At 42.8% G+C, this 243793-nt stretch overlaps 1 protein-coding gene and 1 pseudogene across 6 annotated transcripts; both read left to right on the top strand.

The window, feature by feature from the left end:
* Positions 1-81630: 81630 nt before the first annotated feature.
* Positions 81631-234275, top strand: DAAM1 (dishevelled associated activator of morphogenesis 1). Of its 5 annotated transcripts, XM_081120014.1 has the most exons (26): positions 81683-81765; positions 101137-101185; positions 143434-143652; positions 159799-159888; positions 181985-182056; positions 187212-187306; positions 189454-189787; positions 190398-190508; positions 190630-190733; positions 191013-191079; positions 191310-191427; positions 191846-191984; positions 192276-192334; positions 195420-195607; positions 196110-196409; positions 196714-196821; positions 203940-204046; positions 211529-211613; positions 216044-216150; positions 218150-218238; positions 219108-219276; positions 222568-222675; positions 224044-224104; positions 227104-227235; positions 230394-230564; positions 231589-234275. In XM_081120014.1, the coding sequence occupies exons 3-26, from the start codon at positions 143470-143472 to the stop codon at positions 231796-231798; spliced, it is 3207 nt and encodes a 1068-aa protein (XP_080976140.1). In that variant the 5' UTR covers positions 81683-81765; positions 101137-101185; positions 143434-143469; the 3' UTR covers positions 231799-234275. The 5 variants fall into 5 exon arrangements, with proteins under 5 accessions (XP_080976139.1, XP_080976140.1, XP_080976142.1 ...); XM_081120013.1 differs by lacking the exon at positions 101137-101185 and having other exon boundaries at positions 81631-81765; XM_081120016.1 differs by lacking the exons at positions 81683-81765; positions 101137-101185 and adding an exon at positions 81891-81910.
* LOC308552156 (large ribosomal subunit protein uL6 pseudogene) lies at positions 103096-103796 on the top strand (annotated as a pseudogene). The gene is made up of 2 exons: positions 103096-103115; positions 103231-103796. The product of its transcript is annotated as a large ribosomal subunit protein uL6 pseudogene (transcript).
* Positions 234276-243793: the final 9518 nt, after the last annotated feature.

A 243793-nucleotide genomic window follows, 5' to 3' on the forward strand; every position in this document is an offset into this window, starting at 1 on the left:
TAGAGGGGAAGCTACGTGTATTGATGAAGCATCATCTTAAAGACAAAAAACATCATCATGTAGACAAAGTTCTAGCTATGATAAAAATTTTAATGATTGGCATCCTAAGTAAAAATAAAACTAGACTAAAATACCTTACTTACCTATTGTGCTTAGTGTTGATGTCACAAATGAAAGAGCATTTGTAAATTCCCAAGAAATATAATTAGTTCCATTTATTACAGGGATTATTCCATATTTTACAGAATAAGCCAGCTTCTACAAGTTAAAACAAAATAAAAAGAAGCAAGCATTACTTTGATGAAATGTACAATCTGTGCCTTAAAAAATATAGGAAACAAGTCTACCTTTGTGGAATTTAGATTCTAGCAGGGGGAAAGAAACATAAGTATTATATAATACGTTAGGAAGTGATAAGAAATAAAGCAGAGTAATGGTAAGGTGGAACAGGAGTGTTGGGGAGGGAGATGGTCTAAGGAAGCTTCCCTGAGAAGGTAAGATTTGAGCAAGGACATGAAGGCAGTGAGAAAGTTAGCCAAACAAGTATTTGAGGAGAGAGCATTCCAAGGAGAAGAAACAACTAGATCAAAGTTAAGAGCCTTAACGTGTGAGCCTGGAATACTTTAGAAACATCAAACACTATGACTAGAGTCAAGTTGAGGGCAGGGGAAGGGAAGTGGAAGTTAAGGAGAAAACAGAAGAGGAGCAGAAGGTCACAGACGCTCAAAGAACTTCAGCTTCTAATCTGAATGAAATGGGGAGAGTCTTTGAAAGGTTTTGAGCAGAGAAGGTGACATATATTTAAAAGACTACAAAGGGATCGCTTTGGCTGTGATATGAGGAAGAGAATATATAGAGCAAAGTTGAAGCCGGGAGGTCTGTTGGGAGAATATTGTGGAACTCCAGAAGCTCCAGAAGGGATCAGATGGTGACTCCATGAGGCCAGGTAGAGCAGTGACGGTGATGAGAAGCAGTGAGATCCTGAGGTTTGGAAAGCCCAGCCAGCAAGGTTTCCTGGGAGGTTAAAACTGAGTCTAAGAGAAAGTGCCTAGTCAAGACTTTTCACCTGAGCAACTTAAAGAACGGAGTTGCCATCAATTGAGGTGAGGAAGGTTGTGGTGGTTGGGGAAGAAGTTTCCTTTTGAAGGAAAAGAGCAGGTGTTCGTTTTTGGAAATGATGAGTCTGAGTATTGTGTTAGACACCCCAGTGCAGATTTCAAGTAGGCAAGTGGATATACAATCTGGAATTGGTGAGAAAGGCTGCGGCTGGAGATAAAAATCTGGGAGTTATTGGCATGTACATAGTACGTAAGGCCTTGCATGAGATAGAAGAACCACAAAGGAGATGCGTAAAAATAGAGAAGGGGAAAGGTCCGAGGACTGAGCCCGGGAAGCCTTTAACATTGAGAAGAATGGAACCAGCAAAGGCAATGGTAAAGGAACAACTGGTCAAACAGGAGGAAAATCAGAAGCAGAGTGTGGTGCCTTAGAAACCATGCAAAGAGAGTAGATCAAGAAAGAAGCAGTGGTCAACTGTGGCACACGCCGCTGGAGGTTATATAAGACAAGGACATACTGTGAACAGATTTTGATTATGGCCACGTTGTTGAGTGAGTCTGCAGAAGGGATGTATGTAGGTGGCCGAGTGAAAGGTAGGCACCATCATCATTTGTAAATAGTGTGCAGAGGATGGCATAAGACCACATGAGGGCTACCTGTGTTCAAAGCAGTGAGTGGGCTCTTTTTTTTTTGGCCTGCTCACCTAAAATTCCATTAAAATAACACTAAAAGTACATAAAACAAAGTAATAAAACAGACTGAAAAGCAAGAATCATACGTAAATCTGAAGTATGAAGAATTTCTAAAAGAAATGAAATTGATTCTTAAGGAAACAGACAAAAAGCTCAAAGCTCAAAAGAAAAATAGGGGGCAGTCTGCCATAGGGATGAATGCTGCTTTTCACATAAAAATCCCAAAGGAACTTCAAGCTCAGCCTCGTTCATTAGACATGGGCCAGGTAGATGCACATAAAAATCATTAAAGAAAGAGAGGAAGGTAGGCAGGAAGGAAGGAAGCAAAGGAGGGAGGGAGAGAAGGAAGGATTTTTGCTCCCAGTGCTCTCTGTAAGGCTCACATAACTCTGATAGCAAAACCAGAAAAATAAAATAGCGTAAAATGATTGTACAACTCTGGATAAACTAAAAACCATTGATTTGTAAACTTTAAATAAGTGAATTGTATATTATGTGAATAATATCTCAATAAAAATGTTGTTTTTTAAAGTGAATTATGATTTATGAACCACCGTCGCAACCAAAATACAGAGTTATTCTATTAATAAAACACAACGATCTCCCTCATCTCAACCCCTTTATAGTCATATCCACCCACACAACCCCCGCCCCAACCTCTGTAACCATTAATATGTTCTTCATCTCTACAATATAGGTTTGTTGCTTTTTTAAAGAATTCCAGACATTTACTGCAATTCTCTACCCTTTCCTAGGTTTTCTTAAACTAGTAACCATATTTATTTTAAAGTCTTTAGATAACTCCATATCAAATAATTGATGAGTCTCTCTTTCTAATACCTATGGTTCCACCTAGTTTCCAGTCAACTGTTTGTATTTTTAATCATACTTTCTAATTTTTACCTGGATGCTGACCACTGTGGATGAACATTTATAGATTCTAGATAATGCTCTCTTCCTTCAGTGAAGGTTTTGTGTTATTGGGCAGGCAGATGGAAAACCAGCAAATCACCTCGATCCTCTTGAGAGTTAATTTCATCCTCTGTTAGGGCTTCTGCATTTTCAGTTTGTCTTCTAGGATACTGCGTTTCTGGGGTCTCAACAGAAAGCCTCGGGTGCTCACCAAATCCCTCTGACTTGGTGGGCCTTGGGGCCCGATCACTGCCTCCCCAGCAGCAGAGGGCTGCTAGCGGCCTGCGGAGACCTTGAGAATCACAGGCGCTCCTTTCCTTTGCTTTTCTGAGGTTACTCTGCACAACTTGGGAGTCAGACAATAGCTTGAGAGCATTTCATAGCAGGTTTGGAACTGGGGGGCTTTCTCACCCTGAGGGTTCCTCCTCTGGGGGCTCTTCCCCTCCAGTTCCAACCACTGTCGGAGGGCCCATTGCCTGGCATCGTGCCGAGTTAACTGGAAGGGCTCCCAGGGGAAAGCGCAGGCACCTGCGGGACTCGGCTCCTGTGCCCCCTTCACACGGGTGGCCCCCTCCGGGTCCTGTCTGCTCCCCTCATACGCCTGTGTTTGCGGACAGTTCTTCTGCGATATTTGTTTTGCTTTATAGTCGTTATCAGTCTAGTACTAGGTATTCTCTCCTGACCCTCAGGCTGGCTTCTAGAGTTTCTATGCCCTTGCAATGCCTGCCCTGGAATTTTTCCTGTTTCCTGGATCTGTCTTACCCCTTTGCATTCTTACTGTTCTCTTTATGTCTCCTCTCTTCAGAGGACAAGCAAACTCATGCTATTATTTATATAAATTTAGGTAAAAAACATAGGAAGTCATTCTATAAAATCTTTTATCTACAGCTCTCTTTTACACAATTGGCAAATTTTTAACTCTCAAAACAAAACCCCTTTAGCTCTTACCTGCAGAAAGATATCAAGTTCTTCCTCAGTTATGTTGACATAGTGATTTAGTAAAGAACTTTTGGCAATTATAAAGGAATTTCTCAGCTCTATGTGAATGTCCGTCTCCAATGCTTCAAATATCTTCGCCCCCATCAAGTAGTAGCCCACAAAACCAATCAACAGTATGCACCTAGAGACTTGAGAAGCAACCAGCTCTATTAGAAAACTGAAGACCAATGAAGTGAGAGAGACACAGGAGACCAGAGTGCTTTAATATAAAAGGTATCCTTCCCCCCTAAAAAACAACGAATCACTATCCCCCATTAAAAAAATAGCAATCTTACATTTAAACAAATATACAAATAGTAAGCAATCCCAAAATATTCATGCAAAATGAAATTTAAACTTCAATTGTATCCTGACATGAAACTGAAAATTCGGGGGGGAGGGGGAGGATTGTTTCTGGTGAATGTTAGTTAAAAGTAGAGGGGACTTTGTCAAATATCACTGTTTAATCAGACATATACTGGAATGTAGAGGCAGGTAAGTCCAATACAACTTTTTCTTGGGAAATGATTACTGTAGATTCAAAAATATTTATTATTATTATTGTTATTATTATTGCCCAATCCAGATGAATTTGGATGGATTATCTACCCTGAGGTCTCTTTTCTAATTCTCATGTCTCATTCCTCTCCATGCTGCTCAGCATAAAGAAATAAAAACTGCCTACTGAGTGGAAAGATAACCATTACCTTGATGAGTAAAGATAACCATTACTCTAATATTAAAACAAGGCAGCCAAATGACTGTCTTGATTCTCAGAGATTTTCTTTGAAGATATACTTGATTTTTACATTGCTGTTCCTTCAGATCAAGCCTGCCTCCCACCAATCTCTTTCATCAGAAACTGAGTCATATCTCAGCTGAACAAACCCTCAGCACTATGGGATAACTTTGTTATTGTGCGATTTCCAAAGTAAAAATATCCTAATACTTTGGAAGTGTCATAGTCATAACAACTAGAAACACTTTCTCAAATAGGTACATGTTAAAGTCAATATAGCAATTTGAGTAAATAAAATTCCAAATACACCAATATAAAGATAGATGACAGATAAAGATATATTCTTCAAAACACAATAAATTTAATCTGTATTTAGATCGTTAAACTTCTGTTAAAACAATAAAAGTGGTATTTAATTTTCTTCCAGATTTGTGATGGGATGACATTGTCTGTTAGCCTGTGTTTAAAATAAAGAATACACAGGTTTGAACAACACAGGTTTGAACTCTGCGGGTCCACTTCTATGCTGCTTTTTCTCAATAAATCCCTATACTGTTTCCTATTTGCGGCTGGGAGTCTGCGGTTGAGGAAGGCAGGCTGCATGCATTGATCTCTGCCATTTTATGTAGGGCACGTGAGCATCCACAGATTTGGGTATTTGGGGGGGGGGGGGCTGGAGCCAATCCCCTATAGATACTGAGTGACAACTTAAGTGTTTAGGAAGTCAAGAGTTATAGTGGGTTTCTTTACTGCAGCAGGGGGAGAGGGGAGAGGTGATGGTAGTGAGGGTCAGCATCCCCACCCTGCGTTTTTCCAGGGTCGACTGTAATGTTAGATTTCAAAAAGAAAAGGCCTGGAGTTAAGTAAGGCCTATCACATTCATTTTTATTTTTATTGTACTCTACGAATAAGGAAGAAAATAAAACATTCTAAGCGTCACCATAAAAGTATGAAAAAGTAAAATAGGTCCAGTGATTTGTCAAGAAACACTTATTATACTATGAGGAGAAAACAACCCCCGAGGAAATCCGCCCAGGGTTAGTCCAGAGCCCATCCTCAGACAGAGCAGCTGGAGGCCGCCCTACCTTTAAGCGAGGGTTTCTCTTTACCCTCTTTGGCCATGGTTACTTAGGCAGCGCTCCTTCGGCGTGTGAGCGGTGACCTGCGACCCTTCTAAGTGACCTCACATCACCACCACCCTTGTCTCTGGAACCTTGGGAGACGCTGTTCTCTAGGCAGTGCCCTCGCCTCTTAAACGGGTTCGTTTCCTGTGGCTGCTGTAACAGCAGTTTACGCCTGCCATCCCCAGGTCGTTAGTTCAGGACGGGCTCACGGAGCTAAAGCCAAGTGTCGGCAGGGCCGCGTTCCTCTGGAGGCACCGGGGAGAATCTGCTTCCTTATTTTTCCAGTTTGCAGAGACAGCCTGCATCCCTTGGCTCGTGCCTCTCCCTCCACGTGCAAAGTCAGCAGCGTAGCGTCTTCAAGTCTCCCCCGATGCTGACTCTCCTTACAGGACCCTTGTGAATGCATTGTGCCCACCCTGATAATCCAGAGTGATCTCCCTGTCTCAAGGTCAGCGGATCGCAACCTTAATTCTTCCCTTGCCAAAGAGAATAACATATGTGTAAAACAAAATAACACAATAAAGAGTCTTGGCTCCAATTAAGGACTCAATAAGTGTAACTTTTTATTGCCATATAAATGACTAGCATAGGGACCAACGTAGAGTAGATGGCCACTAAATTCAAAGTATAACTATTAATAAGTGGTGACTATTATTAATCAGAGTAATTAATATGTTTGATATGGGTTCTGTGCTTTATTCATCTTGGTATTTCTCACAATAATTTTACAGTGATATATAGTGGTTATGTATTATTTCAGATATAACACATATAGGCATGCAATATATGTCTACTATGTGGATTAGTCAGCATTGTTGGCAAAAAGTGATATAAATCCAAATCAAATTTTCTTAAAAATAGGAAATTTATCAGCTCACATACCTGAAAAATATAAGCATGGGTGACCCTGGAGCAGACGTAATCAGTACTTGCCCAAATATTTCCTCTCTGTAATAAAAGTCTGAGAGCTTTTATCTGACTTTGGGAGCAGACTATCAAGCAGGGCGAGGGAGTATCAAAGAGTTAATGTCCCTGCTGATGTGGTTCCGTTGGTTGGAGCATCTAAGCACCACCTTTATCTCTCAGTAACAGTCTGTTTCTCAACAACATCAATATCTACATTTACCTATTCTCATTTGCTCAACTCTAAAATATGCACAAATAATTTTAAAATTACTATAATACCTCTACTAACAAAAATTCTACTAAGTAATTTAATTTTTTATAGTTCTTTTTGTGTTTGAAATACAGTCTGCTAAGGGTAGACATCAAAGCACTATACTTAAACTGCACTTGGATTAATTATTTTTGTTCTGCGTGGTTATGTTAGCATTTTGATATACATCAAGGTTCATTTGCTTCTGTTTGTATTCAGTTTCAAAGGTTTTTTTAATACTTCCTGTTTTATCAGTTACTTTTGACCAACAGAAGTACCAATAAAGACATGTTCCCCAAAAAGGAGATTATAAAGAAAAGGCTGATGTCCTTACTGTTCAAGGTGCACATCTACACCAAGAAAAATAGGCAAAAGACAGAACAGAAATTCACCAAAAAAATTGTAAGTGGCCAGCAAATATATGAATGAAAAGGACCTACCTCACTGCACTGTTCTGAGAACTAAAGATGTATGTTTATTATAGTGATTGGTCACAGTAAGTCCTACATAAATAGTAGTGATAATGACCATCATCATTGTTATCAGGAGTAATCTAAAAATAAAACAATGATGTGCCATTTTTTCACATTTCAGATTAGACATATTTTTAAATTTTAATATAATTATAATAGTGTTGGGGACAACACTAAAGAAATAACCATTCTCATATAGATTTTGTAGAAATATAAATTATCTTATTGGAGGGCAACTTAGCAATATATATCAAAACTTTAACATTTTGCAAACTCTTACCCAGCAATCACATTTTAAGGCAATTTTTATAGGGTATACTCAAATAAATGTAACAAGATGTATGTGCAAGGATTCTTGCAGGCCAAGACACAAAAAAGGACTAGAAATAAGTTAAATGTTTATCTGATTTTTAAAAAATGGCTAAATAATTTATGATGCATCCAGCCTGTTTTAATTTTCTTTAGGCCCCCTGAACAGTTCAATTGTTTTAAGCTCTTTTCCCACCATATTTTTAAACAGGGAAATAATTCTAATTATTGGATGTAAAAACAAAATTAAATCTATAGCCATTGCCAGTGACATCCCTCCCCAAGACCTTCTCACCCTTGTCCTAATTAAAGACTCTCATGGGCCCAGATATGTTTCTCTTCAGAATGGATGTATTTTGCTCCTCCTGGGTCATAGGTCCTCTACATAAGTCCACAGGCTTTCCCACTTTAAATGATCCAGAAGGAAAAGTCTGGGCAGGTTTCATCCAGGTAAGACAGAGGCAATGCTGACCGCAGCAGCCCCAGCGTGTTCAGAGCTCACAGATTTACAGCGTCTCTCCAGATTCTGTCCGCCAGAGTAGAGAGCTTTGTATCCCAGATCAAGGCCGTTCCGTCCAGAGGAACAGGGGTGGGGGTTGGGGGTTGGGGGGCAGTCTGTCTCCTTGGTATATATTTCATTGTAAGACTCAGGGACAGAGGAACAGGGCAAACTAACACTGGCTCAACTGTCTTATCCACCATAAGGAGGCAAGTCTGGTAAACCAGAATATTCTTCTGCCTGGGGCCTGCTGACCTTCACAAAATTATCTTTTAATTCATGGAAATTTATTATCTTAAGTCTGATTATGAGTATGGCCAGAGTGGCTGTACTTGACACGAAGAGGAAAAACATCTGTAGAGGAAAGTTTTCACTTACCGACAGAATGCTGTTCACCATCTAAGCCCAACAGCCAAGTTAGAATATCACAATCCAAATGTTAAAAACTCACTGGCCACAGCATGGGATCCCACACAGCCATGGAAAGAGGTGACCTAGATCTGTATTTGTTGATGTACAAATATACACCTGGTAGGTTTTTAAGTTAAACAAGTTGCAAACAGTTGTGTATGGTAGAGAATCTCAAAGGATACATAACAAAATATTAACAATATTTATCTGGAATATTCCTCAAGCTAATTATTTTTATTACTATTTATATAATCTCGATATTTCTCCTCTGGTTGTCTTATTTTTATAATTATTGAGGGTATTTTCTGATCTTAATCATTCTTGACTTGTATTATACCATTTCATCTCATTTTACAGAACTTTATCTCAACATCTTGCTTGTATGTGTTCTTAGCTAATTTACCCTTTAAAAAAAAAAAAATGACAGCTGTTAGGTCCCATTTTACCAGCTTGGAGGTACAAAATAAGTTTACATCTTCTTTTAAGGTTTCAGCTCAATGGTTTGTGCCTACATCTCCCCTTCTCAAAGAATGCTCTCCTTAGCAGAGGCCTCTCCAGGATATTATCAAATGTCGCTGAGATGCACTGTTTTGATTTAAAGCATCAGAGCAGAGCTAGAAACTGCGAGGACAGTCAGGACAGATACCTCTCTTCACCCCACCAGACCCAGGCATCAGTCCTTTTTGACAACCAGTTGGCACTGCCTCTTTTTATCGTTGTAACCACTATGTCACTGGGTCACATTGGGAGCTGTGCAGCCCACCCAACGTTTCCCTTACTTTGAATGAGGAAGGGGACTCAGATCTGGGTCTTTCTCTCCTGACGCTCTGGGAATTCTCAGGCAGATTACCCATCTCTTCCCTAGTGACTCCAGGTTCCTTTTCCAGTAGATTTCCTTACAGAATAAAAGTATGTCAGCTTCTGCCTGCATAAGTACCTTGCTACATAATTAGCTTTTTTTTTCTAGTTCTAAAAATAATGCATTCTCTTAATAGAGGATGTATGCAATAAAAGAGGGTCCAGAGGGAAAAAAATTTAAATTATTATTAATTCCAACACACAGAGATAAATGGTATTAATGTTTAGGTTAATGTTATTGTTGTCTTTTAATGCTAATCTCTATACATTTTTAAACATATAGGGATTATATTCGATTTACTTAACATTCTCACTAAATTAACTTTATCACAATAGTTAATGTACACTCACTTAACATTTATATCAGGATTTTCTAAAATCACTTGTCTTCAACAGCATGACATTGAAGGGCTATATAACATCCCCATGTATGAATGTATCGTAATTTACTTAACTGAATTCCTGCATATGTCAGTAGTTTCCTATTTTTCCTCTTTATAAGTAACTGAAACATTCTTGTACATAAATCTTTTTTTTTCATCTCTAAATATCTCTTAGGATGTGTTCCCATAAAGGAATTTACTGACAAGTCAATTTTTGTAGGAACAGATCAAAGGGGAATGTAGCTTTTTATCTCCCAATAAACAAAGATGTTACTTGGGTTTTGACTTTTAAAAAAATTGTGGCCTCACTTTTTGCCCTGGGATAATCCATTAGTAGATAGGAATCCCTTTTTAAAGTATCTTTTTCAATCTCAAACTTAGTCCTTTTAATTCTGAGAACAAAGCATACACATTTCTATTTCTTTTCATTAAGACAAAACCCTTCCCAAAAGCAACAGCCCTGGACTGTAATCTGTAGGTCAAATACATTGGGTTCTGTATAAACCTACGGTGGACTTAGCTACAAAGAGCGTGTGGGGTTCTAGGTTAAGTTTTGGCTGGTATTCAGTGAGGCTCGTCCAGCAGCAGTTACCTCTGCAGAGATGACATGCCAGCAAGACCATTAGCGCCAGTTTCCAGTTTAGATGTGATCTGGGAGTTTACAAAGATTTCGGGTGGGCCTTCACTGCAGGGTGGTGAGAGCCTCCCCCCGTGACCTGCTCTCCCAAGCACCGCCGCTGTCTTCATCATCAGGTCCGTCTATCTTTGTGGCCCTTGGTTTTGCTCCCTGTTAACTTTGGCTCATCTCTACGGGCCTTAAGAGGTGTTAACTCCCATTTTGAGAATGATGGTCTACTTAGCTACATAGTTTTTGTGTGTGTGTTTTCAGCACAGTGTTCTCTACAAATTATTTTCAAGTACATTTTTAAGCAATGAAAAAATTTTGCCCCCACAAGAAACTTTATAAGAAACTCCAATATATGAAAAAGATCAGAGCTGCTCTGGTTGAAACCAGGCAGGGTTTTCTCCCCTAAAACTTTACTCATTCCTAGTCCCAAGCCATGTGCCCCCCATTCCCAAATCATTTCAGAGAGCCTGTACATTTAAAACCAGAGGCAACAAACAAACAAACAAATCACAGGCTTCTACCAAATGGAAATTTGGTTCACTGAGAAAAGAACAGAGAGTAACCATCAAAGTACCCAAGTGCATACCTGAAGCACTCTCAGGCAATTTAACTTAAAAAAATGATGTTAAAACTTCCCTTTATGCCATTTATCTACATGAAGCTTTGCATAGTTTACTTTGCATATGCTCGCATCCATTGAGCACATCTATGGGCTAATTAGCAGGTCATCGTGTTCTGAATGTTAGATAACAGTTCTGCCCTGTCCCATTGGCATGAGTGAGTCCACAGTAGCTTTATTTGGGACACAGAGAAATACTAAAATAAACATCTTTGTTTTACGCTCATGGGAGTCTAGAATTTAGACAGAGGCGGCTATCCCGAAAGGCAACACAGTATTTACTCAGTACCTAGTCACCTATGGGGTCACCCGTCTTATATCCATGCTTCTGCAAAGAAACGGTAATGCAGTGGGTTCCTTTAGCTCCTGATCTTAACTTATCCTGACCTTGCAGAAACCTAGGCATCAGGCTGTGGTACATTACGGTCTTGTTTTCATCAACATTGATAATAAAGCATGTTGCCTGTAATTACTAACATGGTATAAACAGTTTTAATTCAATTATACTTCAGAACTGAAGACCAAACCACAAGATATGGAAGCACAGTCTAATATACAAAGTCAGTAGGTTGTCTCACACAAACTATAATGCTCTGGGATCTTTCCTTGGGTAACAGGGTAGAAAGTGGCACTCTTTAGTTTGCGAGGTCTTTTTGGCTCTCTCAGAGGATTTTAAAGCCATGATCATCCTTAATGTGTATATAAATTGAAGAACATGGAGACTGAGTCCGTGTGATTCAAACCTACGCCCTTTGCAGACAGCAAGCATGTAGTTGTTACACTGGATTGGATTGTTTACCCAGCTGGGTTTTTTATTAGCGAATCCTTAGCTGCTGTGAACATGGCCTGGCAGCATATAGAAATAAGTGGTTTATCATATGGTTTGGAGACAGTCAGTTCTGCTCCTGACCAGACTTTCTTGGAATTCGCCTTACTTGTGAGATGTTAGCAATCCCAAGATGGCCGAGATCCAGTGTTTCCTAGTAACAAAAATTGTAGCAATGCAAAATGTTCTCTTTACTTTTCTTCTTCCCAAGCAAATGGAATGTGTTTGTTTTGTATTTTAGGTGTCCAAATACTATTCAGAAAATTTAACTTATCTCTGTGCTCTGGGACTCATTTTTAGTTAATATCATCTGTTCTTCTTCTAATTTTTATTGTCTAATTCAATTGTTGGAAATTAGTTATCAATTATTAGCATAGTAAACTTAAATGAGAGCTTTTGGCTGAAAGAGGTGCAGCATCTGTGGGAAACCTATGAAGATTATTAAATCATTTTACCACCCAGCAGAGAGAAAAGAGTGACAAGATCTCCCAAGAAAACCCAGCATTGTTAGGCCAGGACAGGAAAGGCACCTTCCAAACCAGCTGGGGTTTCTGGGCTCTGCTGCACCCACTGCCTCCGCCCTACCACTCATCCTACTTAAGCGGCAACCGGAACCCCTTCCCTCTATGTTTGTCCCCATCAAGGGACAACATTTTCAAGTATATCTGTAACTTGAGAAACAAAACTCAAATGATCATTTCACAGAGAAAAACTAAAAACACCTGACAGGATAACCAAAAAAAAATTTTTTTTAAAATGAGGGTTGCTCAGTGGTTAGAGTCTCAGCCCAAAGGACTGAAGGGTCCTGGGTTTGATTCCGGCTAAGGGCATGTGCCTCATTTGTAGGCTCAATCCCCAGCCCTGGTCGGGGCACATGTGGGAGGCAACATTTCTCTCTCTCTCTCTCTCTCTCTCCCTCTCTCTCTCTCTCTCTCTCTCTCTCTCTCTCTCCTCTCTCTCCTCTCTCTCCCTCCCCCCTTCCACTCTCTCTGAAAAACAATGGAAAACATAGCCTCAGGTGAATATTAAAAAATAAACGAGGGGGCCCATGACTTCTCTAATGTGGCTTAATCACTGTACAGCAAACAGAAGCTCAAGGACCCCAAAATGTAGGCATGAAGCATCACTTATTAGATAAAATAAAGCAGGAACGAAACTGACATAGACAGTTGTCCTTGTCATTCTCCTGGGTTCTTTCATCTGGTGTGTCATGGGGACTGAAGGATGCAGTTTTCCGGGGCAGCTTCCAAATGAAAATCTCATTTTTTGTACGTACCTTCAAACAACTGACTTTTTTTTTTTTGGAATGGGAAGTCTTAGATTTATTTCCTTAGTAGGAAACTTTCTATAATATAAAATGCAGGTGCAGAGGAAAGAGTCCTTTTATACATTAGCTCCTTTTTCCTTTTTTAAAACAAAATACTACATGCCAACCTGCAAGTGAAGTTTTGAAAGCCCCAATTTCCCTCTTTGAACCTCTATTGCCAAGGGTGGCATTGGCAGGAATAGATCTTATTTCACATACATACCCAGCCAGATTTCCTCCCAACTGCTGGTAACATCTGGTATCCCTCCAGGGTCTATTTGAGATCTATAATTATTTCTTTACCACATTAATGATTACAAATATCTCCTTTCCACTACCCTGCTTTGTCTAGACTTTTCTTTCTTTGCTGTTGACACACCATTGTAAGAAGAATAAATAAGACAATTCCTAATCCCATGGTTGAGATCTCTGCCTCACAGAATGATAATCCTCAACAGGAGGAATGATTCTGAAGTAATGGTCTGGCTGAGGGATTCTAACACCAAATATAAGATCATTGCTTTTCCTAGGAACCATCAATCTCTGGTTCTATCTTCACTATTCCATGTGGACCCAAGGCCCCTTTCTCCAGGGTCATACTTGGCTTTCAGTATTGTGGGGGAATCACTTTTGACAATGCCAGTGATTTGGAAAAAGACCACCCACTCTTAAGTTGCTTTCCTTCCATGTTTTATCTTTCTGTTGGCAGGGAAGCCAAGTTTTCAAACCAACATCCCACTTAGGCCTGGGAAGATATTTAGCTATAAATGCATCTGCCAAATCCTGACTCCTGAGTATAAAAAATTTCCTTTAACCACTGGACACATTCAAGCTAGAGCAGGAAAGACACTCCTTCCTCGTACATGAAGCACCTCGGGAATCATCAATAGTCTTTTTACTAAGCTGTAGGAGGATTCTAAATCAATTCCAAGGTCAGAGGAAATACACTAAAAGTTGATATTTACGTGCAGATGTCTTTAGCCATAATAGTAATGAAATACAAATTTTAGGGTAGAAAAATCTGAGATCTCGCTGTGCCTGAGATTGGGGTTTATGGGCCCTGTCTGACACCTGTGGATCTTTCTTCCTTCATGACCTAGGGAGCCTGGGCACTCCGGTATATTCTGGGGACTTGTTGATGTACCATTTCTCCATGCAGAATGGCCTGAGAGCTGTGCCCCTCCAGTGTTCTGTGACTCTCCCCTGCTCATAACCTTTAATTAGATTGGGACAAGAGCCTGGCACACTTTAAAGATCAAGAGCTACAACCCTGTCTCCTCCCTGCTAGAATGTAAGCGCCTTAAGGGCAGGATCCTCCTTTGCACACAGTCCCCTCCCCAGTGCCTAGAACAGAGCCTGGCACACACAACAGGAGTTCAATATCTGTGGACTGAACAAATGAGAGAAGCCTTTAGGACAATGGGTCATCGAGTGCTTCTCTGTGTGGGGCCATCTGTAAGTGTGGGAAGAGTTTTGAGGATGAGCAGAATAAGGGGCCAGAGTGAATGGAACAGACTTAGCAGAGAAGAAAACCCTTGAACTTGACCTTGAAGGTAGAGTAAGATTCCAGTAAGTGGAAGGCTTTCCACAGAATGAGAGTGGGGTCAGGATAAGAGCCAGGCCCGGAGTAAAAGGGGACCTGCAGGAAGATCCCTCTCTCTTCACCTTCTTCATAACCTGCTGTGACATGTAGGGTGTGTAACTCTTGGTGCACCACCTGTGGCCTGCGTCCCTGGGTACACCATGCAGCCATCCCCCTTTGTGGCCACTTTCCTGGACCACTTCTTGGAAGCCAGATACCAATCCCCTTTGCAACTCCATCTCACAGATGGGCGGAGAGGAATGCGCAGGCCCCCAGCCCTTCAGCCCTTCCCCAGTCATCTCTCCTGTATGTCGCCCCCTTGCTCTCTTCAGAACCTTCTGTCTCTCTCCCCTCTCTCCAGACCCCTGCATCATCTGATCAGTGGGCTTGAAGTTTTGCGAAAGAAAGAAAAGGCGTCTAGTGCCTGTGCTTTCCTCACCCAGGGCGGACTCCCAGGAGGCCTGGGTAACCTTAGCATATCCGGGAAAAGGGACAATTCAGGGGGGAAACATAAATAAATACTTCAATGAATTAAACTTCTGCAATTTCTGCCAGTGGCTCTAGGACGTCTTTCTGCTCTCCTAAAGTGCTTTAGGTATAAATAAATAAATGTAAGAGCTGTCAAAATAAAAAGAGTTGGAAATCAACCCCAAACGCTGGGTTCAAGCCTCATCTGTGTCCTCTGGGGAACTTAGAATCTAACAGAAAACACTGCAGCCCAGCAGGGACCTTTCTTGTCAATGACCTTGTTAATTAAACACTACAACAGGGGCTGGGCTGGGAGTGGGACTCCATGTGACTAAGATAATGAATTGAGGAAAATGCAAACTGAACTGAACAAAGAGATTTGATTTCCTGCATGAGTCGTCCAAAGACAGTGATGATTTGCCTCTTTGAGAGATGAGATTAAATAACTCAGAAAATTAAGTCACACATGGAAATTCAACACCACCTTTCCCTCTGCGGCCTGCTGCTGAGTCTCCTGAGACTTCCCAGTGTCCTAGAAAGGAATACATTGTGCATGTGTTGCAACAGTGCCAAGTTGAATAAAAGAAATATTACCAACAGATGGCAATTAATGGACTTCAGAACCAAAGTATAAATAATTCTTTAGTAAAATCGATGCCTGCTCCCCTCCTGGTTCTCCCTTCCGACCACAGCCTGGGGAAGCTGCCACAATTTTTTTTAGGAAAAACCACATTAGCTGAAGTGCTTGAAGAGTAGAATATCGTGGTTACCTTGGCATTAGCTAGAGAATGCAATAAATATAATAACGTTATATAAAAGGCTGAGAATGCTTTATAAGGTCCTTAGACTCAATGAGCCTGCCTCAGTAAGCAGAGCATAATTAATAAAATGGAATTCCTTTTTAATTATAGGGAGTGTTTTAGCCTGCCTTCAACTCCCCCGTGTAAGCACCTGATGATGGACTTTTATAAATCTCAATAGGGAAGTTTGAAGGGAAAATAGAACTTTCCTGACAGCCTTCCATCATCTGCGTGAAAGTGCCTGCCTACCTCTAGGAGCAAGTCTGGGCCCTGCAGCATCCTTGATGCTCAGAGGTAGCTGCTGTGGTTCTAGGATTTATGGCCCATGTGACTGGCTGCTTTCTGGGATCCCCCTACTAATGTCTCAGAACCAAGAGTAGCAAAGATGTCAGCTTAACAGAATACTGCAGAGAGGTGGTCACTGAACGCTCACATTGCATTTTTCTCCCTGGCCTGTAGCCTAGTTCTTATCATGCTTGTCATAGTTGTCAACAGCACCAAATTGGGTCACCTTAAATAGACTGACACCTCAACTGACCTGGGAAGAGCTAAGATGGCAGGGGGTCTGTTTGTTTTATTTTAAAATGACGTTAGCCCTGTTTACTGTCTGTGGTTATGTTGCTTAGAAGCCTCATAATTCTGACTTGATTCCAAGGTACAAACGGAACATTTGGAAAACTATGGGAAGATGCTCTTGGAACCCTGTCATCATTCAGGGAACTTTTTTCCATGTTACCCTCTGTGTCTCCCCACCTATATGTACAACTTAATAGATATGACTTAAAACTATTGCTTTGGGTTGTTACTCCATATCTTATAATGGAGGAAACATTCTCTTGTTTTCCCCAAGTTCTGGCCTCATGTGATAAAAGACACTTCCACTAAATTGGTGATGTTGGAAAGAAAGCTTTCACCCGTCTTTCCTCCATTCATTCTCCCTGGACAGGAAGAGTGACCAGAACCAGTGAGCAGAGCTCTCCCCTCTCGGCCAGGGTCAATGTGTCAGCACCCACTGCCCACATGTGGCCTCTCTCTTGCTCTCTCTGGAGGGAGCTGGCCTCCCTGCAGCGGCCTCTGCTCACCTCGCGTCCGGTCGGTAAGCCTGCTGGGGAGCAGCCCGCCCCTGCCGGGAAAGGCCAATGCCTGGCCAGGACTGGCTTGGTAAATGCAATGCAAGGCACATGGACTGAGGAAGGTCCCTTGGGCCCTGGTCCAAGCTACATTCTCCAGTCCAGCTTTTCCGGTAATCAGCTGTTACTTTGATTTCTTACTCTTACGTCTATTTCTCAGCCTTCCCAGCACTTGAGAGAAGAGCTGATTCAGTCAAACCCCAACAGATTGACAGAATGAAATCACAGAACAGGAGCATCCTTATACCTGGAAGGAATCTTAGAGATCATGCTGAATAATTCCCTCATGCTCCATGAGCAGATTAAAACCTGGAGGCATTAAGCTACTTGCTTGAAGTTACTGGGATAGCTGGTGACCACGATGAGCGGAGAAATTGGCTCCCTAGACTTTGGATTCAGTGGTCTCTCCATTACTGCTATGGTCTTCAGGGCCAGCCTTGGTCATAGGCACTTGAAATCTCCATATCTGTCTCCTACCATCTTCTTGGGGGACTTCAACATCCAAAGATGCTCCTTTAGAAATCAGGTCTCTCATCTCCAAGGAGCCTTTGCTGCCACTTCACGGGAGGCAGTCACTGTAAGAGTCACACACGTTACGCGACTTACTGTGCTGATCACTTCGTGAGGGGTTGTACACATGCTGAATCACTACATTGGACATCTGAAACTAAAATAACATCATATGTTAACTATAAAAATTTTTTTTAAAAAAAGAACCATGCACAGAATATTGTCAACAGCAGAATATTGTCTCTACCACCCAAATCCCTAATTTAAATACTTTTCTTTTCTTCCAACCCTCCTGCCCCTTCTTCCTGCTTGCTATTTATTTTATTTTATTTTTTAAAATATATCTTTATTGACTTCAGAGAGAGGAAAGGAGAGGGAGAGAGAGATAGAAACATCAATGATGAGAGAGTCATTGATCGGCTGCAGCCCGCAACCCGGGCATATGCCCTGACCGGGAATCGAACCCCGATCGCCTGGATCCTAGGTCGATGCTCAACCGCTGAGCCACGCCCGGCCGGGCCCTGCTTGCTATTTAAATCACTGCCATGAAGACTATTTCCCAACCACACCGAGACCTCCTTCAACTGCCTATTTTCTTGTCATCTCCCCACCCCCTCCTTGTTTTCACTTTCTCAATATCAAGCTTAGGTTTCGGGGACCTTCCTTTCGAACGCTCTTCTTATTTCTTCCCATAATCCTACTGCCCATCTCCTTTCACCAGACCCTCGCAAAACCGCCTTGGATAAGTCTAAGGATTCCACCTCCGCGTTCCTGAGCCCGGTGGATGGGTGCTGCTGCGGGAAGTCCCCAGCCGGGGCAAGCGGGCCTCTGCAGCTCGAGGTCTCCAGCGCCTCCTGTGCGACAGTGCTGCCGGGCAAGCCTGCGTTTCTCTGCCCGTCTCACTCTCCTGTCTGAAAGGCCGATTTCCAAACCTGTCCGTGCTCCTCAAACCTCTGAATCCCTTTCTCCCTCCACACTCAACGGCAGATGCTCCCTTGTTTAGATAAAGTACAAGTCTCCAGGTGAGAAGGCCTCACCTCTGCATGATCAGCCTCGTTCCCCTCTCCCCCCGGTGGAGCGCAGGAGGCATGCCTTCTCCCCAAAGTCAGCCCCTTCACCCAGGGTAGGGACCCATGTCTCCCACCCGAGAACCCTCGGCCGGCGCCTGTCTCCTGGTGCTCACAGTCCACGTGGGATTCTTGAACACGTCACTCACCTGTCAGACAAACTTATCTTTGCTGCGACTGAGGACCCTCACTGTCGTGATGGGCTCTGAGAACAGAACAGCAAGGAGTAAGGGCCCAGCGACACGGCCTGCTCTAGATTCTAAAGTGTGTCATCCCGCGCCTATAAAGTCTTCCCTCTGTATAGATTATTTCAGTAGGCACTGAAAGGTGCTAGTCTAGCATCTTCAAAACAAACAGAGATATAAACCAGCTCCCTCCGCTCCACCTTAGGCCTCTATCGCCCTGACTTCTCAAAAGGACGTTCGCACTCTCCACTGGTATCTCTTCCCTGCCCATCCCCGGTGACCTTCCATCTGCGCATCTCCCCACCTGCCCTGCAGCTCCCCTCGCTAAGCTCACCAGTAAATGCTCACTTTCTCTTCTCATCTTCCTGGCCTTCAGCTGCATACATCCCAGCAGAACATCCCTTCTCCCTGAAACACAGCGATGACACTGTCCTCTCCTCGCTTCCTCCGTGATCCCCGAGCCATCTCTCAGTGTGTTTCCCTGCTGGACCGGGCACCGTGGCTGCCTCCTCCGTGCCCAGGCATCTTTATTTTTTTTATAGCTAAACCACCCCGTCCAGGTAGTCGAGCCTCACACTTCGGCTCACGGCCAATGGACAATGAAGAACTTGACTTCGCTCTCAGCGTTTGTGAGGGTTGTATTGTGGGCCAAGTTAATCATCAGAATCCCATTCTGAGCTTACCAAAGTTTGGTTTAGAGATGGGTGTATGACCCAATTCTAGTCAATGAAAGGAGAGCTTTTAACAGGGTACACAAAGGGAAAAGCCTCTTGTTTCTCTGAGAAAATAACAGACCCACCCTCCTTTCTCGCTGTGGAAAAGGAAGCATTGTAGCCCTGGAAATTGTAGACAGCAGTCCTGCAGCTGCATAAAGGAGTCAGCCTTAGAAGGAAGCTAACACCGCATAAGACAGTGCCCAGAGATGGAAAGACATTGAGAACTTGAAGGCCTGATTGAACCGCTGAATCTAATCGACCCTGGAGCCCACATTGCCAGGGGGCTTTCGCATTTCGTAACCTTTTCACTGTTGGAGCCAGTCTGGGTTGGTCTAATTATCTGCAACCAAACTCATTGTTTCTGACTCACTGACTGATCCAGAAAGTGGCCTGCAATTATAGATCTCTCTGATTTTGAGAGCCAGAGGGAGAAGTCTTATCCAAGTGCTCAGTTCGATTTCCATGAGAGGGTGTGTGGGTAACCGTTCTGGCTCCATCGGCTGCCCCGGGAGGCTCTCTGCAAATTCCCTCCGCCGTGGAACACTGAGCTGACTCACATCCACACAGCCTTTGCAGCGAGCGCTAGTCCAATTTTGTCAGCTTCAGCCTCCAACGCGCCACCGTGTGGCCTATCACACATACACTCCTGCGATTTAGACCGTGTCCACTGGCACCAAAGTGCCAAACTATCATGAGTACAGATGGCCCAAATAATTGGGAGAAAAATCGGGCCTAGGACATCCAATGAATGAGCCAGGCTAGCCTTTTCTGCAAGACACCCAAGCACTGCATGTGCTACTTCAGGGCCCCGAAGAATGAAACAGAGGCTGTGGGTGGCGTGGCAGAGAGCACAGAGAACCTGGGTCCTAGCTGCTGTCTGTGAGGCTCTGCACCAGCAAGTCCTGGTGCCTGGCCTGCCCCAGAGAAGCAGGGAGAGAAAGAGTGTTCCAGGCTGAGGGAAGTGGTGCGGAAGGGTCACATATCTGAGTAAGAACACTGGTGGGGCTGGGCTATTAACTTAGAGAGGCTGGAATTGTGAGTGGGGACAAGATCATGCAGGAGCTTGTAGTCAACCTAAGTACCAGATCAGAACTCAGTCTCTAGATTTTGGAAAACTATTTAAAGGGTGATTTTCTGTTACTTTTTTAAAAATTGCCTTTTGCTACATCTGTTCTTTTCATGTGCAGCCAACTTGTCAAAACTACCAGTTTTGATGAAAGGCAAAATGGATCACTTGGAACCAGGATACTAATGATTGCTCATCTTGACTTTTTTAAAATCCTGACATAAAATGAATTTGACTGGAAAGGCAAATAGCTATTATGGAAGCGATTTGCTGTTGTTACAGGGTTATCTGTACTTTGTTTAATGGCAAAAATGTGGAAACGTATGTAAAGAATGTGAGACAAGAGTACAGCCCCGCCGGGCGTGGCTCAGCGGTTGAGCGTCAACCTAGGATCCAGGCGATCGGGGTTCGATTCCTGGTCAGGGCACATGCCCGGGTTGTGGGCTCAACCAGTGACTCTCTCATCATTGATGTTTCTGTCTCTCTCTCTCCCTCTCCCTTCCTCTCTCTGAAATCAATAAAGACATATTTAAAAAAGAAAAAAAGAGTACAGAATGGATGATTTGTATGGGCTTTTACCTGTGTTTATGTTCTAGCAGCAGGAAAAGTTTCTCTGTATCTCCTCCCCTTTACCTGTAACTATTTTATTTTCTACTGTTAATTACATTGTGTATTTATAGTTCTATGCTTAATGTTGGGCATATACTGGCAATAAAATGGTACATAATATTACTTGAAAAAAATTTTTAAAAAAGAACTCAGTCTCTGGAACCGAGCAAACCTGGGTGCAAATCCCAGTTCTAATTTTAGTTGGGTAATCCTGGGAAAGCTACTTAATCTCTTCTCTAAACCTCTTGTTTTCTCTTTGGTAAATGAATGGCAACCTAGTTGCTTCTCTGTGGTGTTCTTGGGAAGAGAAATGAAATATTGCAAAGAATTTAGATGTTTGATAAATGAACCAAATAAGTAAAATAAAAAGCTATTGTTATTGTTTGGGGACAGAATTAATGCAAGCTGATAACGTTAACTAGCATGATTTTGGACCTTCTAAGAGTTTAAGCAGAAAACATCATGATCAAATTTTCATGTTACGTAATTTCTTCAGGTTGCAAAGTAGATAATGCATTCGAGAAGGGCAAGTGCAGAGGCAGGGAGACCAGGTGGGAGAGGCTATTGCATGTTTCAGGCAAAGCTGTTGGAGGTTTGCGCTAAGGTAGAGGCAGTAAAGATGGAGGGAAATAGATGAATTAGAGTTACTTAGGAGGTAGAATTGGTAGGATGTGATAAATGGTTGACTATGAGGGGGTGAGGTAGAGGGGAGAAATACAAATGACTCAAAATTTCAGCTTGGTGCATTTATTGAGCCAGGTAGCCCTGTATGAGAAACAAGCTGTGGGTGCCTGGGGCAGTGCTAGCAGTAGATAACTTAAAGTTTTGGACTTGATGAGTTTAAGTTACCTGTGAGCTATCCAGGGGGAGACACTCAGCAGTTGAATATATATGTCTAGCCTTTAGAGAAGAGGTCTGGTCTAGATATATAATTTTGATTGTCAAAATATAAATGGTTACTGGAGCCATGGGGGTGGGTGAAAACTGGGAAGAGAAAAATGACCAGACCCTAGAGGAAATTTAAATTCACAGGATCTCTGCCCAGAGTTGACGGTTTAGTGGGAGGGACAGAGATGAAACAAACACATAATTACAGTGGTGCTGGGTTCTCTATGGGACAGCAGGTTACTGTGGGAGTGGGGCCAAAATTAAGTTTTGATGTTAGAAATGGCCATCGTGAAGAAATGCAGTTCGGCTTAGACCCGAGAGAAGAATAAAAAATCGCCAGGCAATAGGCAAAAGAAACGGCCAATAGGAACATGCAGACGAAAGAGCCCAGGGTCACTGACAGAGTCTTGTCTCTTTTCACTCCCGTAATCTGTTCCCTCTGGATTTTTCCTTCCAAAGTGAGGTCAACATCTGGGGAGACTTGTAATGTAATATAAGCTTTTAAACCCATGCATTACCGATGTAAAGGCGTCCCTTCCGGCAGGTGAAAGGCGGAGGCAGAGAGGGAAAGTCAGGATGGTAGGCGTAGCCAATGTCCCACTTATATAGAGGAGGCTTGAAATGCTGACTTCATTGATGGCACGAGAAATAACAGTATAAATACATCATTTAAATTTATAAAAAGATAAACTTCAGGTTTAAGATAAACTACGGCATAAGCTTTGGCTTTCTGTCCCTTTCAAGCCCCAGTGAAGTGAAATTGTAGAAGCACTAAGATAAAGAAACTCGGCACAAGACATTAGAGGACAGAAGAGGGAGGGAAAGCACCTGCCCCTTGACACCATGGTTAAAAATACCCAATTTTTATTTGTTCTTAAGGGAATACCTTATAGACTCTATTAACAGAAGTTTCTCTGCTTTTTTTTTTTAATTTACTGAATTTGTGGTTATTAACCCTAGTGTATTTAATTTTTATTTAAGTTTATTGGGGTGGCGTTGGTAACGAGACTGTATGGGTTTCAAGCAGACGCGTCTATGATGCATCTTCTGTCTGTGGCACTGTGTGCCCACCGCCCAAGGGTGAACCTTCTTCCATAGTCATATATTTGGGCCCCTTTACTCTTTACTATGCCTTCCCCCTTTTCTCTGGTAACCACCACACTGTTGTCTGTGTCTGTGGGTTTTGTTCATCTTTCTTTTTTGTTCATTTGTAGCCTTCAGTCTTATATCCCACATATGGGTAAAATTTTATGGTTCTTAACTTTTTCAGTCTGACTTATTTCGCTTAGCACGATATTCTCAAGATCCACCCATATGGTTGCAAATGGCAGCCTTTCATCTTCTCCTCTGGCGGAGAAGCATTCCATGGTATAAATGCACCGCATCTTCTTTATCCAGTCATCCCTCGAAGGACACCTTGGCTGCTTCCATGTCTTAGCCACACCGTGAATAAAGCTGCTCTGCTTTCTGTCAAGTAAAAGGAAATAAAGGCGCAGAGTGTCCTTTTCAATTATTTGTTCTTTCAAAGCAATAACTGCCTAGACCCAAAGCCAGACAGGAAAAACCTCCAAATACTGCTTGTGTTGGTTGTATCATCATAACAGACTGTTACATATCTCTAAAGAGAAAGAAACCAGATTTTCTATAAAGACTGCAGAAGTGTTTGACTATTTTGTTAGTGTCATTTGAAATTTGGATATTTGAAATTATATGCTGTAATCTACAGTATTATACAAAGAAATGTTAAGAAATAGCATAGTGAAAGTCAGTGCACAGTGGAGCCTGATCACTTAAAAGCTGGTGGTGTTTTGCAGGAAGCTTGAGAAATTCTTCAAGGTTGGCAATTGGGTTTGTTCCTCACCTACCTGGCAGCAAAATTCAGGGAGTTCAAGATGAACCACACACTTGGCAATGGCTATGAGATAAACTTAGAAGTGCCATCCATGGAAAATCTGAGAAAAGCAAGGCCTTCCAGCAGGAAAGCTCAGCTCTCTAAACCTCTGTGTTATCCCTGGTATGGTCTCAGTTTCAAGTCCCTGCCATTTTCAATTTAAACTGAGCATAGTACAATTGCTTTCAGAATTGTCAGCAAACAGAGTCAAAGGAGTATTAGATTTATAACCCAACGGGGGAAATGGGCAAAGTCTATTTTATACAGTTAATATTACCAGCTATTTCATGCATCAAAATATCCAGATGGTAACCCAGCAGGACAGGTCTAAGCTTCATGTGCGTGGAAGTTATCCAACTCAAGTCTTGGGAGAAAAATCTGATTTAGGCTCTGACAACCTGGGATTCAGCTCCAGCTCTGGAAATTTTCTACCTTTCAATCTCAGAAATAAAAATAATGCCTATTACATGGGATTAACTTGGGGTCATTTGAGACAATGTGAGCATTTTGTAAACCATGGTACCTACAAAGTACCCTACTCCATCCCCACTTCCTGTCTCTGGATCATAGCCTTTCCGCCACCTCAGCTTTTGGTTCTATAAAAAATTCCCGACATGCACAAAAGAGAACACCATGTGCAGATGGAGGCAGAGACCAGAGTGATGAGCCTATGAGCCAAGGAATGCCAAGGATTGCTGGCCACCACCAGAAGTCAGGAGAGAGGCGTGGAACAGATGTTCCCCTCAGAGCTTCTAGAAGAACCCAACCCTGCTGACACCTTGATTTCAGACATCTGGCCTCCAAAACTGTGAGAGAATAGATTCCTATTGTTTTAAGCCAGTAAATTTGTGGTCATTTGTTACAGCAGCCATAAGAATCTAATATAGCCTTTCATCTGAAAGCTGACTATTCAAATTCCTTAATACTCAGCAACCCCATTTCTAGGAAGACACCCAAAGAAACTTTTGCACATAAACACCGTATTCATAAAATGATGCACTTTGTTCACAAAATAGTGCAACTTGTTCCACCATTGATTAGATAATGTGACATAGTCGCAAAATAAAATATTTATATAGCAATGAAAATGAATGATTTATAGCTACATGCAACAGCATGGAGAAATCTTGGGAATCTCCATGTTGAGGGAAAAAGTAAGTCCCAGCCCAGCCAGTGTGGCTCAGTGGTAGAGCATAGACTCATGAACCAGGAGGTCCTGGTTCGATTCCTGGTCAGGGCACATGCCCAGGTTGCAGGGTCAGTTCCCAGTAGGGGGCGTGCAGGAGGCAGCCGATCAATGATTCTCTCATCGTTGATGTTTCTATCTCTCTCTCTATCCCTCTCTCTTCCTCTCTCTGAAATCAGTAAAGACATATTTTTTTTTAAAAGTAAGTTCCAGCCCTGCTGGGCATGGCTCAGTGGTTGAGCGTCGACCTAGGATCCAGGCGATCGGGGTTCGATTCCCTGTCAGGGCACATGCCCAGGTTGCGGGCTCGATTCCCAGTCAGGGGCGTTCAGGAGGCGGCCGATCAATGACTCTCTCATCATTGATGTTTCTATCTCTCTCCCTCTCCTTTCCTCTATCTGAAATCAATAAAGGTATATTAAAAAAAAAAAAAAAGTAAGCTCCAGAAGACTATATACAGTGCAATTTTATTTTTATAGAACACAAATACTTGCCAAGATTAAACAAAATATTAAGCATACACATACTTCCAGTGAAGCAGTTCCTTAGAAAACTAAATATGCACTTACCATATGGATTAAGCAATTTCACTTTTAGACAGTTATCCCAGAGAAATTAAAACTTGGGTTTACACCAAACCTCTACATGAATGCTCAACTTTATTTGTAATGCCTCCAACATATGAACAAGTTAAATTGTGCTATATCTATACCATGGAATACTATTTGGCAATAAAATAAATAAACTGATAAATATAGGAACTTGGATGAATCTCATTATGCTGTATTAAAAAAAAGCAAATCCCAAAAGTATGCATACTACATGACTCCATTAATACAGCATTCTTGAAATGACAAAATAATATAGATGGAAAGCAAATTAGTGGTGACCAGTGGTTAGAAAGGAGTAAGAAAGGGAGGAAGACAACTGTGAAAGAATGGCACGAGGGATCCCTGTGATGGAACTATTCCCTATCTTGACTGTGGTGGTGGCCACGTAATCTATACATGTGATAAAATTGCAGAGAACTAAACATATACACACATGAATAAGTGCATGTAGAACTAGTGAAATCTGAATAAAGTTGATGGACTGTATTAATGTTAAAAAAATAATAATGAATTCTGCTCAGCCAGTGTGGCTCAGGGGTTGAGCACCGACCTAGGATCCAAGAGATCGAGGTTCGATTCCTGGTCAGGGCACATGCCCGGGTTGCGGGCTGCAGCCGATCAATGACTCTCTCATCATTGATGTTTCTACCTCTCTCTCCCTCTCTTTTCCTCTCTCTGAAGTCAATAAAGATATATTTTTTAAAAAAACAAAAAACAAAACAAAACAGGTAGCCCTCACCCGGTCATTTAGGCCAGTGAAGGCTTTCCCAAGAGAGCCTTGCTTAAGCAAAAACTTAATGAGAAAGTAAGCGGAAGCTAGGTAAGTAGCTGGGATCTTAATGTTGGGAGAAAGAAGCGTTTCAGATGAAGAGAAGGCACGTGTTCCCTCAAGTGTTGCCTTGAGCTGGGAAGCAACAGGACTTCAAGGAACTAAAAGATGCTCAACAAGACTGGAGCAGAGAGAGTGAAAGGGAGAGCTGCAAGGTGCGGGTGAGAGGCAGTCAGGGCCTAGGTGGCCCAGAGTCTTGTAGGCAACTGCATGACTATGAAAGGAGCCAGACCAGAGAGGAGACGGAACCAAAAATGATTAAAGAATTCAATGAGGGCACCAAGGAGTGCCTGGAGAAATTTTATCTCCCACCCCATAATATCCACTAACCCTGCAAAGTCACCCAATAGTAGTAGTAATAGTAAAATTACTAATATGGGCAAGAGATCAATTGCTGTGTGGAGGGGTGGGAAGTTAGGTGTCTTTTTTTAAATTGAACAAATTTTTAAATTTTATTTTTAAATTATACAATATTATATGACTTTCAGGTATATAACATCTGTTTAGGCAGTTATATACCTTACAAAGTGGTCACCATGATAAGTCTAGGACCCATCTGCCCCATGCATAGTTTTTATGATATTATTGACTATATTCCCTATGCTGTACATTACATCCCTATGACTAATTTTATAACTGGCAATTTATGCTTCTTAATCCCTTTTTTACCCTCCCTCTCTCCTCACCTCCCATCTGGCAACGATCACTTTGTCTTCTGTTTCTATGAGTTTGTTTCTGTTTTGTTTTGTTTGTTCAATTATTTTGTGGTTAGATTCCACATAGAAGCAAAATCATGCAGCATTTGTCTTTCTCTGTCTTTGGCAGGATTCTGCTTTTTTATTGCTGAGGAGTATTACTTTATATATATCACATTTTCTTCATCCATCCATCTATGAATGGACACCTCAGCTGCTTCTGTATCTTGCCCACTGTAAATAAAGCTGCAATGAGTATGGGCGTCCTACCTGCTGGATCAGGTTGATGCCTGGGGCAGGGGCTCAGCCCTTCGCTAAGACGCTCCGGTCTCCAGCTCCTCAGCTCAGTAAGAACCTTCCACTGGCAGATCCATTCAAATCTTCCTCATCGCAACCTTCTCCCTTAACCCTGCGCACGGTCTGTCAACTGCTAACTCTTCCCAGCTGAACTTACTGAAAGGCTGAGGGCAGTGGGACAATGGTATCGGAGCTGTCCCCGGGGACGGGACAAGGACTGGGGCTGCCGAGGTCACGTCTATCACTGTCATCGCCTCTGACTCCCACGACAGGCTGGGGGTTCTATGAAATGAAGGAAGATTCTTTATCTTTCAGCCTGGCTTGTGAATAGAGAGAAAAAGCAGGGAAAGACGAACAGCACCTCTTGTCATAAAAATGCAGAGGAGTAACCGTGAAGGCGTGAACTTGGCCGCTTTTGAATCCCCCCTCCCCACCCCCTCCCCACCGACCCCTGCTCCCTCTCGGCCCCATTTCTCCCGCCTTCGGTGGCGTCGAAGGCCTTGCTCTTCCCGACCCCCCTGTGCGTGCAGCCTGTCTCTTCTCCTTGGGATGCCTTACCCGCCAGGCCCCCTTAGCCTTCAACTCCCAGGAGAGCAAGCAGACCTTTAAACGCTAAATGGACAGATCCTCTCTTTTGTTTAGAACAATGAAGGAAGTTGAAGAAAAAACAATCATAAGGTTTCTGAGATATTTGAAGTTGTTAGGAAAACATAAAAGAACATTGAAGACATGAAGTCCAAGTGTCTTAGCATTTTGTCCAAAGGATACTTCTAAAAACAAGAGGAAGATTATATGAAAGTACTAAGCGCTCTCACGAAGCATCTACTAGATGAAATCAGGATGACTAAAATGGCAAGAAAAGCGAGCAACTACTATGTCCACGTGTTACAAGTTCTGAGTTAACACTTTTCGTGGGGATCAGAGGTACCCATGATGGGAGCCCGTAGGTCAGAAAGATGCCGCAGCTTCTTCACTGTTAAGGGTCTCCAGTGGCCAATCTGTTAAAATCAAATCAAACCCGAAGTATGTAAATGAAGTGGCCCTCCGCCTAGTTAGGACACAATCAGGAAGTGACCTGTCCTGGTGCATAATTATTGCACAATTGGACACCGTCTGCCTTCCAAAGAGGCAAACAGCTTACCCTGGCCTTTGAGTTAGTTCCGCCATGAGGTAGGGAATGATGGAAAGAGGCTATTCTTTTCTTAAAAGAAGGACATGCTGTTAGCAGGAAAAATCAGACCATTTTAGTCATCTTCAAAGAATGAACCAAAGGGTCGACCAGCGACTTAGATGTTACTTTTTCTGTGAACCTTTTTATTACTGTCTACTACATTACTTTCATTGCTTTTATGATTCTCTTCTGCATCTCATAAATATTGCATTATTGCCCATTTTTCACTCTGCTCCAGTTTATTTGTTTGCACGTCTGTCTCTGTTACTGGGTTGTAAGCCATTTAAGGACAGAGGCGTTTGGTCCCATCTTTGCTCCCCATGTCTGCTCAGGCTTGACCCTGTAGCTGCCTACTCATACTAAACCTCACTAAAAAAGGACTCCCTGTGTCCTCCCAAGGAATGGTACTGGCACATGAATCCTCTAAGCTACAGGACAGAATATGCATGTATTTTATTGACTGGAACTCTGATACCTAAGTAGAAGCAATGTGCAACACAAAGCCAAGTTTCCTGACAGGACTTTAAATCAAATGCTCTTTGTTTATGAGAACCTATCCCAATCTCTTGCTGCCTTTGTCTGCTAACTCATGGTGATTGTTTAATGCTCTCCAGCTGTTTTCACTTTTAAGATTTTAAGTTTTTCTTTCACTGACCAAAAGACATTGAACAGCTTATAAAGAAATCGTTTTTTTGAATGGAATTACTTCCCAATTTTGCACCCCTGCCACCATCCATCCCAAGCACAAGCTAGCCTCCCCCACACAATACATCAGTTACCTATCTATGAATGGCATCACCTTAGATGCAGTGTAACCCAGAATTCCTCACTTATGCACCAGCTCAGCACATCCATCCATCCCAAGGCTTGTTGGCCATGTTGTTTCTACTCTGCTTTCCTTCATACATGCTTCACATCATTGGGCAATCCATGAACTTGAATTTTCTATGAAAATACCACTGAAAAAGCACAGCCCATCAATCTTTACATAGGAAAGCTAGCAAAGGAAATGGTGGCCTGAGGATGACTTTATTCAAGCCCCAATGGGCCAATAGGAAAGCATTCCTTTTGGATGACAGAATGTCTAACGACCTGATAAAACCATGTTCTCTTTGCATATTCTTTGCCTGTGTTGTTTAACCAGGGTCAGTGCCTGAAGACAGTAGCAGAGGGCTAGAAGTCATGCGTCCAGCATTCTAGACGCAGCTTGGATCTAGCTCTATGACCTTGGTCAAGTCATCTACTTCCTTTAGCTGTCATTGCTGATTTCACCAGACAAGCCCTTGGGCTAAGCAAAATAAAAATACTGAACCTGTGATGAAAGTGCTTTCATCAAGAACTGTGAAGGGCCTAAGATTTATCCTACTTGAAATTGTACGAGTTAGCCTGCCACAATTTCATGGATGCTGACAAAAAGGTGGAATTCCTGGTCAGAGACCAAGGACTTTTATCCTGACGTAGCAAGCGGCATGAGCAGCAGTATATTTGCAACAGTTCTTCTTGTGCCCAGGTTGCATGTGTATGACAGTGGGCCCAAAGGGAAGCTTACCCATAGTTCATTGCATTTCAGGGCAGGACCCCTGATTTTAGGGAACTCATCTTTTTTATAATGGGCAATGAGCATGCCCGCCTTTGCCCCAGAGGGAGACACTATTTACCAATGCTGTTTGCTATACAAATATCCTTGAAAAGATAGCACAGAACAAGAAGCAATCCATGCTTTACTCACAAGACATGCAGAAATGTGAGACCCACACAGATTTGTCTCCCCAAATTTGGCAACCTTTATACAAAAGAAGTATGTCCTACTTATCTATCACTTTACTGACAAAACTATTTCTAGAAGATGTACTTAATTATGATTTTTCTTTAGATTCAGATATAATGCAAATGATATGATCATTTTTCTATAAGCATCTCACTTTATAAGAGTCTCATTTTCTCAAGCATGGAGTTTTGGTATGATATCTATTTAATGGGATTTTATATTGAGTTATTTTATCTGCCATTATCAGGTTCTAATATGGACCAGATACTGTGCTAGGTCTGTGTTTGACATATTTTTTTAAGTATTCTTTAATTTTTAAATCTGTTTTTATTGATTTCAGAGTGAGGAAAGGAGAGGGAGAGAGAATCAGAAACATCAATGAGGAGAGTCATTGATCGGCTGCCTCTTGCCTGCCCCCTACTGGGGACTGAGCCTGAAACCTGGGCATGTGCCCTGATGGAGAATTGAATCATGACCTCCTGGTTCATGGGTCAATGCTCAACCATTGAGAGAGCTACACTGGCCGGGCTGTTTGACATATTTTGTCTTTAAAAAGTACTGCAAGGTTTTTACAGATGTTGGAAACTGAAGCTAGATAAATTATCAAGGTCTCAGTGCTTCTGCTTTCATGCCTTCCCACTAACCAGTGCGATTGGCTAGTAGCCAACAAATGCCATGTGGAAGTGGCCTGGTGCCTGAGTCATAGTCATTGATCCTTAAAGTTCACTAAGTGCTGCCTAAACGTCAGTCATTCCCATGGTCTAAGCCAGCGAGTGCGTCAGTATTTAGTGTGTCTAAGAAATATCTGGGGAAGATGTGAAGACGCAGATCCTTGGACCTCAGCCCAAGAGACTCGGACTCAACTGATCTTTCTTGTGGCCCAATAATCTCTATTTTATTTTTATTTTTATTTTATATTTATTGATTTGAGAGTGAGAGTGAGAGAGAGAGAGAGAGATTTGTTGTTCCACTTATTTATGCATTCACTGGTTGATTCTTATATGTGCCCTGACAGGATCAAACCTGCAGCCTTGGCATACAGGGACAATGCTCTAGCCAACTGAGCTGTCTGGCCAGGGCTCCAATAATCTTTATGTTAAACAAACTCTTCAAATTATTTTAATACAAGTGCTCCTTGAACATTAGCTGAAAAACACTGGGACCCCAAGCTCTAAAGAGAATGACATAAGACAATGTTGCCACTCTGGGACAGATTACAGTTTTACAAGTGTGAGAGTGCTGGTTAATTTAAAATGCTATTAAAAAGCTAATCAGGAGGGAAAGTGCTTAAATAAATAAGTGAATAAATTTACACATTATTATCAACCAGATGTGGGATTTGGCTATGCAAAATATAGGAAAAGATAATATCCAAAATTTGTAAATATGGAAGGGATTAGATTGGTTAGTTTATGACCTAAATTAGGGATTCTAGATCCTGGTCTATTCATAAGGAAGATTGATTTCTTATTTCCCAAAGGTTTTATGAGAAATAGTGATGACTGCCAAGCAGAGAAATGCTGTGAGACTTGCAGCCTCTCTGAGCCTCAGCAAAATGGAAATAATAAAGTTGGCTTCTTGGGGTTTTTATTTATTGACCTTTTTTTTTTAAGAGAGAGGAAAAGAGATTTGTGGCTCCGCTTACTTACCCACTCACTGGCTGATTCTCATATGTGCCCTGACAGGAGCTCGAACCCACAACCTTGGCATATCACGGTGACGCTCTAACCACGCTACCCAGCCAGTTCTATGTTTTTAAATAAAGATTAAAATTATTTTCCAAGGGCCTATGTCTAGCACATTGCAGGCACTCATTAAGCAGCAGAGCTATCGTGTGCTTTTCTTGTGTTTCCCGCCAGCACCGGAGGAGCGTGAGGAGGCTGCCAGCTGGCCTGCGCCAGGCTTGGCACAGGCCGGGGAGGGTCTCGCGCTGCCCGCAAAGCCTGGTTCGGATCTGATGCGGGTGGGAGGCTGAGGGTCCTGCAGGGAGCAGCGCATATTCCAAAGAAGAGTTTCCGCCAGAAGGGGGCACTCTGCTTATTGGAGATACAGTGTCATCGGGTACTAAGGTTTTGTGTATTGTTCAGGTTTGTCTCTAACAGAGCTGAATACAATTCACTGCTATTTTATGTAATGATTTCATGTGTTTTGTAAGTATAATAGGAGATCTGATTCTAGAGAAATGAGACAAGTATTTTATTTTAAAAGAAGGGCATAGATATGAAATAAGACGAAGTAAAGGTTGTGGTATATTTCAGGTTGATGTTTAAATGCTGTTTGTCGTTCCCTGTGTGAAAGCAGCCATGTGTAATCCATTCGCTTTTTCATTTTTGTTGTTCAAACGCTGTCCTTGGCAGAGGGAGCCAAACAATGCCTTCCATGCCCTCTACTGGATATTTGAAGTTAAACATCAATAACACGGCAAAGTAACCAAAATAATAATACTCAGGATCTTCAAAACCTGTTTTTAAAATAGCTTTTTAAAATTAAAATCTAGCTACATCGATTCATTGGGATCAGAATTCTTTTTTTCTGTGCCTAAAATGCAAATTTCAGAGTCAGCTCTTCCTATTTTGTAGAAGTTACTGGTTGAGGGGGGAGGGAGGGAGTAGATGTGGCATGTATCACTGCCCCCTTTGGGGCGTCTCTGAAGAGTGGCTGCGCTGCCGTGATACTTAAGAAGCCTCTACTTTATTCCTGTCCTGGTTCAACAGTAATATGTGCTGGCAGGTGACACTTGTATCGGAGGGTGGAGTGGTAGAACCAGCCCATTAATGAAGAATTCTCTATAGTAGCTGTTCCGTCTCACACACAGATTTTATCAGGAAAACAAGAGTACTTTGCTTGATCACCTAGTTGCCTATGGCCATCCCTACAGAATACCTTGGGTGTCTGGCATGATGTCCCCCAACCCCAAATCATCTCATCTACCTTTTCTCAGGGCTGATTTTTACTCAGCAGGACCACGCCAGTTATTAAATATTGAATACTTCGAGAGCGATTGGTACACCAGCCACGGACTGCCTTTGGCTACCACGTGCCACTCAACAAACCTTGAGCTCTGGGCCCTACCCAGGGACTCCTTGGACTTCCCCACAATCAAGTAATTGAAAGGCCTGGTCTACTCACACTAAGAAATTGCCTGGCCCAGTCTACCCAGTGCCCTTAGATCCACTTCAGGACCTGTGCAGGCCCACATGAGTGTAGTCCTGTCTGAGTTAACCATGACCTTCACGCATCACTCTCATAGCTACGATTCAGCAGGGCTAACGTAGAAACCAGGGCTTCCAGCTCTCAGCCTATGATCTTCTCTCTATGTGGCAATAATAGATAAGATTTATGGAGCACTTATGCACCAGACAAATAGGCATTATTTTGTTCACTCTTTACATCAGTCTTACTTTATAGATAAGTAACCCAGAAACATCTAGTAACTTCCACCAGATCCCACAGCCAGTCCATAGGAGAGCAAGAATTTGAAGTAGATCTGAGCAATACCCAAGTGGGATGTTTAGTAAGATGTTCCCAGTGCTGCAAACCCAAGGGTAGTGCAGAGACTATGCAGCAGGTTGTGAAGGCGCCTCCACAGAGCAGTTTCCAGAAGTGGTTCCCACAGAGGCAGGATCATCAGGCCGGGTACAGAGCCACCCAGCGGGGACTTCACACCAGTGGCAGACAGTCTCCCACCTTTGTTATCATATAGTCTCAGTCACTCTGAGTCATCCCTTCCTTGCCTTCAAGGAGGGCAAGGGAATGAAACTTTGGCTTACCTGTGCTGAGACTCCCATAGAAACCAAGCGGGAGGAGGCCCAGACTCCTCCCCCAGTGTGGATTTTATCGTTGAGTGTTCAAGGAACTTTAAAAGAAAGTGCAATCATGACTCCCATATGAGTATAAAACAAACATGTGTCAGAGCTTTCATTTAACTCATTAATTAAATGAGGAAACTGGTAAAACGAGGGCCTCAAATAACTCAACAGGAAATTCCATTAAATAGATAAGAGCACCGCCGCCTGTTGATTGAGAGAGTAAGGCTCCATTAACAACCGGTTCAAAGGAGAAGCCAAGAAGCCAGGCAGTTATAAGTCAGGAATAGAAAGGAGTTTGCAAGTGGAAACATAACTGATACTTTTTTGGAGAAGAGGGGAGAGAAAGTCAACTAACCCTTCACCAGACAGAGTTTGTACGTCTATTGACGTGTTTGCATTGCTCGCAATTTTTTACAAGTTAGCTTTGAGCTTGCTAGAATTATAAAGCAGCCTAGCCAAAGTCAAAGATGCATGTTACTATATGCAGATAATCCCCAGTGGCTACAGCATTCCCTTGAAAAGATATTAATCTTGTTGCTTATGCCAAGGTCTTCAGTGTTTCCTTACCTAGGTCAAGCGGAAGAGCAATGAATAGGACTGATCCATGAGCACTTTCCTTGCCCTCTGAGCAGTTGCCATTGGGTTTGGATTGGGGAATTGGTAAAAAAAAAAAAAAGATTAGGAAAATTATCTACTTACTCTTCAGTGCCAATCCCAGCAGAGTATTTCAGGATAAATTATAGAAACAAAGATATTTTCACTTTCACTCATTCATGCAACCAGTTCTTATTGACACCTACTGTATGCCTAGCTCTAGGAAAACCATGAATTTACATGATTTTCAGGGAACTACCCCAGTAACTGTAGCTAAAAAACATTTAACCCCAAACAAGCTGAGCTACAAAGTTTCAAAACACAGTATGAAAAATTCCATTCAGCTGTTTGTTTACCTCTTAGGCTATCTGTCTGACCAGCTTGCTCATCCATATTTTTCATGATCGATGCAACCCATCTGCGAATTTTTCACCATAATCTTCTTTCACTCACTCCCATCATCCCCAACACTAATGCCAGAACGTTCTTGGTCATGTTAAAGGTCTATTAGAATACCCCAGCAAAATAGTACGTCTTAAAGCTGACGTCACAGTCGGCCTGGGGTAAGATTTTCTATCTTACATTAAAATCACATCCCTCTCCAACACAGGTATGTCAAAAGAGCCTTGTTTTCAGGCCTTTGGTCTTCAGCCATGTTGCCTAAAATATTATTTGGACTTGATTTAAACTTTGCAAACTTCAAAGCAAATTAGATCTGTACCTACTAAAACAAAAACTGTGAACGGGCGGGAAAGCCACGAGTGAGCTGAAAGAATGACATGTATCTACCAGTAGGTGGCAGTGTTGCTTCTCCAAACATCTCACAGATCAGAAAGGACCTTAAATCTAAGGGTGGAAACTACAGGAGGCTATTTCTTAACTCATTCTACACTTAATTCATAAGTATTCTTTACAGAAAAGAATGTGACTTAGCTCTATCCCAAATTTCACCATAATGATAACACTCAAAATGTACACAGAGGCAAAATGTAATATGAAGAATATTTTTTTTAATTCAGTATGAGTCCATAGACATGGATTGAACCCTCACTGTGTGGAAGGTTCCTCCTGGAAGTTCTACGTGGAAGATAGAAAAGTAAAAGACCTCAACCCTTAAGAAATTTGGAAGATACATGGAAGGAAGAACTATATTCATAAAATCATCAAAACTTATCTTTTTTTTAAAAATTAAATATTTCTGGCCCCAATCTAACTAAGGTGCTCCTAGGTCTTTCCTGCTCAGAGACGCTCAGCCTGTTGCTTCCTGTCCAGCCCTAGGATTTTCCTTCATCCTATCATGGCCATGCTTTCTTTACCCCTTTTCTCTTGTTTGACTTAAAATATCTCAGCCCTTTACATTTGTGGTACTGGAGGCAAAGAAAATAAGTCTTGAAGTAGCCGCTTCCCAGTGGAAATAAAGGGGGCGTTTCGCAGCCTTCCTTCCCAGACAGCCAAATGGCCCCCGACTCTAAGATGATGCCCAACTTCTCAAGGTCAGTGTGGTATTTCCCACAGAGACCTCAGCAGCCTACTCACACTGAACAGAAGTTCAGCAGCCAAGGATTTTGAAAGCAAAAAAAAAAAAAGGCTTATCTTGCTCATATTCTCAACTTTCACGATTTAACAAACTACATTTCAAGATATTTACTAACATGTTATGACAAAGAATAGCAATTGACCAGAAGCCCCTCTGTTTGCCAAACAATAACAACAACAATAATAGCAATGAATAGCCTGTTTTCTGGTCTTTTTCTCTATCAGGCTCAAGCGCTTCCTTGGTCTCTGTGAAATGGAAGTCACTGTGTGGACACTGAGTCTGTTACCAGGCTGGGACCCAGAAAGCTCATCAATTAGCCCCAGTGTCGCCACACAGCTTTGCATAACTGTAGGATGTACCTAGCTGGGTAGAAGGAGTGATTATTTGTGTGTTAATTTATTTTATTTACAAGCAAAAGAAATACTACAGTCAACCTTCCTCCGGCCACTGATCCAGACCTGCTGCTCCCTTCTCTTCACCACCTCCCAGGTCTGAGCCGTTTTGCTGGTTAAAGCTCGTGGCTGAGAGCGAGGCTGCCAGTGCAACCGAGGGAGATGCCAGGTCAGCAACCCAGCCACTGCAGCCACGTGCGCCCGCTCCAAAAACGCCTATTTTTCATCTTCAGTGGGCTTCAGAGTTAAATAGCCAAGACAGGCAACGCGAAGAAAAATATGACCACAGCCCAGCAGCAACTCCGCTAGGGCTAAAATGAAGTCTTCGTCCTAACCATGCATTTTTAATGTGAACGTTTATGAAAGCTGCCTCTTAATGTTTAGACAGTATGTGTCTTCATTGGTTATTTATGATGCTTTGAGCTGGAAACACGAGCTAAATAAGAAAGCCAGAGAATGGGGTTTACTTAACAGCCAATGACCTTGTCCTAACGTAAATAAAAAGAGGAAAGCCCATCAGCTCCTCAAGCTGCATCGTGATAAATAAACTGGAAAAAGACACCGGGATTCAGCACATCTTTTGTCCCTTCCATCCTGAAATTCCCTGATGACATGATGTCTGATTGGTTTGTTTTCTCTACAAGAGATTCTCTGCCACGCTGTTTAGTATTTGTGCCATTTTATTATTTGGAATGTAACTATAGAAAAAAAAATTTTCAATAAAATTGAAGAGCTAATAATTAAGTGCCTTCACCCAAGTGAAAGTAGCTTGGGGGAAAGGAAGGAGGTGCTGGAGATTCACACAAAACTAGGTCTGAGAGTAGGACAAAGAAGGGCTAGAGACCCCAGGAGTGAAGGTGGCCCTCCAGTCTGTTCGATTTTTTCATGCCAGATCCCTCCTGGAATGCAGTTTTTATTTTGGACCTCGGGTGCAAGATTCCCTAGGAGAGTCTTAAAGGTACGCAGTGGGGCTCCCCTGGGATCGAGCATCTTCAAACAGATTTGCTCCTGAAAAAACGGATTACTGAGCCCATGTGCTTCGGCTTCAGGCTGGACCATTGTTTACTTGCTTGTACATCCATCAAATTAAGATACGTGTCCTAAACAGCCATCTAGACAATTCTACTATATTCAGAGCAGCAGACTGTGCTTGCCTCTGTGTCCTCACTTTGCACTCCGAAGTGTCCCCAGAAATACTGTAAACAGATTTAGAATGCCCTGGGCCCAAGGCCCGGAGTAAAGGGGAGATCTGGGATGCACCGAGGGGACTTGTGAGGCAGCTTGTTTCTGTGTCAGGCAGAGACCCTGTGAGCCACTCACAACCATTCCTGTATCTAAAGGAGCCTTTCCAAGTTCTGCTTTTACAAAGCCAAGAGGCTTTGCCCCCCATGGCAAAGCAGATACAGCAAACATGATACAGAAACTACCTTAAGTGCTCTCAGCAGCCAGTTACCCTCCAGGAGTGATGGCTTTCCTCCCGGGACTGTGTCACAACTCCAAACCTTCGCAGCTGATTTGCCGATAAAGGTGAACTTCACCCAGCTCTGACCTGACAGGCTGTGGGCCATGCTGACTGATCTCTACCTTAAGCTCATTCTTAAAATAATACCTTCTCACCTGGGCACCCTGTGAGGGGATGCACAGAGCAGGAATAAGAGGGGGTGACGCAGTTGATGACCTGCAGGAGCTATGGTGCCTTCCCAAACAGCTCCAAATCCGAGGATTAGCTCAGCTGGCCAACGGGCAGGTAACTGCCAAGATGGAAGCATTTGGATCACTTCAGGTCTCCGTGATGTGTAGACAGAGGGTAAGGACTCTTCGGTCACAGTCCAATCCATTTGGGAAGCATTCTGCAGTTGTGCACAGACTCAGTGCCAACCACCTGTGGGCCAACTTGTGACACCAGTAGTGTTTTGTAAAATAAACTCACAGTTATTTCTTTTTCTTCTATTACAGTTGACATTCGATATTATATTAGTTTCAGGTGTGCAGCATTACCGTTAGACATTTCTATAACTTGTGAAGAGTTCCCCCGATAAGTCTAGTACCCACCCTGGCATCATACAGAGTGATTACACTATTATTAACTATATTCCCTACGCTGTACTGTACATCCCTAAAAGTCACAGTTAGTTCTTATTCTGAGCTGCATTACATGAGTGTGTTCACATCATGAAAAATTATCAAGGGATCCACTTAAAATTGTGTATATTTTCATATACTTCGATAAAAAGTTTACTTTAAAAAAAGGCAGAGGATTGGTCTAGATATGGGGTCAGCAAATGATGGTTAGTGGGCCAAATCCTGCCACCTACTGGATTTTATGACCTGTGAGCTATGAATGGTTTGTATATTTTAAATGGTAAAAAAAGAGAGAGAGAGAGAGAAAAGAAGGAAAGAGGAAGGAAGGAAGGAAGGAAGGAAGGAAGGAAGGAAGGAAGGAAGGAAGGAAGGAAGGAAGGAAGGAAGGAAGGAAGGAAGGAAACAGGAGGAAAGTCGTATTTTGTGCATGTGAAAATTATATGCACTTCAAATTTCGGTGTCCATGAAGGTTTTGCTGACACACCATCTGCACTCCTTTACACAGTACCTATGGCTGTTTTGTGCTGCGACAATGTTGAGTAGCTGAGAAAGAGACAAAATGACCTGCGAAGCCTAAAATACTTATATTTACAGTTGACCCTTGAACAACACGGGTTTGAACTGCACGGATCCACGTATATGTGAGGCTTTTTTTCCAATAAATACTGTGAATGTATTTTCCTTACGATTTTCTTTTAAAATTTTCTCTTTATTTTTCAATTACAACTGACATATATTGGTTTCAGGTGTATGACACAGCGATTAGACATCTATATACCTTGCAAAATGATCACCCCAATAAATCTAGTACCCATCTGGCACCATACCCAGCTATTACAATGATTTTCTTAGAAATGTTTTTCCTCTAGCTTACTTTATTTTAAGAATACCATTTATAATACATATAACATGCAAACTATGTGTTCATTGACTTTATACTATCAGTAAGGCTTCTAATCAACAGTAGGCTACTAGTAGTTAAGGTTTGGGGAAGTCAAAAGTTATACATCGAATTTCAACTTCTCAGGGTGGGGAGGGGGCCTGCCAGCACCCCTAATATGTGATTTGTTTGAAGGTCAACTGTATATTATATTATATTATTATATTATATTATATTATATTATATTATATTATATTATATTATATTATATTATATTATATTATATTATATTATATTATATTATATTATATTATATTATATTATATTATATTATATTATATTATATATAAATATCATATTTATATCGTTTTTTACAGAAACTGTTTGCTGACCCTTGTTCTGGATTTAAGAAGACAAAGGCCATAGGACAACCAACTACAACACATGATCCTTGGTAGGACCTAGATCAGAATAAGAGGACATTTTGGAAACCACTTTGGAAATGTAAGTACATTCTGTGTAATCAGATAGCATTTTTAGAGCCATGTTAAATTTCCTGGCGTGATAATAGCGTTGCGGTTACGTGGGAGAAGTCCTTGCTCTTAGGAGGTGTGTCCTGCTGCAACTTACTTGCAAATGGCTGGGGCGAGATGTACACAAAAAGCACACAAACCTATCACGGACGCGACAGAATGTTAACAATTCATGAATTTAGGCGGAGGCGCTAACAGTGTTTATCCTACTATTCTTTGAACATTTCTGTAGATTTGAAAGCTTGCAAAATAAAAAAGTTGGGGAAAATAAAAAATACAAGCCTGAAACAATAATAGTTTAAAAAGAAGTCACAAGCAGGAATATACATGATCGATCGGTAGCACATGCTGAGGGTTAATCAGTTAATACAGTGGTTTGAGGTTTGCACATAAACCTCTTTAGCAGTTATACTTTGGGGGTTGTCATCTGCCAGCCCACAGCTCTCATCCTTGTGGCTTTTCTGAATTCTCCTTTCTGTTTTTCCTGAGCCAATTCCAGACTGCGAGGGGTTTACCAAAGATTTACTTGTTATTTGATCTCCACATTCGAAGCAAAAATGATAGTCGGTGTTTATCCTGTCCTTGGAGAAACTAAGAAATGACCTCCCACGTAAACGTACTTTTTAGTTTTTCCTAGTGGGACCCAGCAATCTATCGTTAACTGTCGCTGTGCCTTTTAAGAATTATTGAACTCCTTGAAGATTTATTATTTCTTTAATCAGAGCAAGCTCTTAACACACCAGTAATGATCAGTAATGTACCAGTAATTATACACCATTTTCAACCTCTATTTTCGGCGTGTGTGTTTTATGGAGGTTTCTTTTCTAAATTATGCCTCTGTCTGTGGGCAGCAATTTTGAGGTTTAGGAACCAGCTGAGGTATCGATTATCTTGAAAGGTTGCATATGGATTTGCAAGGGCTCGATAATCCTGTGCAGAAGCGCTCGCAGGCCGGGGCCTCGACACGTTTGTGGCTCTGGAATGTAGTAAATGTCGTTGTCACTCTTCAGGGCCAGTCCCTCGGCTCCCGTGTCAGGTTGACTTATTGTAATATAAAATCCACTTTATCACAATTCGTTTTCGTCTCAGACTGTCAAGGGGAGACTGTGCAGGTTGTGGCTTCTCAAGGAAACGAAAACAGCATTTGTTTTATTAATAGAGTCAATGGCCTTTTCAGAGCAGAAATGTAGATCAGAAACAAATTATTCTTTCCCTACTGGCTGAGATTGAAAACAACTCCCAACTGTCACAGAAAGGAACTAGGCTTAATGTAAAAATGCATGAACCAGTTTCTAAAAATAAAATTGGAAGCACTTTTCGTTGCTGCAACCTTCATTCCAGGAAAGTGAGTTATATGAGTGTCTTATATTGTTTTATGGGACTTGGAGATTAAAATGATTTTTGGTAGACATCGTGTCGGCTTCCTATTTGAATCAGTCCAGAATGACGCCGAATAGAATTTTAGGGGGAAAAAGTGAATGACCGTTACTGGCAGTGAAACAACCAGCCATTGCCAATACCTTTTTAAGCGCATGTACACACGTTACACTCCCTTCTAATTTTTTTATTGGTCATGTTCTACACCAGTGGCCCCTCTCAAAGCTGATTTCTGATGACTCAAACATGATCCACTCCACAGTCTGAAGGAAGGGGATAGCAGTTAGCTCTTTGCGACCCCATATCTTTGACTCCCATTCCAGACCAGCAACAGGTAGCATTATCCTCCACCTCCAAGAAGATGAAGCTCCATTGAAAATGAACATTTGGTGAGCCCTGCAAAAGGCTCAACTTTTGCAAAGCAAAGCACAAAAGTTAAAAAAAATCAAACATATGTCATGAGAATAACACATTTTTCTCTCTCCTTCTTGGGAATTTCTTTATATTCTACAGTCATTCTATCATTTATGCTGAACCTCAAGATTGAGGCTTCTTGCCCTGGGCTGGTGATTCAATATCTCCTCGGGTAAGGATTTTTTTAAAAATTTAAGAAAAAGACTTGCCAAAGAGAAGAGAGGACACCAATTACCCCAGAAAGAACAAAAGGAGTAAATAGCAGTCCTGGAAGCCTGTATTGATTTCCAAAATAGGTTCTTCCACCTACAGCAGAGGCAGGGTCAGAGGGGAAAGGCTTCCTGAGCTCCAAGAGGGAAAGAACATGAAGTGCTCAGGACATAGTGCTTCTGTGATCAAGTCCCGTGTCTGATTGTGAAAGTAATTTTTCTGAAACACATAGAAAAGATAAGAACAATTGGAGGGAGCTGAAGAGACGTGGGGGAGTGAAAAGACAGAAAGGGAGTTAATGACCCGGGTCTTTGTAAATGGGCTCCTGGGCCCAAACCCTGGGAGGGAAGGGGTGATGGGACCCCGCCCCCAGAAAGATGTGGGAAGACAAGTTGGGGAGAGGGGGGGACTTGTGCCCTGGGTCCTGTCTGGCATGCTAGGAGGAAATGACCTTCCGGGGAACCCCGTGCCAACAGGGAGTAGCATGGGAAGGACAGGGCCAGTGCGGGAGAGGAAGGATGTGAGGCTGGCCCACGTGACCCAGGTGCCACCTGGAGTCTCCTTCTGGACCTGCAGTACCTGAAGGAGGCCAGGGGGTGATCAGGGACTTGAGTGGGCACAGAGAGAACTAAAGTGCCGACTGTGGAAGAGGGAGAGGGGCCCCCGAGGGAGAGGCTGCGGGGTGCAGAGCCGGAGAGGAGTGGAAAGTGTTTCTCAGTGCGGACTAGGCACCAATCCCCCAGGGCTTCTGCCCGGTCCTGGGGGATGAACAGGAGAAGGGAGAAGAGGTGGGACAGGAGATGACCATTACCTCCAAAGAGATGGGACTTCAGCTAAATGTTCCTAAACAGGGACAATTTGGCCCCTCCAGGGACATTTGAAAATGTCTGTGACATTTTTTGGTTGCTACGTGGGCGGAGGGGAGGTGGCTACTGGCATCTAGTTGGCAGGGGCCAGGGATGCTGCTAAGTAAGCATCCTGCAATGCACAGGATAGTCCCCAGCAAAGAACTGCCCACCCAAACTGTGAATAGCATTGAGGGTGAGAAACCGGAGTGAAACTGACTTACCACCATTAACAGAAATGAAAACATGAGAAATGTTCCCCCAAAATGTTATGTTTTTGCACAATTGAGTTTCTAAGCACACACAGGTGCAGACACACACATACAAACAATACAAGGATGGATATTGGAAGAAAATGCTGAATGGAACATAAAATGTTAGGGCATAGGCCTGAGAAACTTTAACATTTAAAGGTTAGGTAGGAAAAACCAGTAAAGGAGACTTGGGGGAGGGACAGTGAGGTAGAAAAACAAAAACAAAAACAAAATAAGGGAGTGTGTACTGTCACAAAGGAAAAGAGTAGCTCGAGAAGGACAGAGCAGTCAGCTGTGTAAAACACTCTAAGAGGTGGCAGTGACTAGTAAAAAGTGTGTCCGCTGACGCCAGCCTCCTGCCTGTGAGGTGGGAAGCGATGAGATGCAGGGCACGTGTGCAAGGATTGGCTTTCGGCAGAGAGGAGGGTGCTCCCCCATCGCAGCAGCAGAGGCAAAATTGTCTGCTAAACTCCCCACATCAGAGGCAGAATTGTCCGCTGAAACTGAGATGGAAAGAAGAGAAGCCAAAGAATGTGGAAGCTTTCAAACGGTAATTATGAAGAGCAGGCCGGTCAGTCAGTCACAGAAACTCGGTGAGAGGCATGGGCAGGGCTGAGGCCCGGGTGAGGCTGGTGGTCATGACATCGTGGTGGCAATGATCAGTGTGTGCTGTGATGTTTCCCCAGCACTTCTCGACTGCCTGCTGCAATCACAGAGAAGATGCATAGCTCGATTAGGCAGCCTGGGGTTTGTAGGAAGGGGTGGTTCTCAGCCAGGGTTCGTGTCAGAAGCACGCTGGAACTTTTGGGAAGCACTCACATACAGGCATAGATTATATCCCAGGGTTCTGGCTCCAAAAACCTGATGGTTGGTCCGTGCATCCCTTCTGTTTGGAGGAAATTCCTCAGTGACATGCACCCCCCCCCCCCCAGTTAGCAACCACTCATGCATTTGGGTGCCACCAAAGACAGACCGGCAAAGGAGTTCACAAGGAAGGGATTAGAAGGATGGGCAGTAAAATCTAAACCATATTAGGGAAATAAATAAAGTCCCAGTATCTCACAAGTAGGAATTTACAGAGATCAGTAGATAGGAAGTCCCAATAAAGTCAAATAACATGTTCTGTGCTGATAGCAGGTTTTGAATTAAGCAAATTTAGGGTACATTTTCACCATAAATTTTTATAGAGGAGAAAACAATAACCTGTCATCACCCATAAAGCTGAGTTTTCTTGTAAACTGTGGCCCAGAAATGCTTGTCATTTCTCTGATACTAATTATAATCCCACAGGGATTATAAGCATTTTCTCATCATTGACAGATGTCTTCCCACAGCGGATGAAGGACAGAGAGACAAACACGCTCTGAGCACTGCCAGAGGAAACCGTGATGAGAAGGGCTGTCCCCACGCCGACAGCTGAGCTCCCATCCTTTCCCCATGAGCCCCCGCTTCTTGTCATTCAAACGTTAGGACAGTAACACTGAATCTGAGGCGGAAATTGTGGCTTTCTTATACAATTCAGACTTTGCCATTTTTCTGTACATTTACTCTTAGAACTCTCCTTAGGGTAAATGAAGCAATTGCTAAAAAGAGAACATTGTTTTAGGATGAAGCCAGAAGGAAGACTTCGAATAATGAGGGCTTTAGGAAATAAATTTAGGAGAATTTTTAACTCTGGTGAATAAATTATTGAACAGATCATTCCTTTAAGACCAGTGAGTATTTAAATTCCTCTCTGAAGTTGTCTTCTACTCATTTTAAAGATGCCGGCTGATAGTCTCATCCCCCAGCAACCCTTCTGCACGACTCCATCAACCAGGGCGAGTGCAAGGAGACCCTCCTCGCAGCTTTCTCTCAAGGACAAGTTGTTCTGCTCTCATTTGGTAGCTCCCCAAGTTTTTGCTTTCAGTTTTTCCAGGATTGGGTCCAAGCTCTTGGAGTGGCAGAGGAGGTTCTTCAGGGCCCAGCCGCCAGCTCCTTCTCCAGCCCTATCTCCCATCCCTTTCCTCCCTCTCTCTCCGAAGCCTGCGCTTTAGTCACACCGAGCGACGGCGTTTCTTGGTGATAATACGCTCTCACGACTGTGTCTTGACAGTCTAGGAACACATTCCCCCAAGTCTTCAGGATGGGAGACAGATGCAGATTCTGTTCTCAGCTACTCCATCATCTAGGTGGCCTCAGTCGCTCCCTCTACAAAATCAGGGGCTTGGAGACTTAGCAGTTGTCAAGTGTGGTCCCTGGGTCAAACCTGACCCCGTATATATATTTACTGTGATAGGCATAGTGTTGTGTGTGTGTGTGTAGGTGTTCCACTCTCCCATCCAGCCTAGTCCCCACCACTCTCTCTCACCTATACCCAGCAACATACACATTTACGTCAGTACCTGGCCCCTGAAAGCACATGAATTGGCACCAAAAGTCCAGATGATCTCTAAGGTTTCTTCTAGGTCTAACAACATGTGAAATGAATTAACTCCAAAACTCAGGCTCAAGCAGAAGGTAAATGTGCAGGAAAAGCACACAAGACCTCAGCCTCAGGTACCAGAGACCCTATCAAATAGTCCTGGACTGACACCAAGACCTTTACAAAACAGTCAGATTCCCTTGACTGGTCCCATATGGCGAACGCATTCGCTCTCTTACCATGTGGCTTAGCAGGTATTATCGCCATCGCTCCCAGCGTGGTCTGTTTTCCACACAAAACCAAACTGATTTCTCCACAGAACACCTGTTCCTTTTGAAGCTGTAACCCAATGATCAATAACCTTTATTTCCTTCCTGAATAATAATTTATATGAGAGAAAATGAAGGTCCTAATCTTTCTCATTCTAGCACTGGCCAGCACCTGCAAGGTTCAGCTGCAGCGGAGGAAATCTGGGGCCCATTTCTCCCCAGCCCTTGGCTCTGACAGGATCATGAACCACTGGAATTCCAGGCCGCTCCGGGGAAGCTTGTTGTTCAGATTCTGTGATATATGCTCACCTACTCCCAACATCCATTTCCTTTGACGTAAAGAGTATGGCCTTTTCTTTGACCAAAGCCCAACTCATCTTAAACTAGTTTGAACTTTTTTTTTTTTTACACTAAACTCATGCTGTTCAGATGTGGTAAAAACAAATAAATCACCCAATTTGCCCCAAAGGGAAAAGTCTATGACAACTGCTGAAGGGCAGATGGTCTAAGACCCCCTTCTTCTCAGCCATTTTATGAATCTAATTTAAGTTCATTGAAAGATAATGCCAGAACTGTGGATGCCTCACAATAGCGTATGAATAAAAATTACTGGGGACAATGTAATTGGTGTGCATGAAGAACTCTCTCCTCAAAAATGAAAACAAGGAATCATTGAGGAAGTACATGTGGAGACACCAACTTCTGGGCATCAAAGAAAAGGCCAGAGCAATGCAGGGCTGGAATATGCAGAGTGGCACCCAGAGATTTGAGAATTATGTTCGGGTGATGATCTATAGCCCTAGAGAGTCCAGACCTGGGGTACTCGCGATGATTTATGACTGCAGAACTATGTACAAAAAAATATGTTTAGACGTGGAGGAAAGAAAGATAGCTAGTGTCTCAATAAGCGCTTGTAACCCTCTGAGAAATCGCTAAGCGCTTTTAAAGGTTATAACCAAATATGTGAACATTTCTAACCTTGATGAACCTTTTGGAAGTGAGTACACATTGTGACTGAAAAGACGGGGGTGGGGGGGGGGGGTCATGCAACCAGAATCATAGCAGCCTTCCTCTGATTTCATTCATTCGGAAATTACCTTTTACTTCTGGAACACCTGGCTAGGCGGTGTGTCAGCCAAAACCCCTACCAGTTGGCGAGCTGGTGTAAACACAGAACAGCATTCTAATAACTGCTTATCTGCACGGCTGACCGAAAGGGTTGTCTCTCCACTGCATTAAAAAGAGAGAAACATCAATGTGAAAGACAGAAGAAAAAAGCAACAAAGGGCAAAGAAGGAAGGAAGGAAAGAAAAGAGGGAGCGAGAAGGAGAATACAGGAATAGAGAGAGACATTTTCTGAAAAGATATTAGAAAGAATGGCCTTGGGATCTGCATCTCTGAAGGGTGGGGCAGAGGGGACAAGGTAAGGCATGCCCTCGGTGTCTCTGTGCCCCCCGGGGACAGGCGGGGCAGGGGGTCTGCAGGGCAGGGAGCCGGGCTGCACACTCCCGTCCTCCCAGGGATTCCAGCCACGTGCCAACTGCAGGATGGAGCCCATGCGTCCTCTGCACTTAGGTTCATCGGTGCAGGAAACCAGAGCCAAGACCCAGGCTGGTTAATCCACTCATTTACTTTCCATAAGTGTTTGCAACTATTTAACAGTCACCCCGCATATTTTGAAATAGTAAGTGTGTTGCTTTCTGGCCCTTGGTGCTTTCATTCCAGGTCAGGGACGTTCCAGCAGAAGCCTGTGGCGTCCGTGCTTTAGTTCTAGTCAGCAGGTCCCAGACGGCAGGGGAGGGGGGCATCTGCCTTGGTGCTCAGCAGGCCCAGGACGCCAGGACAGCGCCTTGAAGCACAGGCAGGGGAGGGTTCTCTCCCCGGTCCTATTGCCCTCCTCCCCGCAGAGATGCTAATCTCTGAACCTACTGACAGTAGTAACCGTGGTAACATTCGAGTTGCCGTCATACATCCCAAAGATGGAAGACTCACATTCAGTCCACACCCGCATGAGTGAGTGGGGGTCTCCCCACCCAGCCGGAGACCAGAGAGGCTGTGTCCTAGAAAATTGCTCACGTCCACTTCATTGCATAGATGGATCCGGACAAAAATGCCTCGTACCAGAGAGTATTTGGGATATAAAAATAAATATTAGTTGAACAACAACAAAAAAGAATGGCCTTGGGAAGGTAGGTATCAAAATCCTACAGATAGGCTAGGATGAGATAAACATGCAGCTCAAAGGGAGGAGGTGGTTTGCCCAAGATTATACAGATCAGGGACAGAGCAGGACTTGAACTCGGAATCTAGCACCCTTTCCCACAATCCCTGGCTGCCCACTGGACAAGGCTACTCAGTGGGTGTGGCTTCCAAAGATGGCCCCACAGTGCCCGCTCTGCAAGGCAAGGTATACGAGGTTTCCCCTTCCTGTTCCCTGCCCCCAAAAGAATGGCAGCATTGGTAAATTGATCAACGATATGTATTTGCAACCAAAGAGAATAAAAAAAGACGCTCATTTTTAAATAACAAGTCTGGGAAAAAGTCTACATAATTGGTAAACACTTGGCAAAATTAATTTTTCTTCTCTGTATAAATAGACAACATTAAGCATTTGTGGTGTGAATCCAAAGCAGATCAAATCTATGTGGCCAATGAACCTTGTCAGGATGCCTTTTTCTGCTGCACCTGACCTTTCCTGCATAATCAGCTCTTTGGGAAACTGAGGTACAAACTGGTATGTATGGCATATCAAGCCACACCTTGGCCTCCCACTTCATTTTTCCCTAACATGAAATGGGAGCTATCCTTTTGAACAGCTCTGAAAGTTCCCAGCCTTTTAGTTGCAATAAGTTATATATGATAGTGAAAGAGGAGCTTTTGATAATATCTTGGCTGATTTTATGGATGTTGCTTCACAAAAAAATACATAGAGAATTTAAGTCAATTTGGTTATGGGAGAAACTGTTTTGAAGTAACATGCAAAATATGTATTTAAGATATTTATGCTAAACACTTTAAGAAATATTTGCCTTAAAATGTGGGTGTATTTTTCCTTTATATGTATACAAGGCAATAGAGTATATTAACCCTTTAAGTTTTAATCATTCATTTTGTTCAAAATTTAGCTAAAGAAAGAATTCAGAATCTGATTTATTAGCTAAATACAAGTTTTTAAGCATTAAATACATGTCTTCTTAAAAATCAGAAAATAAATACAGCAGTAATTAAATAAAAGACTATATTACCCAAAAACTCTACTCATGAATAATCCTTGGGAAAAATGTTATACACGGTCATTAGGGTCACAAAGTAGAAGAGAAATGATGGTAAATTCAACATTTTATAGTTTGATCTTACTCATGTTAAGACAAGTGAATTCCCTAAGTCTGAGAATCTAATAATAACTGTATACCTGCCATTTACAAAGCACTTACCATAAACCAGACACTATACTAAGTACCTTGCATGCGTTACCTCATTTCATCCTCACAATAACTTCTGAAGTGGGTGCTATTTATATTCCGTGTTTAGAAATGCCTAAAGTTTAGAGGCATCGCCCAAGGTCACTGAGATTAATAAACAAAAATCTCTGAGTCAGACTATGCCGGGCTCCTGAATCTGGACTCGAACATGATGCAACATTAACTCGCTATTAAAGCAATCCATTGTTCATTCATTTAAACACTTGCATTGATCGGAGAACCAATGGAAGTTTTAAAGCATAATCAGGCCTGCTGTTTAGGATGTTCACTCTGGCAGTGGAGTGGGGATGGCCTATGTGGAGGAAGGACACAGTTGAGGATGCCAGTGCAGTGGCCTGACCAAGACGTGAAGACCTGCACTTAGGTAGTAGTAGCAGTGACAAGGGAGAACAGGAACCAAGCTCCATACCTAGTTCTGTAGTAGAGGTGGGAGCAGCGGGTAGTGACAGGGGAGGGAGAGTGAGTTATTGGGGATGACTCTGTCTCCCAGCGTAGAGCCTGAGCGATGACACTGATGGCAGATAAAACGGCCAAGAACAAGTTGACGAACACAGTGTGGATAACGAATTCGGTTTGGGCGTCTAAGGTTATTCAGTGAGGAGTGCAGAGCTCAGGATAGGCCTAGGTAGGAGTCATGACCACAGGACAGAGGCTAAAGTCAGGGGAACGTGGGGAATCACTCAGGAAGGGTTTATAGGGTTAGAAGAGAAAAAGACCAATAGCTGCAACCTTGTGAAACACCAGCATTTAAGGACTGGGCAGAAAGGGCGGGACAAGCAGTTGACGCCCAGAAGCAGAGTGCTGAGTGGCAGAAGAACTGCACTGAGCTGTATTCGGAAAGCAAAAAAGGGGTGTCACGAAGGAAATGCTACAGGGAAGCCAAGCGAAAAAGGTCCAAATATAGATCTTTGGATTCAGCCATTAAAAAGCTATCAGCACAGGGTATATCGAGCAATGGAAGTCAGTATCATTTCGGAGTCATCAGAGCCTGGGTGGGATTAGGAATAAACGCCTTTCCTGATGGAAGAAGGCTGTGGGACTCTTACTATGGTTTCAGAAGGGTACAGGCCTGGCATTTGGTGTTCCAACAAATTCTCAACCATGTGTTTAAGTGGATTTAAACCACTAACATTGCATGACTTAATTTTTTACTTAAATTCAAAGTCGCCTGGCCGAGCGTGACTCAGCGGTTGAGCATCGACCTAGGATCCAGGAGATCGCGGTTCGATTCCCGGTCAGGGCACATACCTGGGCTGCGGGCTCAGTCCCCGGTTGGGGGTGTGCAGGAGGCAGCCGATCAATGACTCTCTCATCATTGATGTTTCAGCTCTCTCTCCCTCTCCCTTCCTCTCTCTGAAATCAATAAAGACATATTTAAAAAACAAAACAAAAACAAAGTCAAACCGAGAGACCTTCAAGATAATGAATGCTTGACATCCCACACTTGTTTGCTTCTTTTAAATTGATTTTAGAGAGACAGGAAGGGAGAGAGAGAGAGAGAAAAAAAACACACACACATTGATGTGAGAGGGAAACATTGATCAGTTGCACCCTGGCTGGGGATCAAGCCCACGACCTGGGCGTGTGCCCTGACCTGGCATCAAACAGGCAATCTTTCGGGACAAGGGCTGATGGTCAATCAGCTGCGCCACACCAGCCAGGGCCCGTAATTGTTTCTATGTAAGGAGCAGGAACATGTTATACAAAGGAGAGAAGCCCAGGGACTTTGATTAATTCATGCTCACGTTTATGTCAAGGCCTTTATTATCCAGGACTAGTCCTGAAGAGAGAAACCATGTAATTTTGTTGACCTAAAGGGCTAAAATGAAGTTGTCACAGAATCAACGATCCACTGGGCCTGCCAGTTTTAAAAACGATGGGATTCGTGATCAATTTTTAATTTGGGCATTCTCATTCCAAATTTTGTACATTAAAGAAAACTTAGTTTTATTTTTGTATTGTACTATTTTAGTGCAGATTATTCAGATTCGCATAAAACACACCCACACTGTTTATATTAAAGAATGTTACTTTATATATAAAATACCTAAATAGGCTTTTCAAATGTTAATATCTGACAAATTTGATTGAGATTACATTTTTACTTTGCCATATTACTTTCTAAACAAGTTCTATACAAATGTAAGATGTATTAATATTATCTTTCATCAAATATCAAAGGATTCTAACATCTTGCCACTTGAAACCCTTCTTAAAAAGCTGATGGAACTTGTGAGGTGTTCGTGTTGGTTTGAACTAATCTCCACTTTGAGTGGGCCACCTATTCCCAACCCTGTGTTTTATGTGAAAGGCATAAATTATTTTGTTTTACAGTTCACACACTGGGTCTCTGAGAAAGTGACAAAAACAACTTGAGTTACGGGCAAGTCAGAGATTAAATCAGACAAAGAATGGACAGATTTCTGTGCTGCCAGGCCTGTTCTCCCCTTCCTTACACCACAAATAGGCTGCCTTTATACCCATAACCAACCTGCTCTACCAATCTGATGGAATTAATTGTATTGTTTGGATTTCAAAACAAGTCTTTGTTTTAGCATTTTCATTTGTAGTTAACTGGTACGATAACATGGACTCCTCCTCGGCTCTAGTGTTCTCCCAAAAATATATCATAGAAATGCAGTGTTAGCTACACACAAATTTTCCTACTGTATATACTCCATTAATACATACAATGCTCTTGTGGAAGTTCCCACCCCTTTTCCATGTCCTCCTTAGGTCTAGAATAGTGCTCCTTGAAGATACTTATTAAATAGCTGTTGGCTAACAATGTAATTGTCAGGATTCATCTTACATCCCTTCAAGCTCAATATATATTCTTCCTCCAAATTTTGCCTTCACGGTCCAACGTCCAGTTATGTTTCTTCTCCCTTCTTACCTCTTCCTATTTTAATGTCCCTTTTTAATGCAGCTGTTACCATTCCCTAAAGAGACACCATTTCATGGCATCCTGGATGGCCATGGCCATTCAATAAGCACTTAAGAGGATGACTGCTGTGTGGCATCTTTAGAGATCAATAAAATCATCCCTATATGGACCATCAATTTTGGAAAAATAGTGCCCTTTTCTTTTGCTGCAAAAGAAGGAAGCAGCTGGTGAAGAGTCGATAATGAGAGCTGCACTTTCGATAAGCAGCAGGAAGGACCAGGCCAGAGGCACTGATGACGAATGACTAGTCAGCCTTTCCCAGAATGGAGTCTAGCCTGGCTCCCAGTTTCTGCATCTCTGCTCTACCAACAGCTCGGGCCACCAACAACGAACCCTGACCTTTGGCAGGAAGGATTTTAATAGAACCAGATAGTTCTATTTGAGACAGAGTACATCTGGCTCTGACCTTGGGTACAAGAACTCATCATGGAACTTCCCACATATTCAATCAGTCATTTGTTATTCAACATTTTTGAGTACCTATTATGTGCCAGGTACAGTAGTGAACAAAACAGGCATGATGCCCACCAAAGGCAATATATGGAATAATTGGGGGAAGCTTTAGATGCCCCAAAACCTCCATTACTCACCCCCCATCCCACACAAATTCCTACCCTTCTTCTAACCAGGCTGCCACTCAAATCCTCTCTTATGGAAATTCCGGAGCCACCACTTGTCTGATCCTTGCCCTCATGGAATTTACATTTAGTGGGTCAAGAACCAACAAGTAAGCAGTCAGTGACAACCCAGGACTACAAATGCTTTGATGGGGGCACTAACTAGGGCTATGGACACTCAAGAAGGACAGTGAACCCAAGTGTCATGGAAATGACATCCAAGATGAGATCCAAAGCATAAGATGACTTAGGTAGCAAAGAGGCAGGAGAAAGAGTCCTAAGCAGAGGATTCAGTATCTGCCAAGGCCAGAAGGAAAGTCTAAGAACTGTTAGTTTTGGAGCATAGAAAGTGAGTGGGTGAAGGGTAAGGGAAACAGGGCAAATCACAAGATATGGCCTGGGGAAGTGAGAAGGGCCAGATGAAAGAGCACACTAAGCCATGGGGCTTGGACTCTATCCAAAAAGAACTGGGAAGCCAACACGTCGAAAGCAAGCGAATAAACGGATCAGTGTGTGTTTAGAAAGACAAGAGGGTGGACGCTGGAGGGGAGAGGAGCAAAGCTGGAGAAGTGGGCTGCATCCAGTCTACAGGCGGTCATGTGGCTGGAGCCGGGGTGGTGTTGGGGATGGAAAGAAGTGTGAGAGTTGTATTCGTTTTCTAGGGCCGCCGGCACAAAGGACCATGAATTGGGTGGCTTAAAACAACAGAACATTTATTATCTCACAGTTCTGGAGGCTAGAAGTTTAACACCAAGGCGTTGGCAGGGCCACGTGTCCTCTGATGCCTCTAGCAGACGGTCCTTCCTCACGCGTCCAGCTGCCGGCATTTGACAGCAACCCCAGGCTGTGGATTCACTGCTCCAGGCGCACGGCCGTCTCCTCCCCGTGCATCCTCACATCACCTTCGCTCTGTGCATGGCTGTCTCTGGGTCCAAATTTCCCCTTTTTATAACAACAACAGTTATATTGGATTAAAGCCCACACTAACCTCATTTGAACTTGATTGCCTGCGTAAAGACCCTATTTTTTTAAAAAAAGGTCACATTCTGAGGTTCTGGGGATTAAGACTTCAACATGTCCTTTTTTGAGGAACACAATTCAACCCATAACAGGTTACTTCAAGTCCCAGTTTCTACCTGATGCCCTGGGTTAGATGGGTGCCTGTTCCCTGGGCCTAAGCCCTTGATCTCCAGGATACAGCACTGCCTTTTTCTTAATGGCTCTCCTTCCAAAGGCTAGAGACTTGTCTCAGCCCAGGACATGGGATCTTCGGGACTTTCCTACTTCCATTGCTTGCCAGTTCAACTCTGAGAATGCTCTCTGTATCTGAATTCCTCAGCCAGCGCTCTGTCCATCTTCCACGGCGTCTCATTCCCAGGATGCAACATCCCTGGGCCAACTGCCATCCTTACCCCCTATTACCTATTTTGCAACCCACTAGGTCAGTGTTCTCAAATTGTGGTCCACAGACCACCCGCAGCAGAAGCACTAGAGTCTTGTTAAAATATCATTTATTTTGCCCCCCCAACCCCACTGAATCAGAACCTCCAGCTATGGGTCCAAAATTCCATGTTTCTAACAAGTTTTCCCAGAGGTTTTCGTGAACACTCAAGTTTAAGGATCACTACTCAGACTGATGCATCCTGCTTCCCTGGGTGTCCTGCCAGCCGCTGCGGCAGGGTCTGCCTCTCAGTGGTGCTCAGCGTCTGGCCGTGCTTCCTCTGATGCCTCTAGCAGACAGTCCTCCCTCACTGTTCTAGCTGCCGGCGTTTGACAGCAACCCCTGGCGGTAGATTCTCATCCTAGGCCCTCCTGCCTTTCTAGTCAGCTCCATGTTATCATGGTTAAAGCAGTTTAGATTTCACAACCAGGCAGAGAACAACAGTACCAAAATAAACTATTCTTATGAAGAAAAGACCCAAGTGTGGGGATTTCACTTAGCCTAGTAAAGAGCTGTAATTACATACAACTGATGAAAATGAGAATAAAACTATTTATTGTGCCCTGGTCAGTGTGGCTCAGTTGGTTAGGGTGTCATGCCCTACATGGAACGGTTGTGGGTTCGCAACCTTGGTCAGGGAGCATTCAGGAGGCAACTAATTGATGTTTCTCTTTCACATCTCTCTCTCTCTCTTTTTCCCCTTTCTCTCTCTCTCTCAAACCAATTTTAAAAATACTTAATTAAAAAAAACACAATATTTATTGAAGAGCTCTAATAAATATCCCCCCAAAATTAAAAACCTGATAAATTATCTATAACAGAACCATCTAAAGATTAATTATATGTTATATATTTATATATGTAAAAATGTATATAGGTACATATTATATATATAAAGTTGATGGTAGATATAGGCTATCCAGAACCATGATTGTTTCCCACAGCTCAAATACTCATCCCCACTCTAAAGGGGAAAAGTCATAGTCTGAAAGTTCTCAATTGTCTGATATTTAGTTTAAAAGAGCAAATCTACCTTCTCCTTGGTGCCTTAAGGATTTAGATTATGGGAGTTTGGCTCCAGTATTTGTGAGCTATACAATAGATGTATGTAGGTAAAAATACTAACTTTTAAAGCTCAGGTCACAAATGAATTTTCAAAATTTTCTATAAGGGATTGAAGTTTCAACTTGATTGAATCACCAGAAGAGAGCAGGCATGGAGCCCAGTGTAGAATCAGCACTCCTGCAGGTACTGAATAAATATTTGATGATGTTGATTATATTCTTGCCCAAGGCTGAGAGATTGCACCAACATAGAGAGAGCTGATCATCCCTCAAATGGTTTGTTCTTATTAGTACATGAAGCTCATATCAGACTTTTACTTGTTCGTAACATTACAAGTTTTAATGATAGAGTTTTCTAAGCACAGATGCTTACCAGTTATGTGTAAGTAAATCCTTCAGTAAATCGAATTGGGTTGAGAAACTCCAAAACAATGCCTGGTTTGACAGAATGGTCTCTTCCTCTCATTAAAGTAAAGGAAGAACTAAAGTGATTATTTAAATAGATGAAGTCTAAATCTGACTTGACCTCAATAATATTTGCTGGATATGCCAGCCAAGTGGTGTTGCTACTCACTTCATTCGCCCATTTTATAAAGATGAACCCATCACAGTCACACTAAGTTTAAAGGAAAGATGCTTCTGTTCAATCTTTTTAATTCAGCAAACTTGTATTTCTAAGAGCAACAACCAACCTGTTATGTAATCAACATTTACTGGGTCTTGTTCATCTATTTTTAATCCTGCTTCCATAACTCAAAAAAATTAAACTCTTTCTCTCTTTTTTTTTCCTGTGTTCTTGCTGGTATGTTGTTTGGTGGATGCTAGGGGGAAGGTGTATTACAGTAAGGGAGAAAGCCGGGGATGGGTGAACCTCTGACACCACTAGAGATCTATCAGATTTTACTCGAGTAGGAGGAAGCTTGTCCTTGCTGCCTTCTTGTGTCCTTTTTGGTCTCAGGCCTGCCACCCTCACCACACTCTCTGTACTGAGCTTCCCCAGGTTGTCCTCTGCTGAGCAAAGCCTCCTACTAAAATTTGCTTCGGTTCCCGCCATTACCCTCACCAAGTACCCTGTAAAAGAAAAGACACAAGATGCTGCCATTCTCAGTGTCCCCACTCCCCTTCAGAGTATCTCCCTTAGCTTGGGACTAAGAACATTTAGCTGATTAAAGTAGCTCACGTTAATGTCACATTACAGGAGAATAGGTTAGATACAATGTGGAAAGAAAAAGAGTGAAGTAGGGTTCTCAGTGGCCTCGCCACGGCGCCTTCTCATTCCCCGGGAAGGCAAAGACGCTTGTGTTCGGGACTCCCCCACACCCCGCCCTCTGTGTCTCTTCATTGGACGGGTCCAGATTTGTGTACTTTATAATAAAGCTTTAATGATAAATATAGTGTTTTCCTGACTTCCGTGAGTTGTGCTAGTGAACTATTGAACCTGGAGGGGTTGTAGGAACCCTCAGATTTGTAGCCAGTCAGTCAGACGTGCGGGTGGCCTAGGGACCCTGAAGTGTGGCTGGCGTCTGAAGTGAGGGCAGTCCTCTGGGGGGCTGAGCCCCTAACTTGGGTGGTTAGGGACAGAAATGAATGGCAGTACACCAGCTGGTGGCAGAATATGTTTAAGATGCTTAGACAGTACTTGGAAATGTGAGAGCTCGATAAAGCCTAAGTGCTATTATCGCATTTAATTATTATACTAGAGTTATCATTACTTGGTTGAGTTACTGGAATCCTAGTGATGGTCAAATAATATTGACTATTATTCTACAGTCCTTTTTATCAGAGGTTAGTAAGTGTTTTCCTCAACATGTGGCATCGCCAAACCTCTTCCTACAAATGTTAAGTTGAAATGATCGCCTTGTGTCCCTACCAAGTTAGTGAGAAACACTCAGTTTGCTCCGGTGAGAACAAAGACCACCTTCAACAGCACCCAGTTCCAAGGCTCCCGCGTGAGTGCCACTTAGAAAGTCCGCAGGCCTCTGAGCCCCTCAGGATTTGTAGTCATCTGAAGGAGGCAGCATTTTATTCAAGCTAGAAGCCACCTCGTGTATGTATTTGAGGGCTGCCACCATGTGGGAGGGGTTCCTGACTCACAACGTCACCTTGCCCGGCTGGCCAAGGCTTGTGATTTATGACAAAGAGGAATTATTACCAACATCTGGGCAAGACATGGGGAAGATATTTTAAAAACAAGTGTGGTATAAAACAAACAAACATGTGATTTCCTGTTTGGCAGGACTGTGCTCAAATTTAGTCTTTGCCGTTAGATTTGAAGTAAACTTTTTAATCTCTCGGAACCTTAGCTTCCCTCTTATATAAAAAGGAGTAACAATGAGTCACGCATGAGGTCGTTGGGAGGAAGCGCTGAGATTAGATGGTGCGTGCAGAGCGTTTACCACCCGGCTGGTGGAAGCGAGCGAGTGGTGTTGGTCCCCCCCTCCCCGTCCTGGGCGTGGTGGGAGGGGGAGCCCCTGCTCCCTGTTTAAAAGCCCAGTGCAGAAAGCTTTCTAGGATCGGATTACCAGTTATTCTTTTCCTGAAAGGCAAGTCTTAAGTTACAGTTCTACTGTAAACATCTCCAAAACACTATAGGCAGAAAGATCAAGGAGATTTGCAGTTCTTAGAAGGAGTCATGGTATCCCATGAAAGTTCATATTTCAAGGCTGATCTGTTGGTTTGATGGGATCCTGTCATCAGGAGTTTTCTTTCTCCATGTGGCTTCTTAGAAGATAATCTGACCATCACAGTTTATTTCCCACAATTTATCCCTTTGCAGGGGTAGTATTTTCTATCACTTTGGCATTTTAGAAAACATTTCTATTCAGAATTCACCCTATGGGAAGGAACTGCATGCTTCCGTTAATGAAGGTTTTTTATTTTATTTAGCAGAACTTTCAACTCTTCATCTCTCCTGTCTCCCCGATGCTAAAATCCTGCCTGCCTTTACTGCCAAGGTAGAAGCAACTGCAAAGTTCAAGGTCTCAACCGATAGCTATTTGTGTGGTGCCATAGGGAGGCGGGAGGTAAATCCTTCAGAAGGAATGTGCCTTTATGGTGCACATGATCTATAAGTTGCTGGGCTTAAAAACATCATTAGGCTAATACTAATCAGTTAATAAGTAAGTCTTTGTAATTATGGGTGTGTGAAAACATTGATTATAAAAATGTGTACCCTCATATTTTTCAGTGTTTCTACTTCATAAAACAATAATTTGTAAAAATGTAGAAGCAAAGCAAATGCCCAACCAATAAAGAATTCGTTAACAATTGTGGAATTCTATATAATAGAATACTATTTGGCCATTAAAAATGAAGTTGTAAGAGTATGTTTATTAATATATTTGCATATTAGCAATCTACATGTGCAAAAAAATAAAATTATAAAATCATGTGTGGTACAATACCATTTTGGTAAAAAAATAAAATTACATATTTATGTATTATTTGTATACTATGAATAGGCCAAGGGAAATGTCTAGAAGCGTATGCACTAAAATGCAAGGGAGAGGATTACAGTTGATTTTTATTTTCTTCTTTTTCTTGAATCTAGTTTCATTTTTCTGTAATGAACACCCATCACTGGCATACATTTTTAAGTTACTATTAAAATAATTATTTTCTGATCATCCCACTAAGCTCTCTGGGATGTAAGAACAGCTTAAGAAGGCTTCACGGTAGAGTTTATGTGCTAGAAGGGGCAGTGAACCAAGAGTCCAGGCCCTAGCTGAACACTAGGATGCTCTCTTGCATCCATAATAAACTCGCTTCTGTGCGAGATAACCTCGGGCAAGCCCTATGCCTTTTCTGTACATCACTTTTTCCACATGGGAAAGCACGATGACATTCCACACCCCGGCATGATATCACCGAGACGGGGTGCACACCCCTTACATGCTCCGGGTCACAGGAAAAACCCGCCCACTGTCAGCACTTGGATTTCCATCACTGATGCGAGCTACGGGTTTGTTGGAGTATTTATTTAGTATTTCTATTTATTTTGCTATTATTAGATTATGTCCTGGAAACTCTTCCATGCATCATGGAGAGAGGCTTCTCTGTGGGTAACCTTGCTGGTAATCATTTCCATCAGGAGCGGGGGAGCTGTGCTGCTTTTTGCTTCTCTGTTAAGTTCGAGGAGATCCTTTATATAGCTTTGTATTTGGTTTTGCAGCGAAGACTTCACCAAAGCAAAATTTACCTCTGACTATAGAGCTGGATAATTCAGTGAAAGGGAAATTAAGAGTTTGTAATGGCTGTTTGGACAGTATTACAGCCCACTGAAGAGAAAAATAGAGGATAAACCAGAGAAATACCATAAAGTTGTGTAGGTTGATCTTCAACTTTTTAAAAATACAAATATGTAATACGTGCATTATACCACTGTATGCATTCATACTGTATTAGTTATTTTTCTTGTGTTATTTATTTATTTACTTATTTATTTATATTTAAACCTCACCCAAGGATATTTTTTCCTTTGCTTTTTCAGAGAGAGTAGAGGGGAGACAGAGAGAAACATCGATGTGAGAGAGACACAGCAGTTGGTTGCCTCCTGCACACACCCTGCAACCGAGGTATGTGCCCATCACCAGAACTGAACTCAAGGCCCTTCAGTCCACCGGCCAGTGCTCTAACCATTGAACCAAGCTGGCTGGGGCGGCCTTCAGCTTATATAGTCTTTATTATTCTCTGTGAGACTCTATGGTTCAGACGGAATAATGTGGGGAAATGCTCATCTAATCATTTAAAGAGATGGGAGGTTAGGGGGATTACTATCCATTGTTTCTTCAAATTAAACTTAACAGGATAAATCCGACATTGGGCATTTAAATCAGAATAAATAACAAAACCAGTAAGCCTCACCTGGGCTGCTGAGACTGCCTTCCTGATTAGCACTGTGTTAAACACGCATCTATGTGCAGGTGAAAACCGGAATGTGAGCATCTTACTCTGAGGTTACAGATGACCAGCGTCAGGTGGTTAATCAGGATTCATTTTTGATTCCAATTCAACCGTTAATTAAAATTGGCATCCTCGACTTAACATTCAGTGCAGGAAAGGCTCAAAAAGAAAATGTGATATATAACCCTCCTGAAAAGCCACTGCCTTGGTTCCATTAGCACCTTTTTATATCTGTTGCTCACGGTAGCTGTAGTATCTAGCGTTTAAGACGGCAAACACACAGAATCAAAGTCCCAGGCTGAAGCTACAGCCCTCGGATGGCTTTGTTCCAAGTCTAAGATTTCTCAGTCCACTTTTGCATCATGTTTCACCTCCAAAGCCTTGAGTGACTAACTTACTGCTTGGGGGTGGGCAGGCTAAGGGGGAAAGGGGGTAGGGAGTGCTGGAGACAGGCTGCATTAGGGCCACCTGCCCTTTCAGAGAAAAAAACATGTAGATGTCCAGCGCAGCCAGGGAGACTGAGCTCTCTGTGTGTTCAGTTGGGAGAGAAAGAGGCTGGTCTGCGACAGCTGTTGCATTGTTGTGAGCGGTGCTCTGCCAGCCCCCTCCCAGGAGCGGAGATGGGGTCAGGCCCTGCGTTGCCGGGCCACAAACTCACCGTAACCTTGCTTGGGCAGGGGGTGGGGTGGGATCATGGCTTCCAATCCAGGCTGAAAAAGAACAGATGATTTTTCAAGTGTTGAAGTCAAAGCAGAGAAAGAGGAAGGGAGCAGAGAGGGGGGAGAGGGAAGCTAAGAGAGAATGAATACTCTGAGTATTTGTGAAAAACAAACGGGGCTGGTGGTTTTTATCTGAATTTAAATACATTTTGCTTTATCTCCTCTAGTGTTTTAGCAGATGTGGGTAACATGTTTAAACATGTTGTAGTAAAAAGTGAAAGTGGTAAATAGGAACTACTCCATGTGAGCTTTTATATTTTCAACATAAAGGGATGCTGAGAATTGTATCTGAGACTGGCCAGTATGCTAAATGCACACTTTTCTGGCATTCCAGCAATTAAGACACACTTTCCAAACAAAAATTGCAGATTCCAATATCCCTTTTGGAAGACTACATATGAAATGACACTGCAGGGCACATTAACCTTGGTTGGGATATTTTTACACATATAAACCCTTAACTGAAAGACAAACTAATAATTTCCAAGCATTTCTTTAAAGGAAGCATTTCTTTAATATTTTGGTTGGCAACTGTCACCAGGGGAAGTATTACATTAATAATACTTGCTTTTTACACAGTTGCTTCTTCTTTTTTTAATGTAGTCAGAGTGCTTTATGGTAGATCAGATCCACAAACTGAAAAGAGACTGAATACACTTAGCTTTTATGACTTAGTCCGTGGGAAGAATACTCTTAAGAAGCACAAAAATAAAGCCCTGTCTCATGTCTGAGGGAAAGGTTTGATGATTAATGGCTTGAGAAACAGATATATATATATATATATATATATATATATATATATATAACTATATATTATGTTATATATAATTTATACATATAATATCCATTAATCAGATGTGAGATAAATACACAATATTGCTTTGCTAATGAGTATTGTAATTTATGTGATCTGGCCTTCGACCTACTCAAATCAGGTTGGACCGAAATCCAATAATCTGGGGATAAAAAATATAAAAAATTATGACCCATAACATACATTCTCCATTTCCTCAAACCCTTTAGTCACATCTCTGACACTGCTAAGTGGAGAAATACCTTGTGGAAGAGTTCTAGAATGTTCTTATATGTCTGAAGTGCTGCATATGACATTTAGGCTGGAAAAGCTAACTTATTAGTGCAGTTCCATAGTCAGTGCCTGTGTAAGGGGTGGGCAAGGCCAGGGAACTAGGAATCCCATTCTTTTTATCTTATTGGTCCTTTTTTTTTTTTTTTTTGCTAAGCTCAAAAGAAAGGCAGCAGCAGTTAAAGAGGTACAGCTGTTGGAAGTGCTTTTTTATTTCGGTCCATTGGCAGAGAAGTATAATGTGATTTCTTAATGCAAAGGGACAGATGCCATGTAATGCAGCCATTAGCAAAAGAAAGGTACATCTTATTGATTGCAACAGCTAAGAACTGTGCTGATAAATACAGAGTTGACATTTATAAGGCATTATGCCTTGAGAAGTTCAGGCATTCAAGGGAGACATATAAGGAAGTTGGGTGGGATGGGGAGGGGCTCTCCCCTCCAGTGTACCAAAAGTCCCACCAAAGCCAATATCCTACCTGTCTTGATCCCCCAGAGACACCCCAGAGCATAGGCTTAAGGGCACCAGAGAAACCTAATTTCTAATACAGTTGTGTGACCTTGGGCAAATTACTTAAATTCTCAGAGCCTCAGCTTACTGTCTATAAATCAATGGATTGTTTTGAAAAGTAACAAAGTATATAAAGTGTTTACTTAGCACAGTGCCAGGTACATATTAGACCTTCCCTCATGCTCATCAATCTCACTCTCCTGACACTTACTTCTCTGCTTTAAACCTATGCAGCAATAGGAAAGCTGTTCTTTTGCTTAGTACCTTCATTTGCTCAACATTTTATCAGCTGTTCATCTTCCAATTTTTTCCAATTGCAAAAGAACCATAAAAAAAAAAGCAGAATGGCATAGAGTTATCATGAGGATCAAAAGAAGTGATGCATATAAACTGCACGTTGGAGGGGGGCATTCATACATTCATTCTTTCCACAAATACTTGTTGTGTGTGTCTGTGTCAGAACTGGGAGCCAGACTTGTCCCCAATGTGTATAGGGTTGTATAGGGCTACAGGAAAGTACTGGGGCAGAATGGAGCACCAAAACCACTTCCAAAAAAGAGGTAATGCTTGAATTGAATCTTGAAAGGAAAGAGGGAGGCAGTCAGATTGGGAGTAGGGGAGAGTGGGGAGGGTATGTTAGAAAGGGGAGGAGAGGGGAAGAAAGAAGTGCCAGGTAAATACAACACCTACTATTCCTCAGTCTAGAGAGGAACATTGCTGTCTCCTGTCCTATGAGGGCTGTTGGTCACCAAATCCTTTGGCAGAAAGTGGTGAGACTGTGCTCTTAGTGTTTCATGTGTTAAAGAACAATTTTTATTTTTATTTTCTTTACAAAAGGATAAAATAATGGCTCTCATACAAATGTAAAATAAACATATTTGAAAAGTTTTATTTAACTCACTCATGAGGGAACCAGCAAGATATTATAATTCATTCAGAAAAGACTCCAAGTGGCACACATTTACGATGAGAAAAGGAATGACGAAATGAATTTGAAGGATAAAACTTGGAAAGTAAATCTGAGTTGCCTTAGTTTTTTAATAGCTGAATAGGAAAAAGCAGTGATGCAGTATATTAAAAATCTTAGTAATATATGCTCAGTTTTGATGGCCTTACCTTTTTTTTTTTTTTTTTTACTGATTAATGCCTTTGCCTGCAACATAAAGGGTTATTTTTTTCTTTGAGTGCAATCTGCCTAGATAGCAAAATTTCAGTGCCTTACCAGAAAATTTTTCTGTGCTCCATATTGACTTTATTATGTCCTTTATTATTCAAGCCCCCAACCAAAAGGTTCCTCACTTCTGATAGACCTATGTTGTCCTTTTCTGCTGTTTTCTATGTTTATTTTTAACTGTTTTACTTTGATTAGTAACCAAATGCTTTCTCACAAACACCCATGATCTCATCTTAATCAAATATCCAGATCTCCTCTAACAACTTTTTTTACTTTTGCCTTCCCAGAAAATGGGCTGGCCCTTATCAAAATTGTTAATTAGGTGAGTTCTTCAGCTCCTTCTTCTTATATTCTAATTTCTATTTCTTCACAGCCCCTTTCAAGGACCCAACACCAGGACATGCACTTCCAGTTGCCCAAGGTATTACCTTAGCCAGGCAAGACCAATGCTGAAGATTCTCCCTTCCCCTAACTTTTCCAACAAAACCCACCTGTCCTGTGCCTTCTTCCTTAGAATTTAGGTTACCGTCTAATCTGATGAACTATTCCATGATAAGGAATTAATAATGTCCTTTTTCAGAGATCATTTGCATTTTAGCAGAAGAAGACATTAAGATATATTTAAATATTGGAGTATGTATTGAGAACTGTTTTGTGTTGGGCATTATGCTCTATCTATATCACCAGACATGGCCAATTCCTAGGCCCAGGAAGCTTAAATTCTATTAAATTCAGTCAGTGTGGTAAGAGGTATAGTAAAGTTATATGTAAAAAGTGCCAGAAGCCCTCACCTTTATGTTCAATTGCTTTTTGGAAAGGGTGCCAAGACAATTCAATAGGGGAAAGATTAGTCTTCAACAAATGGTACTGGGACAACTGCATATTTACATGTAAAAGAATGAAGTTAGATCTCCACCTCTCACCAGACACAGAAATTAACTAAAAATGGATCAAAGATCTAACTGTAAGAGCAAACTATAAACAGCAGAAGAAAATATAGGAATAAATCTTCATTACCTGGGTTAACCAATGGTTTCTTAGATACAATAACAAAAGCACAGCAAAGAAAAAATTGAAAAGTTAGACTTCAAAATTATTAAAAATGTTTGGGCTTCAAAAGGCAGCATTAAGAAAGTGAAAAGACAACACACAGAATGGGAGCAAATATTTGCAAATCATATCTCTGATGAGAGACTTGGATCAAGAATATATAAAGACTGGTACAACCACTATGAAAAACAGTATGGAGGTTCCTCCAAAAATTAAAAATGGAGCTGCCTTTTGACCCAGTGATCCCACTTCTAGGAATATATCCTCAGAATCCTAAACACTAATCAGAAAGAATATATGCACCCCTATGTTCATAGCAGCGCTGTTTACAATAGCTAAGATCTGGAAACCCAAGCGCCCATCGGTAGATGAGTGGATCAAAAAGCTGTGGGACATTCACACCATGGAATACTATGCAGCTGTAAAGAAGAAGGATTTCGTACCCTTTGGGACAGTATGGATGGACCTGGAGAATATTATGCTAAGTGAAATAAGCCAGGCAAAGAAAGACAAATATCACTTGATCTCGCTTATACGTGGAATCTAAAGAACTTAATAAACTGATGGACAGAAATGATTCAATGACATGGAAGCATAGATGAGACTGATGAATGTTAGAGGGATGGAGGAGGGCGGGTGGGTGGAGGGGGAGAGAGTAACCAAAGAATTTATATGCATATATGCACAACCCAAGGACACGGACAATGGAGGGGAGAGGGACTGGGGAGGGGGGTGTATGGGGTGGGATGGGTCATTGGGGAGAAAAGGGGACATCTGTAATATTTTAAACAAAAATAAAATTAAAAAAAAAAAGAATATATAAAGAATAGACATTTCTCCAAAAAAGACATACAAATGTCTAAGAAGCACATGAAAAGATGCTCACCTGGGTTAATCATTAGGGAAATGCAAATGAAAATCACGGCGAGGTACATCATCACACAAACTGGGATGGCACGTTAAAAGGACATAAGAACAACTGTTGGAAAGGATGTAGAGGAATCGGAACCTTCGTCACTGCCAGTGGGAATACACTGCCGCTCTGGAAATCATTTTGGTAGTTCCTGAAAATGGGAAACATAAAGCTGCTCTACAAAATGTATGTCTCCACAAAAGCTTGGACGTGAATGTTCATACCAGTATTCTTCATAATATCCAAAAAGTGGAAACAACCCAAATGCCCATCAGCTGATGAATGGAAAACAAAATGCGGCATAGTCATGTAATGGAATATTACTTGGCCGTAAAAAGGAATGGAGTACCGGTGTGTGCTACAGCATGAATAAACCTGAGAAACATTACATTAAGTGAAAGAAGCCAGGCAGAAAAGACCACCCATTGTGTGATTCCATGGATGGGAAATGTCCAGAATTGGCAAAACCACAGGGAAACAAAGTAGATTTGTGGTTGCCAGGAGCTGAGAGGGGTGGGGAGTGACTGCTAATGGGTACAGGGATTCTTTTAAGGGTAACGAAATGTTCTAAAACCAGATTGCAGTGATGGCTATATAACTGGAAATATTATAAAAGCCACTGAATTGTACACTTTAAATTGGTGAACTTTATGGAATGTGAAATATATCTCTCTATATTTTTTTAAAAGGCCCCAGAACCATGGAGTAATGAGAAGAGGAAAGCTTTATGAAGAAAAAGGCATTTGATCTACGGATTAAAGGGTGAGAAGCAGTTTGCCACGTAGAGGAAGGCGAAAGGACTTTTCAGCGGGACGAAAAAGCCAGACGACAAGGCATTTGGGAAATGTGCGGCCGGTGCACTCCTTCAAAGAGGTCAGCAGGGAATGACACTGGGAAATAAAACGAAGGCCTGCATCGGCCGGTCTCGGCTGCAGACAGGAGTGATCACAAGAGAGTAAAGAGCGTGTGATGAGGAGATGGTTCCCGGGGGCCCGGGCAGAGTTAAGGGAACCCAACTGGGGTGGTGGTGCTCTCCTGGGCCCGAGCACCCCAGGAAGCTGTATGAGCCCTAAGCTTATGGGTCTGATGGAGGGGAAACGAGGGGAACTCAGAGAGAACTGCAGCTGTGGGAAAGAACCCAATCAATTTGGACCCGGGGTGGAGGGATGCGGCCACCGCCGAGCCTTGGAGGAAAGAAGGCTGGGGGGGAATCCGGGACTTCCCTGCCTTCCCACCCTCCACTCCTCGGCCAGCCGGCCCAGAAGGCACAGAACCAGCTGACACAGTCCACGCGGGTCGGCTTCCTGGGCGGAGGGCTGGCCCAGGGGTGGAGAGGGAGCCTGGAGAGGAAGCAGCTCACGGCCAGACCATAAAAGACGCGTGCGCCTTGCCAAGCAGTCTGGACTCTGTCCTGCAGACAGGAGGAAACCATAAAAGGGGCTTAAATAGGGGAGTGACAGCAATGTGATGGTTTGGAGGGAGAGAGCCTGAAGCTGGTTCTCAAAGGGTGGTCCCCAGATCAGAGGCATGTGCACCACCCGAAAACTTGTCAGAAATGCAAATTCCCGGGTTCCCTCACAGATCTACTGACTCAGAAGTTATGGGCGTGGGCCTGGCAATCTGTATTTTAACAAGCGGCTTCAGGTGCTCTGATGGGTGCCGAAGTTGGAGCACCACCTAGAACATTCTCCCTGAATCACATACTCAGCAAGATTACTGCAAAGTTGCCAACCACACCTGTTTTTAGTAAGAGTGTGGCTTGGCCTGAGCGGGGCCACCACTTACAGGTGAGCAGTGCACGTTTCTACAGGGCGCCATTCAGCTAGACTCCCATGGCCCTGCTAACTGAGGACCTGGAGAGGGTGGAGAAAATGCTATGGGCCCACACATCTCCCTGAACAATTAGGATTTTCAGATGCAAGGCTTAGTCTTTAGGGAAGGAAATGTAATGATCCTATATGTCAGGATGATGTTCATCTTCAGTCTTAGAATAAACTGTCATCTGTGGAAAGAGCACACTTTTGCCCCTTGGAAAGAGACTGTGTGAAGGATTGCTTATCCCATGCAAGAACCAGAGAGATTCTCATTTGAAAGTAATCATATCTGAAAACAGTCTAAATGCTGTAGTCAAAGATAGGAGATCGGCTAAATAAATGATGGAACATCCTCAAATGTAATACTATATAGCATTGTAACTGATGATTCATAAGAAAATTTAAATGTTCATTTAAACTTTTAAAATCACAATGGTATATTCTATATAATTCTGTTTTTTAATTATATGAACATTATATATGCATAGAAAAAATCTGGAGGGATATATTTCTAAATATTAATAATTCTTATCTCTAGGTGGCAAAATTATATGGGTTTTACTTACTTCTTTTAATTTACTTTTATTTTAACAATTTTTCATAATGAACATGCATTTTGAGATAAGAAATACAAGTTATTATTTCAAAGAGAAAGGAGAAAATATAATAGAAATATGTCAATATTTAAATACTTGACATTTTAAAAATAGCAATAGCTAAATTACCATAAACAAAGTTAAGAGGGAGTCAAACTGGCAAGATATTTGTAAATTATATGACAATGGGCTAATAAGAAAAAAATACCCTGATATAAAAGTTGGCTAAAGTTATAAACTGCAATGTATAAACGAAGAAATCTGAGTCCATTTAACACTATATATTTAACCTTACCAGTAACCAAATAAATTAAAAATGAAAACAAGGTACACTTTTTTGCTTTTCTGACTGACAAAGCTTAAAATGAACAATCCAAAATAAAATAAAATGAATAATCCAGAGTTTTGAGAGTGTACGAAATAGATATGTTATCATGGTTTTGAAAAGAATATAAATATATTCAGAATAATATTATTTATGTAAAAAAACAAAAGACATTACTAAATGTTTTTCATACATATATTATGTATGTACGTATGTATAAAAATGGATTACAGTATGAACCCCACTCATCATAGTTATCTCCTCTGCAGAGTAAAGAGGGGAACAGATTGGAAGATGGTAACCAAAGGGAATTTTCATTTGAAACAGTCTCATCTTTTTTATTTTTTAAAGAATATTTGTAGTCCAGCTGGTGTGGCTCAGTGGTTGAGCATCGACCTAGGATCTAGGAGATCATCAGTTCACTTCCCGTCAGGGCACATGCCCGGGTGGCGGCCTCGACCCCTAGTAGAGGGCATGCAGGAGGCAGCCAATCAATGACTCTCTCATCACTGGTGTTTTTCTCTCTCTCTCATCCTCTCCCTTCCTCACTCTGAAATCAATAAAGATACACACACACACACACACACACACACACACACACACACATATATATATTTACTTTTTAAAAAATAATATTCTTATACTTTAAAAATATTTATATATATGGAAAGGCTGGGAAATAATGTGTTGAAACATTTGTAGTAGTTAATTCTGAGTAATGGGAAATGAGTGTTAGTTTCTGCTTTTGACGTTTTTATTTATTAAAAATTCAAGATCTTTCCCCAAAGAGATGTATATAAAGAATTTTTATTATAGCTTTGTTACAAAGAAGGAGGGGGAGGACGGGGCAGGGGCAGGGAGGTCGAGGAGAGGAGAAAGAAAGAAAAGAAAAGAATCTGAAAGGCTACATAGTGTATGATTCCAATTACAGGACTCTGGAAAAATCAGAACTCTGGAGACAGTGAAAAGATCAGTGGTTGGCGGGGTCGGAGGGGGGGCAGGGATGACTAGGAGGAGCACAGAGGATTTTTAGGGCTGTGGAACTACTCTGCTGTGGTGCTATAATAGTGGATACAAGTCATTGTACATTTGTTCGAACAATAGAATGTGCAAAGCAAGTGTGACCCCTGTGTAAACTATGGGCTTCGGGTGATGATGTGTCGATGTAGGTTCATCAGCTGTAACAAATGTATCACTCTGGAGACGGATGTTGAGAATGGGGGAGACTATGCATGTGTGGGTGCAGGGGTATAAGGGAAACCTCTGAACCTTCCTCTCAAGTTTTCTGTGAACCTAAAACTGCTTTAAAATATAGTCTATTTAAAAAAAAAAAAGTTCCAACAAAGAGGCTTGATGAAATTATGGTACATCATGGAAGAAACTGTTATTGAAAACATGGATAATGACATTTAAAACTTACAAGTTTAAAGATCAAAATTTAAAACAAAATTTTTTTAAGGCTGGTGCAAATAGAATATATGTTAGGAATCCATTTTGTTAAAAAGAAGCTGATGTTTCTGAATGACAGATCTGCAGATAACTTTCTTTTCGTTTATATTTTCTCACTTATCTAAAGAGAGCCTTAATGATTAAATAATGAAATTGATAAAAAGAAAAAAAAAGTCTAGCAAGGGTAAGGAAGAACATAAGATGGCAAACTTAGTATCACCCTATTTGATTTTTTAAAATTTTAATTGATTTTTGAGAGAGAAACATGGATTTGTTGTTCCCCTCATTTATGCATTCATTGGTTGCTTCTTGTCTGTGCCCTGGCTGGTAATAGAAGCCCAAACCTTGGCGCATCAGGACGACACTCTAACCAACCGTGCCACCCAGCCAGCCTATTCTATTTTTATTTAGCTTATATACATCTCTTTTATCTGCCCAGCAGATCCTTATCCCAAAAGACACTCAGGATTTCATGCTGCCAAGGGAAACTCTATGATGGGCAAAAAGGATTTAAGATATAATTTCCTATGAAAATGCAGCTCTGGCTGGTGTGGCTCAGTGGGTTGAGCACCATCCCATGCATGGGGAAGTGGCTGGTTTGACTCCAGGTCAGGGCATATGCCTGGGTTGTGGGCTCGATCCCCAGTAGGGGGCGTCCCGGAGGCAGCAGAGCCATGTTTCTCTCTCTCTCCCTTTCCTTTCCTCTCTCTCTCAAATCAATAAAAACAGTTGAAAAAATTCAAGCGATTTATCATGTTACCTCCTAATGTGGGACAGCTAAGGACACAGCACAGTGAGGTCCATGTGCAGGAACCTGGGTTCCAGTACCCACCAGTATTTCTAAACTGTAGAGAGGCAAGCCTCCTGACTCAGAATTACCTGGAGTGCTTGTTAAAAATGAAGCTCCACGCAAGGCCTGACCCTCAGTAAGTCCCTCGAAGGTTCTTCCCTAATGCTAACATTCAAAAGCCTTGGCCAGAGACTGACCACCAAATCGCTGTGATATTCCAGAGACATGGCCTCTTCATCAAAGTGCCAGCCCGAACAGATTGCAGAGAGGGAGACACAGTGCACCCTTGAGCTTGCTTTGAGAAGTCCCAGCACCAGAGAAGCTATTGCTGTCAGTTACGCTCCCCCTAGACAGAGCCTTGGCATTTCAGAGAGTTCCAGAGACAGAAGGAAATGCGTGCAGGGTGGATGATCTCCAGGTAGTCTCAGAGAAGCAGAGTGAGTCAGGGAATTCCTGTCCACCCAAACGACAGGCCAGGCCTATCACCTAGGTGAGGACTGGCAAGGAGATAAACTCCTAGGATGCCAAGAATGCTCCGGATACGTCACAGAGGAAGTCTGCTGTTGACAAAAGACTCTCCTGTTCCTCGGGACCTCAGGATGATAGCAAGCATTGCTAAACCTCTCCCTGGAAAACTTTAAAAATGATTTGCCCTGTCCGTTCCCTGCCTCCAACCAATTTCGGACTGCAGGAGGTGGAGAGGGAACAAGAAAGCCGAGTGCCCCCTCCTCCATAAATGTGATCTTCGGTACACATGGCACACCCTCTGAAGTGGACCTGCACTGTCCCCTGTGTGGCCGCTGAGCCCTTGAAGTGTGGCTGGTCTGCACCGAGATGTGCTGTGAGTGTAAAATACACTCAATTTTGAAGGCCGTGTGAAAACAAGAATGTAAACTATCTAGGTAATAATTTTTTAGTACGTGGCTACAAAATATTTTGGATAGTTGGTTAAAACTGATTTCACCTGTTTCCTTGTACTTTTTTCTAGACCATCTTAAGGTGCATTTGTAGCTCGTGATGTATTTCTATTAGACAGCAGCTCTGCAAAACAAAACGGCGGGCAGATGCTGCCCCGCAAAAAGCGCGACGCGGGGGGAGACTGGTCCGCTGCCCTTGAGCCTGGCCTAAACAGCGGCAGTTTCCGCTGCAGAAATGCCTCTCTCTGACCTTCACGCAAGTCGCCGAGGCTTCTCCCCCTTTCTCTGGCGAAGTCCCCTGTGGTGAAATGAGAGATGCACTCTTGCTTTTATTTTATTTTTGTAATCTCTCAGTGCCCCAAGGTCAAGGACTTCGTGTTCTGAGTTTGCCTGGCTCCTCCCCCACTATGAAAGCAAGATACAGACACAGCCCGCAATGACCACGGGCCGTGCAGGCCCCCTCCCTTGTCCACACCTCACGCCGTTCATTAACGTTTGTGGCTGGTCGATAGCGGCCGGGGGTACAGATGAACAGCTCTAGCTAATTGCTGAACATTTACTGCTAATGAGTAAAGGCTGATGGAGAGTTGATAATGAAGGCTTCTGGTTAAATCTGAACAATGGGTCAAAGGCAATTCAAGCGCCAGAAGACACCTGTTTTGTGCAAAGCATACGAGAGTAATGAGGGGAAAAAGAAGCGAAGAGATTAGAATTGTAAGTAGAACATACACGTAGTCATCAAAGCAGGAGGACCTTGTTCTGAGAAGGGAATAGCTGGAAAGAGGAATTTTAGATGTGAGTTTAGATGTTAGAGCTAAGACATGTCTTCTAAACTGGGCAAAGCTAGAACTGGTGCACTTTTTGTGTGTTTAATTACACATGGAGCTCTTCTTAAAGAGTAAGAAATAGTGGTGCATGCATACATACATCTGCAACCTACCCCAGCACACACACACACACACACACACACTTCACTGGCTCGCACACTGCACCTCACACCATCCCCCTTGTAAGGCTGGAGGCTCCACAGCTCCCACAACCACCCCTCATGGGAAATGTGGAGCTTTTCAAGTATGAATCTGAAAAAAATATAGAGGATTGCAATGTTTAATTTTCAAAACATGTGTTATTCTGGGGCTGCTTGTACCAGTGGGCAATGACCAAAACAAGGATTAACTTAAATCCAACTTTGGCCAGATCAGGAAGATCTGTGGGTCAGAAAATCACAGACACATCTTAAAAGATTAAGCTGCTTGCTTGCAGTGTCTTTCTGTGGGACCTGCCCTACCCCTTCCTATTTCAATACTCTTCCCCCAACTCTTACTTTGTCTTGTTTTTTTCATATTATTTGTTTTCTAAATGTTACAATATACTGCCCGTTAGAGATAACTTGTGTTTGCAAGATTCCTTCCTAAAAATTCCAATGATTCTAAAAAAGTAGGGACTATCAGTTATTCACACATTTATGTAAACTTGTTGAATGACACCCGAAACCAGCGGTGTTGGAAAAATGGGTGGAGAGGCTACAGCTGAGAGGAGGAGAGAGCAAGCAATTTTTGGAACTTGGAGGACTTGAGGAATTTAGACAGACCTGTGATGGTACCGTGGTGGGGAATGCAGAGTGCCAGGAGGGAATGGGAGCCTGCTGAGAGGGATACCAGACACTGAGAGAGTAGGCATAGGGCGAGCTGAGGGGCTAGATGAGGGCACCCCTCACCAGTTTAGATCTTTCACCCTAGCCGTTTTGGCTCAGTGGTTAGAGCATCAGCCCCCAGACTGTGTCTATCTCACATCAATGTTTCTCTCTCTCTCTCTGTCTAAAAAGCAGTGGAAAAAAATATCCTCTGGTGAAGATTAAAAAAAATCACAAAAACTAGATCTTTCTAGGGCACGGTCAATTGGCTCAGGAGAGGGGAAGGTAATGCTCTTTCCTTTCTTCTTTCTTATTCCTGCAAAGACTGCCACCTTCGCCCACATAATTAATGCTATGACTGTTCTACTCTGGGATGTATTTGCATTTTTGGTCTAGCCTGGGAACCTGATCACCATTTATAACATTAATCTTTTTTCTTTTCCTTAAGAAAAAACACGTATTCTCTAATGCAAGCAGGTGAAATGGGAAAAAATAATTCTTAAGATGTAAACTACCCACAAATATAGTTTAGATAACAGCTTTATGCTTCCAATAAAGTCGTTGTTATTATTCTGATTAACCTATGATCCCAGAATAAAGAATCACCCTTTTTATGAAAAAAAAAAAAAAAAATTGATTTCATAAACAACTCTCCACATTGTCTTTGTGAGATTATTTTTATCATTATTTTGCAGACTCGTGCACATGTTTTTAAGAACAGCACGGTGCAGCCTCAGTGCTGGTGCAGCTCTTCCCGAGCTCTCTCTGCATCCCAGCTGATATGTGCAGAAGCCCCAGGCTGTCTCCCTTCCCTTCCTGGTCCCAAACCACTTACCCCCTGCTCACCCTATCACCAAGTTCTTCTTTCCTGTTTGAGGGAAAATATTCAGCCGCATAAGGAACGGGGCTCTTCTCTGTTCAGGATCTGATGCCACACCCCTGCCCACACTGAGTAAAATGACACGTGTAGTACATTTCTAGAACCCAACAGTAGAGTGAAGTCACGAGAGAGAAATATGGATCATTGCAGAGCAGTTAGAGGAGGACTGTTCTCTTCTATTACAAATGCGGGGGTGGAAACGCCAGTAAATGTTTAACAACTGGATGTCGGGGCGCGGGGGAGCTCTAATTTGTAGCATTTGCAGGTTTCCGTGATGTAACTGCTCCCACCATTATCGATTTTGACTGCCAGTGTGATGTCACTGACGGTGGAGCTGGGAAGAGACGTACAGTGGCACACCAGGAATCTCAAGATCACAGATAATAGTAAAATGTAGAAACAATGAACAAGGGATGAGTTGTTATTCTTTAAATCCTCACCCAAGGGTATTTTTTTCACTGATTTTTAGAGAGAGTGGAAGGGATTGGTGGAGGGAGGGAGGGAGGGAGAGAGAGAGAGAGAGAGAGAGAGAGAGAGAGAGAGAGAAACATCGACGTGAGAGAAGCACATTGATTGGTTGCTACCCGAATGCACCCCGACCAGGACCAGGATCAAACCTGCAAGGGTACGTGCCCTTGACTAGGAGTCAAACCCACGACCCTTGCATCCTCAGGCCAAAGCTCTAACCGCTGAACCAAATCAGCCAGGGCAAGGGATGAGTTTTGAGTCATCACTTTTGTTTTTAATATAACATTTAACTAAGTTTATATAATTTAATTTGTAATAGTAACTGTGTTTAATACCTGGCTCACAAAATTTCCCAAATCTAGCCATGGTTTTTGTGAGACAGTGTCATGGGGCTCCAATGTACCAGTGACATCAATCTGCCTCAAGCAGGGGACTCTCACCTGCATGTTTTAAGTAGGGATGTGCAGAGTGAAAAGGCTTCCTGAAATGATGGCTGTTGGGATCTGCCAAACTTATTTAAAATCATATATTTATCTTAGAGACATCTGGGTTTTCTTTGGAGGTTCCCATCCTAGCTGTTGACCTTACTCAAACCTACTCGACTTGCAAATTCTAGTGGGCTTGTAGCCAGAGGTGGTAGAGCTTCCAGCATAGTTAACATACATGCAAAGTCAAGAGGGGATGACCCTGTTTCAGAATTACTGTCACACATGAGTGAAAAGAAACGGGCTTCTATTTTACTTGTTTTAACTATGTTTAGATTTAAATGAGTATAATTTCCTAAAACAATAACATAAATCCCAGAGAAGAAAACCTGTCACTTGCAGGGAAGCAAAGCCAGAATAAAGCATTCCAATATCTCCTTTTTCCATTTTAACTGGGTGGCTAGCCTTCTGACAACCCAAAATATTATTTTAGGAGCTTGAGACATAGGGAGAGGGCAGAGACAACCCGAGAGAAAAGGTTACAATCACAGCTTGGTGAAGAGAAAATACTCTCACAAAGATAATAGGCCGTGACATATTGTATCGAAGTGTGGCTTTCCATGAGAATTTCCCCATCACGAGGTTCTCATGTAACGCAGGCCTAAAGTCGTCCCTAATCTCCAAATCCAGCTTCTAAGTGCTAACACAACCTGCTGTGAGACAAGGCTCTCACATAAATCCCACGCGCTGTAATATTTCAGCTACAAAGGAGAGTGTATCTGCCAGGGTAATTCCCAAAGAGGAGAGTTACAGAAAGTCAACAGAATTCTCTCCACAGAACACCCAGCCCATTTTTTACTTGTAGACAAAGTTTTTGTCACAATTGGATTCCCTGTTTTAGGGTAAAAGAGTGCATATAGAAATTTGACATTTAAAGAGAAAAAGGAAATTAAAATTGTGTGACACACTCAGTAGGGAGTATTTTGAAAGTTCATGTGGGATGGTTTGTCTAACGTGTATGGCCGGGGAATGTTCTACCAACGGAAGGTCGGGAGTCTTCACGGAGAATTCCTAACCAAGGCGACAGGACTGTGTACCTGGAAGCAAGACTTCAGTCTTCAAAACCAGAAATAGCATCAGGCCTTCCACACGATGCAGGAAGCGCTCTGCATTTCCTGTGTCTGTTACTCTTGGGAAGTTTTAGGGTGCTATCCTCAATTTTTAGAGCCTATCTTTGTTTCCTAATCAGTTGTTCTACTGCTTTAGAATGTATGTGACTAAATTGATTAGTTAGCTCAGAATGTTACAAAGTCCTCTCCCTCCAGAAGAACCAAATTTTACTGTTAAGATGCTGACAGATTTACCAGCTTTACCAGACACCTCTTGGGGGTGTCTGCCAACTCCACAGCTTTTTCCTCTCTGGGAAGGCTCCCGCACTGAGATAGGTCCTGAGGGATCATATCTGAGCCACACAACCTTGCCATCTTTGTTATGGAGGAGTGATCTGAAACTTTCATGCATCAGAATCGGCTGGAGGACTTGTTAAAACACAGACTGGGAGACCCAGCCCTAAAATTTCTTTTCCAGTAGGTCTATGGGTGGGGCTCAAGCATTTGCATTTCTCACGAGTTCTCAGGTGAAATTGACGTTACTGGCCTGGGCCCACAGCGTAAAAACCACTGCTGTAGCTAATTAAGGCGGAGACCTTTACTCTAAGACTCGGCAATCGGCTTCTCTCGGGAATTTGAAATTTGGAACAGAGACATAGAGACCGGGGCTATTAGAACAATGCTCTGGAGGGAAGGTCCAAAACCACCACTGTTTAGGTTTGCAGAGCTGGTCTTGTTCTTAGGTGGAGACTTGGTTGTTCAATTCTTTGAATAAATACTATTACATTTTTTATTTTGCATAAACTGGCCATTGATAGTTTCTGTAGTCTGCTCCTAAAAGAACTTGAAATTAGACATGAGTATATCAATTAAGTGCCCTACCACGAAAAAACAAACATTCTAAGTATTTATTTATTTTTAAATATGTCTTTATTGATTTCAGAGAGAGGAATGGAGAGGGTGAGGGAGAGACAGAAGCATCAGTGATCGGCTGCCTCCTGCACGCCCCCGACTGGGGACCGAGCCGGCAACCCGGGCATGTGCCCTGACCGGGAATCGAACCTGGATCTCCTGGATCCTAGGTCGATGCTCAACCGCTAAGCCATGCTGGCCAACTACTGAGCCATGCTGGCCGGGCCATTCTAAGTATTTAAAACAGGTATAATATAGTACAGGGAATTGGTCTTCTGGGTGACAGAGGGTCTAAGACAAACAGGCAGTGAGAGATTAGCAACAGCAGGAAGCTACCCCCACCCGTAGGCTGGAGGGACAAATGGAGAAGGTGGCATTCACAGAAGCTGGGGTGATCTGGAAGGAGCTAGAACCACAACAGATTAGTCCAGCGGAGGAAATGCTGCTGATGCTGCCGGAAACATCACCCAGGACAACTCTGCGGAGGTGGAGAAATACCCTGCAGCCTCCCAGCAGTCCTGTCCGTGCTGAGAGGCTTGGGGAAGACGGCTTGTGACACTGAGGACAACGTGGGGCACTGCGGAAGGACAAAGTATGGGACTGAAAACTAGCTAAGAATGAGCCCTGTTCAATTCGGATTTCTCATTTTTTTCTTCAAAGTACATTTTGCCTACTTACAAATTAGTGAGATAATATATACATACTGTATAATTTCTCATAGTTTCTTGTTTAGAATGAGGGTGGATATTTTTGAGATAATCTTTAGGGGGAAAGTGCAAATGATGACAAGAACCGGCATTTGTATAGTTCTTTTCGATTTGAAAAATGTTTTCATATGTCTCATCTAATTTAATCCTCAAAAATCTTGTGAAGTGGGTTTTATTATGAGCCCCCTTCTTTAGATAAGGAAACCAAGGCTCAGAGGGAATAAGTCACACAGGACAAGCAAAGAAACATTGTTCCAAAGTGGCAAAATGGCCCGGTCCCAAACGTGGGCTCAGCACACAACCTCAATTGTTGCAAAATGCCAAGTATCGTGTGAAAACACATGCAAGGCTACAAACTTAAAATTCTTTCTCTGTTGCTATCTCATTTTCTTCCTGATCGTAAACCCGACATCTAGTAAAATCTTGTAACCAGAGCTAGGAGATTACTTTGAAAGACCAGCAAAATACCCCATGGCGTCTTCCCCCCTCCTCTGCTTCTAGGAGGTCAATTATATCTGTTTTCAGTGGTCCCACAACTTCCTAAATTAGGCAATGATTATGAGACAAGGCCTTTCAAAAGATCATTCTAGAATAGCTGCAGTCGTTTAAAAAAAGAAGAAAAAATTAAAGAAACCCATTGACTGAGAATATAAATTAAGAGACAGAGTGGCTATTTTTTGTTAATCCTCACCTGAGGATATTTTTTCCATTGATTTTTAGAGACAGTGGAAGGCAGGGAGTGAACGGGGGGGGGGGGGCGAGAGAGAGAGAGAGAACATCGATGTGAGAGACACACATCAATTGGTTGCCTCCCTCATGCACCCCAGCTGGGGCCGGGGATTGGACCTGCAACCCAGGTACATATATGCCCTTGACCATGAATCCAATCTGCAACCATTTGGTGCGAGGGTGGACGCTCTAACCACTGAACCACATGGGACAGGGGCAGAGTTGGCATTTTTTATGCCTATGAGACTACTTAGTCACCTAGAAAGAATTAAACACACGTGTGTGTGTGTGTGTGTGTCTGTATGACGAGAGAGAGAGAGAGAGAGAGAGAGAGAGAGAGGTCGCTTGTATCTCCATAGGAGTTAAGCTTCTGGTCCCAGGTCCACAGACTGCATTTCCGATGCTAAAGAGCCATCTTTGTTTCCCCTGGTTACCAGTGAAAGTGTGCGGGGATCAGTTCAAATGCATTACACTTATAACAAAATGCTTCCCAAAATAATGCCTTGCTTTCAATTTTTATCTATATATCAACTTCACAGAAAGTACAGCTCACACATGCACAGCCCCACATCCCTGTGCTTATACTCCATTGTGCACGATGTTCTTTACATATGGAAATAAGCTGTGTGACATGGCACACCCCTATAATATCAATTGCTATAAAAAATACATTTTTTTTCCCAGGCAGACTCCATTCTCTCTTTCACTGCTGAAAACCCAAGAGAAATTGCTGTAAGGTGATTTGTCCTATAAAGTTATTGCTCAGTGTGTTCAATACACTTTTATCTATAAGGGTAAACCTGCCTTATGGAGGATCTCCACATCCAATTTGACTAAATAAATTTCAGGCTCACTGATTATATTTCCATCTGAAAGCTTTGCACAGTTATAAAACTGGGAGAGCTTTTAGGATCATCCCAGGTAGAGTTTCTGTCTGAATATTTTTCCGCAATGATCTGCGATACATTAAGCCTACCCATTAGTTAGAATATCACTGATTGTACTCTTGATCTGATGGCCAATGGAACATTTGTATTGTCTGGGTTCCACTTAAGACAATATTTGGAATGGATGGAATAGCTCAGAACAGGAGAGCAACATTAAAAGTTATCTTCCTTCAGTGGAACAAAATGTGTCTGGTACATAAGCAATAGGCTTGTTAAAAGAAAACCAGAATTCAGCACTAAAACACCTCTATCAGCAGAACAAAGAGTTTTCCTGAGATTCTCAACTAGTTCCGTGACTATTTTTCTGTTGAATCCAAGTTATCATTGCACAATAAAATGAGAAAATAAGTGATAGGACTTCCTCCAACAATTAGGTGGCTAGTTGTTTAAAATCTTAATTGTGAACTTTTCACAAGACCTACAGTATTCTAGAGATTTTGCTAGTGGAAATGGGGTCTGAGCTGACCCATATATGTGACTTTGACCTCAAATGTGGTTGCGAAGTACTCTACTTTTACAACTGGAATAACTAGATGCATTGGGTTTTTGTTTTTTCATTGAAAAAGACACCTTGAGCCCTGGCAGGTTTGACTCAGTGCTTAGAGTCGCCCATGGACTTAAGGGTCTGGCGTTTGATTTTGGCCAAGGGCAGGTACCTGGGTTGCAGGCCCAGTCAGCGCATGTGCGGGAGGCAACCAGTAGATGTGTCTCTCTCACATCCACGTTTCTCTCCCTCCCTCTCTCTCTCTCCCATCCTCTCTGAAAAGCAATGGAAAAAATATCTTCCGGTGAGGATTAATAATAATAATAATAATTTAAAAAAAGCTCCCTTATAAAAAAAGTAAATAAAAAGGCACCTTGAGATTGGCTCTCAATGTTAATTTTTTCATATTTGTTATTCATTGAACAGTGAAAAACGCCACGGAAATATTTTACATATTAAAAATAAAATCTTCCTGAAGGTTCAGAACGCTGACACACACCTTTTGCTCCCCTTTAACATTTAGGTATATTAAAATCAGGGCAGTTCTTGAACAGCTGCACGCTGTTCGGTTTAGGTCATTTAAAAATATTTGAGGCTAAAAGCATGGAAAATGAAGGTACAGTGTTATGGATTTAAAAGTACGTGTGTACGCATAGATGTCATTTATTAAAACTTTAGAGAAAGATGTCTTCCTGGGAGGTGAAAGCCCTGGGAGCGGGAAGGCTGCTGCAGCGAAGAACAAAAGCGCGGCCGCGCGATAGCAGTATCTCTGCAGCCGCAGGCGCGGCGCGGGCGGCGGGCTGGGCGGCCGTCCGTCGGTTACGCGGCGTTTTCATTAGTGACAGCCTCCGTCACTGTCAGCTCGGCCGGCTGAGCTCTTCCCGGCGAACTCCGTTAAACGGGAGAAGGGACGACAGAGAGGTAAACTGTACCGAGTGGTGCCCTCGGGATTTATTTCTCTCCCTCAGAGTGGGCTTCGCCTCGTCCCGGGGGCGCGGGGGATTCCCGGACTGCGTGTGACCCAGAAACCCATGCGTCCCATTAATTAGTTGCTACGCGTAGCGAGGGCAGTGAGAGGCTGAATCTTCTGTTTGCAGCTGGGGCCAGCAGAGCGCGGCGGGTCAGAGCTGCCCGGCCGGTGCACGCCAGCCCCGGAGCATTCGGGGCCCTCAGAGCCCCCACCCGGCGAATGGAGGTCAAGTCAAAGAGCACGACCGCAGGATGCCGCTCCCCCCCCCCCCCTTTCGCCCGCGCTGTCCGCAATTTAGCTTCTGAACGACCACCGCTACCACTGCAAAGCTGGAGGGCGGGGAGGGGGCGGGTCCCTGTGGGGGCGGGACTAGGGGCGGAGCCAAACAGGCGGAGGAACGCGTCGGGAAGTGTAGTTCGACTAACCCCAGTAGCCCAGCTACCCGGGTTCTTCTTGGGAAATTGGGACTACAACTCCCAGGAGTCTGCGGGGCGGACAGGGCAGTCCATGCGCAGTGAGCGCCGCATTGTATCCTATCAGCGGAGGAGAGGGTGATGTCACCTGCGAGTTAGTAACCTACGAGAGGCTGTGAAGGAAACTGTTTAACCGGATCCCATTGTACCCGGAGCGCAGAGCCGCCTCACCAGCATGCAGGGGCTGCTCAGGTAAGGGGGCCGTGCCGCCTCGCTCGCCGCATTCATTCATTAAGTGGCACCGCGCGGTGGCGTGGGGGTGGGCGCCCTTCTCGGGTCCCGCGCTGGTTTCGCCGCGCGCCCTCAGGCTCCCTCTCCGAGGCTCCGCGACCAGTAGGTAAATATTAAACCCGTCCTTCAGGTTGGGTCTGGGTGGGAACAGGACCTAGATAGCTCCCGGCTGCCAAGCTGGATTTGGGAAAATGGCTGCAAGCGCGGCGCAGAGCGAGGCGAGCCCAGAGGAAGGCGCCCCAGAGGATGAGGGTCCCTCCTTCCTTTCTTTGAGAGGCGCTCGGATGCCCAGGGAGCCGGCAGGGTACCAGGTACGCCCGCCCCACTGCAGTCACCGGGAGCCGGGGCGCGGGGGTCGTGGCCTCGCCTGCGGGCTGCGCGCACCGCTGCTGTCGGGAGCTGGTGGCCCGGAGGCTCCGAGGGGGAGAACCCTGAGGCTTGGTGGCCTCGGAGGTGGCGACAGGGAAGGAGGGGCTCCGAGCGGAACCCCCGCCACCCCTGGCATCTTCGCTGACACGAAAGGGATGGGTAACTGTAATTCGGCAAAGTTGTAAGCTGAAGGTTTCGAGAGAGAGGGAGAGGAGGGGAAACCCGCGCCGCGGAGCGAGCGAGGGGTGTCGGCGGCCGCGGCGCGGAGGCTGCGCCGCCTACGGACGGACGCCGGCGCCGCAGAGCGCTCCCGCCCCGCCGCCGTGGAGCGAGCATCTCGGTCCCCCTGCACCGATGGCTCCCTCCACAAAGAGCACCTGAGCTGGGTGAGGCGGCTCCCCGGAGCCCGGGGCGGGAGGTGGCAAAGCCGTGGAGGATGTCGAGTAGTCGAATGACAGGGCTCGCTGCGCGGCCGGAGGGCTCGGCCACCGGCTTTTCCCAGCCTGTGCGGAAAATCCAAGCAGCACTTGTGATCCGCTCGCCTTCCGCCTGGAGACGCGAGCGAGGCCCGAGAACTCCACAGAAGCCCTCTGGATGCCCTTCGCGGTCCCTAGCACCCTAGTTCATTCGCTCGCTCACGCACGGATCAAACCCCGCTAGTGGCCCTGCACTCCGGTTGCTCGCAGCCTGGGGTTGGGGCGCCCCGGACCCAGGAAGAGATGCCAACCTCCCGTTTCCCCCAGCCCCGCCCCCCTCTGCCCCCTGCCCGTCTCCCCCCGCAGGTGAGCCTCGAGAGCGAATGGCACCCACCCGTGACGGGTTCTGCTCTCATCGAACTGGTAGTTTCTTGAGGCCCGAGAGGGACCCAGTGCATTGAAGCGGAGTTTGTCTGCAAGATGAATCCCGTTGCCATGGCGACTCCTGCCGTCGGAATCTTAACCGCTCCGGCCGCCGCCTCGGTTCGAGGTGGCTCTGCGGGCAGCGGGGAGGGAGTGGCCAGGGAGTGTGGTCAGGCGCTCGCCCTGGGCCCCGCTGCCCTCTGCTCACCGGTGCCACAGCCCTGGCGCTCTCTCCATTTTCGCGTCAACAGCTCGGACACAGTTCTTAGCCCCTCTCCCTCTCAGGGTGCCACTACCTCCTCTCTCCACTTCCCTCCCCGGAAATAATTGGAGCTTTCTTCTTAAGGCAGACTCTGAAAATTACAGGGGAAAGATCTCTTTGCCCTTCCAGGCTAGGTGCTTCATTTTCCTAGCACCGTGGATTATTACAGTGTTGCAGGTAGCTTTCCCAAGGAGGGAGCCCTCTGTTCTGCTGGAAGAGAGCTCCCTGGCCGCCAGTAAAGGTCCTCAGTTTGACCTAGGTGCAACTCCCTCGAAGCTTTTAAGGACAAATAATAACTGGAATTGAATTCTGGAAGTCACTGCCATCCCTTGCGGTTCTGTTAAAATCTAAAAGCCTGCCTAGAGGATGCAGGCACTTGAGAGTGAAGCTGGCTGGGATGAGTTCTAGGAAGCCTGCCCTAGGTCCTACTCTGGCTCTGTCATTACTGGCTACCCCACTCTGGGGTTAACCCTTTACCTCTGGGGACCTCGGTCATAAGTGATGTGGACAGAAAGGTACAGAGGGTTTCCTAAAGTTGATTCTGGGTATAAAATCTTGTGACTCTAAGAAGGACTTGGTCATTGTCTTTTATTTTCCTTAAAGAAATCTGACGATGAGAATTTAAACCCAGCTTCTAATCCTGTGGCATTGGGTTAATATCTCTGAGCCTCATTTGTATGGCAAAATAACCTGGCTATTCATGGCAAGCCTTCAAAGTGGACAAGGCAGCCATGTTACTATTTATATTATTTCTAATACTGCTACTGTTATCCCAGTATCTGGACTTCTATTTGTTCTTTTATGTTAGAATTAATTGTTTAGGTTTTGCCATTTTTGAATGCAATTATTTGCAACTTAATTGAAATAAGTGTAATTGACTACACAAATATTTTGTTTCCCTTCTGCTTTCATTTCATACCAAGGTGTATTATCCCAGATATTGCTGTTAAGGGGGGGAAAGTGTGTATCAGTGAGTGTCTATGCATGTGCATTTGTATGCAGGTAAATGTTTGGGAATGCTATGTGCCAGGTAGTTGACATCATCAACTCATTTTAAGTAGGTAGATCCTTCCCCATCAGGAAACAGGATCAGAGGTTATCACTTACTCTTTATTTTTACCCTAGGTTATCACTGACTGAAACAAACATTACCTTTAATTATCTGTTTACTTTCTCCCTATAGTTCTGACATCAATTCCGATATATGGGGGTTTCCCCCACTCTTCAAAGGTCTTCGAGAGCAGGGTCTTTGTCTTGTCTCTCCAGCATTTAAATCAGTGCTTGTCCATGTAGGTACTTAATAAATATTTGTGGAATCAGTATTAAGTAGTAGAGCCATGATTGGAGATCCAAGATCTGTATCCTTTCCACTGATAGTTCTGTCATCAATTATAATATTCCTCATAGCTTTCTGTCAAGCAATTTCATCTCAGCATAAACCAAAACTCCTGTGTAGCATGTGACTTGAAGCATAAAGGCCACTTATATGTTTGAAATAGACATATATTGTAATTATTTGCTTTTGGAATACATTCACCCACATAGACTTTCCTCCCCTATAATTCTTTCTTTTATAAAGATTTATTGATTTTTAGAGAGAGAGAAACACTGATTTTTTTGCTCCATTATTTATGCATCCATTGGTTGATTCTTGTATGTGCCCTGACTGGGAATAGAACACGAAACTTTGGCATATTGTGACAATGCTCTAACCAACTGAGCTACCTGGCCAGGGTCCCCTATAATTCTTAACACAATTCTTATTACCCCAGACCAGACATTTCTAGATTTCTCTCCATTGTATTATCCTTGGCCCAGATAACTTTCTCAGGAGGTGTATGGCTGGAGTACAGGGAGAGAGACCAAGACAAAGATAACTAGAGGTTTTTGCCAGGCCACCAGTGGCTCCTGGGGCACCATTTGGGAAGAAAAGCTAGACAATAGTGCTCTCATCTGGGATGGAGTTGTTCTATAAACAGATCAGTTGTTCTGGGCTGGCTGACCTGATGGAGGAACAGGGTGGGAGCCATTTGTCCAATATTTGTAACATTCTGTTACCATCTGGTAAGTCGGGTTCTTTGGATTTTCAGAAGTATAAATTAGTGAGGAGGTGTGATAGTGAAGAGGGTGTGGTGGGTCATGCCCTTGGGTGGTGCCCACAGGAGCTCAGTGAATAGATGCCAAGGAATTTGAATCCTGGCTTTCTTGCTTTGTGGACACGCTCTGGGAGTTAAGAATGTGTGTGTTGTGTCTGTGTGGTTTTATTTGAGCTACTTTGTTTAGAAAGCTGCTTTTTTTTGTTGGTAGTATGGTCATTAGAAGAAATAAGGTATTTACCAACAAAATATAGTTAAGATTGAGAGTGTTACATTTTGTAAATATTTGGAGGATCGTATAAAGAGTGGCTTTGGCTTGAGAATCTTGAGTTCTGTGAAATCCCTTAAAAAGTCACAGCTGGTGGATCAGGGGAAGCAAGCTCTTCCAACAAAGCTTGGTACCACTGAGAACCTTAGGTGTTTGGTTCAGGAAATAATCACAGAGCTTGTAACTTCTGTGGGGCCCTCCCTGGCTTCATGTCATGTTCCTGGTATTTCCAAGTGTTCAAGTCTGTCCTTCAGATTGCAGGAAACAGAGCAGTTTTGTCAAGTTACGTTAGCCACCTTGTTTAATCTCTAGAGGGGGCACCAGAGTGAAAATTTTCTATTTTGTTTGTGACTTTTCTTTGAATAAGGAGTGTGCACTACTGTCACTTATTTTGGCATTACAATTTCTAACTTGGTAATGAAGGAAAACTTCTAAATGAATATATATTTTAAACACTCGTAGCGTCAGTTCTTAGTAGTTTTCCCAAGAACTCAGTTTAGAGGCAACTGATAGCACAGGTAACATTTAAGAAATAGGTAAGGAGGGCAATGTCTGTATGTTGGTAGGGCAGGGTGGGGCAGGCCGGGGCTGTGGATGCTTCTCTTTTTATTTTTATTTATGTATTTATTTTATTAAATTTATTGGGGTGACATGGTCAGTAGGGCCATATAGGTTTCAAGTGTACGTTTCTATGATACATGATTTGTACATTGCATTGTGTGCCCACCACCCAAAGTCAAGTCATCTTCCGTCACCATATATTTGGCCTGTTACCCTTCTCTTGCTACCATCACTTAGCAAGTGTACTGTCTTTTTATATAGATTGTGCTTAGAGTGGCTGAGAGCTGTGGGTAGAGAATGGAATTGAAGATGGATCTTTGTCCCCCCACCTCACCCCACCCAGCTTCCTTCAAGCCACCACTTAGTACCCCCACTGAAAGAGGGACAGATAAAGATGAGATGCAAGTTGATTTTGGTGACCTACATTCCACTCTAGCAGACTATTTCTTCAGGGAGAAAAGTGTTTTCCTTTTTATTTTCTGGCATCCTTTCCACTGTTCCATGAACAGAGAACTAAGCATTTCAGAGTGAGTTTGCATAATACACGTGTCTAAAAATGGGTTAAATGGGAAATCCTAGGAGCACAGCAACAAGCCTACTAAGCCTCCTTCTCTCATTTAACTGAGATTACCAAATACACCCTCAGCAGCTTTGGTGGGCTTATTTTCCTTGCTGATGATTAAGCACTCCTGTTTTTTCCTATGTCTGTGAACTTCTGTGGTAATGGCCCCCCCCAACTGGAATGTGCACTCTTCTGAGTATCTAAATTCTCCTTGTGCTTTCAGATCCAGCTGGAGTGTCACAGCTTCCAGGAAGCCTTCCCTGCCTGTCTTTCAGCTTTCACCACCCACTTCTGCTTCCTCTTTAGAGCCCTTAGCCTGACTATACAACATAATACTTACAGCTAATGTGATAGTAGTAGTCAGGGTATGTGAGGTGTTTACCTTGTGCCAAGCCCTTCCTACTATTTTACGTGAGCTTAACCATTGCCTCTTCACAACAACTGTACCAAGGAGGTACTATTGTGACCATTTTATAGGTGAGGAAACAGGCATGAAGCAGTTAAGGAACTTGCCTAGCTCAGGTCACACAGCTGTTATAAGTAGCAGGCCAGGTTGAGGAACCAGGCAGTCTAGTTCTTCACACCCTACACTCTTGTCTTGCCTTTAGTTTTCCTATATATTGTATTCTTTTCTCTCCATCAAGTTGGAGGAACCACAACTTCCTTTGCATCTCTTAATTCTGATATAGTGCTAGTTCAGTAAATGCTGAGTTGATTGAGGGTAAAAATGCTTTTACACTTAATAGTGTCATATAGTCTGATTTTCTGGAGCAGAAAATGTTGCATGAAATTAAAAATGGTGCACTTGCTTATTTGAGTGATAAAACTGTTGAACTCCCTTCTGTTTGCTATGTGAATGATAGGCAAACTATTTGAAAAAGGAAATGCTCTTATATTCCAAATCTATTTGGAGCCTGTCCAGCCTCAGACCCTCTTTATGACCTGAGATAACTTTTCAGTAGGCTGAATCCCTTATCTGAAGAAAGCCCTTCTTATCCAGAACAGACCCACAGAGCCTGCCTGGAGAGTTAAGACTTCCACAACTTCTTAGCTTCCCTCTTCCCTGTTGTCTTTTAACATAAATTGTAAAAGCTTCTTTGAAAAGAAAATAATGAAAACTCAAGCAGTAGTCAAACATGTAATCTAATATTGGGTAGTCTTAGATAGTAAACAGCTCTTTTTCCCCCACCTCAGAAGAAAGACTTTTATTTATTTTTACAGTGGAGCAAATTTGGTGCCAAATATACAATTGTAATTCTTTTAAACCATAGTCACCATTGTGAATTACATGTGGAAAACTGGGGAAGCAAGTTCAATTTCCAATGCAGTCAGTGAGATTTCCTGACTTACAATAGATCTTTTCCTTTTGGCTTAAAACTGGATATTGTGCCACTTTGACAATTATTAATGAAGACAATTCACTAAAACATGAGCTGTGTCATTTGGGGAAATAATAGGAAAATTATGCCCTAGTAGCATATTGCAAGGGAATGAAAATAAAAACAAAAGACTTGTTAGTCATTAGGCTACTCAAACGTAATATTCATTCACCAGACATTGATTTCAGAAGCTTTTTGTTTTTTCATTCATCTTGTTACACTTCCTAAGTGTGTCATTCACCTTTAGTGACAACCTGAGCTCATTCTGTTCTATATATTGCATCAGGATTGGAGCTGAAGGTTACTTGTGCCTCTGCCAGGCACGTAATTAGGGTTACCCATTAAGTGTGTCTCTGTCGTTTTTCACTTCTTAAAAAAAAAGTTTGTGAGACTGGCAAATGTTGCCCATCTGATGGACTTTCTGAATTTAGACTTCCAAAAGTAGATAGCCCAGATCTGAGCATTGGGCATTGTCTGGGCAATACAGATGTCCATCTTTTGTTTTTGAGATGGGTTCTTATTTTCTGGCTTGTTGGCTAAGCTCAGTTTGTTAGTGACGTACAAACCAGGTCAAGGGCATGGGGTTAGTTTGACTTGTTTTGGAGCCACAAACTGCACCTGTAATCCTAGTCACCTTTTTTTTCAAACTCCTCATGCTTTTGGCTACAAAAGAGAGTGGACAGTACACTGTGCATATATCAGTGCTTCGCCATCACCACTAGGGGCAAAAGATGGTGCCATATTATAAAATGAACTGATGGAAGGGGGTGTCTTAGTTTTTTCAGACCCCATGAGTTAGAGGCAAAGCTTTGCTGGCAGTTTGCCAAGGAACTATATGCTTCTGACAGGTATCTGCCTGTGAAAAGTGGGTCAGGACTGGGGAACGCTTCCTAAAACTTTGTCAAAGCCCTGCAAGCCGGGGTCTTTTCCCTTTCTTGGGGGTGTGACTGAAGTCATTAGTGTGAGTTTTGGTGCCACTTCTGGGCTTCACTGTTCTTCATAAGCTTCTACAGATAATGCACCCTAGAAGCAGAGTGAGGGATGGTAGTCACCATCATTCACCGAGTGGGTCACGTTGTTCATATGTGTCTAGGCATAAATTTGTATTTGTTTCATAGAGATTTGGTAAAACCAAGCAGTGACATATCTAAACACGAGTTGAGTTAGAACCTGCAGTTCTGTGACAGGGCTAGATCTGGGGCCCTCCTAAATCCTGACAATTTATCACAAAACTTATTGTAAAAAGTTAAAGAAAATGGAATGGGCAAATTTAACCATCTGAAGGACCTTTTTGCGCTCTCTACTTTATTCTTGATAGTTGGTGAAATGGTGGATACAGAAAATGTCCTGTTGTTCTATCCAAGGTAAATCCTTAGGATTTTGTTTAAATGCATTTACAGTTACCCCACAGTAGTAGTTATTTGATTTAGGATAATGGTGACAAAAGAAACAACAATAACATTTGTTTGTTTGCCATTCTGTTTGTGTGTGGTGATGGAGATCGCATTAGAGGTAGTGCCCACCCAACCCCAGCTCTCAATGATAATTCAAACTAAGAGTCAGGATGTGGAATGAATTGTGCTGAAGTTGAAGCTCATGGCTGAGATTGCACAAGGTTTTCAGATGGTTAAATGAATGGCCTGTTATTATATTTTTGTGTTTTTAAAATCAAGAATAGAGATTGGATTGGACTGGAAAACCTCTGTGACCCATGTGGAACTTGACAATCTGTGAGTAGGTGATACTTCCAACTATAGAAGTCCTTGCCTATGACATTTTCTGTTAGAGATTAATTTAAAATTTAAAAAATATATGTTATTTTTAGTTTGACCCAGTATTCTGAGGCTATGACTGAGGCCTCCTTTCTTCCATACTCCACTGTTTCCTACTACACTCCTTGGACTGTAATTTGAGTCCGGAGGACCAGTAAACGGCTTCCTTGCCAGTCTGCTCTCTCAGCCTCCCTGTGGGCAGAGGGAGACTGCTGTCCCCAGGCTGCCGGTTTCCATATAAGGGGAGCCACAGTCTCTTACCTTACAAAGAAACACATCTTTCCCCTGAACCTCCTAATTTAGGATGGGGAGCCATGTGGCAGCCGAGAGGGGAAGGTTTGCATTTTAATTCTCCAGCGCTCAGATTGTTTTTTTGATGGAACAAGTTCGGGGAAGAAAGGTGGACGGGAGGACAGAGGGAGTTACTGGGTTTCACTTATCTTATCATTTGTTTCCCTCTGGATTGCCTTTGTTTATACTGTTTCTTCAGGCCAGGAATTCCTCCAGCAGAAAGCATGCATACACGTGGGGATATTCAGATGGCGCTTCCTTCTTGTGTTCCTGCTGACTCGGCTTTCCTCTCTGCAGCCTGATCTGAAGGGAGGGCTGGAGATATTTAACCTGCTTTGAATTTTTCCATTATGTGGAGAAGAGATCTTAAAACAGTGACTTGGGGCAAACGTGTTAATGACTTCTCTGATGAGAAAGAGGATGATGCTGAGTGGGTTTAGTTTAAGTTTAACATATAACTTATTTATGTTGGTAGATAGTTTAGTCACGAATGTTTGACACCTTGAATGAAATTCCTTTGCCTTAGGTTGCTGCTTTGCAATTGCACAGGGGAAAAGAAACACCAATAGGTGATTAAAAATTTTTTTTGTTAATCCTTACCCAAGGATATTTTCCCCCGTTGCTTTTAGAGAGAAGGGAGGGGGAGAGAGAGAGAGAGAGAGAGAGAGAGAGAGAGAGGGAGGGAGGGAGGGTGGGAGGGAGGGAGGGAGAGAGAGAGAGAGAGAGAGAGGGAGAGAGAGGGAGGGAGGGTGGGAGGGAGGGAGAGAGAGAGAGAGAAACATCAATGTGAGAGAGACACATTGATTGGTTGCCTCCTGCACATGCCCTGACCGTGCCCTTGACCGGGGCCTGGGGATTGAGCCTGCAACCGAGATATGTGCCCTTGACTGGGAAGTGAACCCGAGACCCTTCAGTGTGTGGGCCGACTCTCTAACCACTGAGCCACACCAGCCAGGGCAACACCAGGTGATTTTAGATTCAGATTTGGGTAATCTTTTTTATTTATTTAAGATTTTTAATTGAGTTTTAGAGAGAGAGGAAGGTAGAGGGAGAGAGAGAAAAACATCTACGTGAGAGTTGAACATCAGTCAGCTGCCTCCTGCAGGCCCCCTACTGGGGACTGAGCCCACAACCCTGCACGTGCCCTGACCCAGAATCAAACCTGCAACCCTTTGGTGCTTGGGATGATGCCCAACCAACTGAGCCACACCGGCCAGGACAGATTTGGGTAATCTTGGCAATTCTTTTAGACATCCTTGGGCCTCATTCCTCATCTGTGAAACAAGATGAAAATTCTAAAATTTTATGAGAAAGTTATCATTTTAAAATGACCTCACTTATGTGGCATTGTGTAACATTGGGTTTCCTAGAATGGAGATCATTGGCCATTGCCCTTAGCACCTGAGACCCTGTCCTTGGGTTGAGCTAAACCCTCAATACTGGGTTTGTAGTCTGTTCTCCTTAACTGAACAGCTTCTAGTCACCTTCTCCTCTGTCAGCTCTCAGAAAGGTTCATGTGATAAGGCTACGCAGTGTCTTTGAGTGGTCATCTAGTTCTGTTTAAAGTGATAATTCTCTTTAACCAGAGTTTGACCACCAGTGGTACCCAGGATGGATGTAGCCAGCTGTCATGTTTTGTTTGGCCAGCACAGTGTTATTCTTCAAAATGGAATGATTTTAGTGAGCATTTATATTCTGGTTTGTCGTACACCTCACCCCACCGTAGTGGCTCAGACACAGCCACTTTGTTTATGTGATATTTCTTTAGCAACTTGGCCCTTGAAGGCATTTGAGTTTGTGATCCGCATTTTAAACTACAGCCCAGCCGGGCGTGGCTCAGTGGTTGAGTGTCGACCTAGGATCCAGGAGGTGGAGGATTGATTCACAGTCAGGGCACATGCCCAGGTTGCGGGCTCGATCCTCAGTCGGGGGCCCACAGGAGCAGCCGGTCAATGCCGACTCTCATCATTGATGTTTCTATGTATCTCTCTCTCTTCCTCTCTTTGAAATCAATAAAGATATATTTTTAAAAAATAAATAAACTACATTAAATTGTGATGAGAGTATCTTCAAAATTTATCCAGCAGTGGGCTAGGAAATGGCCCAACCCAGGATCTCTCAACCTCAGCACTATTAGCATTTTAGACTGGATAATTCTTTGTTGTGTGGGGCTATGATGTACACTATAAGATGTTTAGCAGCATCCTTGGTCTCTACCCACTAGATGCCATTAGCAGTTTCTCCCCCAGTTGTAACAACCAAAAATGTCTCTAGACATTGCCCAATGTCCCCCAGGGGGCCAAATCAGCCTCAGTTGAGAGCCAGTTAACAGATTTGGAATGGCCTGAGAACTTTAAACATTGGACCCGGCTTGGATATTTAGAGATAAATTGGAATTCATCTGGGAAACCCGAGCTACCCTGCTGTTTTTATTTATTTGGGCAGTTGGTTAGAGCAAAGTAAAGGTCAGTGGATTAGGCCCTTTGGGGTCACTTCTCCATTCTTCCATGACCACTGCCTGGGAGGCCAGCCACATTTTAAGGACATGTCCTTGGTCACAACAGGGGACTCTGTGAGACACTGATGCTGGGTCAGGGCAAGCCCACCAGAGCTAGTGGGTAAACAACTTTGAAGCCCATGGCCTATGTTGGTAGATCAGTAATGGTATCTGTTGGGTGAGGAAGATGAAGCTTTGGGGAAAGAAAAGGTCATCTCTGTCATTACTGCCAAAGGCCAAAATGCTTTAAAAAAAAGAAAAGAAAAAAGAGCCTCTAATCAGCCTGTGGGAAGAGCTCTGAAAAGGATTAGCAGTGACATTCCATTTTTTTCTCACCCTTAAACAAGAATGTCTTTAAAACTTGACTCTAAAACTTGAGCTTTGGCAACACTCAAACTTGCCTTGCCTCTCAGAAAAACATTGATAAGATTTTCAGTGTACAAAGGGAGAATGTTGTCAAGTTTCAGTTAACCAATGGAAAGAGTATGCTTGGGGAAGCACAGTTTCAGTTAAAAGGTAAAAACCAGAGTCCCTTCTCAGAGGCAGAGGTATGTCTTTTGAAAGGATCCCTACCTCTTCCCAAGGGCTGTGCTGTGTGTTGGTTCTGCACCTTGAATGTACATCAGAATTTTTTTTATTTTTTATCTTCACCCCAGGATATTTTTTCCATGCTTTTTAGAGAGAGCAGAAGGGGGAGAGAGAAACATCAATGTGAGAGAGACACATCGTTGCCTCCTGCACGTGCCCCAACCGGGATTTGGGATTTGGGATTTGGGATCTGGGATGAAGCCTACATCCAAGGTACGTGCCCTTGGCCAGAGCCCAACCCGGGGCCCTTCAGTCCACTGGCCAGCGCTCTAACCACTGAGCCAAGCCGGCCAGGGCAGCATCAGAATTCTTCATGGCAGAAATTAGGAAGAGATGCCTAGGGGTTTTGATTCAGTAGATTTGGGGTTTGGGCCCCACCTCCTGGATACTTCAAGCTCCCCAGGTAATTGTGATATTTAGCCAGGACTGAAGACTAGAGGGAAGAGCAAACGATCGATTTTGCATTTGGCAAGTGTGGTTATAGTTGCAGATGTGTGCTGGGCCAGATGGCTGGCTGGTTAAATTTTTTATTTTTAAAACTTTTGCATCCATTTTGGCTTGAATGTTTTGTTTTTTTGTTTTTCACTTTTCTAGAAGTTAGAATTTGTGAAAAGGATCGCTCTTTTGCACGTGGTATAGCATGCGCTATCTGATACATGGAACCTAATGCTTCTAATAATCTTGAACCTGTATTATTTTTTGGCAGACTTGTCAGGATGCTTCTCTGAGAGGATTCAGTTTGCATATTAACCTATTGTTCAAAAGATAAGGAAACAGAAACCACCCTATCACAAATGGCCAACACCTAGAGTGCCCTTGAGATAAAGGAGGTGGGAGAGTAGTAGTAAATGCTCTTAGTATTAGCTTCTGGTCTAGAAAAATCTACATCCTAAGAAGGATCTAAACATTTCACAGCTAAGTTTAACTTAGGGAGTTTCCCATCAGACTTTTCTCTCTGGCTTCATAAACGTGGGGTAGATTTTTTTTCCTGCAAGTTTCCTTCTTTAGCCTATGCCATGTGCCACCGTGGAGGAGTACAGAGTCCCAGAGTTATAACTACCAAAGGTGGGAAATGAATGAAATGGCTCCTTTCACTCAGATATTGCTTAGAATTTCAGATCCAGATTTCTGTCAAGGATAGCAGAGGCAAGAGAATAACTGAGTTTCAGGGCACAATATTATACTGGGCATTTTATGGACCTTCTCATAAAACATTTTAAAACATCATTCATTCATTTTAGAATGTAAAAATATGTTTAAATGTTGTGTGTAAACATTTCAGAATGCTGTTTTAAATCCCAGATTTTTTCCTTTGGAATATAGAACTCTTGTTTTACTTAAATAAAACTCAGGTCGTTCTCTGCTGTCAGCTTCTAAAACAAACCAGTTACGTTGTGCAGTAGGTGAAGAGTCTCCCCAATGAAAGATTCGTTGCTTTCACTGGCAAGTAGTTTCACGTTTTGCTTATTTGGATCATGTTGGTGTTTTCAAAGATATGTTCACAGCATTAGTTATAGGATGCAATACTCTACAATCCCAAATGACAGTTTTTCCAATGCAGTAGAACCTCAGTTCTCAAACTTAATTCATGTTGGAAGGAGGCTGTTCGAGAAGCAATTTGTTCGAAAATGGAATCATTTTTTTCCCCATTAGAAATAATGAAAATTTAATTAATTTGTTCCAGACCCCCAGTGATTCCGTTTTAACCTTTCTTATATACAATTTTTGTCTAATGTACTTTTAATCTATAAACAAACAGTTCTTTTCTTAAATTTATTGAACCACCCCCTGCTAGCCTTAAAGGAATCACTTTCAGCACTTGCTCCAGGGGTGTCTTCAGGTCAGCGTGCAGCATCTTTGCTTGTTCGTATATCACTGCCTCCAAAATGCTGTCACTGGCTAACTGCTTTTTGTTTATCCAAATCAAATACAGTTTTTCTACCTCCTCAATTGTCTGTGATCATTGCTTCTTTCACACCCTTAGCAACATTAGCACTCTTGATGGCCTCTTTATGTTTTAAAACTGTGCTCATCATTGATCTCGCCAGCAACAAAAGCATTCCCTCCTTTGTTGCCTGACAGCTTTTTGTCTGCTGAGGTAGCAGCAGGAAAGGGTTGGCAGGTGGAATAACAAAGTTTGGTTCCACAACCGAGACTTTTTTTCTGTGGACAGCTTGGTGGAGAACCGGATTGTTCGAGATGGGAAACGAGATTGGACTGTATTTGTTATGCCTACAGATCAAGTCTTCTGCCCTCAGTTCCTTTCTTCCCTACATGCTGATTTTGAGTCTCAGATGGCCAGCGTTGTGCTGGAGAAAATGTGTTAGCATGACATGGTATTAAGGAAAGAATGACAGTTAAAAACAATGACAGAATACAGGATTTCTTTATAGGGTAATGAAAATGTCCTCAAATTAGTGGTAATGGTTACACAGGTTGTAGATATATGTTTGTCCCCCCTTATCCACAGGGGATATGTTTCAAGTCCCCCAGAGGATGCCTGAAACCATAGGGAGACCAAACCCTAGACATACTACGTTTTTTCCTATACATGCATACTTATGATAAAGTTTATTTTATAAATTGGGCACAGTAAGAGATTAACAACAATAACTAGTAATAAAATAGAATAATTATAAAAATATACTGTAATAAAAGGTATGTGAATGTGGTCTCTCTCTCAAAATATCTTACTGTACTGTATTCACCTTGTGATGATATGAGATGATAAAATGCCTGGTGATAAGATGAAGTGAAGTGAATGACGAGGCATTGTGATGTAGCCTGTGATGCTACCGTTGACCTTCTGACGATCTTTCAGAAGGAGGAGCGTCTTCTTTGTGTGATCCTGGATCATCTGAGCCATGTTGATGGTTGAATGTCAGGAGCAGATGATGTCAGTGGTTGGGGAAATTTATTATTTTCTGACCATGGTTGACTGCCAGTAACTGAAACCACAGAAAGTGAAACACAAATTCTAGGGGGGTGGGGGGGGAGCACACACACACTACTATACTAACTGTACATTTTAAATGGATGAAGTTTATAGTGTGTGAATTATGCCTCAATAAAGCTGTTATTTCAAAAAAGGAATCAGACTAAGTTAAACTTTAGAAGCATAATTTTAGACCTTAGGGATAATATCTATGACTTACTTTTCCATTTCTTTTCCTCATGTATATCTCAAATTTTTCTCAAAATAAATAGATGTACAAAGATGGACAAAAAATAGTTGTGATAATTCTTTAATATCTATGGGCCACTTGAGACATAGGAAACTGTCTAAAGAAATTTTTATTGTGGTGGAATCTGGCTTATATTTTTCTTATACCTCCTACTTGTGAGCTAGGGTAGGCATTCAAGGAGAGAAAGCTCTGCACTATTTTGTACCTGCTGTGATGGTAGGCTAGGGTTTGGGTGGTACATTTGGCTTAGTCATACTTTGCTTTAAACTTGTTCCATTTGATTATTTTGCAGGATTTTTCTGCTGTATAAACCTTTACACTGTAAAAAGCACTCAACTATGTAATCTTGCCTGTAAAGCTAACTGTGTGTGTTGGAAAAGAAATATTTCACTTATAAGGGATTATGTAGCTCAAGGTTTCTCAAATTTGGATTCATGATCCTTTGAGAAACACTGCATAAAAAGTTAAATGGCTTGATGTTTAGGTACTCACTTGGTGCCAGTGGGATCATAAACTCATGTGCAGAGATGGTAGACTTTGAGGTACTATGGTTCTATTCAGGTATAAGATGCTTATCCAGGTATATTAGTTTTATTATTGCGTAACGAATTGCCACAAATTTAGCGGCTTAAAATTCCACCAGGTCAGAAGTCTGGGCATGTTTTGGCTAGGTTCTCTGCTCAGGGTCTCACCAAGCTAAAACCTACTTGTCAGCCAAGGCTGCAGTTCTCATCTGGGGTGCGGGGGATTCTTCCAAGCTCACTGGATGTTGGCAGAATTTATTTCCTTTTGGCTATAGGAGTGAGGATTGCTACCTGTTAGCCAGAGACAGCTTTTAGCTCCTAGAGGCCACCCACATTCCATGCGGCCCACTTTGGCAGTTCACACATGCATGTTTGCTTTCTCCCAGACTGGCTGGAGCACACACTTCTCTGACTTTCTCTTCTTCAGTCAGCCGGGGAAACTGCTCTGTTTAAGGCCCCACCTAAGTAGGACTGGCCGACCCAGGCCATCTCCCTTTGACCACATAATATAACGTAATCATGAGAGTGATATCATATTCACAGGTTCTATTCAAAGTTCGGCCTATCATACCAGATAACAGAAATTATTCTAATAGACTGATGTTTATTAAGATGAAAATCCAAAATCGAATGACACCTCACAAACGTGACCCCCTCCAGTCTTCCTAAAATGGCTCCCCCTTAGACTTACTGCTTTCCATCCCAACTTTTCTTGTTTTGAGTAGAGTGAACATGAAGATTTTTAAAAAAGTTTTATTATTTAAAATTTCCTACACACACATATGTGTAGAATTACTAATATAGCTAATATGAGAATCCTCCATATACTCACAGCTTCACCAATTGTCAATTCATGACTAATCTTTCATTTCTACCACCAACTACTTTTCATCAACTCTGGGATTATTTTATAGCATATTTCAGACATCTTATAATTTCCTCTGTAAATATTTTAGTATTTATGTCCAAAAAAATTAGGACTCTCTTTAAAAGCAAGGTTAAAATACCACTGTCATACCTATAATAATTTTTATATTATTTCTTTAAAATTACTGAACATCTCATCAGTTTTCAAATTTACCCTTCACTTTTTTAAAAGTTTGTTCAGCTCAGGATTTCAATAAGGTTCACGTGTTACAGTTTTTGATATATTTCTTAAGCCTCTCTAAATCCATGCAGTATTTTTCCTTGCAAATTACTTATGAAGATAACCCTATTTGTCTTATAGAATTTCTCACAGTCTGGACTTTGTGGTACAAATCTCTGTTTCCTGTAAATTAGTTAAGATGAAAATAATTAATGCCATGATCACTAGAGATAGAAAAGCTTATTTGGTAAATAGAATGTATAGATATAATTTACTAAATTCTTTTGTGTATAGATAATTAGAAAAACATTTGGGAGCAGAGCAAAGTATGTTGGGTTTTTCAGATAACTGTTATTGAGAGCAGTCTAAGTGTTACATACTTACAGTGCATGAATTAGTGCAGTTTAAATTCTTATAGAAAATATACAACATACAGATTCATTACATGACACTTGGATTGGTTTAGTTCTTTGGCCTAAGTGTTTTTGTTAAATCAAGTTTTAGCTTCCATAAAAGGGGAAAAATTCTTGAGGAAGGTGTTTCAGTTTTGAGTCTTGGAAAATAGCCATATTTAAAAATTTTGAACATTATGAAATAATTACTTTTTTATAATAGGGCTTTGCTAGTTATTTCATATCTCTAGACTTTCCAAAGGCATGCCCTTTGTCCTCAAAGAACATGATGAATATTTTAAATCTTCCTGTTGGAATATTCTATTTAAAAAAATGCAGTGCTTAATTTAAGAGAAAGTTTTGTATGTCTGCCATTGAAAGAAATTCGAGGAGGTTATCTACTTTAAATTTTGTTTTGGAGGAAAAATAGCATTGGGTTGAAATAAGTAAAATCTTATATAGAGCATAATAGCTTAGAATATGGGGTACAGACCCTTTTCTTTAAAGGGCCAGATAGTAAATATTTTAGGCTGCGTGGGCCATACTGTCCCTGTCAACTATGAATTCTTCCATTGTGGTAAGAAAAGCAGCCACAGACAATATGGAAACATGGGTGTGGCAAGTTGGGAAGAACTGACATCTTGACAATATTGCCTTCTTATCCATGAACATGAAATCTCTCTCCATTTATTTAGTTCTTTGATTTTGTTCATCAGAGTTATGTAGTTTTCCTTATATAAATATTGACCTAGTTTAAAAAAAAACCTCAAAGATAATACCTGGAGGACCTGCTCGACCACAAATAGCACTACCTTGAAAAGATACTCAGTAATCTCTTTTGCCCATATCTAAATCTTGGGTTTTTCCTTAAAAGTACTCCATTCTCTGACAAATGTCCTGCCTAGCGTGGGGAACGTATAAGGCTATTCTGAAACTATTAACTCAGAAACTTATTTTATTTGGTTGTAAAAATTAATATAACGCTGGCTGGTGTGGCTCAGTTGGTTGGGCGTCTTCTCATGCACCAACGGGTTGCCGGTTCAATTCCCAGTCAGGGCACATGCCTGGCTTTCAGCTTGATCCCTGGCAGAGGACATGAGGGACGCAGCTGGTTGATGTTTTGCTTTCACATCGATGTTTCTCTCCCTTAACCTCTCTCTCTCAAAATCAATTTTTTAAAAATCTAAAAAAATAAATTAATATAGGTTACTATATGAAAAAAGTAGGAAAGTATAAGGAAATAGAGAAAAATCTCACAAAGGAGGCAAATGTTAATATGGGAAAATGTCTTTATGAAGTTTAAAAGTATTTTAAATTTTATATATATATATGTATATATATATATATATATATATATATATTTTGTTGTTGTTATTTTTCAACCCTCACCCAAGGATATTCTTGTGGGGGAGGGAGGGAGGTTGAGGGGAGAAAGGGAAAGGAAAAGATCGATGTTATAGAGAAACATCAGTTCGTTGTCTTCCATACATACCCTTATGGGGGGAGGGATCTGCAACCTAGATATTTGCCCGTACCCGGAATCGAACCCACAATCTTTTGGTGTAGTGGACAATTTATTGTTTGATTTTAGAGACAGAGGAAGGGATGGAGGGAGGGAGAGATTTGTTGTTCCACTTATTTATGCATTCATTGGTTGATTCTTAATATGTGCCCTGACCAGGGATCGAACCTACAACCTTGGCTTATTGGAACTATGCTCTAACCAACTGAGCTACCAGCCAGGGCCAAAAAATATTTTAAATTATATCTTATCTGCACTCTTTTGCATCTTTCTCCCAGCCAAATGTTGCTATAGCATTTTTCAACTTATTAAAACTTTTTTTTATTGTGATAAAAAACACATATCATAAAGTTTGCCACCTTAACCATTTTCAAGTATACAGTTCAATAGTATTAAGTATATTTACATTGCTGTAAAACACATCTCCAGAACCTTTTCATCTTGCAGAACTGAAACTCTATACCAATTCTCCCTTTCTCTCTCCCCCATTCCCTGGTAACCACCATTCTGTTGTTTTTATGAATTTGACTACTTGAGAGACCTTATATAAGTGGAGTCATACAGTATTTGTGCTTTGGTGACTGGCTTATTTCACTTAGCATAAGGTCCTCAATGTTCATCAATTTTTGTAGCATGTAAAAGGAAGGCCTTTTTAAGGCTACATAGTATTTTGCTGCATGTATATACAACATTGTGTTTATCCATTCACTCACTGATGGACATTTGGTTGCTTCCACCTCTTGGCTCTTGGCTGTGACCGTGGATGTGCAAGTACCTCTTTGAGATTGTGCTTTCCATTTTTTTGGATATATACTCAGAGGTGGGGATATATCTAGAGCTGGATCATATGGTAGTTCTATTTTTAATATTTTGAGAAACTGCTATACTATTTTCCATAGCAGCTGTACCATTTTACATTCCCACTAATAAAGTACACATCCTCACCAACATTTGTTATTTTCTGGGTGTTTTTAAGAAATTTTTTTATATTAGCCATCCTAATGGGTATAAGGTTATTAAAACTCTTAATTTACTTCTTAGATGGTGGCATTTCTTTCCACTTTATGTTCTGCATAGGGTAATCATTTTCTTAATGTTTTTTCATTAAAAACTTAACTTTTTTTTTTTCATGTTTCAGATCATTTTCTTAGGATACATTCTTAGAAATGAAATAAATAGCTCAAAAGGTATGTAATTTTAAAGCTTTTTGTAAGTACTGCCAAATTGTCCTCAAGAAAGGTTTTGCCAGTTGACACTGAATTAGGGTATTAAAGTATCTTTCATTTCACCCTCGTCTATGCTGAGTATTATCTTAAAATTAATCTGTGATTGAACAGCTGACAAGTGCTATCACATTGTATTTTAATTTACATTTTAAAAATTTGTTAAATAGATTCTTTTTCTCTGTGCTATTTGTATTTTTCCTTTCTTTCGCAAATGGCCTGTTTGCCCATTTATCTGTTTAAATCTAAATATTTTGAAAAGATTGTAAAAGAAATTAATTAGTAATGAAAATATGAAGCTACCAGAACTTTTCATAAATGCAGTAAACAATCATGGGATCCATTAGAAGGAAACTTATGAGACCTCCAGGCACATTTAAAACGATCAAAAATATTTTTCTGTGATTAAGGGCCTCTGGCTGCAGATTTGCAAAATTAATTATCTCAACAAGCCCTTTCCTCATTATCCGGAGGGAAACCATAGGTTAGCTCCTGTCATTTTATGGCCAGGTTGTATTTCCTGGAGTTTGCCTCAGTGGTTTTCCCACTGTGTGTGGTTTTTCTGCTGATAATGAGATTGCTACAGGGAAGGCGTTTCTGAAGGCAAAGAGAATGGGGAGATGATATGTAGTTTTTCCGTTGGACTGAATATGTTTGGAAGAATAGGAGGTAGAACAATGAAATAATCCAAATATTATGAGGAGGGAGGCAGAAGTTTATGTTAGAATGGTTTATGTGATAAAAAAAATGTTATACCCAGTACTTTTTGTTTATAAATGGTGTTGTAAAACAGATACTCAAATGCTTAGCTAAAATATTTACAGCATTGCCTGTACAGCAGCTAATATTAGAGAAATGCTGTACCCCTCACAGTCCGATTGTCTTCATGTTCATCAGCGTAAGTCAGTATTGTGGGGGAGATGGGTTTTCACCTTCCTTAAGTGCTTTAGGTTTGTTCTCATTTAAACAGAAAATAAAAAAGATTCATGTTTTGAAACTAGTTTAGATGGTTATGGTAATCCAATAATAGAATGTAATGCAATGTTTCCCAGCACATTTTAGGAAGACCACTTATTCAGTGTTATCATGGTTCTGTTCGTATATGTATTTTTTTCTGGGACTCTGTTTTGAGACCCTGTGGCTGCCTGTCTTTGTTCAAAGAGTAACAAACAAAACACACAACACATCCTGTGGAGCTCTCTTTTTTTTTTGTTTTGTTAATCCTCACATGAGGGTATTTTTTCCATTGCTTTTCAGAGACAGTGAAAGGGAGGAAGGAAGGAAGGGGGGGAGAGAGAGAGAGAGACATTGATGTGAGAGACATCGATGTGAGAGACACATGGACTGCTTGCTTCCCCCATGTGCCCAGACTGGGGGTGGAGAGTGAACCCACAACCCAGGTACGTGCCCTTGACTGGCATTCGAACCTGCACCCCTTCAGTGTGCATGCCAGTGCTCTAACCATAGAGCCACACTGATCAGGGCTTATGGAGCTTTCTTTTTTTTTTTTAAATATATATTGATTTCGGAGAGAGGAAGAGACAGAGATAGAAACATCAGTGATGAGAGAGTCATTGATCTGCTGCAGCCTGCAACCCGGGCATGTGCCCTGACCGGGAATCGAACCCAGATCTCCTGGACCCTAGGTCGACGCTCAACCACTGAGCCATGCCCAGCTGGGCGATATGGAGCTTTCTTTAGGGCAAGTGTTGGCAGGTAGTTCCTGTGCATTCGTTGGGAGATAAGGTTTGACCCAGTGATGTAGAGGTTGTTAAGAGAGTATTCTCTGGAGTAAGGACCAAGATCCTGAGGAGAAGGTCACTTTTGCACTCTCCTTCCTGAAACAACAATTCATGTCTTCCTAGCCCGGAAGAATGGATATTTCAGCCAATTGGTTAGTTCCTAAGTACCATTCAAATCACAAGTGTTTTGACTCATTATAAAATTGACTGATGGAGCAGAATTTCCAGGAGTACCAAATGCCCTCTCTTTGCCACCTCTACTGGGAGGTTGAAGACCATTCTCAGCAATCAGATTGTCTACATTCCAGAAAATGTCGAAAGGAAGCACAGTTATTATGAAGGGCCCCAGAGGCACCTTTGGGGGGTACTTCAACCACATCAGTGTAGAGCTCCATCTCCTTGGAAAGAAAAAGAGGCTCCAGCTGACAAATGGTGGGGAAATAGGAAGGAACTGGCCATGGTTCGCACTATCTGCAGTCATGTACAGAACATGACCAAGGGTGTTACACTGGGCTTCCCTTGTAAGATGAGGTCTGTGTATGCTCACTTCCCCATCAACGCCATTATTCATGAGAATGGTTCTTGTTGAAATCAGAACTTTCTTGGGCAAAGAATACATCTGCAGGGTTCAGATGAGGTCAGGCGTTGCTTGTTCAGTATCTGAAGCCCAGAAAGATGAGTTAATTCTTGAAGGAAATGACATTGAACTTGCATCAAATTCAGCTGCTTTGATTCGTCAAGCGACAACAGTTAAAAACAAGGAGATCAGAAAATTTTTGTATGTCTCTGTGTTTCTAAAAAAGGAACGTTTAGTTCAGCAGGCTGATGAATAAGATCTAATTTCAGCAAGATGGCAGATGATTCCTCGGACTTATTTGTGATATTTTAAAGACACAATAAAATTTGTGTATTGATTTGGGAGGGGTGTAGTATACCAATACCTTTTTAAGAAAGGAATCAGACACTTCACTCCACATTCTGTGGACAAACGACACCTCCAGTGTCTAGTGGATCATGAGATGTTTGAGATGTTTTATCTTAATTAAAAAAAATTTTTTTTTACTTGCAATGGCAAAATCTTCTGAAACAATAAGATTATAAAGTCTTTTCTTTTGTGGCTGGTAAGGTTCTGGACTAAAAGTATTCAAACATACTTTTCTTATTAATGGCAAGGAATTCCATATTATTTTATGAATTTACCAAAGAAAGTTGAGTTAAGAAATATAAAACACTGCTCTATCATTTTCTGATTCTGCCATCCTTTGTTAATTCTTATTATAAATATATAGATAGACTATATAACCACTGAGTTCGCATTCTGTAATTTTCTTTATTTAGGTTTTATTTTTTAAAGGGGCTAGTTTCCTAAGTGGGTCCAACTTTGACATTTTATAGGATATCATTAATTTTCTACCAAGATTGGCAACTATTATTTGGACTGTGTTTACTGAGTGTCTCAAATGTATAACTTATCTTGTTTTCTATTGAAGAAACATTTTTAATACCTAAGCTTAAAAGTGACAAAGTGTAGGTTTATTTATGCATTCATTGGTTGATTCATGTATGTTCCCTGACCAGGGATCAAACTCATAACCTTGGCATATCAATTCTAGCCGGCCATGGTGGCATGAACTTTTTTGGAGTGAGAATCTTTTTATAGAATCAAGTCAGAAGCCCTTATATTATGAATTGTCCCAAGGAGAACTAATGCAAGTAATTAAGTCAAAGTTTCAAACTACATGTTATGACTCATGTTGTAGAAAACTCCCCAGTGGGGGAAACACAAATTCTTTAGCCTGCTCTCTACTTGTGTGACTTTGGCTAATAATCTTTTGGTCTTCAATTTCCTCACCTTTAAAATGGAGAGGTTTGGGTTAGCTTACCAGTTGTGTGACAGTTTTGTTGTGTGTCCAGTGGCTTTTAAAGGAGTACAGCATTCACTGTCTGAGTTGACTCTGTTCTGAATCAGAAGTCAGGATGCCTCCTTTTTAGACCTGGACAATCGAAACCTGGAATGAGTTATTTGCCTACTAATAAGTTTAGTGTGACTACAGAATCAAAATTAGAACTCAGTTCTCTGCTAACCATTGCATCTTAGATGATTATCTGACACAGCCCTGGATATCGGATCCATGTGTCCCTTTCCTCACTTCCTATTCCCTCCAAAGCCATGGCAGACAGTGTTTATCTGATGATTATCTAATGTGACATATCTTTCCTGCTTGGACATGGCCTCAGAATCCTCCAACCAACAATTTACTAGCTGTAGTTAACAGACAAGGGCATCTAACTAGTTTGACACTGTTGGTAGTAGAATCTTTAAAATAAAAAAGGCCACTGTAAATTCTGTTAAGGAGATTTACTTATATTGTTTAATTCAAGTGGAATATTGTTTCTCTTTAGGAGTGGTTCCCAATGTGATGATTCCTTTTTAATTTAAAAAGAAACTATAGATTCCCACATGACCATGAATTCAGTTACACTTCAATGGATTTCAGTTTCATCAATCACACAGCACACACATTCATTTGGGCAAATGAGCCTACATATCTGTGTGAGATGGTTTACATGCTTATAAATGAAAGGCCCCTTGTAATGCCGTCCCACCCCTCCCTCCCCCCAAGAGCCAGGCGTTAGACACCATTACTCTATACCACTTGGTCCTTTTTTCCCTTGGTTTCAGTTTAAATTTTTAAATAGGATCAGGTTTTTTTCTTTGTTTGTTAAGAAATACATTCTTTTAAAAAAAAGATTGATGAGAGAGAGAGAGAGGGAAAACATCGATTTGTTGTTGATTCTTGTATGTGCCCTGACTGGGGATCGAACCCACAACCTTGGCATATTGGGACGGCGCTCTACGCAGCTGAACTCCCCAGCCAGGGCAGCATGAAGGTTTTGTTTTAAGAGATCTTGGTGGTTTTCCTACATGTGCTTAGAGTCCCAGTCCCAGGAAGTGCCTCATGGGAGAACCCCCTCCCCATCGGCCTACCCCCTCCCAGCTTTAATCAGCTTGTCTGCTTCAAACTCTTCTCTATATTGGGGCTCTTCAGGAGAATTCATTTGGATAAAGGATTACACAGCTTAAAAAATATTGAAAACCACTGCTAACCCCACCTGCCCATTTTACGCAGTGTTTCGGGGTTATACTATTAGGATAACCAGGATGCAGCGCTCACTGTCCCACTTGCAGGCCACCCCCAGTCTCCCTACCTGAGCTGCTATTCATAGACGCCCTGGGGGCTGTAAGCTGACGCCACCGCCGGCTGAGAGCAGCACAGACTTATAAGGGAAGAAAAGTTCTTTCCGTTGTAATACCAGGGGAGGCAAATCTGTCTCCACCCTTGAGTAAAAGGCTGTGTGGTGTACATATTTGTAAAGGGTGTCTTGTTTGGGTGTGGGCTTCTTTTACTATTTGGGGTGGGTGGAGGGATGGTAAAACCTTTTTTTAAAACTTAATTTTCTCTTAAAACCGTAAGAGCTATGCCATGGGCAGAAGACAGTTTCCTTTTTCTTTTCTCCCAGCTCTGTGTCCTTCCCTGTTGTGTTCGTGGCATGCGTTACCTTGACCTTATTTTAACCACTGTCCACCAGTCTTTGGTCTCTCTCCTGGATTTTGCCATCTATCAAAGGACAGCTTCAGGGCTCATTTCTCTGCAGTGCTTACCTATCGCCATTATTCCATTAACATGCCATCAAGATATCAGCCAAATTGATATTAACATGCCTGGTCTGGGCTTCTGTTTTTTTTTTGCCTAAGGTTTTAGCATGAAGCCAAATGTCCCTCCAGAGCTTGCTGTGATTTCTAGGACTTCCTTACATCAGTTTACCTTGGATGTTTGAGGCCAGGTGATCCAGAATCACTACAGCCAGTGTCTGGTGACAGTTTGCAGTGGGTCCATCTCAGCTCCATACCTGGGTGTGGGGTGTTTCTCATTCAGATCCTTGGTTGGCAGGACCTAGGCAGTGCTGACTGTTCCCGCAGACCCCTGCCAGCCTGCCTGCTTCCTCACCCTCCTCAGGAAGGTCATCTCCTCCTGGGTAGAAACGCTTTTCTGCCAACTGTGGCAAAGCCAAACACTTAACTTCAGTCAATAGTTTCAACCCCCTCCTTGTTTCTTATGAAACTGAAATGACTTTCTCTGGCCCACCTCATTTTTTACTAAAGCAGAAGAGCCAGAAATTAAGAATGTAAAAAGAAGAGCCCTGACTGGGCACCTCATTTGGTTAGTGTTGACCTGATATGCCAGTGTTGCAGGTTCTGTCCCTGATCAGGGCACATACAAGAATCAACCAATGAATGCATAAATAAGTGGGAAAACAAATCTCTCTCTCTTCCCTCTCTCTCTTTCCCTCTCTTTCTCTCCCTATCTCTAAAATCAATTTTAAAAAAGAATATAAAAGGAAGAAAGAACAAAACACAGGAAAGCCTTACATCGGAAATCTGATCATCAGACAATTGAGCAGTAATTTTTGCTTCTAAGTATAAAGCTGAGATGTAAAGGGGATTTCGGGAATTAGTGAAAGCCTTCACTCTAGCAGGGATTTCTTCCTGTCATTTCCCATATGGAAATTAAAAAGCTATTTACTGTCTTTAGCCGGAGATATTTTCCTCTCATCTGTCAGCCTGTCAACAGTCTATTTTCTTTCAGAAAGAACTAGGGTAGCTAATAGCATATTCTGTCCACCTAAGGAAAGACTACGGGAACTTTAGTTGTCACAGCATGTCACCAACACCCTCTAGAGACTCAACAAGTTCCCTTCCAGGGAAAAAGGCTGGTGAGCAACGTAATGACTTTGAAGGACCCTTAAAGTATATATGAACTTAATGTTCTTTGGTGGACATATTTCACTAATGGTAATTTAGTTTCTTCCCAAGGCAAATTAGGAACTGGGAGGTGTTAAAAGTATCCACTGATATCTCTGTCACTGGAATTATCAATTAGCTTGTGATAATCACAACCAAAGTGACTGCTGTTTCAGGTAAAAAAAGTAGGAGGGTAACCTCAAGGATTATGACCCAGAAGCTCTTTTAAAAAGGCATCTCTATCTGAGTAAGATCTGTAGTCTTGTTAACTGTAATGTGTCAATAACAGTTTTTTTGATAATGTACCATAGTTATATAAGATATCACCGATGGGGGATGCAGGAGACATTTCTGTACTTTTCCCCCCAATTTCTTATGAGCCTATGGTTATAGAAAGATAAAAAGTTTAAAACAAAACAAAAAAACCCCCACAACCCTGAGAAGAATTACCCTTCCAGGTGAGACGTTTCTGGTCTGAATTCCTTCCCTCCCACTTTCTTTCATTTCCTACCTCCCTTCCTCCCTCAGCTTTGCTTTATTGAGGTATATTTCACATACATAAGTCACCTATTTAGAGTACAGTTAGTTTTTTCACTGTTCATTGATTTATTCACAAAGTTGTACAGCCATCACCACAATCCAATTCTGGAACATTTTCATCTCTCCAAGAAGGAGCTCTATAGGCATTAGCAGGCATCTGATAATCCTCCCCCTCCCCACTCCCACCCCCATCTGCATCCCCGGCAACCATTAATATGCTTTAAAAAAATGTTTTTAATTGATTTCAGAGAGAGAGGAAGGGGTAAGGAGGAGAAAAACATTGATGTGAGAGAGAAACATCAATCGGTTGCCTCCCGCACGCACACTGACCAGGGACTGAACCCGCAACCTGGACATGTGCCCCGACCAGTAATTGAACCGGCGACCTTTCAGTACACGGGATGACACTCAATGAACTGAGCCACACCTGCCTGGGCACCATTGATAGGCTTTTTGTCTGTATAGATTGGCCTGTTCTGGACATTTAATATAAATGAAGTCATACAATATGTGGCCTTTTGTGACTGGCTTCTTTCATTTCGTATACTGTTTTCAAAAGTTCATCCCTGTCATAGCATGTATCAGTATGTAATCCTTCTTTCGGCCCAATAATATTCCATTTTATGGATATACCACATTTTACTTATTCCTGGACATTCAGGTTGTTTTCATTTTTTGGCTAGTATGAATATGCCGCTGTCAACATTTGTGTATAATTTCGTGTGAACATATGTTTTCAATTCTCTTGGGGTAAATACCTTAAGTATAGCATTTCTAGGGCATATGGAGACTATGTTTAACATTTTGAGGAACTGCCAAACTGTTTTCCAAAGTGGCTGCACTGTTTTATATTCCCACCAGCAATGAATGAGTGTTTCAGTTTCTCCACATCTCAGGTGTTTCCTAAGCACTGTGTTTTTGTTGTGTTTACAGAATGTTTCCTCTTGTCTTGGTAGGTGTGGGAGCATGGAGTTGAATGATAATTTGGAGGAAATGAAACAAATGAAAATCAAATAAATTATTTTCAGATTGGCTCAGTGTAGCTCTGGAAACCTTTCAGCCCTGAGCCTACAAACCTTCCTGTTTGACTGGATATGACATTACCAGGAATTTTACTTTCCTGCTTTTATTTTCCCCGAGGAGAAAAAAGAAATATGTCTTTTCCTCAGCTAGACATGGAGGGTTCAAACAAACATGAAGGACCCTTGAGTTATTAATAATTCTACGGGAACATGTACCTGGTTGATGCCCAGATTAGTTTCTCTAAAATCCTTCTCTTGGTGCTTCCTCTGTGCTGTTCTCCACCAGAGCGTAACTTAAGAGCTGAATCAAGGTTTGTTCACTTGGTGTTTGGAAAAGAAACGGTGACTGGATGCTGGTCAGCTGGCTCAGGGCCGTTGGCAGGCCTGCCACAGACCATGCTTTCTGCAGGCCGTAGCCTCTCAGGCTCCTTAAATGCCTGCAACAGGCAGTGGTGTTTGAATTTACCGTCTGAGCTCAGAATAATGGGACCTTTTATAATCCACCATGGCAGAGAGCAGGCAAATCTGGGGATTCTGGAGGTGGCCCAGTGCACCAGCCAAGACAAGGCCCCAGCTCCTGTGCCCTGGGTGGCCCTCCTGGGGAGTAGTCAGGGACAGAGATACCAAGAAATGTGGTTTCTTAATGCTGGTATATAAAGATGACAACTCCTACTGTGTTCTGGCCACTGTTGGTTACTTTTGGTCATATATTGACAGTAAGCAATCAGATTATTTTGCCTGCTGAAACCACTATAACGGAGGAGGCCCTCCTCTTACGATTGCCTTTCTCACATTGCTCCCGTTTTTACTCCTGGAGAGCAGAACTTGATGAGTGACATTTGCAAGGGTAGATTCCCTCCAGATTTCGTTCACACACCCAGTGTGAGCCTTTGACACTCCCCTTGTGGGTGGGGTTCACTACTTGTAGGTAGGGTCTGGAAGGTGAGTGTTGGTTCCTAGGGCTCTTCCAGGCCTGTTTTAGCTCACCTCCTTGATCAGTGTCTAGTCATACCTCCTCTGACTTCCCTGAGATTTCTCACTCAAATCAGGAGAGGATCCCATGCTCCCTTTAAAAACTGCCCCTCTCAGGCACATTCTTTCAATGTCCTGTGTTATCTTTGTCAAATCAGTATCTTCCATTAAAATGAGGTTGGGGGTGTGTATGTGTATATGTGTGTGGGTGGGCGTGGTTTGAACACCTGCCTATGTATTACACCATGCAAATTGTCTACCCATTTTATTAAGCCTATATTTTAAATTAGGCAAAAATAAGACTTTAAGTACATCAATTTCAAGGGTCAATTTCATATCACCATAAAGAGTTTAAGATCAGAGTAACAGTTGACGTGTTTTCTTTGGCTAACCCATTGTGTAATTTCTGTAGTAATCAACATATTTGGCTTACTGACGTCAATTGGAACTATAAAGAATTGAATTCTAAATATGTACTACATATATATATATTTTTTTTTTCTTTTGACTTGTTTGTGGCCAGTTATGCTTTGACCAGATTGAGCATTCATACACCTTCCCAAACTCTCCAAAATGGAAGTTTCCAGCAGTTTTTAATGTTTAAAAACAGATCTTCAATACACATTTGTTCACCTGGCATTGTGTTTGACCTGGTCTTGGGAGAAAGGGCACTGTTTGAAAAAGGCTAGTTTTCATGTGGGTGGGGAGTGGAAAACTGGCTCTTCCTAATCTGTATATGTGCTTTTTTTGTGATTGACCACAATAACTCAGAGAGGCAGCCTGTCTGACCTGCCAGGGTCAGGCCAGCTCCCTGTGAGTGTCTGTGACTGGTCTCTAAGGCAGTAAGCATTTATCAAGTGTCAGTCACCGTTAACACTTCATATAGCTACCTTCAACTTGAGTACTGTGAGTGGATTTATTCACATGACAACTTATCCACAAAGTCATCCTTTTATCTCTTTGTGACATTTTCACCTTTGATGGACTTCCGATTATATCAGTGTGAGCTTATAACTGGAGTTCTGAGGGAAGTTTGAGATTCCATTCTTATAAATAAGACATGTCTTATGCTGTCAATATGGTAGTGACTAAGCTATACATGGCTATTTAAATTATAATTAGTTAAAATTAAAAATTCAGTTCCTCAGTCACACTGGCCACATTTCAGACCCTCGTTAGCCTCATGTGGCTAATGGAAACTATTAAACATGCACAAATAGAACATATCCATCATAACAGCCAGGTGGCTGACTGTAGACTTTTCTCCACCTCAGAAGATCCAAGAAAGCCGTTAATCACACTAAGGGAAAAGCTTTGCTTAGGTCAATTCAGGTGCTAGAAAAGTTCTGCTGTCTGTCCCTAGCCTGAAATGAGAAAAGTAAGCAGATGTGTCATTCGTTCTCTGGTTTTTTCTGGGCAGTATTTACTGGCTGTGGTTTTGTTTTCAAAGGTCTGTGAATGTCCAGTAATTAGACTTGCTCATATTCAAATGCAAGTTTAATATTCTGAAACAGCATATAAATAAGTTATTATCTACTATTTCCTTCCATTAGAACCGTAATTCTATGTCCAGGAGTGAGATGAGGGTAAGTTAAAAGTTTCCCAAGATTTGATTATTTAAGGCTCTCAACCCTGGTTTTACCTTTCCCCACCCCCTTCTTTCCCCAGCATATGCTTTCCTTCTCCTAAGTTCCAGCGGCCCTTCTTTTGCTTCTGTAACTTGTTTCTTGAGCTCACAGAGCCCAGCTGGCTCACTTCTTCTACCTCTTTGACTTTCTAAATAAACTTTTGCTTATAAAAAAATAAAGATTTGATCATCACTATTGACCTGTTTTCTAATGATGCCCATATGTATGAGTTTCGTCTTATTGAGGTTTTGTCTTTTTTGAGAGTTCAATTTCATTTTGGTGTAAATGTATGTCTATCTGCTTTTAGTTCTTTGGGGATAGTTTTGTGACTGGATATTTGTTAATTATCTCTGTCCACCCTGAAATTTGAATTTACAGGCTATAATCTGTGAATAGAATTGAGCACAAATCTCCTTCCTCAGTCCTCCACACATGATTGTTAAGTTATTGAAGCTTTTGTGTGACTGATGTCCGAGAGTTGAGGCTGCTGCATACAAGACATATAACATAGACAAACAGTGTGTTAGCTCTCCGAGAAGGTCCTGGCAAATGGACAGAAGAGTGGCAATGAACTGAAAGACCTTTCCTAGACAATGCGAGCATTCCTTTAATTTCCATTAACTTGAATAATTCTCAATGGCTTGAGAATATATAACTGTGTTATTCCTAATGTTGGCATTTGGTGGTGATGGTGTCTACATCAAAATTATATCTAGCTCTGGCTAGTGTGGCTCATTTGGTTGAGCATGATCCCGTGTACCAAAAGGTTGCCAGTTTGATTCCTGGTCAGGGCACATACCTAGGTTGCTGGTTTGATCCCTGGTTGTGGTGGTCGAGGTACATGCAGGAAGCAACCAATTGATGTTTCTCTTTCTCTACCTCTTCCCCCCCCCCCCCCCAAAGTCAATGAAAACATATTTGGAAAAAAAATCATATCTAAATGTAGGCCAAGCAGGTGATGCTGAAGAGAAATTTAACTCCCTCCACCCCTACCACCCCACCACCCCACCATCCCATCACCAGCCTATCTTCAGGAACCTTGTAGGTGAGGTTGTGTGACTTGTTTCTTTTTTTTTATTTTTAAAAAATAATCTCCCTGAGGGCTGGAAAAACTCCATAGCAATTAGCTAGTTCTTGCCATCACCTCCAAGGAGATCATTGGTGTGAGGTGGTGAGTATCCTGGTTCTTGTTCTCTGCTGTCTTCTGGGACAAGCAAGAGCACTTTTTATTCTTGTTACAGCACTTCAAGAAGGGCATTTACATTTTCTCCTTCAGGAAAGATCACTCAGATTATTTATTGTTGTTTCACATCTGCTTATAATTGGTGGTACTTTTTTTTTTTTAAGTCCGTGGTAAATTTGTATGTAGACTATTATATAATACTCTTTCCTCCAAGAGTAAAACCTGGGTTAAAGTCTAGAAAATTGGAATTTCTGCTTTCCAGAACTGGCTGTTAGATCTAGTCAAGACTTAGTGCTGATGTCTTTACATGTTCATGAACATATAAACATATAATGCTTGGCGTGAACATGAACTTGGCCACCATGTATTCTGATTCAGTCAGCTCCTACTTTGGCTTCCTGCTCTCAGGATTCTGTTTTTCTCGAATGCCTTTGGTGCCCACTTATTGCCTCAGGGACTGTGTATGGTACTACATCTGGCCATGCGTTTATTCATTCTTAACTGTGGTCCAACATCTTGCTCCAAATGCATACATTTACCTTGTCTGGGTGCTAGCATTAGATTGTGTTTGGACCCCAGAGTGGTTTGTGCTATGGATGTGGTTTTTGTTTTGAAAATACACATTTTCCAGAATGGCACCCCTTGCCCATCAATGAACCACAATGAAAAGTATTGTTTTGGCTTCAGTTCTTGATTTTAAGCATTTGACCCAAGTTTCAAGGCTTCTCCTCCTGGGATCTTATTTTATGAGAAGCTTCTGGCAGGAGATAGATTGATCTGAGGAAGAGATCCATAGAAGTCAGACAATTGATGGATCTATTCTCTACATGTCATAGAACTTAACTAAATTTTAAACTCCTAAAAGGCAAGGGCAAAATATTTTATTTTATTACCTCAACTTATAAGTAGTTAACTTATAGTACTTAATCTATAATTGGCTGACTGATTAACTCTAGAGCAAACATGATCAGTGTGGTTTTAAAATTTTTGTTAACATTTAAATGTACTAAAATTAAATATTCTATAATAAAAATGTTTTCCTGGTTTTGAACAATGAATTTGCTTATTACATGGTTTTCTCATTAGCCACACTCATTATTGCTTCCAACAATATTTACTGTGACTCTATTAATGATAATTACTATCTCTCATGATGAAGCCAAAATGCATATGGTTAGTGAGGCAACACTGATAAAACTGTTTTTCCCTCTAACACAAGGTACAACTAGGGCTCCTCTTTCTTTGCCTTTGCTTCCCCTGCCGCCTTACCCCACAGATTTGTTTAGCCCCTTTTCTTCCATTAGGCACTGAGGAAGCCTGGGACTAAATACAGTGTGATTTAAGGATTCTGGACTTGTCAGTGTGGTGCAGTAGCATGCTGGGTTTTGCAGGCAGAGATCTTTTTTCTTTTTTTTAAATCCTCACCCAAGGATATGTTTCCATTGATTTGTAGAGAGAAAGGAAGAGAGAGGGGGGAGAGAAGCATCAATGTGAGAGAGAAACATCAATCAGTATATCGATTGGTTGCCTTCTTGTACATGCCCCGACTGGGGATGGAACCTACAACCTAGACATGTACTCAGGCCTGGAATCGAACTGCCACCTCTTGGTGTATGGGACAACCCTCCAACCATCTGAGCCACCCTGCCAGGGTGCAGGCAGAGATCTGGATTTGAGCCTATTCTTGGGCTAGCTTTGCCACTACTAGCTCGGTGATTCTGGGAAAGCTTTGATCTAATTTTCCCGTTTATAAAGTATTATGACATCTGGCCTCCCTGCCTACTTAGAAGGGGCTTGTGAAAATCAAAGGGGAAATAGTACATGGAATCATTTTGCACAGTACTATAAAATGTATGGTCTTGCTAATAAAAAGTAATAAATTGCCCGTGTATATCTGTGGATTGATGTTAGTATTCACTGAAATCTTATTCATGTGTCAAGAAACTCAAGCCTTGTGGCACTGAGGCAACTAAGAACAACTGCAAGGAATCTAATGAAACGTATGCTAAAACTGTATTTTAGTTTCTTGTTGATGGTTTTTTTTTTGTTTTTTGTTTTTTATAGTTGAATGGTCAGCTTGGTACCTCTTACTATTTTCAAGTCATTTGAGAATGGAGCCCAGGACATTTCTCACTAGAGACCTTTTGGCAGGCTTTCCACGGGGACATTCCACTTGGAGAGGGGTACTGAGCTGACGCCTGCTTCCTCGGTGTGCTGGTCTAAGCTGACTTGGTTTGTGCCTCTGTACTATCACAGAGAAAGCACAAACTAGTGCCAAAGTGGCTATTTCTTTGTTTTTTTCCTTTTAGTTAGTGCATCAGAATTATTTTGATTGCAAGTAAGAGAAACTAAACTTAAGCAACAACAACAAAGAATTTACCAGAAGATTATGGGGTAGCCTTTTTACCTATGGAAAGCTGGAAAGCACGAGTGGCTCTGGAGATTGAGAATTCCAGGGAGAAGTCTACGTGGCCTATCCTTGGTATTCTGCTCAGCACTGGCACGTTTTTGGCAGGGTTGGAGGGGTGGGGGACATGACATCCAGAGTGGAAGGAAAATCATAGCATCCTGTAAAATCAGTATGCTAGACAGGCAAAACAACAGTAGATGTCAGCAGGATTCTCAGTTCTCTGGGATTAGGGGGGTGACTTCACATGCTTCTGTCCATGTGTCCACCAGCATAAGTGTGATTTCCCTTCCCCTTTTCTTAACAAGAGAAGATCAAAGAGGGAAAGATCTTCATTGAATTAAGAGGCATTTGCCCTGAAAATATAAAAGACAGCCGTTTCCCTAGAGACTAGGACTGGGCCATGGTGCTCAGCATCCTGTGTCACTGTAAAGGCAACACGTGTCTACATAGGGTGTCACTGCCTGACTCCAGTCACAGGAAGTACAGTGTGAATGCAAAGTTCCCAGAGTTATGCAAAGTTATGGTTTCTACCTTTCTGTATTTTTGGCTATGTTTTTGTCAGATTATTTTCCCATTTCTGGACTTTAATAAAAGTATCCATCATAGATTTGTAGAATTTCCACTGGAACAACTAACCACTGTTTTCAATCAAAATATTTCTTTCTCCATAGACAAACTAATTAATACATAATATACCTTCAAAGTAATTCTCTTAGGTTCTAATCTTAGCGTCTGATTCTTTATACAGTTTCCCTTGCAAATACTGACGTTGCTTTTAGAAAGTGAACCACTGTACTGAAATAGGCTTCCATGTGAACAGGAAAGGTGTGGTGTACCTTTCATTTCCTTCCTTCTGTTCCTCACTCCTGAAACTGCGCTTTCAGTGAATGGGGGATGTCTCTGGCTCTCCATTACAGACCACCTACGTAGGCTACCTTCTTGTCTTCCACTGTTCAGCTGAGACAGCTGGCAGTGAGATGGAGAGATCCATGTATGGGACAAGTCCTGCAGGACCTGTTTGGGATGGCCAGGTATCAGAAGTGTGATTTGCAAGTTTAATTTGTTCCAACAGAACATTTCTGTAGTGTTCATTCTTTGCTGCATAAACTGCAGAACAATGGGGGGGTGCACACTGGGGCCTGGATTTTCTGAATAGGTTATTTGTAACCTCATACCTGGGCCAGTTTCCCAGGATCCCAGAACAGATCTGGTGCTTGCTGTTCACACTGTAAGTTCTTCCTCTAAATTTAACTCTTCTTGAGATCAGGGATGGGAGTGACCTTGTTTTCTGTCATAGCATCACTGCTGGGCTCCCATCTGCACACCCAGGACTATTAAATGGGTGATACTCACTGTCAAAGGCAGGCTGTCAGTGGGACTCAGTGACTTCTTATGCCCAGTCATCCCCACCAAGTTGTATCAACTGTTTGTGTACTCAAGCAGCTGAGGCAGCCCTACTGTTTCTGCACGACCAAAAGGACATCCCCATGTGACTCCTCTTTGCTGTTATATAGTGGAATGGGATCCTCTGGTACTCCTTTTTTCTTTTTTCATTTTTGCACTACCTTTGTAGTTGTATAATTTTAAATAGTGTGGGAAAATGCAGTAAGGCTGTTCTTTTCTGCCTGCCATTGGGGAAAAGGTTTGCCTCAGCTGGGGCAGCACAGAGCCTAGAACCTGGCTACTAGTAGATGCCCCTTAAAGATTTTTTGAAGAAGAGCTGGAATTACAACACAATACGACTCACAAGTTGTTTTTTTCCCCACCGCTTTTTTTTTTTTTTTTTTTTAAATCTTAAGTGTTCGGAGGATCCTGGGTGGTGATACTGAAATCTTTTAAATTTTGACATGATAGGAAAATGTAATCACAATGTCAACATTCTGTCATTCACTGTTCATCTTTCTTTATGGAAAAAAAATTATTATATTGGTTCTCATTGACACAATTCCTAGGATCTAATCATTTCCCATGCCATAAGTTAGATATTAAGATGTTTTACCTACAGGTAATATCAGCTTCTCATACAATTTAGAAATTACACTCTTGCCCAGTATTGTCCTTCATCTCCCCACCCCAGACATTTACGTACAAGACAAAACTAAAAGAAGGGGAAGTTGTATGTTTACTATTGTTTGAAAGTGGTCTCGAGCATCACTTGACTTGATAATATCTGGAAAGTCACTTAACTCCAACTGTTTTGTCTTCCCACACATTTCGAATGAATGCTGAAAGGAAAATACCTCTGTAGAAGCAGAAGAGTTATTTTTAGATTGCACTCCTATATTTGGGCTTCATTGCTCAGATTTTATTCCCCAGGGCCAGGGTCATATTTATGTGTACTGTGCTTGATGGCTTTTCCTTATTTTTCTCTTTACCCAGAACCACCTGGAGGCCAGCACCTCAGTACACATGTCTGTTTGTAATCTGAATAAATCGTGTGTCATCTTTGCGGGCCTTTTCCCTCTGCCCTTCTCCCAAGTGTTGTAGATCAAAAGGTTACTTTGTTTTAGATTTACCTCTGGTTAAAGTAATTTATTTCTCCTGGTTACCACTGGCAGTCCATTGGTAGAATGAATACTCTCTATTCCCCCCCCCCCCCGAACTCTAAAACACCTTTCTTTTCCACTTTTTAAAGATATATTACATTTAGAAAATGTTAGAGAAGTAGTCTAATAAATTCCTTTTTTTAATGAGGATTTGATTATGAATATTTGTGGCTCTGATTAGCCAGCAAGTATTGAAACTAAGCATTTAGTGGGCTGATCTAGAAAATCCCTCTCAGGCTGTTGCCTCTGTGGACGCTTTTTTGCCCAACCTGACAAGTCAGCAGTGGAGATTATTGACTTAACATGTTTGCCAAAGACACTCCTGGTTTTTATTGAACAGAGACGCTGCTTTCTGTAGTTTGTTCTTCATTACGTTTGCAGATCTTCCTGACATCAGTGAATCATTTAGCTTTTGGTTTTTGTGAGTTGTAGTTTTTTTATTTTTGTGAGTAAAAAACATGCAAATAAGATGAAAAGGAAGACCTGCATTTACTTGTAATCTGTGTTGGCCCTTTGTGTATTCATTCTGCTCTAAATTTAGAAGTAAATACAGTTGAAAGATTTCTCCATTTGTTTACTTGTAACAGGTGGTCAACAGTGTAGCCCTAAATTTTAAAAACTTGGTAAGAGTAAATAAGGTTGGTTTAATTAAACTTCTTGGTTGAAATTCAAAGGAAGGAGGCTTCCCCTGCCTGTGGGTCAGCTTCCGTTCTTAGCAAGCCCTCAGAGACCCTTTAGCGAAGCCAGGGCTCTGGGTGGTGGTTTCCATCGTATGGGTGGCCATGGCTATTTTCCTGCCTATAAATAGTTCACTATGTTGGAATGAATGTCAAATAACTTTCTTCCCTCACTGCCCATTTTAATAGTAGAATGTTTGAGATAATGGAACAGTGTGAGAGGGATAAATTTAGCTCTGTCAACTTACTAGTGTAAACCTTCCTTAATTTGAAGTTTAAGGCCCATCATTAACTCTCTTCCCCTTGCAAATGGAATTTCTGCTGTGATGTAGATGAGGCAAACCGTATGACAAATCCTTTATTTCGCTGTGGAACAGTAGATACCTAGGTGGGCCTCTTATCACTTCCTTACAGATAGATCCTCTTAGGTGGCCATAGTGGAACTAGACTCATGTAGCCTTTGTTACCTGGGGTAGTACAGAAACTAGTGTCACTGGAAGCAAACATTGCAGCCGAACGAGTGTGTGTGTGTGTGTGGGAGGGGGTTGGACACTGGAGCTTAGAGGCCTCTTTTATAAATGGGAGTCCCCTTGTCCTGGGAGACAGTAGTGTTCCACAGAGTAACATGGGTCCTCTTCCTGGGGCTGGGTTTCTTTCTATTGAAGCAAATTAAACACACAAAAATAAAGCAGATATTAATTGACTAGAGACTTCCAAGTTGTGTGAATTTAAGAAACATTATTTATGGCATGTTGAACTCCATCCATCATTCTTTTATAAGAATAACAATTTTCTTTGTTGAATAACTGTATACTTGCTGTCAGTATGGCTTTTGCTGCTTACAGTGATGTAGAGTTTAAAACAGATCAAATTCAAATGTTTCTAGCAGCTAGGTAATATAACTGAGGATGGGAAGGAAAGCAGTCATTAATTTTGCGCATTAAACATACAAGAATATTAATTTCCACCCGTCTCCCATTTTTCTTCGGACATGTGGCACACTGCCTTCTCTTTTCTCACTTTTGATAGAAATGCAAACCCAAGAATTATTTTATCTTCCTCCTAATTCTTCTATATAGGAAAAGACAATAACAATGAGGAATGGCAGCTGACTCCTAACCTTGGTGTTGGAGAAAGAGTAGAGGGAGGTGGGACCATGGCAAACTGCACCAAATTGGTGCTGCTTGAGAATGAAAGTCCCGTGTTAATAGAATGCCCAGCTACTTGGCAATTAATAAGACTGCATTTTAAAACATTATTATTTTTTCAGGAGACTGTTTGCTCTAGTGGTTAAGAGTTTGGCTTTGGAGCCAGACAGCCAGGGTTCAAATCTCAGCTGCACCGTTTATTAGTGTGTGACCTTGGGCAGTATTCTTAATCTTTGAGCCCCAGGTCCTCCCTGTAAAACAATGCCAATAATAAAACACTCCATGGGCTTGTAGGTAGAACTTGATGAGATAGCCCATTAGAAGAACTCTGCGTGGCGTATAGAAAATGCTTAACACACATTAGCTGCTGTGTTATTAGTCAACACCAAGTAGATCTAAGAAAGTGTGTTGGTGAACTACCAATATCAACTTCTGTTTAAGGGCATAGACTTTGGGCATTTACTTTATCTTTGGGAAAGTTATGTAATACCGTTGAGCCTTTGCTTCTAACCAATTTTAGGCATGGCACAATAGAAGCTACTTCCGAGTTTAATGAGGATTCAGTGAGGTAAGGTATGTGAAGTGATTGGCATAGTTAATAAATGTACTATTTATTGAGCACTTAGTGAAGTGTCCACCAGCCTGAGGGTTAATACTATTTTATCCCCACTTTACAGGAGAGGAAACTGATTGCAAGTTAATTCTGGCTTTTCTCTAGCAGTGCTGCTGCTTGAAGGTTCACACTTAGCACATTTCTCAAAGCTGTTCTTCTATAGCCTGTTCAAATCTGCTTTATAAACATCTATCCTGTCTCCACACAGTGTTCACCGTCAGGAGAGCTTGCTCTGCAGATCCATGCATTGCCACGTCTTCGTGAAGGCCAGTTGGATGTCACCCCTCCAGAATATCTCATAACTAATTTTTCCTCCTAAATTTAGATGGTTCACTGCGAGTCATGGTTTTATCAAAACACTTCTTTCTTGGCCTTTCTTCTGAATGCCTTTGACTTCTTTTATTCTTGGATCTAAAAATGGAAAGTTGTCTTTTCAGATTCAACCCTCTAAAAATTTGGAGGGGAAAGGGCATTAACACAAGAGATTGGTATGGTGGCTGTTCATCAATGTGTTGAAATTCAACCCTCCATCGAAGAATATTGCATTTTGATCAAACCAGTCAACTACTTTGAAAGATTTCTGGTGGGACATGCTCACAGCTAGTACACAGAGGTGGTGAGGAAACAGACCTTGGACCTCACTTCATCCAACAAATAGCCTAGTAGACTTAAGAAAATAAACTTAATTATGCTTAATAACAGGAAATTTCCTTTCTTTAAAAAAACAAATCCCATTTGAAATGGTCAGTTTATCAGTTTATGTCTTTACAATGAGAAGAGCAGTCAGTCTTTTTTGGGGTGGGGGGGCTGGGAATGGTAATTGCTTCCTTAGTAGAATCTGTTTCTAACAAAGTGTGCTTGAGCTGCTAGGCATTTGAGGCTTCAGGTAATTTTCAGCAGATCAAAAGGAAGAAGTTGTGGCAGAAAGAAGTTGCCAGAGCAATCCTTACACTTTGACTTGTTTTCTATCTAGTAGTATTTTTAATAGCTAAGGATCTGAAGATAGAAATTTATTAGGTTCATGATTCTGCTTATTACTCATCACACATGGTCTGGCCCTTGCTGACTCCTCTGACCTTGCCTCAGGTCTCTCTTGTCCACTGTGCTTCATGGACATTAGTCACCTTTTTGTTTCTTGAGCAGGCCTAGCATTTCCTCCCTTCAAGCCTTTGCTATTCTCTCTGCCTGGGACAATCTTTAGATTTTTGCATGGCTGTCTTCAACATGACCTTGCATCTGCTAAAGAATCACTACTCCTTGGTCACATTCTCTTAATATCCTGTTTTATCTGTCTGAAATTAGAGTGGTTATGTTTGCCTGCTTTCTCTCCCAAGAATATGACCTCCATGAAGATGGGGGCCTCATCTTTCTGGCTTAATGATGGGCCTCTGGCGCTTAGAATTTCCCCAAAGGTAGTCAATATATGCTTGTTAAATGAATAAATTAATTTATTTTTAATGCAAGTATTTTTGAAAACATTCCCCAAACTCTTGTTTCATATACTTAATGTAGACCAGGGTTCAGCAAACTTTTTCTATAAGGTACCATATTGTAACTATTTTAGGTTTTGGGGGCCAAAATATTTCTGTGGCAACGACTGCCATGGACAGTCTATAAATAGTGGGTGTGGATGTGATCCAATAAACTATCTACAAAGACTGTTGGTGAGGGAAGGGGTACCACATTTGGCACTGGCTGTAGTTTGCCTGACCCTCGTGTGGAGTCCGTCGGTTTTAACCTACACACTTTGGAATATATGTGAAAGAGTGGGATTTGAAGAACAGCTGTCTCAATTGGAGGCTCGGTTGATTTACAACTAGGAGAATGTGGACATCTGTTCCTGTTCTGCTAGAAGGGAACATGTAGTGAAACGGTTTGTAGCATCGTAGGAACATCCCCAAAGAGAGACACCCCCAGGCGTGAAATACACATTAGAGATTTGTCACAGAAAAATTAAGCACCGATTTAGCATTGCGGTGGAAATGCCAAGGGGAATATTTATAAGAATTCAAAGTTGGAAAAGTTCCTTTTGCCAACCTAAGCACAAATTTAGGAAACAGGAGCACCTGAAATTATGGAGCACTATGCATTTTTCTTCTGAAGGAAGAATGAACTCGAGAATACCTGTATGCGCCCTGGCCGGTTGCTCAGTGGTTAGAGCATCGGCCAGCGGGCTAGAATCCGGCCAAGGGCATGTACCATGGTTTTAGGCTCAATCCCCCCACCCCGGGTTGGGGTGCGTGCAGGAGGCAACCAATCGATGTGTCTCTCACATCGATGTCTCTCTCCCCCCCCCCGCCCCCTCGACTCTCTCTGAAAAGCAATGGGAAAAATATCCTCAGGTGAGGATTTAAAAAAAGGGTACCTGTGTGCTATTATGCATCCTTTTGGAAACTTGAACTTATAAAATGTTTTTTTAACCAAGCCCTGTCGTCTCTAAGACCCTCCCACATGACTGAGCTTCCTAGCAGCTAAGGAAGCTGTTAGTCCCTGGACCTTTCCCCTCCCCCACACTACCCCCACAGGCAGGAGGCAGCTGGTCAGTGGGAAGCCTCTGAACTAGCTCTCAGTTATTTGAAGGGCCACAGATTCACAGATGATATGCCGAATAGTTTGTCTCTGGAGTTGGGTTTCTACTTTTCTTCTTTGAGAGAGGAGAGAAAATGTAATGAAAGTTGACTCATTCTACTAAGCAGTTAGAAGTTGATTGTTGAAATCTTGATAGAATTCCAAACAATGTTCCATAAACAGCATCATTAGAAACCAAAAATATTCATATAGATTTTTTTGTTGTTTATTTACCTACCAATCAATTTTTAAATTTGTGGTTTAAAAAAAAACAAAAATGCATTTATGCAGGATTTTGAGATTCATTTGCTAGGTCAGGCCTCCCAGTTTTCAAGAATCTTTTTAGAATCACTTCTCGAGTCTTATTTAATTGTCATGTCTACAAAATTAGTCTGTGACCTTGAGGAAGTCATTTAATCTCTCCTTGCCTCATTATCTATAAAATGAAGATCATCTCTCAAGTCTCTTTTATAACTTGTGATGAATTTTAGTTGAGCACAAATGCTAGCTCCAGTTTTGCTGGAAATGGGAAAATTAGTGAAACCCATATATCCTTTTGAAGCTATTAGCGTGCTTTTAGGTGATATATTCATAAATCGCCTTTCCTTCAGAACTAAATGGTCTGTTTAGAATGACTTGTGAGGATGTAATTGAAGAGTCGGGTATTTGTTCTTTACATTGCGGTCTTTCCGTCAGTGGGAATGAAGGCTGTTTAGAAATATTGGAGGACAAGTGATTCATGTTCTTAATATAATGGCTCAGGTCCTAGTAAGATGAGTGTCTTGGATGTCTTTCATCAGTTTTGTATGTCTGTTTGATGAGATGTCTTTTTGATCTTGTGAATCAGAGGAAGTTCAAGGAAGTCCAGTGGCACCCCTGTTCTCAGCTAGTCCCAAATGGAGCCCCGAGTTTCTCAGAATCTGTCTCTAACCGGGAGCAGGCAGCTGGCTTGTAGGCCCTTCCTTGGGCTCCACTAAGATGTGACAGTTCTCTAAAGGCCCATTCATATTTCATCTTTTAAAAAAATGCTCTGAGGTCATCCTAATTGGAAGTGCCCTTTATGTCCTCTGAACCCTTATAGTGCTTAATACCTCTTTTGTGGCATTTATGTCTGTTGCTCTGTATTTTGCTGTGTTCATGAGTCTCTCCTCTGTTAGATTGTAAGCTGCCAAATGAGTGGAACCAAGTGTGATTTCTCTTACTGTTTCCCACCCTATCGAGACCGTCTTGGATACAGTTCGTTTCTCCTTCCTCTGTGTTCTCAGAGTATCTGCAGGTCAGTCTCTCCCTTTTATCTGCTTAATTTCTGAAAGGCACAGAGTATGGCTTGTTTCATTTTGTATTCCTAATTTTTCACATTTATAACCCCTGACATAGCTGCTTGATTGATGTTTAGATGAATGGGAGAGAGAGTAAAGCTGTATTTGGCCCAATAATACACTGGAATATCTACATTTGTATGATTTTTTGCTGCTATAGACACCTCCTGGAAGTGTAATGCATGGCTCTTTAAAACATCATCTATTTCAAACATAACGTAAGTGATGTTTCTTCTGTCACAGCCTTTCAACAAAGAGCCCCAGGCTACTTTTTGTGAGATGATTCTAGGTCAGGCAGGCTGGCATTGCAGAATATTGTTAAAAGGGTCGTCTGAATTCAAGTTCCTTCTCTGCTACTTACGAGTGGTTTGACCTTGTGGAGGTCACTTTAGTGTTCAAAGCCAGTTTCTCATCTAAAAACTCGAAATAAAAGCAATATCTGATTGCCTGTGCCTCTCTCTTCCTCTCAGGGTTGTTGGGAAAATCAAATGATACAGTATATGCACAAGTACTTAGAAAACCATACATTACCTTGCAGAGGGAGGGAGTATACTATTACATGTTATGAAATAGGCTGACACCCTATGGTTTTAACACTTACATTTTTTGTGGTTATATAAAATAAGTAATCCAACCTACAATTAGGACAGTTGGCTATTACCCAAATAGGGGCCTCAAATTCCACCTGTTATACCCACACCCTAAAAAAAAGGATGGTAGTGTCCGGTTAGAGAAACAGTTTCCCTGTTTCCATGCCTGCTCTTTTTCTAGGTGGAGAAAGAGAGATGTGGCTAATTGAGTTTTATGCTCAGAGCAGAGCACTCAATTTGATTCACCCCACCCTTGCCTATTTTCTCACCTCCCCCAACCAGTGTGATACCTTTACCTGTGATGCTTTCTTTTACAGGCTCCATGGTCTAATTCTTAGGTCTTTGAGGCTTTTCTTAAATTTTGCCTTTGTTGTATGTTTCACCCCACCCCCGCCCTTGTTATATTCTCTTTCCTTCTCTCAAACTCTACTCCTGGGGACGGAGTTAGAGATGAATGGCCAAAATTGTGGATTGTAGCCTGTCTTTGAGAAAGAAGGGTGGTGATGTGACTTCTGAATGCTCCCTACTTAGCAATGATGATGACTTTTACTAACTATACCTTTCTAGCACCATACATAGCAAAACTTGCTTTATTTCCAAGCTTTGAGGTATAAGGCCCCCATAGGCTTATCTAAGATTCCTAGAAAGTTAATCTGGCAAAATTTGTTGCCAAAAATAAGAACCCTTTGAGAAAAGAGGTGTTACATTATTCATACTGATTTGTGGGCAGCAAAATCTTTAGAGCCTTCTCTAAAATGAGACATTTGTCTTTGGATTTATGACTTGATTATTAGGTTGACTATTAGGTTGATTCTTAGAAAATAATAATACAGCTTAAAAGAGATGAGTTTGTGGTTCGAAGGTGTATGATTTGTAGAAAGAGAGTGGGCTTTGGGATGAGACAGACAGGGTTTTTAACTCCTTGCTAATACCTTCTAGTTCTATAAATTTTCTTTGTATCTTGCTTTCGTTATTGTGGAACTGTCATATCTTCTTCCCAGCGTGACTGTAAAAATTAGCCAAAGTCCCACGTCATCTCTGACACTTGGGAGGTTCTCAGTAAATGAATTCCATTTCATTTACTCAAGTAGAGCATGAATCAGGGTTTTTTTGCATTGTTAAGGGACAGAAACCCCCCTTAAATTGGCCTAAGGGGAGAAAGTTCATTGAGTCATGCATTGGGAAATTCAAGAGATATTTGACTTATGGCTCAGCTGGATCTAGTAGTTAAATGATGTCATTGAAACCTCCCCATCTCCCCCCTCTCCTGGTCCCAACTCTCAGTTCTGCGTTTGTCCATGCTGGCTTTATTCTTGGGCAGTTTCCAACACGGGGTGGAAAAGACAGCTATTGTAAATTCCAGGTGTATTTGGTCCTTATATCTCAGGATTCCAAGAAAAGGAGAGCAGCTTTCATCTGCAGCATCCATTCACATACAGACCTCTGGTCTCCTTTGTGTTGTGTGTCCATCCCTAGATGAGTGCTCGGTCCAGGGCATGAAGTGCCTTGATTGGCCAAGCCAGTGCCATGTGTCTATCTCTATGGAGAGGCAGGACCACTTATTTGACTAACCCATTGGAGTCACATGGAGGAAGAGATGAAGTAATTCCCAAAGGTGTGCAAGGCAGACAGATAAGAGACATGTTTATTAGCAGTAGCTGCCCGAAGTCCCAAAGACAGGTCGATACAGCAAACTCTCCATTTCACTCTGTGTGTGTGTTTAGGTGGATTATATGTGTACATCTCTGTCCCGGATGCTTCTCCAGTATGAGCAAGTACAGTTGTTACCCAGCATGTTTTTCCACACAGGGACTGGCTTTTACCTTTTATGTGCCACCACCCAGTGAGGTGGGTGGTATTTATAAGAGGAGCAATAACTAAGAAGGAGCCGGTACCCAGGCGAGCAGGAACATTGGGCACAGCTCTGTGTCTGCTGATGACTAGGAGAGAGACCTGACGAAACAGACCATCCTGGTTGATTATGTTCATGGAATGGAAAGTGGTACCTGTAAGGTAAATGGTAATTTTAGAAGGAAAGGGAAAAACAAAACAAAACCATGCGGGGCACAGGGGAAAGGTGATGATATGTATGTAGAAATTATAAATAAGTAAGAATTGAACGTTTTTTATCCTGTCTTCAAGTAGTAGATTGAATGTTCCCTTGAAATGCAGAGCCTAACTTTCTTGATTTTGTTATTTAAGGTCTCTTTTAGTGTTATACTATCTCTTATTTTGGCATTAATTTTCTTGTCCCTCTTTAAAAAATAGTTACCAACGTTTGCCTTCTACTTTTGTGGACAGCTGTTATGCTTCCACTTGGTGCCCGTTTGTAATTTATACTTTCTATTACTGTATTTGCTGGCTCTTTTAAGGTTGGGTCAGAAGCCACGATGTAACAGGATACACTGTACTACCATTTCAATAGTTTTAGAATCCAACTTTAGGAAGCAGGACTTTGAGATTACTAAAACAGAACAAAAAAAGTCCTTAATTAGACACTTCTAGTCTTTTACATAATATTCCTGGGGCTGCCACCTAGAGAGTAGATGTTCTGAAAGTAAAGGTAGCAAAAAATACAGTGAATTTAAAGGGATTCTGAATTGTACTTGGGGGAAAGTGAGCAGTTCTGCATTCTGTTGCTATGGTGATAAGATGGAATTGTGTTGATATACAGCATTGTCTTTAGTAAATGGTTTGGTACCCTCCCCCCCCATTCTGAATTATAAGTTTAAAGGAAAAAAGTCATTGCTCATATTGGTGTTTTACAGTTGAACAGATTGTTTTCGTTTTGAGATCTAGCAATTGCAGGGTTGGGTGCAGTGACACGGAAAAGTGCAAAAATGAAAATATTCTGTGAAGCGAGGTCAGGCCTTAGATATTCAAGGACAGTGGACTGTATGCCCAAGAGGACACAATGAGGCACTTAAGGACCATAGCTTATCTCTTTGTTAACCCAGATAACAAATGGTAATAAAGCAGATTGAAAGCGCCTGATACATTGAAGAGCATTGATAACTGAAAGTTATTTTTAAAAAATACTAGTTTACAAACAAATGTGGCTAAACCTTTTAAACTTTCACAACAGCTTGATAATCAAGGCAAAAAACTGTAGTTCAAGCCCCTGTTAAAAAAAAAAAAATTAGCCCTGGCTGGGTGGCTCGATTGTTCGGAGCATCACCCGTACAGCAGTCGTGAGGCAACAGATTGATGTTTCTCTCTCTCTGTCTCTCCCTTCCTCTCTCTAAAATCAGTAAACATATCCTCTGGTGAGGATTAAAAATAAATAAATTAGTAGAAGGAACTAAGATGCAAACAAGGTCCCTTCTTTCTCTAATCTCCATTTTATTCTCCAGAAGGAGCCACTCTGTGGGTTTTTGTATCTATTATTTTATCACATGCTAGACAATTTCTTTGCATGTTTAAATAAGTATATCCCTTTTACATTTATGATATACCATGTATATTATGCAACTTCAACTTTTTATTTAATATAATTTAGGTTTCTTAATATCAGAAAAGATGCCCCATTCTTTTTAATGGCCGTATAGTATTTCATTCTACAGAGGTACCCTAAGTGATTTAACCAGTCATCTCAATAGCTTCCCATATTTAGCCACTTGATGACTTTTGGCTCTTTAACAATATTTCTGAGAATGTAAAGTCCAAATATTAACCCTCAGTCCACCTACTCTAGGCTTGGTCAATGAGTCCAAGTAACAATTTAAAACAGCTTTCCTGTTGTCACATTCAGAATAAATTTTGCAAGAGAAGCAGTCTCTAGTGTCTAGTCTTGAGTTACCCAATAAAGCAATTACTGCTCTCATCTAATTATATAGAAAATTACAGTTGGGTGGAGTGGGCACATTGAACTGTATCAGCTTCCTTCACACTTCCCTTTTGTTGTTGTTTTTAAAATCCTCACCCAAGGATAGTTTTCCCATTGCCTTTCTGAGAAAGTGGAAGGGAGGGAGGGGAGGGGAGAGAGGGAGGGAGAGAGAGCGAGAGAGAGAGAGAGAGAGAGAGAGAGAGAGAGAGAGAGAGGGAGAGAGAGGGAGAGGGAGGGAGGGGGAGAAACATCATGTGAGAGAGACACATGGATTGGTTGCCTCCCACAGGTGCCCTGACTGGGGTGGGATCCAGCCTGCAACCGAGGTACATGCCCTTGGCTGGAATCAAACCTGGGATCCTTCACTCTGTGGGCCAACTCTCTAACCCCTGAGCAAAGCTGGCCAGGGCACACACTCCCTTCCCTTTTGATGACTGTGGAATGACTTTTTTTGTGTTTTGCTCAGGTTTAAATCAAGATTGTGGTAATCCATGTATAGTAATTAAAATTCAGTAAAGATCTTTATTATTTGTTTGGCTCCTGCCATTTCAGAATTGTTTATTAAGCTATGTGAATAACTTCCCAACGATACTTATCACATAGAACTCACCAGTGAAAAAACACATTCTTTATTGCAGCTGATGATAATTTTAATTTGGTTGATTATTAGCGTGTCTAATGAAAAGAGATGATATTCACCAATTTACCTGCTCAACACATGTGCTCTCCAGTCCTTGACAGTGACCGCTAGTTCTCACAACTTCTCCCTCTTCCTTCTCCATCCTCAAGGTCTATGCATTTGCTTTTATTTTATACAGGGTGGGCAGTTTTAAAGTGCATATTAAGAGGCAAACACTTTTCCCAAGAGCACGTGCTGGACTTGTACTTCCTCAAGACTCTACCTTTGTATGGCTTCTTAACTCCCAGAAATGGCATCATTATCTGTTATCCATCTTCCTACATCAGCTGGGATTTCTGGAAGTGACTTGAAACTCAGTTGCCAAAGGGCCTGATTAAGTCTAACAGGTATCAGAGCAAGTCCCTGCTGTCTTCTGTATTTTCCCAGAGCTTGATAGGCGTGTCCCATGGACTGATGCTGGACCATTTGTTCAGACCTGTCATCACTGTCCTACGAGCTGTGTGCGCTTACGTTCTGGTGTCTAATAATGATATCAGGAAAGTCCATCTTACTTTTACTTTTCCAGTGAGCATTTTCTTGCAAAGTAATGGTAACTTTATTTCACTGGGACTGATATCAGTATACTGGTAATCGTTTTGCAGTTTTCAGAATCAATTTCCTTTCCAGCAGTTTGCAATGACTATTTAGTGACATTTGAAGGAATCAGGTCTCAATTATGTAAACTTTTTGAAGGTGTGGTCAGGAAATAATTAGAACCATCTCCTAGGAGTATTGTTAGCATTCAGACCTCAATTTTATAAAATTCCTTGATAAAGTCTTGTCTTGGTCCTGGAAAGACCATCTCTTGCCTCTTATAAATTCATATGATCACTGTGTTTTCGTTTGGTTCTATAAGTCGTGTGATGACTTTTTATTGATTAATAAGGAGGACTCCAGGCATTTTACTTTTTAAAGATAGAACCTCTGGAGCATGTACTTGAGAGAAAATTGCTAGAAACCAGCCTTAAATTTGTTGTACCCAAACAGTCTGCCCAAATAAATATGACCTATGCATCATTTTTAAAAAGTATCTAAGCCCTAGCTGATGTGACTCAGTTGGTTAAGCATCGTCCTGTGCACTGAAAGGTTGCTGGTTTAATTCCTAGTCAAGGCACATGCCTGGGTTTCAGGCTTGGTCCCCAGTAGGGGGCATGCAGGAGGCAGCCTATCGCTGTTTCTCTCTCTCTCTCTCTCTCTCCCCCCCCTTTCCCTTCCTCTATCTCTAAAAATCAATAAAAAATCTTTAAAAAATAAAAGTATCTAAAAAGTAGTGAAGAATTTTGAAAATTGTACTGAATTCACTTTTATAAAAATACAATTTTAAAATATTTGATTATATCTTAAAAACATATCAAGTACTAAGTTCCATTCATCTATGAGCATCCTTAAGCCTCCTGTTCTGGGTCATACCTGTGATGCCCGTATGATTTCTCATCCACAATAGAAGTCTAACTGAAACAGTGCCAAATAAAAGGAAAATATAATAGAACTTCCCGAGTTCTCTTCTAACTGGCCCTGTGACCATTTGAAGAACTTCCAACATAATGGCTTTCGTGAACTGGAAATTCTCCAATAATTGCCTCTTGGGAACATGCAGAATTTAAAACAAAACAAAACATTTTTTTAAAAGTTTGTTATGTTGTATTGCTATAGCTGGTGCCTGCAGCCTTGGGAATGTTCGTCCTCTCTGTGTTCGTCAAGGTTGCAACTAGCGTTATATCCAAACATTTACATTTGTTGGCTGACAGAACAACTTTTAAATGGACCATGTCAGCGGATCTCCAAATCAATATGATGACAATGAAGCTGTCAGCATTTTGGGGCATGGATTTCAAGAATGCACAAAGCAAGCAGTAATTTTTAAATAAAAGAATCAATGTAATGACTAACAAGTTTCAGGTGTGTTCTTAGAGTTTTAAAGAGGTTATTGAGAAGGCTTGCAAATGTGCTCATTTCAGTAGAATACTGACATCTGTATGATTCATTTATGAGAGTTCATTATCCACATGAAACTATTCCTATAGGCTCCAAAAAACTTAGATGCACATGGAAATAATAGCCACCATTTATTGAGCATCTTCCATGTGCCAAGCATTTGACTAAATATTTTAGTGACTTTACAGTTAATATTTCCATTTTTGGATGGATTTTTATGCATTCACATATATAGGGGGGGGTGTTGTGTGCGCATGTAGCTATAAATACAGTTTTGTTTTAGTTTTAACACAAATGGTGATGCATATGTATTGTTATGCAACTTGATTTCTTTCTCTCTGCCCCCCTCAATGAATATGTTAGATTTTCCACCTCGGTATCCATGGACCTAGCGTAGTCTTTGAACCTGGGCATAAGGTTCTCTTCTCAAACTTGCTTGCACATTGGAATCACTTGTGAAATCTGGAAAAATTCCCATGCTTGGGCCCCCAATACAAGAGAATCTGATATAATTGGTACAGAGTAAAGCCTGGGCATTGAGATAAGAGAACCAGTATTTTATACTATGGATGTACTAACACTTTTTAAAACAGTCCCCTATTGAAGGACACTTAGATGATTCTCTTGTTACAAGTAATGAATCCTGCTTTCTTTCTATTACAGTGTTGCAGTGTACATTTTGTTAGTATATCTCTGCCCCATCTGTAGGTTAATCCCTAGATATGCAATCCAGGGATTCTTAGCTGTGGATCAAAGAGCCAGTACATTAAAAATAACAACAGATACTGCCAGATTGCCCCCACTGAGGAGACACAATGGACTTTCCCAGCCACAGGTTATTAAATTGCCATTGTGGGGCTGAGGCCTCCCCCCTTTATCCCCACTCCCCAGTTAAAAACATTAGTTCTGATTTTGGAGGGTTGTATATCTCAGTGCTTATGGAGGTTCCCAACGTGAAGGGAGACTGAGGAAACCTCATGTCAAAGCTTTATTTCTCTAGGTGTTTTTAGTTCTGTCCCTTTAAGAATTAGCTTTATAGGCTGACAGACAAAGTAATGCCTTCACTTCTCATCATTAGAGGGTGTGTGTGTCTCTCTCAGGAAGGGCTGGGACAGGGTTGAAGAGCAACACCCACTAGAGCCATACAACACCTGAAACAGGTGGAGGCTGGAGCGCCTCTTTACTGCCTTATTTCTATACCTGTATTTGCATTCAATTGAAGCTTTTACTATAATCTTTCCATAAACCTCTATTGAAGATTTATTATGTAAAATTTGTAGGTAGAGTTTTTATGAAGGGCAGAGTGCTTCTTTCAAAGGGAGTTTCAGTTCTCATAATATGACTCTCCATGATCTGTCCTTATTGTTTCTGGGTGGCTTCTCCCTGCCTCGTCATGAGCAGGATTCATTAGGGAACAGCCCGAGCATAGGTGTGGTGCTGGCCTTGCCCGAAATGAACCCCTCTTTGAGCAGCAGGCGTTTGGAGAGACTCAGGATCTTGTAAACAACTCATCACACTGTAATTTTAAACCCAGAAATCACCATGTGTTTAGCTTTCTATAAACATATTTTGTATTTGTAATGGCAAGTGGTGGTTGTGTCCACACGTTTTCAGAATGATCTTTCTGAGGCAAAAATGTGTAAGCCAGTGGCCCTGGGTGCTCTCAGTAGTAGGTTTTCTATCTTATGACCAATTTGCAGTTATTCCTCTGGGCAGACAAGATGCCTTCAGTTGTAAAGAGCAAAGTAATCAGGAGATGAGATCAGTGAATAAGGACAGTCAGGTCCATATCACAGAGGTCAGCATCTTTGCAGTGACTAAGCTGGGTATGCTACGTGGCAGTTTTCATGTAAGTGGTTGGATTGAAATATTAAACCTGTTCAAGGCTTTAGAATGCACAGGAAAGCTAAGATTTTTCTAATGCCTTTTTCCACACTCTCCCACTCCAAACCCTCAGAGAATTTCCCACAGTTTGCACATAAGCTGACTAACCTGCAGAGCCCTTGATTTAGTGATGACAACTGCCCTGTAGAGATTAAACCAGCTTCATTCCAGGAATTTGTTCTGCTGATACACACAGGAATGTCAGAGAAAGGAATCTGGTTAACATACTTTCACCAAACAGTAGCTGTCAAACATAAACTCCCCCTCTGACTTTGTAATGTAGTTCTCATTTCCCTCTGTAGGGTCCACTTACAGTCCACCCGTTACTGAGGGATTCAGGATGCTGAAATTGTTCCTACAGTCACTCCCTCCAGGGCAGAAGTGGTTGAGCTGTTAGAGCCCAGCTCGTGACCCTGAGGCTGCCTGCGTCGGACTGTCTGTTCGTCAGCGTTGCCCTAACTGAAGAGCATGGACAGTGGCAGTGAGAAAGAGGAGGGTCTCTTGATAGTTACTGGAGAGTGAGGCTAATTTTAACCAAGAACTTCTGCTCTACCTGGTGTTTCATTTTTTCCTGTTGCAATTGTATTAACATCATCTCGGCATAAAAGTAGTCAGAAGGACATGAAGAGAGGGCGGTAATAAGCGAGTTTTAAAATTTGCTTTCAGTAAACACGAACAAATAAAACCCTCTTTCAACAATAAAGATAAGTATTTGTTTTTAAAAAATAAATAAAAAATAAAAATCAGTAAAAAATAAAACATGAAGCCCTCTAGGTAAGCTTTTATGTCTCTCTTTCCAGTCCAGAGACCTGGAGTTTCTGTAGCACACCAGCAGACATTGTTCTTCATAGGGGCCTGTGTAGAAATAAAAATTACACCTACATGGCAATAAAATGTCCTGATGACACAATGTGGTTATAGTGCTTGAGAGGGAATAAGATTGAACAGCATTTGACTGAGGGTTATGAAGGTCAGTGGCAGTAATCGCTTTTCCAGGGGACCACGTCTCCTGGCCTCCTCGGGGAGAGGGACTTAACGTTACTGTGAGGATGGCGCCATGAGTCCTTGGCCCAGAGCACCTTCCGTTTATCTCTAACTCATGCTAAACTGCCTGGAGATCTGGAAAACAGTTATTCAAGCTAACTATGTAGCTGTTCAACCTCTTCTCTCGGGATTTGCCAGAATTATTTCAGTTGTGAGAAGGTTCCAAAAAATGACTAATGATATGTTTCCTTTTTGGGCAGTGACTTTTAATGTCATTTGCAGTTTCTGTAGGGATGGCACCAAAGGCTGGCTGCTTGTTGGGGAAGCTCTGAAACCTATGATGCCTACAGTGTGGTGATTGCTGTGGGGGACATTTTAAGCGGCACCACATTTACCTGTCGTGGTGAAGACCAACTTTAGGGGTTATTTCTGTGGGATCAGCAGGAGCCCAGAGCATATAGAGTGCAGGTGATTGCTGGTGTCTTATTCTCATATCCTTTCTGAAAGACCTGCTGGGGGATTCAAAAATATTGTGGGGGTTTTTTGGGTTTTTTTACAAGCTTGTTAAAGAATAAAACTTGGCTTATTGGAAGAGTGAAGGCTTTGATATAAAAATCGAGTTGTAGCTTCTGTGTGTGTAACTGTCTTTGTGCCATCTGAGCGGGTCCCTTAGAGGCAGTGAGGATAGAAACCCAAAAAGGGAATGTGATTTGCATTTCTTTCAGTTTCAGCTTAAATGTTTATTGACTTAAATCACTGACGAGCAGCAGGTCAGCAGGCCCGAGGGCGCGGGCTGTCTGGGAGGCTGTGCATTCTTTGGTGGGGAGCTCCAGTGACACTTTTGGTTTGGCTCTTCTCCCAGATGATCAAGAGATGTCCTGGCTTCCAGACTGGTTTCTGTCACGTGAACAACACAAACTTCCTAACTCTAGAACCGTGTTGTGTTGGCTCTAGGGATTTATGCCCTAAACCCATGGTTAAAGTATTGAGTCATGACAGAGCACTCATCGCCAGCTTTTTAGGGTGAAACCTAGAGGTCTCCCCCTTTGCTCTTTACAGGAGGGAGAGGGTGTTTTTGGCAGGAGTCTATGACTTGGGCTTGGAGAACCACTGTTAATTATGTGCTGGTTGAGGCTCGGTCTGGCTAGAGTGTGCATGGACTTCACTTGGGCTCCTTCCTCCCTTATCTAGGGAGGAAGTGGGAAGGAAGGGCTTGGCTCTGGCTTCCACTCTGCACTGCCCTGCCTGCCCCAATGCAGAGAGGACTGAGGAGGGATGCACTTTGCCTTCGCTGCTCTGCTTTAGGCGGTACAGCGAAAGTGTCTTCTGGGTGCCTGGGGCTTGTTTGAATGCTTGGCTTTTGGTTTTCTCCTTAATGGTGGGGTGGCTCCCTCATTTTCTTCTTGCATCAGAAAAGTCAGTGGACTGACAGGACTGACTGCTGGGGGAATTTCCAGGAGCCACTCTAAGTAGTGCCCTCTTAGAACATCCTTTTGGGACCAAGTATGTGGGAAGGGCTGTCCCTACACTGGACACACTCACTGAGAAACGCCCTTTCCGTTTCCTGATGGTGACGATGTTGAAACTTGCAGGGAATGCACATCCCCTTTCAAATGTTTCTCCTACAACCTTTAGACTGTATCCCATGATTTTTTTAAAATTTTTTAAAAACTCCAAATAGTATTTGGCATCTAGTGTATTTGGGAAATGAAACCAGACATGAGGAATGTGAGAGGGGAGAGAGATGGCCAAGGAAAGAAGCAAAGCAATTTTTTTCCTTTCACATTCTTTTTGATAAGAGAATTTGGGTTAACATTATCGTGTTGTTGAAACCCAAATTGCATGTCAGGCCCTTTGGAAAATGGGAAATGTGGGGGTAAACTGCAGCTCTGAAAACAATGGTATGGCGATTAAAATTGAGGGTTCTCCAACTATTCTAGTCGGCCTATGGCATAAACTTTCTTTCTTGCTCCCCTTTTTATGTCTGTGACATCGTTCCAGTAACTCCAGAGGCCGTTTGTAATAGAGAAACTAACAGTATTTTGGTTTTAGAATTATAATTGGAGAATTAAATGTGAATTATTGTCTAGATTAAAATAATAGAAATGGGGCATGACATACATGGTCCCCTCTGCCCTCTGAGGATACATGCAGAAACTCTCAACTGCTGAACCAAGTTGGTGGCTGGGAGGAGCTCACAGTCTCTCCTTCTTTCTCTCCCTCCAGCATCTAATCTTGTTGTTTCCCATGTAACCACTTTGGTGAGAGGAAAACCTTGGTGACTTAGCCAGTGAGCATATTTCTCTGTCTGGATAGCCATCTTATAAATGTATGACAGAAGTCTCTGATGAGCCAGTTTAAATGATGTATATATATATATAAAACAATGCAAATTTATTATCAACACGACCTTCAAGTTTCTCGCATATATTTGGTACAGATTGTGTGTTGCTTTGTGGAAAATGAACTGTACATACCGCACATGTATTGTGACTTGGCATTATCAAAGGAAAATATTAAGGAGGGTTTTCTTGCAGACTATAAGTGTTCTTCAGTGTTTTTTATCATCATGATTTTCATCATCTACATTCTTTAAAACTCGGCTCTCATTTTTTGACTGTTGCCACATTGAGAGTCCTGTTTGTTTTGTTAAAGGCAGTACAAATGACTCCAACTTTGAGCTAGGCCACAGATGGATAAAATTTCTTATTCTTTGCTAAGCAAAATGCACCTGCTCCAGAATCTTAAGTAGCTTTTTAATTACTTCCTTGTGCATGGCATAGCAATAGTCATCTGTAATGTTGAAGATGGATTGCATTTTGGATGTCCCAGAAGTGACTTTTCCCCCCTGCAGCAATGCCAGAAGCTGAGATTAGAAGATGTGTTCTGGTTGAGGGCCCAGCTGTCATGGTGGAATTAGTCCTTTCCCTCAGGCTGATCTGATTAAAGGGCCAAGATGTGGAAACACTGGCTCCTGGTTTCAGTAACTGGAATTCCCTCTTCACGGGACAGAAGGACCAACTTCACTGCTTCCTAAATGTTCCTACGAGGCTGTGATATCCCTGATCTGTGGGTCTTTATCTGTTTCTCTAGCACCAAATGCTGTATCTGGCCTATGGACTGAGGAAGCTCAGCTATGATAGCTAAGTAAGTGAATACATCATGGGCAGAGTGTACCCTGAATGTAAGGAATGGGGAAATGTCTCAGAAATTCTGTTGGTGGGTCTGTTTCCGAAGGAGCTTACTTAAGGATGGGTGGGGGGAAACCGGCACCAGTTAGTTCATCCAGAGGAAATTCCTCGCTCAAAGGAAGGTGCAAATACCCCAAGGATGAGTCTATTTGTGAGGCTCCATCAGTGTCAGAAAGCTTGACAAGTGGCTAAAGAGCACTTGGCCATCTGATAGGCTTCAAATGTTTTGGCAATTGTGAAAAACAGATCTACAGGCAGCATGGGAAGAACACCCAGTCACACAACCCTGAAGTTCAGAGACAAGATCATTTGTTCACTTAGGCATTTGTGCCTTGGCATTCAACAAACATCTATTGAGAATATACTGTGTGCCAGGGACTGAATGAAACGTGGCCCCTGTCTCAGGATCTCATAGTCTAGTGGCATGAAACAGGCATGATTTTTTTAAAAAAAATAACAACAACCAAAAAACAACACATCCAACTATGAATATAATGCTAAGGGTGTGGGAAGAAATGTATGACTGTCTCTGGAAAACTTAAGGCTCATAAGAGCAGCAGTATTTGAGCACATCTTGAATGGTGAGTGAAAGATGGTCAGGTAAAGAAGGAAGAGAGCACACTGGGCCGAGGGGACGGCAGAGGGATGGGCTCAGAAGTATGGTTCCTGTCAAGGCCTGACGACTACATGAGGGGTGTATGGGGTTTGTGGGGTAGGGGGCATGTGGGCACACAGTATTCAGGGTATTGGGACACAAGGATGGAAAATAAAGTAGGCAAGGGCTAGGCCATTGAGGGTCTTGTGGTCCAGGTTGGAGAGCTGGACTGTGTCCAGGAGACAGTGCAGAGCTGAGTGGCACAATCAGATTTATGATGTGCTGAGAATCAATCCCAGATTCCTCACTCTGGTATATGAGGCCCTGGGGTCTGGGCCCCTGCCCTCTCCAGACTCTTCCCTCTTCACACTCATTGTTATCCACTATGCTGCGGCCGCACTGGTCTTCCTTCCCTCACTCAAACATGCAAGTTCCCCACCTGCTTCAGGCTTTTGTACACGTTCCTGCCTGGAACCCTCCTCCCTGACACTTTGCAGGGCTAGTCCATTTATCCATTAGGTCCCCATTTAAACGCCCTTCTCTGGAGAGGCCTTCCCTGATCACACTATCTAAAGTAGCTGTCTACTCCCACCACACCATTTTCTTTCACTTTCTTCTTGCATCCTCTGTAACACCAACAAAAATCAATACTTGTTTTAGTTTACTTGATTTTTTTTCTGCCTTCTCCAAAGTAAATAAGCCCTCTGAGAAGTTACATTATCTCATTTTCATCCCTCTTTCCTAAGTACGTAGCCCAGTGTTTAACATGTAATTTGATCAACATTTGACATCATGAATTAAATGGGTGAATATGATGGACTAGGGCAACTTTGGCAACCTTCAACCCACGGGCCCACATGGGCGCACCACCTGTTTTTGTGTGGTCCACGAGCTAAGAATGCTTCTTACATTTTTAAATGGTACAACAAATCAAAAAAAGAATAATATTTTGTGACATGACATATGAAATTCAAGTTTCAGAGTCCACCGATAAAGTTTTATTAACACACAGGCATGCCCATTTCACAGATGCCTGTGGCTGCTTTCATGATAAAATGGTAGAGTTGAGTAATTGTGATAGAGTCTTAATGGCCTGCAAAGCCAAAAATATTTACTATCTGGCCCTTTACAGAAAAGATTTGCCAACCTCTAGACTGGGAAATCAAGGGTCAGGGAGAAGAGTTCAGAAGCTGTTGCAGTCATTCAGATAGGAGATGAGGGTAGGCTGAACTAAGGTCATGACCTTGAGGCTGAAGAGGGTGGGGACCTATTAAGCAGGCAGATTTCCTGACTTCTGCCAAGCTTCCCTGTCCCACTCCCAACCCATTAGGCTTTTCTGAATAAACATCTTTTTGCCTTTACCAGCAAATCAAGTCTCTCTCAAACTTTCTGTAATTGCCCTGCTCCCTTCCAAGTGCCCTCTTAAGTCTCAAATGTGAAATGGGGATGATGGAATGAATTGATGGGTGTGAGTGTGCTTACTAAAATCATATACACAGGCAGTGGCTGGAATCACTCTTTGGTGAAGACCTGGAGCAGCTGACGGGTGAGGCACATCTGCGTCCACCGAGGGGTCCGTGGACGGATTCCTTTTGCTTCCTGTTTTGGTCTGTGTCTAGGAGACTTGGTTCTGAACAGCAGAGTTCCAGACAAGTGTTTTAAAAATGGTTGCTTGTTGAAAATCTCAAAGATTTGCCATCATTATAGTTTTAAGTTTTGGTTTCAAAGAGGACCTTGTATTTGGGGTTCCACAGAGGAACCAGCATTAAACTTGGCCTTTGGGCTTTACTGAGGCATTTAAACAGAAATCACCTGTTAAAGGCAATATTTTGTCCTTATTAAAATGATTTCAGTTAGTTTCTCAAATGTAATAGGTTCTGTATCTTATTACACGTCTTAGAAACTAGCCAAGACCCTCATATTCTTTGGTTTATAGAACTATTGGCATTTTTTTAAGACTTGAAAAATGCTTTGGACTGATTTTTAGATCTTAGCATTTCCTCTGCGCCCCTCCTCAATGCAGCCAAAATGTCATATGACTTGGGTTTAAGTGAAACTAGTAAAATGCAAAACCAAATCAATTGTCTTTCTACATTTCCCAGGTACTTCAGTTATATGTGCAAGGCACTAATTGACACTTTGGTGGGCACTTTTCCTTTTGGAGTTGACTCTTCAGTGGGTGAAGAAAGACCCAGATTACAAATTACTCTGTTGGCTGTGCGTCACGGGGTCACAAAATACTAAGAGGGCTCAGACCACATTCCATCAAATAGCTTAGTACATGTGTCCCATGTACTATCATGTGCTGGGGACAGAGCAGTGAAAGATATGTGCCAGGCCCCTGCCCCATGAAATAATCGATTGAGATCATTTTGTTGGCGGTGGTGGGAACAGCACCAGGTGTTAGACCAGTGGGGTCAGAAGGGCCTGCGTTCAGCAACCTCTGCACTTGAGTTCTGGCTAGGAAAGAATTCAGAGCCAAGACTCAGACTGTAAGAGAACGTTTATTTAGGAAATCACAGAGGTGGAAGAAATGAACAATAGAAGAAATGGGCTTAGAAAACAAGTTATAGAGGTAAAGGAAGGGCCCTTTTAGCTTGGGAGTGAGGAAGGTAATGGTAACTTGCCTGGGGGGAAGGACTGAGGTAGGGAGAGGGGAAAGGCAAGGGCATGCTCTTGGGAGGGAGAGTGCAAGGGGTCCTCCGTCCTAGGGTTTTAAGGGTGGAGATTTTAGGGGAAGTCCAGGGGAAGATCTCAGTAGAATATTCAGCAGCTTTCCAGGTGTCCTTTCAGAGTCTAGGTCAGTGCCACGGCAGGGGGTCATTAGTCAGTGCGGCTGGTCCTGAGGTCAGCCGCGGCATTGCTTATCTGGTTTTGCTGCTTTTCTGGGCCTGGAGCTGAAATACTACTGAAGTCTTGATGTTATATCTAGAGAGGAAAGGTCAGGCATGTGACCAGTGTTATGCCAGACTAGAAAAGGTCACGCAGGGATAGGTCCCACCACCCTACAATTGTCCGTTGCTAGGCACCTGGGGCTTTCCATCCTGGTGACCTTCTGAACCTGGCCCGTCGCCCTTGCTCTGCTCATGTCCGTCTAACTGCCTACCACAATTTCAAATAGTGGTAACTGCCATGAAGAACAACTGCTGGGCAAAGGGTACAACTCCGGTCAGTCCACACCACCACGGACGCTGCCACCACGTTGGGCGCTTGGCCATTCTTTGCACATCACATGCTCTTTCCTGCCAATCCATTTTGTTGTTATTCCCCTGGCATGAATGACCATCTCTTCCTTGCCCTAAGGGGATAGAGAGTGACTGGGGCATGGAAGGAGGACTACTGCAGATAGTTGGGGATGTCTTCTCTGAGAAAGTGAAATGTGTGTTGAATTCATAATGATGAGGAAGAATTAACTATGCACAGATGTGGGCCAGAACATGCCAGTTAAGGGCGTGGCTGATGCAAAAGCCCTGGGGTAGGAGCCAGCATGGCCAGTGTGAGTCGTGCGGAGAGACAGGCAGGGGCCAGATTGTGGAGACCCTTGGCAGTTGTTGATGGCCTTTTCATATTCTTATAATTACAGTGAATAGCCATAGGAAGTTTATATAAAATAAGATTAATAACTAATAATTCAAGATCCAAAGAGGATCAAAGCATACTGCTAGAATTAGCACCTAGTGAAAATCTCTAATCTCTCCCCCATCTCCCATCTTATATTTGGGGTACCTTACTCCTTAGGCAGAGCCAGGGGCTTCTCACTTCCATCCTGTCCCATTCGCAGACATTAGAAAGTTCTTCCTTATGTCTCCCTATAACAGCTACTCATTGGTTTTAAATGTCACCTTGGGGATGACACAGCTCCATTCCTCTGAGTATCAGCCCTGAAATCAGTTCAAGGTTAGCTGCAGACTTCTATCTGCCCCTCAGGCCTTCAGTTCCTTTGCAGGATGTGCCTGCAGTAGTGGTGTATCTGGGCATGCTTACATTGTCAGGATGGTGACACTAATAACATTGATTATCTGCAATCTACCACACATGCATTTTTCCTCCTCTGCCTTTACAATTTGTGAAATGCCAAGTCACACACCCTACCTTTTTATTTTTTCTTTCTACCCTATCTCTTTTTAAAAATGGAATATCTACAAAAGTTATACGGAAGTGTTCTCTCATTGAAAAGAGTGTTTCCTTTCTCACTTTTCCCGCGTTCCCTTTCTCTTTCAGAAACAGGAATTTGCTGTGTATCTTTCCAGGCCTTCTTCTATGCATTTACATACAAACAGTTTAGGTTTTTGCTTTTTTCACTTGTAAGCCCATACATATAGTTGTAACTTTAATAAAACTTACGCAGTCATTAAAAATGTATTTTTATGGTAAGAATTCAAATTCAGAAAGGTATAAAATGAAAAGATACAGTTCTCCAATTCCCTATTTTTATTTTGTAGGTTATTGCTTTTAACACTATCGTACATATACTCACAAATGCTTTAAAACATGTAATCCTGTAGTACGTGGTCTATATACCATATAGCATCTTAAACATTTTTTCATATCTAGAAACACAGATACCTGCTCTTTTTAATGAGTGCAAAGTATTCTATTATGTGTATATGTTTTAATTTATTTAACCATCTCCCTATTAGTGAACTCATTTTTATCTTTTATGTTTGAAACCCTCTGACCCTTCTAGCTCATGTTAAATTGCTCTTCCTTTGTTATAAGTTTAAATTATTCAACACAATAAACATTAACCGAGTGCCTCCTGTCTTCTTGGCACTGTGCAGGCTACTGGGCTCCGAGATGCTTAATACATAGCCCCTTCCCCCACTCTGAGTTATCACAGTCTAACAGGAAGACACACTCCTAAAAAACTTAGAAGGTGACATGAGCTGGAATGAATAAATATACCTTAGCATATACACTATTAATTCCACTTGGGAAAGGTAAAGAAGGGAAATTAGAATTGAACTGTAAAGGACGAATAAGAGACCTGGGGGCAAGGAGGAGATGGTCATTCATGCGAGGGGAATAATAGCAAAGTGGCTTGGCAGGAAAGAGCATGTCATGTACAGGGAATGACCAGGAGCCCAGTGTTCTGGCAGCGTCTGCAATGTGGGCTGACCAGTTATACTGTTTGCTCAGCAGTTGGTCATAGGAGACATTCAACAAGTGACTAGAAGGACGTGTGCTCTTTGCCCAACTGGTTGCAAGTCCTCCTGGATTATTCTCTCTGTGCCCTGCAAGGCACTGCCATTGCATTGCCTCCAGTCCCTTGCACTCTTTCTTGAATCGGTCTGATTAAAAAAATACATTTTATTCACTTTTCACTCTTAACCATGTCATGTCCTCTTTTTTGCAGAGTGTAGTCACTCAAGAAATAGAACAGAATTCAGCCATGGCCCCAAGGAAGAGAGGCGGACGGGGGATTTCGTTCATCTTTTGCTGTTTCCGAAATAATGATCACCCAGAAATCACGTATCGGCTGCGAAATGATAGCAACTTTGCGCTTCAGACCATGGAGCCAGCATTACCTATGCCCCCTGTGGAGGAGCTGGACGTCATGTTCAGTGAACTCGTGGTAAGTCTCAAGCTTCCATCCTGGCGGTGGCTGGGAGCTGGGAGGGAGAGGAGAGGATGTGGGTGGCTTGGTTTGGTTAGCCATGGGCTTGCCCTGCTTCGGTGACCTGACCCCCATCTGTCCCTTATGCCTGCAGCCCCACTGTCAGCACTGAGCCTGTGGAAAGAGAGGAGACAGGAGAAGGGGGTGTTACTACATCAAAGGGCCTTGCTAGTAGTTTAAGTGGAGTGATTTAGACCTTTAGGTCGTCAAATGTGTGGCAGTGCTGCATCCTAAGTTACCCTTTCTAATTCCTCTCCCTCCCAACCGGAACGTGTACTTGTGTGTGTAAACAGTTCCCTCACCTGCCTCGTACCTCGTGGGAGTCCCCAGTGCTTCCTCCACCCCCGCTCCCAGTGTGCAGCATTAATGTCTTTTTTAAAAGTAGTCATACTACCCCTCCTGTCGTTGACCCTTTGATGGAAGACATTATTACTTAAGTACAGTATAATTATTTAGCCTAATGATAGGATTGCAATAATAATTGTTGTGGGAAACTTTTAATAGATACTATCATATTTGAGAATCCACTATACTGAAGTGAGAGATGTATGTGGTATAGGACCCAATAACTGTTGTGAGAAACTTTTTATAGATACTATCTTATTTTAGAATCCATTATACTGAAGTAAGAGATGTATCTGGTGTAAGACCCATTCATCAAGAGATATAAGGGCTTTCTTCAACTTAACTTTTCAAGCATCTTGAAGTAGTGTTTCTTTCCATCCCATGTTTCAGGAGGATATTATGGCACTAGAATGGGGATTAGGAAGATCTTGGTTCAAATTACTGCCTGACTTTATTATCTGTATAAGTATGGAAAAAGCATATGACTTTTCTGAGCCTGTCTTCTGGAAAGTGAAGGAAGAAATAATACTTCCTCCTAATTTGATGTAATGTTTAAATGAGAATAATAAATAATGTAATTGCCCAATGCCTTGTCCTCATTGGTGCTCAATAAGTGTTACATGAGTACTCTATCTGCCTTGGTCACCACTGGCATTTTGTAATGGAGTTAGTTCTAATCACACCATTTATATTGTTGGACAGATACTAGAGAGCACTATTGTTTTGCGTGGCTGTGTCAGGAAAGTAATGTAGGCTGTGTCACTGCCCTCCAGGGGTATTATCCAGACTGACCATGTCACTTCAGCTCTTCTAGGCCAGAATCACCTGTAAGCCTTTCCTACAAGATAAGGCAATATGAGGGAGTACTATGAAGCTGCCGTTTGAGCTCTGGTCTCCTGAGTAGATTAATGGGCCTGTTGCCAACTAGAACTGGTTGACAAAAAGAAGAGATGACTTTTGACAGCATGTTTATACTTTACGGTGTTGAATATCTCAGTGTTTCAGGAATCTCTACCCTCTGCCATCTTCAGTGCATACAGAACTCTCTTCTAGGCGTTAATGAGGAGGTTCGAAATAGAACACTAGAGCCTGCTCCTAAAGAGCTGACAGTCTCAGTTGCCAAAGGGGACCAGTGAAGGCATAATGCCCCAGAAGGAAGCAGCCCACCCACCTGTGCCTAGATTGTGTGTAAGTGGGTTGTGGTGATGGTGGCGTGGTGATGAGGAGGGCAGCCGAGGAAAACTTGCTGGAAGGAGTGAGTTGTGAGGAGAGATTGAAGGTGAGAAGGGAAGTGGAGGGGATGAATGTCAATGGCTCTCTTAGTCATCTTAAGCTAGTTTTTCCCATGATAGCAAAACCTCAGTGGTTACAACGGCAGATGTAACCAGTGTGGGTCAGCTGTGGTTCTGCTCCTCTCGATCTTCTATTCAAGACCCAACCCTGATGGAAGAGGAACGAGAAACATGGTACTTGGGGTGGTGGATACATGATACAATATATAGATGATGTATTATATAGAATTGTACACCTATCATGAAATATAATTTTATTAACCATTAATAATTATATTAATATATAATTTTATTAACCAATGTCACCCCAATAAATTCAATAAAATAGAAAAGAAAAAGAGAGACTTGGTAAACTGTTGTAAGCAGGCTCTAAGCTTTCACATTGCCACTCTTGAGTTTACAGGGCAGGGATGTATCATCCTTCTGTAAAGACTGGCACCGTAAGTCACACAGCTCAGCCCGAGGTCGTTGGTGTGGGTGGAGGACACATAATTTTATCCTAGGGAGGGGCAGGGAATCATCTGGCATGATGGCCACCACTCAGGCAATAATGGTATATTGGCAGGCTTGGTTTTATTTCCCACTTAAAGCATTTTAAAGTCAAAAATCAACCTCAGGAGACAGATGTTGCTGATAGATAAAGACCTCCTTGGTGGCCGTGGAGCTGGTGGGCAGAGCCTGTATCCCTCAGAGCATCCACATCCATTGTCCTTTCAATCGCATTCTGCTATCCTCCCAAAATGAGACCTGAGCCAGAGCCTGGGTGGGGCAGCTCCATGCACATCTTGAAGACAGCTCATTGTTCTGTCTTCATAAGGGAGAAACTCCCACGTTCTGCCTTATTGATGTCTTTATTCTGTGTGAAAATTGCCTACAGCTGTTAGTTGTTAAAAAGCCAATGCCAAACCAGAACTTGAAGCTGAAACCATTGGAAAACAAATTATCTTGAGGTTTGTATCTGTCCTAGTGAGTGACAGATGAATTTTTGTCTACTTCTCATTTTAGGGACTTAGACCACAAATCTATCCAGCTGCCAAGGGTGTCCTGGGACAAGGGCAGTGGACTCAGAGCCGCTGGAAAACTCTGTCCTGGGTTCTCTTGAGCAGTTGCAGAAGCAGTTCTGCCTCTGCCAATTCCCAGGAAAGGGAGGCCACGTGGGGAGGCAGAGTGTGCATGGCCTCTCGCGTCAGACCACTCCGCAGCCTGGAGTAACCTCCTTTAAGGTGGTTTCCTTTGGAATTTGAGTTTATTTTGTTGTCTATAAAATGGGGTCAGTACCTTCTTTCCTACAGGGCTGGTATGAAGATTAAAGCAGATCACTTCTTTTAAAAGGTTGGCTCCTAGTAGGTGCTGTATGTCCCACAACCTAGTGCAGGGAGGTAATTCAGGTGTTTTCTGGGCACAACACCCTGAGCAAATATCCCAGGCTTTTCCTTTTCTTGAAAGCTAATCTGCCTGCTGTGAGCGAGCCAAGGTGGCTTCCAACTGTCAGGCCATTTTACCTTTGTATCTGTTGGAAAGCATCTCCTCGGAGCTGGTTGTTGTAAGCTAGTTTCCTTGGCCTTGTCTGATGAGTTGCTCATTTGATGTTTTTAAAGTGATACCAAATAGGTTGCTTTCAGAACAGCTTACTGCAACCTTATCATCTCATAAATAAAGCAGGCCTATACGGGAGGTCAGCCACGTGAATCTTTAAAGAAGGTGGGCAGCAAGGATGCCTCATTTTCTAGCAAGTTCCCTGTCATAGGCAGGAGAAACAGGATCATTCCAATTCAGGAAGTAGTGGTTTTGCAGGTCTCAGTCGCACACCCTGCCTATTTTTTTTTAAAATAACAACTTTATTGAGGTCCAATAACCATACCATATAATTCATCTATTTAAAGTGTACAATTCAGTGGCTTTTAGTATATTCACAGAATTGTGCAACCATCAGTACAATAAATTTTAGAACATTTTCATCACCCCCAAAAGCAGCTCCCTTGTCCATTCATTGTCACTCATTGCTCCCCAACTTTACCATCCTCTGACAACTGCTAGTCTGCTCTCTATTTCTGTGAATTTGCCTATTCTGAACATTTGAGAGAAATGAAATAATATAATATGTGGTCATATGTAGCTGTTTGTGACTGGTTTCTTTCACTTAGCATAAATGTTTTCAGGGTTCATCCATGTTGTAGCATGTATCAGTACTTCATTTCCTTTTATTGCGAAATAATGTTCCAGCATATGGATGTACCACATTTTGTTTATCCATTTATCATTGATGGACATTTGGGTTGTTGTCCTTGTTTTTATGAATAATGCTACTATAAACATTCATATACAAGTTTTTGTGTGGAAATGTATTTTCAGTTCTCATGGATGTACACCTAAGAGTAGAATTTCTGGGTCATATGGTAACACTATTTAACTTTTGAGGAACTGCCAGACTGTTTTCCAAAGTGACTGCACCATTTTATATCCCCATCAACAGTGTAGGAGGGTTCCAGTTTCTCCAAGTATTTGCCAACTCTGAGAATTTGTGTAATCTCTGCTAACTGTACATTTTATGCCTATGAGTATCAGATCTTCTTTCCTGTGTTACCTTCTCTGCCTCACCTCTGTCTCAGGCACAAATCAAGAACAAAAGCAATCTGAGATCCAGCACTGTTCCCATAAAATAAGATTAAGCTGAAGTTTCTTTCTACAGGCTTTTACAGGTCTTAGATGATGCAGAGTCCTAGGTATGACAACTGTATATACTGTTTCGGCTCAAGCAGCTTTTCCAGCTCCCTGTTGGCAATAGGAGATTTCTTTGGGAATGAACAGAATGTGTCGTTAATTGGCAGACCAGTTTTTTTTTATCTGAATGTGGGTTAAGTGCCAGGCCCTGAATTAACTGGTGAGCAAAACAGCCTTGGTCCTTCGGGACTTAGGGGCTGAAGGTCTAGCAAGGGAAATAGGTAACTAAACACACAGTCTTACCCAGTGTGACCACCTGCTGTGAGATGGGGTGTGCTCAAGCAGTACATTTTGTTGGGGAATAACCTGTATTCCCATTTTTTTTACAAGGAGGAAGTTCCACTCACGGGTTCCGTTTCCATCACCCTTAACTCTCCTGCTCAGGAGTAACATTGCCAGCTTCTGTTCCATCTCCTCTTTGGAATATGCAAAGCTCAGTTTCTCTCCTGGTCTCTATTTCTCTGCTAGTCACCCTGCTTTCAGAAAACACATATTCTGTGACCCTTGGTGCTATAAATATCATAGGATTGAGCTCCCTTTGGGGAGTGCTGCAATTACTCAGCTATCCTTATGATTGCTGGGTGAATGTCTAATTCGCATTGAACTCTCAGCAGGCCCACTTGCCTGCAGATGAAAGCTGAGTTCTTCTAACTTTTCATTTCCATGTGCTGATTCCTTAGCTTAGCTCTCAGATAATTCCAGACTTGCTGAGGAAGGAAGGTAGTATTTACTGACACCTACCCTCAAGTCCTATACAGGTACCTTCACACTGTGACGGATCTTGAAAGGCTTCCTGGAGGAAGTGACATTGAATATAAGACATGAAAAACAAGAAGGAATTATTGAAAAAAAGAGGAGAGATAAAAGAGTGTTACAGACAGTGAAATAGCATCCATAGGTGCTGGGAGGTGAGAGAGAAAGTGTGAAGGCTCAAGGAACTGAAAGTTCATATAGATGGAGCATAAAATAGGAGGCTGTGAGCATTGGGGGTTCTGAGAGGTGAGCCTGGAAAGGGGGTTAGGGATCGCTGTATCGTTGGTTAAATTATTTATCTCAGATTTTTTCTGAACCAGAAGAAACTACCTCTGCTTTTTTTACAGGTTTTTTCTTTCTTTCAGTGAACTAAATATACCAAAGTACTTAAAAATATTTTGCCATCTGGTTATATTTACAGAACGATTGCCTTTTGCCGTCTCTGAGATTTTGGTAAGTTGAGCAAAAGGTGTTATGTCTCCTGAGTAGATTCTGAGTATGTTTTCCTTTGAGTCCAATTGTTGAGGTGAAATGCTTTCTTATTAACAATTCATACCTCTTCTGGCTACTTTAATTTTGAAATGAAATTATTAGAAGTTCCCTTCCCCTTTTCTACTCAATGCATAGACTCCTGCATACACCAAGAGTTGATGAACTGAGGGTTTCCTACAGAGTATGTGCAGGGAACAGCGATAATGGAATTGATGTCTCCTCTTAGGTTTCCTCTGCTCTCTTGCCATGTGAAACATAAAATGTCCCACTGCTTTTCCGGGTGAGATTTTAGGTGAGAAACCAGGCTTATTGTTTTTGAAGTGTACTATAGTACATGTCATGTCTTATAGCACACACATTGTTTGTGTAACTGGAATCAGTTTACAGACTTATTAGAGGGAGGGAAGCTTTCATCTCTAATATTGTCCATCACTGTGCATTTATAGCTACTTGGAAATAATATGCAGTGTGCACCCAAGTTTTCCTAAGCCTAAAATGTTACCAATTCCATTTCCCACTGTTTTTTGGTTAATCTGCCTTTTTCCAAACCCAATGCTTAGTCTTCCATTTATTTGGCCAATGTGTCTAATGTTTTGGAATAATATAGAGTGCTGTGCCTTCTAGGAAATGTAAACTATTTTAAAGAAACTTGATGAGAAATTCATTACTGATCATGAAACTACCATTTATGCTACTGAGGACTGTCAACAAAAGTTATAGTCTCAACGAGGATGATGGGAAGATTCATATTTTCACAAATATAATTACTTACTGTAGGTCCATTTGAGTATTGTTGAATGCTGAGGACATTCTTAGCATTAGTAACCAGCATAGAATTTGAGAAACAAAGATAGAAGGAAGGAAAGAATTTAGCTGATACATCAGAGTTAGATGAATTTGCAGGCAAACTACGCTGCACCAGATGAGCTCCCCTAGGGACCTGCATCAGTAATCTCTTAATTTTCCAACATAGTCTGAAGTCACTTTGGTATGAAAGGAGCTACAGGAATCCAAATTAGTCTTATGTATTTACCAGCATACAAATTTTGTTCTTTTACTAGCCATCTTCTCAGGCTGCCAACATAATTCCCCCCCCCCCCCCAAAGGCTATTTTAAGCTCTCTTTAATAATAAAATTCTTCCATTTCCACCAGAATTGATTAAAAGTTTCAACACTTTTTATCTCTTTATTTTCAAAACTTGCCTTTGCACTAAGACCATGATTCAGAATAGAAAGTTTCTTACAGGAGCTATTATTCAGTTCCCTGTGTCCAAGAAAGATGAAAAGATTGGGTAGCAAGCACATTTCATTTTAACCTGATTGAAGAAAAAAGAAACTGGTTGTAAGGAGTCATACTTTTAATCTGTTGTTTCTTAATTAGAATGTAAAGGATTGCTCAGAAATTAAGCAGAGGAAATCACACTATATAAAGACTTCAAAGATATACCTAGTATAGTCTCAAAGTATTCAGTTGTCTGGAAGCTAAAAATCAGGGTCTAATGAAGGAAATGATATTAAAATTGTTCTATTTTCATGAGGTTAAACATTATTTTTATTCGACAAACCTATAAAGGTCAAAAGAAATAATTCTGTTTAAGTAAAGGACATGATTAGTTGATAGAAAAGAAAAAATGTTGAATAGATCATCTCTTAACACTGTACATTTTTGGATAAATCAACTTGATGAGTAGATAGAAAAGTATTTAGAACAGCATGAAAATATGCAGTATATCACAAAGGGAAGTGGGAATGTAGATATAGGCTTAAGTGTGTTCAGTGCTGAAATTCCTCTAAAGTCGATGTGAGCTGCTGCCAATATACAGTCAATTTAAAGATTACAAAAAATGTTCCCAAACCCAGAACTTCATAAATAAATTACTTTGGCCCTGAGAACAACTGATGGCAGTGAAACAGGGCGATGTTGATATAGGTGGTCTTGCTTTACTAATATCTGTTGCACTTTTGAACAGAACATCACATTACTCATAAGAATCAAAGTACTGTTGGCAGTAGACCATCCCTGTAGGCAGAACACATTTCTTTGCACTGGTTGAGGTCCTGTCTGCTTAGAGACAGTAAGATGGTCAACATGGCTTCTTAAATTTCTTTCTTGTTCTCTGATTCACTAACCAAGTGCAGTAAAGTTTAAGGTAAAGCCACAAAACCATTTTATTCCTTCTACTTCTAAATTTATATTTTATCTCGCTAACATCATTTCAATTATCCTTTTCTACAGGCTGTTCAATTCAGATTTTTACTGCATGCTGGATACTTTGTTATCAACCATTACCCCTATTTCTGGGCGCTCCTTAATTTAGATTGTGGGGATTGAAATGGGAGGAGGCTGGAGAGATGGAGGAAAGAAACTTTCTTTTTTTAAAATGCAAATACTGCAAAATCATCTCTGAACTTAATAATGTTATTAAGAAAATGGTTGTCCCATTGGCCCTGATGACTTTCATTACTGTGGGTTTTAAAGAGACCCTGAGCAGTATGTACCTACTTAGTTTTGGGCTACAGTTTAAAACCTGATTATTTAATTTAATCTTCAGTCTACCATGTGCAAATTACACAGTCAGCATACTCTCCTGACTTGCTAACTTTACATGTCCCCATATAAACCAGTACAGGTTTTAAAAAACTGGAAGAAAATTTGATCTCCACAAGTAGTGTGGTTTAGGTAAGCTTTCAAGTGTAATTTTGAAAATGTGTTTTAGCAATGGCTGGAACAGTCTGGTAGTTTCTACAAATAACTGCACATGAGAATATATATTGATGCATTGGGAATCATCTAAACATCATTTGCTTTTAGAAAACATATGTCACATGACCCTTGGAAGGTAAATGCCCAATATGTGGATTGTGTGTTTTAGTCCTAAACTCTCCTCCAGTATTTTATTTTGCTGTGCTTGGAACCCTCCCCTTCCCCACCGTTAATTCCCAGAATTCCTCTGGAATTTAAAACTGTTTCTTCATGCGCGTTGTAGGAGTTCAGTTCCAGCTTCATCTTTTAGTTACGATTTTCTGGCTCGTGGATGAAGAGCCATATATATATGTATTATTATTCTTTTCTTTGAAAACCAGTTTCCTGAGAAAGTTGCATTTTTCTCTCTTGTCCTATGTTAAATAAACCCACTAGAAACATCCTACAGCTGCTAGTTGTTTATTTCATTACACAGTGTAATATTTAAGAACTAAACCAAACCAAGTGACTGAAAGATCACTCAGAATACATGTGCGCGCGCTGTTTTCAGGAAAGATTGGCATTTCTTGGATGTAGAAGAAAAAGTCAGCTGTCTTCTGCCACTGCCTGAACAATCAGTGTGAGCTTGTTCCCACAGGGACACTCGTCGCGTTAAATGGGCTGTGAGCATGCAGCCCGCGCCTGCGGGAGCAGAAGGGCACCGGGCAGTTCCTCGCTGCTGCGCCCAGGCCGGGCGGAGAGGGCGCGGGTGCAGGCTGGCTGCTGAAGGCTCGCGCCAGGGCCCAGTACGATCCGAGTGCATGCGTGCGTCTGTCAGCAGCGGGGTTTGTGTTTTTAATTATTCTCAAAGTAGTTGTGGTGGATTTGGGCTGGTCCCTCCGCCCTTCCTGCACCCCGTCACCCGCTGTCATTCTCTGCTCATCTTCTTGGAGGTCCCTTACTGTGGGAGCACCGAAGTGGCAGATGAAAAGGGTAAGGGTGATGGTGTTTAAGTAATGTTTTCTGTCCTCAACAGTCTCTCAGCCATATATTACTCAGTAAAAAAATACATAGACTCAATGTGGGAAGAGACTCATTGTACTAGATATCTTTTGTCCCAATTAAAACTTAAAAATGTCACCTAAGCTGCCAAACAAGTCCCTGGAGGGCGTGCTGAGCAGGTGTGGGAAGGGCTGGTAAGAGCAGTGCTGGTGTCACTGAGGGAGGGGGATGTGTGTGGAACTTGGCTTCACAGTTGCCCACCAGTGCTTTTCTCGTCTGTCACTTTACAGCTGGTGCTGTGTCCCAGGAGACAGAGTCCCTCCATTCAATTAGGAAAATACTGCTTAGAAATCCTCTCAATGAAGCCTTGTCAACAGAAGTTGTACTGGATTGTAGGTGTAAAAACTGCAAATTGGGGTGGCTGGATGGATGGAAGATGATTTTAACATATATTTAGAACAGTTACTCTAGATTACTTGAAAGCTGTTGGTGATGCAGACCAATTAAAAGTTAAAGTTACTCTAATGAGTTTCTAGTTGAAAAAACACAAAGAAGCTAAATGAGAAGCGTACAGGGGTAACAGCAGATTTTGTCTAGCAAAATGGGTATAATTTGCATTGCCCACTATTAAAGGCAGGAAGAGAAAAAGTATAAAACACTCAACAATTGGTAGTAAGAAACCAAAAATTATTTCGATTAGTCAGGCTTTGCCTATGGGATTTCTCCAGTTTTATTTTTGTATATTGAAGGAAGACATGTCTGTCAGACACAGAACATTACTGTGTAGGTGGTGGTGAGTCATGTTGTGGTATTTTGTGTAATGACTGAGAATGTTGGCAGAAATCTTATAGGCTGAAAACCTGTAAGGTTTGGTGTCTGTGTGTAAACATCCCTATTGAAATTTAAAACTCTGTTGTTTTTCATTTATGTCTTTCCTGACTGGTAGGAGCAGCTAATAATTCACTGAATGTATCGCTATTTAGTATGACAAAAATTTTATTTAACTTTCAGATTCCAAACCATTACTAAGAAGATAAAATACTGTTCTCAGGGTCATTGTGGTTAAATTTTAAGAGCTATGTTGGCAATTCATGATTCCTGGGTGTGATGGTCATTTGCTGTGGTGGGGATGGATGTTCATAAATTTAATGAATTGTCACAGCCTAATAGTACATTTTCTCCATACTGCCAAAGTGTCCCCCTTCAATCCACCATCTGCCTTGTGTGGCCTTTTCCCTGTCATTGGAATACTTATCACCATGTCGTATGACTTAAGGTTTGGTCACTTGCCCCTCCGAAGGTTTGACTTATTTCTGGTAGTGTTGAGCCGTAGGATGGGAGGAAAGGGTTAATGATGGAGAGGGTTAAATGCAGAGAAGGAGGCACTGCTAATGGTGGTGAGGTAGGGGAGGTGAGCCCTCGGGTTCCTGCCTGTTGGGCATGTGGGAAAACTTGGGCATGTGGTCAGATTAGAATGAGTGAATTGGGCTTGTTTGCTGTGGGCAAATACTTACTATATTTAATTTGAAGGAGAGAAGTTAGTCTTGTCTGAGTAATAGTATGATTAGAAGTTCTGTGAGCTCTGTATATTGAGTCAGATAGATGCTTACCTTGTCAAGAACCATTAAAAAGTAAAACTCAAACCACCACAAACAAACACACACAAAACAACGAGTTAATTGTCAGGTGACTCCAAGGGCCTGTCTTAGCTTCTTCCTCTCCTCATTTTCCTTCTCCATTCCCCCAGTAATTAACCACGGCTCCCACCTCCCTGAGAATATCTTAGTATGTATGTAAAGAATTAGCTTAACTCATTAGAAATAGAAATCCTGAATTACTGTCTTAGAACTTTCTCTTGTTAGCTAGAAATTCACTTGTTGACTCACTGAAATCTATTGATTTGGTAGATTTTCAAAGAATGAATGCTTTTAATATTGCTTGGGAGGTTTTATAAATAGTCCCATATTTCTATTTAGTTCACATCACTGAAAAGAGGCTTTTCAACTCATTCAAGACCCTAATTGTATATTATTTCAAAATTCCTTCCCTTGCTTTATCTAGCAAATCAGTCCATTTCCTTAGATTTATTGGTACTGTGTTAATTGTTTTCTGATTTATGTAGATTTCTCAATAGAGCTGCCTGCTTACTCCAGAGCACAAGGCTGGTGAGATTCCTTTGTACAGAATATTTTAGAAGTAGGGCTTAATAATATGCTTTGTTAGGGATGAAGCCTAGAACTTTAGTTCCCACAGCTGGGCTTCTCTTAAAGAGCCTTTCTCCTTAATAAAAAAAATATATATATAATCAATACCTTTTCTCTAAGATATCATAAATATTTTATAAAGATACAAAAAAATATAATATCTTCTCCAAGAAGGGTTTTGTTTGTTGTTATTTTCAAAAATGTGAACTTTCTGTGGAGACGAATGATGCTTGGTAAAAATATTTCTCCTTTCCTCACTTGCTAAGTGATTTTACTTTAGTCAACTTTTAAAAATGTTTAATAACATGAAAAAAAATTCTATGGCCAGTGAACGGAGCTAGACCATCCAAGTCTAAGGTGTAGTGGCAGAAACTACATTTGTTCCCTTTATCTTTGTATTAATTGCCAGTCCCCAAAACAATTGGGCATGTGATCAGAAGTCCCAAAATGTGGCTGCTGTTGGAGGAGGAGGAGGTGAGGTGGGGCAGGTTGGCAAAGGCCATGCCATAAAGGGTCTAGATCTACCAGCTAAGGAATTTGGACTTGATCCTGAAAAGCAAGGGAACCGTCAGAGCCGTCTGTCGTCTTGTCTTCTTCCTAACTAGATTCCAAATTCCATAAAATCAGGGTCTGTTATTCATCTTTGCATTCTTTATAATGTCTGGCCTTGGTCCTGGAATGGGCAGGACAGCAAGTGAGTGCTGATTGATCTCAAAGGCTGTGATAATCGCTTAGAGTCTTGCATGCTCGATGCAGCCATATTATTAAAGTGGGATGAGTCAGAGCACAGACAGTTTTGGAATGGAGGGATGGGGGTCGTATTACACCCTGGGCATTGTGCCTAGGCACTCCCAGCTATTATCTAATTTAATCTATGTCACTCTCCTTGCACAGAGTCTGTCAATGACCTCTGATTGCTCTTAGGATAAAGACCAAAGTTCATCATGGCCTTCAAGCCTGCTGTTTACTGTCTGCAGTGCTTTCTCTTTTTTTTAACCTATTGAATTCCTAGCCATCTCAGATCTCACTTCCCTTCCCTGGGACAGCCGTCAGTGCCCCACCTTCCCTTCTGCCTGCTTAAGAATATGAGCTCCGTGATACCTTTGTGGCCTCAATACCTAGCATAGTGCCTGACATTTAGTAGTCACTCAAAACACTTTTTTGGTTGCAGGAATGAATCCTTGAGATAACTATCAAACATATATTATTGCTCTAATGTTTCAGGAGAAGAAACTGAAGTTCAGAGGTTAAGTCACTTGTTCAAGGTGGAATAGCCCATAGGGTTAGACTTGGAACTCAGGGATGTCTGACAACAAAATCCTCCTCTTTCTGCTAACAGACAGCGTGCTGCGTTTTTACATTTGCCGCGGCGTCGTGATTCTACCTACGTGCCGAATGATCGATAGAATGAACAGGCTTTTGTGGCTAAGAATGTGGGCTCTGTTACCAGGCAGTCTAGACTCAAGTTCCTCCCCATCCTTTGTTACCTTGAGCAAGCAAGCTATTTAATCTCTCTGAAATCAGCTTCCTGGAAAATGAGGTAATATATTACCCACTTAATAGAATTGTTGTGAGGATAAACTAAATTAATTCACATAAAACACTAATACTAAGCACACAGAATGAGCTCACTAATTGCTAGCTGTTACTATTACCAGGATTCATTAATTCCTTCCCTTTTTTTACTGTAATCTAAAATTATATCCAGAGACCCTGTAGCAATTTTTAATTTATTTTATAGAAATTCATTTCTTGCATGAAACCATCTACCCCCTAAGTCCTTGTTCAACTGTGTTCTCTCAGTTCAAGATTGGTCATTCCTGTGTCATAGCAGAAGCAGAAGTTTTCTACCTGTAACAGCAAAATGTGGTAACATTAATGCTGTGAGGTTTTAGGATCCACATTTCTTTTCACATCTCAGCTCAGAAAGCAAAACCACAGTGTGGTAGTGTAGTAGAGGATGCAACACTGATAACACAGATCACTCTCTTACAAATCACTAACCTTTCCCCAAACTAAGCACCAGATTATCAAGCTGTTTGAATAACTGACCCCCCCCCAAAGTAATCCCAATTGTTGGGAAGTGATTTATGTCACCATTATTGTCCCCATTCATCAATAGATGAAAGCAAGTGTGTCACTTACAGGAAATTAAAAAAGAAAGAAAGGAAGAAAAATAATTACTTCACATATATAATAGTTGCATGCCAAATTTTAACATTTTTAGCATGTTCCCTCGTAATGGGACTTTCTGTAAATATCTTTCATTCTTTCCCTGGTTCCCTGGTTGTTTATTGTTGAAATTCTTAACTGGCTTTTTTGTGGTTAGGATATAATCATATGTGGGTGTGTTTTAGTGACTTAACTGTTTACCTTTTTTTTTTTTTTTTTACTGATTCCAGAGAGAGGAAGGGAGAGAGATAGGGTGCCTCCCGTACACACCCACACCGGGGATCAAACCCACAACCTGGGCATTGCCCTGACCAGGAATCAAACCTGCCACCTTTTGGTGTATGGGGCAACGCTCCAGCCTACTGGGCCATACCTTGTTCTTAAAGAAGACTTGTGTTTAAATGTTGAGAGAAGTAACAATAGAGTTGCCACCCCCCTCCCCCATCAGGCATTGCTCCCTGCTTGATTGATGTTGTTAATCCTCACAACAGCCCGGCAAAGGAAATGATATGCCCATCCTGGAGATGAGGAAGTACAAGCTTAATAGACTAAGAACTTCCCGGGAAGGCCAGCATGGATCAGGCCCTCAGTGGCTAGGCCCTGGTGGTATGGGTGTTAACAAGGCAGAAGCAAGCCTGGCAAAGTAAGTTGGGCTCATACATGGAAGACCTTCAGGGCAGGCTGAGGAATGTATAGTTCATTTTGTAGGTAAGGTGGAACGAGTGAAGTTTTTTGAACTGGGAACTCAAAACAGCCCAGGGGCTCTATTTTGAAGGCAGTGGTTTTAAAGTGTGGCCCCTAGACCAGCAACATTGGCAACACTTGGAAACTTATTAGAAATGGAAATTCTTATACTTCCTCCCCACTGCTCAGCCCTAAACACTGGGCGGTCAATGGTGCAAGGAGTCCTCGGGTGAGTCGGATGCTGGCTCAAGTCTGAGAATCCACTCCTTAGTGGATCCTGGCCTTGCTGTAGGAAGGAGTGGAAGGGCGAGGAGGAACATGTGGAGACTATTGCCAGAAGCCAAGGGAGAGGCTTTTAGGGCATAGGTTTGGGTGGTTTCATTAGAAATGAAACACAGGGAAAATCATGAGACTTTTCAAGGAAGAAATAATAGGACTTAATGACGAAATGGAGGTGTGAGTATGAGATAGGCAGGCGGGGTCCGTGAGTGGCAGGGTTGCCAATATACACCAGAGGCACTTGGAGAGGGGACTTGGTCATACTCCTCAGGGATCTAAACTTAATTGTGCATTAATTTATAGCATTTTTTAATAAGTCTTACACCCGCCAATCCGCCACGCTCAACTAGATAACTTTCCCTATAGGAATAAAAATGGGCCCGATGCTCAATACCGACCATGGACTGAGGGATCAAATGCCAAGGGCTTTCCTCTATGCACTTTATAGTCGTTATCCCATGGTTGTTATTCATTAGTTATGGATCTTTGTAAATTGCCTTCCCGTAGTGTCCAAGCTAAGATGCACAGCACTGTAAAATTAATGTTTCCAGACGCTGGTCTAGGAGGCCAAGAGTCTGGGCTCTGGAGTCAGACAGCTCCCGGCTGAAAACCCAGCCCATCCTTTACCAGGTGTGTGGTCTTGAGCAAGTTACTTACCCCGACTTCTGCCGAAAGTTCCCTCAGCTGTATGAAACAGGGATTATTACCACAGTGAGGATGTGATAATGAGTGGAAATCAGGGTTGTCGTGAGAACTAAAAGAGAAAATGCCTGCACAATGCTTGGCACATAGGTACTGAATAGATATCAGTGGAGCTTATGGTGATGAAGATATCACTCCCTTGCTCAGAACCTTCATCAGCTTTCCTTGGTCAAGACACTTACCTCTCTACTCTGTCATTTAAGGCTTTCCACAAACTGGTCACTCTCTGCCTCTCAAAGTTTTTATGTGATGGTGCTTTGCATAATCCCAGTGCTTCAGCCTAAGCTGGTGTGTGTCCCCCCAAACATACTGAGTCTGTGACTCTGTCCCCGCCTTTGATTCTGTCCCTCCCCTCCTCTCTTATCACATCCAAGTCCTTCAAGGCCCAGCCTGGTACTCAGTGTTTGTGGAGCAATCCCTAGCAAACCGTGATCTGTAATAGGATTAATCCTTTCAAACTCAAGCTTCCAGGCCTTTGCTGATCAATGCACCCTCTGCAGCAGTGCGCATGGCTCAGGAAGATGCTGTCCGTGCTCGGCCCACTTCCCTACACCCTTCAGTAAGTGCAGGGCCTCGTCCCGCGTGCTTGTGCTCAGTGCCAAACCCCAGGTCAGGGATGTGCTTTCTTGATGATGGTAACATGCACCTTCACTTAGCTCCTTGGTCTTTTCTGAGTTCATTTAAATACGTGTTGGTTTTTTCCCCTCTCCCCGATGATGCTAATAACTTCCTCTATAGGAATCTGTGAAATACTAATTATTTTTTTTCTTCTCAGGATGAACTTGACCTCACAGACAAACACAGAGAGGCCATGTTTGCACTTCCAGCTGAGAAAAAATGGCAAATATACTGTAGCAAGAAAAAGGTAAGATATCCATTATACATATGGTTACCTGGAAAATTATCATGTGTTATTATTCCCTTTGCTTTCTGCGTCACCACCAGAATTCAGACAGCTGTTCATTATGTGCAAACCAGACTGATCATGCTCTGCTGTGGCCTGGTGCTACCTTCGGCAGAGTGCCAATTCCTCGGATGTTGTGTTTATCAGTGTATGACTGGATACCCCCCACCCCCCCTGTACTTGTAACTGTATCCATAATCCTGAACATAATCCTGCACAAAATAACATTGGCTTACACGGTGATCAAAATGTCCCTCTCCCCACTCTCTTTGTATAAAAGTTTATATATAGGTGGATTAGGGCTAGTACTGTGGGGTCACAGTCCTCTGTGAGCACCTTCTTCTTTTTTCTTCTTTTTTTAAAATATATATTGATTTCAGAGAGAGGAAAGGAGAGGGGGAGAGAGAGATAGAAACATCAACGATGAGAGTCATTGATCGGCTGCCTCCTGCATGCCCCCAACTGGGGATCGAGCCCTCAACCTGGGCATGTGCCCTGACTGGGAATCGAACCCTGATCGCCTGGATCCTAGGTCAACGCTCAGCCGCTGAGCCACGCCCGGCTGGGCACCACCTTCTAAAAACTTCCCATTTCACCATCTCTAAGGCCTTGTCCTCATGGTGCCTTTCCAGCCATTTCGCATCGCTAAGGATGGAGGAAAGGAAAGAAGGCAAACTTCCCACCTCCACTGTCAGGGAACATGCCCTGGGAGTTACCCACCCAAATTCCCCCTCACATCCCCCTGTTAGCAGATGGCTACACCTCACTGCAAACGACACAGTCTTTGTTGTGGGTAGTCATCCCCACTTAAAAGCTTGGGGTTCTGTTACCTCCACAGAAGGGGAGAATGGATATTGGCAGCAAAAACACCACAGCTCTTATTTCCTAGCATCCATCATGTTAGGCATCACCCCGTGGACTATAGCTTCTGCAACAAAGTTCAGTCCATCATCTTTTAAACCCTCTGGCAAATTCTTAGACTATTCCCATCCTATTTTTGGAACCAATCATGCTCTTGGCCATCTTTAGCCACTTCTCCTTCTGTTCCAGTAGAGACCCGAATCAAGCTGGGGTAGGCGGGAAGGGCAGGGACAGCACCCAGGAGAAATGTTACCTCTTCTCTCCAACAGGCAGTGGACACTGATTACTCACTTTTGTCCCAGGGAAATCAGAACAAATTACAGCAATCCAGGATCTTTTCAAGACATGGTATCAGTCAGGGAAGCCTTTCCTTAGGTGACGTGTGCATTTTGGGACCTCCATTTGCCCACGTGCTGTCTCCCGGCACGTCTGGCTCTCTGCTGCCTTGTGTGGTCGGTGTGCTCCCTCCTAGGAGCCCTTCTCCTGCGTGAGCCTGCTTCTGCCCCTCTCCAGCCAGACTTGATGCCTCTGGTGGAGGCACCGTGCCTTACTCCTCTCCAAAACTCCAGCTTCTGAAATGAACGTCTGATGAGTGAACCACTAAGTTTTCATTACTGTTATACTGAACTGTCAACATTTTGAAGCACTTTTAATTTTCCACCTGAGCAGTTGCAATTGATAAAACTATGTGTGGGGCTTGGTTCCGGGGGCCTTGCTGAGAGACGTGTCCAGCTGTAACTTCTCAGTATGATCTTTAAGCTGCCGCCAGATGAGACCAAGCTGCAGTCCTGAGAGTCCCCGATCCGTCGTGACCAGGAAGATGCTCGTGCGAGACTCTCTCCTTTTCTTGCCTTTCTCTTTGTACACATCTTACCAACACCTTACCAACTAGTAGAATGTGTACTAGTTTCTTGTTGAACTGATTGTCATGGCTCAGGAAGCGGATGTAATACACTGGGAAAGAATTTTAAAATGAAACAATGTACTCAGTTCTGCAAGCGATGGTATTGTGAGGTCTTTGGAAACAAGGGAGCGTTGCACGCAGCTGTCTTAAAGACCCGCTCCCTGGAACCAAGAACGCAGAGTCCTCAAGTGCCTGTGTACACAGAGGACATTGTCTATTTTGGCTCACCCAAGAGTAGATTTTTTTCCTCAAAATTAGGAAGCAGTATGAAGCAGGGATTGAAATATGCACTGGAGGAAAGGAAGGGGCAGGAAAATGGGAGCAGCTCACCGAGGGGAAAGTTTTCTCCTTTCCCAGATTTTATTACACCCTTGACAGCAATTGAAAGTTAATCATGGAAACTACTGCCCCTTAGATTAGAAAAGGCAAACCCTAGAGAATAGTAATGGCCTCGAGCTCGCAGCTGCTGCTCATTTTTCAATTTCCAGGCCTATCAAATCCCCTTGCAAACCTTGTCTCTTGTGCTCATGGTGGGGTTTTAGTAGGAGGGTGGATATGGATGTGGCCACTGGCTCAGAGTCCCCTTCTTGATGGATGGCCCCTTCCTGCGAGTACCCGGCCAGACTGCGCAGATCTTTGAGAATATAGTTCTCCTGCTAGCTTCATCCCGGTAGCTTGGGTTTCTTATGTGACTTAGTAGTGGCGCAGCTGAGGGGAAAAGGTGTTTAACTCTTTGGAGAGTCCCATGGGCTTATAGATCTGCCTCTATTTATTTATTTTTAAAGTATGTTTTTATTGATTTCAGAGAGAGGAAGGGAGAGAGAGAGAGAAACATCAGTGATGAGGGAGAATCATCCATTGGCTGCCTCCTGCACAACCCCTACTGGGCATCGAGCCCTCAACCGAGGCATGCCCTGACCAGGAATCAAACTGTGACCTCCAGGTTCATGGGTCGACACTCAACCAATGAGCCTCATGGGCTGGGCAATCTGCCTCACTTTAAAATGGATGGTAGTGGTGCTTCACTAAGATTTTCTTGATTAGAGCTTCTCATGCCTTTGGTCTGAAACTGACCTTTTTGAGCTCTTAATAAATCGGGAAATAACACAGTAGTAAGAGAGCACAAACACCGAAACACACAGAAAGGGCATGACGTTTGCCTTTGCCTGAGAATGTGCTCTCCAAGGGGACAGGTTAACCGTCATCGTAATGGAGCTGCAGTGGCCATCCTTAACACTAAGGATGGATTATTTTCCTTGGATCATCTCTTGTGTAACCTTTTCAAATCAGGCTTGTCACCAGCAAGCCAAACCAAAGGCTGAGAGAAAGCGGCCTACCCGTGGCTCCTTCAGATCTCCCATCTTTCAAGATTAGAACCCAGGGCACTATCGACATTCTCATGCATAATGAAGCCGCCGGGCAAGGGCCCATGAAAGCCAAAAGAAACAGACACAGGAGCTGGTGAAAGGCAGGCTTTCTGCTAAAAGTGCACAGGACTGGGAACTGAAGAGGGGCCAGGTCTTCCTTAGCCAAGTGGCTCTTTTCCATCCAACAGTGACTAGAGTCCCAGCGGTGGCTATCTGCTTATCAGGCTCTGTGTTCATTTCTCAAACTTCTCTATCAAGTCTCTGGTTGAAAGACCTGTTTCCAGAGCCAAAATGAAAGCAGCAAAAGTATTTCTGGGTCTAAAAGAATTGGAAAGAAACTAATTGGAATTCTGCCTAATTGAGTAATCCGGGGGAGAGCAAGAGATGGATGCTGTGGCCTTGTTGAAAGTCCAAACAAATCTGTAGAAATGACTGGACTGGTTGGTCAGCCATGGTTTGTCACACACAGCAATCCACTGTCACATTTTTTAACTTTCATGAAAGGTCCTCAAAAAGGTCCTGTTGAAGGGGCAGAGGGTCGGGGGTTGTTTTCAAATAGGAAATGTTTGTGGTTCTTATCTTTAAAGGTAATTCCCTTTTTACTTCCAATCACAACATACTCTTTTGTTTAAGTGAGGTTTTTCCCAATCTCCAGCCAGAAACTGCATCTGTTAACAATCTTTTGGATTTTAAACTGAAGCTTTTTAAACAATGAACCATCTGACCACGAAAGGCATCTGGCCATGCTGTATTTGCTTATTGTTAACATGATTTTTAAACCCTGGGAAAATGAGGAGTAGGTCTTCAGAGGGGAGAAAACAAAATGGGTGTATTTACTGCATTATGGTGACAGCAATCTTATCAGGCAGGAATCTTTAACTGCAGCTCTTCACAAGAGAGCTGTGTCACTCAACCAGCCCTTGGAAGTATCTACAACATGCTTTTTCTCCTCTTTGGGCTTCCGAGTTTGCAAAGTAAGTGAGTGGGGCTAGACACTGTTAGCCGTGGTGACATCAGATATTTGAGGCAAAGATCAGGATTTGACGACTGCACCTGATTTTTCTTCCTTTCATTTCTATCTCTAAAGCTAGGCTTAAGCGCAGGCTTTGTAGGCTTCATGTTACACTTCTGCACCTTCCTAGGTTTGCTTTGGAGAAGGTGAATTTGTACTCTGCTGCTGAGTTTGACTCTTGTTTAATTAAATCATTCCAGAATCTCGCCCAACCTGGCTGCGGTTCAGCTGTTGTGATTTATGCAGAGTTCAGATTTTGAAAACATTTAGGAAAGTGGCTGAAAATTCAGCTGATACTTTTCATGCAGTCCCTTCATTTGATTTGCTTATCCTAATTGGATCACCTCCCCACGCCTCTCCCCAGAAAGGAATTCTCTCCTTTCACCGCGCACACACAAAGATAAAAGCTGCACTGTGTATGGTCATCAGGTTCACTTCTTTCGGTTCCTTGAGAGTTGAGGCCCTCCTGCATTTGCAGCGCAGGGAGGGAGTGGTTTAATAAAAATACAGGTCTAAAGGAACATGTGCTAAAGTGGTGGAATTAAAGACAAAAGGAATCATCAGTGTTCCACACAAACTGTCAAACAAACGAGCTGCAAAAGAAAGATGGTATGCTAATCCTCCAGTTGTTCCCAGCACCCTGATGGGAAGCTGCTGTGGTCCCCTGGGAGAAGCAGCAGGAATGGTTGGGCATTGGACCTGGAAGATTTGAGAAGAAGGACAAGTTAGACAGCCTCCTCTTCTTTACTGTAGTTGTTTGGATTGACATTAGAGTGAGCTTTGGATTTTCAGTGCCCACTTTGCTAGATGTCAAGATTTGGGAGAGGGATCCAGTAAAAGGGAGAAAATGAGATTTCAGTAACACTATTTCTAGACTTCTTGAGAAGTACCTGGTTTAGTCTCCTGCCATTGAGAGTTCACCCCAAACATGGATTCCAGTTGGCATTTGTGCTCCTAATGCTAAGGGGTTAAAGAAAGTGGCAGAAGTAGTAATGATTAGAAGTGGGATTGAGCTGTCTTTCCCCCTCTGTTTCTCTAAAGACTAGATGAAGGAAGCACAGTAGTTGGAAGACAACAGGCATTTCTAGGCTCTGTCTCTGAAGCTCTCTGCCTTATCTATGTATTTCCTGGCTATGAGAGATGGGGATTTGTGTACAATCCCAGACTGAAATGGTAAGAAACAACAAGCTTTGAGTATCGGGCACTTCACTTAACGAAACAATGCTGTTGGTGAAGGGCAGGTTGGTGTGCAAGTCACCTGATGTGTATTGAGTGCTTTCTCTGGGGCAGACTCTTGGCTAGATTCTGAGGATGATTAAACCAATAAGTCAATTTTCCTGGAATGGGTGGTTCTGGTAGGAGAAGCAGATAAAATCAAGTAATTGCCAGGTCTTGTCATAAGCTCCATTATAACGTAAGCAGACAGGCTCTGGGGCACAGAGGAAGGAGCCACCAAGCTCTGAGGGTATATGTATGTGACTAGGATGAGTTCCTTTGCCCTCTGACCCATCCAGCTGTTACGCCAGTGAAAGGACTGATGTCATGCTTTCATCCCCTCATCTAGAAACTGGCTCCTTTTCTAGGAGTTGAGCTGTGTAGGCATGCACTGAACACTTTTTGTCTTGATTTGTACTTTGTTTTTTGTTGCTTTTGCCAATGCTTAAAAGGCCAAGTTTAGCCTGTTGGCCTAATCTGATCTTTTACCTAGCACAATTTGTAGGGCTTGTTAGGAAATCTATAAAGAGGCCTAAACTTTGGAAAAATGAAGACACTGGGGTTGGGGGAGACTGAAATAACAGGATTGTTCAGCCTGGAGAAGAGAAAGGTGGAAACTTCAACACAGGCTGATATTCACTGCTTATACCCAGTAGAACTACAGCATCTGTTGAAATACTGTCAACTTCCTGTTGGTAAAGAGCAGCTATCCCAATAAAAACCACACTGACAATCTGACTCTTCCCCCAAGGATCCACCAGTCTTCCTCCATGATTCAGGAACTCAAGGGTCAACTCCTAGCATGGTACAGCAGGGACTCAGAACCTGTTCTCATATTGCATCATTGGTTCCAATTTATTGATGCCCATGCTTAAATTTTTGGTAAATATTTTGAACACTGGCCTACAAATGAAAAGGTGACTGACCTGAAGATGGTGACCAAAACCATTTGATGATATGTATCCAGAGCCTGAAACATGCCTCGGAAGTTAATCCCACGGAGCGATGAGAGATACAGTGAAGGACTGTGTGTGAGGTGTTCTTTGCAGTGTGGTCTCCGAAAGCCAAGGACTAAAAACAACTCAGAGGAGCATAGTTACAGTACAGCCACAGCCACGACATTATCTGCAGCCACCGGAAAGCCGTGTCTTCAAAGGAATTTTAGTGACATGGGAAACTGCTCAGCATGTAATAATAAAATTAAGAAAAAGACATGCAACTGTGATCAGTTCAGTCAGAAGCTGGCAAATATAGGTAAAGGTAGGTGGACAGACAGCCGTCGGGTGGGATCACAGGTGACTTCTGGTGATTTACATCTCTTTCTTTACACATCCCCCAGCGCCTTGCCCTCCCTGCTGCCTTGGAATATATGTTCCTGATGGTAAAAATAAACTAGTTCTGCTTTAAAAGCGCATACAAGGCGTTTTGTATCGGTGAGGCTGCGGTGAGAGAAGCAGGCTGAGCGGGGAGACGGAGCAGAGGCCTGCCCTCAGGGTGCCCTGGACGCTGGCTCAGCCTCCCCAGAGCTGATGGCTTTCACCCAGCAGGGAGCCCCTGCCCAGGGCGCAGCCACTGGGGAGGAAGGCGGTGCGCCCCTGCGGGAGCAAGGGCGGCCGAGCCCGCGGGTCAGTTCTCGCTGCCCCGCCTCTGGGTGCCCCCCGCCACAGCCTGAGCCCCGGTCCTGGAGGCAGCCCCCGCCCGCGCACAGAGGCCACGGAGGGCCCGGGAGGGGAGCAGGGCCCGCCTGCGGCTCCGCTCCGGGGGGGCCTGCGCGCGCTGCGGGGTGACCAGCGCCCGTGGCGGGGACAGGCCCTCGGCGGCCCGCGGCCCGGGCACCGGCAAGAGAGGGTGTCCTTCTGCCCGGCCAACTGGAGCATCAGAAGCCACCACATGTTTCTATAGAGATTAGGCGGAAAAATAAATATTGTTTAAAATGCAACCAGTGCCTGTCTTGTCTAGACAACCCTGGCACTTGTTTTCATTGGCTAACTCAGGGACACCCCCCGCCCTGCTCTTACCCGGGGTCAGTAAAACAAAAGCGAATCTGCCAATGGCATTTATCTGTTTAGGCAGAGACTGTGAAAACCTGGCGACCGGGCCCTGGTGATACCTCCGTAGCTCTCTGCCGGAGGCGTGCTTCTCCTTGCTCTTTCCCCATCAAGTAGCATCATCTCAAAGCTAGCGATTCTTTTTTTTTTTCTTTTTTTTTTTTATTTATTACAAAAGCAGTGCTATCGAAATGAGTACCAAGTTTTAGATTTGGAGTACAAAATTTAAGGATTCTCTGCTTCCAGCAGCCCTTAAATCAAAATTGTGTTCCAGTAAGGGCAGTTGGTTCATGAGTATTTATTTGCCTCTTCCTGCAATCCCTTTGTTCAGTAACACCAGTTTGGGGTATTGTTTTCTCCCAGTGTTACCAATTCTGTCACTCCAGCCATGCCTGCTACCATCCCTGCCTTGTGGTGTCCATAATGGTCCTGAGCTCACAGTTTGTGTTTCATAAATGTTGACTCTCAGCGCCCAGCTTCAGTAATGAAGCAGCAGTCAGCAAACTCACCCACAGAATGAGCCAAAACATACCCATCTTTCTTCTTTGGTGCTTGGACAAGTGGACAAATCTAAGATATTGTAGACACCCTCTGAGTCTTCTGTCGGGGTGCTTTATTCTGGTTCTGCGTACAGTCCTGTTTTTCAGGCCTGAGATACTGCTAGAGGAAGGATACAACACTAAGAGGTTTCATTAAACAAGTCAATTTTCACAAATTAGTAACTTATTAGGTCGAAGTGAGCCAGATTTACAAGTGCCCTGTTCAGCAACAACAGTTGTTCAGAGACTCAGCATTAAAATTCAGTAGTGTGATCTAGCTGTGAGATTTCCGAAGTTAAGCTAACAAACAAAACTTCAGTGTTGGGATTATAAAAGACTGTTTCAGCACAGTTGCAGATGCCGTTAGTGATGGAAGCCTTAAGCCTAGTTACCGGAGCAGACAGCCTGGGCCCCAATAAATGGGCACTTCCTAAAATTTCTAAAAAAAGCCTAAACACTAACAAACCTCAAGTCATGGGATAAGTTATTATTTCCTGGTTTGGTTATTTTATTTTTATTGTGGAATTTTTAAATGTACAAAAAAGTACAGAATATAATAACCACTCATGTTTAACATGCCAACATTTTATCATACTCACCTTGAATTTTTTAAGGACATAAACCATTATAAATATATTGTAATCCCAGTGGTGCCTTCTATTCTGAAGATGGTATGTGTTTTTCCCTCATCCATATATTTATAATCTTACTCTACATGTTTAGATTCATAAACAATATATGATATTTCATTTAACTTCTATATAATAATGTTCATTACATGAAAATGCCACAGTTTATTTTCCCCCCTTTGATTAATACTTATTTCCAGTTTTTTGTTATTAAAAAAGTATTGCAATGAACATCCTTGTGCATGCAATCAAAAATTTCCCTAGGATAGACACCTAGACAGCTAATTACTGGTTTGTTGAGTATGGACATTTTCACCTTTAACTGTCTCCAAAGTGGTTGTAACAACTTATATCTGCAGTAAATTAGTTGCCAATCCTCTGAGGAGCTGGTGCTGTCTGAGGGGAGAGAATTGGTTTCCCATTGACCTGCTCAATCACTTTGCGAAAGTTTGAATGTTTCAGGTATAAGAAACTTTCATTAAAGCTCTTCCATTTTTCTCCCGTATGTCTTAGCAAATCAAATTGAAGTAAAACTTACCAGAATAGAAGGTGTTCATTTTATAAAGGAAACCCAAGGTTTAGAAAATGGAAAGCGTTCATTCAAATACCTGTCAAGCCATACAGAAGTACAAAATGCCAAAAGGACTTAAAATGGACAATTCACCCAGAATTGTGTTTATTTGGTTTGACTGCAAAGGAAACTGCTCTGTGTGTGGTTCACCTTCCTCCCCTCTCGATCTCTTTACACCCTCAGTTCCAGCCCCAGGCACATTGTGTTTCCATCTCCAGCTCCTCCCTGATGTGTGCCACCGCCCAGCGCAGGAAGTTCCTCTGAGGCAGTGACCACTTCCCTGCCGGTGACTCAGGTGCAGGTGCGGAATCAGCACGTCTGCATGAACAAGCAGATTAGCTGTGGCTGGACATCGCACACTGGCCACAGCATCTCCTTATAAGAACTGTGAAAGCCTCTTTTTTTCTCGCATCCTCGATTCCTTCGATATTGAAGAAATTGAGAAGTGCACCTTGCCGTCTCTCTCCCCCAGGCCTAAATTCTGAGCTAGTGCATATGTACAAGTCAGCTGATGGATTTGGGGGTTGCTGATTCTTCAGTCTAGAAATACTTTCTCGGCTTTGTTCTTTAGAGCGTTGTAGAAACAGTGAATATGTATCTGCTACGTAGGTACCACCTCTCTTAGGGTTTTCCTCAGACTTGCATTTCTTCATTGAGCAGCCCTTTTATCCAGGGCCTTGCTTTCTTTGTAATTAGGGAATGCCAGGCTGGAAGAGGGTAGAGAGAATGACCCTGTGTTTGTGTTCATTTATAATCCTCCAAACAACAATAAAAATAAATAAGCAAGCAGTGTACAGTTGAGAGAAAGTAAGACAATTTCTCAGTTGGACAGACCAATTACTGTAGAGACCTGGGGAGTCTGGGGGTTGTGTGTCCTGTGAAGCTCTCTTTTGTCCTCTGGAATGGAGGCTAGAGAAGCACCTCTTACAGCCTTCCCTCTGTGCCTGTCACTCATGCCCCCGTGGGTGCTGCACTATGGGGAGAACACTCCTGCGTAGGCTCCAGTCCCTGGGAGAGCCTTGGAGCTCTGGGTTTGCATGGAAGCCCTGGGAGGGTAGTGGTCTTCAGCTGCCAGAGAGCAGCTATTCTTGGCTTCCCAGTCTTCATTCTTAACCAGGTTCCTTTTGACAACTCGGGTACAGGACAAATTCCATCACGTATTGATTGCAGGGTTAGGAATCCAGGACTATCTTGGAGCTCTTTATCTTTGCCATCAAGTACTTGTCAATACTGCTATTGTGGAACCAAGGTTCTGACTGCAGCTACGTGAGGCCTTGGAGCCCCTTGCCTCTGGATTGAAGCACATAGGCGTAACTCCATTTCACCTCCAAAATTCTGCAATCTGCAGGGGTAGGATTACATATTGAACGAGTGGCTGTGTGGTAGCTATATTCTGATGGAAAGGGATGTCACTGTGTCTCATATCCGAGAATCCAGAAGTAGCTCAATTTGGTTATCACCAGCCCAGTGGACCCTGAGGGGCATACAGCGGGGAGACACTCCAGAACAGTGCACATCCTTTATTTTGATTTTCCTTAAGGACTTCGGCTTCCTTCCCTGGTTAACTGAGCACAACCTCAAGCAGAGTTGGCAAAAAAGTTTATCTTGATTACTCACTGAGCAATTGGGGGTTGAAGCCTGGAGCATTGTGAGAAGCTTTCAGAGGCGATGAATAGATTCAATAAGCACAGTGTGGTAACTTATCAGCAGTGTCTGCCACAACACTGATGGGAAAATGTGTCATATGTAGCAAATATTTGCCATCTTTGCCCTTGAGGGTTCCTCTTGCTCCTAGATTACAGCTGGGTGTAAGTATCATATTTCATGCTTCTTTTCTCTCTGTCTCTCCCTGGTTCTCTGCAGACTCTCTAAGGGCCGTGGCACCTACTTTCATAGAAAGAATGCCCCAAGCCTGCCTGACTTCACACCCGCAGGGGATGGGGTTATGAAAGACGTCAGTGGAGGGGAGTTTCCACTTTGGAATAGAGATCAGAGAAGAACAAAACCACGTTTTCTGAGTTTTTCATATATGTGTATATATGTGTGAAGTAAATATACATATATATTTATTTATTCTTTTCACTAATAGCTCTAACACACCAATACTATTGGGTCCATGTTATGCTTGGTGCATTTCAGAGCCTCACACCCCCCTCACGCCCCCCACAAAGTAGGAAGACGCTTTTAGCTTCCAGTGTAAGTTAGGATGTGCTGCTAATACCTCTGATTTGGGCTTCTCCAAATTCCTTACTCTTCAGGAACCTGGTGCTTTGTGAAACCAGAAGCTGGTTACAGTAGAAAGTCTACTGAGAATACAAGACTCTAAATTATGGTGCCTTAAATTCTCTTCTTCAATGCGGTGCAGAGCAACACTTGACTTAAGGGGTCTTAAGATGGTCCCTTTCATCTGTCCCCGTACATGCACGTCTCCTCAGTTTCTAAGGTGTACTTCCCCACATCCTCACGTTTAAACATTTCTGAGATGGTGACTTCTTCCAATGGATGCTTTCCTTCTTTATTTTCTTTGACCAAAAATGCAGTCATTAGTTCAGTAATGTGCCACAGAGTCAGTGATGGCTAAAATCAGAAATATGATTATAACTCTCTTTCTCGGGACAGTTAGCCTTTTAGCTTTTTTCAGTCATCCTGAGAATGCCTCCATGAATGGAACATGCCTTTGTGGGCTCACTGTTTCCCCGGATTCTCTTCTTAGTTTAATTACTGTTTTCCAAAGTCCTCCCTTTATAGCCCTGTGTTAAGCATTATATTGCAAATCATAAACACACTTTGATTGTTTTCCCAAGAGCAGGTTACAGAACATCAAAACCTGCTTCACGGCATTCTGAAAGGCTGGTCTGGGAGCAGGAAATCTGGTAGCAAGATGTGAGGCAACAAAGGCCGTTGACACCACTGATTGGATTTCCACACTGCATTAGAGTAGCGATGTGTGTCCAGACATGTAAATCTACCGACCAGCTGGTCTAAATCGTACTTAGGACTGTAGCACTCCATGGTGACATGTGGGTCAAAGACTTGACTCTTAACAAGCTACATAGAAGTAATTTGTTTTATGTCACTGTATACTTTTTTGTCATAGGCAACAGGGGAATGTGGGCTTGTATCATTTCTGAAAATAATAATTGGAGAATGTTTCTTTTTCTTTGCCATGAAAATGAGGGGAATTGTCATCTAAAATTGGCTTCAGATGTTGGAGTTGTACTGATTGAGAATTTTAGGCTCCAGTCATAATCCATGCTGTGAAGTGCTCTGCCAAAGAAATGAGTTGTTAATAAATAAAACAAATGTCTCGTAGTTTGGGAAGTGGAAAGTAAGTCTCAGTCTTTAGTTCTAGGTAAGGATTGTGACTGTTTTTTAGCTGTATCAGAACATGAAATGCATTTTCCCCCAGGCTCCTGTAGCATATGACTTTTAAGATTTCAATTCTGTTAAGTCAGCGGAGGCCTTTTCAGGAAAGGAGAGGGTGTTGGAACAGACTGGGTCCTGAGCTGTTTCTGAAGTACAGTTGGTTTCTTTACTCTGGAAGCCTTATTGTCATTCGTCTCTTTGTTTCATGCTGCTGTTCCCCATCAAGAGACTAGATGTCTTTTAAATGGCACGCTTTTCTTGCTTCTCTGGGGTATGTTATTTGGGGAAGAACAAAAATGATAGCTGATTGAGAACTGCAGTGCAAGCCAGATTTGCCATGTGCTGTCTTTCAATTCAGGTCATTCAGTTTGTGACAATAAGAAAATAATGTCACATTTTATGCTATCGAGGAAATGTTTCAAAACATTTTTTCCAGTAGAGCTTAGGAATGTTTACACTTGATTTTTATTTTGAAGATACATTGATAGAGACTGGAGTTTAGTAAAAATGCAGAAGTTAATAATACTTGACTGTTTCTTTTTATCATGATGAGAGGAGGGAGTGAAGTCTATAAATGGATACAGTTCTTTGTAGCTATACTTGCAAAGACTGAGAACCTATTGTCAGAGTAAGTTAGTGATCTTGTAAGAAACTCTCAATGCTCAAGTTTGGAAACATTCTCATATATCTCATGTCTTGTATTCATGGATCGCTAACAGGAAAGCAGGGAGCTTTGTTCTTTTATCTGTGTATTCTAGCACCTAGAACAGTGTCTAGGCCATTATACAACTCAATAAATGTTTATTGGATGAGTAGATGAATTAACTGGAAAGCAAATGACTTTTTAGATTCAGTTCAGCACTGTGAGTTTTAAGTATAATGACAGAGGGCTTGTTCCTATTCTGCCCTCGAGAAGCCCTGTGTTCAGCAGTGTAGTGTTAATACTGCTCCCAAAGTAGGCTAGGTGTTACTCTTAAATGTCATCAGCTCCAGACCAAACTCTTAGGCAACAGTGGTCAAGTTTTGCTTATTTTCTGGCTGGAGGTGGGAGGGTGTGGGGTATGAGTCTAAACTCACTGAACTCACAGCTTTTGTTTCATTTTGTTTTGTTTTATGAGCAGTGCACAAAGTCTTAGAAGCACTCCAACAATTTGCCCAATAAATTTCTGGGTAGGATACAGGACCAGGTGCAGCTATGCGCCGTGTAAGGGGACTAGAGTGGAGTGGTCTCAGTGGTTTCACGTCAGAGACTCAGTGGTGCACAAGTAGAAACAGTCAAGGCCATGCCCGGCCGGGCATGGCTCAGCAGTTAAGCATCGACCTAGGATCCAGGCGATCAGGGTTCGATTCCCGGTCAGGGCACATGCCTGGGTTGTGGGCTCGATCAATGACTCTCTCATCATTGATGTTTCTATCTCTCTCTCTGCCTCTCCTTTCCTCTCTCTGAAATCAATAAAAATATATTTTAAAAAAAGAAGAAAAAGGAAAAGAAACAGACAAGGCCACAGAAACAGGCGGAATTGAGGTGAAGTGGTCAGGATGGGGTAGGTGTTCTTGAGCAAGAGCTTTGGGCAGGCCTGAGCAATTGGGTAATTTAGGTGTGAGGAGCCTGGAGCAGAGTTAGTCATATAGCTTGGCTTCCACATTACACCTTTACAGATGGTGTTCTCCTCAACCAGGAAGCACTAGTCACGCACCTCTTATTCGGCTACACTGTAATTATATTGAAATGGGGGTGGCGGTGGGTACTGAATGTTCTGCCTATAGCAGTCTGCAGTGTGATCTCTACTTTTCACTATCTTTGAGCTATCTAACAAATCTAAAAATTGTTTTTAAAACCAAATAGTGCAAATAATTCTTGTCCATTGAACTGCAAATTGTCTGATGTAATTTATCGTCCTGTTGACCAGTTTTGTATCTATTTGTAAATAGATGCTTATATATGTTTTTGCCCCTTGGGTTCTCTGTTGAACCCTTTGTAACATCTTGGCGGTTCCCTCATTTATTAATAAGTTCAGTAAAATCTTGGACATCAGTTCATGCCATGATTTTACCTTTTGAAAATATGTCCTCGCCCGGCCGGGCGTGGCTCAGCGGTTGAGCATCGACCTAGGATCCAGGCGATTGGGGTTCAATTCCCGGTCAGGGCACATGCCCAGGGACCTAGGATCCAGGCAATTGGGGTTCGATTCCCAGTCAGGGCACATGCCCAGGTGCAGGCTTGATCAATGACTCTCATCATTGATGTTTCTATCTCTCTCTCTCCTTCTCCTTTCCTCTCTCTGAAATCAATAAAGATGTATTTTTTAAAAAAAGAAAATATGTCCTCTATAGAATTTTTAGCTTAGAGGATTGATAAAGGGGTTAATTTTCTAAATGATCTGAAATCTTTAATAATATTTTAGGCTGGAATACATAATATGATTGTGGGAGATTATGGGAGAACGTGCATTGTATATCGATTCTACTGAGTTTGATATCTACCTAGACCAAAGAAGGGGAAGGAGCAAGGCTCAGGGATTCAGAGGCGTCAGGCTTCACACACGTTCAGGAAAGAAGTTCCCGTGATGGTTGAAGGTGGGGTGGAGGCACAGGAGAGAAGCAGGGGTTCAGAAGTATGATCCAGAGACCTGGAAAACAATGCTCTACAGGGGCTTAAACGTCCCACAAGGTTTCTCTGCAGTTCCTAGTCACTCGTTTTTAATTCTTTAACTTACATTTATGTTTTAGAGATAAAGTGTCCTCAATTTTATAACAAGAAAACTAATTTTACTCTTGCTAAAATAGATAACACCTAATGCAACGGGGACTGTGCGTGTTTACCCCTGCTCCGTATGACATGTATCTTTTGTGTCTAAATCATAAATGCTGTTTGCTGTGGACCATCAGGACAGCAAGAGCTTGTTCTTTCTCTACTTGGGGAGACACTGGCCAGAAATCTTCCAGGTGCCCTCTCGGTAGAAACTGTCTGGAGTTGTGCACCACTAACAAGCGTGTGAGAGGTGCCCTTTCATAGGAATTGAGATATATTTGTTGGAGTTATTTTGGTGAAGGATGAACATGAGGGCATGATGAACTTATGGAAAATTTGAGATTTATTTATGAATTGAGGAAGATAAACTTGTGCTATACAGCCAGTGGAGAATTTTTGTTTTGGTTAAAGAGAAGAATTTCGGAGAACATAATAGCTGTATTCAAATTGTTTAAATATTTGCTGGGTTATAGCTCACAGGAAAAATTAGACTTACTCCGTGCAGTTCCTAAGGGCAAAACTAAGGCCGATGAATTCAGCATGAGGTGACTTCTAATAGTGCTGGCTGAGTGTGGACCCCTCGAAACCTTCTCTCAGAGAGCACACGATCAATCACCCGCTGATGGTTTATGTAAGGGACCCCTGGGAGGGGAAACTCAAACGGGGGTGTCTCGAGGGTCAAAGACCTAGCTATATAATTATGTGATGGCTTTCCTTAAAAACATACAGATGTGTTGTAGCATTAGGAGAAATGGGGACAGAGGTTTGCTTTTCCTCCATGATTCTAAATACCAAATATGAAAGCCATTGTTTTGTTTGGTTTTTGTTTTCTGAGGAAGAGAGAGAGAGAAACATAGATGTGAGGGAGACACATCACTTGGTTGCCTCCTGCATGCAACCCAACTGGGGCCAGGGATCGAGCCTGCAACCGAGGTACATGTCCTTGCCGGAACTGAACCCAGGACCCTTTAGTCTGAGGGCCGATGCTCTGACCACTAAGCCAGACTGGCTAGGGCATCCATTGTTGTTGCAAAGTCACCCTCCAGTCTTCCCAGAAAATAACTGCCGTGCTGAAGCTTGGGAGGACGCACTGGATTTCCGGGCGGATGAAGAGGCTTCTGTTCTGTGTGGTCCCAACCGGATTTTGGCAACAGATGCACTTGATATATAATTGTGGCAGTGACCAAAAAATGTAACCAGGACTGGCAGTCCCAGGAAACACATGACTCTCTTGAAATGTGACAACATAAGAGTTATTTTTTGAAACCAACTGCCACCCTTTGGCAAGCTCCGGATATAGGATCTAGCTTCAGCCTACAGTTAGGGGTTAGAGGTGAGTATTGGGAGGACTGTCTCAGGAATCCAGGCTTGTGGGCCTGCTGGTTCTTCTCTTCCCAAGAAAGATGAATAAGACAGAAGCAGCTGGGGGCTAACATCAGGATATAAAGGGCCAAGGGATGCTATGCTGTTTTAACCACTCTCAGGGAGAAGTGAGCTTGGTAAGAAGGTAGACTTGTCAGGCATGGTAGCTCCAGCTGCTTCTCTAGAAAAAGTGCGGGTTACTGGGCAAATTCCAAACACCTCATGGGCTGATCCTAGCTCACAGCTGGGGTTTACTGGAGATAGAGTGGCCTCAAAAAGAGGAAGTAGCATGGAAAATAGCTGGTGATCAAGTGAGAATTTTGATGTACTCCCATCCTCTCTAGAGCCAAGCTCTGCCTAGCACGAACTGTGCCCTGTGGGCCGGATCGGGCCAGTCACCTGTTTTCATAAGCGCAGTATTATTGAAATGCAGCACTGCTCATTTGTTTAAGTGCTGTCTGTGGCTGCCTTTTGCACTGTGCAGTGGCAGGGTCAAGTAGTTGCAACAGACTGTGTGGTCTGCAAAGCCTAAAATATTTATTACCTGGCCCTTTCCAGAAATAGTTCTCCAACCGCTGGTCTCTAGGCTGTTCCTCCACACTTCATTGTGGCTGTCTTTTGAGGAGATGCTGGTTACACTGTTACTTAGGCAGAGGGGAAAGTTAGCAGAAGTGATTAGCAAGGGCTTCCACAAAATGTTTTTCCATCTTCCATCATACCTGCTCTTCGTTTCCTGTTCCTTCGATGCAGTTTCACCCACATTGACTCCTGTTTCCTATCACTCACTTGAGTATAATAGATGCCACACATATCATGTAGACATGCCTAAGAGAATAAAGCCTTCCTGCCTCTTTCTGACTAGAATTCTCTAAAAATTATAGGTAAGAATGAATTTATTTATTAGTATATGGGGGTGGGCCCATGGAATCCAGAATAGTAATGACAAATTAATGCAATGTGTTGACCATTTTGAATGTTACCAAGGGATAGAATTTCTTGATCCTAGAAATGATCACAGTTAACATGTTTTCTAATAGTATTTTCTTGACAAATGGAACAGGTTTTTATTATTATTTAGTTGCCTTTATTCTGTACTGCAGATTCTCAGAATGAAATTTACTTCATACTATCATATCAAAATAATACCTTTCTGCTGTTGAAATTTATTTGGTTAAACCTTAAAATGTCCCTACTATTTGGGGCTGATAGTACTCTTATACACTGCTGGAGGCTTGTTACCAATCCAGGCAGGGAACCTCATCAGAATATAACAGAGCACATGGAGACTTATAGTTTTAGCTGGCCAAGTGCTTGTTGCTTCAGTCTGTGATTTGTGGTCTTGTGAACAACCCCAGAGCATGTCCTTTACCATCAACTGACCTTCGCATAGCCTATTTTGGGCCTTACGAAGAGCATCTTACACTGAAGAAAAACTCTACCAGTTCTTACATGTTATTACTTGGGAAATGATCCTATTAAAAGTTTGTCCTGTGTTAATTTCAAAAGCTGTTATTTTTAAAAACTTAATTTTTAACTGTACTCTGAGTCCCACTTATATTACTGAAAGACTTCAGCTGCTACCAAGAGACTGTTTGCCACACAAATATGTAAGTGGAAATTTAGAAAATTTTAGCATGCTTTGGGTGCATAAATCTTAGCTCAAATCATAGTTTCTTTCTCTGCACAGACAGTTGCTATTAGGATTATAGTGTGTTGTAGAAATAGAAAATCCAGTGAGAGGAAGACAGTTAGAGAAATGTTTTTAAATATTTGCTGTGGGGAGTAGAGGGGTGCCCCAGGGGTGGAGAACAGACACCTCAAATGTTGCAGGGTCCTGACTCAATGCACATTACACAGGACATCAGAAAAAGCAAAGCACTCGTCCCAACAGAACATATAATGCTTTAGAACTTCTGTTTTAATTGTGAAAATAGTGCATGTGTTTGGCAAAATACAAGTTTGGATTGTACAAAAGTTTATAAGTAAAAGACCTATTGCTGTGGAGAGGTGGCCATTGTTAAATTTTATTGTATATATTTCCAGAAATGTTTTGTATAAAGTATACATATTTTTCCTACAGGTAGGAAATAATATTCTGAAGCACTTTTACCTCAATATATTTGGTTGTTTTAAATATCATTACATAGCTCTACTTCATTCTTTATTACTGCTACAAGGTAATTTATTCAACCTTCCCCGTCAGTTTGTTAGCTTTATTATTTGCTAATCCAAACAGCACTACAGTGAGAAAAAAGTCTTTGTAATATAATATATATCTGTGCAAGGCTAAATATGTAATTGTGGGCTAAATTCCTGAAAGCAGACTTACATGATCAAAGGGTGTGTTTTAAATTTGAACAATTACTGTCAAAAATTTACCTCCAAACCGGTTGCTCCAATTTTTCAGCCCTAGTAACAAGGATTTAGAGTGGCCACAGTTAGAGATTCTGGAACAGTTTCATTGTCATCCTAGCTGACCTTCATTTAGCATGTTTTCTGTGTTTTGTTGTTCCCAGTGCTTTTTTTACTTGTGTTAACTTTTTAAATCCTCCCAATGACCCTATGAGGTAGGCACCCATTTTACAGATAAGGAAACTGAAACTAGGTCACATAGAGAGGTTACTTATCTTGCCTGCCTGTCAGTCACCCAAGGTAGTGAGTGACTGAGGATTCAAATGCATGTCGTTGGTGGTGACAGAAGTGGCCATGTTTGAGTTTCTTATAGTGAAGTGGTTTAGAGAGGCCAGCTTTGCACTTAATGTGTACTGCTTGTGATTAATCTGAGGTCTGATCTTAGAGAGAAGTTGCTCTGATTCTTTCCTACTGACTCTGAGATTTCAGCAAGGTGACCTTTGGCAACTCGCCTGTATCCTCTCTTTGCCTCTCGTTTCCTCTTTAGTAAAATGAGTATAATAACACCACCTACCTCAAGGGGCAGGTTAAATGAAGAGCACAGTTCTTAGAAAAGTGTTTGACACATAAGCTATATGTGTGTTGGGTTTTGCTGTTGCTTCCATTATAACTTCCTTTATACAATGTATACAATCTTGTATATTTTCCATTTGTTTCTCTAGAACAAATAAATAGACTTGAGACAGCTCAAAGAATAATAACTGTTAGAGGTGGAGAAACAAGGACCCAAGTGCCTTCCAAGGGATATTGTACACATTGCGCTCCATCAGGAGTTTCTTTCACGGACTTCCTAGGAGGGTGCCCGCCTGGGCATGTCTCAGTGTGCAGTGCTCCTCAGGGGACTCCCAGGGAACCACTGCATTCGGTTCCTTCTGTTCTGTGCCTCTGGAACTGAGGCTCTGGCAGCCATGCAGAGTAGGTAGTTCATTGATGTGAGTTTCAGCTACGGAAGCCACATCTGCAGAAGGACCAGGATCGTGCAGGGAAACCGGAGATGGGTTAATAGAATGAAGAACTCTGAGAATCGCCCCCCAGGAATATAGTGATAATACTTGGTACATTTACAAGAAGTTTTCACATATGTGAGCTCACTTGATTTTCTCAGCGTTGAGGCATGTGAAATAAAAATACGTCTTCCTCTTATTTTGACTACCGTATCTAGGTCTCCTCTTAATTTGTTTACATTATTAAAGCATTTTCAAAGTGTAGCGATTTCTCTCTATATATTAACCTTCAGTTTCTAAAGTGATTTCTGTTCCATAGCCATGACTATTAAGCTGTATTACAACAGACAGGTTCTCCTGGGACCCCAAACATGGGGTGTGATTTTGTTGTAGTTTTGGAAATTTGCCCTAGTTTGGGGGAATAAAAGATCTGGCACCTTCTATTTCATTTTATAGGTTCAAATACCATTGGATACCATTGTGGGTTTTGGCTTGTTGAAAACATTGGTAACAGTGGGGTTTTGCTAACTTTGCTCCCTTTTAAGAGGAGAGAAGGGCTCAGCCTTTACACTACCATTTAGCTAGTTTATTAACACATTAAATAATATTCAAGGCCTCTTCTAAAAACTCATCAGATTTCCTAAGCTTTTTAAAACCATGGAAGTGTAATCCAGCCCAACTTCAAAGCTGCTGCTGAAGCCTTTTTCCCCATCATCTGGCTTGTTCAGTCTCCAAATAAAATTCATGCAACTGCCCAAGTTCAGATATCAGTTACTGCCAGCTTCTAAGGCACTGTAACCAATAGTTACTTTGCCCCCTTTTTGTGACTACTTAAAGAATAGTTTTGAAATTACGTCTCTTTTATCTTACCCAAGTAGACCTGACTAGAAAGATTGTTTACAGAAAGTGGGGTTTTGTGTTTTGTTTTTAAGGGAAAGTATAGGACTGAAATTAAAAGCCCCACCTTGAAACTCTGTTCTGAGGATTGGGATTCCAGCACCAATAAATAGATAGTAACTCCTTTCATTGTCTGATAGCAGTTAGGAGGACCTGGTCTAGTATCTTCTGCAAGGGGGTCACTTGTACTAAGCTGCTCTCTGAATGTGAAGCTAGAGAATAGCTGAATTTTCTTCTTCGAGTCTGTTTGCTCACAATTGACTTGCAGCATATAGGTTTGCAAACATGCACCGAGATCCCCAACCACAATGCCATCTTCTGACCCACTTGATGCTCCAGTGGGGCTGCCTGATTCACTTATTTATTTATTTTGAAGGTGTGGGCTCAGTCTGGCACAGACCTCCCATCCATGGAATCCCTGGGGGCCCTGGTGCTGGCTTCAGGTCACTCTGGTTTGTAAGACAAGACTGGCTGGAGCCGTTTAGGAATAAGTTCCCAAATCCCTTGGGTGTCGGTTCTCTTCAGCTCAGACGCATTGCATTTTCTGTCCAAACTCACAATCCGTCATGGCCTGAGGGCTGGGCCTAGGACTAAAGTGTGTTCATTTATTACCTTCCGTTCAGTGTCAGGCTTTATTCTCTGCCCTCATCTGAAGCAGCACCTAGTTTTGGTCACATTAAATGAAACCCTCCTTCAGAATTTTTACTGTCTGCTCTGGAGTCTGAATAAACTAACTGAAAAAGTCTAGTTAACAGCTAGCTAAATCCTGTGGTCATTTTTTAAGACAACTTTTCCTCTCTTGTGGATTTCATACAGACGAATAGTCCAGCAGTACTGTCCTCAGTGTGACACAGGACTTAGGGGTCCTTTGTCCTTGCAGCAAACACAGTGCCCTGCCCAATGTTATCGTGCCCCTGAAGAAAAACAACTTCGCACTATGTGTGGCTAAGTTCCCACTGAAATGACTTCAGCACTCCCTGGAAATTGAATCAGGGAGACCACCCTAGTCAGGTAGACAGCCTGGTGATTGAAAGCCAACATTTACAAATATTTTCTATTTAAGTGCCTTCTGATGGTTTGTGTGGGCCATTGTCTAGATGCTCTGGGAAGTCAGATGTGCTTATGGCCCTTGGGTGTAGACTTCTGGTGGTTTATCACCTTTCTGTTTTTCTCTTCAGGATCAAGAAGAAAACAAGGGAGCCACAAGTTGGCCTGAATTCTACATCGATCAGCTCAATTCCATGGCTGCTGTAGGTATACTTTCTGTTCTCTGACACACGGTTTAAAATGCAAGTCCAGTACAAAGCATACAGTTACACAACAAATTCACTTGAGTAAGAACTACCAAATGTCATTACCTTTCCAAACTCCATTCCAAATGCTCAATCTTGGGGGAAGGGGATGGCGGTGAGGGATTCGGGGGAGGAGTGGTACTTGGCAAAATGATTTTTTCCAATATGTTTTAAATAAAATCAGCACACCTTCAAATATAAGTGAGTTTAATGTTATAAGAGGAAATGTAATCTTAAATCTGGCTTTTGTTCAACTTAAACTTGCAACCGTTCTTAACAGTTATTTGGAGTTTAGTTCCGGCAGCACTGTTCTAAAAGTTAATACCATTTAAAATAGTGCAGTGACGGTCTTCATTGCTCTCCTCCTGTTCTCTTACTGAGAATTTGATTAGTTCCTCGGCTCTTGAGTTTACTGGGCCCCAAGGTACTCTTGCTCATATAAATAACAAAAAAAGAGTCCATGGTATGAGCGGTGTTATGAAAAGGCGTAATAGTAATAACAATACCGAGATGTCCTTGGGAAATCTTTGGTACCTGTATCTTTGGTTCAGTAATTGCTTAAAACGCCTTCTCAGTGTCTGAATACACATTCTGGCCACATGGGTATCTCTGCGATGTCAGCGTTCTGAGCAGCTTGAGGGACACGTGTTGATCCCAGCTGCATATGCCGCGGGAAACAGTTCATCAGCCTCTGAGCCTTAAATCCTCTCTGGGTAACGACAGGAGGTTGTCCCCAGTAGAACGGCCTTTGCCTCAGAGGACACTCACGTTTAAGAGTCGCCCTGTTAGATTCAGCGTTGAGCTTATGCTGTCTCCCGTAATTCTTTCCTCAACCTCTTTCTCGCCTTTCCCAGCGTCCTTACTGAGAATTCGTTTCTTATCACTTAAAGCAAACATTTTGCTGCTGCTGCAAAAGTTAAAAACTGACCAGAATATGTGAATCATTCACACTTTTGCTAAACTTTCGGAGGCCTTGGCTTTTAGTACTTCCTCTTTTCCAGGTTTCTCTGTGAAGGGGCTGCCTCTGCTGTCCCACAGTAAATAACAAACAGCCTGGTGAACGCCAGCAGGGCTGTGTAAATCAGAGAGGCTCTGCCCCACGCGCTCCCAGTCTAAGTGCACAGCAGAAAGCAGCAGAAGATAACCACCAAACCCTGACACGAGGCAGCCCACGCAGTGGCAGCGATGAGAAAAGGGTGACTTCAGCGTTTGTATGAATATATTAGCCGAATGTGAGGCTGTGATGACCACCAGGGACTTTCTGTGCTTCCGCTTAAACCATGATAATTTAGAGCCATTTACATTTCCTGCATGTAAAGGTTATTTTCTGAATTCTTGTTCGTTGCTGTTAGGGAAAAAGCTGCTGGGCCGGCCGTCTCTTTCTAATGAAGGCGGCATTGTTGGGTGCCGGGCAAGGGCAGCCGCCTCTCTGTTAATGGATTCACTTCTGTAAGTGGGGGAGCACTAAGCACTGCGGATTCTTCTTTCTGCATATTTTGGGGCAGTTAGGTTAATTTGTCCTTTCGTGACTTTGTCCACACCTGGCCCGGAGTCGACCTGGCTCCTTTCCTGCTGAGGGTCCACAGTGTGCCAGCGTGTGGAACTCCTTCGGGAGCCTCCTTTCTCCTTCGTCCAGTTCCTTGGGCAGCCCTTGGCTACGTTCACGAGTTGTGGACATTTCAGTTGCGTTTGCTTTCTAGTCCAGAGCCCTTTCCAAGAGAACCTCAAGGCTATTAAATTATCGGTCACTCTGCTGTTATGTGTTGAACACCCAAGAAAGCTTCCTAATGCTCCTTTAAGGACCCAGACAGCGTCTTTCCAGGGTGAAAGGTAAAGGCACGAACGGTTCAGGAACTAACGAGGCCTGGAGCTCCTGCGTGCGGAAAGGAGGAAGGAGGCCTGATGAGCCGGAGCTCGCTGAAGGATCTGGTTTTCTCCCCGCATTTGTTCCACCGCCTCCTCCCATAGCTCTGGCTAGTCTCTCTGATAACTGTATTAGAGAAACTCTGCAACACACAGCAGAAATCCTGAGGCATTGTCCCTGGGGACTGGAAGGCACAGGGTTTGTTCAGATCCTTTCATGGCCTGGCAGCGAGACTGGCTCTTGGCATAGGACATTGTTGAAGGGGCGTTTACCGTTGTCACCATCCTTTGTCTTCAGTGTCAGTCACGACTACTGCTGTTGAGTGTGCATCTTGTGACAAGCAGTGTAACAGGCACTTTACATGTTTTAAAGGCTTACAGGCAACCTATGCTGTAAGTGCTATTTATAGATAAGGAGTCCAAGTGTCAGAGAAAGGTTACCTTGCCCAAGGTCATCTAATGAAGAGGTGATGGAGCTGGAATTTAAACCTATCAGCCTGAGCTCAAAGACCCCTTTCCAATTTGCCTCTCGCTAACTTGGGTTAAAAACCTGTAAAAGAGGCCTGGTAATCCCACCCCACCCCCAACTTTTCTGAGGTGGGGCAGGCATCTGTTTTCTTTAATGGCTTGAGGGTGATAAACAGCCCGGGTCAAGGACTGCAGCACTTACTAGTTTGTGGAACAAGTTCAGTTCCTTACGTAAGCCTCCTAACAAGAGTGCTTTGTTCTTTAGAGGACCCCTGAATGATCTGCTAAAGAGTGAAATACAGAATAGTGAAAGTGCAGCCCAACAGGTTGTAGGAGGACCAGGGCTTTCCTTTGTGATTTCTCCGTGCCCTCTCAGGGTGGAAGGATGTGAGATGGGATTCAGTATGCCCAGCCTGCTGGCTTACTGATTTCACACCAGTGCAATGTCTCAGGCCGGAGCTTGCTTCTAGACTCCCAGCCTGGAAGGACTTCCGTGCCTCGTCTCTGCCTTTCTCTTAGACCTGCATGTTCAGTGTATACTGACTGTAGCAGCTTTGACCAGAAGGTCCTCTGCCAGGCTACCCTTGCCTTCTGCCCACTTCCCATGTGAGCAGGGATTTATTCGGTGCACAGAGGGTGCACGGAGCCTGTCCTGCATGTGCCCACGTGTGTACTGGGTGTTTGGTGGAGCAGCCATCTTCAGAAATGTAGGCATGTCCCCCTTTTCTGTAAAAAGCTGCAAATAAGCCTTCTTCCTAAATGTGAAGCTTGAACACTTGAGACTTTCTATAAGTTACTTCATTTTGAAAAGTCACATTAGAATATTAGATTAGATTCATCTAAATATCCTCAGCTTTCCAAATACAACAAACAATCTTAGATTTAAATCTCGTATCATGTTCAAAAAAGAGCATGTTGTCTTTTGTTTTGAGAGGAAAGTAATGGTCCTTATATTGGGAAGGGAAATTCCAGTTTAATTTTCTTGACTTTTCATAAATCTCCCAACTCTGCTAGGGAGATTTTATTCAATGTAGTCTACTTTTATACAGGCGTCCCACCCTCTTCAAGGTTGTTAAGATAAATATGTGCATCTTCTCTCAGTATTAGTGAGCTGTAATAAAAAATGCGAGTCTTTAATTTGGGGATCGTTTTGTGTGATTAAGCTTAGGAACAAAGAATGATATTCATAAAAGGCTTGATTCTAAGCTGCAGATTCAAAGGGGTTGCTTAGGAGTCTAGAGTTCAGCTGTCCCACAGGAGATTAAACGTACTTGGCTGGATTTGTGCTCAGTTTTCCAGGGGATGGGTCGCACAGAGCTGTGAAGGAATTCACTGACTATTTCTGCACACAGCTTCTTCCCTGGCCATCCTCTGGTGACAGCTGTCCAGGCGCATCACCAGCAGGAGGACAGCTTTAGCAGAAACAATAGCAGTTTAAAAAACAAGACTTGACTGGTTTTTATTTCAGTTGCCATAAATGATACTGATACATTGTTTGCTTTGGGCTTGACCCTCCAAATTGTGAAGTCAAAGTTAGGCTGTAATTAACATCTAGTTACTTAATGCTGATATTGTTAACTTGAAAAAAATTAAGTCCCCCCTTGATGATTTGTGGTCCTGAAAGAAAGGGAGAGACTGGATCATTGGGACACCTTGGATACGAGCCAAACTTTTTTTCTTCAATACCCCAATCTGTTCCCCCACCATGCATTTTATCAGTATTGGTAACAGATAAAAAGACTGAGACTAGACAAGCCCATGTTCAGAGTAGGATGAAGGCAAGGGACCAGTGGTTCCATGGGTAGAGGCACCTGGGGCCAGAAGACTTGGGAGACTTTTTGTATAACTAAGTGATCATGGGGTGAAAGGAACGGAAAATACTTTTTAACAGATCTGAGCTTTACTAGCATTCGTGCCTTAATAATACCAACTGAGATCTGCTTCCTTAGAGTCTCGTTCTTCAGAGTGAGGCCCACAGACCTGCAGTGTCTGCATTACACGGGAACTAGTCAGAAATGCAGCACCTCAGGCTTCACCCCAGACCCACCAAGTCAGAACCTGCATTTCAACAAGACTCCACGTGGTTCATATACACGCCAGAGTTTGAGAAGCAGTGCTCTAGCAGATCCCTGGGTAGGCAGAGTGTACGCACACACGCGCGCGCGTATACACACACACACACACACACACACACCCCTCCATGTCCTGATTCCCAAATGATGTTGAGTCATTCCTAAAACAAGCATTTCCTCTGAAGGAACTGTCCATCTTAGTATCAAGTCCAATTTAATTCTTCCTTTTGAAAAATAATGTGGTGGAACAAAGCATGTAAAAGACTAACTTTGCGTCTGAGGGATGGGAGAGGTGGGGTGGGAGGACCGCCGCCCACATCAGTGTGGTGCCGTGATAATGTCACCAACTTTAATTGCCCGGATGTTGTCATTAACTACAGGCCCACTCTTCTTTCTATCAAATATAAATAGTAATATCTCCATCAGAGTGTGGTTATGGGATAGTTATACAAACATTTGGACAACTTAATCTCTACTAAGATTTCTAAACATTTCCCTAAAGCTTTATTTACAATTTGAAAGAACTAACTTTTAGTAGAGATACATTTGTGGAATTCTTGGTGCGTTTTGGCTTGCCGTAAATCTTAGCTACAGATTTATTATTCATTCGTATTAAAAGTGATAGTAGCATGTAATCTGTGGGTTCGTCTTGCTTGTACTGTAATTAAAATACAGAATGGGATGAGGTAACTTCTGTTTTCCTCGCGTAGAGAAAGTCCCTGCTGGCGCTGGAGAGGGAGGAGGAGGAAGAGAGGAGTAAGACCATAGAAAGCTTGAAGACGGCGCTGAGGACCAAGCCCATGAGGTGACGTCTCCTGGTGCTGCGGCTGCCCCCTGCCCTCCCCTCCCCCTTCCCCTCCTCTCCCCCCTCCCCTCCCCTGCCCTCCCCTCCCCTCCTCCCCACTCCCCCTCCCCCCTCTCCCCTCCCTCCCCTCCCCTCCCCTCCCCTCCCCTCCCCTCCCCTCCCCTCCCCTCCCCTCCCCTCCCCTCTCCCCTCCCCTCCCTTCCCCTCCTCTCCTCTTTCTCTTCTCCTTCTCTGCTCTCGGCTGTCCCTTCCTCCTCTCTTCTTTTTGCTTTTTTTCCTGCAATAGCCAAACTTTTGAGGAAGTCGTAAATTAAAAGCATGCACTTGAACCATGGATGAAATACTTTAATCACTGAACGTTCAATAAATTGATCTTCTTCAACTAAAGGTATGCAAGCAGCCATTAAAATGGCTAAAATATAAAAAAAGACAGACTAACAAGTGTTTGTGTGAAGGTGGAGAAATCGCCGCCCTCGTTAGCTGCCGGCGTGAATGAAAAGTGGCGCGGCCACGTTGGAAAACAGTCGGGCAGTTTCTCAGAGTGTTAAGCATTGTGTTGCCACGTGACCCAACGGTTCTACTCGATGGATAGCCAAGGACAATGAAAAAGCATCCTCCAAAAAAACATGTAGGCAGATGCTCATATCAGCATTATTTATTATAGCAAAAAAGTAGAAACGACCCAAATTCTATCAACTGATGAATAGATAAGTAAAATATGACATATCCATGCAATGGATTATTCAGCCATAAAATAGAATGGAGTTCTGATACACCCGACAGTGTGGATGGGCCTTGAAAATATTTGCACATAGTGGAAGAAGCCAGGCACAAAGGACCGTGTGTTGTATGATTCCATTTATAGGAAATATCCAGAAAAGGCCAGTCCACAGAGACAGAAGGAATAGTGGTTGCCGGGGTTTGGGGGATGATTACATTGATAAAGTGCTCTGAAATCACATCGTGGCAACGGTTGCACAACTCTGTGAATATATTAAAAATCACAAAATTGTACATTTGAAAGTGTGAATTTTATGGCATTTGAGTTTTATCTCAGAAACACTTAATAAAAAGAGGATGGGTAATCGCTTCCACTGCGTGCCTCCAGCACCCTCATTCTCCGTTAGTGCCTCCGAGGTTTGCTGGGGTGTTGGGCTCATCGGTGCACCTCATTAGCACCAGTGCTGTGAATGAGGCCAACTGGTTTAACCAGCTTGGCTATATCTGGGTCGTGTTTGGGTGAAAAGGCTGGAAAATAAAAATTTACTTCCTTTATTTGACTATAAAATGCTAAGAAAAGACCTACTGGTTCATCAAAATCTTAGGTAGTTGTGTGACAGAGGTTTTCTAGCCTATCCTAACCAGCTCAGTGTTTCCCTCTGGGTGTGTTCTGCATTCTCAGATGTCAGTGGGGGTCCAAGACTCAATAAGTTTGGAAATTTCTGGGGTAGTCAGATAAACAGGTTATGTTACTTCTGAACTTTTCAGAGGCTTAACATGCAGATGTACATTGTGAATTATTCCTGTTCATTGACTTTACAGTAAATAAGTACCATAAATATCAATAAAATTAATATTGCTTTTATTGATAAAGTACTACTTTTATTTATTTTATATACTTGGATTCCATGTAGCATGCCACACAAAACAAGGGTTTTGCAGCAAAACCTTAGGGATACAGATTATCATTTGTTTAATAAGCAAATACCCTGGGTTTAAGGGTTCTCTTTGACTTTCACTGATATGAGGCCTGAGTCAGTGGTCAGCACGTGAAAGTGCAAGGGGGCTGGGTGCTACAAGAACCCAGGTCGGCAGGTGGCTTAACCTAAGGCAGATATTCTGAGTGCTTTCTTGTTCCTGATGTTCTGTGGTTATATGATCTGTTAATTGGTTCTTTGTGTCAGTTGAGATCTGTTTACCTCAAATGGAGATTTTTTTTTCACACTCCTGGTTAGACCTGACCATTGGGTCTGTGCTGAGGAAGAGGCCAGAATTAAGAAGACTTCATCAGTGTAAGCCTTTTGGTACCTTAGGAACTGCATCTTCTTGCTTTCTCCTGCTCCCCACCCACTGAACTTTTCTGTTAAGGGCCATTGCAAGATTCCAAAGAGATGTAAGTCTAATACATTTCAACCTCCTCCCGACAGGTTTGTGACCAGATTCATCGACTTGGATGGCCTGTCATGTATTCTCAACTTTCTAAAGACCATGGACTACGAGACCTCAGAGTCTCGCATACATACCTCTCTGATCGGATGTATAAAAGCGCTAATGAACAACTCTCAAGGTCGGGCTCATGTCCTGGCTCATTCTGAGAGTATTAATGTAATTGCTCAGAGTCTGAGCACAGAGAACATTAAAACGAAGGTGGCTGTGCTGGAAATCTTGGGCGCCGTGTGCCTGGTTCCCGGGGGCCACAAGAAGGTTCTGCAGGCCATGCTGCACTACCAGAAGTATGCCAGCGAAAGAACCCGCTTTCAGGTGGGTGTGCTCCCCTCCACCTCTGCACTCACCCCTCTCACAGGCCCTTTCCCGGCACAGGGGGAACATGACTTGAGATTTCCCTTGGTGGTGGTTACTCACACCATGACATCGAGCATTTCTTTCCCCTTAGGTTTTAGGACCAAAGAGTAGAGTATCCTTTCTGTAGCTGATCAGTCTGGGATTTTGGATTTACCGAACTTAAAAATGTGGCCCTGCTTCCTACACACTATAGAGCGAGCACACATCTTTTGAATCCACTAAATGAGGTGTTCCCTGAAAATTTTACAGGTTGTCACTCTTGATTTAGGATCAGTATAAACAGTGAGATTATGTTACCATATTTATACTCACATATAAACAGCAAGCAGAGTTAATGGAGCACAGTCTTTTGTACTTTGTATACACATACATATGAATGTATATGATATTAAGAATTTTGAAAGAATTTTCAGGCCTAACCTTTAAAAAGTGGCTTTCTATGTATCAGTGTAATTCTGACTAAGCACAAAATTTTTAAAATTAACTTCTGAATATAGAAAAATTAACAAAATGAGTGGAAGGTTAGTAATGATTCAGTCTTTTGTTTTTATATTTGTATCCTTGGCAGACGTTAATTAATGACTTAGATAAAAGCACAGGGCGGTATCGGGATGAAGTGAGCCTCAAGACTGCCATCATGTCCTTCATCAATGCGGTGCTGAGCCAGGGCGCGGGCGTGGTAAGAACCTTCTGCACCACAGTGTAAAACATCCATTATTAAAGAATATTTTTTTGAAAAGATTACTGCATATGCGGTCTAAAAAGCATAAATATGTGTTTTATCACCCTTTCACTTTCAGGAGAGTTTGGACTTTAGACTTCATCTTCGCTATGAGTTTTTGATGTTAGGAATTCAGCCTGTCATCGATAAACTAAGGGAACACGAAAATTCCACGTTAGACAGGTAAGCCAGGCTGCGACCCGCAGTGCACGCTCTCCCTGGGGTGCAGGCCGCTCCGTGAGCTGTCTGCAGCCCTTGTGTCACACGGTCCTCACACCAGAGCGTTTATTAGGCTAACGGGGTCCCTTGTTAAGACTTTCTTGAGGAAAGAAGCAGCACGCAGTGTGGAGAAGTTGGTGTGGATTTTAGCGTTAGCCCTGAATCCATTCTCTAGACCTGATTCCCATGTGCCTGTTTGTGGGGCGTTCTACTTTCAGTTGCTTCTCTTTAATTGTCTTTCAGGCATTTAGACTTCTTTGAAATGCTCCGCAATGAAGATGAACTAGAATTTGCCAAAAGATTTGAACTGGTACGTCTGCTTACAGTTACTGTGGCTTGGCCCATCAGCTCGCAGCGCTTCCCATCGTGGTGCGTGTCGTAGTCGACACGGAGCAGGGTGAGCTCAGAGCAGCCTCAGAGCTCTGTTTGGCTCCCTGAGCGGCGGGATGAGCTGCAGTTTGCCTGGGGTTTGCTTACCTTGCCTTGTGGGAATTGAGGAACTTGGCTGTTTGACTTAGATTTCCTCTGCGTGTGAAACAGGTTCACATAGACACAAAAAGTGCGACGCAGATGTTTGAGCTCACCAGGAAGAGGCTGACCCACAGTGAAGCATATCCTCACTTCATGTCCATCCTGCACCACTGCCTCCAGATGCCTTGTGAGTGTTTGTGACAGTTATCTTTCAGTGCTCGGCCATCGTCCGAAGGGCTGTGTCTTCCCGACAGTGCTGATTAGGTTGGGTGCACACTGGGGACTCAGACCTTGGTTTTGTGACAGCCCAGTGTGTCTCCACACAGCCTGTGGGGTGTCGTGAAGTTCTCAAAATGAAATTAATTGTAACTTACTTCGATTTTAAAAATAAATGTATGCCTTACAGCAAAGGGGTAGAAAGTTCCTCTCAATCAAATAAATGGTCATCGCAGATCTGAATTCCAGAAACTTTGGGAAGCGTAGGTCCAGACGTAAACATCTCTCTGGTTCTGTGGCTGGGCCTTCGGGTGACCACTGTTGAGAAAAAGATTCATTCTAGTTGAAAAATAACCTGAAGTATTTTCCACCACTATTTTCTTTTTTAGACAAGAGAAGTGGTAACACCGTTCAGTACTGGCTGCTACTAGATAGAATTATACAGCAAATAGTTATCCAGAATGACAAAGGACAGGACCCGGACTCCACGCCTTTGGAAAACTTTAATATTAAGAATGTTGTACGGATGTAAGTTTCTTCTTATTTTACTGTCTGTAAGATAATAGTGACAGTTAAGTAAGACACTTATTTTAATCCTACTTTAAAATAGCAGCTGGGAGAACTGAAATGTTTTAGAGGTCAAATATGAATTCTTTTATATAGGCATGTATTATATCTAAGTCTCAGCTGGATTGAGATGGGTTTCAGGCATGCTGAAGGTTTTCTCTGCAGTAGACTATTTTTGTAGCTAGAGAGCATGTATTTAGCAGTGGGCCTTTTATGTTTTTTGTAATGAATGCTACTTTAACTATTACACAGGTTGGTTAATGAAAATGAAGTTAAGCAGTGGAAAGAACAAGCAGAAAAAATGAGAAAAGGTAAGTGATGAGACCCTGGCAAGAAAAGAGACCATGTTATCGGTTATCAGGCAACTAACTATCCTTTCTGTATATTTCAGAAATTTACATTGATACATCTTACTGACTTTAGTGCCTAGCCTTTCTTTTTCATGTCTTATGGGTATTTTGTACTTTTTTTTCTTGAATTAAGCTATTTTAGTTGTCATGCTAATTCCCAAATTGTATCCTTTTACTATAACCATATACATTTTTTGGTAAATTTGAAATATTTGCTGTTCAGTATTTGTTAATTCAAATTTTCTTGACTACGGTTCCCAACCCATCCCCCACTGCATAGCTGGTCCTTAAAGCACACTGGGCTTTAAGAAATGCACTAAGGAACACCAGGGATTACCCCGAATTTGAAAAGAGAAACAGAGGGCACTTGATTTCTGCAGCCCAATTCTCCACATGACCTTAATTTGGTACCAGTTGTAAAAAGAGAAATCATGCAGCGGATCACTAACCATTGTAGATACATGTTATGAAACATTAGCAGGCCAGCTATTACTGCGTATTTGGATATGTCTTTGATATCAACACTGAGTATTGAATGACAGGAGGGTCATTTGTGCCCATCACTGTGCAGCCGCTCAGAATGGATATAACTTTCTCCCCTCCTTTAACATATTAGCAAATAAAAGTCGGCCCCGTGAGAAAGCAGTCATACTCCCAGCCGCTGTCAATTGTCTTCCTGTTCCTTGTCCGAGTTACTCGGTGACAGCCCCTGAAATACAAGGGCACTCACCCCTGTCGTTAGTGTTGGAAAGAAGATCCAAGAGATGCTGAAGCATTTCCTTCCCTCTTGTCACATCTGTGCTTTTCCACTGAGCAGAAGGGCAGGGCCACCACTGACACAGGAAAATACCAAATGTGAAGCACTGTGACATTCCAAGTTCCTCATATGAATTCAGATTGCTCTCAAAAAAATAAAGGTTGCCCATTTGTTTTTATAAATAAATTCTAGGAACTCGTATAGAAAAAAAACAATAGAACACTGACTAAAAGTTAGGGCCAAGAGAAATGATACCAAAGAGAACATGGCCACTGAGTGGTATTTTAAGGATACACCCTCAGGGCGGGGACTCAGGTGTGCGAGTTGAGGAGAGAACTCAGGCATGAGCTTTGGAGTCCTTCAGTCGCTCACTCGGTGGATGCTCATCGCGTGCCTGTGTGTGTCAGGCATTGTGCTGGGCTCTGGCTCTGAGCCTCAGCTCTGCCCCTGATCGTGTGGGTCCTGTTCTCTTCTCCTCCAGTCTCCTTCTCTGAAAAATGAAGGTTAAACCTAAATCAAAGCGTTGTTGTGGAGACTGAAGGACAGAAGGAATATGAGGACGGTAGCATAGTGTCTGGCACGTGCTAGTTGCGCAATAAATGATAGAACTTTTGTAGGATTTCAGTGGCTGTGGTGGTACAAGAGAAGATGGCCACAGTCAGTAGGAGGAACAGGATCTTTTAAAGTGAGGTCAAAGACAGGTGAAAGGAGACATAGTAGATAAAATTAATTATTTTCTGGGAGCTTCAAGTAGCAAAGTTGTATTAAAGAGGGCACTGCTGATGAGTCAGAGAGTGGAGGCTGCGAGGAGACGGGAAGTTCTGTGGCCCTGAAAGGTGGAGAGTATCTGGGGAGAATTCTCTTTCGTGCAGCACACCCAGCGAGTGCTGAATAAAAGCTTAGCAAATGGATGATAAATGGGTGCCGTTCGTGGAGAGAATCCTGTAGGCTGGCGCTTCCCAAGCCTGGCATTACCTCAGAATCACCTCAGGAGCATTTGAAAACCACAGATCCCCACGCCTGCCCCAGCCTACAGAAAAGACTTCCTGGGATGGGCCTGGGGGTCCTGAGATGTTGCTCTCGCAGGCGGTTCTGAGGCAAGGCCACATTTGTCAGAGGCTAATGACTGGTGATGGAGAGTCAGGTCTTCACAGCTGTCAGAGTAGAAGGGAAATAGGAGACAGTGAGGGGGTTTTCAGATGTGTCTGACTGCAGGAAATGGTAGAAGTGGTAGGCGTGAGTTAGCAGTTCCTTCACTCCAAGGCTGGTCAGTCCAAGGGTTTGGGTGTCTTGAACCCTTCTCTGCACACTCTGATTTTGGAGGACCGTAAGAGACAGAGGAAGCAAAATTTTAAACGTGTTATCAAATTCAGACATAGACACCAGCTCTGCATAGCTCTGCCCCAGCAGGTTATATCTCTAGCGGGTTTACTGATATAAAAAGAATAGGAACTGGGGCCACGTATTTGAAATGAAGATCTGCAGCCTAAACTTCACTGGTCTTCTTTCCCAAAGCTCATCCCTCCTGTTAGTGCTGGAGCCGGCAGGCGTGTTGGCCGTGTAAGTCAGCACCAGTGCTCAGCTACAGCAGGACTGGGGACGCAGTGAACTACAGATGAGAGTTAGTATCTTCCTCCCCTTAGAGCGGTGAGCCTCGTGTTCGGCCAGTACTACTGCCCTAAAGATATTCAGTGCTGAGAGGACAACGTTTGCTTTCACAAATTTTAAGAATTGTTTGCCAGAAGCATAAAATTCTTCTCGTCCAAGGAGCCTCCTGAGAGCAAGGGGAGAAATGACTGCCTCGGGACAAACGCTGTCCAGCCGCAGCGTTGCCTCACACGCAAGGTCCTCCCTCCCAGCCCCTCTGCTAGTCGGACACAAGCCAGGAAACCTAGCCAAGGAGCCCGGGCCTCTCTCCTTCTCATCTCCAGTTGGTGGAAAGAGGTCCTTTTAATACTCATTCTCCCTAGTGTGGGTGCAGGGCTGTTTCTACGACAGGAGCCTGATGAAGCACCAGACTCCTCCACACCGTTCTCCTCCACAGGAGCTGGGACTCTAGGGCCTCTTCTCCCATCTTTTACAAAATGTTGTAGTTAATGGAGTTGTTCATCTGAAGCCCCCTCCAAGGACGAGCACCACTGAGCCCATGAGTCGCTCCCCTTGATGGAGAAGTGGAATAATATTTACCTAATAAAGAGCTTCCCGATCCTCAGTCAGTTTTCTTTCTTGAGGAAACGCTTCGGCTTTGAAGAGTCCCTTGTTTTCATGTCTGATTGTTTTCCTGTGCAGAGCACAATGAGCTACAACAGAAATTGGAAAAGAAAGAGAGAGAATGTGACGCCAAGACCCAAGAGAAGGAGGAGATGATGCAGACCTTAAATAAAATGAAAGAAAAACTTGAAAAGGAGACCACTGAGCATAAGCAAGTCAAGCAGCAGGTGGCGGATCTCACGGCCCAGCTCCACGAGCTCAGCAGGGTGAGGCCCGGGGCAGCGGCTCCCGCCCTCCCTCGTCCTGCCCCTCAGCCCCGAGCAGACAGCTCCTGGCTGGGGAAGAAAGCCTGAGCCATCTCCTGACTTATCACCTGCTTGTGAGACTGGCTCCCTCTGCTATAGCATTGGTTGGGCAGCAGAGGCGGTTTGGGGGGGTGTTTGTAAATACAGATCCTCTAGTAGGAGCAGGGGAAATCACATCAGCCTTGTAAAATGAAAACTGATTTCATGAAAACCAAATTGGACAATAGTTCGAGACATGAGAGACATGTGAACACTGTACAGGCACCAGAGTGCCAGATACAAAGGGCCGGCCCGGTAGAGTCCACCAAGGCCTAGAAGGTCCGTTTGATTTACTGCCTCCTAACACCCACATTCCCAGAGGGGTGAATATCTCTGTAATTTTAGGCAGTGTCAGACTCTCAAAATCATCCAGTGAATCTACCTCTTCCATTGATCTTCTCTTTTCCTATTTTTGTCATTGCAGAGGGCCGTCTGTGCTTCAGTCCCAGGTGGACCCTCGCCTGGGGCCCCAGGGGGCCCCTTTCCTTCCTCTGTGCCAGGGTCCCTCCTTCCTCCCCCACCGCCCCCACCTCTACCAGGAGGATTGCTCCCTCCGCCACCTCCTCCTCTTCCTCCTGGTGGTCCTCCTCCTCCCCCAGGGCCTCCTCCCTTGGGGGGAATCATGCCACCTCCTGGTGCTCCGCTGGGCCTGGCACTAAAGAAGAAAAACATTCCTCAGCCCACCAACGCCCTGAAATCCTTCAACTGGTCCAAGCTGCCTGAGGTAAGCCCATTGTTCCACTCCCTCTCTAATGGGGGGCATTAGCAGCTCACGGTGCTATCCCAGAAGGGGATGCAGCCCTGGCTGTTAAGTGATTTCATTTTCTAGTATGGACTCGGGTTCTCACCAGCTCATATATTTAAGTGATAAAGCTTCTGAAATAAATGACATGTTGTTGGAAGCCAGCTCACTTCGAGCATCTGGTAGGATGAAAAATTGGGGACAGCAGCATTTTAAAATATAACCACGTCTGTTCTTTTTTGTGTATAACTATAAACCCTAGTGCTTATTAACTTAATGTTTGCAGAACAAGCTGGAAGGAACAGTTTGGACTGAAATTGATGATACAAAGGTCTTCAAAATTCTAGATCTTGAAGACCTGGAACGAACTTTCTCTGCCTACCAAAGACAGCAGGTAAGAGCACGTGCTCTCCAGATGCCACAGAAGGAAAAAACATGTCCTTGTACATGATCCCTGGGCCACCTGCCATAACCACGACATGATAGGCATCTTAGTTCTAGGCTGCTTGGCCTACCCTGCATGTTCCTGCAGAGCAGCATGGTGTATGTGTCCACACGTGTGTGCCTGTCAGAGTGTGCGTGTGAACATGTCAAAGGGAGCTTCACACCCTGGTGTGTGTCCAATACCTTGTCTCCACTGGTGGAAGTTCTATACATTATTATCACTGTGCTTAGTCAAAATAGTGTTTATTTCTGAAGCCATTTTAGTTTACCTGACTGAAAAATATATATATATCAAATGGTTTTCAGAAGTGGACTGCTTTTTTCAAATAGATGGAACCTTTAGACATACGGGGGTTGGTAAATGATTATAATTTGGCAGCTAGCTAGAGCCTAGAGAGAAGTTTTTACTGTGTCATGAACACGCTCGACTCAGAAGTGGGACTGGGAGGCTGAGCAAGCGTTCAGATGACTGTGGTACAACTAGGACCAGGGAAGCTGCTGAAAGTGAGCAGAGCTTTGGTGAGAGCGTGTGATCCAGGGCTTGCGTACGTGGCCAAGCAGCCTGTCTGACGTCTTCAGCCCTGGTCACATCTGCTTGGTACCTCTCACTCCTTGAGAGGGCATCTTAGTAGAGCCTCCTAAGGGTGGACCAGAAGAGGTCACAGCAAGGCAGCTGGGTTCAGAGGTTCAGAAGAACAAGGAAAAGGGGAGCGGGGTCCCAAACAGTCTGTCAGGGACCTGGGAGGGACACACGGATCCGCGCATCTGCACAGGGGCTTCCCTTGGGCTTTGCTGGGAGTTACTCCCAAATGACTCATGCCCAGAGTGGGGCATCCTCAGACGGGCAGCACACTTCCTAGTCTGTCTGCTCAGGTGTGGCCCGGTTCCTAAGAAACAGTCTCCAAACACAGCTGCTGAGCTCCAAGGGCAATGTCTGAGGCTGGGGAGAAGCACAAGCCGAGGGGTTTTATTTTCAAAATGACCTTTGTTACCTCTGCAGTTGAAAATAAAAAGTGGTATGTCCTTTAGCCAGAACATTTTCTCTTAGAGGAAAGCTGTCTGCAGTGCATTTTAATGCTATTTTAGAAAAGTACAAAAACACAAGTGGTTACCTGTCATGGCCGAATAACCCTAAAACAGGATTAGCTGGGCTGCCCGTAAGCATGAGGCAGACAGTGTCATACACAGCATTACAGGAGAGGGGGACGGGAAGATACAACGTTGTCCAGTAGGAAGCAAGACACTTCACCTTTCAAATAAAGGGTGTGTTTAGAGCCCTCATGCAGCAGGTGCTCCCTGCAGACTCTCCTGATGGGCTGCAAGGGGCCTCTTCTCTCTGCTGTCACAGGAAGGAATTCTCTGGGCTTTGACAGGAAGTCTTAGAACATTTTAGCTGATTTCCTGGTGGATTTAAACAATTTTCATTACATGGCCCACTGATTTCCTACTTCAGTTTCATTCTGGTCCATTCTGGTTGCTGAAGGTGAGAGTTTGGGAAGTAAATTAAAGGAAGGGAAAACAACAGTTATTCCAAATGGTACCATTCAAGTCTGAGCATGTGGGTTGCATTTATTATGAAGGCAGGTGGTTGAAAGACCCAGGTTTACAAGGCTCATAATTAACTGGCTTTCAGCAGAAGGTGCAAAGGATGCTGCCAAAACGCTCTGGGACAGATATGTGGACAGTTCTCAAGAGCCCTGGGAGACAGGGTTGCAGAAAGCCTGGCAATGGGGTAATTGTCTCCTAGCAACCAGCCACTGTTTGAGTAATCAGTAGGCATTGCAGTCAGGCTAGACCAGACCTTTCAGTTGTACTTAACGCTAAGTAGACTGGTAAGTGGAATCATTTGTGACATTCGTAATGGCACTTCCTGGGAGAGATTTCAACACACCTGCTCAGCTTGATTCAAGTATGTTTCTCCTCTTGCTGCAAGAATTTGAGATGAGAACTTTAAAGCCATAAATGTATTTCCTAATGAAGGAAATTTGAGCCACTTAATTGAATTTACTGACTGTCAGAAAGATGAACGCATTCAGTGGGAAGGTGTAGGACAGAATAAAGGAAACAGGGTCCCTGTCATTGAGTGTCCCCTAGTCTCACAACTGATGACAACGTCAAAGATGATGCATTTTCTTTTCAGTCTTGGCAAAGCACCATATAATTATCATCACACTTGAACTGCTTTCTTTCCCACTCCCAGATGAATCCTGGGAACCAATTTTTCCTATGGTATCTCCTTTCTTCCCTCCAGAGGTAAAACAAACAAACAAAAAAACCCTATTCAAACTCTCTGTACTTCAGCCAGTTGTTTGGCCAAGTAAACCCCTCAGAGGGGAAAGGCACACATGCATGCATTATCTGTGTGCAGCAGGAACACTGCACAGGGGAAGATTTTGAAAAAAAATCTGAAATATCACCGAGTAATGACATTTAGGAGAGATTTTATATAAATAGATATACATACACGCAGAGATATGCTCCATTGATTTGAGCAATATCGTGTCACTAAAAACGAATATTTATACTGTCTGCTTTGTATATGAAGTACTTCAAATGATGCAGATGTAGTAAGCTGTAGCACAGGCTACAGTGCAACTTGTATTATAAAAGCAGAGATGGGGGAAATCTTTAAATAACCATAAGATAGAGTAAAAGATCATCTTCAGAATTGATACTGAGTTTTGGTACTGAGTTCCCAGCCTCACCAACCCTGAAGTTTAGCTCTCAAGGAGCTCTTATACTTATTTTTTAATTTAATCTCACACCAGTTCTATGAAGTGAGTATTATTCCTATTTCACAGATAATTAAAAAAGGCTTAGTGTTTTCAGTGTCCGAACAGGTGGCATGGTCAGGTGTACAAGTGGCATAATTCCTAGTTTCATGTTGTCCGTATGCCATGGTTTTATTCATTACGAAGGTCGGCTTTCAGAAAGGGTTTTCTTTAACTGCAGTTTGAAGAGCAAGACCATTCTTACTCAGGATTTTTTTCTGGGTGGATGTCAAAGGTGTGTGGAGCTGATTATGTAAGCTTGAGTGCCACACGAAATGGAATTTAATAGCATGCTCACGTTCCAAAAGTTCATTTGAAAGTCAATTTTTAAAATCTCAAAACCTCTTTTTCTCATTAAAACTATATTATACAGGCCAGCCACAAAAGGCTTATTTTATGATATAAAGTGGCACATTGCATAGTAATACTATTTACGATACAATTAAACACTATTCATCTTGGTTTTGGGAAATTTTATCTTGAGATGTTATAAATTCATTCTCGCTATCCATGCAGTTGGACAGAAGGAAATGAACTTGACGATTACCGTAAGGGAGTCATATCTTTGTAGCAATCAATTAACAGCTCACTGTCTTTTTTCCTCCTCCCTGCTCTTTGCCTGAGGGACACCCCTTCTTTACAGATCCTGTTATCAGTACACAGAATAATATTTCAGAGCCTCTGCCCTGATTTAGGGAATGAAGAGTAACTGCTCTCTCAGGCTCCACAACCTGACCTCTCCTGCCAATATGTAGCACACAGATCATTCTGGGGGTCCCTTTCGGAACATTTAATGGTATCTTCTGATTTTTATAAACGGTCAAAGAATTTCCCTTTTTATTCTTTTTATATTTTTCATTATTCCTTATAGCTCATTTTACATTGAAAATTTATGTGATTTAGGGTATATATTTCAGTAATCTTGGTCCTTAGCTATGGCACATGAACGCCGAAGAGAAAATTGTAAATGATGGTTTTTCTTAAGACTAAAGTATAGGGTAGAGGTTCTATAACTGGACTCCATGGTAAGAGTTAATCAAATGCAGGGTTTATATAAATATTAGTGGGTACATTTTTTCTGGAGAGGGATCCCCAGCTTTTATCAGATTTACAAAGGAACCTCAACCTCAAGATTAAGAACCATTCATGTAAGGGTTATTATTATCCAAGAAGTGTTGAGTCATTACTTTATTGTGGAACCTCATCTATAGGAATCTATCAGCACTAGTTCCTGAAAATGCAAGTGCCAACTTCCTATTTATATCCCAAGCCCAAAGCTCTACACCAGAAATCATCTGGAAAAATCAGACCTCCTGTTAGATGGAGCCGAAGATAAATGATTCTATCATGTTTGGTTCAAGCCAGTTACTGAAGAATTTAAGGTTTCAAAAAAGAATGTTAGCATATTTGAAATAGGCCAGGAAACATTGTCATTCTTATCATGCCCCATTTAATAAACTTTGTGATTTTATTTAAAATATGATGATTAAAGGGCCCTTAAAGAAGGGGAATCGTAAGGCTAACAATTAACCAAACCTCTCCCATGGCATTCCTCATCCTTACCTCTGGAAAGATAAGATGTATCACTTAGCTATCAACTGCTACACGTATTGCTGCTGCCGGTTTAAGGTGGGAGTTCTTGACCAGCTGTTCTTCAGAGAAAAAAGACTTGATCGTCAGCTTGAAAGATGATTTAAGATAGTTCCCAAGTACTGAGCTCCTAACTGTGTGTTGGGAACTGTACAAAGTGCTTTCCATGCATTATCACATTTAATCCTCACACGAATAATCCAGCTGTCGGCCCCATGTTACAGACAGACTGAGCTCCGGTACACACCTAATTATTGAGAGTTGTCCGATTCCATAGCCCACAGCAGGAGAGGTCAGAAACCTCCATTTCCTGATGGTGGGAACTTAAGGAGAGTGGCCAGAGAGCTTAGAAGTTTATATTTCGAAGGCCAGACAGTGAGAGCCAGATCTGAATTCAACTGGCAATTTGTCTCTTTAAGAGAGAAAAGTAGGGTAAGACCTCATGGAGTTCACATCAGCGTAGTTTTTTCTGCCCTTGAAAGGAGAAACTGCTTTTACAGGGAATGAGGTCGAAGGAGTTTCAGAGTAGAAAATGGACAGTTACAACAAGGGCAAAGAAAACTGTGACATCAGAGAAGAAAGGTTTCTCATGCTTATCAATTATTTTTTCAATGCCATTCTAGAAAAGCAGTCCCTTGTCTGGGAGCAGCGGGGAGGGGCATTTTGTTTTCGCTAGAGTGACGTGGAGCAGCTCATCTGTGCACAACCAGCCTTGACGGTGCTGCCAGGACCACTGAGGCCTTAAGGAATTTGCTGAGTACATGTCAGTTGTACAAGCAGTTGGCCCGAAACGGGGCGGGGGGGGTTTGCACACTGAAGCTGTATTCATTTCATCACGGCAAAAATATGCCAAGAAAGCCGTGACTTTCTCATAACGTGTCAATTACTTTTTTCTTCTTCGTTCCAAGTCTTTTCTCTGGACTATTTCAGGAAGAGGCTGTTAACTTGTACGCTTGAAACAGCCCTGAGGCAGTTGGGACGGGGCCACCAATGTTTGCACACCACACAAATCCCTGACTGTCCCAGTTGTGTTCTGTCTTTTCCCTCCCTGTAGCACCTACAGGCATTGTTTGGACTCTGGGCTGGTACTGAGGGTTTATACTACTGACCTGTGTTGTTGAACCAGTCTTTCGTCTTTTCATAATCCTTCCTTATGATACAAGAAGACAGAAGATTACTTCCACCAAATATATATATATAGTAGTATATAACAATGGGAATAATTTCCTTAAGTTGATTCAATTGATTTTTTTTTTTTTTTTTTTACTTCAAGTAAAAATCTTGTTGAATCAATGGTGCCCAATGGTCCTTTCAAACAGGATATGTTCCTTTCCCTACTTGACACTTTCGGAGTGCTTTAAGTCCTTTCTCTTCTCATTTTGATTTTCCACCAGTGGAAATGAGGTGCAGCCCATGCCGTCCTCTCTCTCCCCGAATGCCCAGCACCAGGCTCTCTCATCTTCATTAACCCTCATTGCCGCTCCTAGGGGCGTAAGTCACCTCTCCCCCGTTACTGATCTCCTTAACTTTCCCCATTCGTTGCTGTGGTTTCTGAGCTGCATGTATCTGATTTGCCTTTCTCATGCCTCTGCCGCGGCTGTAGGACTTCTTTGTGAGCAGTAACTCTAAGCAGGTAAGTGAGCTACTTCCTGAACCTTGCTTAGTGTCAGCTCCTGGCTCACTGTAAGCTCGAAAAGTATCTGCTATCTCATTTTGTTCAGATAGTGTAATGTAGTGCCTGGATAATTTCACATTGGGTTTCAACTCTTAACTGAAATCTCATCACGACAAAAGACAATGGTTAAGTTTGTCCGCATGGTGCTCTTACAATAAGCTCCATGTTGTCTTTGTTTCCTAAACTGTTACACAATTGCAGAGCTCCTTGGGTTCCTTATATTTTTTAAATGGATCCTGACCTCTAATGAGATTAAACTTGCTATTTATTAAGCTAGTTTGTTTTTACCTTGATGTCCAGTTTACTCAAACAGTATCTTATGTATAATTGTTTTGTGTATCTCCCAGGATAAGTCATGACTGGCCATCATTGCTTACAGCTTTCTGTGCAGCAGCAGAGTTGCAAGAGTGTTTCATTGTTAATTCAAGTAACTGAACTAATGCCTTAAGCTGTCTCCTCCCCTTGAGCTGTCCATCAGGCTCCAGGGTAACGAAAGGCACCATCTGGGCTTGGGAGCTTCCTGTTGCACATGAAGACGTTTGGGGGTCTTTATTGTTTAGCTTTTTGAGTGCTCAGGATGCAAATGGTTGTGGGGTGAATGTGCCCTACAAATGGCAGGCCTCCACTGAGCTTGATGCATTGTGACAGTGCTGTCTGCTGTCCATAGGGATCTGGGGGACAAAAGGAGGCCACCACTCACTGATAATTGATATACACTTAGCATCTTCAACTTAGAAACACTTTGTTCTTCCAAATAATGCTTTTTCAAATGTGGGTGGTCAGCTTTTCTTATAACTGCCCTTTGTCTACTAGATTTTAGTCTTTGTTGCAGTTCCGCCCCTCCCTGCACTCCCCCCCTCACCACCTCAGCTTTGCCTGTGTGTGTGTGTGTATGTGTGTGTGTGTGTGTGAGAGAGAGAGAGAGAGAGAGAGAGAGAGAGAGAGAGAGAGAAATATATAAAGGAAAAGTATGTGTCTGAAGTCAGAATGTCCCTGTTTGACTGTGATGGATTTCTCTCCTGCTCTTTATAGAAAGAAGCAGATGCCATTGATGACACACTGAGTTCCAAACTAAAAGTCAAAGAGCTTTCGGTGATTGATGGTCGGAGAGCTCAGAATTGCAACATCCTTCTATCGAGGTATTGTTGGTGTTGAATAACTTCTCTATCATGTGGCTCCAAAACACCTGTTTTCACTTGTTCTTATGTCTGGACTCTGTGGGGTGCTGTTCTGTGGACTGAATCTCTCCTGTCAAAGGTGAGGGTGACTGTGGTCCTTACTTTCCCTAGTGGAATACATCAGAACTGGTTGCCTACTGTCTAAGAGTTTAATTTCCACAGACTCCTAAACTTACAAAGCAGAACCTCCCAAGTCAGTGTGTTTGTTTGTTTTTTCCCAGATAGCCTGTAAAATGGACATTGCTTTTATTTTTACTTCTCGGCTTCAGAGATATTTTGGCCGTTGAGTAATGCTGTCACAGAATCAGGACCAGTGATGAAGCCTTTTTTTTTCTTTTGCCCTCTGAAGTCATCTTTTTATACTTCAAAGTTATATGATTTTATATTCTTTCTGAGCATTTTTATAACTAAAAGAATATGTAAATCTCAAACCTCAATGAAATGCTAATTTATCTAATTCAGCCTGTTCAGAAATCTTTCTCATAATTAGTGAACCAGCACGACCTTGGAACTTGAAAAGAAGAAAGGAAATTTGGGAGCCTGGAATCTGATTGTGGCTTCAGGTCATCTTGGGCATTTCTAGTAGCCTGTTCTAAAAGAGACGTTCACATTAGGCAGAGATACCTAATGCTGATGAGGTGAATGAAGATGGAAAGAGTCCTGAACTTTGAGGCTTTAAGTGTAAGACCCATTGGTTGCTTTCTAGAAAGAATGTTGTGCATGCATTGAGGCTGGTGCGTGGCTTCTCTTTCAGGGAGAGTGAAGAGGGAATGCAGTAGTTCTTAGTTTTTAGAGGATCTTAGAGTAAGTTTCTTTTAACACAAAGAGCTGCTGCTTGGTTTTCAGCACGGAAGCTTGATTGTTAGCCAGATATATATTACTTCAGGGACCAAAGGTTTCTTTTAGTGAAAGGGAAATTGAAGCCTAGTGAGATCCCTGAATTTTAATACAACTAGTAAGGTAACATGAGGCAGCCTGTTAGCCAGCATTTCACTTCTGCCTCTAGAAGAAGGGGCGCTGTGTAAATGGCCGGGCCCTGTGTTTATCCCCACGTGTGCTTCCTGATCACATGCTCAGGGCGACACCACTGAAGAGAATTGAAGGCCTCTTATTCTACAGTCTGTTTTGTTCCAACTTTTTTCTTTTTTTACAAATAATATTCTTAACCAAAATAAAATGAAAATTAGGGAAAGTTTTTGTTTTTATTTTTAATTGATAAGAGAGGGAGAGATTTGTTGTTTCACTTATTTATGCATTCATTGCTTGATTCTTGTGTGTGCCCTGACCAGGGATCGAACCTACAACCTGGAGGACACTCTAACAAACTGAGCTACCCAGCCAGGGCAGAAAGGTTTTTTTTAATTCTAGAATTTCCCCCTATATTTTCTAGAGGAATACTTTACTTTAAAACAACTTGGTAAAGAGAGCTATCTCTCCAGTTTCTGTAGTATTTAAGCGCTCTTAGGAGTATAAATTGTGACCCAGTTCCTTATAGACAGATTATTCTGTGCTAGGTGCCAACCAGGATAATTACACTAGTTATAGATAAGGTTACATCTCTTGCTGGCAGATTTCCCACCCCATAACTGAAGGAATCATTTCATATTTGTGGTATGTAATTCCCTTGTTACCTCAAAAGTGTCAGAGACTAAGGTGACTTAGAACTCGAATGTGTCTAAACTCTCTCTAGAAAACGGTTTTAAGAATTTGCCTTGTATCTATTAGATTATCTGTTACAATCCAGTTTAATGAGTAAGTGCTATTACGTTGTGCATAATTGAAAGTTATTGTGCATAACAGTAATTTGAGTCTCAGTGGGCCTTTTGGTGATTGAGCCTTATTGATCAGGTTCCAAACCCTCCCTCCCACAGAGGGCGCATGAGCCCATGCTTCCCGCCCAGCGGTCAGCGGTTTCAACTCTCCCTGCGAAAGCTCAGGGCTGGCGTGCTACGTGTGCTGTGGTAAAGGTGAAAGAAATTAAGCAGGTTTAATTTTAACTTGTTTTTTATTTAGTTTTTGTAACCAGTCAGCAGTTTCCCTGCTCTCATCCCTCCCTTTTCCTTGGCAATGCATTACTTCCACTGAGGAGCCAAGGGCCTAAAGGAGGGAAGAGGTCTGTGAGGGCGTCTGATTCTCTTTCTTAGAGAGTTACTGCTTTGGAGCATCTCTGCCTGGCGCTCTGCAGGGTGCCATAGGATGTCCCCACACTTAAGATAGTTCTGCTCCCGTGGGAAGCTCATGGCTAACAGGAGAAGAAAGATGACATGGGCAAGGCGACTTGTGAATGATTCAGGGCTCAGGCTGGTCTGACTGGGAGGAGACAGGAGCTCATCCAGGCAAGAGGATCACCCGCAGGGTTTACAGGACCGTGGGCCTCGAAGGGCGATTAATGGAGGGGGATGGGGGTAGTTTCCAGGAAGTGTGCATGGAGGAAAGCACTGGAAGGGTGCGAGCTGCTAATAAAGAAAGCCCTGTCCTTGCAGCAGCCTCTTGTTGCTTGGATTGAATGAGACCAGGCAGGAGGGCCTGCAGTCCATGCCTGGTGCCTTTGTGAGGGCACAAGTCTGCCCAGGCTTGAGCCATACACTCCTCATCTATAAAACAGAGATGGTGAAAGTGGTCCCCTTGTAGGGGGCTTGTGAGAATTCAACCTGGCAGGGAGCCTGTATGTGGAAGCTGCTCAGTCAGTGGCCTGTTCACGTGCCCATGAGATAGGAAATCGGTGCAGTTTGTTTGGGAGGAGATCACTTTGTTTTAATAAGGTTGCAAGTTTGGTCTCTCCAAGGTTTGCAGGACAGGTTGGAATGGATCAAGGACTGGAGGCAAAGGCAGCCATGGGTAGGAGGCTCTTTCTGTTGTCCAGGTGAGGCCTGAGGAGGGGCAGAGTTGAGAGAGACAAAGAAACGCTGAACAGGACTCGGAGACTGTTTTGTGCATGGGGACAATGGATAGGAACATATCCAAGTCCATGTCAAGATTCCTTACCTTTCCACACTTATCATCTTTCCTGCTTATTTCATTCCGAAAGAGTGGCAACCCTCTCTGTTTCATATCTCGCTGACTAGGAATCTAATTCCCAGCAATGCAGTCATTACATCAAACTCCACCACAGTGAAAAGTCTGTGGTATATTCCGTGTTAATGAGCGCATGTCTGCAGTGTTTGGTGATCCTGAAAAGCTCTTCTTTACCCAGACACACTGCGTAAGTCAGTGGGCCCTGTGGTCAGAGGCACCTGCCCCAGCCTCACCTGGAGCTGAGCAGACAATCAGAAAGGAAGCCCTTCCCCTCCCAGGGGCCAGAAGGGAGGCGGTACAGGACCTTTTTATGTGCTCACAGCTTGAGTGGCCAGGTTCATTCGCAGCTCCTAGGAAGAGAGGGCCTGGAAGATACAAGCTTGAATCAGAAGCTCCGGGCCTCCAGGGACCCCGCCTTCCACAGACCTGAGAAGGGAGTGGAATGGGAACCCATTCCTCAGGCCCTAGGCAGGGTGAGCAACCACTTTTCTACTGCGCGTCTGCGGGCGACATGTGGCAATCTAAAATCACTCTGCTTTATTCCCCAAACAGACTTCTCCTTCCAAAAGGAGGAAAAATAAAAAAGACAGGAAGAAACTTGGAAGCTGGTTTATGTTGCAAAATGAACCCACCTAAAAAACACGTTTACAAAGTATCCTGCCATTCTTTTTTCCAGATGCTCACTTAGCGCGGCAGCCGGGGTGTCGTAAACCACAGAAAGCTACTTTAAAGCAGGAGGATTTGGCTGAAATCCACCGGAGCCCAGCTAAGGCTGATGTAGCCATCCATCCCTAACTTACTGTAATTACGCCTGGATGTTCCAATTCTCTCGGCACATTTTTAAAATACTTGAGTAGAGCAAGGTAGATTTAAATACTGTTTGTAAATGGCCAGTTTGCTTCCTGCCTTGTAAAAAGAGTTGAAGTGGGTGTCTTAGAAGTTACCACCCTCCAGCACACCAGAACAGGCTGCCAAGCTTTAAAAGCAATTAAAAGGTTAGAACTGGTAGGGTCCTTAAATTACAGAGATTAGCAGCTCATTCTGCGGATGACAGATGATACTAGGAACTGGGCAACCTATGGAGCCATCCCGGAGGGCAGCATACCCTTCTCCTCTTTCCCCAAAGGTATAGTTTCTTTGTCTGCTACAATAGGCCGCGTGCAAGGCGGTATGTTGACAGGTAGATTTTCTTAAGTACTATCCATTAAAGTCTCAAGTCTCTTTGTGGGCCACATTAAGAGAAACCAAAATTGTTATGAATTAGAGCTAGTGTTTAGTCCAGAAAGCCTCTGGGGGGGAGGGAGAGGGAGGAGCATAAATATATACAATTTCAAAAGCAAGAAGTTCTGCACTCCATATGGGGAGCTAATGAAATGCAAATCTGATACTTCAAGTATTGTTCTCACTGATTCTCAACTCCTTTTCCTTTAAATGCAAAACAGAAGGACTCAACAGGATTGCTCCCTAAAGTGGTTTCTTCAACTCCTGTGAAAGGGACAGAGGACTGATTTATTCTCATAAGCGGAGCTTTTCTCATGACGACTGTACCCGTTTCCACAGCCAGTTGGTTTTCATTAGTGGCAGTTTCAACCTTCCCTGCTGTTCTCTCCCCCAGCCTTGCAGGGCCGCACTGTGCTGTTTGCCCTTCACTGACGGAAGACCCCTTGGTGTCCTGGGATCGAGGGCTGCCCAGAACCTGACGGTGGAGACCGAGATGCTGGGATACAGTTTTATCCTGTCATTCGGTTCACCCAGGCCAGCTTGCCGAATTGTTCCATTTAAGTTTGAGGCATTTCCATCATGATGTGCTAGTGAACATCATGTTTAGGGGGCACTGATTGTCCCCAGAATGACTAACAGTCTGTAGAAGTCTGCTTAGGTCCAGGGGTACTGTCCACAGCCCAGGAGCTCTGATGATTCAGACTCAGTGATAGACTGGGTCTTATTTCAGAACATGGACACCTGGGCGTGTTGCCTGGGTGCTCTATTTGGATATGAAAACATGAAATAGAAGAGAATGGTATTAATACAGTAGGATTCCCAAATTTGTGTTCCTTCCCTGTCCTACTTATTGGCACATGAAACAACATTCAGTTTAAATGGCGGGATGGATGGTTTTGACAAGATATCAAACTCTAGAGGATAAGCCGGAGGTGTCAGAGCAGGTCCTCCCTGGCGCTCTTTCCTCTGTCTGTGGCCTTTGTGTCCACCCTGCTCTCAGCCAGCCCTGCCATTCGTCTGTGAGAACACGGGGAACCGCGTGTTTGCATACTCTTGTGTCCTGTGTGTCTCAGCTTATCATTTGATTCTCCCAAACATTATACCCACCTTTAAAATAAACATGTCTTCTAATTCTTTTTTTTTTTTTTAAGGTTTTTTTAAATTGATTTTTAGAAAGAGGAAGGGAAAGAGTAAGAGAGAGAAACATCCATGTGAAAATGGAACATGGATCGGCTGCCTCCTGCATGGTCCCTGCTGGGGATCAAACCCGAAACCTGAGTATGTGCTCGGAATCAAATGGCAGCCTTCCAGTGTACAGGGCAATGCCCCGTCAACTGAGCCACACTGGCCAGGGCTATTCTTTTGTAATACTCCCAGGCCTCATGGGTAGGGTATGTGGAGAGGAAACTATGGCGAAATAGTGGGTATGAGGATACTTTGCAAAATGTTCCTAATAACCCTTTCCCTGGCCTGTTTGCTCAGTGGTTAGAACGTCGGCCCATGGACTGAAGGGCCCCGGGTTCAATTCTGGCCAAGGGCATGTACTTCAGTTGCAGGCTTGATCCCTGGCCCCGGTTGGGGCTTGTGCAATAGATGTGTCTCTGTCACATCGATGTTTCTCCCCCCGCCCTTCTCTCTCTCTCTCTTCCACTCTCTCTGAAAAGGAGTGGAAAAAAGATCCTCAGGTGAGGATTAAAAAAATGAAATAACCCTACTAAGTGCTGTTTAATGATCGAATTACTTCACGTGGCTATTAAGATTTCATAAGTATTGCTGCCCTTTGTTTTCTGGTGTAGGAAAGTCCACCTTGTAGAGTATACATGGAGCGCCTTGAGCCTGCCTGCGGTCAGGCGCTACGCTAACCGGCTTACGTGTATTATTTCACTTTATACTCCCGCTCTCTCTATCTCACACACACACTCCTTTATTTAAATGTAGTTGTTATTATCCCTATTTTATAGATGAGGAAGCTGAGGCTAAAGGAAAACTTTTCCCAAGGTCACACTGGCCAAGAAGTGTCAGAGCCGGAGCCTGGGGCCCAGGCTGTCTGATGTCAGATCTCCCTCTTCAGATGTTACGAGCGAGGGCTGTACCTCTTGCTCTGTATTTGTGTCTGTGCCTTTCTCTCTAGTCCTAAATGCTATTCTTCCTGAAGATCATAGAAGAACTGATCAAATGAAGTTAATATGCCACATTAGTGGTAGCTCGTAAGAAAGTGAGACTTTTAAAGTAAGCCTGGATTGAATGCTCACAAATAAAACAAAAGAATGACTCTATTGTTACAGCTAATAATCCGATTAGGACATTTTTGCCCTGCTTATGACTATTGGTTGTGTCTAATAAAGACACATTTTACAAGTATGTTTTCATTTCACAACTCCTTAGAGCCAACACGTTGGTGTCCTGACATAATCAAAACATGAATCCTTACTTAAATTAGTAAATCATATAAATTTATGGTGGATAGAAAACAGATTTGTGTTTTTGCTTAAATCCTTCCCTGTGAGATATTAATTAGGTAAGCAAGATTTATAAAAAGAATTTGGTATTAGCATCAAGAATGTTGGGTTTGTGTGAGGTATTGCTACTTTCTATGTGTTTGACCATGGGCAATTGCTTAATTAGTCTGAGCCTTGGTTTCTTCCTCTATTATAAAAAAAATGACCGTCACAGTTATTTTCAAGTTCAGCTGAAATAACATGTGAAAACTCCTCAACTATGAAGTACTTGTACATTTTATTTTGTATGTTGACTTGTTCAACTTTTTAATAGTAACAGGTTCTAAACTTATTTAAATCCACTTTCAATATGAGAGCAAGCTTTAAACACTCCTGATATATAATCAAATTAAGATTCTAGTTTCCCTCTTTTACCTGCAATTCACGGATATACTAAAGAGAATGGTGTGTATGGGTGTTGTCCCTCCTCTTCTGCTAATCCCTTGCTTAAGGAAACTAAACGACAGAACATAACAGCTTTGTGCGCTGTGTCAGCAGAGCATTACAAAGCCCTGAAAGAATGTTAGAGCAGTTTCAAAATACTATTTTTAGGCGCAATATTGTCAGGAAATAAGCTCTCACTGAGAGATTTTTGAGCAAAACAGTATTTGAAAATCAGCAGCTGGAGTAGCAAAATGAATTATCTTCCATTAAATTTTAATACTCAAGCCAGTATTGTTAACAACAAAATAAAATATTCTTTCTCCAGGTTGAAATTATCCAATGATGAAATCAAACGGGCAATTCTAACAATGGACGAGCAGGAAGATCTGCCCAAGGACATGTTGGAACAGGTGAGCCGCCAGACGTCTCTCAGAGCACAAGTGACAGCTGACTTTCAGCAGGGAGTGAGATACTGAGAAAAGGTGGTGTTGCTGGTAGACAATTTCTTCATCTCTGAACTGAGGAGGTTGAGCCCCGGTTCCATAGGCTTCCATTAGGAAACAATATGACTTTCTCCTCTCGGTGTTCCTCAAAATGATGGGTGAGAAGCAAAGTGACAAGTTTGTCAAATGCCTGGAATCCACAATGCCAGAGCTTTAGTGGAAAGAAAGTCTGTTTCACAGGAATATTAAGAATCTCACCAGCACTGAGATCACATTGCTAAATCCTTAATATAGTTTGTGTCTTCGCTCGCCGTTCCCACAACCACAAAAGTCCCCAGCACTGTCATCTACGTCTAATACTCACATACGTCATACTGCGGGGTTTCATTTTCTTGGGGCTAAGTCCTGTCTCTGTCGTGTGGCACGCTGCTTGCATTGTACATGGCAGTGCATTCAGTTGCCGGGCTGGCAAGTATGGGATGGGTTTACCCGCAGTCAGCACACATCCTTGTTCGTGGTATTTGGAGATCATTTGTATTATCCTTGTCGGGCCAGCCAAGTGTGGTGACCTAGCCTCTTTGTGCACTATGTCTGTGACTCGCTTTGTGTAGCCACTTTGGCTTTGTCACATGTTGTTCCGCAGCTTTGTTCAGTTTTCCTCCAAATGACAGTGCTGTTAGTTAGCAGGTAATCTAGAGATTATCACCTGTCTCTAGGTCTGGCCTAAACTGTTCTGTGCTTTGTAGATAGTCCCAAGACTGTCCTGTCTGCTTGCCTCCTGGTCCTGGGGACAGAATCATGTTCTGAGTGATTTGGGTCAAGAGGTCCGTGTTTGTTAGAGCCACATCCACTTAAGGTTGACTGTGGACACAGCAATCATGACCCAAGCTGAACTTGAGGGCTCCCCTGTAGGCGTGCTCAGCTCCCCAGAGCCAGAGAATACTTTGCACTGCTAACAGTGACCCTGGGTGGCGAGGCTGCTCCAGATGGGGTGCCTGTCTACATGTACATTTTCAGGGGTTCTCCCTGATGTCCTAAAAGGCCTGCAACTCAAAGCAGGGAGGAGTGATGTGTGTGGCACCACCACACCAAGTGGACCCGCCTCCCTGAAGCCACTGCAGCTGCAATTGTCCCAGTGAAAACCCTCACACTTAGTAATGGGAAGACTTTTCAGGCTGTCCTTTTAAGGTTTGATTTAGTTATCAAAACAGTTAATGACTGTGTTTCCGAGTCTGTTAGGATGCTCTGTATATGAATAGTTTAAAACCTCACATTCATTTTTTAGAGCATTTTGCAGCTCCTCCACACACTTCTCCCTCCCTCGCTGTAGACGGGTCAGAACGGCCGCCGCCGGCCCCGGCCCGCAGGTGGCCCCACACGGCATTTGTCTGCATCAGAAGTTGTTCGCCCAGAGCGAGGAGCTGTGCAGAAAGCTGCCTTAGTCTTGAGGCCTTCAGCCCCTATCGACAAGGTCATATGTTTAAAATTCCACAAGATCTGTTTACTGTGAAATTGCATCCAGCAAAATTCCTCCTTGAGGGAAAGGATTTCAAAATCTTGCCAAAAAGGCTTGCAGTGCAAATAGAATGTACTTCAAATAAATGCAAGTAAGAGAACCAGTCTGCTGGAGCCGAATCTGGCCGGCGAGGGTACCTCTGACCCGGTCTCTCCGGGTCACGCCGGCTCATGCCCTGCTCGTCTCCTCTCTCTCTCCCCCGACTCTGGTTCCTCCTGTTCCTTTGCCTTCATGCAGCGCTTCCCAGGCGTGCGGAGGCCAGCATCTCCTTCCTCCCCTCTGATGGGATCTGGTCTGCGTTTGGACCACACTCCTTTCCTCCTCTCCTGCCTCAGCTGCTGGGCTCAGAACTCAGACGGCCGCGTGCTCTTCCTGGGAGTGTATACCTTTCTCCACCCCAGCTCTTTGCCTCCCGCTTTCTTCTCTTAAAACTCCCCGTGCACAGTCTGTTGTTTGTGCTTGGAGGAGGCCTGTGCCTCCAGCATGCTCTCCTACTGTTCCCTACATGACGAAAGAGAGCTTAGTGACCCCATTACCCTAAACGGGTGGGTGGGCTCAGCACCAAGAGCTGGGCAACACCTGAGGCTAGGACGGGATTTCCTCGCCCGTAGATAAAACCCAAATAAGGAGAAAACAGGCCTTTTCCTCCCTCCTCCTCCCCCATTGCCCTTGCCGGCTGCCTTACCTCCTTGCCCTGAGGAAGAACAGGAAGAGTCTTGCCCTGGTCACTGTCACTGTTTGAACAGGGGAACATAAATGACCAGAAGCTGTCTGGCCTCCAGGCCTATGACCTCCCAGCATCCCCTTCAGCTCCCCGCCCCTCCACACCACAGGAAAGAGGGGTGTCCCTGGCTCGGGGGCCCAGCGAATGAGAGACTCTGCCCCTCTCTTGGATCTCTCACCTCTCCCTCTTGACACAGAACTTGTTTGAGCCTCAGCTTTCCACACACTCACCTCTTAAGCCCCCACATCTCCATCTAGCTGTTGTCCTCTCTTTTGACAGCCCAAGTTCTCGAAAGCCTCTCCCACTCGCCTCCCATTCACTCTTCAGCTCACTGCATCTGTCTTCCTGGCCTCCCTAACGCTGTTCTCACTAAGGACACACAAGTTCCTTGCTGCCAAAGCCATGGCACTTTGCAGGCCTTATCTTCCTTGATTTCTCCGTGTGTGACCCTGATGGCCTCTTGCTCCCTGATGAGTCCACATTCGCCCCTCCATTGCCTCCTTTGAAGGATCCCTGGAATGCTGGCTTCTCAGGAGCCCTGCTTTTTTTCTCTTGATGGCTCTCCAGGTTGCCTCTCTTATTTCAGTGCACGTTAAAACCAATACGAATGCTTTGTCTTCAAAACAGGTTAGGATCTCAGACCCATTTGTCCACCTCCCACTAGAAATCACTACTTGGTCCTCTTGCCAGTATTTCAAGCACTAAACTCACCTCCCCACCCACCCTTCATCAGCCTTCTCTCTCTGGGTTCCCTGTTCTACTCTGTGTACATCGTAGCCTAAGCCCGAAGCCTGGACTGTATCGTGCTGATGCTCATCTGCCATAATTCATCCATCAACAAGCCAGCCCAGTTCTGCTCAACCCCCTACGTAGCTCTAGAATCTCCCCGCTACCCAGTCCCTGCCACCGTCATCTCCCACCTGGACTATTACTGCATCGGCCGTCTAATCACAGCCCCTAATACTTCCCATCCCTTCTAATTCTTTCTGATTCATCAGGCACAATAACCTTTTCAAAATGCAGACTTATTCCTCTACTTAAGATTTTAAGTTTATCCCAGTACCCTCAAAATAAAGACTGAGCTGCTTATAAGGCCTTTGCTACTCCCCAACCTTGACCACTGCTGCCTCCCCCACTCTTCCACCTGCGTAAATTCTGTGTCACCCATGCCAGACCCCGAGCATGACAGGCACTCCGCCTGGGATATACGTCCAACCTCACACCGTTCGCCTCCTGCCCTGTAGTTCCACTTCCCTTCCTCTGCTGGTCGCACCCATACTGACTGTCTCTTCTGAGGTGCTGTAGTTAAGTCCAACAAACATTTGAAAACCTGCTCAGTGGAGCACCCAATGTCAGCATCAAGCTCTGGGGAGGACCATGGGGCCCACAGGGTCAGGATAATTTTTTTCTTAATGTCCACGGGCATTTGATCTAGAAAATAGCACCCAGGCCTGTGCATACACATACACATATTTGTTCCTTTAAAGGAAATCAGACACGCAGAAGTCCTTTTTTTACTTTAACTGTTGTTGCTATTTCTTCCACATTCCATGCTCATTTCTTCCTCCAAAATAAAATGTAGGATTAAAAACTTCAAATCCCACTGTGTTCCTCTCATCCAACTCTACATGGAGCAAAAAAAATGAGATGGAATTAGATAAGCCAGATAAGCAAACTGAATGGAAAGTGCACATAGAATCACTCATTCCAGCATGATGTAATAGGAACAAGCATATCGCTGGGAGTGGGGAGACACTGGCTCTGTTTCTTATGATGACACACACTTGCATTGTAATCCTGGGGAGGTTTCTAATCTCTCTGGATCTCATTTGTATTCTAATAAGGGTTGACTCTCCAAGGCCCCTCTGATGGTCTGTAACCTAGGGCCTGGTAAAGAACTGCCGCCTTCTGACTTGAGAGGCAGCATAGAACAGAACGGTGCCGGGAATGCATCTTACACCAATTTAACTACATTCAAGTAAAAAAGGAAAGATTTAATCATTTCTATTGTATCTTAACAATCACTTTGTGAGCAGAGCTTATAAATTAAACAAAAGTTAAAATTTCATCTTGGGACAAAGTAACCGAAAGGGTGAAAAATTACTGAAGAAATTTAAGTTATAGATTTCACTTTTAATATTTGTGTGTACTTTTTAGCTCTTGAAATTTGTTCCTGAAAAGAGTGACATTGACCTTCTGGAGGAGCATAAACATGAACTGGATCGAATGGCCAAGGCTGACAGGTTCCTTTTTGAGATGAGCCGGTGAGTTTAAAATGTTTAAAAAGTAAAGATGCCCTTTACCTCTCTAAGGAAGTAAAACTTTTGACTCATGTTGAATTGTTTGGTTTAACTTGAAGGCTTTTTGTTATTTTGTTTTGTTTTTGTTACTCCTCACCTGAGGATATTTTTCCCATTGATTTTTAGAGAGAGTGGGAGGGAGGGAGAGAGAGAGAGAAACATTGATGTGAGAGACACATCGATTGGTTGCCTCCCACACATGCCCTGACCCCGGCCTGGAATTGAACCTGCAACCCCTGGGTGCCCGGCCAACACACTGACCACGACCTGCCCTGGGTAGGGCTTGAAGACTTCTTGAATTGCAGAATCTCTTCAGGTTGGAATTGTGTGGGATTTGTTTTGCTTAATTGAGTTCTTGTTCCTGGGTGAGACAAGGTCAAGGTTTCTTCACAGTTAACTCTATTTCTGGGCCTTTTTGACTAATGATCTTCAACCTATTCAAGTCCTAACTTTCTTGTTCCAGTCAGTGTCATTCTCCTCACCTCTTTGATTTGGGGGGACTGTATCTCACTCTCCTACTACTTTTGCATCTCAAGGTTATTGTAAAGCAGAAAACAATAGACATACTCTGTAATGTCAACTGGAGCCCACATAGCTGAACAGCCGGGGTCCAGGCATCGAATCATGACACATGCAGACATCGCTAATCGATCACGCATTCTGGCAGGCTCTCTGCAGCCTTTCCCTGCGGCAGCCCTCCTTCTTAATTGAGTGGCGTGTGAGCTGAGTGTGTGTGCCAGCCCAGGCCTAGCGAATTGGTTCTGCATTAGAGAAGGACCAGTGATGCTGAAACTCTCAGTCAGTCCCCGGGCAGAGCCCTTCCCGAGTGCCAAAGGCCAACACATGTACCCAAGGTGGACATGCCTCTTAGTCCACATTTCTGCCCTATCCAGGCTTATTTTTGCTGTTGTTCTGCCTCAGCTTGCCTACTGCTGGAGGGCAAAGGTTGGTTTTGAAATTTTGACAGGTGTGCCCAGCACCCTGTGTGTAGACCAACCGGATGGCCACCTGCAGTAGCTGCCACTTAGTCATTGTCCAGATCTTTGCATGCATCATCTCACTTAGTCCCTGCCAGGAAGGCTGTGAGGTCCAGAGCTGTTCTCTTCCATTTAACGGAAGAGTTAAGGCACCTGTTCAAGGTCACCTGATTAAAGGAGAATCTCAGCCGCAAAACCCAGGTTTCTCTGATTGTATAGTATAGTTTTGCAGGAGGGGCTGACCTCTGGTCCTTCTGGACTGAAATGTCCACCAGCGAGCAGATTAGGCAGTGATTCCTGAAGGTCTGGGCCAAAATGCCCACCGGCACCCCTCAGCAGCGCAGAGCTGCTAGCCTGGGTGGTGACCAGAGGCCAGTTCTGACCTTGTAATCCTGAGTAGCTGGTGGCTATCTTGGAAGGCAGAGCTTGCCAGCCCCGAGGGAGCAGAAAGGGAGCTGACTGTGGAAGAAAGAGTGAGGTTTGGGGATGTGAGTGAGGAGAGGGTGATATGAGGGGTAAATGCTGGAAACAGTTTTCCTTACAGTTTTGCCAAAGGCAAACTTTATGGAAAGGTAAGGAGCCAGCCAGAGAAGCTATAGGAAACAGCCCTTTGTTTGCAGCAGATGGAGAGTCTTTTCATTTACATTCCTTTTTCTTCCTTTTCTGTGCACTGGAGCTGCTGGGACTCTGAGAAGGGAAGGGGGCTTTAGTCAGTTACAGCCAGCCATTGCCTAGTCTGATTGGAGATGAGGACCCTGGTGCACTTGCCCAAATACCCTTGTAAGTCAGAGGAAAGTGGGCCCTCCAGGCAAAGATGCCTCTTGCCCTGTGCTCCTCTCCAGGAGAGGAAAGAGAGAGAGAGAGCGAGAGCGAGCGAGCGTGTGGTGGGTTAGGGAGAGGGCTCTGAGGTTCCTTCGCCTCCATTTCCATTGAGTGAACAAAGACATGTTGAGTGAATGTTCATTCGCCTGTGCTTGCTCTTACAGAATTAATCATTATCAGCAAAGATTGCAGTCGCTGTACTTCAAAAAGAAGTTTGCAGAGCGCGTGGCAGAAGTTAAACCTAAAGTGGAAGGTAAAGTCAAAGTCAGGCCGCCCAGATTGCAGATGATGTTCATCTTAAGTGCCCACATACAAGTGCATTCCAAATGCATATAGTAAACAGGATTCCTTTGGTGGTTTTTTTGCTTGAAATCTTTTGGAATTCTAATGGATAATTACTTAGGGTCAGTGCTTGGCTCGCTGGCCTGGGTTCTGGAGCTCACAGCACACCTGGGCCTCTGCAGGATTGGGCTGTTGACCACATGGGTGTTGGTGAAGAATATATTTTACTGTTACTAACATTAAATCTTTAATTAGCTTTCTTGCAACAGGGCCTTACTAGATTTTTCTAAGGGGAGATTTGGGGCTAGAAATATGGGTTGATTTTGAAGCAGTTAAATGTGTAAATGTTTGAAATGTGGTCCAGGCAACTAAAGAGCACAGCCCCAGAAGGCAGGCTGGGCCCAGGCCTCCGATTGTGCCTTCATGGTCCATGGCACCTGCAAGCTGTAACATGTGACGCATCTGACCAATTTTTCTATCAATGGAATTGATCAGTAATCCTGGTGATGTGACTCACACCAGGCAAGAAAGTGTTTGCAAAGGAATGTGGCAAAAGTGCACTTTCTATTCTGTGTATTTCTTACTGCTTCTGGTTGATAAGTCAGCCAAGAGGGACTGGAGAAGGACAGGGTTGTTCAGCTGCCTTCAGGCCTCTTGAGCGGCCTTAGCTGGCTCTGCCTGTCCTCTTGCTCTTTGCTTCTAGTTTCGAAAGTGCTCCTGGTCATCTAACAGCCCAGTCTTGCACCTTCAGTATATGCTGTTAGGTGTGTGGAGTTAGGGTGGGTACCACAGAAAAGTGTTGGTTGTCATAGTTGTGTTTTTGTATGTTTTGTCTTGAAGCAATCCGTTCTGGCTCAGAAGAGGTATTTAGGAGCAGTGCCCTGAAGCAGTTACTGGAAGTGGTTTTGGCATTTGGAAATTACATGAATAAAGGCCAAAGAGGCAATGCGTATGGATTCAAGATATCCAGCCTAAACAAGATTGCCGACACGAAATCCAGTATTGACAAGTACGTACCAGATCTTCCAACACTTGGAGGACCCAGGCACTTAGTTCAGGGCTTGAATCTGGACCCTCTGGTCCTGCGCCTCCGTGATCCTGTGGCATCCGATGCTCACGCTTCTCTCTCACTCCTCTCTTCTCACACAACCACGGTTTTCCCCAGGTTCCTGCTAGGCCAGTTATCCTTCACCCACTTTCAGTCTACGGGGATATCATCTAGGCCAAGCTTCTTGTTTTTTGGGGTTTTCATAGATAAACTTTTTATTTTAGACAAATAAAGACAAATTCACTAATTATAAGTGTACATCTTGGTGAATTTTCACAAATTGAGCACATCTGTGTAACCAGTGCCAAGGTCAAGAAATAGAGTTCTACCAGTGCTCTCATTCAGCTCGTGACTCTCCCAGTCACCACCCTCCGCAGAGAAGCTGTTCCAGGGAAAAGGAACAAACCCTGGCAGCTGATGGTAGAATCTGAAGCGTGTGGGGTTTTTACACATTGAGGCTGGCAGCTGTGAAAAAACTGTGGTGTATAAAAAATGTCTCTTGGCTGTTGGTACTCAGCTGCTCATCCCCAGACTCCTTAAAATGCTTCCTAGAAAGTGCATTTTAGGTGAACAGATTCTTGTCAGAGACACTGAGATGTGCAAATGCTCTGGTGTCATTAGCAGTTAGGGCATTAAGCACATTAAGCCCAGTCTCCCTGAGAGCCGCGTTTCTCTAATGTTCTCACTGACCTCAAAGGAACATGTGCAATTGTTTCGAAGATAAACTTCTCTGTACCGCATTCTTCTGTAAAAAAAAAAAAGGCTCTTCACCCCAATGATTCCTAACTAGTGAGGCTTTTTACTCCGTATTTTCTGTAGGGTTACTGAGGGGTAGGGTTATGGCCACCCTGACCCCTCCCATAAGAAACGTGTCAAATTGCAGAGCTAACCCTTGCTTTTGCTTTGTGCAGAGGCAGATGAACAAAGGGCAGCTGTTACATTGTACTGTGAGCACCTGATCCTTTCTAGGGCACTTCCACATTTGATTGTTACAACAGCCTGTGACTACGCAGGCCGAGTGCTTATCAGTTGTTGTCAGATAAAGAAACTGAGGCAGGCTCATTCAGGAGGGTATTTGGCTGTACAGGTATTCGACACCTGTTATTGCTCTGTCCGCAGCTCTACTCTGCAAAAAATAGATCTTACTTGGAGGTTACAGTAAATACCTACACCGTCTTCCTTGCATGTCAGGAGCAGCCACCTCTTTGAGGAAGGATGTTCCCTGCAGCTGGGCTTGGAGGTTGGAGAGGAGGGGAACCCCCAGCACCAGTCAGTCCTGTTCTCCCACTCGCTCTCCCTCCTGTACACACACACAAGCCTTTGATCCCCTTTGCCCTCCCCAACTTACCGATAACCTGATACTACTCAATGATCTGCTTATTGAAGTTACTACACACTTTATCTAACCCATAAGCCTTTTCAAAACAAATAAATTACACACATTTCTGATCTCTTTCTTTTTCTTCTTCTTTCTGCTTGTGAATATTGGCCCCCCGAGCTGCACAGTGTCTTACAACCCTGCAGTGCCTAGCAGAGGGCCCTGCCCGTAAGCACTCATTAAATGTTGACTTAATCTAATCAAACTGCATAAGGGGGGAGAGTCAGCATGAAGGGAGGGGGCAGTCACTGTGTTAAAGGCTTGTTTCTGGTCATGACAAGAGGATGATCGAATGTGTGCCCGAGTTGTTTTTTAATTCTTCAAGAATTTATATGCAGTCAAATGAGGTGTTATTTAGATAGCAAACATATGCAGAAGCTCGGATCTGGTTTTGAGTGTTTCTATACTAAGAAAGGTGTCTGTGGACAATTGAATTGAATTTCTCTAAACAACAGAGCATTTCTCTGAAATAATGAAGAAAAACGGCACTTCTCCTTCAGTGGTGTTTGGGATTTGCTCCCTCCAGCTCCTCACGTGGCAGGCACACAGGCAGACATGGAGATTCTGGGAACTGCAAAGTTGACGTGTGCTGATCCAGCGGAACATCTGCAAAATGAGCGGCTAAAATTTTCAGCCACTGTTTCACTTTGCTGAACAATTATTATTAGCTGTTGAAAGCAAGAAAACCTGTGAGCCGGTTGACTCAGAGGACTAGGGTTTCCTCGACTGAACTGCAAGGGTAACCAGAGTGGTTTTTATTATTATGGAAAAGAAAATTGTGTGACAGCTCTGTTACTTTAGCTGGAGGTGGGAGGGCTGTTGTGACAGCATTGAGAATTAGCAAACCACTTAAAAATTATGGAAATGTTTTAAAACACATGCATCACATCCTCCTGATTATAACTTTCAATAGATCAGTCGTTCTTGATCCTGGCTGTTAGAACCATGGGAGAGTTTTTAAAAATACCCACACCTGGCCCCACCTCATTCCAATGAAATGAATTTTAGTTGGGTCCAGGTATCTGGGGTCCAGGTGATTATAATGTGCCGTGGAGTCGGCGACAACGGGACCAGACTACCACCACTTGGCCTAATAGATAGTGTTAGGAGAAGCCTGCCTTTCAACCCAGGTCAGTCAGGGTTCAGGCCTGTCACCACTGAAGAGGGAGGTGGGTGATGCAGTTAGGAGCTGAAGTGTTGCTAAAATTAGCAAGTGGATTCTTGGCCGCCAGGATATCGAATCCATGATGGCACAATCCTGGCCCACCTCCAGGCCCAGCCCTGAAGTAGGGAGCTTTCTAAATCTCTGACCACCCTTTGCTGCAACAGCAAAACAGATGAGTCAGGGGAAAAGAATTACCATAGAGTTGAAAGAAACCTTAAATGAGAATCATCAACAGTTGTCATCAGTGAGTCTCTGCTTTGAACATTTAGACTTGAAATAGTAGTCCTTGTTAGTGGCTTAAACATCCCTCGGTCCCCACCCCACCCTGCCGCTTATGAGCTCTCCGGGCGCACCTCTTTTTTGGGTGGATGCTCTGTGAAGGTGTGTCTCTATTGGTAATGGTTCAGGTTCATTTCTACCACCCATTGAATTACCCAGATTTAGAAGGATGTACATTATGGGCCGAAGAAATAAATCTTATCCCCTGCCCTTCCCTTGTAGATGTACGCTTCCGTTTGACATATATTTATGTAAATTTCATGTGGCCTCTCTGTGTATCCCCTTCTTTTGAGAATCCTTGCCTTATAGGAACCTCCAGAGTTTGAAATTAATATAGGAATATAGCATTCTTATAGGTTCAACCACTTGAATGTACAAATCATATGCAGATATTAACCATGGTTAATACTCTTTCCTTCTTTAATTGTAGGAACATTACACTTTTGCACTATCTCATAACTATTGTGGAAAATAAATACCCCAAGGTTGTCAACCTAAATGAAGAACTGCGGGACATTCCTCAAGCAGCAAAAGTAAAGTAAGTACTTACAGTGAAATTTTTAGTTTTTGTATCATTTCGCCTGTGCTTTAGCCATTGAGAGCACAGTTAGCTTTGCCTGAAAAGGGTCCTTCTGTTTGCTTTCCCCTGAATACTTGTATATGAAGTGAAGCTTGAATCTTATCCCAATCACTCAGATGTGTTCCATGTTTGAATATATGTATGTGTTCTAGCTCCTTTGGAACACTCCTACATGCAGTGTTTAACTTTCACAGAGCTCATCATGAGTTTATTCAGAGTATGTCTTATGAGTTAAGGAATGTGGTTTCACTAGTACTTTTCAAAGGTAGTTCTATTAAAATATAGTCAGTCAAATGAGGATAGATACGTAAGCAAACAGAAGACCTAAATGTCAGGGTGCAGCTAGTAGTGTTCACATGTGCACACACACACTCCCAGAAACCAAGGCAACCTTTGAATGGAAAACAGTCTTTATGCAAATGAGGGCACTAAAAATAAAAAGTGGAAAGTTGCCAAACTTTTACCCCAAACTTCACACCACTTTTCAGAGAGACTGGGGAACCGTCAATTTCCCTTGCTGTTCTCTCTCCTCCTCCTTTTGGCCTCTTTTTAAAAAAAACAAACATTTTAGCTGCATCTCTTTGCAGTGAATTTGAAAAGCATGATAAACAGGCTGACTCCTCTCTGTTTGCGGAGTTTGGTAGAAACCTATCGTGTGGGACATGAAGTTCAGATGAAGTGTTGGTGAATTTGTTCACATGTGAATTATCTGGGAGAAGTTGTATTCTCTCATTTAAAAGTTGTCAAATTGAAAGCATTAATGGAAGAAGCCCAGGAAGCAGTCTCTGTTTAAAAAAAAAAGAAAAAGGAAAAACAATAAAAACTAGTTAGTACAAACTTAAGAAAAATCATTGTTGTTGAAATTTAAGCCGTCGCCTTATAGTTTTCACGTCGCCAGCGCTTTAGTGACAAGCAGTGCAATAGTTATGGAGAGCACAGCGTGTGTGGCTGTGGATAAGTTCGCTTCTTTCACTTCCCTTCTTTCAAAGGGAGCCGCACATGGCAAGACATTCATTTCTGCACAGAGTAATTTGCTTAATGGAGATCTTTGAGATTAAAACATGGAATATTTTTGTACAGATGGAAAGATATTTTTATTCTGCTATTTTTAACCTATAAAATAGACCTGCTGGCTGTGGAAAATAAAAAAAGATAATTCTACAAGTTTAAAATCGTGTTGCTTTCTGTGAGATCTGAACACTGAAGGGAATTTTAAACATTTAAAGTAAACCGGTATGGACTTGCAAGCATGAAAGATTAAACCCATCATATGTTTTGTACGTGTAAGTCACATGTTGGTTACTAAAATGTTGCTGTTTGCAACAGCATGACGGAGCTGGACAAAGAAATCGGTACCTTGAGAAGTGGCCTGAAAGCAGTGGAGATGGTGAGTATGTGTTTCTTTAATCCCCAGTCTCATCGCTACCTAGTGCTGGCAACATCCAGCAGATGAGGTGCTGTTGCTGTGGCATGTGGTGTGCCCTGATAAACATTTATTGATTTAAAAAAACAAAACAGCAACAATGAAGCAAAGGCAGGTTGTATTCAGCCAGGCAACTCAACTGCAGGCCACAGGGTGTCCTGGGGGTGTCACTGGAGCAGGAGCTAGGGAGCTGGACCTAGAATTGCACCAGTTGCCTGCCCTTGAGGCCAGGACTCATCAGAGTGGGCTGGACTAGGCATCTTCAGGGATCCTCTCAGTGTTCCCCTTCTGTTAATAAATGATGCTTGCTCCTTAGAGTAATGGGTCTTCCCTGTTGTCTTTGAGTTGGTCCTTTGGGGAGTACTTATTGAGCAGACACTTAATTGTACATCCATTCTCAAGGCGAAGGGCCGGGATGATTCAAATCCTTGCCATCCAGGTGTTGCAACAGCCAAGAGCAGTCAGTCCAGAGAATATTTGCTCAGCTTGGCCACACCCAGATAAGCACTGCGAATCCGCAAAGGTGCTCGGGAAGACGGGTGGACTTAGGTTAGTCTGAGGCTTGTGCCATGACTGGCATGTGTTAGAGGGAGCTTCTCTTCTGGAGGAGATGAACTTTGAGCTGTGGCTGACAAGGAGGGTGGGATAAACCTCGGCTCAGCGGAGGGAGGTTGTCCAGGTTTACAGAGAACCTGGCCCAGGCCTCAGCAGGAAGAAAGCAGGTCAGACCGCTGGAGGCGGAAGAGGCGGTGGAATGGCCCATGGCTGCGATGACACATGCCACCCAGCTACTGTACAAATGGGCCATCAGTGAGGAGGCAGGTCAGGGGAGAAACCTCGCTCTGGAGAGTGGACACAGCCAGCCGGGCACTTGGTGAAGGAGACTGATTCACAGGCAGCTTGGAAGGGTGCCCCTCTCTTAAATATCTTTCAAAACTTTGCCATAGGAAGTAGTTGACTCCACTAAAGACATAGCTCTAATAAAAACTGAAGTTATGCCCGGCTGGTTGTGGCTCAGAGGTTGAGCATTAACCTGGGATCCAGGAGATCGAGGTTCGATTCCCGGTCAGGGCACATGCCCGGGTTGCGGGCTCCATACCCAGCAGGGGGCGTGCAGGAGGCAGCCGATCAATGACTCTCTCATCTTTGCTGTCTCTATCTCTCCCTCTCCCTTCCTCTCTCTGAAGTCAATAAAGATTTTTTTTTTTTAAAAAAGAGGTGAATTTAAAAAAAATTAAAATTAAAGTTATAATGTCTAATCTTTTCTGTTTGTTTTTAATAAACTAAGGATCATGTTAGGTTTTCTTTTTTCCCTGGGGAGGAGGGGGGAATTGTTTAAAAAGAAAAGCAGATGAACTAATTGAGTGAACTCTCCTCCCAGCCCCAATGGGCAAGAGACAGTGAGCACGTAGGACGCCCTCGGCTTTCAGAGGCCAAATTGGAGAAGGGCAGCGTGGGACGAGGCTTGTTTTATTTCCTCCCAGTGGAAGACCTTCTTGAGGCTGGCGTGGCAGTTAGGACAGCCCTACAGCCTGATCGTGGATGCTCTGACCGTCGCATCTGAGCTGTGGGCTACTTCACAGCAAGGCTTGGTAGGGGTGGGCAAGGAAGTTTTGTGTTTGGGATTTATTAAGGGTAGTTTTGCTTAAATCTCTCCAGCCCCTGGGTCATGTACACTGTCATACACTCTTCATAGGAAAGGGGCTCCAGAAGCCTCCTCCCCCTCCCCCGGGCAGCTTAAATGTCAAGATGCAGCATGGGAAGGAAGTATCAGGAGGCAAGCCTTGGCCTGTCTAAATATTCATGTATCCAAATTGTGATTTGCACAAATTGATTATATTGTTTGACGATACCAAAAATGGAATTCTTTTGAAACTATACATTAATAAAGCACTTTCAAATTGCTCTCACATCTCTACCTCACAGTGCTCAGTTTCCAGGCCAAAGTACTAGGACACAGGCAGTTTTTTCCATCAGAGAAGCTCTATAATTTATGTGTTTCCACTTGTTATTTCATTTGATTCTCATGGTGATGTAGATACTGCCCTCCTTTTACAAGTGAAAGAACTGAGGTCCAGGCCACTTGACACAGATAGAACCCTGTCAGTGGTGGGGCTGAGTCAGGAACCCATGGTGTGTGACCTCTACACGCCTGCTGTTGGTACCTCTACCAAAGCAAGTGAAGAAAACAGATCCAGATTGCGTCGTGGGTGCACAGCATGGTTGTCACTGAGACTCTGGAGTCAGGCAGACCTGAGTTCAAATTCTGACCCTGTCACACATCAGTTACTTGACTTTGCACGAGGATTTTAAACTCTCTAAACTTCAAACGATATGCCTCTACAATGGGGATAAACATGCCTCACTCATAGAGGAATTGTGGGATTAAGTAAGAAAGTGCATCTGGCAATGGTTGAAATTAATTATTAAAATTAATTTTGAATTATCTGTGTTTATCACCATGGAACAGAGAATATGAATAATTAACAAGGTACTGGTCCTCCTTACTTGCCTGTTCACAAAAACCTAATCACTGGTATGGGCAAGAAGAAAAATGGTAGCTGACTATGTTGCCAGACATTGCTTTTGAAATCCTACTCACCCAGATGATATGGTTTAGGAAGTAAGTAGGCTTGGCAGAAAGGGAAAGAAGAAAAAAATCAGGGAACCAGAATTCTGTTTAACTTCTATTAATTTTATCCGGATACTAATCTGCTGACGTTTAAGCCAGTATAAGAAGTCACACTGATGAAGTACTCAAACAATTAGATAAGTTGCTGTTTGCAAATATGTGTGTGCACATGGGCATGGTTCTAGCACGGTGGGCAGAAGGGCAGATGGAGCTAAGGCATCACAGGAGGTTCCAGAGCAGGTTTCTGACTTATTAAATTTAAGGCACATGGGAAATGAGACAAGGTGTATCTGCATTCAAGGTCTGACATTATCCATTTCCTGTCTTTAAGGAGCTGGAATATCAGAAGTCTCAGCCCCCGCAACCTGGAGACAAGTTTGTGTCAGTTGTCAGCCAGTTCATCACAGTGGCCAGCTTCAGCTTCTCTGATGTCGAAGATCTCCTAGCAGAAGCTAAGGACCTGGTAAGTGTGCCCCTGCACACTGAGTGTTGTTGACAGGGCTGGTACTTTCAGATATTAGGCTATAAGTATATACATATATATAATTTCCCCCCCCCAAGCTATGATCAGTTAAAACACACACTTTTTGTCTGACTCGCCTATGTTGCCTTTAGGTTAGCAAGGACATGCAGTATCTAAATGGTGTAAAACCATTAAATAGACTAAGACAGTTTTCTCTTGGTTAATAGTACATCGAAGTACTTATCTCTGAAACCCAGAAAAGAGATCATGAAAACCAACATTAGGATGAAATGTGAGATCAAGTGTTGCCAAGGCGTGTGCCTCAGTACCTCTAAATAATATGCTCTCCTGAGATACTCAGGACAAGATACTCCCTCTTGAAATCTCTAGCAGAACTTATTCAAAGTTCAACAGGGCAGAGATGGCCCACATATAATATCCATAATGAAAATTTAGAGTAGTTATTCTACTAAAAGTTTGTAAAAATATATTACTTTCAGGAATTGATTATATTTTCAAGAGGCAATCTATAAAATACAACTACTGTACAATAAGAGAGAAATCCACAACAAATGATAAATAATATAGATATTCAGAATAAATTTAAAAAGAACTTATTAAATGAGATGTCTCTTAATCTTCAGTCTTATGGCAAGAGGAATACTTTTAAATAAGCCATTTCTTTTTATAATTTTTGCTATTTCAAAATTTTGTTTTTCTCTAAAGGAAAAGTTTTTATTGGCTAATTACCAAGACCTTTAAATCTTCCTGTCCCTTCTCTCCCTCTTTCTCTCTCTCTCTCATTATTTCCTCTTCTAAATACACATTCACATACATATATTGGTATATATTCTCTCATTTCCTTTCTTGTTGTTTATAAATGATACAAAGCCCCTACCATGACCTATTGATTACTTCCATACTGCCCATTTCTCAGTTTCCACAAATTTTGCTGTAACTTGAATCTTTCCTTTGAAACTTGAGTAATGAATGTCATTTTTCTGTGCTCACATGTTCAGCTTTAGAATTGGATGTTTTTGTAAATGTACACACACACTGGTTAAAATTCAGAAGTAGATACATTAGTCTCAACATTAAGCCCCATTTCCAACATTACTAAATAAATGGACAACGATACCTGTTCAAATAACTGCTGTTAGAGGTCCAGCCTCTGGTATCCCATGATTGCAAGAGGTCAGCTACGTCAACAACCCCCACTGGGATAGCCCCCCATGTCTTGCCTCAGCACTTTGGAGTACCCACTCTGTAAAGGAAGCGGGGCCCCCCATCCCGACCCCCCCCCCAAGCCGGGCAATACAGTACCTGCTTCATCAATGGCTCAAACATTTTTATAAGAAGCAACTGGATAGTTAATATTTAATTTAAACACACACATGCAAAGTCCACTTTTTTCCCTTTATTTTAGCGTGGGAACTTTAGTCTGGAACTAGTTTTCTTCAGATTTCTAAGACGAAAATATACATGACTTCATCATTACTAGAATTCCTAGATAAAAAGATCATTTGGGATGGCTTGAAGTGCATGAACTTGACTGTTTTAGAAACACAATTGCAGGCTGTCTGTTGCCGCTTTGTTCATACCAGAACTTTGAGAAATGAGCTTATAAAACCGTGGAACAAGCTGGAGTGCTATATGTGGTGCATGATGAATGTTGTGTGTTTTCCTAAAGAGCTCTGGTTTCTAATAGAATATTTCCAAATATGTAAAACATTGGGAGCCATTCCTCAGTGAAGGAAAAAGTAGTGAGAGAATATTTTTATTATCAATTTAAAGATATGAAATAATATTTATAAAATAGCATGTATATATATACACACACGTATAGCATAATCAAAAATTGGTTATTTAAGAATAAATATTGAGGGTAAATTAAAGGAAGGTGGTCAGAGGTACAAACTTCAGTCAGATAAGGAAGTCCTGGGGTGTGATGTACAGCATGGTGACTGTAGTTAACACTGCTGCAGAGTGTATTTGAAAGATGTTAAGAGAGTAGACCTAAGCATTCTCATTGGAAGGGAAAAAGTATATTTTTCCCTTTTTTTCTTTTTTTTCTATCTATATGACATGATGAATGTTAACAAAACTTAGTATGGTCATCATTTCATAATATACATGTCAAGTAATCATGCTGGACACCTTAAACTTATACAGTGCTGTATGCAATTATATCTCAATAAAACAGGGGGGATTAAAAATAAAAAGAGACTAAATACTGAAAACATCTCCTTTAAGTAGATAGGATCACTGAAATATCAGAAAAACTTCATGATCTAAATCTGAAAAAATTAAAGATCTGGAAATTTTTAAGTAGTGAATTAGGCATAGGGAATGAGCTTTTATTTGACTTTGAAACTAGAAACACCATCCTTAGTAGCTTAGGAGTAACTGCCTTAGCCTTTTACAGAAGGAAGAAAAGTCTAACAGTTTGACCAGCACTGAACATTACTTGGATACTCACAGTGATGCTAAGACTTCTGGAAGCATGTGATCTCGAGTTATAAAGATAACTACCAGAAGAACTAAAATTAGAAACAGTTAAAACTAAAACGACTGAAAATTCTATTTTGTTATCATATACATATATTTTTAATACAATTTTTTAAAGTCTCCCTTAATAATCAGTTATTGTTTTATAATTGAGGCCCAGGAAAAATGATAATACCAGCATTATTTATGATTAGAAAGAGTATCTAAGAGGCACTGGATCCCATTTGCTTTTGATATTGACCATATGGCACCAATAAGTGATATTAAACTACTTCAAAGAAAAGTTAAAAGTACAAGTTTCCCTACCCCTGCTGAGTTTGCTATTAGTTTCATGTCTTGAGTGCTCTATCCTGTGATATTTTGCTTTCTTGTTTTTACTACTGTTTAGTTAATAAAAAGTCATAGGAGGTAATCATAGATGTTAAGCCGAAATGAGACGGACAAGAATAAATGGTTTCAGAAGTCGAGGGGTATTAATTTTTTTACTTTAGAAATGACTGATGGGCATGTCTGGCAGCCAGAGAGAAACGCGGGCTCCCTCAGGCCCGGCAGCCTCCATCGGGCTCGGTGTGAGCCCGAGTCCCGGGGGCTCTGTATTTGGGCGCGGGGCCTGTGCACCGCCGGACTCACGCAAACCTCCTCTTTCCCAGTTTACGAAAGCAGTGAAACACTTCGGGGAAGAGGCCGGCAAGATACAGCCGGACGAGTTCTTTGGCATTTTTGATCAGTTTCTTCAAGCTGTGTCCGAGGCCAAGCACGAGAATGAAAACATGCGGAAGAGGAAGGAGGAGGAGGAGCGCCGCGCCCGCCTGGAGGCGCAGGTGAGGAGCCGGTCGGTGCGGCCCCAGGGCCTTTGAGCAGCGCCCCGCGCCGCAGGGACGCACCAGCGCACCTTGCCTCCCAGGCCGCTGGGCGCGGAACTGCCATGAAGTTTCCCGTGGGCAGTTGGCTGCCTGTATGCAAATCCCCCAAATCATAGCCACATCCTTTGATCTGGAATTCCATCTCTTAGAAATTATTCTAAAGAAATCGTCATAAATTTGCACGAGAACAGCAGCCTTTATAATTGCCCCAACCTGGAAACAACCTAAATGTCTCCCAGCCACGCATCGGTTCCAAGTGAGTAATAGCTACATGATGGAATATTTGTGCAGCCCTTAAAAGTCATGTCTTCAAAGACTGTTTAATAATGCAAGAAAGCTTAAAAAATTATTTCTACATGAAATCTTTTTTTATGTCAAATAAGTGTAAATATAGAAAATAATAGTGGTGTAATATTCCCCTCAAAAGATCACAATGGTTATGTCTTGATAATGGAATTAAGGGTGAATTTTTCCCTTTTTATTTATCTGAATTATCTAAATTTTCTATAATGTATACTTATTTGGCTTTTAATAATAGTGACACTTGCATAGCGGGTTCCAGGCATTCTCAGGAGATACAGGCTAAGCCTTTGGTGTAAGGAGAGTGGCCCGATGAGCATTTGCTTTTAGTCTCTGTACCATCAAAGAAACAATAGTTGGGGTCTATTGAATAGTGATAACTTTCTCATTCCATATAGAAATATGAATGCTTCAGTTGCTCTTTAACTGGAGTCTCATGAGGTTTACCTAGATTCCAGATGGCGAGGTTCTAATCACAGAGCGGGGGTCACTTTCTTTATTGCGCGTTGCTTTCACAATGAGACCTCATGTCCCAGGGACCCCTGTCTTGTGACACTGAGGGAGGTTAGCAGCTATGATGAGGATGGCTTGGTGTGGCCGAAGCATCGCCGTATTTCATAGAATTCATCTGAAAACAAATGCAGCAGTGTGACACTTCTAAGAGGGTGCTTTGTGTTTGCAGCTGAAAGAGCAGCGAGAAAGGGAGCGGAAAATGAGGAAAGCGAAAGAGAACAGCGAGGAAGGCGGGGAGTTCGACGACCTGGTGTCAGCCCTGCGCTCGGGAGAAGTGTTTGACAAGGACCTCTCCAAACTGAAGCGGAGCCGCAAGCGCATCACCAACCAGGTGACGGACAGCAGCCGGGAGAGGCCCGTCACAAAGCTGAATTTCTAATTCTCCTTGAATACTTTTTTAGAAAGCTCGTTAGCAGCCCTCTGAAGGGACTAGAACTTTTCATTACACTGCCTTGCAACCCGAACAGTGGCAATTTCTTCTTTCATCTGTGAGTGAAGGTGTGAATGTGTGCGTATGTAAATGTATGTGTATATGTATATTACCACATGTATATAGGAGTCTGCGTGTTGTCCGGAGACCTCTCTGTATGGTTTCGAAACCTTGTTACTGTTCGTGCTCCGAAGCCCTCTGTGTGCATTCATATTGAGTGTGGCTCGCCTTCCCCAACACCACGGCTGTTCAGAAGCACAATACTATCTCCTGAAAGAGATGCCAGAGACATTCCCTAGAGTAAAGAGAGAAAAAAGCTTGAGAAATATTTTATGGTTTCCAAGCTTGGTATACTTTGAAATTATTTTCATTGGTGAAACTGGTGTTGAAAAAATATAGATTTGAAATGGTTTTTGATAGCTGACCGTGTGATGCTGGCGCATCGCATCAGGGCCTGACAGGACCAGCTCAGAATTTCTGGCGTTGGTGTGGGGATGCAGCCTGTAATGTTCATGGAGAGCATCTTGCACACAATCTGAATTATGTAGAATGTCAATCAGAATTTTTTAATATATTTAAAACTTGGACATCCATTTTTTTCTCTTTTCTTAATTTCATCAAGTTCACCCGCCAAGGGTCTTGATGATTTCTTTACATTGCTTTTGGAAGGAACACTGTTTGTCTAAATGCAGTCCGTGCTCTTGTTACAGAGCGAGACTGCCAGAATGCGCTTGTTGTTCTAACAGTAGAGATGTGAATTTTAAAAATAAAATTCCCCACCCAAGACGTAAAAGGAGGAATTCTCTGAAGGGATAAAAATTATCTTAAATTTTTATGGGGTGCCTTCCCTTTTTTTTTGTATTATCTATTTTCTGTTTATTTAGGACAAGCTGCATCTTCTGTAAATATAGGTCTGGACTAAAGGATACTTAGTAAATGCACAAAATGTCAACAACACCAACAGAGATGCCAAGATCTATTTATCTCTAAGTACGTCTGGAGTGGTTTCCTGTTATATGTTGTCATTTTAAATTGTGTGTCAGTGAAGCTACCTGTAAAACTTCAGTCCAAAAGATAAAGCTCTCAGGGAGAAATGAATAAAAACAATGAACATTAGAAAGTAAAATATAGATGCTTACCATTAACCTACCAACTCTTAATATCTTTAAATTATGTGATATAGAAAGAGGACTGTTACTTTTTTTTTTTTTTTTTTTTGGCTTTGCTTTATTTATTTGTAGTGGGGGTGGGGGGCTAAGGTTCTCTCTTTTCTTTCCATCGATCCTGTTGTGGTTGGGTTTCCTGTGGAGAGAGTAGTTTGTCCTGTTGCACTAGAACATTATTTACTCACTAAATTGAGTTTTTTCAGTCAATTAACAAATATTTATTAAACACCTACTGTGTGCCAGGCATAGTAGGGCTACAGTGGTAAGCAAGACAGAGCCCCTCTCCCCAAGGAGCTCATGTTCTAATGGGGATATTAGGGGTGAATAGAATACCAGTGCGTGCACTGTACAGGAATCGTGCTATTTAAAAATAATTTGTATAAACTATAACGCTGAGCGCGGACGGCAAGGTCTCTGCGCTGTGTGAAAGCTGTGAACTAGTGCTCTAAGAGTTGTCAGGAGCTGTGGTTTTACATTTTCCCCCTCATTGCAAACTTAGTGACTTTCTACAGATAAATGGAAGTAACCGACTCTAGCAAATAAAACTCATAAATACACAGCAGAGGCTGCGCTCCCCTAACCCGTAGTTACCAAGGTCTGCAAATACACCACGCTGCAGGTGCAGACGGAGACTTTGCTCAGAACAGGCTTGGAGATGAGGAGTGGGATATGCTGATGGGTTTGTCTGTTCCTTAACTAAAGTGCCTCTATGTATATTCTTTTCTATTTATAGCAGGAGAAATTTGGTCTGGCTCAATTTGGGGACTGTATTTTGAAAATGGCTTTGTTCTACAGTTTAAGGAACAGACAAGTGAATGGAGAGTCTCATAAAGGAGCAAGCTGTGTGTCATGTCCCTCTTGCCCTTTCCAGTCACCCTCATTTTCACGTGGCCACCCTGGTAGGCCTCCTTCACCATTTCCATTTTTGTTTTTTCCCCCCCAAAAGCTGTGTGCAGGTAATTCCATGTGCCATTGTTGAAAAAAATTCTACTTTTTTAGATTGGTGCTGGTGTAAGTAGCCACTTTTCTCTCTTGGGTGTGTATTTTAAAGTTTTGGTTTTTTTTAAATTAATGCCAAAAAGAAAAAGCATTCTAATTTGTAAACTGAATTGTATGTCTTGTATCTTATTAGCTTAGTAGTTGGAACCACTTAGTCTTTAGGTGCAAGACTATTGCTGTAGTACCAAGAAAAAAATGTTGTATGTGTTATGAGATTGTACATTTTTTTAAATAGCAATATGCAATAAAGAGATGAATTCATTGGGTGTATGTATATACTTTCTATGAGTTATTAGCACAGCATTATCGAATTTCTTTTCACTTTCCACCATTAAATTTAAATATTGCAAGTTATTTACCAAATCAGAAACATATACATATGCTTTAACTTGTATATGCTAGACCTAGAAGGGTCAGTTTTCAGCGACGGCAGCATTCAGTATGTCCACAGACCACGTGTGCTGCCTCTTTCTGTAACTTTCCGTGGCCTCTGTAAAACTATGAGGTATACAGTTTCATGGTGGGCTACTGAGGAAATTATTCATCTGGGCATATTGAAAAGGCTCTAGTCTCTAGAATCGAAACATTTCCTTTTGAAGCATTTCCTTTTAAAAGTTAGTGCCTGGTCTAGGGCATTGTGGGAAGTGTTACCTGTACCGAGCAAGGAAGGTGTATTTTTCCTTCTGGAAATTGGGGCTTTCTCTTGGCCCCACATCACTTTGGCTGCCTGGCTGTCCTCAGCCCATTCAGATCCAGCTGAAAACAACTTGTCCCGGCGGTTGGTAGAAGCCCCCGGCACGTTTGATCTTCACAGCGGATTGATGACGTCCCTGTGATGAGCCATCTCGTTACCATCTGGTCGCTGGGTCGTGCGTAGGGCCCGAAGTTCCTCCGTCTTCTTGCTCTTCCTCATTCAGGTGGAGGAGGGCCTCCACTGTCGGGCCTCCACCGTCGGGCCTCCAGTCGGGCGGGTCCTATCCTCCAGCCCGCAGGCTGAATGTCCTGCCGTCGCCTCTTCGTACGTTTGAGCGCGAAGCTACGTGCAGCACCACTGAGACCCTCAGGTGTCCTTAGGGTGTTGATAGAAATAGGGGAAAACATGAAACTTTCCAGTCACTACACTTACTTTTGTGTCTTTGGTCCCCCCCCCCCCCCCCAAATCATCACTGGGGAAAATGTGCTTCTGTCAAGAGGTGAAGCTATTTGATGCCTTCAGAACTTTGCCCCTTTTCTGTAACCTAACATGGGTTTAGCTGAGGCAAAAGGGTAATCTTTATTAAACTAGTTTGGACACAATGATTCAAAAGACTGAGTTCTGAAAGAGTTGGTTTTGTAAGATTTTGGTTTCCACCAAGTGGAAAACCTAAAGTAAGGACTCCAAAGGTTTAACAGTTACTTAATACCATAAACACTAGCTTTGAGAGCCATTGGAATGTGTGTAGAGAAATTCATTTTATTTTTAAATATGTTTGTATTGATTTCAGAGAGAGGAAGGGAGAGGGAGAGAGAAATAGAAACATCAATGATGAGAGTCATTGATCGGCTGCCTCCTGCATGTCCCCCGTCGGTGATCGAGCCCACAACCTAGGCATGTGCCGTGACCTCCAGGTCCATGGGTTGATGCTCAACCATTGAGCCAAACCAGCTGGCCTGTGTAGAGAACTTTAGTCAAGGTTCTAGGCTTCTTGCTTTGGGGTCATTTCTAGACCATCACTATGTTGAGTTAGGTGCCATTTTCTCGGAGTCTCTTTATGCCTGTTTTTCCTACTAATGTGAACTCTACAGTAGTCTAAAAACCTGTTGAGTTCAAAATTAAGAGATGGCTTAAAATCTTAAATTCTTTATCTTAGAGGAAATTTGAAACCCTAGAGGAAGGATTTTCTTGTTTATAAGGATTTTTGTGTTTTCTGTTGCAGAGACCAATCAAAATTATTTTTCATTGGTCTTGTGGGGAAAATATCAGAACTAACCTTTGATCTCTTCCCTGACACACGTGTGTCTCTACTGCACTCAACTGTGTGTTTCCAATAGTATCAAACAAACAACATGAACACAGGACTGCACAGGAGAGGTTCTTCACAAAGAAGATCTTTATTTTATCAAACCTTGATAGGCTCTTATTTCTCATGGGGGAGGGAAAGGGGAACTTCTACCAGCTTCTTAAACCAGAAAAGCCCCTGTGCCCATTGCCCAGACACTTACCTAGGAAATCAGGGTAGATTGCCCTACTCCCTTGCACACGCCCCGACACTTACCTAGGAAATCAGGGTAGATTGCCCTACTCCCTTGCACACGCCCCCCTCAGCTAAACTCCCTTTGATAACTTATCATGCCCCTTGGCTCCCCCGGCTTGTCCACATCTGAGTATATCTCCGAAAAACAGCCCGACTGGTAGCTCCTCCTGCTCCGTGTACTCCCGTTTCAGACCACCGCCCTTTGAGATGTCAGCCGTCTCTAAAACCTGGTTAACTCCTAGGCCAGCAGGACCACACTGTTCACTCCTTAACTCTGCTTTAGAAGCTGGGGGCGGGGGGGGGGCAGAAATAAAAGGATGGGTCGGTCGCCAGGGAGCTAACCACGCTCAGGCAGTTCAGATGGTAAGCCAGTAGGACTTCCAGCTCAAGACATTTCTGCAAGTCGACTCATCAGAAAGGAGCCTGTCCTCCCTCCCTCCCTCCCTCCCTCCCTCCCTCCCTCCCTCCCTCCCTCCCTCCCTCCTTCCCTCCCTGCCTTCCCTCATACCAGCTTCATCCACCATCATAAAGGCTTCGTTATTAGGAATTCTCTTAAGACTTTTGCGGAAAACAGTCCTGCCCTGCTGCCTCAAATGTGAGCTGTTTGACCCTGAAATGCAGCAGCTGTTTAGGGACCCGACGTTTTTGCGGGCGGTGAGTTCCCACCGCAAGCTCCGTGTTTCGACGTCCGCAGCAGCGCGGCGTGGCGCGGGGTCCTGCGGCCCCGGCTCGCTGGAGTCGCTGCTGGAGGGTTAGTGCGATGGCCACGGAGCTCTACGACCCGGATGATGCTTTGAGGTCAGTGGCATTGACTCCCTCATTAGAATGCGGCAAAGGTGGCCCTGATGAATTAAAACCACCTACAGTCATTAAAGCACTCCCCACATGACTGCTCGCAAGCTCCCTTGTGCCAGTTTCTCAGCCACACTGCAGAGCCTAAAACTCTGAGTTCCAGAGTTGTCTGTTGCCGTTGGACATGAGCTGTGACGCTAGGCGAGTCTCCTAAGTACCTTCGCTTCCCCTTTGGGAGCTGGGCAGAGCAGCTGCAACACTTCCCATCGCAGGTGAGCAGCCCCGGCTGAGCTCCTGCAGGCGACCCACTGACAGAATCAGACTCCTGATCTGCGCGCCCCGCAGCCTGGGAACCTCTCCGCCTGGCCGGCTGGCTGGGAGGGCCAGGGCTCAGCAGCTTCCATCTCGGCAGCAAAGAGCCTCTCTCCGGGCTTCCTTTTGTTTTACCAGGAAACTGGTAACGTGGATCCGCAGGGCCCATCGGGGCTGCACCCAAACCGCCGGCGTTGATTTAGTCATAAAATCAGTGAATATCATTAAACGGCTTTTCCCTGTAGAGGTTGTGGCGACTTAGAACGAGCGTGGCTGGAAGAAAAGGCTGGAAGAAATCAGCTAAACGGATGGGCCCGCTCGCTCTTCACTGCGGGGCCACAGCTGGAGAGCCTGTCCTCGGGATGCTGCCTTTTGAGAGCGACACTGACAAACGAAAGTGCGTCCTGACTCAGCACCAGATGCCGGCCAACCTCAAGTATTTGAAGAGGGAGAAGACTCAAGCAGCATTTCACCAGACTGCAACCAACAGGTAAAAGGTGCCAACAAATTGATTTCATTTTTCTTAACCTGTGGAGAACTTCCATACCCCCTTTGATAACCAACAATTGAGCAGGTGCCGCAGGAAGATGCTGAGGATGCCGTCCTTAGAGGCATTCAAACCTCTCCACTGAGTGACCGTCCGTCATGTCAGAGCTGTTGCCAGAAGTTTGGGACTAAGTGGCAGGCTGGATAGATGATTTTTTAAAACTTTTCATTTGGAAATAATTTCAGATTTACAGAAAATTGCAAAAATAAAATTAGCATGAGGAACACCTTATTTGCTCTTTTCCCCTGTTCGCTTATGTTAACATTTTGCCCCCTCGCCTCACTGTTTGTTCCCTTGCCCTCTGTGGGTGTAAGTACACATCACCTTTCTCTCTGAACCATTAAAGCTTTGTTTATACAATGGCCCTTAATTCCTACACACTCCAGGGTGCATCTCCTAGGAATAAGGATGGATATACTCATATAATTCAGCACACTTATCAGCTTCATAAAGTTATATTTACATCTCTGTCTCAGCAACCACTCGTGTTCCATTTTGTCAGTTGATATAATAATGAATGTCCCTTATAGCATTTCCCCTCCAGAAAAGGAGCTAGTCCAAGATCAGATATTGTACTTACTGTCATTTCTCTTTAGCCTCTTATTCTCTTTAGCTTTTCTTTGTCTATTATGACATTGATATTTTTTAATAGCCCTGTGGTAGGCACAACAATGGCCCCCCAAAGATGTTCATATCCTAATCCCCCAAAACTTGTAAATGCATTACCTTACATGGGAAAAAAAGACTTTGATTAAGTAAAGAATTTTTAGGCAGGAAGACTACCCTGGGTCATCCACGTGGGCTCAGTGTCACCGCAGGGTCCCATCAGAGGGAGCGGCGAGGTGTCCGAGTCAGAGAAGGAGATGGGAGGAAGGAAGCTGAGGTTGGACTAATGCCATTGCCGGCTTTAAGGATGGAAGGGCGCCACAAACCAAGAAACACAAGTACCCCCATTCACCTTTTCAAAAAATGTATTGGGGTGACATTGGTTCCCAAAACCATACAGGTTTCAAGTGTACAACTCAATAAAACATCATCTGCACAGTGCATCGTGTGCTCATTGCCCCAAGCAAAGCCTCTTTCCATCCCCCCTCCCCCCTGCTCCCCACGCCCGCCTCCACCTCCACCCCACTCCCGTTCCTTCTGGCTACCACCACACTGCCTGTGTCTGTGTTATATATATATATGTTTTTTGGCTAATCCCTTCACCTTCTTTCATCCAGCCTCCCTTCTCCCCTCCCCTCTGACAGCTGTCAGTGTGTTCCATGGATCCATGACTATTTCTATTTTGTTCATCAGTTTACTTTGTTCATTAGATTCCACAGATAAGTAAGATCATACAGTTAATTGTCCTTCTCTGACTGGCTTATTTCATTTAGCATAATAATTTCCAGGTCCATCCACGCTATCGCAAAAGGTAAGATTTCCTTCTTTTTTCTGGCCTTGTAGTATTCCACTGTGTACATGTCCCATGGCTTTTTTATCCGCTCATCCACTGATGGGCCTTTGGGCTGTTTCCAGGTATTAGCTACTGTAAATAACGCTGCTATAAACACAGGGGTGCATATATTCTTTCTGACTGGTGTTTTGGAATTCTTAGGATATATTCCCAGAAGTGTGATCTCTGGGTCAAAAGGCAGCTCCATTTTTAATTTTTTGAGGAACCTCCACACTGCTTTCCACAGTGGCTGCTCCGTCTGCACTCCCACCAGCAGTGCATGAGGGCTCCCTTTTCTCCACACCCTCGCCAGCACTTATTATTTGCTGATTTATTGATGGCAGCATTCGGACAGGTGTGAGGTGTGAGGTGATATTTCATTGTGGTTTTAATTTGCATCTCTCTGATAACTGGTGACGTTGAACATTTTTTCATATGTCTCTTGGCCATCCGTATGTCCTCTTTGGAGAAGTGTCTACTCAGGTCCTTTGCTCCTTTTTCAATTGGGTTGTCTTCCTGGTTGATGTGTATAAGTTTTTTACATAGTTTGGAAATGAACCCCTTCTCAGACGTAGCATTGGTGAATGTGTTCTCCCATTCAGTGGGTTCCCTTTTCGTTTTGTTGATGGTTTCTCCTGCTATGCGAAAGCTTTTTAGTTTGATGTAGTCCCATTTGTTTATTTAACTATAATTTCCCTTGTGTTGTATTTGTCTGATGTTTCTTTTTGTTAGACTGAGGTTATGCGCTCTCGGCTGGAGGACAGCATAGGTGGGATCGGGGAATCACACAGTGTTTATCTGTCCCTCATAGGGAACATAAATTTTCATCACTCTGTCAAGGTGTGACCCCGTTTCTTCTCTGTATAATTATAGGGTTTTGTTCTCTTTTGCAATTAATAAGCTGTCCATTCCTCATCAAAATTCCCCCCTCAAGTTGGCAGCTACCGATAATCCTTGGCTAAAATAAGCTTCACTATAACGGCTGGGAACGGATGAGATAGCTCAGCTCCAACAATCTCTCCACATTTACGAATCGGCCTCAGCTTCCTACTTGAAGCAAGAGCCCCCGCAGCTCCTCCATCGTTCACTTACCTCTGATCAGTATAGGCTTCTGAATTCCTATTTTTTCCAGTGGTTTATAATTCATTACGTTCGTACTCAGTTTATTCCAGATCTAACCTGAGAATGCACCCTCAGGCTTGCTCCTGTGTCTTGTCATATGTCCCATTTAAAAAAATAATCTCCTTACTGTCTGGCGTAACAAAAGCTTCCAGGTTTGTCTTGTACCTACCCTGGCCCAGCCTTGGAGGGGGCATTTCTCCAAGGCACTCGGATGCTGTTAGTGGGAAATGGCATTAGCGACCGAGATTAACTTTGCCTCTTGACCTGTTTCAGAGGCAGTGAGGAAATGTATCCATGTGTCTATCCATATAACATACGTGCACACAAATACCCATGTGCACGCAGACATGCTTATATACATGCACATATTTTAGGAATCGTGACTTCACACCAAAACCGCAAATTCTAATCCACCCCCAGGGTCCTGCCCCGCCTTCCCCGTTTCATATTTGTATGTCCCGTCCTCCCCGTGGGAACACTACCTCCCAACCACGCAACACGCTCGCGCATTTGCTCAGCCCCGCGGCGACTCTAAGGAGTCTCAGCACTCGTCCTATGCAGCACCGCAAAGCCGCTGCCCTCCGGGCGGCGCAGATTCCCGCTTCCCCCTGCTTGCCTCCCGCACCCACTGTGCCCCACGCGACGACTATCATCAAACTGCTCATAAGTTCTTAGGCTGGTCCCTTCTCTTTCCCTCCTCCTTCGGCGAGGTTATAAAATCACTGAAATACGCTTCGAGCCGTTGCTTTGCCTTAGTTAGAGCTCGGCCCCTGGTCATGGTTGTCGGCTTTGTCTTGAGGCCCCAGGCCGCCAGCCAGAGCTGTTTGCAAAGGTGCGGGGCGGCCTCGCCCTCCCCCGTCCTGTCCCGCAGCCTGCCTCCAGGCGTCCAAGCGGACCGTTCTCTGGCTCTCTTCCCCGTGTTCCTTTCATAATGACAGGTGGATGTGTGTTTACTCGGTTCTTCTTTTCTGCACAAAGCAGCGTGCTGGCCGCGCTCGTTTGCAGGGGCCCTTCAAGCCTTGTATCTGCGGGAAAGCGCCTGTCCCTTTGTCCCTTTGTCCCTGCGCAGAGCTGCAGCCTCGCTCTCAGAGCTGCACCGCGCTCCGCGGGGGGCACGTAACAGTTTTCCAACCGACCCCCAGCACTTTCCAGCTGCGTGTCGCCCTTTATTATCCTTGGAGATATATTTCCCATATACATTTCTGGAAGCAGGGGTTGCTGGGCCGAAGAGCCGGCGCCCAGGTCACTGTTAGAGACGCTGCATAACCCTGATGGGGTTGGAGCATTTTGCATTCCCACGGGCAGTGGGTAAGGGTGCGAGTGAACTCAGTCAGCGCTCACTGTCGGCACGGTCAGCCCGCAGTAAGCACCCCTCTCCTGGGTTATGGCTTCAGCCTTTCCTGCCGGAAGCTGTTCTCGTCACAACGGCTGAAGTGATGCTTTCAAATACATGTAAAATCATGTCGCTATGCCCAGCTCTCCAGGGGCTTCCTATCTCAGGAGGAAACGTGCCCGTTCTCACAATGGCCTTCCAGACCCTGATGATCTGGGTGCAGCCCAGCACCAGCACCCTTCTGACCCCGTCCTCACTGCTTCCCCTCTCCTTCCCTCGGCTCCAGGGGCACTGATCCCCCCCCTTCCTTGGTCACACCGAGCACCGAGCACCGCACCAACCAGGCCACAGTCTTTGCACTTCTGCGTCCTTGGCCTGAAGAGCCCTTCCCTTTCTTCGCCTCTGTGACCTCCCCCAGGTCTTTCTTCTAATGGAAACTTCTCAGTGAAGCCTCCTTGCCGCTCAGTTTACAATCACAACCCGTGCCCACCCAGCACCGCCCCTATCCTCCGCATCTTTGTTTCCTTCATAACACTTACCATATATTTTGCATATCATTTGTTTATTAGATCTCTTGATCCTACCCCACCCACTAGAATAAAAGCTCCATGAAGTTAGAGAGGTTTGTTTTGTCCGCTGAGTATCCCAGCATCTGGAACAAGGTCTGACATACCGGAGGTTCTCAGTGTTTGTTAAATTAAATGAATGACTTCAATATATCACTCTCTCCTTTGATAGATCAAATGCACAAAAACATAGAGACATGAATAATGTGATTGATGAGGCTTATTTCATAGATATATTTTAAACAAGAATATACTTGAAAAGATAAATCTTTTATTTATTATTATATTTTTTAATCCTTACTTGAGGATATTTTTTCCATTGCTTTTCAGAGAGAGTGGAAGGGACAGAGAGAGAGAGAGAGAGAAACATCGATGTGCGAGAGACACATTGATTGGCTGCCTCCCGCAAGCTCCCCGACAGGACTGGAGATAGAGTCTACAACCGAGGTATGTGCCCTTGGCCAGAATTGAACCCAGGACCCTTCAGTCCACGGGCTGATGCTCTAAACACTGAGCCAAACCAGCTAGGGTGATAAATATCTCTTTTTAAAAGTTTATGGCAGTATTTTTCAGTAGCAACTATTACACTTTGTGCTCAATAGTTCTTTGTAGTGGAAGCTGTTGGGAGCATCGAAGGACAGTTAGCAGCGTCCCTCACCCCCACCCATTAGCGTACCTCCCCAAGTTGTAACAACCAAAAATATCTCGACATTGCCACATGTCTCCTGGGGAGTAAAATCGCCCCCAATCGAGACCCACTCACTATGGTTACATTTCTAAAATTGAGCTATACATTCATAAAAAGAACAAAATTTAACAATAAAAGTTTAAACAAAAAAACATCACAATCATTTGGGGCAAAATCTTCCAAGAAATATTGGATCAAAAGTTAACCAAAACTAATAGGGTTGCCAGATAGAATACAGGACACCCAGTTTAATTATAATTTGTTTTTTAGTATAACTCTGTCCCATGCAATATTTAGGACATTTACACTAAAAATTTATCTCTTGTTCATCTGAAATTAAAATTTAACTGGGGAATCTTATATTTTTATTTGTTAAATCTGGCAACTCTGATTTATACAATAATGACTATAACATCATTACATATAAAAATACAACCACTACACACAGAATACAGCCCGAGCTGTACTCAAAGGCAGAGGTATGTTTGTTGATGCCTTCATTTCTTAAGCAGATAAATGATTAAAAATGAACTAAATGTTTAACTTAAAAATAGGAAAACCACTAAAATTATCGAAGAAAAACAAAACAAGTAATCTAAAGGGGTGTTTCACAGCTAAGTTAAATGAAAGAGTTAATTATAACTCTAGTTATAGCCTTGCCAATGGGATTATAATCTCCAGGATCTTTGGTTCTTGGACAGTGCTGGACACATTCTAATAATCCTCTCCATCTGCTTACCCTTCTTC

The sequence above is a fragment of the Miniopterus schreibersii genome, assembly GCF_964146895.1.
Source record: "Miniopterus schreibersii genome assembly, chromosome: 1".
Taxonomy (NCBI): domain Eukaryota; kingdom Metazoa; phylum Chordata; class Mammalia; order Chiroptera; family Miniopteridae; genus Miniopterus; species Miniopterus schreibersii.

Bases quoted from the DNA above. Each gene is read 5' to 3' on its own strand.
- DAAM1 (XM_081120013.1), top strand. From the start codon at position 143,470: ATGGCCCCAAGGAAGAGAGGCGGACGGGGGATTTCGTTCATCTTTTGC. The intron at 196,410-196,713 runs GTAAGCCCATTG...TAATGTTTGCAG, and splicing joins ACTGGTCCAAGCTGCCTGAG to AACAAGCTGGAAGGAACAGT. The intron at 224,105-227,103 runs GTGAGTATGTGT...CCTGTCTTTAAG, and splicing joins GCCTGAAAGCAGTGGAGATG to GAGCTGGAATATCAGAAGTC.